This window comes from Loxodonta africana, chromosome 4, assembly GCF_030014295.1.
Source record: "Loxodonta africana isolate mLoxAfr1 chromosome 4, mLoxAfr1.hap2, whole genome shotgun sequence".
NCBI lineage: Eukaryota > Metazoa > Chordata > Mammalia > Proboscidea > Elephantidae > Loxodonta > Loxodonta africana.
The window spans coordinates 175051594-175309618 of record NC_087345.1 but is presented as its reverse complement, the minus strand read 5'-3'; the positions used below and the strand labels follow the sequence as shown (position 1 = coordinate 175309618).

Genomic DNA, 258025 nt, shown 5'->3' with positions numbered 1-258025 from the left:
TACAAGTTATTATTGCATTATTTTTATGCGCTTTACTTATTCCAACAATGCCAGTTTGAAATTGCCTTCAGAGCCCATTCATGAGTTTTCCAAGAATATAACCCTTGTTGTTTTAAAGTCCCATCACCTGAAGAAAAACATTAATACCAAGCTTGATAACTCATCATATTCACCAGACTACATGCCAAATGCATTTCTAACTCATTACAAAAATCAAAACACATCAGAGATAAAGATTTTCCACTGACATCCAAAAGAATGTGCCAGACTCTAAAGCCTATTATTGGAATGCACGTTCCGACTGCTCTCCTGCTGCTCCTGGGGATGGGGAGATGTGATGGCTTTCTCTCATGTTACCTCCTTAGCGCACCAGCCCTAAGTACGCAGAGTCAACCACTTCTTCTCTCTTTAAGGGCCCGGTCTCCAAGGACCACTGCATAGGTAGATACACAGGTTGAACTATCCTGGGATATACAGCCCAACGAGGCAAAAAACACTTTCTTTGGAGTGACCAGTTATAATAACTTCTGTGTAAATGTTGTTGTTAGCTGATATCGAGTCAACCCCCAACAGAATAAAACACCGTCCAGTCCTGTGCCACTGTCATGATCAGTTGTGGATTGGACCATTGTGATCCATAAGGTTTTCATTGGCTGATTTCAGAAGCAGATCACCAGGCCTTTCTTTCTAGTCTGGCTTAGTCTGGAAGCTCCACTGAAACCTGTTCAGCATCATAGTGATACACAAGCCTCCACCGAGTGGTGGCTGCACAAATACTCACTGCAACTGAGCTGATTTTGACTCATAGCAACCTATAGGACAGGGTACAACTGCCCCACGGCATTTTCAAGGCTTTAAATCTTTATGGAAGCAGACTGCCACATCTTTCTTCCATGGGATACCTGGTGGGTTCAAACACCAACCTTTCAGTTAGCAGCCAAGCATTTAACCACTGCACCACCAGGGTTCCTTGGTTGCACAAATAAGGTGAGCTAAAACGAGCTCAGAATCTGACAGATCAGATAAAGTTATGAACATTATTTAATCCCTTGCTCAATTCAGCCATCATCACAGCTCCTTTAAAGTCTCAGCTTAAAGTACTTAAAGAAGATAGGGACATAATAACAACCAAAAATTTGTGAGTAGTTACATAGGTAGATCAAAAACCCAAAACCAAACCCGCTGCCGTCGAGTCAATTCTGAGATATGTATGCTATATAGGTGTGGGAGGACATTTGGGTGTGTACATACATATGCATACATAGGTATAGTTTAAGCATTCATATATACATATTTTATGTGCTTGTCATGGATTGAATTATGTCCCCCAAAAATCTGTGTCAATTTGGCTAGTCCATGATTCCCAGTATTGTGTGATTATTCACCATTTTGTCATCTGAGGTGATTTTCCTGTGCATTGTAAGTCCTACCTCTATGATATTAATAAGGTGGGATTAGCAGCAGTTATGTTAGTGAGGCAGGACTCAATCTACAAGATTAGGTTGTGTCTTAAATCAATCTCGTTTGAGATATAAAAGAAAGAAGAGCAGAGATACATGGGGGACTTCATACCACCAAGAAACAAGAGCCAGGAGAATAGTGTGTCCTTTGGACCTAGGGGTGCCTGTACTGAGAAGCTCCTTGACAAGGGAAGATTTATGACAATAACCTTCCCCCAGAGCAGACACAGAGAGAAAGTCTTCACCTAGAGCTGGCACCCTGAATGCAGACTTCTAATGTCCTAGACTGTGAGAGAATAAATTTCTCCTTGTTAAAGCCAATGATTTGTTGTATTTCTGTTAGAGCAGCACGAGATAACTAAGACACAATTTGGTACCAGAAGAGTGGGGTGCTGCTCTAACAGATACCTAAGATGTGGAAGCTGTTTGGAAGCTGAAAATGGAGGCTGGAAGAGTTTTGAGGTGCATAATAGTGGAAGCACCCGCGTGTCTGACAGTTTGTTGTACTGTGGAGGCTTGTGTGTTGCTGTGATGCTGGAAGCTATGCCTCCGGTATTCAGATACCAGCAGGGTCACCCGAGGAGGACAGGTTTCAGCTGAGCTTCCAGACTAAGACAGACTAGGAAGAAGGGCCCAGCAGTCTACTTCTGCAAAGCATTAGCCAGTGAAAACCTTATGAATAGCAGCAGAGCATTGTCTGAGATAATGCTGGAAGATGAGCCCCCAGGTTGGAAGACACTGAAAAGATGACTGGAGAAGAGCTGCCTCCTCAAAGTAGAGTCGACCTTAATGATGTGGATGGAGTAAAGCTTTCGGGGCCTTCATTTGCTGATGCAGCACGACTCAAAATGAGAAGAAACAGCTGCAAACATCCACTAATAATCGGAACCTGGAATGTATGAAGTATGAATCTAGGAAAACTGGAAATTGTCAAAAATGAAATGGAACACATAAACATCGATATCCTAGGCATTAGTGAGCTGAAATGGACTGGTATTGGCCATTTTGAATTGGACAATCATGTAGTCTACTATGCTGGTGATGACAGCTCAAAGAGGAATAGTGTTGCGCTCATTGTCAAAAAGAACATTTCAAGATCTATCCCGAAGTACAACGCTATCAGTGATAGCATAATATCCATATGCCTACAAGGAAGGCCAATTAATATGACTATTATGCAAATTTACGCACCTACCACCAGGGCCAAAGATGAAGAAACAGAAGATTTTTATCAGCTGCTGCAGTCTGAAATTGATCGAACATGCATTCAAGATGCATTGATGATTACTGGCGATTGGAATGTGAAAGTTGGAAACAAAGAAGAAGGATCAGTAGTTGGAAAATATGGCCTTGGTGATAGAAACAATGCCGGAGATCAAATGATAGAATTTTGCAAGACCAATGACTTCTTCATTGCAAATACCTTCTTTCACCAGCATAAATGGTGACTATACACATGGACCTCGCCAGATGGAACACACAGAAATCAAATTGACTACATCTGTGGAAAGAGATGGTGGAAAAGCTCAATATCATCAGTCAGAACAAGGCCAGGGACCGACTATGGAATGGACCATCAATTGCTCATATGCAAGTTCAAGCCGAAACTGAAGAAAATCAGAGCAAGTCCATGAGAGTCAAAATATGACCTTGAGTATATCCCACCTGAATTTAGAGACCCTCTGAAGAACAGATTTGATGCAATGAACACTAGTGACCGCAGACCACACAAGTTGTGGAATGACATCAAGGACATCATCCAGGAAGAAAGCAAGAGGTCAGTGAAAAGACAGGAAAGAAAGAAAAGATGAAGATGGATGTCAGAGGAGACTCTGAAACCTGCTCCTGAGCGTCGAGCAGCTAAAGCAAAAGGAAGAATTGATGAAGTAAAAGAGTCGAACAGAAGATTTCAAAGGGCCTCTTGAGAAGACAAAGTGAAGTATTATAATGACATGTGCAAAGAGCTGGAGATGGAAAACCAAAGGGGAAGAACACGCTTAGTTTTTCTCAAGCTGAAAGAACTGAAGAAAAAATTCAAGCCTCGAGTTGCAATAGTGAAGGATTCCATGGGGAAAATATTAAATGACTCAGGAATCATCAAAAGAAGATGGAAGGAATACACAGAGGCATTATACCAAAAAGAATTAGTTGATATTCAAACATTTCAAGAGGTGGCATATGATCAGGAACCAATGGTATTGAAGGAAGAAGTCCAAGCTGCTCTGAAGACATTGGCAAAAAACAAGGCTACAGGAATTGATGGACTATCAATTAAGATGTTTCAACAAACAGATGCAGTGCTGGAGGTGCTCACTCGTCTATGCCAAGAAATACAGAAGACAGCTTCCTGGCCAACTGACTGGAAGAGATCCATATTTATGCCTATTTCCAAGAAAGATGATCCAACTGAATGTGGAAATTATAGAACAATATCACACGCAAGCCAAATTTTGCAGAAGATCATTCAAAAACGGCTGCAGCAGTATATCGACAGGGAACTGCCAGAAATTCAGGCTGGTTTCAGATGGATCCTGGCTGAAAGCAGAGAATACCAGAAGGATGTTTACCTGTGTTTTCTTGACTATGCAAAGGCATTCGACTGTGTGGATCATTACAAACTATGGATAACAGTGCAAAGAATGGGAATTCCAGAACACTGAATTGTGCTCATGAGGAACCTTTACATAGATCAAGAGGCAGTTTTTCGGACAGAACAAGGGGATACTGATTGGTTTAATGTCAGAAAAGGTGTGCGTCAGGGTTGTATTCTTTCACCATACCTATTTAATCTGTATTCTGAGTAAATAATACGAGAAGCTGGACTATATGAAGAAGAATGGGGCATCAGGATTGGAGGAAGACTCCTTAACAATCTGCGTTATGCAGATGACACAACGTTGCTTGCTGAAAGTGAAGAGGACCTGAAGCACTTACTAATGAAGATCAAAGACCACAGCTTTCAGTATGGATTACACCTCAACATAAAGAAAACAAAAATCCTCACAACTGGACCAATGAGCAACATCATGATAAACGGTGAAAAGATTGAAGTTGTCACGGATTTCATTTTACTTGGATCCACAATCAACACCCATGGAAGCAGCAGTCAAGAAATCAAAAGACGCATTGCATTGGGCAAATCTGCTGCAAAGGACCTCTTCAAAATGTTGAAGAGCAAAGATGTCACCCTGAAGACTAAGGTGCGCCTGACCCAAGGCATGGTATTTTCAATCACATCATATGCATGTGAAAGCTGGACAATGAATAAGGAAGACCAAAGAAGAGTTGACTCTTTTGAATTGTGGTGTTGGCAAAGAATATTGAATATACCATGGACTGCCAAAAGAAAGAACAAATTTGTCTTGGAAGTAGTGCGACCAGAACGCTCTTAGAGGCAAGGATGGCGAAACTGCGTCTTAACATGCTTTGGACATGTTGTCAGGAGGGATCAGTCCCTGGAGAAGGACATCATGCTTGGCAGAGTACAGAGTCAGTGGAAAAGAGGAAGACCCTCAACGAGGTGGATTGACACAGTGGCTGCAACAGTGAACTCAAGCATAACAATGGTTATAAGGATGGCGCAGGACTGGGCAGTGTTTTGTTCTGTTGTGCATAGGGTCGCTATGAGTCGGAATCGACTCGATGGCACCTAACAACAACAACAACAATAGTGGAAGCCTAAATTGCCTTGAAGAGACTATTGGTGGAATTGTGGACATCAAAGACAGTTCTGGTGAGGACTTGGAAGGAAATGAGGAGAGCTATTTTTTTTTTTTTTATTGCACTGGAGTCAGTGCAGATGGCAAGAAGCAACACCAGAACCAGGAGACAAGTGCAAGACAGCTCTGGGGCAGACCCACAGAGCAAGAGAGCTGAGTGCCTTTGCACAGGAGGCTTCCTGGAGGAGTGGGGTGCCTCTGAGCACTTATTGGTGGAGATAGGCTTGTTGACTCATGGAGAAAAAGAGATGAGTGCCTTCTGGCTGAAGTTTACTGGCAGAGTAAGGTGCCGCCAGGCACTTATCGGTGGAACTAAAGAGCTTTGGAATACTTTCCCCAGCAGGGCAGAGACAGGTGGTGAGGCCCAAGGGACCAAAGGGCCGAGGAACCAGAAAACAGAAGTTGAAGAGATAAGGAACACAAGAAACAGAGCTGACTCAGTCTCAAAGGGCGGATTTGCCACTCAGATGAACTAGGAGAATGGGGCTGCCCAAAGCTGAGGAAACAGAGTTGCCCTTCCAGTGGGCCTGGAAGGCAGAGCTGAAGCCCAGGGCCAAGGAGCCTGCACCCAGAATACAGAGAGTGTGGCCAATACCTAGAGTCTGGACGGTAGGGACATTGTGTAAATAGTCTCAGAGAACAGAAGATTATTTTCAAGCTTTGAGAGCTAATGTAATGTCTTCTGCTGACTTGCTTGGTGCCTGTCATCCCTTCTTTCCCTCCAATTTCTCCCATTTGTAATGGAAATGTCTAGCTCCTGCCTTTTCCACCATAGTAGTTTGGAAGCAGATAATTTGTATCCTAGATTTCAGAGATGAAGAGGAATTTTTGGATTTTAGACTTGGAGTTGATTTGACTTTTGCTATGATGTGATGGGTGCATATGTTTTACATGTGGCAAGGAAATGAATTTTGGGGGGCCAAAGGGTGGAATGTCATGAGTTGAATTGTGTCCCCCCCAAATGTGTGTCAACTTGGCTAGTCCATGATTTCCAGTATTCTGTGATTGCCCACTGTTTTTGTCATCTGATGTGATTTTTCTATGTGTTGTAAATCCTACCTGTATGATGTTAATGACGTGGGATTAGTGGCGGTTATGTTAATGAGGTAGGACTCAATCTACAAGATTAGATTGTGTCTTAAATCAATCTCTTTTGTAATATAAAAAAGAGAAGCTTGCAGAGAGACATGGGGGGCTTCATACCATCAAGAAAGCAGTGCTGGCAGCAGAACGTGTCATTTGGACTCAAAGGTCCTGTGCCGAGACACTCATAGACCAGGGGAAGATTGATGACAAGAACCTTCCTCCAGAACCAACAGAGAGAAAGCCTTCCCCTGGAGGTGGCACCCTGAATTTGGCTTCTAGTCTACTAAACTGTGAGAGAATAAACTTCTGTTTGTTAAAGCCATCCACTTGTGGTATATTCTGTTATAGCAGCACTAGATGACAAAGACAGTGCTGCATATATATTCATATATATAATGAGCACATAAGGGGCGCAGTTATGAAAAATTCTTAGACATACCCAAATACTTGGTCAACCTGAGTTGCTGGACTTGAACACTAAGGACCATAATCTTGGGGGACATATAGGTCAATTGGCAAAGCATAGTTCATAAAAATAATGTTCTACATCCTAGTTTGGTGAGTACCATCTGGGGTCTTAAAAGCTTGCGAGTGGCCATCTAAAATATAGCTATTGGCCTCTTTCCATCTGCAACAGAGGAGGATGAAGGAAACAAAAGACTCAAGGAAGCAATTAGTCCACAGGACTAGTGGCCCACATGAACCACAGTTTCCTCTAGCCTGAGACCAAGAGAACTAGATGTACAGGGCTACCACTACCAACTGCTCTGAACAGGGACAAAATAAAAAGTCCTTGTTACAGGAACCAGCACCCCACAGGCCGGATCCACTGGCGTGAGCACAGTGAAGCAAGCAGTGGCATTCGGGACAAATTTTCCACATCAGGAGAGGCAAAGAGTCCACTCATGCATGCAGAATAAGTCAACAGTTGGGCTCTTGAGAAAATAAATATATGCATCTAATCTACCACATGGATCAAAAAAACACCCCTTTGGGAAAAAATCGTTTCCCATTTACCTGACACCTCCCTGCCCTGCACTGCGCCTCAAGCCTGCTTCAGTGATAGCCACTTTCCCTGGACCAGAAGTGGGACATTTCATGTACCCTGAGCCATTCTTCTGGCCTTGGAGAAGGAACAAATTAATAAATGGAAAAAATAATCTGCCAGGTCCCCTAAGCCAGGACATCAGGGCAGAAACAGCTCCCTTGCCTAGCCACAGGCATAAGGGGTCCACAGACTTTTAATGACTTTCACTCCTGTATAGACCTGTGTGGGCCCATTTCAACAGTGTAGGTCCTCATTAGCACAGTACAACAGGGTATATAACTGAAGTCTAACTTCAACTGTTTCACCTATATGGTGGAGAGGCAGGTTCGTGATGTTTGACACTGCTCTGCCTATTAATCAGGCTCCTCACCTACTCACCTTAGGGGTCTGAGGGCTGGTGGCTCCACCCACACCACCTACTGACCCATGACAAGGGTCCAAGGATAAGTGGTGCTTTCCAATCCTTACAACCAAGAGCACTGGGTGTCCATAGTCTGGCTGCAAAACCCACCCATCTACTTGTTCTAGGGAACATGGACACACTTTCCCCACAGATACTTGGGGCAGTTGTCAGCCTTCTGACTTTGTCAGTGCGTGACCCCCTACTGCAGCCAGATACCTGTGCCTACACCTATCACCCGTGCCCCTCTAAGACTGTGGGACAGAGCCTGCACCACACACTTGGTGACCAACTACCTGGACACTTGAGCTGAGTCCAATCAAGAAAAGTAAATGGACTCCTGGGCTCATATACCTAGTAACAGCTCTAACCACCTGGTGGCAGGACATTAGGGCTTCAAAGGTGCCAATAATCAAACTAACTCACTCGAGCAGCTTATTTGGGCATATCAAAAAAAAAAAAAAAAAGAAGCTAAGATGCAATAAGCAAACATTAAATAAATAAATACAGTAACTTACTGATGGCTCGGAGATAACAGTCAATATCAAATCACATAAAGAGGCAGACCATGATGGTTTCACCAAGCTCCCAAAACAGAGAATCAAGAAATCATCAGGATAAAGAAAACTTCCTGGAACTACCGAAGGTAGAATACAAAAGATTAAGATACAGAACTCTTCAAGACGTCAGGAAGGAGGTCAGGCAACATGCAGAAAAAGCCAAGGAACACATAAAGCATTAAAGGAACTTTAGAAGATTAGAGAAGAGTATACTGACAAATTTAATAGGCTGCAAGAATCCATAGAGAGACGAAAAAACAAAAACCTGTCACCATCAAGTCAATTTTGACTCATAGGGACCCTATAGGACAGAGTAGAATGGCCCCATACGGTTTCCAGGGAGTGCCTGGTGGATTCGAACTGCCGACCTTCTGGTTAGCAGCCATAGCTCTTAACCACTATGCTACCAGGGTTTCCCATAGAGAGACAGCAAACAAAAATCCACAAGATTAACAATAAAATTTCAGAATTAGACAACTCAATAAAAAGTCATAGGAGCAGAATTGAAGCAATGGAAGTCAGAATTAGTGAGACTGAAGATAAAGAACTTGACACCAAAATATTTGAGGAAAAATCAGATGAAAGAATTTTAAAAAATGAAGACAATCTAAGAATGATGTGGGAATCTATCAAGACGAATTACCTATGAGTGATTGGAGAGCCAGGACAGGGTGGGTGTGGGGAGGATAACAGAAAATACAGAGAGAATTGTTGAAGATTTATTGGCAGAAAACTCCCTGATACAGTGAAATATGAGAAGATATCTATCCAAGATGCTCATCAAACCCCACACAAGGTAGATCCCAAAACAAAGCCACTAAGACATATTATAATCAAATTGCCAAAACCAAAGATAAAGAGAGAATTTTAAGACCGGCTAGGGATAAACAAAAAGTCACTGACAGTCCCCCTTTGTGGATGATATGATACTATACATAAAAACCGAAAAGACTCCATGAGAAAACTACTGGAAGTAACAGAAAGATTCAGCAGAGTAGCAGAATACAAGAGAAACAAAGATCAGTTGGATTCCTATACAACAATGAAGATAAAGATGAAAAGGAAATTAGGAAAACAAAGCCATTTATAATAATAATAAAAAAAAAGCCCCTAAAAAAATAAAATACCTGGGAATAAATCTAACCAGGGATGTAAAAGACCTATACAAAGAAAAGTACAAAACACTACTGCAAGAAACCAAAAGAGACCTACATAAATGGAAAAAATACTATGCTGGATAGGTAGACTCAACATTGTGAAAATGACAATTCTACCCAAATTGATTTGCAAATACATTGCAAAACTGATCCAAATACCAACAACATATCATCATCAGCCTGTTATTGTTGTTGTTAGGCATCATCCAGTTGGTTCTGACTCATAACAACCCTATGTACAAGAGAACGTAACACTGCCTGGTCCTGACATCCTTAAGATCATTGTTATGCTAAACCCATTTTTGCAGTCACTGTGTCAATCCATCTCATTGAGGGTCTTCCTCTTTTTGGCTGACCGTCTACTTTACCAAGCATGATGTTCTTCTCCAGGGACTGATCTCTCCTGACAACATGTCCAAAGTATGTAAGACGTAGTCTCACCATCTTTGTTCCTAAGGTGCATTCTAGCTGTACTTCTTCCAAGATAAATTTGTTCTTTAGGCATTCCATGGTATATTCAATATTCTTCGCCAACACCACAATTCAAAGGCATCAATTCTTCTCCTGTCTTCCTTATTCATTGTCCAACTTTCACATGCATGTGATGCTATTGAAAATACCATGGCTTGGGTCAGGCACACCTTTAGTCTTCAAGGTAACCTCTTTGCTTTTCAACACTTTAAAGAGGTCTTTTGCAGCAGATTTGCCCAATACAATGCATCTTTTGACTTCTTGACTACTGCTTCCATGGCTGTTGATTATGGATCCAAATAAAATGAAATCCTTGACAGCTTAAATCTTTTCTCCTTTTATCATGATGTCACTTTTTGGTCCCGTTGCGAGGATTTTTGTTTTCTTTATGTTGAGGTGCAGTCCATACTGAAGGCTGTGGTCTTTGATCTTCGTCAGTAAGTGCTTCAAGCCCCCTTCACTTTCAACAAGCAAGGTTGCGTCATCTGCATAACATAGGTTGTTACTGAGTCTTCCTCCAATCCGGATGCCCCATTCTTCTTCATATAAGTCCAGCTTCTCAGATTATTAGGTTAGAAAAAGAAATAAAGGGCATCCAAATTGGTAAAGAAGAAGTAGAAATATCTCTATTTGCAGGTTATATGATCTCATATCACTGGTTGTTTTGGGGTATGATTTCATATACAGAAAACTCTAAAGAATCCACAAGAAAACTACTGGAACTAATAGAAGATTTCAGCAAAGTATCAGGATACACGATAAACATATAGAAATCAGCTGTATTCCTCTACACCAACAAAGAGAATGTCAAAGAGGAAATCACCAAATCAATACCATTTAAAATAGCCCCCAAGAAGATAAAGTCCTTGGGAATAGATCTAACCAGAGTCATAAAAGACCTATACAAAGAAACTACAAAACACTACTGCAAGAAACCAAAAGAGACCTACATAACTGGAAAAACATACCTTGCTCATGGATAGGAAGACTTAACATTGTGAAAATGTCTATTATACCCAAAGCAATCTAAAGATAAAATGCAATCCCAATACAAATTCCAATGGCATTTTTTAATGAGATGGAGAAACAAATTACCAACTTCATATGTTATGGGAAGAGGCCCCGAATAGTAAAGCATTACTGAAAAAGAAGAACAAAGTGGGAGGCCTCACACTACCTGATTTTAGAACCTACTATACCTTCACAGTAGTCAGAACTGGTACTGGTACAACAACAGATACATAGACCAATGGAACAGAATTGAGAATCCAGATGTAAATTCATCCACTTATCAGCACCTGATATTTAACAAAGGCCCAAAGTCCATTAATTGTGGAAAATGCAGTCTCTTTAACAACTGGTGCTGGCATAACTGGATATCCATAATTGGATATCCACCTGCAAAAAAAAACCTAACTCAAAATAGATCTCAAATGATAAAGATTGTGGAAGAAAAAATAGGGACAATGCTAGGAGCCCTAATGAGGGCATAGACAGTATACAAAACATTACTAACAATGCACGAACATCAGAAGAGAAACTAGACAACTGGGAGCTCCTAAAAATCAAATATTTATGTTCACCTAAAGACTTCACCAAAAGAGTAAAAACATTACCTACAGAATGGGGAAAAAAAAAATGGGCTATGACAAGCCTGATCAGCATCTAATCTCTAAAATCTACAAGATAATTCAAAACCTCAAAAACAAAAAGACAAATAACCCAATTAAAAAATGGGCAAAGGATATCAACATGCTCCTCACCAAAAAAGACACTCAGGTGGCTAACAGATACGTGAGGAAATGCTCATGATCATTAACCATTAAAACCATGCAAATCAAAACTACAATAAGATACTATCTCGCCCCAACAAGGCTAGCATTAATCCAAAAAACACAAAATAATAAATATTGGAGAGGTTGTGGAGAGACTGGAACACTTATACACTGATGGTGGAAATGTAAAATGGTACGACCATTTTGGAAATTGGTTTCGTGTTTCCTTAAAAAGCTAGAAATAGAACTTGCACAGGATCCAGCAATGCCACTCCTTAGAGAAATAAGAGCCCTCGCATGAATAGATATATGCACACCCATATTTATTGCAGTACTGTTTACAATAGCAAAAAAATGGAAACAAGCAAGGTGCCCATCAATGGATGAATGGATAAACAAATTATGGTATATTCATACAACGATAAAGAACAGCAATGAATCCTTGAAACATCTCATAACACGGATGAATCTGGAAGGTATTATGCTAAGTGAAATTAGTTACTCGCAAAAGGACAAATATTGTATGAGACCACTATTATAAGAACTCAAGAAAAGGTTTAAACACAGAAGAAAACATTCTTTGAGGGTTACAAAAGTGGGGAAGGAGGGAGACGGAAATACACTTACTAGGTAGTAGAAAAGAATTATCTTAGGTTAAGGGAAGGACAACACACGATACAGGGGAAGTTAGCACAACCAAAAGCTAAGAAGTTTCCTGAATACAACCAAAAACTTTGAGGGACAGAGTAGCAGGGACAGGAATCTGGGGACCATGGTTTCAGGGGATTTCTAGGTCAATTGGCATAACAAAGTGTATTAAGAAAACATTTTGCATCCCACCTTGGTGAGTGGTGTCTGGGGTCTTAAAAGCTAGCAAGAGGCCTTCTAAGATGTATCAATTGGTTTCAACCCACCTGGAGCAAAAGAGAATGAAGAACACTAAGATGTAAGGAAAATATGAGCCCAAGAGACAGAAATGGCCACATAAACCAGAGACTCCATCAGCCTGAGACCAGAAGAACTAGATCGTGTCCAGTGACCATCAACAACTGCCCTGACAGGGAACACAACAGAGAATCCCTGATAGAATAGGAGAAAAGTGGGCTGCAGGCCTCAAATTCTAGTAAAAAGACCAGGCTTAATGGTCTGACTGAGACTGGAGGGACCCCAGAAAACATTGTCTCCGGACTCTCTGTTAGCCCAAACTTAAAACCATTCCCAAATCCAACTTTTTAGACAAAGATTAGCCTGAACCATAAGACACAAAATGATACTGGTGAGGAGTGTGCTTCTTAGTTCATGTAGACACATGAGACTATGTGGGCAGCTCCTGTCCAGAGGCAAGATGAGAAGGCAGAGGAGGACAGGAACAGGTTGAATGGACATGGGAAACACAGGGTGGAGAGGAGGAGTGTACTGTCACATTATGGGGAGAGCAGCTAGGGTCACATAACAATGTGTGTATAAGTTTTTATATGAGAAACTGACTTGAATTATAAACTTTTACTTAAAGCACACACACACACACACACAAAAGTCCTGGTTAGAATGGAATAAAATGTAGGACAAAACTCAAATTAGTCAAAAAGACTAGACTTACTGGGCTGATAGAGACTAGAAGAACCCCCGAGACTATCACCCTAAGACAATCTTTTAATGTGGAACCGAAGCCACTCTCAGAGGTCACCTTTCAGCCTGATAGGTTGACCTATAAAATAAAGAATAATGCCGATGAATATGATCCTTAGAACAATCAACTAAACAAGACCAAATAGGCAACATTTGCCCAGAAGCAAAGATGAGAAGGTAAGGAGGGGCAGGGAAACTGGAGAGATGGAAGCAGGGAAGGCAGGGTGAGAATGGAGAGTGATGACACATTGCCTGGATAACACCAATGTCATGGCACAATTTGTGTATGAATTATTGAATGAGAAACTGATTTGCAGTGTAAACTTTCACCTAAAACACAATAAAATGTTCAAAAATAAATAAAAAATAAAGAGGATAGGGACAAAATCAGTCTGGGAAGCCATGGGCTGTGTGGAGGCTGTGGATGGGATTTCAGTAATTCAGCAACAGTGCACTAAAGGGCAGAATTTATCTATGGTCTAGAGCGTTTTGAATACTAATGGGCATGAGGAATAACTGAGAATTTCTTGAAACTTATTTCTTCAGCTTGTAATTTTTTTTTAACTCCTTGTATGTTTAAAACTGTATCTAGAACTAAACAAATAAAGAAAATTTTTATTATTCAAAAGTTTGAGGAAATGTCAAAGCCTGTGTTCCTTCTGCAGTGAGTGGACCTCATAGAAGAGTGTCTCAGGAGAGGTAACAGCTAGTGGGGGGGTGGGGAGGTAGAAAGAAGGCAAAGGATCCTTTGCTGAAGCAGAAGAGAAAAAATGGCTCCATAAATTGACAGGCACGAGGAAAAACTAAGAAGAGAACGTGTTTTGAGGCAAGTGATCATACCTTTGTCTTCCTACTTTCATTTCGCACTAAAGCATATCTTACTTGCGATCCTCCCCCTCCCATCTTTCATCAATGTTCTTCATCCCAAAACCTTCATTCCTGAAATGATAGCCCCACCTCAATCTCCCACATGCGTCTCCCAATTGTTAGAAATTTCTCTTAGAACTCATACGATAAATGTTGGTAAGAGTCTGTACATTATAATGCAATATAATGTGGGGCCAAGTGGGAAATGAGTAAGTCACCACCTGTACTACTAAAGAAATGGATTTGAAAAAAATTTTGGAATAACATCCATTTGTTAATCCAGGATCATCTGTATGTAAATAAATGCACAATTCATTTAGAAGAAAATAGGCCGATTCACAATTATTGTTGTTGATTGCCGTTGAGTTGGCTCTGACTCATGGCAATCTTATGTATAAACATTGGCCAATCCTGAATCATCTTCTTGATTGTTGACCTGTTTGAGTCCATTGTTGTGGCTCTTATGTCATTCCCTCTTTTTGAAGGTTTCCTTCATTTATGATGACCCTCTATACTAAACATGATGTCCTTTTCTAGCAAAGGGTCTGTTCAAAGTAAACAAGACAAAGTCTCACTATCCCACCTTCTAAGGAACATTCTGTTCGTATTTCTTCTAAGATTGATGTGTTGGTTCTTTTGGCAGTCCACAAAAGGTTAAGAAAGAAAGAAAAAAACTTGTAAAAAGTTAAAACTTCTATGACCCAGTTATTGGGCATTGAGTAGACAAATAAAAGAAACTTAAAAAAAAAAAAACACAAAAATGAGTCTAGAACTACAGTACGATCCAGCAGTCCCACTCCTTGGGATATATCCTAGAGAAATAAGAGCCTTTACACAAACAGATATATGCACACCCACATTCATCGCAGCACTGTTTACGATAGCAAAAAGATGGAAGAAACCAAGATGCCCATCAACAGACGAATGGATAAATATATTATGGTATATTCACACAATGTAATACTATGCATCAATAAAGAACAATGATGAATCCGTGAAACATTTGATAACATGGAGGAATCTCCAAAGCATTATGCTGAGTGAAATTAGTCAGTTGCAAAAGGACAAATATTGTGTAAGGCCACTATTACAAGAACATGAGAAATATTTTAAACAGAGAAGGAAATATTCTTTGATAGATACGAGAGGGGGAAGGAAGGAAGGAAGGGAGAGGGATATTCAGTAATGTAGATAGTAGATAAGAACTACTTTAGGTGATGGGAAAGACAACACACAATACAGGAGAAGACAGCACAACTGGACTAAACCAAAAGCAAAGCTTCCTGAATAAACTGAATGCTTCGGAGGCCAGCATAGCAGGGGTGGGGGCTTGGGGACCATGGTTTCAAGGGACATCTAAGTCAATTGGCATAATAAAATCTATTAAGAAAACATTCTGCATCCTGCTTTGGAGAATGGCATCTGGGGTCTTAAACGCTAGCAAGCAGCCATCTAAGATGCATCAATTGGTCTCAACCCACCCGGACCAAAGAAGAATGAAGAATACCAAGGACACAAGGTAATTACGAACCCAAGAGACAGAAAGGGCCACATAAACCAGAGACTACATCAGCCTGAGAGCAGAAGAATGTGATGGTGCCTGGCTATAACCGATGACTGCCCTGACAGGAAACACAATACAGAACCCCTGAGGAAGCAGGAGAACAGTGGGATGCAGACCCCAAATTCTCATAAAAAGACCAGACTTAATGGTCTGACTGAGACTAGAAGGACCCTGGTGGTCATAGCCTCCAGACCTTCCGTTGGCCCAGGATAAGAACCATTCTCAAAGTCAACTCTTCACACAGGGATTGGACTGGACAATGGGATGGAGAGGGATGCTGGTGAGGAGTGAGCTTCTTGGATTAGGTGGACACTTGAGGCTAGGTTGGCATCTCTTGTCTGGAGGGGAGATGGGGGGGTATAGGGGGTTAGAAGCTGGCGAAATGGACACGAAAAGAGAAAGTGGAGGGAGGGAGCAGGTTGTCTCATTGGGGGAGAGCAATTGAGCGTATGTAGCACGGTGTATGTAAGTTTTTGCATGAGAGACTGACTTGATTTGTAAACTTTCACTTAAAGCACAATAAATTTTTTTTAAAAACACACAAAAATGAGTCTAGCAATCTGTTTAGACATAGCAGATTAATGTTAGAAGGCAAAGACACACAATGAGAAGAATAATGAGGAAACAGTTTTTAATAAACAGTTATTAAATACAGCCAAGTGATCTTAGACAATTCATTCTCACTGAGGACCTTCCATGCAAGACATGTTACTCAGAGCTTTGGGAATTCCCTGTACCAATCCTCTAAGAACCCACAAATAATAGATTAGTGTCTTTGTAAGCTCTGCAGGGGAAAAAAACCATTTCCATGGACAATTTATTGTCAAATAGCTGAACAGGAACTTCGGTTAACAGAAAAAATTATGATAGTGAATAAAGACACTAATCATTTGATTCCATCATTGCTGTATAGTGGGAAATAATGTGATTTTTTCCAACAGCCTTCATCATCTACTTCCCATACTTAGTGTTAAGTTGTAATGACTACCATCATTGAGGTCTTCATAGAGACTCTACTATAATAAAACTGCAGCCAATTCAATGCTGTTTTGCATATAAATGGGAAGCAAAATAAATACAAATTATTCTGCATGCTATGATGGTGAATGAGGAACAGTTTATAAAAGAAACTACTTGCCAGATTTCTGCTGTATATTTTTCTTCCTCTATTCCTTTCTCTAAGTTGCACTAAGAGGCATTTCTTCTCCTCTAGGGCCCTCTTTCCAGAGTGTTTATAAAATTGCTCACAAATTTAAGGTCTTGTGAATGATGTCTTACACTTTAGACCTGGATTTTACTTAGGTCTCCAGGGCTATTGAAACAAAAGGTTGAAAAACAGTACAGCATGATTCCTAAGCAAACAGCCTCATCCAGGAACATTCAGAGGGATCCCAGGCTGTCTTACTCCTGTCTCGTTTGTTGTTGTTCTTAGAAGCCATCAGCCGGTCCTCTACTCATGGCAACCCCATACACGATGGAATGAAACACTGACTGGTCCTGTGCCAACTCCATGATTGGTTGTAGATTAGACAGTTGTGACCCATAGGGTTTTCATGGCTGATTTTTGGAAATTTATCACTGGGTCTTTCTATTTCACCTTAGTCTGGAGGCGCCACTGAAACATGTTCGGCATTACAGCACCGTGAAAGCCTCCACTAAGGGATGTTGGCGGCTCTGCATGAGGCCCATTGGCTGGGAGTTAAACCCAGGTCTTTCCACACGGAAGATCTCGTGTATGGTACAACAACTGTCCCCCACTTATCTCTTATTGCCTGAAAAGGTACCCATAGTACCAGTTGTCATCAGGTCAAACCCAACTCATGGTGACCCTATGTGTTGCAAAATAGAACTGTGTACCATATAGGGTTTTCTATTGTGCTCCTTAGAGCTTTCAACTGCACTCTGTAAAGTTTTCAGGACTGTGACCTTTCAGAAACAGATCACCACACTTTTCTTCCAAGGCATTCTGGGTAGGTTTGAACCTCCAACCTTTTGGTTAGTAGCCGTGGATGTTTGTGCCACCTGAAAATATAGGATCTGGGAAATGGCAGTGCTGTTCCCAGCACTATTTCTGTCCAATAGAACCATTCTGAAAAGAGTCTGCTAGTTATCATTTACATACATCAGAAATGGCAGGGTGGCAAGTGTGAGAAAGCTGTGGCCTTGGTGATTTTGCCCGTTGCTGGCTCTATGGCACCTGATTAAGTCATTTATCTCACTCAGTTTCCTGCTTTATAAAATGGGAGGGCAAGAGCTACTTCATAGGGTTGATGTGAAGATCAAATAAGAGGCCACCTTGAAAACCACAAAGCACCGTACAAAAACAAGGCAGTTTTACCAGTTCAGAGCAGTGATTGTCCCACCTGATCAAATTTCAACTTGCAGTGACTTCCGGCTTTTCAAGCACGAGGCTTTCTGCCTTTCCTCACGTCTTAGTCATCTAGTACTGTTATAACTGAAATACCACAAGCGGGTGGCTTTAACAAACAGAAGTTTATTCTCTCACAGTCCGATAGGCTAGAAGTCTGAATTCAAGGTTCCAGCTCTAGGGAAAAGCTTTCTCTCTCCGTCAGCTCTGGAGCAAGGTTCTTGTCATCAGTCTTCTTGGGTCTAGGAGCATCTTAGCACAGGAGCCTCAAGTCCAAAGGACGTGCTCTGCTCCTGGGGCTGTGCTCTTGGTGGTATAAGGCCCCCACGACTCTCTGCTCACTTCTCTCTTTTATATCTCAAAGATACTGGCTTAAGACACTATCTAATCTTGTATACCTCATCAATATAACTGCCACTAATCCATCTTATTTCATCATAGTCATAGGGTATACAACACATAAGGAAATCACATAAAATGCTGGACAAATACAAAATACTGGGACTCATGGCTCAGCCAAGTTAACAGATATTTTGCGGGGACACAATTCAATCCATGACGCCTCATAGAGTAGTTTGTGATCTATAAATACAATCTGTGTACAGGAGCCTGGTTGAGTTTTTCATAGAGTCTAAATCATTTTTAAGTGTAGCTCCTCTGTTTACTACAAAGTATCATACAGACTAGAATACTTGTAATGGCTTCCTCTTAGTTGGCCATACATCACTGTTGGCCATTGGGCATTGTTGTTAGTTGCTGTGGAATTGGCTTCAACTAGTAGTGACTTTATGTATAACAGAACAAAATGTTGCTCAGTCCTATGCTATCTTCATGATCAGTGCATAGGAAAGAGAGTCATAAATCATAGACTTTTAGAATTGGAAGAGACTTTAAGATCATCAAATTGCTTTTATTTACATTTATGGATGTTTAGTCTTTGCTGATAAATGGTCTTTAGGCCTAGAATGCGTTCATCTGCTTCTTTGAGTCTCAGATATTACATTGCTTGAGGGACATGGGAGAAGGGAACTTCACTATCATTCATTGTTCTCTGCCCAGCACTGTGGCTATCCATCCAGTGTTTGGTGCCCACTTATAGTCACTAAAGAAACTATTCTTAATAACCACAATAATAAGTCCCAATATGGATATGAAATGTTCCCTTATTGTGGCAACCGTTAAGTAATGCGCAAGTGGTATAAGAAAATTTTATTTGTATAAGTTTATTTAAGAGGTGAGCAAAGTCTTGGGGGCTGAAGTTAGAACCCCACTCTGGTTTGTTACTATACACATTTTTTTTTGAGGGGTGGGGTTTAGATGGTATTTAGACACCATTTCTAAATTATTCTCAACTTTCTAGGTATGTGGAGTCCAGAGGCATCTGGATCCTGACAAGCTGCAGCCAAAGGTCAATGTCCCTGTGGATGCCAGCAGCTAATTACAAGGCACAGTACAGGACTCTGACCTTGAGTCTCAGAGCTAGGAAGTAATCAAGTCAAGGACAAAAAACTAAGTCTTGAATCTCCAGTCAGCAGGTGGCTGGATCCAAGATATCAGGTAGAATAAGACAAAGAACTGGTGATGTGATGCCAAAGTGAGTTCAATGCCAGGACAGGTAGGTACTTGCTTCTAAGCCCCAGCTTTGGTTATATTTTAACATTTCTGAAATCAAGGTGCATCTCATAATCATGCCAAAAGAGATAAAGCAGTGGTGTGGTTATCAGGGACAGAGCTGGTGCAAACGTAAATGCTCAGACAGACAGATCCACACCTCTGATTGTCAGGCCATTTGTGCCTTTTTAATCTGTAGCACCCCAAACCAAAAAAAAAAACAAACCCATTGCCACTGAGTCAATTCCAATTCATAGTGACCCTATAGGACAGAATAGAACTGCCCTATAGAGTTTCTAAGGCTGTAATCCTATGGAATCATACTGCCCCATCTTTCTCCCTTAGAGCAACTGGTGGGTTTGAACCAGCAACCTTTCAGTCAGCAGCCGAGCCCTTAACCACTGTGACACCAAAGTTCTTGGCTATAGCACCCCACACAGGACAATAGTAATTTCAATTCCAATCCTTAAGTATCATATTAAATTGCTTCAAAACACCTTTAATCTGATGGATTGAAACAAAAAGTTATTGGGGATGCAAATGATTGCCTGTCACCTGCCAGAGAATAGAAATTTCCAAATATCTCAGAATATGTCATAAAATTTTCCAAATGAAATGGGTTTATGTGACAAATTCATGTATCACATGGTTGAGCAGCTGTCAAAATCTTGCACCTGACTTTGACAAGAAGCTGTTTAACGCTCCAGAAGTTCAATTAAGGAAACATGTAAAACTGCAAGAGTAACCAAAAGGAAATCCAGATGATACCCTAGTATTAACTGGCATTTCTTAAAATTATGCTGTCTACCCTAAGCATGACAAAGAGGTCAAGATGTTCAGACATAATTTTAAATAAAGAAAGTAATCAAGATGCCCACAAGTAGTTCCAGAGACTCAGACTGGGAGACAGCTTAGACACAAGCCTTGACTGTGACATTGAGGAAGAATGCTCACTGAAGAACAATTACAGAATTCCTCTGAGGAAGAGAACTACGTTTGTTTACAAGGAATGCCTTGACAAGCCAGCTTGGTGCAAACATTGAGTGAGACTGTGGGCGCGGACTCCTGCTAGTGCCAAAGCTTTATGGAAGAGGGAGACAAGAGGAAAGGGGACAAGCAAAGCTGAAAGGGAACAGGGAGGAGACAGGCTGGGAGATGGTAGGAAGCTGGATGGTAGGCAACATGCTCTCTCCCGAAGACCTGTAAAATTTCCAGCTAAGTTATTAAAACTACTAAATGCCTGATGGAGGCCCCGTGTGGTGCAAGCAGTTTATGAGCTCACTGCTAACCAAAAGGTTGGAGGATTGCGTTCACCCAGAGGTGCTTCAGAAGAAAGTCTGGTGATCTACTTCCAAAACATCAGCCATTGAAAACTCCACGGAGCACAGTTCCACTCTGACACACATGGGGTCACCACGAGCTGAAGCCGACTTGACGGCAACTGGAAAAATGCCTGAATTAGTGGATTTGGGGTGCAACTGTGAAAGCGCTGAGTTTCAGGACTCAATTGACATTGAGTACAACAGGCCCGACATGTGCAAATAGGAGCTAAAGACGTCCAGCCCTTGAGAATTCTCAGAAGTCAAGAGGCTTTGAAATGACAAGTTACGCAAGTCTGGATTTGAGTTCATTTCATTTTCAACCCCTGGGAGGTATTACATGACAACTGAGTTACTACATATTGATGACTAACGTCAGTTAAAAATATATATAAATAATTAGACATATACATGTACACATATACGTACACATACACGTATGCGTGTGTGTGTGTGTATATATATATACTGTAGTGTTTCTTTCTTCCTTGGAAGAGCTATTATGAGATCACTAGTAAATTATACAGTCTGTTAGAACTGAGGAAATGTGGTCTTTGTCCTCTGGACGGTTTTACTCTTCTTTCTTGGTTGTGAGTGATTGTAGGCATCCAGGTGTTTGCAGTAAGTTGGTGCAGAGACTTGCTAAGGAAACACAGACGTGCTCTGCATGACTGGAGTCCAGCAACAATAACTGAGATTATAGAGAGACTCTTATCTGTCTGCTTTGTGGCTGACTCTGAGCAATTTGAGGAAGAATGCTTGGTTATCAATAGGCTGTGAACCATCCTTAGATGGATATAAAAATCGAACATTTGTTAGCCTATATTCTGTGCTAGAGAAATCATAACGAGACTTTTGTTGTTGTTGTTGTTGTTTTGTCTGTTACCTATTTTCGTAATTCTATTCAGCAGTTACCTGGTGAAATTTTTTTATTTGTGCTAATTTTCAAAGAACATAAATTTTTTAACCCTAATTTGTGGAGTCAAAAAAAGAAAGTATAAAAAGTATCTTAACCACAAGAGTTAGCCCAGGATCTTGAAAATAGTGAAGGCAGTCTTGCAAGAGTCACAGCATGTATGTGAGCAGGATTCCTTCACACTCAAAAGCACTTGAGTCTTAGATCAGCACCATAGTAAATGCAGTAAAAAGGAACTCACCCCTGGCCAAAAATTTATGATAAGAGAAAAAAATGATATGAATTTTGCATTGCCTATTTTACAAAAGCTTAGATTTAAAGATGATAGCAATATATATATGCATATAATTGAGTGCAATTAATATGTACCATGCACAACAAGTGTAGGACAGTGACCCACATCTGGGAGAGTTAGATGTGTTCTGAGAATCAACAATAGAATAGACAGCTAGGGAGACAAGCTCAGAAAAAAGGCTTGAAAAACGTAGAAGTAGACAGTGACATAAAAAAAAGCAGACAAGAGGGTGTTTTGAACGTAGACAAGAGTTTGAATGAAGTGAGAGAAGACTGACAAAGAACCTGGTCTTAGGGAAAGAGCCCCAACACCAGAAAGAGTGAAAATATGAACGCAGGTGCAATTTACATGTCTCCCTCCTGGTCCCAGTCTAGCTTGGTCTCAGGTAGGAAGTCTCCAACCTAGTGATAGAGACAAATAAATTCATCAGCTGAAGCAGAATGAGAAATTGAGTAATTAGGTTTTCCCATCATATGAACATAATAATCATTCCTGCCATTTTAATAATACTTTACAGTTCATGATGTATTTTTCACTTAAAAAAAAAATCCCATTGCCATCGAATCTATTTAAGCCCACAACAACCCAAGAAGGTAAGTAGGGCAGATTTATTGTTCCTATTCTACAAGTGAAGAAATGAGGTTTGAAGAAGTTAATTGGTTTGCCCAAAGACAGAGAGCTGCTATGCAGGTAAGTTGGGGTTCAAGCCTGGGTCTTTTGACTCCAAAACATTTCATCTTTCCACTGCTTCATTTACTTTGTGACATAATCAGAAAGAAGGAAAATACAATCTCCCCTTGGGGCTGAGAGATCTAATTCTGGCCTTCCTGCAGTTTCCCAGTATAAGTTCTCCCCTTCTTCTACAGTAATAATAACAACAACAAAATGGTTGCCATTGATTCGATTCCAATTCATGGCAACCCCACGTGAGGATGAGTAGAACTGTGCTCCATAGAGTTTTCAATGGCTGATTTTTCAAAAGTAAATTGCCAGGCCTTTCTTCTGATGTCTCTGGGTGGACTCAAACCGCTAGCCTTTCAGTTAACAGCCAAGCACTTAACCATTCACATCAGAATGACCCCATAATAGAGTCCATGAAGTCTAGATGGACATATTTCCCAGTCTCCCAGGAGCTAGGAATGGCTACATGACTAAGAGATTATGCCCTTAAAGGGAAAATTGTGCTATGCTCCCTCACTTGTTCTTTTTTCTCCATCTGCTGCTTTAAATGTGGTCACGGTGGCAAGCCATCCTCTATGAGGTGATCACTCTAGGAATGGTGGAGCAGACTCCAGATTACGGAGGAAGACTGTTTTTAGACGAGGTAACAAAAGCCTGAGTCCCTGACTCCAGAAATCTTCCATACCAGCCCTGAACTCCTTGTCTCTAGATGGTTCTAGATCAGGGGTTGAGACAGATAATAAGTATTTTAGTCTCTGTGGGCATTATGGTACTAAACCCTGCTACCATTATAGCATGAAAGAAATAATAGACTATCCATAAATAAACGGGCATGACTATGTTCCAATGAAACTTCATTCACAAAAAATAGGCAGTGGGCTAACTCCTGTTCTAGATTATTGCATGAAAGAAAAACAAACTGTCATTGGTTAGGCCATTGACTCAAGATCATTTCACAAATCATCTGACACATGCCAAATGTGACAAGACTGAGTGCAGCCTACTCCAATATTATTGAAATATTTGCAAGATAGCTTCTAAGGTAATGCTTTGCCATGCCTTCTAAGTCACCCCCCAAAGTCCCACATGGCAACACCACACTGCTAGCAGACTGATGATCACAGCATTTTTATCTGCGACTTAGTGACCTCTCTATTCCTTCTCACAAAATGCCTTTTCATCTACTCTTCCAATGTCTGGCCAAAAGTCTACAGCCTCTGTTGTGTTCCAAAAGGGCTGTGTTTATACAGTTATCACAACTCCAGTGCTTATAAGAGCCAGGCAGGAAAAAGAAATGACTGAAACAATCAGGGTAAAATGCAACAGAACACGGCAAGATTGGTGGGGAATTCAAGGGTCCTTGTACCATGGAAAATATTCAAGTTCAAACATTTGTAAAAACATTATAAAGTTCAAACAAAGCATTTCTGCAGGTAAGACCTCTGATTTATATTAGACTTGGGTTCATCTATCCAGCCCCGCCATGCGGCAAGAGTTCATCTTTGCTTCCCAAACCTTTAATGCCTCGCTCGTAAGTGGATGCTTAGGAGTTGTTTGCTAAATTGAATTATAAAGTATTATTCTAAAATTGTAAAATATTATACATGATCCAATGAGAACAAAGTGAACACTTTACTGTGTCTGTGATCAATTAGCTCAGTTGTTAGAGATTCTCTTCCTTGGCCACAGACTGAAAGTTGAGCACAGGGATAGCTGGATTGCAAATGCATGGCCTGGGTCAGGGCCAACAGATCAGTGCAAATCCATCAATACTTCTGGAAAAGCAACTCAAAGGAGAGACCCCACAGAGAATGGCTAAGGAGTTCTCCTTTATAAGTGATGAACAGAGTATTATGAGAATATGGCAGTAAAAGCACTGTCAGGTATGGTGTAGGATCCTATTTAAGAAATAATGATGCTTAACTATGACATAAGTTATGATGGCCCTTCCATTATGTGATCGTCTTCTTCTTAAGAAAATAAATGAAGATACATTTTAATATACCTTTTCAGTATATCACTCTAAAAAGTATATGAAATGAAGAGACATTTCATTATGATCAAGTTTATCATAAGGGATTGTGATAGTTGACTAAGACAGTGACATATATTAAAAAACTAGGATCCTTTGGAAACGTTTTCAAATTTTATGCTCCATACTCACGTCTATCTTCTAAAATCACTCCAATGTATCAGCCAATCCAGAAGAGATTAATGTCCCATTAGAATGGAGACCCTCGCATTAGCAATGCAAAACTATTTACCTCCTTTTGACGGGAGAGATAGCTAAGTGCCTAAACACATAAAAAGTAGCTCAGACCTGGGCAGATATAGCTCTGGCAGTGTTCTTGCCTGTTTTCCCACTTTTGCCTATTCTGTAATATTCCTTGGACTCAGGCAGACATGCTTCTGGCAGCATGCTCATTCATTTCCCACTTTTGCCTCTTTGAACATATGCTGAATAAAATCTTTCTTTTTGCTTTACTATATCTTTGTGGTGATTTTACCCTAGGATAATTAATGACATAGTCATGGCAGGAATTTCTGAAGCCACAAATCCATTTGAACTCGAGGAAACCTGGACTGCAGAGCAGAAGCCGGTGAATAGAGGTCTTATCTTCTGGACGCCACAGGTTCACACTCTACATCCCTTCAATACCGATGGGGTAAGTGCTCTTGGAAAATAAGACTTTGCTTATTCTTTTTTGTTCTCTTTCTGATGTGTTCTAAAGTTTTGTTTGGCATATTGTTTGAAAACCAGTTGTCTGATTAAAGAGACTCTTTCTTAGAGTTTTGCTTGATTGTTTGGTTAAGAGTGACATTTAGTAACTCTTTTGGTGAACCGCAGTTCAGTGTCCAGATTCAGGTGTTTGAAACATTAAAGAGGTAATTCTATTTTCAAATAGCTCTGGGTCATTATAAGCTGCAAAATTCAGGCATATTCAACCAGTAAAAGCCATGAGGGTGGCCACTGGCTCTCATCATGAGTATTAAAAGACCGTATAACAACCAGTTGCCATAGAATCAATACCAACTCATGGTGACCATATGTGTTGCAGTGTGGAACTGCACTCCATAAGGTTTTCAATGATGGTGATCTTTCAGAAGTATATTGCCGGGCCTTTCTTTTGAGGCATTTTTGGTTGACTCGAACAGCAGAACTTGCAGTAAGCAAATAAGCTCTTAGCCATTTGCACAACCCAGGGGCTCTCTCTCTCTCTACATATGTATTTTTAAAAAATGTTAGAAAGAAATGCAACAATATTCAGTGTTTCTCTCTGGGTGATGGAACTACAGTTTATTTTTATTTTCTTATTGATATTTTTAGCTAATTTTAAATTCTCTTCAATGTGCAAATGTTACTTTTATAATTTTTAAAATAAACTTAATTTTTAAAAGAATGTGTATAAAGTACTCAGCTCTTAATAAGTGCTAAATAAATGATAGGCTATATTTTTATCTAAATAAAAATGTAAGAAAGAACCTGGTAATATAATACTTTTTTATAGTTTTAAAATGACACAATAATATTTAAGAGAATTATTTTACTATAACCACCTTAAACAAAATAACCCACATTAATTTGAAGATGTCAGTTCAATTTAACTTAATTTGTTAAAAAAGTTATTGAGTTGGACTATGTGGAAGGCAACTTGCTAAATCTTTTACAGATGTGAAAAAAGCAGTAGATACTGCACAAAAGAAACTTACAATCCAGTAAGGAAGATAAAAGGAGTCCTGGTTACACAGTGGTTAAGTGCTCAGCTGCTAACTGAAAGGTCGGCAGTTCAAACCCAACAGCCACTCTGTGGGAGAAAGATGTGACAATCTGCTTCTGTAAAGGTTTACAGCCTTGGAAACTCTATAAGGTGGTTCTACTCTGCCCTATAGGGTTGCTGGGAGTCAGAATTGACTCGATGGCAGTGGGTTTGGTTTGGATGAGGAAGATGAGTGGTCACAAATGTTAAGAATTACAATGAGAGTTTCAATACTATTAGATAAACCATAGTTAGGTTTCCAATCAACCAACCAACCATTGCTGTTGAGCTGATTCCAACTCATAGCTTCAGGAATGCCCAAATCCTGCTTCTGGCTTCAGGTAATCAGTGTAATTTGAACTGAGATTTCTGGCAGGCAGATAAGAGCGAAGGGCTGGAGTAGGAAGATTCCAGATGGAAGTAAGAGCTGAAATAGTAGAAGATGGTGGAAACATACAGTGATGGCCATTTGGACTTGAATCTACCTTATTCAGTAAACACTGGAGAGCCATTGAAAGCTTTGGTTTGAGTGGACTTTTTTTGGGGGGGGAGGGGTTATTCAAGGAGCAGACACTGCTGATCAGTTATTCCTGGAGACTCTGTCAGGTGTAGAGAGAGAGAGAAATTGGAGAGACATTGACTGGATTAATTACACAGTAAATTACTAAGGAAGGTTGTAAAAGTTTTCCCTGAGATTGCTTAGCCAACACTGTATTACAAAGGTGTAAATCTTGCCTTTAAAATATTGTCTCTGGTTTACATTCTCTGTTGTAGCAATTTAAGCTTCTTTTTTAATTAAATTGTATATTTTAAAAAGAATCTAGTCTACTGTTTCTTCTTACAATATCCTTTTATACAACCACCTTGATGAGTAAAAGCAACCCAACTGAACACTGATAGAAAAGCAAATCAAAACAACTCATATTACGTGAAAATACCATCATCTCTAATGCAGACTACATTTTGTTTCTCCTTCCTTAGTCCTGGAAAAAAAAAAACTAAAAATACCCATGTAGATAGATGGGATAGTTTGATTTTCCCCATTAATTCATGTATCCACAGATGAATATTACTTATTGCTAAAATGAGACACAGTTCAGTGAAAATTACAGCAAAAAAAAAAGATATTAGCCACTAGTGCATTAGAGCAAGGCTTAGCAAAGCTACATTAAAAACATTAATGCCCGTTAAATGCATTATTTACAGTGAAATTCACTGTAGAAATCCATCCAGTCTATAAAGTGGGAGAAAGGTGGCTATGAAAGGGGAGGTAGGAAAAGAGGGTCTTCATGAAGCCTCACCTGTAAGAGCCTTCTTAATTCGTAGGCAGATCGATTTAGGAAGGAGCACATAGGAAGTTCAGGCTCTGAAAAGGTAGACGCTTAGAACTATCTGTGCCCAAACACCTCTTGGAAAGTCTTCATATATGCCTGGATGTGCTAGTACCTCGGTTTGAAGATTACTGGCTGAGACCATTGGAGCAAACCAGTCTCCAATGGGAGAAGACCAGTCAATGCACATAGAACACAAGACAGGGAAGAAAGTGGGCAGAGTCAGAGGAATATCAGAATCACTTAATGTTGAGCTAAATAACAACTGGCATGTTGTTCATTAAGCTCTGATTCATGACAACCACAAGCACAAAAAACAAAACATTGCCCAGTCTTCACCATCTTCATGATTGTTGGTGTGTTTGTGGTAATCTTCTAGAAAGCACTATATTGGACAATGTTTTATTGCTATCCATAAGGTTTTCACTGACTAATTTTTGAAAGTAGAATACCAGGCTTTTCTTCTTCATATGTCTTAGTCTGGAAGCTCTATGGAAACCTGTTCATTATGGATGACCCTGCTGGTGTTTGAAATACTGGTGGCATAGCTTCCAGCGTCATAGCAGCATGCAAGCCACCACAGTACAACAAACTGAAAGATAGGTGGTGAAATAACCATTATAAATACTGCTTATGTTCATCTCTGCTTGGAAACTAGGCTTCAGGAAGATCTGAGCTTGCAGGTAGACACCAAATTAGCCCAGCTTCCAGTAAAGAGGCCAGAAAGAAGCCAGTTAAGCAACCACACTATATTAATTTCTTCTGATTTCTGTCTACAAACTGCTGCCTATTACACCTTTTGTCAGGAACTCAAGTGCCTCCCTTAGACAGATGCATACCTTTCAGAATACTGGTACCATGAACAGAGACCAGCATAACTTGGTCTTTGTAAGTTGCCAACCAAGAAAAGCAGAAAGGCACAGCCATCTCTCCTCTCAGGCTGCATCTCTGTGTGATTTCTGAGCATCACAAAGAGCAAGGTCAGAGCAATACCAAGCCTAAAGGCTGAACCATCTCACACTCTGCTAATTGGGTCTTTTCTCTGATTTTTTGACATCGACCTGCATATGTCACCCAGGAAAATTGGTTAAGGCTTAGGAAACAATAATCACACAGTTCTTAGGAGGGAAAATAGGCAAAACTGAATTTGAATGTAATTGAAGTGAAGACCCAAAAGGATGCTGTGATCATTAAGGCTGTGTGTCAACTAGGCCATGATTTTCAGTGGATTGGCAGTCATGATGTGGTTTGGCAGTTGTATAATGGTGTAATCACCACTATGATGAGATCTGATATAATGTGATCACCTCCATGATGAGATCTGCTGTGAGTAGCCAATCAGTTGGAAGGGTGTTTCTTTGAGGGTGTGGTCTTCATTCAATATAAGTGCACTTTCTGGCAAGTTTTGCTGGCTTCTGCTTGCTCCAGACCCTGAAGCTGGCTTCTGATCATCTAGTTCTTAGGACTTAGGCTAGTAGCTTGCCTGCCAATCTTGAGATTTGTCAGCCTCTGAGGTATAGATCTTGGATTCACCAGCTCTTAGAGCTACTTAATGGGGAGAAGCCTCCAGTCTGACCCATAGCCTTAGGACTTTCCATCCTCTACAACCCTACAACCATATGAGCCATTTCCTTGATATGAATCTCTCTCTAAAGACAGACAGATAGATAGATGGGTGGATATATAGATAGACAGATAGACGCTTCAACGGTTTTGCTTCACTAGAGAACTCAGCCTAAGACATTTGGTAACGAGAGTGGTTCTAGAAAAACAAAATTGTAAGGATTTTTTCTAAATTGGTTCTCAAGTCTGGTTAGTCTTAAAGATGTTGATGACTCTACTTCCAGTACTAAAGACAGCACACTAGTCCCTGGCATGAGATGGCAATAAACAAACAAACAAAACCTGTTGCTGTAGAGTTAATTCCAACTCCTAGCAACTCTATTTGACAGAGTAGAATTGCCCCCTAGGGTCTCCAAAGAGAGGTTGGTGGATTCAAACTGCAAACCTTTCAGTTAACAGCTGAGCTCTTGACCACTATGCCACCAGGGCTCCTTAAGGTGGCAAAAGAAATATGCAAAATAGGGAGCCAGAGCCAACATGGCACTATAGACAGAAGCACCATGCCGCCCCTCTGCATCAAAGACTCGAAAAACTAAGTAAAACAGATACAAACTTCAATTCTGGAACCCTAAGTGTCAAATGAAGGGAAAAAGAACTTGATCAAGCACCAAATGGAATAAGAAGCTGACAGAGAACAGAGAATGAGGAGAGCTATGGAGTGGAGGTCTCCTACCAGCTAACACAGCATGGATTCACAGCCTTTGACTACAGCCACCAAAGACTACAGACAGTGAGGACAGGAAGGCAACTTCGTGTAGCTCCCAATAGGAGACAGAGCACCTGGTAACCAGGGATACATGCTTTCCAACCCCCACCCTTCTTCCCTCTTTGTGGTTTCCACCTCTTTCCAATGGGCCACAGTCACTCAGCCAAAGGAAAAACAGCTAACTTCAGCCCAGGTCCACCCCACCCTCAATGGTGTGTTCTTCCAGCACCACATTTTTTTAATTTTGGGGGGTGGGGCTTTTTTGTTTCGTCTCTTTCACTCTCTTCCTTCCTTTCCTTTCTCCCACCCAGATAGACCTGTGGGCTGTCCCAACCCCTTTTTGATGGGCTGTATCACAGTGCTTGGCTAGAGAGCTACTAGCACACGGCCCCCCTGGGTCTGTGTTGCCCCAACCAAATGGCTTCCTCAGTGCTATATTCTTTTAATTTGTTTGCTTTTTAATTTTTTTCTTCTCTGTCATTCTCTTGCTTCCTTTACTTTCTCCCAGACACCTAGCCCTGGGCACTGCACCCATGCCTTCTCAAAGAGCCATGCTACACCATATGCCTAGAGAGACACTGCCAAATGACCTCATGGGGTCTGTGCCACCATCACTGGACCGATCCTTCAGCACCTTTTAAAAACTTTTCTGTATCTTTCCCCTTCTCCCTTTTCCTTCTCCCTCCCACCAAGGCCCTGTCCTGCCTCCACCCCTTTCTGAGGGGCTGTGCAAAGTTGCTCAGTGAGAGAGACACCAGATCACTGCCACCTCAATTCTGAACAACCTGCAATAGCCAGTTCTTTCAGCACCATATTTTTGTTGTTGTTGTTTTGGGTTTTTTTTATTGTTTGCTTTTTCTCTCTTTTCCTTCTTCTCTTTCCTTTCTTCTGCACAACTAGCCCTGGGTGCTGCCCACGCCGATTCTCGACAGGCTGAGCCACACCACTAGGCTAGACAGCCACTGGCACAGAGGCTCCCCAGGTCTGCCCCACCGATCCTCATCAGCCAAATCCCACCATGCCACCATTTTATTTACTTCTTTTCTACATTCTTTTGCTTTTTATTTGTATCTTATTTCTCTTCTTTCTCTCACCAATTTGAATCTACACATCACATCCTCTCCCTTCACTCCTGCCTATCTGCACCACACACCAAGCACCATGCCCCTGAGCAGCAGAAGAGGAGATATATGAACACCCAGACACACCCTGCACTGCTCCCAGGCCAGTTCATGCTGCAAATGACACATCCTGGCCCCAAACCTCCCCCCAACTGGACCTGCCCTGCTGCACCATACCTGAGCAACTGTCCCTGCCCACCTGGACAAGGTGGTGAGAACTATTAGGCTCATAGACATGCAAGGAATAAAGCATGCACATCCCACCTGCCCAGACATAACTAAATAAAGCAAAAAAAAAAAAAATCAGGACAAAACAAACAAATCTACTATCAATAAACAAGAAAAATAATTCCTGACTGTCTCAGACACAGCAGACAATATCAAAACATAAAAAACAGGACAAGATGGCTCCAGTAAGTGATCAAAGTAAAACACCAGATGACCTCTGGTAGAAGAAAAGGCACTGGAACTACCTGATAGGAAATTCAAAGTCTAATATTCAGGGCTCTCCAAGAGATTAGGAAAGAGATGAAGGAAAACACAGACAAAAATGAGGAAAAATATTAGGCAAAAAAAAGGAAAATACAGACAAAAAAAACGTAAAACACAGAGCAATGGAAGAATTCAGGAATAATACAGCAAAAAATATATAAAATAAAAAAGCAAAAAATTAAAAATCATAAAAACAACAATTAAAAATCCAAAGATAAACAAGATTTCAGAAATAGTGCAATAGAAGATTTTAGAAGCAAATTTGAAACAATGGAAGACAAAACCAGCAAAATTGAAGACAAATCCTTGAATACCACTTTGAGGAAAAAAATCAGAAAAAAGAATGAAAAAAAAATGTTAAAAAGCCCTAGAGTACATGGGATACAAGAGGATCATTGAGGATTTGCTGTCAGATAACTTCCCTAATATCAAGCTGACCATCCAAGAACCTCAATGAACTTCACATAGGATGGACCCCCCCAAAAAAACTCACCAAGACATATCATAATCACACCCACCAAAACCAAAGACAAAGAATCCTGAGAGCAGCTCAAGAAAAATGGAAAGTCACGTACAAAGGAGACACAATGTAACTAAGCTCTGGTTACTCAGTAGAAACCATGCAAGCAGGAAGGCAATGGGATGACATATATGAAGCTTTGAAAGAGAAAAACTGCCAAAGAAGAATTATTATTATCATGCAAAATTGCCACTCAATATGATGGTGAAATCAGGACATTTCCAGATAAATAGAAATTAAGGGAATGTGTAAAAGACAAACGAAACTGACAAGAATTATTGAAGGGAGTCCTTTGGTTAGAGAATAAACAACATCAGACAACTACTTGAATCTAGGACACAAGACAGCATCAACAGCTAGATACCAACCTAGGTAATGACCTCTCAAGAATAAAACAAGGAGGCGGAGCCAAGATGGCGGACTAGGCAGACGCTACCTCGGATCCCTCTTACAGCAAAGACACGGAAAAACAAGTGAATCGATCACATACATAACAATCCACGAACCCTGAACAACAAACACAGATTTAGAGATGGAGAACGAACTAATACGGGGAAGCAGTGATTGTTTTCAGAGCCTGAAGCCAGCGTACCAGTCAGGTACGGCACAAGCACAGAGAGCTGCTCCACCCCCCTGAACTAACCCCGGGAGGGGGACCAGCCGGTTCCGTGGGTGGCGTGGGACGCAGCCGGTAGGAGAAGTCCCCAGGAGACAGTGACTGGTCTTGGAAAGGAGAGAGCAGCGTCCCAGCCGGGGAACTGTCCCACCGGGAATTGGACTGGATGCAGGTACGGCATAAACACGAGAGCTGCTCCACCCCCCTGAACTAACCCCGGGAGGGGGCCCAGCTGGTTCGGGCGGGCGGCGTGGGACGCAGCCGGTAGGAGAAGTCCCCGGGAGGCAGCGACTGGTATTGGAGCAGGGAGAACAGCGTCCCAGCCGGGACACTCGGTCACGGCACAAGCACAGGGAGCTGCTCCACCCACCTGAACTAACCCCGGGAGGGGGCCCAACAGGTTCGCAAGGCGGCACGGCAACGTGGCTGGAGGGACGAGAAGTCCCTGGGAGACAGGGACTGATTTTGGAGTCGAGAGTGCACCGTCCCAGCAGGGAAGCCTTGACGCTGGGCGTGGGGCTGGAAGCGGAGGATCTGACCGTGACTCCAGCGAGCCAGACCCCCCGGGGGCAATCCCCACACAGCCAGCACACATAGGCAATGCGCCCCGCGGGAATCTCAGATATAATACTCATTCCAAGCAAGACAAGCAACTCTGGCTATATTCTGAGGTGCTACTCTCCTATCTCTCTGTTCCCTTCCCCACCCTCCCCAGGCGGCTTCATTAACATCCGAATAGCCTGAGCCAGAGGGAGAACTCTGATAGGGATCTGACTGCATTTTTTTTTAGCGGATTTTCTGGAAAAACTAGTTTCCCAGTGATGGCTCGGAGACAACAATCCATATCAAACCACTTAAAGAAGCAGACCATGACAGCTTCTCCAACCCCCCAAACAAAAGAATCAAAATCTTTCCCAAATGAAGACACAATCCTGGAATTATCAGATACAGAATATAAAAAACTAATTTACAGAATGCTTCAAGATATCACAAATGAAATTAGGATAACTGCAGAAAAAGCCAAGGAACACACTGATAAAACAGTTGAAGAACTCAAAAAGGTTATTCAAGAACATAGTGGAAAAATTAATAAGTTGCAAGAATTCATAGAGAGACAGCATGTAGAAATCCAAAAGATTAACAATAAAATTACAGAATTAGACAATGCAATAGGAAGTCAGAGGAACAGACTCGAGCAATTAGAATGCAGACTGGGACATCTGGAGGACCAGGGAATCAACATCAACATAGCTGAAAAAAAATCAGATAAAAGAATTAAAAAAAATGAAGAAACCCTAAGAATCATGTGGGACTCTATCAAGAAGGATAACCAGCGGGTGATTGGAGTCCCAGAACAGGGAGGTGGGACAGAAAACACAGAGAAAATAGTTGAAGAACTCCTGACAGAAAACTTCCCTGACATCATGAAAGACGAAAGGATATCTATCCAAGATGCTCATCGAACCCCATTTAAGATTGATCCAAAAAGAAAAACACCAAGACATATTATCATCAAACTCACCAAAACCAAAGATAAAGAGAAAATTTTAAAAGCAGCCAGGGAGAAAAGAAAGGTTTCCTTCAAGGGAGAATCAATAAGAATAAGTTCAGACTACTCAGCAGAAACCATGCAGGTAAGAAGGCAATGGGACGACATATACAGAACGCTGAAGGAGAAAAACTGCCAGCCAAGGATCATATATCCAGCAAAACTCTCTCTGAAATATGAAGGTGAAATTAAGATATTTACAGATAAACACAAGCTTAGAGAATTTGCAAAAACCAAACCAAAGCTACAAGAAATACTAAAGGATATTGTTTGGTCAGAGAACCAATAATATCAGATATCAGCACAACACAAGGTCACAAAACAGAACGTCCTAATATCAACTCAAATAGGGAAATCACAAAAACAAACAAATTAAGATTAATTAAAAAAAAATACACATAACAGGGAATCATGGAAGTCAATAGGTAAAAGATCACAATAATCAAAAAGAGGGACTAAATACAGGAGGCATTGAACTGCCATATGGAGAGTGATACAAGGCGATATAGAACAATAGAAGTTAGGTTTTTACTTAGAAAAATAGGGGTAAATAATAAGGTAACCACAACAATGTATAACAACTCTATAACTCAAGATAAAAGCCAAGAAAAACGTAACGACTCAACTAATGTAAAGTCAAACACTATGAAAATGAGGATCTCACAATTTACTAAGAAAAACGCCTCAGCACAAAAAAGTATGTGGAAAAATGAAATTGTCAACAACACACATAAAAAGGCATCAAAATGACAACACTAAACACTTATTTATCTATAATTACGCTGAATGTAAATGGACTAAATGCACCAATAAGGAGACAGAGAGTCACGGACTGGATAAAGAAACACGATCCATCTATATGCTGCCTACAAGAGACACACCTTAGACTTAGAGACACAAACAAACTAAAACTCAAAGGATGGAAAAAAATATATCAAGCAAACAATAAGCAAAAAAGAAGAGGAGTAGCAATATTAATTTCTGACAAAATAGACTTTAGACTTAAATCCACCACAAAGGATAAAGAAGGACACTATATAATGATAAAAGGGACAATTGATCAGGAAGACATAACCATATTAAATATTTATGCACCCAGTGACAGGGCTGCAAGATACATAAATCAAATTTTAACAGAATTGAAAAGTGAGATAGACACCTCCACAATTATAGTAGGAGACTTCAACACACCACTTTCGGAGAAGGACAGGACATCCAGCAAGAAGCTCAATAGAGACACGGAAGATCTAATTACAACAATCAACCAACTTGACCTCATTGACTTATACAGAACTCTCCACCCAACTGCTGCAAAATATACTTTTTTTTCTAGCGCACATGGAACATTCTCTAGAATAGACCACATATTAGGTCATAAAACAAACCTTTGCAGAGTCCAAAACATCGAAATATTACAAAGCATCTTCTCAGACCACAAGGCAATGAAGCTAGAGATCAATAACAGAAAAACTAGGAAAAAGAAATCAAATACTTGGAAAATGAACAATACCCTCCTGAAAAAAGACTGGGTTATAGAAGACATCAAGGAGGGAATAAGGAAATTCATAGACAGCAACGAGAATGAAAATACTTCCTGTCAAAACCTATGGGACACAGCAAAAGCAGTGCTCAGAGGCCAATTTATATCGATAAATGCACACATACAAAAAGAAGAAAGCTAAAATCAGAGAACTGTGCCTACAACTTGAACAAATAGAAAGTGAGCAACAAAAGAATCCATCAGGCACCAGAAGAAAACAAATAATAAAAATTAGAGCTGAACTAAATGAATTAGAGAACAGAAAAACAATTGAAAGAATTAACAAAGCCAAAAGCTGGTTCTTTGAAAAAATTAACAAAATTGATAAACCATTGGCTAGACTGACTAAAGAAATACAGGAAAGGAAACAACCCGAATAAGAAACAAGAAGGACCACATCACAACAGAACCAAATGAAATTAAAAGAATCATTTCAGATTTTTATGAAAAATTGTACTCTAACAAATTTGAAAACCTAGAAGAAATGGATGAATTCCTGGAAAAACACTACCTACCTAAACTAACACATTCAGAAGTAGAACAACTAAATAGACCCATAACAAAAAAAGAGATTGAAACAGTAATCAAAAAACTCCCAACAAAAAAAGCCCTGGCCCTGATGGCTTCACTGCAGAGTTCTACCAAACTTTCAGAGAAGAGTTAACACCACTACTTCTGAAGGTATTCCAAAGCATAGAAAATGGCGGAATACTACCCAACTCATTCTATGAAGCCACCATCTCCCTGATACCAAAACCAGGTAAAGACATTATAAAAAAAGAAAATTATAGACCTATATCCCTCATGAACATAGATGCAAAAATCCTCAACAAAATTCTAGCCAATAGAATCCAACAACACATCGAAAAAATAATTCACCATGATCAAGTGGGATTTATACCAGGTATGCAAGGCTGGTTTAATATCAGAAAAACCGTTAATGTAATCCATCACATAAATAAAACAAAAGACAAAAACCACATGATCTTATCAATTGATGCAGAAAAGGCATTTGACAAAGTCCAACACCCATTTATGATGAAAACTCTTACCAAAATAGGAATTGAAGGAAAATTCCTCAACATAATAAAGGGCATCTATGCAAAGCCAACAGCCAATATCACTCTAAAGGGAGAGAACCTGAAAGCATTTCCCTTGAGAACGGGAACCAGACAAGGATGCCCTTTATCACCGCTCTTATTCAACATCATGCTGGAAGTCCTAGCCAGGGCAATTAGGCTAGACAAAGAAATAAAGGGCTTCCGGATTGGCAAGGAGGAAGTAAAGTTATCACTATTTGCAGATGACATGATTATATACACAGAAAACCCTAAGGAATCCTCCAGAAAACTACTGAAACTAATAGAAGAGTTTGGCAGAGTCTCAGGTTATAAAATAAACATACAAAAATCACTTGGATTCCTCTACATCAACAAAAAGAACACCGAAGAGGAAAGAACCAAATAAATACCATTCACAGTAGCCCCCAAGAAGATAAGATACTTAGGAATAAATGTTACCAAGGATGTAAAAGACCTATACAAAGAAAACTACAAAGCTCTACTACAAGAAATTCAAAAGGACATACTTAAGTGGAAAAACATACCTTGCTCATGGATAGGAAGACTTAACATAGTAAAAATGTCTATTCTACCAAAAGCCATCTATACATTTAACGCACTTCCGATCCAAATTCCAATGTCATATTTTAAGGGGATAGAGAAACAAATCACCAATTTCATATAGAAGGGAAAGAAGCCCCGGATAAGCAAAGCACTACTGAAAAAGAAGAAGAAAGTGGGAGGCCTCACTCTACCTGATTTCAGAACCTATTATACAGCCACAGTGGTCAAAACAGCCTGGTACTGGTACAACAACAGGCACATAGACCAATGGAACAGAATTGAGAACCCAGACATAGATCCATCCACGTATGAGCAGCTGATATTTGACAAAGGACCAGTGTCAATTAATTGGGGAAAAGATAGTCTTTTTAACAAATGGTTCTGGCATAACTGGATATCCATTTGCAAAAAAATGAAACAGGACCCATACCTTACACCATGCACAAAAACTAACTCCAAGTGGATCAAAGACCTAAACATAAAGACTAAAACGATAAAGATCATGGAAGAAAAAATTGGGACAACCCTAGGAGCCCTAATACAGGGCATAAACAGAATACAAAACATTACCAAAAAAGATGAAGAGAAACCCGATAACTGGGAGCTCCTAAAAATCAAACACCTATGCTCATCTAAAGACTTCACCAAAAGAGTAAAAAGACCACCTACAGACTGGGAAAGAATTTTCAGCTATGACATCTCCGACCAGCACCTGATCTCTAAAATCTACATGATTCTGTCAAAACTCAACCACAAAAAGACAAAAAAAAGTGGGCAAAGGATATGAACACACATTTCACTAAAGAAGATATTCAGGCAGCCAACAGATACAAGAGAAAATGCTCCTGATCATTAGCCATTAGAGAAATGCAAATTAAAACTACGATGAGATTCCATCTCACACCAGCAAGGCTGGCATTAATCCAAAAAACACAAAATAATAAATGTTGGAGAGGCTGCGGAGAGATTGGAACTCTTATACACTGCTGGTGGGAATGTCACATGGTACAACCACTTTGGAAATCTATCTGGCGTTATCTTAAACAGTTAGAAATAGAAATACCATACAACCCAGAAATCCCACTCCTCGGAATATACCCTAGAGATACAAGAGCCTTCACACAAACAGATATATGCACACCCATGTTTATTGCAGCTCTGTTTACAATAGCAAAAAGTTGGAAGCAACCAAGGTGTCCATCAACGGATGAATGGGTAAATAAATTGTGGTATATTCACATAATGGAATACTACGCATCGATAAAGAACAGTGACAAATCTGTGAAACATTTCATAACATGGAGGAACCTGGAAGGCATTATGCTGAGCGAAATTAGTCAGAGGCAAAAGGACAAATATTGTATAAGACCACTATTATAAGATCTTGAGAAAGAGTAAACCTGAGAAGAACACATACTTTTGTGGTTACGAGGGGGGGAGGGAGGGAGGGTGGGAGAGGGTTTTTTTATTGATTAATCAGTAGATAAGAACTGCTTTAGGTGAACGGAAACACAACACTCAATACTTGGAAGGTCAGCTCAATTGGACTGGACCAAAAGCAAAGAAGTTTCCGGGATAAAATGAATGCTTCGAAGCTCAGCGGAGCAAGCGCGGGGGTCTGGGGAACATGGTTTGCGGGGACTTCTAAGTCAATTGGCAAAATAATTCTATTATGAAATCATTCTGCATCCCACTTTGAAATGTGGCATCTGGGGTCTTAAATGCTAACAAGCGGCCATCTAAGATGCAACAATTGGTCTGAACCCACCTGGAGCAAAGGAAAATGAAGAACACCAAGGCCACACGACAACTAAGAGCCCAAGAGACAGAAAGGGCCACATGAACCAGAGACCTACATCATCCTGAGACCAGAAGAACTAGTTGGTGCCCGGCCACAATCGATGACTGCCCTGACAGGGAGCACAGTAGAGGACCCCTGAGGGAGCAGGAGATCAGTGGGATGCAGATCCTAAATTCTCATAAAAAGACCAAACTTAATGGTCTGACTGAGACTAGAGGAATCCCGGCGGCCATGGTCCCCAGACCTTCTGTTGGCACAGGACAGGAACCATCCCCGAAGACAACTCATCAGACATGAAAGGGACTGGTCAGCAGGTGGGAGAGAGATGCTGATGAAGAGTGAGCTAATTATATCAGGTGGATACTTGAGATTGTGTTGGTAACTCTTGTCTGGAGGGGGGATGGGAGGATAGAGAGAGAGGGAAGCCGGCAAAATTGTCACGAAAGGAGAGACTGAAAGGGCTGACTGAAGAGGGGGAGAGCAAGTGGGAGTAGGGAGTGAGATGTATGTAAACTTATATGTGACAGACTGGATTTGTAAACGTTCACTTGAAGCTTAATAAAAGTTAATTAAAAAAAAAAAAGAATAAAACAAAACATAAGACTTACAACAGAGAACAAGAGTTATCAATCTGCAAATGACAACAATATCAGAATAATAAAAGAGGGAATAAAAGGTGCATGTATAGAACTTTCAAATGAAGAAGATGTCAAGTGGATATCAAGTAATAAAAGACAGGTTTAAACTTAGGAAAAGACAGGGATAAATTTCCAGGTAACCACAAAGAAAGCTAACAAGCCTACTCATCAAAATACAGGAGGAAAACATAAAGTCTCAGTAAACACAAAATCTACAAAAACACAAGAAAGAAACAAACAACAAAAATCCATAAGCAAAAGGAACTGAGTGCAGGAGAGCAAGAAGAACAAAGAAACCATCAGTACCACAAAAAAAAAAAAAAAAGCACCACAAAATGACAGCAATAAGCTCACACCGACTGATAATCACAATGAATGAAAATGACTTTAATGCACTTACAAAGAAACAGAGAGTGGCATAACTGATTTTAAAAAAATGACTCATCAATATGCTGTCTACAAGAAACACATCTTAGGAAAAAATACATAAATATATTAAAAATAAAAGGATGGAAAAAATATATCAAGCAAACAGCACCAAAAAAGAGCAGAAGTGGTAATATTAACCTCACATAAAATAGACTTTAAAACAAAATCCATCTTAAAAGAACAAGGAAGGATATTAAATAATGATTAAAGGGACAATCCACCATGAAGACATAACCATATAAATATCTACGCACCCAATGACTGATCTCCAAGATAAGTAAAAGAAACTCTAGCAGCACTGAAAAGAGAAATAGACAGTTCTGCAATAATAGTAGGAGACTTCAATGCACCACTCTCAGTAATTGACAGAACATCTAGAATGAAACTCAGCAAAGATAAAGACTTAAAGGCTACAATCAACCAACTTGACCTCATAGTTGTGTATAGAACTCTCAACACAACAGAAGCGAAATACACATTCTTTTCCAGTACACATGAACGTTCTCCAGAATAGACCACATTTTAGGCCACAAAGCAACCATCAACAAAATCCAAAACACTGAGATAATACAAAGCATCTTCTCTGATCACAATGCTATTAAAGTAGAAATTATAACAGGAACAGGAAGGAAAAAAAATCAAATACATGGAAACTGAATAACACTTCACTTAAAAACTACTGAGTAATAGAAGAAATCAAGGATGGAGTCGAAAAATTCCTAGAATCAAATGAAAATAAAAACACATCAGACCTAAACCTTTGGGACACAGCAAAGGTAGTACTCAGATGTCAATTTATAGCAATAGATGCACACATTGAAAAGAAAGAAAATGACAAAACCAAACAATTAGCTATATAGCTTAAACAAATAGAGAACAGGAAAAAAAGCCCACAGCCACCAGAAGAAAGGAAATTATAAAGATCAGAGCAGAAATAAATGAAACAGAGAATAGAAAAACAACAGAATCAACAAAACCAAAAGTTGGTTCTTTGAAAGGATCAACAAAACTGACAGATCATTGGCCAAATTGACAAAAGAAAAACAGGAGAGGAAGCAAATAACCCAAATAAGAATTGAAACGGGGGACATTACAACAGACCCAACTGAAATAAAAAGGATCATAACAGAGCACTCCAACAAATTTGAAAAACTAGAGGAAATGGGCAAATTTCTAGAAACACACTATCTGCTTTAACTAACACAAACTGAGGTAAAACATCTGAACAGAACTATAACAAGAGAAGAGCTTGAAAAGGTACTAAAAAGACTCCCAACAATGACAACAAGGCCTGGTCCAGATGACTTCAATGGAGAATTCTACCAAACATTCACAGAACAGCTCACACTCTGAAATAGTTTGAGTAGTACTTCATTTATTAGGTCTTTTTTGGTACTCACACTACTACTCAAGTAGTACTGCAGGTCTCACAATACTACTCAAACCATTTCAGAACATAAAAAAGGAACAGGTATTTCTGAATTCACCCTACGAAGCCAGCTTAACCCTTATACCAACATCAGGTAAAAAAAAAAAGAAAATTACAGACCAATATAGTTCATGAATACAAATGCAAAAATTCTAGCAATTAGAATTCAGCATCGATTAAAAAAAAAAAAATGATACACCTGACAAAGGGGAATTCATCCCGGGCATACAAGGATGGTTCAACATCAGAAAATTAATCAGTTTAATACATCACGTAAATAAAATAAAAGAATCACATGATTATCTCAATTGATGCAGAAAAGGCATTCAATAAAGTCCAACACCAATTCCTAATAAAAACTCTCAATAAGATAAGGATAGAAGGGAAATTCCACAACATTATAAAGGGCATCTATACAAAAAGAACGGTCAACATCATTCTCAGTGGACAGGGGCTGAAAACATTCCCCCTCAGACTGGAAACAAGACAAGGAACAAGACCACCACTCCTATTTAACATTGTGCTGAAATTCCTAGCTAGAGCAATAAGGGAAGAAAAAGAAATAAAACACATCTGAATTGGTTAAAAAAAAAAAAAAAGCCCAAACCCATAGAGTCGATTCCGACTCATAGCGACCATAGAAGAACTGCTCCGTGGGGTTTCCAAGGAGCGCCTAGTGGACTTGAACTGCCTACCTTTTGTTTAGTAGCCATAGCTCTTAACCACTATGCCACCAGGGTTTCCCCAAATTGGTAAGGAAGAATTAAAAATATCCCTATTTGCAGATGATACAATACTATACATACAGAACCTAAAAGACTCCACAAGAAAAATACCAGAACTAATAGAAAGATTCACCAGAGTAGCAGAATAAAAAGATAAACATTCAAAAATCAGTTGGATGCCTATACACCAAAAAAGGGAACTAAGAAAAGGAAATCAGAAAAGCAATGCCATTTAAAATAGCCCCTAAAAAATGAAATACGTAGGAATAAATCTAACCAGGGACATAAAAGAATTATACAAAGAAAACTACGAAATACTACAGCAAGAAACCAAAACCAAAAAAGCAAACCCTTTGCCATCGATTCCTACTCATAGCGACAGTATAGGACAGAGTACAACTGCCCCATAGAGTTTCCAAGAAGCACCTGGTGGATTAGAACAGCTGACCTTTTGGTTAGCAGTCGTAGCTCTTAACCACTACACCACCAGGGTTTCCAAGAAATCAAAAGAGACCTAATAAATGGAAAAACACCATGTCATGGATAGACAGACTTAACATTGCGAAAATCTCAATTGTACCCAAAGCAATCTACAAATACAATGCAATCCTGATCAAAATACCAACAGCATTCTTTAACAAGATTAGAAAACTAATCATTAACTTTGTATAGAAAAGAAAGAGGTCTTAGATAAGTAAAGCACTATTAAAGAAGAATAAAGTAGGAGGCCTCCCATTACCTGACCTCAGAACCTACTATGCAGTAGTCAAAACAGTCTGGTACTGGTATTACAACAGTGACATTGGCCAACAGGACAGAATCAAGAATCCAGAAGTAAATCCATCCTCCTATGGTCACCTGATCTTTGACAAAGGCCCAAAGTCCATCAAATGGGGACAGTCTTTTTAATGAATGGTGCTGGCAAAACTGGATGTCCATCTGTGAAAAAAAAGGAAACAGGACCCATATCTCACATCATACACAAAAACTAATTCAAAATGGGTGAAAGATCTAAATATAAAACCAAAATCTATAAAGATTGTAGAAGAAGAAAATAGGGTCAACACTAGAGGCCCTAATACACTGCACTAGGAGGACAAAAACCATAACTAACAATATACAAACACCAGAAGATAAGCTACATAACTGGGGTCTTCTAAAAATAAAATACTAAGGCTCATCGAAAGACTTCACCAAAAGAGTAAAAAGGGAACCTACAGACTGGGGAAAAATTTTTGGCTATGACAAATTCTACAAAGGTCTAATCTCTAAAATCTATAGGAAAATCTAACACCTCTACAACAAAAAAAAAATTCAATTAAAAAATGGGCAAAGAATATAAACAGACACTTCACCAAAGAAGACCTTCAGGTGGCTAACAGACACATAAGAAAATGCTTGTGATTACTAGCCATTAGAGAAATGCAATTCGAAACTACAATGAGATAGCATTTCACCCTCACATTACTGGAACAAATCAAAAAAAAGAAAATAACAAATATTGGAGAGGCTGCGGGGAGCTTGGAACTGTTACGGACTGTTGATGGGAATGAAAATGGTACAACCGTTTTGGAAAACGATATGGTGCTCCCTTAAAAAGCTAGAAATAGAAATATCATGTGATCCAGCAATCCCACTCATAGGAATACATCCTAGAGAAATAAGAGCTATCACATGAATAGACATATGCACAGCCATGCTCATTGCAGCATTACTCACAATAGCAAAAAGATGGAAACAACCAAAGTGTCCACCAACAGATGAATGGATAAGCAAATTATAGTGCATATACACAATGGAATATAACACAATAATAAAGAACAATAATGAGTCTATGAAACATCTCACAACATGGATGAATCTGGAGGGCATTATGTTGAGTGAAATAAGTCTATCACGAGAGGACAATACTCTATAAGATCACTATTAGAAAAACTCATGAAAAGGTTTACACACAGAAAGAAGCAATCTTTGATGGTTATGAGGGAGGGGAGGGGTAGAGAGGGAAAAACACTAATTAGACAATAGATAAGTGGAAACTTTCGTGAAGGGTAAGAGAGTACACAATCCTGAGGAAGCTAGCACAGCTTGTAAAAGGCAAGGCCATGGAAACTCCATAGACACATCCAAACTCCCTGAGGGACCAAATTACTGGGCTGAGGACTGGGGACCATTGTCTCAGGAGACACCTAGCTCAACTGGCATAACACAGTTTGTAAAGAAAATGTTCTACAATGGGGAGAGAAGCTGGCTGAATGGACATGGGAAGACAGGGAGAGAAAGAGTGTGCTGTCTCAACTAGGAGTATACAGCAAAGTGTATGTAAATTTTTGTATGAGAGACTGACTCGATTTGTAAACTTTCACTTAAAGCACAATAAAAATTTAAAAAAAAAGAAAATGTTCTACAGCCATCTAAGATACTCCACTTGTCCCACCCCATCTGAAGCAAAAGAGAATGAAGAAAACCAAAGATACAAGGAAAAGATTAGTCCAAAGGGCTAATGGACCACAACTCCCACAGCCTCAACCAGACTGGCTACGCCCACTGACTGCTCTGACAGGTATCACAATAGAGGGTCTTGGACAGAGCTGGAGAAAACTGTACAACAAAATTAAAACTCTCTCTTTCACACATACACACACACAGACCAGATTTACTGGTCTGACAGAGACTGGAGAAACCCTGAGAGTATGGCCTCCAGATACTCTTTTAACTCAGTGCTGAGGTTTATCTTTCAGCCAAAGATTAGACAGGTCCATAAAACAAACAATAATACAAGCAGCTCAACCATATATACTAGACTAAATGGCACACTAGCCCAGGAACAACGACAAGAAGGCAGGAGGAGACAGGAAAGCTGCATGAATGATAACGGGGAATCCAAAGTTGTGGGCGAGCATTGACACGTCACAGGGTTGGCAACCAATGTCACAAAATAATATCTGTATTAATTGTTTAATGAGAAAGTAGTTTGTTCTAGAAACCTACATGTAAAGCACAATTTTAAAAAACAAGAAAGAAATACACAAAATATCACCAGGTATTGGTGAGAGACAAGGCTCTGGGTGATCTCATGTTTGATACCTTTCTAAAATTTTGTCAGAGTTAGAAGTATAAGGAAGCTGGCTAGGCCATCCTACTTTTGCTAGACAAAGTGGTGAAAGAAAGAGATGAGCTCAGGGTTTCAGAGTCAAAGCTCAAACGCTGCATAAATGACCTTAAGGTTTCTACTTGTGCCTTGAAGGAAAGCCTTATTTCTTGTTATAACAGAAATGATATTGCTGAAAACCAAACAGAGACTTACCATAAGAATGGCTGAATTACAGCACCAATTGAATTTCCACCCTCAAGTGGTGTCTGAAGTTAAAGTAAGGGCATTGACTGGGAAGAAATGGAATCCTGAAACTTGGGATGGGGACATTTGGGCAGATAATCAGGAAGCTGGGGACATTGAGCCCCTAAATTCCATTGAATCACTCCTGCCAACAGAACCAGCCCTGGAACTCCCATCTGAAGAAATTACTCCATCTTTGTCTGCTAAACCACCTTCCATAGTAAAACTATAAGCACCATTGACCACCTGATGAGATTAAACCAAATGTGTCTGAAGAACCTGTGCCTGAGTCATTGCCTGGGGCATCGCCATAGGCAGATGCCTTATAAGACATTGCCGAATGTCCTCGGAATACATCCCTGCCACCCATTTTGACTCCTAGGCCTATAACTAGACTTAAGCCCCAGCGAGCCCCAAGAGGTGAAGTACAAAGTGTGACTCATGAGGAGGTAAGCTACACTCCAAACAACTGATTTTTCTAATATATAAAAACATAAAATCTTTGAATATCTGTGGGAATGGCTATTAAAGCTATGGGATAATGGTGCAAGGGATATAAAGTTGGGTCAGTCTGGGTCTATTGATATAGGCCCACTAAGCACAGATTCTTCATTTAATGTTTCAGCTCGAGAGGTTAGAAAAGGATCTAATAGTTTATTTGGTTGGTTCATCAAAGCTTGGATTAAGTGGTGGCCTACACTAAATCAAGTTGAAATGCCAGAACTACCTTGGTATACTGTAGAAGAAGATAGCTAAAGGCTTAGGGAAATTGGCAAAATATTACAGTGGATTTATCATGCTGGACCAACAGAACCACCAATAGAGTGCCCAGAGGACACACCTTTCACCACAACAGTGAGGAACAAATTTGTGAAGGGAGTCCCAATATCCCTGAAGAACTATGATTGCTGTTTTATGTAGGTCAGATTTGACAGTAGGAAATGCCCTAAGTGAATTAAGACACCTAACTACAATGGGGCTGATCAGAACCCATGGTGGTAGGGGCCAAGTGGCAGTACTTAAATGCTGAAGACAAGGTGGGTGTGGGTACCATAATGGACAGCAGAGTCAAAGAAGTAACCATAATAGTCTGACTTGTATGGACTTATGGCTTTGGCTACTTAGTCATGGTGTCCCTAGGAGTCAAATAGGTGGGAAATCTACTAAATATTTTCTTGATTTGTACAAGCAGTAGAACTCTAGGGCAAGTGAATGCCGATCTAATGCGAATCAACAAACAGAGAATCGTGGCCTTCCAATGAATTCCCAGACTTAAGCCAGTTAAAAGACCCACAACCCCTTGAATGAAGGGGAGGCCAGATCCCTTTGAGGAAGGACCCCACTGCATGGCCAAAAATTATACTGTTAATCTTTTTCCAAGTCTTCCTCGAAGGGATCTACAGCTTTTTACGAGAGTGACTGTTCATTGGGGAAAAGAAAATAATCAGATTTTTCAAAGATTATTGGACACTGGCTCTGAACTGACATTATTCCAGGAGACTCAAAACATCACTATGGCCCACCAGTCAGAGTGGGAGCATATGGAAGTAAGTTTATTAATGGAGTCTTAGCTCATGTCCATCTCATATTGGGTCTAGTGGGTCTACGAACACATCCTGTAATGATTTCTCCAGTTCCAGAAAGCATAATTGGTATGGACATACTCAGCAACTGGCAGAGCCCGCACATTGATCCCCTGTCATGTGAAGTAAGGAAAGACCAAGTGGAACCCATTGGAACTGCCTTTACCTAGGAAGATAGTAAACCAAAAGCAAACCGCAACCCTGGGGGGATTGCAGAGATTACTTCCGCCATCAATGACTTGAAGGATACAGGCGTGATGATTCCCACCACACCCCCATTCAACTCGCCTATTTGGGGTGTGCCAAAAAACAGATGGACCTTGGAGAATGACAGTGGATTATCATAAAGTTAACCAGATAATAGTGACTTTAATTGCAGCCTCTGTTCCACATGTGGTTTATTGCTTGAGCAAATTAATACAACTCTTGGTACCTGGTAGGCAGCTTTTGATCTGGCCAATGCCTTTTTCTCAATTCCCATTTTGAAGGAGCACAAAGCTAGTTTGTTTTCAACTGGCAAGGCCAGTGATACACCTTCACTGTTCTTCTCAAGGGTATATCAACTCTCTAGCCTTAGATCATAATTTAGACCCAAGGACCTTGATCGTGTTTTTCTTTCGCATCACACTGGCCCATTACATTGATGACCTTACGCTGATTGGACATAGTAAGGAAACAGTGTCAAATACCCTGGATAAATTTTTATTGGTAATATATTTGCAAACTAGAGAATGGAAATTAATCAGACAAAAATTCAGGTGCCTTCCACCTCAGCAAAATTTCTAGGGGCCCAGTGATGTGGGGCATGTTGAGATAACCCTTCTAAAAGGAAGGATAAGTTATTGCATCTGGTCCCTCCCACAACTAAAAAGGAGTCACTGTGTCTGGTAAGCCTTTTTGATTTTTAGAGGTAACATATCCCTCATTGGGGTGTGTTACTATGGCCTATTTATCAAGTGACTTAAAAAGCTGCTAGTTTCAAGTGGGCCCCAGAACAAGAGGAGGCTCTGCAACAGGTTCAGGCTGTTGTGAAAGTTGCTCTGCCACTTAGGCCATATAATTTGGCTGACCCAAAGGAGCTTAAAGTGTCAGTGGCAGGCAGAGATGCTGTTTGAAGTCTCTGACACGCCCCTGTTGGTAAATCACAGTGCAGACCCTTAGGATTTTGGAACAAAGCCCTGGCATCCTCTGCAGATAATTACTCTCCTTTTGAGAAACAGTTTTTGGCTTCTTACTGGGTCTTAGTAGAGACTGAACACTTAACCATGGGCCACCAAGTCACCATGTGGCCTGAGCTGCCCGTCATGAACTGGGTGTTGTCTGACCCACAGAGTTAGACACGCACAGCAGCAGAGTTAGACACGCACAGCAGCACTCCATCATTAAATGTAAGTGGTATATACAAAATCAGGCCCAAGTAGGACCTGAAGGCACAAGTAAGTTGAGTGATGAAGTGGCCCAAATGTCCATGGTCCCCACTGCTGTCATGTTACCTGCTGTCTCCCAGTCTGCAACTATGGCCTCATGGGAAATCCCTTATGATCAGTAGACTAAGGAAGAGAAAACGCGTGCCTGATTTACAAATGGTTCTGCGCGATATGCAGGCACCACTTGAAATTGGACCGCAGCAGCACTACGGCCCCTTTCTGGGACTTCCTTGAAGAACAGTGGTGAAGGGAAAGCCTCCCGATGGGCAAAACTTTGAGCAGTGCATCTGGTTGTTCACTTTGCTTGGAAGAAGAAATGGTCAGATGTGAGATTGTATATTGATTCATGAGCTGTGGACAGTGGTTTGGCTGGATGATCAAGGACTTGAAAGGAATATGATTGGATAATTGGAGAAAAGGATGTGTGGGGAAGAAGTAAGGGGCCAGACCTCTCTGAACGGTCCAAAAAAGTAAAAATATTTGTGTCTCACGTGAATGCTCACCAAAGGGTGACCTCAGCAAAGGAGGATTTTAACAATCAAGTGGATAGGATGACGCATTCTGTGGAAACCAGTCATCGTCTTTCCCCAGACACTCCCATCATTACCCAATAGGCTCATGAACAAAGTGGTCATGGTGGCAAGGATGATGTTTATGCATGGGCTCAGCAACATGGAATTACACTCACCAAGGCTGGCTTGGCTACAGCCACTGCTGAATGCCCAGCCTGTTAACAGCAGAGACCAACACTGAGTCCCCAGTATGGCACCATACCTCGAGGTGATCAGCCAGAAACCTGGTGCCAGGTTGATCACATTGGACAACTTCCATCATGGAAAGGGCAACATTTTGTTCTTCCTGGAACAATTACTCTGGATACGGATTTGCCTTCCTTGCACACAATGCTTCTGCCAAAACCACCATCCGTGAACTTAGAGAAGGCCTTATCTACAGTCATGATACCCCATACTGTATCACCTCAGATCAAGGGATTCACTTCACAGCAAATGAAGTGTGATAATGGTCCCATGCTCATGAAATTCACTGGTCTTAACATATTCCTCATTATCCTGAAGCAGCTAGCTTGATAGAATGATGGAATGACCCTCTAAAGACACAATTATGGTGCCAGCTAGGTGACAATACCATGCAAGGTTGGGGCAGTGTTTTCCAGGAGGCTGTTGTATGCTCTAAACGAGCAACCAATATATGGTGCTGTTTCTCCCATAGCCAGAATTCATGAATCCAGGAATCAAGGGATAGAAATGGCAGTGGCACCACTCACTATTACCCCTTAATGGCCCATTCGTAATATTTTTACTTTTTGTACCTGTGATCCTACGCTCTGTAGGTCTAGAGGTCTTAGTTCCAAAGGGAGGAATGCTCCTAACTGGAGACACAGCACTAATTCCGTTGAACCGGAATTTAAGAATGCCACCTGGCCACTTTGGGCTCCTTATGCCTCTGGCTCAACAGGCAAAAAAAGGAGTTACTATACTGGCTGGTATGATTGATCCTGATTACTGAGAGGAAACCAGGTTGCTATTACATAATGGAGGTAAAGAAGAGTGTGTCTGGAATGCAGGAGAACCCTAAGGGCACCTCTAAGTACTACCATGTCCTGTAACTAAACCAATGGAAAACTACAGTAACCCAATTCTTACATGACTGCTAATGGCCCAAACCCTTCAGGAATTAAGGTTTGGGTCACCTCACCAGACGAAGAACTGCAACCATGTGAAGTGCTTGCTGAGGGCAAAGGGGATACAGAATGGGTGGTGGAAGAAGGTAGTTCTAAATATCAGTTATGACCATGTGAACAATTGCAGAAACAAGAACTGTAATAGTTATGAGTATTTCTTCCTTGTAAGTGTGCATCAAGTATTTTTGTTTTCTTCTCTTATATAAGATGTAAACAGAGCTAGTGCATTTTTGATTGCACACTGTTAGTTGTATCATGTTAGATGCAAGTACTACTTTATAATTGTCTTTATTCAGAGATTATGTATGGTTTAAGGAGATGTGTACAGATGCCAAGATGATAAAGGGTGGACTGTGGCTGTTAAGGTTGTGTGTCAACATAACTGGGCAAAGATTTTCAGTGGTTTGGCAGTTATGGTGTAGTTTGGCAGTTATGGTGTAGTTTGGCAGTTGTATAATGATGTAATTACCTCCATGATGAGAACTGATACAATGTGATCATCTCCATGATGGGATCTCCTGTGAGTAGCCAATCAGTTGAAAGGGAGCTTCCTTGGGGGTGTGGTCTTCATCCAATATAGATGAGCTTTCTGGCAAGGCTTGCCGGCTTTTGCTTGCACTGGATCCTGCAGCTGGCTTCTGTTAATCTGACCTCCAATTCTTGGAACTTGAGCTAGCAGTTTGCTTGCTGATCTTGGGATTTATCAGATTTCAAGGTCTGGATCTTGGGTTGGCTGGTCCCTGCATCTGCAGGTGTCAGGAGAAGCTTCCAACCCGACCCATGTACTTGAGCCTTTCCAGCCTCTACAACCATGTGAGCCATTTCCTTGATATAAATCTGTCTCTGTCTCTATCTGTATGTATCTGTATAGATATAGAGAGAGAGAGAGAGAAAGAGAGATAGAGATGTGCTTCATTGATTTTGCTTCTCTAGAGAACCCAGCCTAAGAAGCATTGCCTAGCTTTCAGTTTGCGGAGCAGCAAAATAAAATTTTGGGGAAGCAGAATGCTCAGAGAATCAAATATTCTGTTTAATGAATTTTCTACGTGGCACAGAATTAAATGCAAAGCTTTTAAAGTAAAATATACTGCCTGAAGAAACAATGAATTCTGTAAACATGGTTTGAGGGGTGGACGTGTGCATGTAAAGTAGAGGTTTGAAATATTAATTAAATATGATCTCTATCCTCAGGGAATTCACAAAGCTAATAGAAGGGACAGATGTGCAAACAATTAAGTTTAGACAGAATGAAATAATTACTTAACATAAGCGTAAGATGTTGTTCTATTGGTAGATAAAAGAGAGGGAGAGGTAATTAATTTTGACTTAAGCAATGAAGAAGTCTTTATAAATAGATAGCATTTGATCTGTAACTTAAAGCAAAGTAGGATTTTTAAGTATTCAATACAGATGGCGAGGCCTGGTGATCTACTTTTGGAAAATCAACCATTGAAGACCCGAAGGAACACAGTTCTACTCTAACCCACAAGAGGTCACCACGAGTTGGGGTCAACTCACTGGAAACTGTTTACTGGTTTTTCTCTAAATGATGGTCCTGGGATCTCTCAGTGACTTCGTTCTGAAGCTTAGTTTTCATTGTAGAATAGGACAGACAGAGGCAGGATAGAAGACAGCGCTGCTTACTCATCTCGAGGTGACTCCTGGAAGGCTATTGCTTTGTTGATGTTGTTTTTAACGTTACAACATATGATTGTTTTCTGCTTTCTGATTAGTTTTCCTCAAACTTCTATTAAATGTAAAAAATGGCAAGTTATGAATATTTCAGCTTAGAAACTTAGTTGTGTTCAGGCACTTTAGTCCATCACACAAAAAAAGATGTGTGGGGGACCAAACATCTTCAAAGCAATATATTCTTGCTGAAGCTGGAATGTTGATAAATTTCTCTTTACAAAGCAGCCATTCAGACCCTCATTCAGGAAATAATTATTGAGCACCAGACTCAATATTTATTTACTGTAGCAGGCTATGTTCTAAGATAAACAAGATCCCTGCCATCCTGGAAATTATTTTCAAGCAGACAGAGAAAGGCAATAAATAAGTCACATGTAAGTTAATAGAGTTACGATAAATGCTATGACTGAACTAAACAAGATAATGATTAAAGTGTAACTTGTAGGACAACTTCAAATAAAGTAATTAGGAAAGGGTTCTGTGAAGAAATGACCTTATATCAGTCAAAATCTTAGTTACAGATAACAGAATTTACACTGGCTGGTTTAAGCAAGAAGCAAAGGATAAAAGATAAAAGGATATTGAAAGCTCACAGATTTACTGGAAAGGCTGAGGAATATCCTTTAGGCTGAGCTTCCTGGAACTGCTTTATGAACAATACCAGAGAGCTGGCCTGTTACAGAAGCTGCTCCCATTGTTTACCTTAGAATCTCACACACAAAAAAAGCAGCTGGCATCTCTGACAATCCCAAACTATGCCACCACAGTCTCCACCCTTACTAGAAAAATGAAAGCCCCACACCCAGCCATTCCCTAGTTATCCCACTTCTCAGTCAAAGTTTGACTGGAATAGAAGGGAAATAGAGGTTGGTTTTTTATTTGCATTCTGCATGGGAAAGGCAGGATTCACAATGTGGGGAGTGTCAGTATGTGGAGGTGGAGATCAAAAGACTTTGGATGACAGGCCTGAAGGAGGAGAAAGAGCTTGTCAAGGTAAGAGCCTGAAGAGAATTCCAGGCAAACAGAGATTTTTCTGAAAAGGTCCTGAGATGGGAATCAGCTTGACACAACTGAGGAAAAAAGGAGGAAGCTAGTAACACAGTATCATGGGATGAGGTAGAGAAATAAGGAGTGACAATGGACCAGACAGGCCCTAGTAAGAAACTCAGATTTTATTCTAAGTGTTTGAGAAACTTCAATTAAAAGCAGGGAAGTGTCACAATCTGGCACAATCAGATTGGGTGCAATAGTTAGGTGGAGAAAAAAGGAAGTCAGATTTCCTAAGAGGTTATTGCAATGGTTCAGGTAAGAGTTAATTGTGAATTGATCAATTTGAATTTTTAAGAAATTTCTAATAAAGGTTATTCTCATTACAAATATAGAACAATACATTTAATACACATTCTGGAGCAAATTTCCCTTCCTATAAGGCTGGTCTTCATTCTATTTAATTTGTCCTCTTATACATCAGACACAGGTTAAGGAAATGAGTGACCAAAACAGATTGTGTGAATGAAAATATCGTGTTACTCCAACAGATGACTCCAGTCCTTGAAACCAACCTAACGTCAATTTGGGATTATTGCTATAGGGCTGAGCTAAGTGAGAGAGACGAAAATGATAGAATACATTCTTTATAATGTCTGTAATCACTAACCAGATAGTAGAAAACTGTCAACTTTGATGAAGGTAAAGACAAATACACGATATAGTCAACACAATTTGACCAAAGCAAAGGCATAGGAATTTCCTAGACAAATCCAAACACCTGGAGGGACCAAGGTGCTGGGGTTGGGGACTGGGGACCATAGTCTTGGGGGACGTTTACATCAATTGGTGTAACACAGTCTGTAAAGAAAAATGTTCTACACCTACTTTGATGAGTAGTGTCTGGGGTCTTAAAAGCTTGTGAACAGCCATCTAAGAACCATCTATTGGTCCCATCAGGTCTGGAGCAAAGGAGACTGAAGAAAACCAAAGACATGAGGAAAATATTGGCTCAGAGGACTAAATGAGCACATGAACCAGAGCCTCCACCAGCCTGAGCCCAGAAGAAATAGATGGTGCCTGGCTACCACCACCAACTGCTCAGACAAGGGTCACAACAGAGAGTCCCAGACAGAGCAGGAGAAAAATGTAGAACAAAATTTAAATTCTCAAAAAAAAAAAAGAAAAAGAAAGACCAGGCTTATTGGTCTGACAGAGACTGGAGGAACCCCAAGAGTATGAGCCTTGGACACCCTTTTAACTCAGTACTGAAATCGCTCCTGAGGTTCGCCCTTCAACCAAAGATTAGACTGGTCTATAGGGTCAACAATAACACACTTGAGGGACATGTTCCATAGTTCAATCATGTATAGGAGACTAATGGGCACACCAGCCCAAAAGCTAAGACAAGAAGACAGGAGAGGACAGGAAAACTGGATGAATGGAAACAGTGAATCTGAGATGGAGAATGGGGAGAGTGTTGACACATCGTGGGGTTGGCAACCAATGTCACAAAACAATTTGTGTATTAACTGTTTAATGATAAACTAGTTGATCAGTAAACTTTCACCTAAATCACAATAATAAATAAGTTCAAAAATATCAAAATAATATCAAGCCTCTTTTCAGATCAGAACCCTATAAAACTAGAAATCGATAACCTGAAGAACAATGGGAAAAAAATCAAATACATGGAAACTGAATAACAACTTCCTTTAAAACCACTGAGTAACCCACCTGGATCAAAGGAGAATGAAGAACACCAAGGTCACACGATAACTATGAGCCCAAGAGACAGAAAGGGCCACATGAACCAGAGACTTACATCATCCTGAGACCAGAAGAACTAGATGGTGCCCGGCCACAACCGATGACTGCCCTGACAGGGAACACAACAGAGAACCCCTGAGGGAGCAGGAGATCAGTGGGATGCAGACCCCAAATTCTCATAAAAAGACCAGACTTAATGGTCTGACTGAGACTAGAGGAATCCCGGCGGTCATGGTCTCCAAACCTTCTCTTGGCCCAGGACAGGAACCATTCCCGAAGACAACTTATCAGACATGGAAGGGACTGGACAATGGGTTGGAGAGATGTGCTGATGAAGAGTGAGCTACTCGTATCAGGTGGACACTTGAGACTGTGTTGGCATCTCCTGTCTGGAGAGGAGATAGGAGGGTAGAGAGGGTTGGAAGCTGGCAAAATTGTCACGAAAGGAGAGACTGGAAGGGCTGACTCATTAGGGGGAGAGTAACTGGGAGCATGGGGTAAGGTGTATATAAGCTTATATGTGACAGACTGACTTGATTTGTAAACATTCACTTAAAGCTCAATAAAAATTATTTAACCCCCCCCAAAAAACACTGAGTAATAGAAGAAAATAAATATGAAATAAAAAAAAATTCTTAGACTCAAACAAGAATGAAAACACAACATACCAAAACCTTTGGGACACAGTAAAAGCAGTGATCAGAAGTCAATTTATAGCAATAAACACACACATCAAAAAAGAAGAAAGGGCCAAAATCAATACCTTAACACTGTGACTTGAACAAATAGAAAAAGGACAGGAAAGGAAGCCAGAAGAAAAGAAATAATAAAAATAATAAAGATTAAAGCAGAAATAAATCAGAAAACAGAAAAACACCTGTTTTCTGTTGTTGGTTCTTTGAAAAGATCAACAAAATTGATAAACCACTGGCCAAACTGACAAAAGAAAAGAGGAGATGATACAAATAAACCAAGTAAGAAATTAGATTACAACAGAATCAACTGAAACAAAAAGGATCATAAAAGAATAACAAATTTAAAAACATATAAAAAAATGGACAAATCTCTAGAAACACACTACCTACCCAAACTCACACAAACTGAAGTGGAAAATCTGAACAGACCTATAACAAAAGAAAAAATTGAAGAAGTCATAAAAAAAATTTTTTTTCAACAGCAACAATAGCAAAAGCCCTGGTCCAGGTGGCTTCACTGGAGTATTCTACCAACCATTCAGAGAAGAGTTGGCACCAATACTACTCAAACTATTCCAGGTCGTAGAAAAGGAAGAAATATCCCCAAACTCATTCTCTGAAGTCAGCATGACCCTGATACCAAAACTAGGCAAAGATACCACTAAAAAAGAAAATTATAGACCAACGTCCCTCGTGAATATAAATGCAAAAATTCTCAAGAAAAATCTAACCAATAGAATTCAACAGCATATCAGAAAAATAACACATCATGAGCAAGTGGGATTTATACCAAATATGCAAGGATGGTTCAACATTAGAAAAAGAATCAACATAATCCACCACATAAATATAGCAAAGAACAAGAATCACATGATCATCTGAATCAATGGAGAAAAGGCATTTCAAAAAAATCCAACACCTATTCTTGATAAAAACTCTCAGGAAAATAGGAACAGAAGGGAAATTCCTCAACATAATTAAGGGCATATATATAAAATCAACAGCCAACATTATTCTCAATGGAAAGGCACTGAAAGCATTTCTCTGGAGAACAGGAACCAGGCAAGGATGCCCTTTATCACGATTTTTGTTCAATATTGTACTGGAAGCCCTAGCTAGAACAGTAAGGCAAGAAAGGGAAATAAAGGGTATACAAATTGGTAAGGAGGAAGTAAAACTAACCCTACTCACAGATGATATGACCATATACATAGAAAATCCCAGAGGCTCCACAAGAACACTACTAGAACTAATAAAAGAATTTATCAAATTGGCAGGGTACAAGATCAACATACAAAAATCAGTTGAATTCCTCTACACCAGCAAAAAGAACTCTGAAAAGGAAATCAGGAAAACAATACTGTTTACAATAGCCCTCAAAAAGATAAAATGCTCAGGAAAAAATCTAACTAAAGATGTCAAAGATTTATACAAAGAAAACTACAAAACACTACTACAAGAAACCTAAAAAGACCTGCATTAATGGAAAAACATAACATGCTCATGGATAGGAAGACTTAACATTGTGGAAAAAAAAAAAAAAAACCTAAAGCAATCTACAAATATAATGAAATCCAAATTCCAAAATCATTCTTTAATGAAATGGAAAAACTAATCACCAACTTTATACGGAAAGAAAGGAGTCACTAGATAATCAAAGCATTATTGAAGAACAAAGTAGGAGGCCTCACACTATCTGATCTCAGAACCTTCTATACAGCCATGGTAGTCAAAACAACCCGCTACTGGTATGACAACAGACTTGTAGACCAATAGAACAGAAATGAGAACCCAGATGTAAATCCATTCACCTACAGACAGCTGGGAGCCTTGGTGGTGCAGTGGTTAAGAACTTGGCTGGTAACCAGTTGGCAGTTCCAGTCCACCAACCGCTCCTGGGAAACCCTATGAGGTAGTTCTACTTAGCACTATAGGATCACTATAGAGTCACTATCAGTTGGCATCAACTCGATGGCAATAGGTTTGGTTTTGGTTTATAGACAGCTGATTTTGACAAAAGGTTGAAGTCCATTAAATGAGAAAGACACAGCCTCTTTAACAAATGGTGCTGGCAAAACTGGATACCATTTGCATAAAAATGAAACAAGACCCATGCCTAAGACCATAGACAAAAACTAATGGATCAAAGACCTAAATGAATGGATGCTTCACCAAAGAAGGCATTCAGATGGTTAACAAAGACATGAAGAGATGCTAGTGATCATTAGCCATTAGCGAGATGCAAATCAAAACTACAGTGGGTACCATCCCACCCTGGCAATAATGGTACTGATCAAAAAACAGAAAATAACAAATGTTGGTAAGGTTGCAGAAAGACTGGAACCTTATACTGCTGGTGGGAATATAAAATGGTGTAACCACTGTGGAAAATGGTATGCCACTTCCTTAAAAAGCTAGAAATAGAAATACTATATGATCCAGCAATCCCCCTCCTAGATATGTCTCCTAGCGAAATAAGAGCTGTGACAAGAATTGACATATGCACACCTATGTTCATTGCAGCATTATTCACAAGAGCAAATATATGGAAACAATCTAAATGCCCATCAATGGATGAAAGGATTAAAAAAAAAAAAACTATAGCGCATACACACAATTGATTACTATGCAACAATAAAGGGTAATGATGAATCCACGAAACATCTCACAACATAGGTAAATTTGTAACATATTATGCTGAGTGAAATAACTCAATTATGAAAGGACAAATATTGTATGAGACCACTATTATAACCCCCACGTGTCTGTCAGTTGTCATACTGTGAGGGCTTGCACATTACTGCAATGCTGGCAGCTATGCCACCGGTATCCAAATACCAGCAGGGTCACCCATGGAGGACAGGTTTCAGCTTGAGCTTCCAGACTAAGATAGACTAGGAAGAAGGACCAGCAGTCTACTTCTGAAAAGATTTAGCCAGTGAAAACCTTATAAACAGCCACAGAATATTGTCTGATATTAATCCAGAAGATGAGCCCCTCAAGTTGGAATGTACTCAAAAGATGACTAGGGAAGAGCTGTCTCCTCAAAGTAGAGTTGACCTTAATGGTGTGGATGAAGTCAAGCTTTTGGGACCTTTATTTGCTGATGTGGCATGATTCAAAATGAGAAGAAGCAGCTCCAAACATCCGTTAATAATCTGAACATGGAATGTACGCGATACCAACCTAGGAATCGTAAAGATACAGGCTCTTAATAGGAAGGATTCTATCCCTGGAAAACGACATCGTGCTTGGTAAAGTAGAGGGTCAGCAAAAAAGAAGACCCTCAATTAGATGGATTGACACAGTGGCTGCAACAATGGGCTTAAGTTTAACAACAATTGTGAGGACGGCACAGGACCAGTGTTTTGCTCTGCTGTACATAAGGTCACTATGAGTCCGAACCTAACAAGAACAACAACAGTGTTATAAATAGTTAAGAAAAGGCTTATACACAAAAAGAAACATTTTATGATGATTACCGGGGTAGGGGGATGGGAGAGGAAAATCACTAACTAAAGAGTAGACAAGTTAACTTTGGTGAATGGAAAGGCAGTACATACAAAAATGGGGGAAGTCAATGCAATATAACCAAGACAATGGAAGACACTGAGAGGTACACAAGAATAAAAAGCAATGAAGGTAAATACTATAACATACACAATCCTGCAGCAACAGTAATGACAATAATTCATGATTGGATACACAAGTAGATAAGTATGCTGGATAGGTTTGGAAGGGTGTATGGGAGTAAACTCACGTGCATATATAGGTTTGGCTGTGGATATTTCTACATTCATATTTGTATGTGCTGCATCTATATTCATATACATAACAGAGCACTTATTCCGAGGTGCCTCTGGGTGGATTCTAACCGCCAACATTTTGTTAATAGCCAAGTTCTCAATGATTTGGAAACTCTGGTGGCATGGTGGTTAAGAGCTATGGCTGCTAACCCTATGGGGCAGCTCTACTCTCTCCTATAGGGTTGCTATGAGTCGAAATTGACTCGACAGCAATGGGTTTGATTTCGGTTCTTAACCATTTGCAGCACCCAGTGACTCCTCTAACATGGTAAAAAAAAAACCCTAATAAATAAGCTCTTAGTAACTTGCAAAATCCAAACAGAAAACTTTCCATATTTCCTATTGCCAAAACACATTTTCCTTAAGTTTACCCCTTATTTTTCAAAGGTGAACTGTTTGGCTTAAAACAAAGCACCTTAACAAGAAGTCATCCTCTGTACTGCATGAACCTGGAAGAGGACAATTGGGAAGGTTTTAACATCTCACGGAAAGGTGCCGAACGCACATAGACTTGCTGGGAAGTGCAATGGGAGAAACACTTGGGCAGCACAGTCTGTCCCTTCCTCCTCTACTCCAGGCCTCATCCTTTAGGGGGGGTTATGTAAATAGGAACTGCAGGGAAGCCCAAATTCGATTCATTTAGAAGTTTATTTTGTCTTCTGCATGAGAAAGGGAGAAAAGAATTTGCTTTAGCTTCAGGTAAGGTTGACTTAGCTCTTGTTCCTGGCCTTCTCCACCCAATTAATAACATACAGGTTTAAAAACTTTCAATAAAGATGTTTTCCTGACCAACATTGTACTATTTCTATATTACTATATTGCTACATGGATTCAGCACTTGGGAATTTAAGCATAAAGATACTTTTTACCAGAATTAAAAAAAAAAAATGATGCCTTTTAATTAAAAAATTTCTTTGTGACTAACAAGTGGTACATTCCAGTTATTTGAATTTGTTTTCCTCATTATCAACTTATAAAGGTATAATTAAAGTTGAGTAATTAGAATTCCAAATTATTTCTGATGGTATCGTAGCTTCCTAGGGGTTGTTTTTGTTTGGAGTTGGTCGATTTGTTTATGGTTTTCTATTCTCATAGCTTTTTATGCAGAGAGACCACATAAACCATGTTCAGACAATGGGTTACCTACAAATGATAGAACAACCTACTCACTCATGCTTATACTTCCCACTTCATCACAGCTAACAGGGAAATTTTCTTTCTTTCCTCCTAAACTTTTCTTTTTCAGACATAAAAACCACAGAGTCGCCCCTCTTGGAAGTAGATAGGTCCATAGAAATCAATAGCTTTTTGCTTTACAGAGCAAAAAAAATCCTCAGAGAGGTGAAATGACTTACCAGTGACCACAAAACCAGTCACTTTTGGAGAAAGGTAACTATTTATGCAAAGCAATTTCTATTCTGAATGATGTAGGTAAAACTCTGTGAAGTGGTGAGTCTCAAACTTTGCATAGCTCATTCTACCTTGTTAGGGCAAAGGCCTCAAGGACCGGTTGTCCAAATCAACAACTGCCAAACCTCACAGTCACTCACCAGAGAAATAGGGAACTTTTCCTTTGAAGCCCTTATCGCAGTTACATTGATATCGTTATTCATGTGATTATTTTTTTAATGTCTCTCCCTGTTCAATAGGTAGACTCCAAAAGGAGGAAACAGTGTATCTTACTCACCAATGTATGCTCAGTTCCTATCACTGTGACTGGCCTATGTTAAGTTCTTTATGAATGTTTCTTGAATAAGGGAATGAATGCCTAAGGTGTGTGTCAGAAAATCTAAGAATTGTAAAGATACAGGCTCTTAATAGGAAGGATTGTATCTAAATTGTAGTATTTTTAAGTATTTAATTTCAATACCTATCAGAAAAAGGAGTCCCTGGGTGGTGCAAATGGTTAAGTTCTCAACTATGAGCCGAAAGGTTGTTCATTCAAACCCACCCAGAAGCACCTTGGAAGACAGGCCTGGCAATCTGCTTCCAAAGGGTCACAGCCTTGATAACCCTATGGAGCAGTTCTACACTGCACCCATGGGGTCACCATGACTTAGAATCAACTCAATGGCAACTAACAACAATAACATCAGAAACAGAATATCCTTTATATAAAAAAAAAAGTGATACTCCCTCTTTATGAAATATGGAGAATCCCTCCCCTTGAACCTGAAAAAGATTATATAACTGTGGATATTTTTAAAAATAACATTCTTTGAAGAAAGCTTTTAACCGTATTACTTCTTACAAAGTTGTTTGGGTTTGGAATTCTAAATGCATCTCTTTGTCTGCAAGTAATCTCTAAAACAAAGTGAAAATCTTAAGTACTTAGGAATTAGAAGAACTGCTGACTGCTGCCACCTTGTGGCAAGTTTTGTTATACTTTGCATTACCTTTTATAATCATACTTGGCTAGTTTTTTTTCCTCTAAATATATAGCAAAGTAATGAGCATATTAATAGCTGGCACAAGAGTTCCTCTTAGGGGAGGAATTGTCTAAGCATTAGAATAACCATTAATAAGCCATGTAGCATGAGGAAGATGAGGATCTAGGGACATACTGCACACACACACACACCTGGACAACAAAAAATTCATGACTTTTCTTGAACCCATCAGAGTGCTGAGGCAGTGGGGCAACCAAGTGTCCTAAAATCCTGGGAGAGACAGGCAACTTCAGGAAGAAATGAGATACAAGCACAAGCATACGTAGGGTGATGCAACTATTTAAATTAGTTGGCAAGTATATACCCATAGGAGGGTGAAGCCTCTGGGGACAGAAACATATGGAGAGTCCATACCCTCTTACAGGATTTTTCTCCCTGAACCTGCCAGGCACTCCCAGAAAAAGACTGCAAGATTCCTGAGAAAGTCACCCTCATGGTACAGAACTAGGGAAGAGAACAAGAGCTGCTATAGGAGGAGCATGGCCCTGTGCTGGGACCCTTCCCCTATCTCCCGTCAGAGCAAAGACTTAATCTGTTGGGAGAAGGGTCACACACTGTCACCATAGGGCACTTATGAAAAACCCTTGTAGGTGGGGGGAAAGAAATTCACTGAAAAAAGGTCAGGAGCAAAAAGAAGATCACACCCCTGGGACACAGAAATGGAGACTGCCAAAGACTGAGGCTTAATCAGAACTACTGAGAATCTCCACCCCTTCTCAACAGCAGGCCAATGAGCATCATATAACAAGTGGTTCAGTGAAAAGAAGACCTAAAGCTGAAAATAAAGCAAACAGCCAGAAAAAGAAAACCCTCTGACAAATAAGCTCCCACCCTAAACCCAAGGTATCACTAGAGGAATCTGAAACAACAACAAACTTTAACCCAGGCCAAGTCCTAATTAGATTAATTCAAACCCCCACATGAAAGGTCTAAGAGAAAGAAAGGGATGGCCATTTCCAGGCCATAAAAACAACTTTTTACCTCAGTCTCTACTGTTCTACATAAGATGTCAGCTTTCAACAAAAAATTAAGAAGCATACAAAGAAACATAAAAAGGCCATACTCTTTTTTCCCAAGAGACAAAGCAACCATTAGAGCTAGACACAGATATGGCACAGATGTTGGAAAATTTGACAAGAAATTAAAAAAAAAAAAATGTGATTGATATGTTAAAGTCATTAATGAAAAATGTGAACAATATGCAAGATAAGATGGGTAATTTCAGCTGAGAGATGAGAACTACAAAAAAAAAAAAAAGAATTAAATGGGAATGCTAAAAATGAAAAACAGAAACAGATAAAGGATGCCTTTAATAGGCTCATCAGTAGACTGAACTGAACACAGCTGAGGAAAGAATCAGCGAACCTGAAGACAGGTCCATTGAAATTACCCAGGTGGAAACAGAAAAAGAAAAAAAAAAAAATTAAAAGTAGGAAAGAATATCCAAGACCTGTGGAAACAATATCAAATAGTCTAACATATGCATTATTGAAAGTCTGGAAGGAAGATAGAAAGAATAGGCAAGAGGAAATATGTAAAGAAATGATGGCTGAGAAAATTCCAAAAATAACAATAGACACCAAACCACAGATTCAAGCAGCTCAGAGAACACAATATAGGATAAATACCAAACCCCCCCAAAAAAGAAAAAAATAGAAAATAAAAAGAAGAGAAAATCCCACATATTATACCCACATCATCCTCAAACTAATGATACCAAATGACAAAGAGAAAAATTTTAAAGGTAGCCAGATTAAAAAAAAAAAAACTATGTCTATAAGAACAAAGATAAGAAATAAAGACTTCAGAAACTATACAAGCTAGATGACAATGGAGTGTCATCTTTAAAGTGCTAAAGAAAAATCTCCCAACTCAGAATCCCAGTAAAAGTATCTTTTATCAGTGGCTACCAGAGAAAGGCAGGAATGGGAAAGGGAGAGTTCTTGCTTAAGAAGCACCGAGTTTCTGTTAAGGTTGGTGAAAATATTTGGAAACTGATCATGGTGATGATTCCACAACTTGGTGAACATGACTGAACTGTACATGTAAAAAGTGTTGAAATGGCAAATGTTTTGTGATGTATATTTTTACCACAAAACATATACATAATAGATGTAGAAAAATTATCTTTTAAAAGTAAAGGCAGTTAATAAAGACTTCCTTAGACAAACAAAACCTATGGGAATTTATTCCCGGCAGATTTGTTGTTGTTTGGTGTTGAGTTGGTTCCAACTCATAGCAACCCTATTTACAACATAATGAAACACTGCCTGGTCCTGCACCATCCTCACAATCATCGTTAAGCTTGAGCCCATTGTTGCAACCACTGTGTCAATCATCTCGTTGAGGATTTTTCTCTTTTTCGTTGACCCTCTACTTTACCAAGCATGATGTCCTTCTCCAGGGACTGATCCTTTCTGATAACATGTCCAAAGTATGTGAGACGAACTCTCACTATCCTTGCTCTAAGGACCATTCTGGCTGTACCTCTTTCAAGACAGATTTGTTTGTTCTTTTGGCAGTCTGTAGTATATTCAATATCCTTCCCCAACACCATAATTCAAAGGCATCAATTCTTTCATTGCCCAGCTTTCACATGCATATGAGGCAACTGAAAACATCAGGCACACCTTAGTCCTTAAAGTGACTGCTTTGCTTTTTAACACTCTGTCTTTTGCAGCAAATTTGCCCAATGCAATGTGTTTGATTTCTTGACTGCTGCTTCCATGGGTGTTGATTATGGATCCAAGTAAAATGAAATCCTTGACAACTTCAGTCTTTTCTCTGTTAATCGTGATGTTGGTTATTGGCCCAGTTGTGCGGGCTTTTGTTTTCTTTATGCTGAGGTATAATCCATACTGAAGGCTGTGGTCATTGATCTTCATCGGTAAGTACTTCAAGTCCTCTTCACTTTCAGCAAGAAAGGTTGTGTCATCTCCATGTTGCAGGTTGTTAATGAGTTTTCCTGCATTGCAGTTACTAAATGGATGGAAGAAAGAAGATACTAATGGGGGGGGGGTGCTCTTTTTTTCTTTCTTTTTTTTTTTTTAAAAGAGTTAGTTCTTCTGGTGAGGGCAACATAGGCTTGTTTCTAAAACACGGGCCCAGAATAGGAGAGGACTGAAGACAGGCAGGCTTGCTCAATTGCCTAGGTGTCACGGCACTTTTCAATCCAGGTCCAGTAATCTTCTAATTAGTAGAAATTACTTCTGCATTAGTGGAATCCTTTTTGGTAGTGTTTTGTCCCCTTCTGCTTCTTGCTGAGTATTTTAGTTGGAATTTGGAGGCACTAATAATTGATAAGCCAAAGGCCATTTTGATCTACAGGTCCCCTGAAGTTAAATTTTCAAGGTAGGCTTTGAATATATTGAGGACACTGAGCCTTGGTGGCATGGTAGTTAAGCGCACGACTGCTAACCGAAAGGTCAGTGGTTCAATCCACCAGCTGCTTCGTGGGAGAAAGTTGTGGCAGTCTGCTTCTGTAAAGATTTACAGCCTTGGAAACTCTATGAGGTAGTTCTACCCTGTCCTGTGAGTCAGAATCAGCCCAGCAGCAGTGTGTTTTGAGCATTTACACATAACTGAGCGCAATAGAGGACCCCAAGTTTAAATAATGTTGGAGCCATATTTATACTCACATCCTGACTCCAGTTTAGGTCAAATGAAAGTTCACAATTAAGGATATCCGGAGAAGAGGGTAGTAGAGGAGGACAGAGCTATTGAGGGGACCGGCCTCTGGCTTCCAGAAACAAAAATCTCTATATTCCATTATATTAAGGAATCTTGGTGGTGCAGTGGTTAAGCACTTGACTGCTAACTGAAAGGTCAGTGGTTTGAACTGATCAGCTGCAATACACGAGAAAGATGTAGCTCTGCTTTTGTAAAGATTACCAAACCAAACCCATAGCTGTTGAGTCTATTTCAACCCATAGCAACCCTATAGAACAGAATAGGCTGTGAATCTTTACAGAATCAGACTGCTGCACCTTTCTCCTGTGACTGTAAAAGTTACAGACTTGGAAACTCTATGGGGCAGTTCTACTCTGTCCTACAGTGTTGCTATGAGTTGGAATTGACTTGATAAATAGTCTTGTTATACACACACTGAGTATATCTCATTATATTAATATATTACTCCGATATTATTCTGTCTGAATTATTAAGAAAAGCTACACTATCACCTCATTCAATTGCCATTCCTTCATTTATTCACTATTTACTAAGAGCCTACCATGTGCCAGGCACAGCACTAAGCACCCAGAAGACAATGGTAAGCAAAAGCAGGCAAGAATTCTGTCCTAATAGAGCTTTCAGTCTAGTGAGGGAGCTAGATAGCAATAAAATAATTACGCAAATAAACTATACACACGAAGAAAGTAATTTGTTTTATTTATACATATGTTATAAATGTTCTTGAAAGAAAAGCGGTTTCTAAATAACAGAGATGAGACCAAAAAAATTAAAATTGTTGCCTGCACTTGTAAGAAAATGCTAAACTATTATTTACAGGGAGCACAACCTTTATTTTGTCTAAGTGCAAAGGATGAAATGCAACAAAACGAATGGAGCTGGAGCCCCTGGAGACTCCCTGAGTGGGACTTCTAAGCAGAAACTTCACTGAATTTAAGTCCATCATGTTGTGAGTTAAATGGAAAATCCACAAAGGTAAAGCTTATAGGAATATAGAAGTGGTCTTTTGTGCTGTTTAGTCTCTCTTTCTGTGTCTGTTTTTATCAATCTATGAAATACTGATTTTTTGTTTAAACTAGAGGCTGTATAATGACCCAATCTGTTTTCTGTTTTGTTTATTTTCTGAAGATGGCCTAGATGTCACCAACTTTCAGAAAGCAAGCATTCGTAATTAGACCTATAATATGTGGGGTTGCGGGAGGTGAAGGAGAGCTTATTCCTAAGGCGAGGTGGCAGGATACAAACCTTGTGGGGCTGAGTCTTCCTGGTGGATGAGAGATGTGGGATAAATCGTTTGGCTTTTTGGATTTTGCTTTGTCTGTGACATTCATACTTCTTTATGGCTAACAAAAGAACTGATCAATAGGACTTCAAAAACCGTGAAAAGAAAGCATTCTGACGACATTATAAAACTGGATGCTTATGTAGGTTAATAAATGATGTAGAAAGACACACTGTCAAAGAGGTGGCATCTGGTTGATGAAAACAACAGAGAAGTGGGTCAGGAACAATATGCGTGACTTCAAAAGACTATAGCCCAAAACAACCAAGTGCTTTAAGCACTGTGCCACCAGGGCTCTTACACACAGCTTATGGGTCACGAAATAAATGGAATTTGTTTTTTGAACATTTTATTGTAAGTAAAATTTACAGAGCAAATTAGTTTCCCATTCAACAATTAATACAGTTTGTTTTGTGATATTGGTTGCAATCCCTGAATATGTCAGCACCCACCTCCTTCCTCCCTTGGCTCCCTGTGTCCATTTGTCCAGCTTTCTTGCCCTACAGTCCTTCCGAACTTTTGCCCTTTAGGTCCAGTATAGCTGATTGTTCTGAGGCGTACATTCCTCACTGGTGTTATTGTTCATTTTATAGGCCTGTCTATTGTATGGCTATAATATGATCTCTGGGATTTCAGTTCCAAGTTTGAAGGATGTCTAAGGGCCATAGTCCTGGGGGTTCCACCAGTCTCTATCAGACCAGGAAGTCTGGTCTTATTTATGAGTTTGGATTTTGTTCTACATTTCTCTCCTTCTGTCCATGACCTTCTATTGTGGCCCTGGTCAGAGTGGTCGGTAGTGGAGACCATGTTCAGGTTGTCCATTAGTCCTCTGAACTAATTGTTACCTTGAGTCTTTGGTTTTCTTCACTCTTCTTTGCTCCAGCCAGGAAGAGATCAATTATCGTATCTTAGAAGGCCACTCACCAGCTCTTAAGATCCCAGTTACTACTCACCAAGGTAGGATGTAGAACATTATCTATATGGGTTCATACACCAATTGACCTCGATGTCCCCCAAGACTATGGTCTGTAGTCCTCAAACTCAGTATCTTAGCCCCAGAAAATAAATGGAAATTTTAACAGACGAAAAAAGAGGGGTAATCTCAAAGGCAGAGGTTTAGGATCACGGAAACTTTCCAAGTGGTACACAGCATGAAGAGTTTTAAGGAAATTAATTTCCAGTTCCTTAACTACAATGTGTAGGCTTCACTAAAATTGATCTGAGAATGACTCTCCTCTCACTTTTACAGAAGAATGACTTGCCTCTCGCTCATTCCGATCTCCCTAGAGTACATTCATCCAGTGCAAAATCCACCTGAGTAACAAATTCAAAACATAGGGGTTAGTACTGAGAAGCATGAAGACTTCAAAAACTGTATAATGGATCCATCTGCAAGTCAATGGTCTCCAATCTTTGCATTCATCAAAACTGAAGGTGGACTTTATTGAGTCATCAGGTGATGTACCATTAAAAATAATTATTGGTGATAAATCCCTGTGATTTTGGGTATCATGACTCAGGTATTTGAGGAATTCAGTGGTGCTACTAAAACGAAAAGGAGCCCTGGTGGCACAGTGGTTAAGTGCTTGGCTGGTAACTGAAAGATCAGTGGCTCGAACACACCAGCTACTCTGAGGAAGAAAGATGTGGCAGTCTGCTTCCATAAAAAATTACAGCCTTGGAAACCCTATAGGGCAACTCTACTCTGTCCTATAGGGTTGCTCTGAGTCGGAATCAACTCGACAGCAATGAGTATTGTGATAAAACACCTTGATTCCCTTGTACTTGTTTATGGAGCAATTTCAAAGACCTAACTCCAAGCAAATTACCTCCCAGGTGATAAATGGATCAAATGAAAGTAAGATGAGTAAAAAAAAAAACCCACTACTATCAAGTCAATTCCGACTCTTAGCGACCCTATGGGACGGAGGAGAACTGCCCGCTAGAGTTTCCAAGGAGCACCTGGCAGATTTGAACTGACGACCTCTTGGTTAGCAGCCGTGGCACTTAACCACTACGCTACCAGGGTTTCCGTAAGATGAGTAAGACTGTGGAAACACTGTTGATAATATTTCAGAATTTATGGCTACCAAAACACAGAAAAGGTACCAAAAAAGAGGGACAAATATTATGTCTAATTTTAAATAAAATGGAATCTGAAAGCTAAAAACCAAATAATGTCAATCTTCAAATATTCTAGATCTAATTATTAAGCAGGTTGCAAATGAGGAAAAACTACCCAATGATTCAACACGGATTCACTAAGAACAAGTGAGCTCGTCCCTCTTTTTTGATGTAATTATAGATGATGCGTTCTATGAAGCTGCAGAAGGATAGGAATCAAATTTCAGTCCCTTGTTTAACAAATATTTGTTAAGTATCTACTTAAGTACCAGGCACTGTAGTAGGTGCTTGGAATTCAGTAATGAGCAAGAGAGATAAAATCTGTTCCAAAGAAAAAAAAAAAGAAGTATCTGTTCTTATGAAACTTAAGAGAAGGGATGGATGAGATGGAGGACAGGATTAAGATTCAGAAATTATCTAAGAGATTAGAAACAAACCAACTGTTGGAATATTTTACTGTTGTCAGTAGGGATCTTGGCAAACCAGTGTGTATGTATGTCTGTGCACATACACGTGTACATGCTTGTACGTGCCTAGAAAAACTCTGGACAGACATGTATGATGCCGAGCCTCTGGAGGGTGGAATCAGAAGACAGCGTAAAGCGGTGTTAACTTTCACTTCATATACTATTCTGTTTAAATCGTTTTTATAACATTCAGGTAGGGGTTTTTTGATAGTTTTAAAATGGTAATACTGAAAAATAAAGGGAAAAAATGTTGAGTGCCTCTAAGGTACCTAGAAAAAAAGTAACATGAGAAGATAATATTTAATCTGGGTAAGATTCAGGGGAAGGAGGATTGCATGGTGGCCCGTTAAACATCTGAGGTCAGCGCTCATGTCGGGGCTGGAATGGGCCAACTTTGTGTTGCACTGCTTCCCCTGGCAGAACTCAATTAAATCCAGTAGAAGAAAAACCCTTCCCCCTGTGGCATGAATAGCACGAGTTGCCTCCCAGAGCAGTTAATACCTCGTCACTGGGTAAACGCTGTCAGGGGGAAATGTCAGAAGCATTCAGCGGGCATCAGATGAGATGTAAAACTAGACGGTCTTGCAGACGCCTTGCAGTTATGATTCTCCAGTTCTAAGGTGGAACTTTATAGGAGCTGAATAAATGGAAGCTACTTTGTGACCCAAGAAGAAGGTTTAATCGTGCTTGTCTTTTATTCTGCATAGATTCCTATGTTTATAAAAAGCTAACTGTGCTATATATAACATTCTAGGAAAGGGGAGAGGATAGAGGGAAAGGAAGCAGAGTGTTAATAAATGCCATCCTGTACTTCAGGAGGGGACCTTTTTCATGATCTCACCTCAAGAATTTATCTTTATATCCCTATTACAATTGAGTTGCTAAATTCAAAGAGAATATATTTACTTGCGCTATTTCTGTATAAGGAACCCTGGTGGTGCACTGGTTAAGAGCTACAGCTGCTAACCAAAAGGTCGGCAGTTCAAATCAACCAGCTGCTCCTTGAAAACCCTATGGGGCAGTTCTATTCTGTCCTATAGAGTTGCTATGAGTCAGAATAGACTCGATGGCAATAGGTTTTTTTGGTTTTATTTCTGTATAAAGACTATCTTTAATACCAAGGCATAATGTGAAATGCGTGTCACTTGACTAAATGGATGACATTCAAATAATGCCAAAGGAAGGTGCCAAAGGAAATTTTCAGGGAAACACAGAGGTCATTTCAACTGAGTAATTCCTTTTAATTTAGACTTGTGCTTATATTATATATTTTTATGTAAGACTAAGAAAATAGTTTATTAAAATACATCTTTGTGGTGGACTGCTTAAAATCTAATAATAAATCTGGCAATAATACCTTAAATATTTGAAAAATATTTAATAAAAATAACTAGAAATAGTCTCATAAAACAGTATATTGGACATGACTCTGTATTTCCTTTGAAGTTTAGCATATACCAAAACATTCATTTGTTTCTGTTAAAAAATACTGATTTATTTAGTGGGCATACTGAAGGAAACATTCTTGTAAAATAAATTATGTACAGAATATATATATTCTATATACATAAATATACATGCACACAGATGTAAAAGTATACACCTTGTAATTGTATCTTTTAAATTTGGGTCATTACATGAAAGTCCTCTCTATAACGCCCAGTTATCTTTCATGATAAAGCAGTTTTTCCTCTTTCTACAGGGCCTCCTGTAAAAGCAAACGTAGCCGCTTCTGCTCATCTTCCACTGGTGATGACCACTTCCTGTTCAAGTACTGAATGTCAATGTTCCCAGAGCTTCTGGCTAGTACTAGGGCAAGGAAGCTGCTGTTGGTCTTTTCCGGTTCACCCATCACAGTCATCACTACCAGCCTAAAAACAAGAGAATTCAGGTAAGTGGACACACACAGAACTTTGCATCATTTTTGAGTCTTCCAAACTATCCATCTTCCAAGTGAGGCGTGAAACAGAAGAGAAATTCTGCAGTGATTTAATAGTCAAAAATGAAAAGCTAGACCAGAAGTAAGTGTATAAAAAGCTATAGAAAAGTGTTTTGAATACATGTTTCTGCACTTTAGAAGTTTGCTTACAGGCTGGTTTGTGATGGTTGTGGTATGGATGAGTTGCTTTAAGATGGCCATGACGGGATCTGATGTCATTTTCCTGAAGACAGTAGGATAATAATCATTTCCTCTTTCTCTCACCTTTCAGCTCAAGAGTAAATAATCTTTCAACGTGGATTTTCAAGATGGTCACCTTTCTTTGAGAATGTCCAGGAGAGCTCAACAATTCGGGCAGGCTCCTCTCCTGTACCCCACAGCCTTGAAAATCTTGGTCCCCAGCCATTCATCTTCTGTCCTGCCCATTCCTCCCCAGGTGATCTCTTCCACATCCATGTCTTCAAGTAAACGTCAAAACACTCAAATCTGTCTCCAGTCTAGGCTTAGTTCTACACCTATATATTTAACTTCCTGTTGTACTTCTCCACTTGGGTACATTACAGGCACATCAGGACTTACTCTTCACCTGTAAATGTTCTCCAGTATCTCCCTCCTGGTGAATGGCAACTCCATCCATTCATGGAAATGCCCATGTGAGAAACCTAGGAGTCATCCTGGATACCTACTTGTATCTTACTCCTACACTCCATCAATTACTGGCTTAGTCAATTGTACTTCTTAATAACTCTCCCTCCACACTACTATTCCCTTAGCTCACTCAGGTCCTCATCATTTCTCTCTGATTACTACAGCAGTTTCCTGATCAGTCTCTCTGTCTCTAATCTTATCCCCTTCATACTGCTGACAGAGGCTTTTAAAAACACACATCCAATTTTTACCTTACCCCTACCTAAATTCCTTAGATGCTTCCTATTATCAATAGGAAAATGTCTTGTCTTTTTCATATGGCATATAAAGCTCTACATGCCGCGGACTCAACATCTAAATCCTAATTCTTACACTTCTATCCCAACCATTCCACAGTGTTTGCAGCTCCTGGACTGGCCACCATGCCTGCGGCATGCTGTTCCCTCCTCTAAGAACACTCCTTTCACCCTTTTCACCTGATTAACTTTTATTTATTCTTTAAAACACAGCTCAGTGTCATCATCCCCAGAAGCCTTCCATGATCCCTTGCCTATTCTAATTTGGGTCAGAAACCCCTCATCAGTATTTCCATAGCTTCCTGGGAATATCTCCATCATAGCACTTTTCACATGATTTTAATAATAATTATTAATAGTACTAATTAATTAATAATCACCACCAGGAGGAAAGAAATGACTAACTCCAATGCCTACCTCAATGCCTACCACTTTCCTTTCCCTGTCTTAACCTAAAATGATTAAAGAAAGCTGGTTGGTGTCTGTCAGGCATTGAGCAGGCACTTACTGATTTTTGGTGGGATCAGTGACTGAGAGTAGGGCAGAAGTAGTGAGTACCCTCAAGGGGCACGGCAGTGAAAGACACAATAGTCACAGGGGGTGGGGAATCACCTGTGCCTGCAAGCACCTGCTTGCTATGTTAATTTTAAGAGCTATTAATGTTCCACAATTGTAAAGTCTGCTCCTACAACCCAAATATCTACAACAAACTCCTAGACTTAAATGTAAAGAAAAACAGAAAATAATGAAATTTAAAGCTGTGCTAAAATAAACAATTTTTTTTTTCAAATAATAAGATACTTCAGCACTTCCTGTGCCATATCACTTCTTTAAGTTATGAAAGTCCACCTTGAGAGGGACCTGGGAGAGCATGGACCTGGGCAGAAGCAACAGGATGCCTCAATGGGCCACCAAGGCAATTACCAGGCAGCGCAGAATCAAAGGGACTACAGAATCATCTGGCACACAACCAGCCAGGTGCAGGCCAGGCCAACAATGCACGTGGGAAACTGATCTATCCTGAGAGCTTAGAGGAATTTAGCTGAACAAGTTCCCAATGAAGCAGTTCATTTAAACAGATATTTACCCTATACCTACCCATGGGCCACCTGCTATGGAGAAGTTATAACAGCATTATGCAGGGAGAGAGGAGAAGTGTGAGAAGCTCTCATTAGACAACTAAAGGAGCAAACCACAAAATATGAAAAGTAGTCAGAATTTTCACTAGTTACTTAATATTTTACTGCTGTTCATTTACTGGTATAAAAAATAAGCAAAGTTTAATTGCTACAAACTTGGAAAAATCAGTAATGGATGACAAACATTAATGGTGCTCCTGGCAATAGGTCTGTGCAGCTAAGCCTGGTGAGCAAGATGAATATAGTTCACGGATAAAGCATGTCTAGAATAAAAACAACATTTAAAACAGATGCATAAACACTGGTTAGTGTACTATCACCGGTAAATTTTTAAACATGATCTTCAGATTTGTAAGCTGGACAGAATACAAGTGAAGAGGGCAGAAAACAAAAACAAAATTCTCAGTTCAATATTCTGTTCATATTGAAACACTCATTACAGATGACTTTTTCTTTTCGTGAATTAGGTGAATGTTTACATAGCAAATTAGTTTCTCATTAAACAGTTAATGCACAAATTGTTTTGTAATACTGGCTGCCAATCCCGCGATGTGTCAACACTCTCCCCTTCTTCACCCTAGATTCCCTGTTACCATTTGTACAGTTTTCCTGTTCCTTCCTGACTTCCCGTCTTTGCTTTTGGGCTGGTGTGCCCATTAGTCTCCTATACATGAATAACTATGAAGCGCATTCCTCATGTGTGTTATTGTTGGCCCTATAGGCCTGTCTTATCTTTGATTGTAAGACTGAGCCTCAGGAGTGACTTCAGTACTGAGTTAAAAGGGAGTCCCGTGGCCACATTCTTGGGGTTTCTGCAGTCTCTCTCAGACCAGCAAGACTGGTCTGGGCACGTGTGTGTGATTTTGAATTTTATTCTACATTTTTCTCCAGCTCTTTCCAGGACCTCTATTGTGATCCCTGCCACAGCAGTCGGGGGAAGTTACCAGGCACCATCTAGTTGTCCTGGGCTCAGACTGGTGCAGGTTGTGGTAGTTGTGGTCCATTAGTCCTTTGGACTAATCTTGTGTCTTGGCATACTTCATTCTCCTTTGCTTCAGCCGGATGGGACAAGTATATGTATCTAAGATGGCCGCTTACAGGCTTTTAAGACCCCAGTAGCTACTCACCACAGTCAGATGTAGAACGCTTTCTTTATAAATCATGTTATGCCAATTCAGCTAAGTGTCCCCTGAGACCATGGCCCCCAGCTCTCAGCCGAGTAGCTTGGTCTATTGGGACGTATGTGTCTGTGAAGCTCCTATAACTTTGCCCTGGTCAAGTTGTGCTGACTTCCCCAGTATTGTGTACTGTCTTACCCTTCACCCAAGTTACCACTTGTCTACAATTCAGTGTTTTTCTTTTCCACCACTCCCCTTCCTCCTAATCATCAAAGATTGTTTCTTTCTGTGTGGAAACATTTTCCTGTGTTTTTACAATAGTGGTCTCATACAGTATTGGTCCTTTTGTGATTGACTTATTTCACTCAGCATAATGCCCTTCAGATTCATCCCAGTTGTGAGATGTTTTACAGATTCATTGTTCTTTATCATTGTGTAATATTCCACTGTGTGTATGTACCATAGTTTATCCATTCATCTGTTGTCGGACACTGAGGTTGTTTCCACCTTTTGGCCATTGTGAATAATACTGCAATGAATGTAGGTGCACGTATGTTTATTCTGTGACAGCTCTTATTTCTCTAGGATATATTCCTAAGAGTGGGATTGCTGGATCGTATGGTATTTCTATTTCTAGCTTTTTAAGGAAGTACCATATTGTTTTCCAAAATGGCTGTACCATTTTGCATTCCCACCAGCGATGCATAAAACTTCAAAGCTTCCTGCAACCTCTCCAACATTTGTTATTTTCTTTTTTTTCATTCGTGTCAGTAATGTGGGAGTGAGATGATATCACATTGTAGTTTTGATTTGCATTTCTCTAATGGCTAATGATTGCAAGCATTTCCGCATGTGTCTTAGCCACCTGGAGGTCTTCTTTGGTGAAGTGTCTGTTCATGTCCTTTGGCCATTTTTAGCTGGATTGTCTTTTTGTTGTAGAGGTGTTAGATTTTCCTATAGATTTTAGAGATACATAATAGCCAAAAATTTCTTCCCAGTGTGTAGGTTCTCTTTTCACTCTTGAAATCTTTTGATGAGCAAAACTGTTTAATTTTTAGGAGATCCCATTTATCTATCCTATCTTCTGGTGTTTGTGTATTGTTAGTTATGGTTTGTATGCTGTTTATTTATGCTGTATATTAGGGATGCTAGTGTTGACCTTATTTTTCCTTCCATGATCTTTATAGTTTTTGGTTTTATATTTAGGTCTTTGACCCCTTTTCAGTTAGTTTTTGTGTATGGTGTGAGGTATGGGTCCTGTTTCTGAGGTCACGTAGTGTGAGGCCTCCTACTTTGTTCTTTTTTTTACGGATGGACATTCCAGTGCCATTTGTTAAAAAGACTGTCTTTTCCCCCATTAATGGCCTTTGACAAAGATCAGGTGACCACACATGGATGGATTTACATCTGGGTTCTCGATTCTGTTCAATTGGTCAACGTGTCTGTCATTGTACCAGTACCAGGCTGTTTTGACTACTGTGTAGTAGGTTCTGAGGTCAGGTAGTGTGAGGCCTCCTATTTTGTTCTTTTTCTTCAATAATGCTTTACTTATCTGGGATCTCTTTCCTTTCCATATAAACTTAATGATTAGTTTTTCCATCTCGTTGTAGAATGCTATTGGTATTTCGGTGGGGATTGCATTGCATTTGCAGATAGCTTTGAGTAGAATTGACATTTTCACAACGTTGAGTCTACCTATACATAAGAATGGTATGTTTTTCCATTTATGTAGGTCTCGTTTGGTTTCTTACAGTAGTGACTTGAGGTTTTCTTTGTATTACATGCCTGGCTAGATTTATTCCAAAGTATTTCACTTTTTTAGGAGCTATTATAAATGGTATCATTTTTCTGATTCCCTTTTCAATATTAGTGTATAGGAATCCAACTAATTTTTGTGTGTTTAGCTTTTATCCTGCTACTCTGCTAAATCCATTAGTTCCAGTAGTTTTCTTGTGGAGTCTTCAGGGTTCTCTATGTATAGTATCATATCATCTGCAATAGGGATAGTTTTACTTCTTCCTTACCAGTTTGGATGCCCTTTATTTCTTTTTCTTCCCTTATTGCTCTAGCTAGGAATTTCAAGCACAATGTTAAGTAGGAGTGGTGATAAAGGGCATCCTTGTTCCTGTTCTGAAGAGGAATGTTTCATTCTCTCTCCACTGAGAACAATGTTGGCTGTTTGTTTTGTATAGATATTCTTTATTACATTGAAGAATTTCCCTTCTATCCCTATCTTATTGAGAGTTTTTATCAGGAATAGGTGTTGGACTTTAAGGAATGCCTCTTCTGTGTTGACTGAGATGACCATGTGATTCTTTTGTCTTATTTTTGTGGTGGATTATGTGGATTGATTTTCTAATGTTGAACCATCCTTGCATACCTGGTATAAATCCCATATGGCTGGAGTGTATTCTTGTTTTTTATATGATGGTGAGTCCTATTGGCTAGAATTTTGTTGCGAATTTTTGCATCTATATTCATGAGAGATATTGGTCTCTAATTTTCTTTGTTGGTGGTGTCTTGGCCTAGTTTTGGTATCAGGGTTATGCTGGCTTCATAGAATGAGTTTAGAAGTACCCATTCCTTTCCTATGTTCTGAAATAGTTTGAGTAGTACTGATGCAAGTTCCTCTCTAAATGCTTGGTAGAATTCTCCAGTGAAGCTATCTGGGCCAGGACTTTTTTACCGTTGAAAGCTTTTTTTTTTTTTTTTTAATTACCTTTTCAATCTCTTGTTATGGGTCTGTTCAGATTTTCTGCCTTAGTTTGTGTTATTTTAGGAAAGTAGTGTGTTTCTAGAAATTTGTCCATTTCTTCTATATTTTCAAATTTTTTTGGAGTATAATAGTTTTTCATAGTATTCTGTTATGATCCTTTTCATTTTACTTGAGTCTGTTGTTATGTATCCCATTTCATTTCTTATTTGGGTTATTTGCTTCCTCCTCTGTTTTCTTTTGTCAATTTGACCAATAGTTTGTCAGTTTTGTTGATCCTTTCAAAGAACTAACTTTTGGTTTTGTTTACTCTTTCTATTGTTTTTCTATACTCTATTTCTTTTATTTCTGCTCTGATCTTTATTATTTCCTTTCTTCTGTTGACTGTGGGCTTCTTTTGCTGTTCTCTTTTTGTTCAAGTTGTAGGGCTAACATTTTGATTTTGTCCCTTTCTTTTTTGATGTGTGCGCCTATTGCTATAAATTAACCTCTGAGCACTGCATTAGTTGTTTTGGTATGATGTGTTTTCATTCTCATTTGATTCTAGACATTTTTTAAAATCCATCTTTGATTTCTTCTATTATCCAGTGGTTTTTAAGCAATGGTTTATTCAGTTTCCATGTATTTGATTTTTTTCCCTTGCTCTTCCTGTTATTAATTTCTACTGTTATGGTGTTGTGATCAAAGATGACGCTTTGTATTATCTCAATGTTTTGGATTTTATTGAGCGTTGCTTTGTGGCCTAAAATGTGGTCTATTTTGTAGAATGTTCCATGTGCACTGGAAAAGAACACATACTTTGCCGCTGTTGGGTGGAGTGTTCTATGTATGTCTATTAGGTCGAGATGGTTGACTGTGGCCTTAAGATCTTCTGTATCTTTGCTGAGTTTCTTTCTAGATGTTCTCTCCTTTACCAACAGTGGTGTGTTGAAGTCTCCTACTATTACTGTGGCACTGTCTATTTCTCTTTTCAGTGCTGTTAGAGTGTTTTATGTATTTTGGAACCATGTCACTGGGTGCATAGATATTTATTATGGTTATGTCTTCATGGTGGACTGTCCCTGTAATCATTGTATAATGTCCTTCCTTGTCTTTTATGATGGATTTTGCCTTAAAGTCTATTTTATCTGAGATTAGTATTGCCGCTCCTGCTCTTTTTTGTTGCTATTTTGCTTGATATATTTTTTCCATCCTTTCATTTTTAATATATTTAAGTCTTTTTGTCTAAGATGTGTCTCTTGTAGACAACATATTCATGAGTTGTGTTTTCTTTTTAATCCATTCTGTCACTCTCTGTTTCTTTATGCGTGTATTTAGGCCATTTACATTCAGTGTGATTATTGATAGGTGTGAGTTTATTGCTGTCATTTTGTAGTGTTTTTTTTTTTGCGGTGCTGTTTTCTTGTTCCTCTTACTCTCCTGTGCTAAGTTCCTTTTGTTTGTGATATTTCTTTTGTTTTAGTAGATTGTGTTTACTGAGACTTTGTTTTTCTTCTTTATTGTGATGAGTATGTTTGTTAACTTTCTTTGTGGCTACCTTGAAATTCAGCCTTATCTTTCTAAGGCTGAAACAGTCTTTCATTACTTGATATTGGCTTGACTTCCTCTCCACTTGAAAGTTCTATATCTACACTGAGTAGTCCCCCTTTTATTTTTCTGACGTTGTTGTCATTTACAGATTGACGTCTCCAGTGCGCTGTTTTGAATCTTTCAGTTTTGTTTTATCCTTGAGTGTTCATTACCTATGTCGGTATTTGGCTGATACTGACCTGTGTCCTAGATTTCCGGCTGTTGTCTGATGTTGGTTCTCTAACTGAAGGACTCCCTTTAATAATTATTGTAAGTTTAGTTTTGTTTTTACAAATTTCCTTAATGTCTGTTTATCTGGAAATGTCCTAATTTAGCTATCATATTTGAGAGAGTTTTGTAGAATGCATTATTCTTGATTGGCAATTTTTTTTTCTCTCAAGGTTTTATATATATCCTCCCATTGCCTTCTTGCCTGCATGGTTTCTGTCGAGTAATCAGAGCTTAGTCTTATTGCTTCCCCTTTGTATATGACTTTGTTTTTCTCAAGCAGCTTTTAGAGTTCTTTCTTTACCTCTGGTTTTGGTGAGTCTGACTGTGATATGTTTGGGTGATCTTCTTTTGAGGTTTATCCTATGTTAGATTTATTGAGTTTCTTGGATGGTCAGCTTTTCATCTTTCATGGTATTAGGGAAGTCTTCTATCAGTAAATCTTCAATGATTCTCTCTGTTTTCTACTTTCTCCCTCATTCTGGAACTCCATTCACATGCAAATTTTTTCTCTTATGTATCCCACATAGTTCTTAGGTTTTTTCATTCTTCTCTCTGATTCTTCCTCAAAGTGGCATTCATGGGGTTTGTCTTCAATTTCGCTGATTCTGTCTTCCATTGTGTCAAATTTGTTCCTAAAACCTTCTATTACATTGTCTATTTCTAAAATTTTGTTGTTTATCTTTTGGATTTCTAATTGCTATTTTTGTATGATTTCTAATTGTTTAGTTATTTTCACGTTTTGTTCTTGTATTATTTTCTTGAATTCTTCTATTGCTTTGTCTGTTTTCCTTGATTCTGGCTATGTTTTAGTTGGTTTTGTCTGTGTTTTCCACAATTTTCACTGTGTTTTCCTAGATCTCTTTCCTAATTTCTTGGAGAGCTTTGAGTATTAGGCTTTTGAATTCCCTATCAGGTAGTGCCAGTACCTTTTCTTCTGCTGGAAGGTGAACTGGTGTTTTATTGTGATAACTTACCGGAGCCATCTTGTCCTGTTTTTTTAAATATGTTTTATATTATCTGCTGTCTCTGAGACATTCAGGTATTGTTTTCTTTATTTATCAATTTAGGTTTGTTTCGTCATGGTTTTTTTTTTTGTTGTTGTTATGTCTGGGCAGGTAGGCCAGGCATGCTTTATTGCTTGCTCATCTGTGGGCATCATAGTTCTCAGCACCTTGTTCTGGTGTGCAGGGCGATTGCTCAGCTATGGTGCAGCAGGGCAGGTCCATCAGGAAGGGAAGGAGAAGAGATGAGTCACATATCTGCAGTGTGAACTGGGCCAGGGGCTGGAGCGGGGCTGCTGCATCTGCGGGGGGGGGGTCCCAAGTTGGCAGAGAAGGGCCTGGGGCCTAGGCCAAGTCCTCTTGGGGCTGAAGCTGGAGGTGGAAGGGGTCTAGAGCCAGTGGGAAGGGGCCTGTGTTCCACAGGGGCCACAGCAGGAGGGGTCTAGAGCTGGTGGGAAGGGGTTTGGGGTCTGGGTTGAATCCCCTGGGGGTCTCAGCAGGCGATGGATAGGGTCCAGAGCTGGCAGGAAGGGGTCTGGGTTCCAGGCCTGGTCCCCTACAGGTGTGGCAGGCTGTGGAAGGGGTCCAAGCCAACAGAAAGAGGCCTGGAGTCTGGGTTAGGACACCTCGTTGCCACAGCAGGTGGCAGGAGGGGTCCAGAGCCTGTGGGAAGCGGTCTGGGGTCCGGACTAGGTCTCCTCCGGGCTGCACGTGGCAGGGCAGAGGAAAGGGGTAGGAACAGGTGTGAAGGCAGGGGTAGATGGAGGAGAGCAATAAGATGGGTTGGTACTCTGGCTCCCAGCAGCTAGGTTGCCAGGATGGGGCGATTATAGCCACTGTTCACAAGAGGGGTGGGGGTTGTTGGAGTATGCTTCTGAAGTTACTGGGTTGGGAGTTTGGGCTTCTCCTTGAGTTGCAGCCAGCAAACGTGGTCTTACTTAGTCCTAGGTGTGTGTGCGCCATACCTCTTCCTGGGAATTCCATGGAAGTGTCTTTCTGCGTGCAGGGTTGTTGGCTATATTCCAAGATGGCAATACTGAGTCAGTGCCATTTGGTCAGGGACCTCCACTCCATATCGGGTCTATTCCTTTCCCATTTTCTATCAGTTTTTTCTTCTCCTCAGTGACTTCTAATCTAATAATTTATCCCTTCATTTAAGAGTCAAGGTTCTAGGACTGACATCTGCATCTGTTTTACTTGGTTTTTCAGGTCTTTGTTACAGCGGGATGGCTTGGTGCATCTGACTAGTCTGCCATCTTGGCCCCATCCCTTAAAACAACTATTATTTTGGCCACAAAGGATTCTAGAGATACCATAGCCCATTCATTCCCCAAGGAGACTGCTATCTCACCTGCTTTGAGACCACATGGGAACAGGTTTTTAGTTGTCATCACGAATTTTACCTGAATTCAAAAAGTGGTAAATTCTTCTTTGCATCTAACCCAAACAAACGTCTTCCTTTCAAATTTTATTATTTTCTTCATGTTGTTTTCTTTACACTTAGAGAAAAATAATTCAGCATTTCCTATATAGCATCACTTCTTTTTAAGTTATTCACTGTTACTAAAGACTGAAACAGGATGTGTCTAAGGATAAATATAATGTTATCAGATCATTTCTGAATGCTTTTTCTTATCGCAGAGATGTAGGAGCAGGACAAGCTCTTCCTCCTGCTCTGATGGCCTCAGCACAGCTGCCCCTCCCCACCCCCCTTCCTGGAAGGTGCTGGGATATAAACACTCCTCTTGGGCAGAAGAACAATCAGGTTCCTGGTCAGAGCCTGGGATTGTAGTTCCCAATACACGTTTCCTTTATGGAAAATGATAACAGTAAGACTGAAGTTAAACTAAAACTACTTAAGAGTACCCAACTATTCTGAAATATGAACCAATAAGTCTGATAAAAATGTAAGACTGGGCATGTCATTCCCTGTTTAAAACCCTCCAATAACTCCCCATCTGACTCAGTGTAAAAACTCGTTTCTCCGATGGCCTAGTAGGCCCTCTACCACCTGGCTTCATGTCTTACTCTTCCTCATCCTCACTCTGCTCCAGCCACATTGGCCCCCTTACTGTTCCTTGCACACACACCAAGCACACGTCCACTTCTCTGCCTAGAATGCAGATTCCTGGTACTCCCCAGATACCCATATAGCTTGGTCCCTCTTCTCCATCAAGTCTTTGTCCAAATGTCACCTTCTCATCAAGACCCTCCTTGGCTGCCCTATTTGAAATGCCAACTACAGTGCTTCTCACACTCCTTAAGCCCCACACCTCCCTATTTCATTTTCCTCCATGACACATATTTTATGACTTCCTTATTTATTTCCCATCTTACCTCAGACATATACTGAACTTATGATGTTGGCAAATGATCATAACTAAGATGCTAAAAAACAGTTTCTTCCTGCATTTATTTAATGATAATGATGGGGAAGATACTACAGTATAAATTTGTTAATGTAATAGGCTATTTTAGGCTAAGTATAAAATAAGCACATTTAAAAAATGTTAATTTTAAATCAATGTTAATTTTTACTTAAATTTTGCTAGTAAATTGTTTGAATATGATTCCAAGAGCACCCATTTTCTGCTTTATCTATATTAGAAATAAAACAGTCCTGGGCAACATGAATGAATACGATTACTCAAAAGGACAACTCCCCACTCACCTGGTCCAGCCAGCAATTGTCTCAATTTCTAAGCACTCTTTGGAATAATTTCTATTACTATACGGAGAGATAGTAGGCATCTTACCCTATTCCTATAAAGATGCCCAATTTCCTTTCTAACTGGTTGAGAACACTGGGTATCTTGCAAAGGAACAACTATATTCTCATTTTCCTAACTGAAACCATGGGAGATATTGGTGCAGCTAAGGAAAAACTGATTGCCAGGAGTACTTGACTGAAATCCGTTCAACAGAAAAATAAAACCCAGTGACTCCTTTGTGAGGTCTCCAGATGGAAACAAGAAGCTGATGGAATCCTCTTAAAAAAGGTTGCAAACTCTAAACGGTCCCTGGTGAAGTAAGAGAATCGCATATGCTCAGCTCTGCAATAACTTTACATAGTTCAGACTCAGGGTCACAGTTCTGCCCCTCCTTCCTGGCTCCAGTGCTATTTAAAGCCTACAGTTGCTTCTGGGAATTGTCAGAGTGCTGCAGCAGCAAACTCAGGAAAACAATCAAGTTGTGGCTTCCAGATCTCTCAGAAACCACCAAAACCTGCTTCCCTCTCTACAGCAGACTCCAAAAAGAAAAAGAACCTTGAGGTTCTTACGCTGTAGGGCGCCATTTTGTATCTTATTTTTCCTCCATACCACATTCACTTCTAATACTGCCTCCCAAAGAAAGGACTGGACTTCCCTTAAAAACCAAAAACCAAACTCATTGCCACTGAATGGATCTGACTTATAGTGACCCTACAGAACAGAGTAGAACTGCCCCATAGTCCTTCCAAGGAACAGCTGGTGGATTTGAATTGCCCACCTTTTGGTCAGCAACTGCACCACCAGGGCAGTTCCCCTAGTGAACACATTTCCAAGGACTTATTCTGACAATGTACCTAGAACAGAGCCAGATCTCCTCCTCTTCCTTTTTTAGTGTTATTTACTGCTGGTCCCAGCCTGACCCTTAGGAAAACTTCATCTTGTCTATAGAGGCCATTGATGTGCTAAACCTTCAGGTGACTTGTCAAATTAAAGATGGCCTTGTAAATAATCTTAAGAGTATTAGTCAGAATAAAGCTTTTAAACTTGCTTATTGATCAGGGTTCAGGAATGAATAATTTTCTTCCCTGTAGTACAAAGCCAGATGAGAGAAAGCAATGGACATAATTTCTACAAAAATTTAAAGCGAAGTTTAAAAGTTTTTAATTAAATGAAGAAATCCTAGAGATAAGAACTGTACATTATAAAAAATGACAAAGCAGTGTAAAGGAAAAGGATCTCTACAGAGTTTATATAGTACAATAGTAATTATATATTATACACTAACATGGAAGTTAACAGTTTATCTGTGCACCCACTGAATGATTACATCTACCTGTGAATCTTCTAAAGCTCATTATTTGATTTATTTTTAACTCTGATTCCTCCCCTCCCAGGTAAACTTAACTCAAATGCCTTTATCCAATTTGAAATTCTGATATTTATCTATTATTCAAACGATTTGGGAGACAGTCCATCATAATATACCATATAAACAGACTCTTGACAAAAAAAAAAGGGGGGGGGTAGCTGTTGGCTGGAAACAAAATGAAAGCAGTCAATCGAGCTCCACTTCAATTTAATATGGTCTAACAATTTTATGCATAAATTAAATAAGGACCATCAACGATGTTTCTGCAAAACATTACCTGTAATGGCTCATTACTAACTTCATCAGACTTACTTGTCTGGAGAGACAGGCTGTTTGGCTACAGGAGCCAAATCACTTTCCAGTAGGTCCCAGATGTAAATATTGGATGTGTCATCCTGGACCAAAAACACAGCAGGTCTTGTTAATGACCACTGTAAGCCAGTAATAGCTTGGCCATTGGTGCTGTTATTCCACTGCATAAGAGGATACTCAGAAGTCAGCTGATGTAATCTAATGCTGCCATCTGAACAGCCAGCCTGTGCCACAGGGGAGAGAGAGAGAGAGAGAAATTGTTGTTCATTTCTCTTTATCTTCCTTTTTTATTTTTAATTTATCATAGCAGCCAGGGAGATTTTTTTGTAGCAATAACCTTTGTTTAGTTTGAATAGCAAAAGCATTTGGTTTTCCAAATATAACATTTAATCTGTCCTCACAAATTAGACAAATTTAAGATTCTGCTACACTTTGTGCCCCCATGTCCCCCAAATGGTTGATAATCAATCAATTCAGCTAATATACGTAGGCATTTATTTTTAACAAAGTTGATTATCACTGATTCAAGCACAGGCTGTTAAGATTCATTCCATGGAAGTAAATAAACTATCTTTTAAAAAATGTCATACATTTATATTAATATATTATACATTCCCCTTAGACTGAAATTTCTATAAACCAAAATTTGTTTGGTTACTAAAGGCAAAAATTTAAGCTCAGATAGGGGGCAGTGAGTTTATGTTAATGAGAAAGGAACAACTCAGAAAAGGAGGGTAAGAATGGTTGCACAGCTCAAAGAACATAATAACACTGAATTGTACATGCAAAAATTGTTGGATTGGGGTATGCTCTCCTACATATATTCTCAACAACAAAAATAAATTATAAAAAAATTCAGCTGAGAAAGAAAAGCTTAATTCCTTTCTATTTAATACATGTAATCTTTCACATACTCAAAAAAAATACATAAAATCAGTAAGAATGAAATAAAATTAAAAAATGACACACAAACACAAACAATTTTTTTTTTTTAACTACATTGCAAATGAATAATATAACCACACATAGGAGGAGGGAGAGAACCAATCCAGGAATTTTTTATCACAGTATTTGAACTGTATTCCTTCAGACTAAAATAAAAAAACCCTAAATATTGGACTCTGCTTAGTAGGTTTCTTTTCACAGAGGTATGGGTTAGCAATTTTAAAAGTTTCTATGTATCCTAGAATTTAGGAAATATATTGTGAATAATGGGATCCAGGTTTCCTATTGTCTGAGAAGGGAGTTACAAATATAGAAAAGGGGACAGACAGAATGAACTCTGTCATCTTAGACTGGAATTAGAGACATGAGTGTGAACTCATGGTTTTCAATATATAGATATAGATTTAAAAAAAAAGATACAGAGGTAGGAGTGTGTATCCATGTCCAAGCTCTGTCCACTAAGAGGGCCTAGAAGAAATGATACCCCAGTAAAAAAGAGCTCATCTTACTGCCAGATCTTGGTTTCTAAATACTTTTTTCCACTAACCAGAGCTTCTTGGATAAATGGCTGTTTCCAAGGCTGGTGATGAGAAATTACAAGATGAGCCTAGAGCATCCTACTGTAGCAGAAAGCAAAGAAGGACTCGCCAAATGATGTCAAAAGGACACAAGAGCCAGCTTGAAGGGATTTGCACTGGCCAAAGTGGGACAATTTGAGCAGCAAAATAAACGGTGGTAAATGATTATAACTGACCAAATAAAGTGAAAAGCCATGTGTCCATATTGATATGACAAATAAGTATACATATATACACACAGGTACATATGTGCAATATTATATACATTGGAGAGAAGGAAAAGTTCTTCCTCATAGTAAAAAGCTAAATAATAAATGTAGAATTAATGATGGAATTAGGCAACTACCATTTGGCAATGATCATAACAGAGTCAGGCAATAATCATCAATGGATGCTAAAACTAGTGACTAAATGTTTTAGTAAACCACCACTGGTAGTTCAGTGGTAGGATTATCCCTTTCCACGTGGAAGACCCAGGTTAGATTCCTGGCCAATGCCCATCATGTACAGCCACCATCCATCCGTCTGTGGAGGCTTGCATGTTGTTATGATGCTGACCAGGTTTCAGCAGAGCTTCTAGGTTAACACAGACTAGGAAGAAAGGCCTGGTGATCTACTTCTAAAAATCAGCAAATAAAAACCCTGTGAATCACAATGGTATGATCTGCAACCAATCAAGGGAATGGCACAGGACCCAGCAACATTTCCTTCCATCGTGCATGGTGACATCACAAGTCGGGGGCTAACAACAACAACAGAAGTTTGAAGAGTAACAGGATATTTATATAGTCTCAGTTTATCTTCCCACAAGATACTTATTAATCAGAAAGCAAAAAAACAGTAAAAAATGTATCTAGATGGTAAAAATATATCCAAATCTTATCATTTCAACAATCAATAAAAATTATTAATGAGATATTTTACATTATTTTATTCATACAAATTCTTGAAAATATACTGTGCATTTTATACTAAGAGCACATCTCAGTTCAGACCAGCCATGTTTCAAGTACCTGATAGTCATATATAGCTACCATACTGAACAGCTCACCTCTGGACTTTGAGAAATATAAAGATGAATAAAACACCATCTCTATTATCAGTAATCTTATAGTCCTTAGGGATGCTGACATATGAACATAATTTATAATATGATGCTAGAAGTGCTGCAAAGAAGGAGCCCTTGTGGCGAGGTGGTTAAGCACCAGGCTGCTAACTGAAAGGTCAGCAGTTCAAAGGCACCAGCCAGTCCTCGGGAGAAAGATGTGGCAGTCTAATTCCATAAAGATTACAGCCTTGGAAACCCATGAGATAGTTCTACTCTGTCCTACAGGGTCACTACAAGTCAGAATCAATTCAATGGCAATAGGTTTTGTTTCTGAGTTTTAAGTGCTGCAAGAGAAGTATGAATAAAGGATCATAGCAGCAGAAAATAAAGAACAATCGTTTCTCTTAGTCTGAAGTGTGGGGAAATATGTAAAGATTCTTACACAGAAAACGTGACTTGTGAGTTGTAATACGATGCCTTGATTCTGGTCTAACTCTCACCAGTTAACTATTAGATTTAATCGTGTATAAAGTTTAAAAATATTTTGCCTTCTCTCTTCTCCCACCCCAACCTACAAATTGACCTAGGAGCCTCTTCCAGGCTTCCCCTAACGGGTTTCCCAACTCTTTTTAAGAAAGGCCCTCCAAAAGCTCCTACCCAGTCACACACTAGCTCTATGTACACACAGTACACTTGAGTCACTATATTCCTGTTTCACATCACAAACCAGCCAGTCTTTAAACAAGAAGCTTCCTCCTTTAAAAATCTATAGGCTAGGAACACATGACAAATGATTTTGAGTGAATCACATGAACGGCATACCATGCCCTGGATGGGGAAGATGGTAAGGAAGCCACACCCAAAGATGAAGTTACCTGCAACATCCCTCTCTACCTCGGTGTGGAGCTGGGAGATTCTGACATACCTAATAGTCATTCTTAGACTTTCTCTGCAGTTATGCAAACCCTTTGTTCATTGATTTGTATTATGTTCTGTTAAGTAATAAAAGAACATAAGGCAATAATTCTTCACTAATTCTTTTTCACTGAGTACATATTTCCCCCACGTGTCTGTCAGTTTGTCGTACTATGGGGGCTTGCGTGTTGCTGTGATGCTGGCAGCCATGCCACCAGTATTCAAATACCAGCAGGGTCACCCAAGGTGGACAGGTTTCAGCTGAGCTTCTAGACTAAGGCAGACTAGGAAGAAGGAACTAGCGGTCTACTTCTGAAAAGAATTAGCCAGTAAAAACCTTACAAATAATGGCGTAACATTGCCTGATATAATGCCAAAAGATGAGCCCCTAGGGTTGGAAGGCACTCAAAAGATGATTGGGAAAAGTAGAGTAGACTTTAATGAAATCAGATGGAGTCAAGCTTTCAGAACGTTCATCAGCTGATGTGACAACTCAAAATGAGAAGAAACAGCTGCAAACATCCATTAATAATTGAAACGTGGAACAAAAAAAGTATAATATACAAAAATTGGGAATGGTCAAAAATGAAATGGAACGCATAAACATGGATATCCCAGGCATTAGTGAGTAGAAGTGGGCTGGTATTTGCCTTATTGAATCAGAAACAATCACATGGTCTACATGCAGAGAATGACAAATTGAATGGCGTTATATCCATCTTCAAAAAGACCATTTCAAGATCTATCCTAAAGTACAATGCTATCAGCGATAGGATAATATCCATACTCCTACAAGGAAGACCAGTTAATATGTTGCTGTTGTTCTTAGGTACCGTCGAGTCCGACTCCTAGTGACCTTATGATCAAGAGAACTACATACTGCCCAGTCCTGCACCATCCTTACAATCGTTGTTATGCTTGGACCCATTGTTGCAGCCACCGTGTCAATCCATTCCGTTGAGGGTCTTTCTCTTTTCCACTCACCCTGTACTTTACCAAGCATGACATCCTTCTCCAGGGACTGATCACTCCTGACAACATGTAAAAAGTATGTAACACTCGGTCTTGCCATCCTTGCTGCTAAGGAGCATTCTGGGTGTACTTGTTCCAAGACAGATTTATTCATTCTTTTGGGATACCATAGTATATTTAATATTCTTCGCCAATACCACAATTCAAAGGCATCAGTCAATTCTTGTTCAGTCTTCCTTATTCATTGTCCAGCTTTCACATGCATATGATGTGATTGAAAATACCACAGCACGGGTCAGGTGCACCTTAGTCTTCAAGGTGATATCTTTGCTTTTCAACACTTTAAAGAGGTTCTTTGCAGCTGATTTGCCCAATGCAGTGCGTCTTTTGATTTCTTGACTGCTGCTTCCATGGGTACTGATTGTGGATCCAAGTAAAATGAAATCCTTGACAATGTCAATCCTTTCTCCGTTTATCATGATGTTGCTTATTGGTCTAGCTGTGACGATTTTTGTTTTCTTTATGTTGAGGTGCAACCCATACTGAAGGCTGTGGTCCTTGATCTTCATTGGTAAGTGCTTCAAGTCCTCTTCATTTTCAGCAAGGAAAGTTGCGTCATCTGCATATCACAGGTTGTTAATGAGTCTTCCTCCAATCCTGATGCCCTGTTCTACATAAAGTCCAGCTTTTGGGAATATCTGCTCAGCATACAGATTGAATAGGTATGGTGAAAGGATACAAACCTGAGACATGCCTTTCCTGACTTAAAACCACTCAGTATCCCCTTTTTCTGGCCAAACAACTTTCTCTTGATCTATGTAAAGGTTCCTCGTGAGCAGACTTAAGTGTTCTGGAACTCCCATTCTTCACAATGTTATCCATATTTGTTATGATCCACACAGTTGAATGCCTTTGCATAGTCAATAAAATACAGGTAAACATCATTCTGGCATTCTCTGCTTTCAGTCAGGATCCATTAACATCAGCAATGATAGCCCTGGTTCCACATCCTCTTCTTAATCTGGCCTGAATTTCTGAGAGTTCCCTGCCAAAATACTGCTGCAGCTGCTTTTGAATGATCTTCAGCAAAATTTTACTTGTGTGTGATATTAATGATATTTTTCAATAATTTCTGTATTTGGTTGGATCACCTTCTTGGGAATATGGATCTTTTCCAGTCAGCTGGCCAGGAAGCTGTCTTCCATATTTCTTGGCATAGATGACTGAGTACTTCCAGCACTGCATCTGTTTGTTGAAAAATCTCAACTGATATTCTGTCAATTCTAGGAGACTTGTTTTCACCAATGCCTTCAGTGCAGCTTGGACTTCTTCCTTCAGTACCATTGGTTCCTGATCACACGCCACCTCTTCAAATGGTTGAACATCGACTAATTCTTCTTGGTATAATGACTCTGTGTATTCCTCCATCTTCTTTGGATGATTCCTGCGTCATTTAATATTTCCCCCATAGAATCCTTAACTATTGCAACTCAAGGCTTAAATTTTTTCTTCAGTTCTTTCAGCTTGAGAAATGCTGAGCGTGTTCTTCCGTTTTGGTTTTCTATCTCCAGTTCTTTGCACGTGTCATTATAATTCTTCATTTTGTCTTCTTGAGCCACCCTTTGAAATCTTCAGTTCTTTTACTTCATCATTTCTTCCTTTGCTTTAGCTAGCTGATTGACTTCGAGAGCAAGTTTCAGAGTCTCCTCTGATATCCACCTTGGTCGTTTCTTTCCTTACTTTTCAATTAACTCTTGCTTTCTTCATGTATGATGTCCTTAATGACATTCTACAAGTCGTCTGGTCTTTGGTCATTAGTATTCAATGCATCAAATCTATTCTTGAGATGGTCTTTAAATTCAGGTGGGATATGCTCAAGGTTTTACTTTGGCTCTCGTGGACTTGCTCTGATTTTCTTCAGTTTCAGCTTGAACTTGCATATGAACAATTGATGGTCTGTTCCACAGTCAGCCCCTGGCCTTGTTCTGATGATGATTTATGAAAATTGGAAATCCTCGAAAATAAAATGGGAACATGAACATCAATATCCTAGGCATTAAAAACCAAAGGCATTAGTGAGCTGAAATGGACTGCCATTGGCCATTCTGAATCGTACAATCACATAGTCTACTGTGCTGGGAGTGACAACTTGAAAAGGAATGGTGTTGCATTCATTGTCAAAAAGAACATTTCAAGATCTATACTGAAGTACAATGCTGTCAGTGATAGGATAATACCCATATGCCTGCAAGGAAGACCAGTTAATACGACTATTGTTCAAATTTACGCACCAACCACTAAGGCCAAAGATGAAGGAATTCAAGATTTTTATCAGTTTCTGCAGTCTGAAATTGATCAAAATACAATCAGGATGCATTGATAATTACTGGTGATTGGAATGCGAAAGTTGGAAACAAAGAAGAATTGGTAATTGGAAAATATGGCCTTATTGATAGAAACGATGCCAGAGAGTGCATAATAAAATTTTGCAAATCCAATGATTTTTGTTACAAATACCTTTTTTCAACAACATAAATACACGTAGACCTCACTGGATGGAATACACAGGAATCAAATCAACTACATCTGTGGAAAGAGATGATGGAAAAGGTCAATATCATCAGCTGGAGCAAGGCCAGGGGCCGACCGTGGAACAGACCATCAATTGCTCATATGCAAGTTCAAGCTGAAGCTGAAGAAAATTAGAACAAGTCCACAAGATCCAAAGTACAACCTTGAGTATTATCCCACCTGAATTTAGAGACAATCTCATGAACAGATTTGATGCAATGAACACTGATGACTAGACGAGTTCTAGAATGACATCAAGGACATTGTACATGAAGAAAGCAAGAGGTCATTAAAAAGACAGGAAAGAAAGAAAACAGCAAAATTGATGTCAGAAGAGTATGACACCCTTTTGGCTCAGTACTGAAGTCACTCCTAAGGTTCACCCTTCAGCCAAAGATTAGATAGGCCCACAAAACAAAATGAGACTAAATGGGCACACTAGCCAGGGTCAAGGATGAGAAGGCAGGATGTGACAGGAAACTGATAATGGAGAACCCAAGGTTGAGAAGGGGAAAGTGTTGACATGTCCTGGGGTTGGCAACCAATGTCACAAACCAATATGTGCACTAATTGTTTAATGAGAAGCTAGGTTCCTCTCTAAACCTTCATCTAAAGTACAATAATAATAATAAAAAATACAAGGAACAATCTCTATAAGGAAAAGTGGGATGAATGAAACAGATTTGTTTAGCAAGAAAAGCCATACGTCATGCACAATATTAAAAAAATGGGTATCAGAAGAGACCTGAACTTGTTCAGCAAAGTCAAGTATTTAAAGCAAATGGAAGAAATGATGAAGTAAAAGAGTTAAACAGGAGATTTTAATGGACAGCTTGAGAAAACAAAGTAAAGTATTATAATGACATGCGCAAAGACCTGGAGTTAGAAAATCCAAAGGGAAAAACATGCTCGGCGTTTCTCAACCTGAAAGAACTGAAGAAAAAATTCAAGCTTCAAATTGCAATACTGAAGGATTTCATGGGCAAAATACTGGACAACACAGGAAGTATCAAAAGAAGATGGAGGGAATACACAGAGTCACCGTACCAAAAAGAATTAGTCGACTTTCAAACATTTCAGGAGGTAGCAAATGATCAAGAACTGATGGTACTGAAGGAAAAAGTCTAAGCTGCACTGAAGGCATTGGCGAAAAACAAGGCTCTAAGAATTGACAGAATACCAATTAAGATGTTTCAACAAATGGATGCAGCACTGGAAGTGCTCAATCATCTATACCAAGAAATTTGGAAGACAGTTACCTGGCCAACCGGCAGGAAGAGAACCATATTTAGGAACATTTCAAAGAAAGGTGGTCCAACAGAATGAGGAAATTATCAAACAATATCATTAATATCACAAGCAAGCAAAATTTTGCTGAAGACCATTCAAAAGTAGTTGCAGCAGTACATCAACAGGGAACTACCAGAAATTCAAGCTGGAGTCAGAAGAGTTTGGGGAATCAGGGATATCACTGCTGATGTCTGATGCCTCCTGGCTGAAAGCAAAGAATACCAGAAAGATGTTTACCTGTGTTTTATTGACTATGCAGTGGCATTCTACTGTGTGGATCATAACAAGTTATGGATAACATTGTGAAGAATGGGAGTTCCAGAACACTTGATTGTGCTCATGAGGAACCTGTACATAGATCAAGAGGCAGTCGTTCGAGCAGAACAAGGGGATACAGCATGGCTCAAAGTCAGGAAAGGTGTGCACCAGTGTTGTACCCTTTCACTGTATTTATTCAATCTGTATGCTGAGCAAATATTCTCAGAAGCTGGACTTTATGAAGAACAGGGCATCAGGACTGGGGGAAGACTCATTAACAACCTGCAATATGTAGATAATACAACCTTGCTTGCTGAAAGTGAAGAGGACTTGAAGCGCTTACTGATGAAGATCAAAGACTATAGCCTTCAGTATGGGTTACACCTCAATATAAAGAAAGCAAAAATCCTCACAACTGGACCAATGAGCAACATCATAATAAATGGGGAAAAGACTGATGCTGTCAAGGATTTCATTTTACTTGGATCCAAAATCAACACCCATGGAAGCAGCAGTCAAGAAATCAAAAGACGCACTGCACTGGGCAAATATGCTGCAAAAGACCTCTTTAAAGAGCTAAAAAGCAAAGATGTCACTTTGTGGCCTAAGGTACACCTGACCCAAGCCATGGTGTTTTCAGTCACCTTATATGCATGTGAAAGCTGGACAATAAATAAGGAAAGCCGAAGAATTGATTTGTGATGCTGGCAAGGAACTCTGAATATACCATGGACCACCAAAAAAACAAACAAGTCTGTCTAGAAGAAATACACCCTGAATGCTCCTTAGAAGCAAGGATGACAAGACTTCATCTCACATACCTTGGACTTGTTATCAAGAAGGACAACATGCTTGGTAAAGTGGAGGGTCAGCACAAAAGGAAAAGACTCTCAATGAGATGGACTGACACAGCTGCTGCAACACATGGCTCAAACATAACCACGATCATGAGGATGGCGCAGGACAGGGCAGTGTTTCGTTTTGTTGTGCATGGGGTTGCTATGAGTCGGAACCGACTATAGCATCTAACTACAATAAGAAGTACATACTTCGCTATGTCACAGGTTTTGATATTTGGCATTCTTCTGTTGATTTCTAAATAGTTTAAAACTGAACAAAATATTACTTTAAGAGAGTTAAATTTCTATGTAGTTATATTTTGGTTATTTTTTTTAATCACTATTATTAATTTCATGTTCCTACATTTTAGACCATTGAAGCCTAATATATGATCAATTTGTGGTCTAATAAACAATCAGTTTTTAAAATTCCCCAGTAGATCACTGCAACTGTTATACTGTCCAAATAAGCAATTGCCACCATTAGAAATACTTGGTGCTTTAAGAAATAGACTTTCTTACCAAGAATATCGGTTCTCCAAACGGTGAAAAATCAATCACGTTAACTTTTACTGGTCTTAACCCATTTTGTTGTGGTTTGAACAATTTAGGAGATACTCCCAAATCTTGTCTTGCTCCATGGCTTATAAGACCCTAATAATAAGAACAAGACCAACGGTGACTAAAGAAATGTATTAGGTGTAAGGCTAAATAAAGCTAACATTCTTGAAACAGTTTAAATTAGATTACAATAAAATCAAAGAATAAGTTAATCTTTAATGAAGATATAGATCAGGCAACTCTATGAAAGGAGAAGAATGTGTTATAAAATGAAACTTAAAATATTACTCACCATGTCTGTGCCAACAATAAAATGATTAGGATCTGAAGGAAGAAACTTAACATTCAGTGTTTGTGCAGTCCCTCCAAATGCAGTATCTTTACGGGAAAGACTGAAAAAAAAAATACAAAGATGAGCAGATCAACTCCGTTGAAACCTTAAGGATAATGACAATACTGGACAATTATTTAGCAATTATTATGTGTCATTAGATGTTTTCTCTTGATTCTTAACCACTCTGTTTTCTATTTATTTTTCTATTACTGCACTTTTGAGAATTTCTTCAGATCTATCCTCCTATTCGTTTTTCATTATGGTCTGATCTATTTAACCATTCACTTAAGTATTAAATTACAGAGATGATAGATTCATTTCTAAAATATCTTTTAGATTTTATAATCTCAAATTCTTGGTATGCTAATCCTATCTGTTGTATCATGGTGTACTCTTTCCTTATGTTTGAAAATTTTTGTTTGTGAACTCATCTTCGGCATGGATTGTTTTCCTAAAGGAATCTTGTTTACCCTAGCTTGTGAAAGTACCCCTACCCTGCCAGGTAGTTTCACCTATGCTTTTATGGTGAAACCAATGAAGGGGTTCACAGGTCTGGCATTTTTTTTGTTAACTTTTCAGCTTGAAGATTTCCATACCACATCCTGAGTTCGGGATTTCAAATTCTTCAAAGCTTCCTTGTCTTTCCTAGGCTTTGGGTGAGGCTTTCTGGATTTCTCTTTCACTGAAAACCAAAAAACTAAACCCATTGCAACTTTTAAGCAGGGCGTTATTCAGTTTCTATGTAATTGATTTTTTTTCCTTGGTCTTTCTGTTGTTAATTTCTACTTGGATGGCGTTGTGGTCAGAGAAGATACTTTGCATTATTTCAGTGTTTTGGATTTTGTTGAGGTTTGCTCTGTGGCCTAAGATGTGGTCTCTTTGGGAGAATGTTTCATGTGTGTTGGAAAAGAATGTGCACTTTCCAGCTGTTGGGTGAAATGTACACATGTCTAAGAGATCAAGTTAGCTCATTGTGCCCTTTGGTTCTTCTGTACCTTTGCTGAGTTGCTTTCTAGATGTTCTGTCCTTTACTGAGAGTGGTGTGTTGTAAGTCTCCTACTATTACCGTAGAACTACCAATTTCTCTTTTCACTGCTGTTAGAGTTTGTTTCACGTATTTTGGAGCCCTGTCCTCGGGTGCATAGATGTTTATTATGGTTAATCATCCCATATCATGGTGAATCGTCCCTTTAATCAATATATAGTGCCCTTGTCTCTTATGATGAATTTTGTTTTACAGTCTATTTTATCTGAGATGAGTATTACCACACCTGTACTTTTTTGGTAGTTGTTTGCTTGATATATTTTTTTCCATCCTTTGATTTTTAATAAATTTATGTCATTGTTTCTAAGGTGTGTCTCCTGCAGACAGCATATTCATGGGTCCTGTTTTTTAATTTATTCTGTCACTCTCTGTCTCTTTATGGCTGCATTTAGGCCATTTACATTCAGTGGAATTATTGATAGGTGTGAGTTAATTGCTGTCATTTTGTAGTGTTTTTTTTTTTTTTTTAAGGTGTTGATATTTTCTTTGTTCCTCTAACTATCCAGTGCTGAGTTCCTTTTATTTGTGGATTTCTTTTTCATTTCTGTTTTTGCAGATTTTGTTTTAATTAAGACTTTATGTTCTTCTTTATTTTGATAAGAAGGTTTGTTAACTTGCTTTGTGGTTACCTTGAAATTTACCCTCATCTTCCTAGGTTTGAACCAGTATATTATTACTCGGTATCACCTTGCCTTCCTCTCCATTATAAAAAGTTCTATACCTATACCGTTTATTCCCTCTTTTATTGTTCTGACATCGTTGTCATTTACAGATTAACCTCTCTGGTTCCCTGCTGCAATTCTTTTGGTTTTCAATAGTCTTTGACAGTTCATTTCCTAGGTTGGTATCTGGCTGGTACAATCTTGCATCCTAGATTCAGGCTGTGGTCTGATGTTGTCTGTTCTCAGATCAAAGGACTCCCTTTAATAATTCTTGTAAGTTTGGTTTGGTTTTTTCATATTCCCTAAATTTCTGTTTATCTGGAAATGTCTTAATTTTACCATCATATTTGAACGAAAGTTTTGCAGGATATATTATTTCTAGTTGGCAATTTTGTTCTTTCAAGGTTTTATATACACCAACCCACTGTCTTCCTGCCTGCCTGATTTCTGCTGAATAATCAGAGCTTAGTCTTATTGTTTCTCCTCTGTATGTAACTCTTTCTCTCGAGCTACTCTCGGGGCTTTTTTTTTTTTTTTTCTTTGGCTTTAGTGAGTGTGATTATGATATGCCTTGATGATTTTCCTTTGGGGTTTATCCTATATGCAGTTTGTTCAGCTTCTTAGATAGTCAACTCTTCATCTTTCATGATACTAGGGAAGTTTTCTGTCAGCAATCTTTCTATGATCCTCTCTGTGTTTTCCATTTTCTCCCCGTTCTGGAACTCTAGTCACTCGCAAATTTTTGCTTTTGATTGTATCCCACATAATTCTCAGGCTTTCCTCATTTTTCTCTGTTCTATTTTCTGATTTTTTCCTCAAACTGAGTTGTATCCAAGTATTTGTCTTCCATTTCACTGATCCTGTCTTCCTTCATTTCAGACCCACTCCTCAGCCCTTCTAAGACACTGTCCATTTCTGAAATCTTGTTGTTTATCTTTTGGATTTCTAATTGTTATTTTTGCATGATTTCTAGTTGTGAATTCGTTTTGGCATTTTGTTCCTATATTATTTTCCTGAATTCTTCCGTTTTTTTGGTCAGTATTATCCATGAATTTATTTGCCTTTTCTATAAATTTGTCTATTTTTTCCTCATTTTTGTCTGCTTTTTGCTTCAACTCTTGGATAGCTCTAAAGACTAGACATTTGAATTCCCTGTCAGGAAGTTCCACTGCTTTTTCTTCTATTGGAAAGTCATCTGGTGTTTTATTTTGGATGTCTACTGGAGCCATCCTGTCCTGTTTTTTTAAAAAGTTTTGATATTTTCTGCTGTATTCAGGACATTCAGTAGTTATATTCTTTGTTTATTGATTCTAGATCTGTTTGTTTCGTCCTGCTTCTTTTTATTTGGTTAAATCTGAGCAGGCGGGCCGTACTTTTTTGTTGTTTGCTCAATCTGTGGTCACAATCCTTTTCACCTCCTTGTCCAATGGGCAGGGTCAGTTGCTCTACTATGGTGCAGCAGGTCAGATCCAGCTGTAGGGGAAAAGCTAGGATGGGTAGTTTGTGGCACATACTAGGGCTGACAGGGCGGGCCAGGAATCGGTGCTGGGCAGGTTCTGGTAGGCTGTGCCTGTGCTGCTCAGGACATGATGTTCAGCACACAGTGCAGGTAGGCAGGAAGGAGGGTGGAGGTTGTGACGTGTGGAGCTAATATGGGTATGGAAAAAAGGAGAGAAAGGAGAAACAGGAGCCAAAAACAAAAAAGAAAACAAAAGGGTGCTAAGGGAGCTTTCCATTGAAGTGGACAGATGAGAAACCAAGAAATGGAGAAAAAAAAAAAAAAGAAAGAAAAAAAAAAACTAGATAAAAAATCTAGAAAAAAGAAAAGAAAAGCCCCAGGGGTCCCACTGGTGCAGGGGTGAAGATCGAGGAAGTGATTCCTAGGCTGTGCTGTATAGCCTGGCTACAGGGGGTGTAGATGTCACAGAGCACTGGGTATTCAGGAGACAGGAAAAGAAGGTAAGTGTAGAGAGATGAGAACTGAAGAAAGACAGATATGAAAAAAGGGAGAAAAAAAATTCACCCAGGGCCTACGCAGACTGGGTAAGTGGCTCCTAAGCCACGTGGTACAGCCCAGCTAGAAGGGGCTCCCAAGCTGTGAAAAGAAAAACAAAGCAAAGCAAAAAAGAAAAAAGCCCCACGGATCCCACCAGTGTGTTGTTGCAGGCCAGGGGAGCGGTTCCCCAGTTGAGCAGTGCTTTACAGCCTTTCAGGAAGAAGCAGAGATGGCACATGGAGCCAGGTATTTGAGAGAAAGGACGGGAAGGTGGTGTAAGGCACAGAAGAAACCAAAAGAAACAAAAAAAAGTAACACCAACGACAGACAAATGGCACTCAGGGGGCTTGCCAGTGTGGGCAGGGCAAATCCAAGCAGCCCGAGGCCAAAGCAGTTGCCTTCCAGCCAAGAGGCTGTGGCCAGTGGGAAGCAGAGGAGGCCAAAGTGCTGGTGAGGGAGGATGAGGGTGGAAACGCGTATATTGCTGGTTACTGGGTGCTCTGTCTCCTGCTGGGAGCCCCATGAAGCTGCTTTCCCGTGCTCCCTGTCTGCCGATCTCTGACAGTAGTTCAAGATGGCAAATCCATGCTGCATTAGCTGATACGGGACCTCCATGTGTATCCTTCCTCGTTCTGTGTCCTCTGTCACTTTCTTAGTCCATTCAGTGTTTGGCTGAGTTCTTTATTTCTTCATTTGACACTTCAGATTCCAGGAATGACATTTGTCTCTGTTTTATTTAGTTTTTCCAGTCTTTGCTGTGGAGGGATGGTGTGGTGCTTCTGTCTATGGGGCCAAGTTGGCCAGAAGTCTGGGTGGATTTGATCCACCAGCATTTTTTTAGTAGCCAAGGCCTACACCCAGGTCTGATATTTTTCTTTCTGCAGGTTGTCACAACATTGGCTCACAAGCTTACCACTGGTCCTTATTTCTCTTTGTTTACCCTTCTTGTTTCTGGCATTCAGAGATTTTTCTTGCTTTCTTTTTATAACTATAGTTAGCTTTATAACAATAAGGCTTTTGTTAAAAAGTTTTTACTTTATACAGTATATCTGTTTGTAACAGTAAAGGGGTCCTTGTTAGTTCCTACTGCCATGTTGTCACAGTCAGAAGTCAGGAATCTGGCTACCCTTTATCAGTCTCCTTTCCAAGCTCTTCTTCCTCCATACATCTTAAACAGACAGACCCCAGTTTTGAATCTTTGGGTCTCCTCTCACAATTACCTTCAGGACTGCAAATATCACTGATGGCTTCCAAATCAGTGCCTCCAGCTGAGATCCCTCCAGTGGAGCCAGCTGCCTCCTGCACATCTCCATGAATATCTCAAGCTCAGCCCATCCTAAACTGAACCATTTCCTACCCATCCCAGAACTTCTTCAACAAACCCCTTTTCCTCTTAAGTTCTTTATCATGTGACTGGTACTCAGTGACCGAACTAGACATATTTGTGGGTAGTAGGCAAGGCCAACCTAGACTTTTCACTCTCAATCATTCCTAAAATCAGTCACCAGGTTATTTCAATTCTACCCCTTATTCCATACCCTTCTGTTCATATCCACTAGTATTGCCTTAGTTTAGACTCTTACTTTTCATATGGGTTACTACAATAGCCTCCTAACTGGTCACCCTAATTCAACTTTCCTTTCCTCTGTTCTGTATGTACATTTTTGCCAATTTGATCACTCAAAATGGCATACAAGACATGTCACTCCTTGCCTTAAAATATTTTAATGGCTTCCTATCATCTTCAAGGTAATGTCTAAACCCTTTAGCACAGTGTCTTAGTCATCTACTGCTGTTATAACAGAAATACTACAAGTGGATGGCTTTAGCAAAGAGTTTATTCTCTCACAGTCCAGGAGGCTACAAGTCCGAATTCAGGGTTCCAGCTCCAGGGAAAGGCTTTCTCTCTCTGTTGGATCTGGAAGAAGGGCCTTGTCATCGGTCTTCTTGGTCTGGGAGCATCTCAGCACAGGAACCTCAGGTCCACGTGCTCTGCTTCCGGCTCCTTTCTTGATGGTATGAGGTTCTCCTCTCTCCCTGCTGGCTTCTCTCTTTTATATCTCAAAGAGACTGGCTTAAGACACTATCCAATCTTGTATACCTCGTCAATATAACTACCACTAATCCATTTCATTTCACCACAGTGATAGGACTTACAACACACGGGGAAATCACATAAAACGGTGGACAATCACACAATACTGGACTCATGGCCCAGCTAAGTTGACAGACATTTTGGGGGGACACAATTCAATCCATGGCACACAGCAAAAAGGATTCTTTAGGGTCTGACCACTGACTCATCCCCCATGTCTCTTGACATCAAACCTACTGGCAGTTTTCTAAATGCATCCTGCATTTTCATACATACTAAAACCAGTTGCCATTGAGTCAGCTCCAACTCATGGTGACTTTATATTGCAGAGTAGAACTGTGCTTCATAGGATTTTCAGTAACTGATTTTTGGAAAGTAGATCACTAAGCCTTTCTTCCAAGGCACCTCTGAGTGGACTGAAACTTCCAACCTTTTGGTTAAGAGCTGAGTGCTTAACTGTCTGCATCACCCACGGACTCCTCATACATACTAGGCCTTCACAAGTAATGTTTGCTCTGATTGGAACATTCTTCTTTGCCTAAAGAACTCTAGTCTTTCAAAGACTCAGTTTAGTTAACACCTTTCTTTAAGATGTCACCATTTCACTCCATTCCCTCCCAAAACCTGTCCCCTTCTTTGAGCTTTGACATGCCTTATTCATTTCCTCTCACATTACACTTAATATTCCATATTATAATTGTGAACATGAATTTGCACCATCCAGATTCCCACACTTCAGTGAAGTACTTGTTTTCTGAGATCTAGGCAGGTTAGGAGTGTTAAAGACAGACAGCCTTCAGTTGTCAGGCCTTCAGGGCTGTAGAGAGGTACTTCACCCAATGTCACACCTCTTACGAGGGAGGCTCATAACTGATCAAGAAGAGAGTATAAATGCCTGGCCATTCTAGCCCAAAATTCATTGGACATCAGAGGCTGTTGCTGAGCTTCAGTCATAGCTCAACTTCTCCTCTATCCCCAATTCTGCTTCTTCCCCCACTTTCACAGACGTTGATCGCAAGAAAACTCCTTAAGAAACATCATCCATACTCAATTCCATTTCAGGGTCTTCTTCATCTGAAATTCAGGAACCCCACCTACAATAACAATCATGTTTTCCATGTCTGCCTCCTTATAGGAGCTCCTTCAGAAAAGAGACATTATTCCTTGCTGCCTAGCCCAAAGCTGGCACAAAGAATAAACTCAACACCATTTGGCAAATAAGTGTCTGGTGAACATTTATTACACACATATCTAGGAAATGCAGTATTAGGTTATTTTTGGGGGAGGAGGAACTAACATCGGATACATTAGATACTTTCCTTTAAAGAGTGTACTGTATAATGAAGCACAGGAAAAATTCATAGTTAAAAAAAAACTGGTATAAAATGATAAAGGATATAAAGGAGATAAAAATGTTATTGTTGTCAGGTGCCATCGAGTTGATTCCAACTCACAGCGACCCTATGTACCACAGAACGAAACACTGCCCAGTCCTGTGCCACCCTTACAATCATTGTTATGCTTGAGCCCATTGTTGCAGCCACTGTGTCAATCCACCTTGTTGAGGGTCTTCCTCTTTTCCGCTGACCCTGTACTCTGCCGAGCATGATATCATTCTCCAGGGACTGATCCCTCCTGACAACATGTCCAAAGTATGTAAGATGCAGTCTTGCCATCCTTGCTTCTAAGAAGCATTCTTGTTGTACTTCTTCCAAGACAGATATGTTCGTTCTTTTGGCAGTCCATGACATAGTCAATATTCTTCGCCAACAACACAACTCAAAGGCGTCAATTCTTTTTTGGTCTTCCTTATTCATTGTCCAGCTTTCACATGTGTATGATGTGACTAAAAATACCATGGCTTGGGTCAGGCACACCTTAGTCTTCAAGGTGACATCTTTGCTTTTCAACACTTTGAAGAGTTATTTTGCAGCAGATTTGCCCAATGCAATGCATCCTTTGATTTTTTCACTGCTGCTTCCATGAGTGTTGACTGTGGATCCAAGTAAAATGAAATCTTTGACAACTTCAATCTATTCTCTGTTTATCGTGATGTTGCTTATTGGTCCAGTTGTGAGGATTTTTGTTTTCTTTATGTTGAGGTGAGGGCTGTGGTCTTTGATCTTCATCAGTAAGTGCTTCAAGCCCTCTTCACTTTCAGCAAGGAAGGTTGTGTCATCTGCATAACGCAGGTTGTTAATGAGTCTTCCTCCAATCCTGATGCCCTGTTCTTCTTCATAGAGTCCAGCTTCTTGGATTATTTGTTCAGCATACGGACTGAATAGGTATGGTGAAAGTTTACAACCCTGACACACATCTTTCCTGACATTAAACCAATCAGTATCCCCTTGTTCTGTCTGAACAACTGCCTCTTGATCTATGTAAAGGCTCCTCATGAGCACAAGTAAGTGTTCCGGAATTCCCAATCTTTACGATGTTATCCATAATTTGTTATGATCCACACAATCAAATGCCTTTGAATAGTCAGTAAAACACAGGTAAACATCCTTCTGGTATTCTCTGCTTTCAGTCAGGATCCATCTGACATCAGCAATGATATCTCTGGTGCTATGTCCTCTTCTGAATCTGGCCTGAATTTCTGGTAATTCCCTGTCAAAATACTGCTCCAGATGCTTTTGAATGATCTTCAGCAAAATATTGCTTGCATGTGATATTAATGACATTGTTCAATAATTTCCACATTCAGTTGGATCACCTTTCTTAAGAATAGGCATAAATATGGATCTCTTCCAGTCAGTTGCCCAGAAAGCTGTCTTTCGTATTTCTTGGCATAGATGATGAGCACTTCCAGAGCTGGATCCGTTTGTTGAAACATCTCGATTGATATTCTGTCAACATCTGGAGCCTTTTTTTTTTTGCCAGTGCCTTCAGTGCAGCTTGGACTTCGTCCTTCAGTACCATCGGTTCTGGTCACATGCTACCTCTTGAAATGGTTGAATGTCGACTAATTCTGTCTGGTATAATGACTGTGTATTCTTTCCATCTTCTTTTGATGCTTCCTGCGTCATTTAATATTATCCCCACAGAATCCTTCCCCGCACATGTCTGTCAGTTTGTTGTACTATGGGGGCTTGAGTGTTGCTGTGATGCTGGAAGCTATGCCACCAGTATTCAGATACCAGCATGGTCATCCATGGAGGACAAGTTTCAGCTCAGCTTCCAGAATAAGACGGACCAGGAAGAAGGACCCAGTAGTCTACTTCTAAAAAGAATTAGCCAGTGAAAACCTTATGAATAGCAGCAGAGATAAGAATAGTCTTAAAATCCAGTCAGGGAACTAGGAAGAAATGGTGGGATCAGTAAGCCAAACTGACTAATCCAGAAATCATTTATATTTGACTCTGTAATACCCTGGATGACTTTCTAAAAACATAAATGATTCACTTTCATAATTATATTTAAACCAACCAAAGTTTATTAAAAATCTCTGAGCATATATAATTCATTATTCACAACCCACAGATATTCTGTATGATGATGAGGACCCAGGCTAATATAAAACATTTTTCATGCATAATTCATATGTTGATAGCTAACCACAGACTGCAGTAAGTGGTAACAAGTGAAATCTTTAGGAAATAAATTAACAAGGAACATATAAATACCACAAATAAAATTCATACATTTATTAAGATTTTGATGTCATATTAAGTTAAATGAGTAAAAGCAGAAATCTAAATTACTGAATAATGTTAATGTTTCTGGTTCCTGAAAATTATCTAATTTAACTTCCAGATTGTATTAAAAATGGGTAATAAAATACTCAAACAGTATCAATTTGTAAAACAGAAAATATTTTAGTCAAAGAAGAAGTGTTAACTCTACATCGGGATATTTTATTTATTAAATTGACTGAATAACAATAAACTAGCAAAAATTACTATGTGAAAAATTACCAATTATCTAATGTAATTTTCATCCTGTGAGAAATTGATCTTTCCAAGATAAGGAGAGTTGCTTTAGCATATTCATAATGGCATAGTCTTACCTGTTATTCAACTGTATCACAGAGCTATGTACTAATTTTATTCTCCCTCCAGGTATTAAACCTACAAATAGATAAACCAAACATAAAAGCACTTTCAAATAGAATTCTTAAGTCAAAATCTAATTACAGTTGCCTGGAATCATTTTTCATTGCTTAAATATCTGTTTTAGGAAATGACATTAAAATACCAATCAATAAACAGTATTCCCTCCCTAACTGCTAGAGTGATATGCCAGTAAACTGCTTTAGGATAAGAATTAAGAATTTGCAGTTCAGAGCCTTATGTGAAAAAAGATTAGTGGAATCAAGATCTATAAGCTTAAAGCTGGGCCAAGATGGCAGAGTAGTCAGGCACTTCTGGTAGTCCCTCTTACAACAAAGACCTGAAAAATCAAGTTAATCAATTATGTATATGATAAGCTAGGAACACCGAACATCAAAGGCAAAGTTAAAAAACAGGACTGAGCAACAGGCAAAAAGAGATGGTGCAAGAGCAGTGAGGAATTGCCAGACCTGATTCGGTGGGAGCACATCAGCCTCAATCCCCTGGCACAACCGTGGCAGGGCTGGTGGTAGCATTCAGGATGCAGCTGCTTCAGCAAAAGAAGTCAAGGGAAGTGACACAGCCTTGATCACCCGACGTAACAACGGCAGGGCTGGTGGTGGAATTTAGGATGCAGCTGCTTAAGTGAAAGAAGGCAAGCGAGGTGGCACAGCCCCATCCACTGGCGCGACCGTGGCACGGCCAAGCCACCACACAGAATCTACACATGCTTTCGGTATTTGAGATAAAACAGCGCTCTCGGCACAAGATACGTGATTTTGTCTAATTTACAGCACAGATCTACTAGCTCTTCCTTTTGAAAGACTTCTCTGCCATCTATCTGATCCCTCCTCCCTCTGCCCCAGCTAGCTTCAGTGAAAGTTGATTTCCCTGGGCCTGAGATAGGTTCTGCTGCACATCCTGAGCCATTCCTCCAGCCTTGGAGAAGGAACAAATAAACAAATGGGGCAAAAAAATCTGCCAGCTCCCCTGAACTGGAAACTTAGAGCACAAGTGGCTCCTGTCCAGGCACAAGTGGTTCAAACAGACTTTGAATGTCTTTCACCCCTGCATAGACCCAAGTGGCCCAGTAAAGCAGATAGGATCTGGCTGTTATAATGCAAGGGTGAATATGCTTGAAGTCTAATTGTTTCAGCTGTGCAGTGGAGCCTCAGGTTTTTGAGATTTGATACCGTTCTGCCTATTAAACAGGGTCCTCACCTACACACAGTTGGGGCGTGAGGACTGGTGGCTCGACCCATGCCACCTAGTCACCCACCACAGGGGTGCAAGGATAAGTGGTATCTCCCAGTCCTTACAGTTAAAGCCATTGGGTGCCTATGGTACGGCTGCAGAGCAAACCCACCAGTGCACTCTAGAGAACAGGGATGTGCCTTCCTCACAGACACTCGGGGGAAATTTGTCCTTCCCCACCCTTCTCAGAGCATGACCCTCTGCTGGAACCAAAAACCAATCACCACTGCTACTCTAAGATCGTAGGTGAGAGCCTGTACCACACACGAGGTGACTGACTACCTGGACACCTGAGCTGAATCTATACAAGAATAGTGAATGGAGTCTTAGGCTCATACATGTGGTAACAACTCTAGCCATCTGGTGACAGGAATTAGTCATTCAAAAGTTCCAATAAACAAGTTAGCTCACTCTAGTAGCCTATTCAAGTATGTAAAAACAAAACAAAGCAAGAATCTAGTACATGGTGAGCAAACATAATATAAATTAATGCAATAACTTATAGATGGTTCAGAGACAACAGTCGATATCAAATCACATAAAGAAGCAGACTATGATCACTTGAACAAACTCCCAAAATGAAGAATCAAGGTGTGTCTTAGTTACCTAATGCTGCCATAACAGAAATACCACAAGCAGATGGCTTTAACAAAGAGAAATTTATCTTCTCATAGTCTAGGAGGTTTTAAGTCCAAATTCAGGGCATCGGTTCCAGGGGAAGGCTTTCTCTCCTTGTCGGCTCTGGAGGAAGATTTTGCCTGGTTGAGGAGCATCTCAGGTGGAGGGACCCTGTGTCCAAAGAACACGCTCTGCTCCTGGTGCTGCTTTCTTGGTGGTGTGAGGTCCCCTACTTTCTGCTTGCTTCCCTTTCCTTCTGTCTCTTGAGAGATAAAAGGTGGTGCAGGCCACACCCCAGGGAACTCCTTTTTGGATCAGGGAAGTGACCTAAATAATCCTTTTAACCACAGGCAGAGATTATGATTTATAACACATAGGAAAATCACAAAATGGAGAATAACTACACATGGCCTAACCAAGTTGACACATATGTTGGGGGACACAATTCAACCCTTTACACAAGGAATCTTCCAGATGAAGATGTCTTCCTGGAATTACCAGATGTAGAATACAAAAGACTAATATACAGAACTCATCAAGACATCAGGAAGGAGAGCAGGCAAAACATAGAACAGGCCAAGGAGCACAAAGCTAAGGCAGTGGAGGAAATTAAGAAGTTTACTTAAGAACAATGAAAAATTTAATAGGTTGAAAGAATCCATAGAGAGGCAGCAATCAGAAATTCAGAAGATTAACAACAAAATTTCAGACTTAGACAACTCAGTAGAAAGTCAGCAGAGCAAAACTGAGGAAATGGAAATCCCAATTAGTGAGGCTGAAGATAAAACACTTGGCAAAAATATATTCAAGGAAAAATCAAGTAAAAGAATTTCAAAAAATGGAGAAACCCTAAGGATCACGTGGGATGGTATCAAGAGAAATAACCTACGAGTGATTGGAGTATCAGAACAGGGAGGAGAAACAGAAAATACAGAGAGAATTGTTGGATATTTGTTGACAGAAAACTTCCCTGATATCATGAAAGATAAGAAGATACCTATCCAAGATGCTCATCGAACTCCATACAAGATAGATCCCAAAACAAAGTCACTGAGACATATAATTAAACTTGCCAAAACCAAAGATAAAGAGAAAATTTTAAGAGCGGCCAGGGATAAACGAAAAGTCGCCTACAAAGGAGAATCAGTAAGAACAAACTCGGACTACTTGGCAGAATCAATGCAGGCAAGAAGGCAATGGGATGATATATACAAAGCAAGAAGGTAAAAAAGTGCAAGCCAAGAATCATATATCCAGCAAAACTGTCTCTCAAATATGAAGGAAAAATTAGGACATTCCAGATAAACAAAGTTTAGGGAATTAGTAAAAACCAAACCAAAACTACAAGATATACTAAAGGAAATTCTGTTTAGAAAACCAATAACATCAGCTATCAACCTATCACTACAATAGAGAGAGCAACCAGATATCAACCCAGATAGCGAAATCACAAAAATAAATCAAGATAAAAATGTGCTGAAAACAGGGAAATGGTGATGTCATTATGTAAAAAGATGACAACATTAAATCAATAAAGAGGGACTAAAAAATGCAGTCTTAGATCTTTCATATGGAGAGGAGGTAAAGGCAATATGAAGAGATAAAGTTTGGCTTAAACTTAGAAAAATAGGGGTAAATATTGAAGTAATCACAAAGGAGACTAACAATCCTACACATCAAAATAAAATACAAGAAAATCATAAAGACTCAGTAAAAACAAAAACAACAACCACCAAAGAGAGGAACACACAATTTATAAAGAAATGCGGCTCAGCAAAAAAAGGGGAAAAACAAACTGTCAACAACAAAGAAAAAAAGACATCAAAATGACAGCACTAACCACATACCTATCCATAATCATGCTGAATGTAAATGGAATAATCCACCAATAAAGAGACACAGAGTTGCAAAATGGATAAAAAACCATGATCCATCTATATGCTGCCTACAAGACACACAACTTAAACTTAAAGACACAAACAAACTAAATCTCAAAGGATGGAAAAAAGATATCAAGCAAACAACAATCAAAAAAGAGCAGGAATGGCAATACTAATTTCTGACAAAACAGACTTAAAAGTTAAATCTATTACAAAGGATAAAGAAGGACACTATATAACGATTAAAGGGACAATACACCAGGAAAGTATTACCATATTAAATATTTATGCAACCAATGACAGGGCTTAAAGATACATAAAACAAAACTCTAACAGCACTGAAAATCTTGAAAGACAGCTCCACAATAATAGTAGGAGACTTCAACATACCACTTTCAGTGAAGGACAGAACATCTGAAAGAAGCTCAATAAAGACAAAGAAGAGCTAAATGCCACAATCAACCAACTTGACCTCACAGACATATACAGAACACTCTGACCAAAAACCCAGAAGCAGACAAGTATGCTTTGTTTTCCAATGCACATAAAACATACTCTAGAATAGACCACATACTAGGCCATAAAACAAGCCTTAATAGAATCCAAAACATCGAAATATTACAAAGCAATTTCTCTGACCATAAAGCCATAAAACTTGAAATCAATAACAGAAAAAACACAGAAAAGAAATCAAACACATAGAAACTGAACAACACTTTGCTTAAAAAAATGACTGCATTACAGAAGAAATTAAGGACGGAATAAAGAAATTCATAGAATCAAGTAAGAATGACAACACTTCCTATGAGAATCTTTGGAACACAGCTAAAGCAGTGTTCAGAGGTCAATTTATATCAATAAACGCATACATCCAAAAAGAAGACAGGGCCAAAATCAAGGAATTATCCCTACAATTTGAACAAATAGAAAGAGAGCAACAAAAGAAACAGCCAGACACCAGAAGAAAGCAACTAATAAAAATCAGAGGAGAATTAAATAAAATACAAAATGGAAAAACAACTGTCAGCCCTAACAAGACCAAAAGCTGGTTCTTGGAAAAAATTAGCAAAATCGATAAACTATTGGCCAGGCTGCCAAACGAAAAACATGAGATGAAACAAATAACCTGAATAAGAAATGAGATGGACGATATCAGAACAGACTCAACAAAAATTAAAAGAATCATAACAGAATACAACGAAAAACTGTGCTCTCACATATTTGAAAACCTAGAAGAAACTGACAAATTTCTAGAAACACACTACCTATCTAAGCTAACACAAAGTGGAAAAAAAGAAAAAAATTTTTTTTATCAAGTAAATGAAACCATAACAAAAAAAGACATTGAAAAGGTAAAAATAACAATAACAATAATAACTCCCAACAAAGAAAAGCCCTGGCCCTGACAGCTTCACTGGAGAGTTCTACCAAACATTCAGAGAAGAGTTAACACTACTAAAGGTATTTCAGAGTATAGAAAAGGGTGGAATTCTATGAAACCAGCATAACCCTGATACCAAAACCAGGTAACCCACTCAGTGCCGTCAAGTCGATTCCGACACGTAGTGACCCTATAGGACAGAGTAGAACTGCCCCAGAGGGTTTCCAACAGGTAAAGGTACCACAAAAAAGAAAATTACAGGCCAATATCCCTCATGAACTTAGATGCAAAAATCCTCAACAAAATTCTAGCCAATAGAATTCAACAACATATCAAATAAATAATTCACTGTGACCAAGTGGTATTCATACCAGCTATGCAGGGATGGTTCAACATTAGAAAAACAAGCAATGTAATCCATCACATAAATAAAACAAAAGACAAGAACCACATGATCTTATCAATTGATGCAGAAAAGGCATTTGACAAAGTCCAACACCCATTCATGATAAAAACTCTCAGAAAAATAGGAATAGAACAAAAATTCCTCAGCATAATAAAGGGCATTTATACAAAGCCAACAGCCAATATCATCCTAAATGGAAAGAGACTGAAAGCACACCCTTGAGAACAGGAACCAGACAAGGATGCCCTTTATCACCACTTGTATTCAACATTGTGCTGGAGGTCCTAGCCAGAGCTATTAGGCTAGATAAAGAAATAAAGGGCATTCGAATTGGCAAAGAAGTAAAGGTATCTCTATTTGCAGAGATCTTATACACAAAAAAACCTAAAGAATCCTCAAGAAAACAAGTGAAACTAATAGAAGAGTTTTAACAGAGTATCAGGATACAAAATAAACACACATAAATCAGTTAGATTCCTCTACACCAAAAAAGAGAACGTCAAAGAGGAAATCACCAAATCAATACCATTTATGATAGCCCCCAAGAAGATAAAATACTTAGGAATAAATCTAACCAGAGATGTAAAAGACCTATACTAACGCAAGAAACCATAAGAAACCTTACGTAAGTGGAAAACACACCTTGTTCGTGGATATGAAAACTCAACATCGTAAAAATGTCTATTCTACCCAAAAGCGATCTACAGATACAAATCAATCCTGATCCAAATACCAGTGACATTTTTTAATGAGACAGAGAAAAAAATCACCACCTTCATATGGAAGGGAAAGAGTTTCTGGATAAGTAAAGCCTTACTGAAAGAGAACAACATAGTGGGAGGCCTCACACTACCTGCTTTTAGAACATATTGTACCACCACAGTAGTCAAAACAGCCTGGCACTGGCACTGGCACTGGCACAACAGCAGATACACAGACCAATGGAACAGAATTGAAAATCCAGACATAAATCCATCCACATATGAGCAGCTGATATTTGACAAGGGCCTAAAGTCAGTTAAATGGGGAAAAGACAGTCTCTTTAACAAATGGTGCTGGCATAACTGGATATCCATCTAAAAAAAAAGAAATAAGAACTGTACCTCACACCATGCACAAAAACTAACTCAGAATGGATCAAAGACCTAAATATAAAATCTAAAACCACAAAGATTACAGAAGAAAAAATAGGGACAACGTTAGGAACCCTAATACATGGCATAAACAGTATATAAAACATTACTAACAATGTACAAGCATCAGAAGAGAAATTAGATAACTGGGAGCTCCTAAAAGTCAAACACCTACGCTCATCCAAAGACTTCACCAAAAGAGTAAAAAGATTACCTACAGACTGGGAAAAAGTCTCTAGCTATGACATTTACGATCAGCATCTGATCCCTAAAATCTACATGATACTGCAAAAACTCAACTATAAAAAGACAAACAACCCAATTAAAAAATGGGCAAAGGATATGAACAGGTACTTTACATAAGAAGACATTCAGGCTGCTAGCAGATACATGAGTAAATACTCACGATCATTAGCTATTAGAGAAATGCACATCAAAACTACAATGAGATTCCATCTCACCCCAATAAGGCTGGCATTAATCCGAGAAACACAAAACAACAAATGTGGGAGAGGTTGTGGAGAGACTGGAACACTTATACACTGCTAGTGGGAATGTATAATGGTACTACCATGTTGGAAATTGATTTGGCGCTTCCTTAAAAAGCTAGAAATAGAACAACCATATGACCAGCAATTCCACCCCTTGGAATATACCCTAAAGAATTAATAGCCTTCACACGAACCAATATATGAATGCCCATGTTCACTGCAGCACTGTTTAGAATAGCAAAAAGATGGAAGCAACCAGCATGCCCATCAACAGATGAAAGGATAAATAAATTATGGTATATTCACACAAAGGAATACTACGTAACGATAAAGTAGAACAATGAACTCGTGAAGCATCTCATAACATGGAGGAAGCTGGAAGGCATTATCTGAGTGAAATTATAGTAAGCTGTAAAATGACAAATATTGTATGAGATAAAGTTTAGACACAGAAGAAAATATTCTTTGATGGTAATGAGGATGGGGAGGGAGAAAGAGGGATATTCACTAAGTAGTAAAAAAAAAACAAAAATTATTTCAGGTGAAGGGAAGGGCAACACATAACACAAGGGAAGCCAGTATAACTGGACTAAACCAAAAGCAAAGAAGTTTCCTCCATACAACCAAAAGCTTCAAAGTCCAGAGTAGCAGGGACAAGGGTCTGGTGACCATGGTTTTAGGGACATCTAGGTCAGATGGCATAACAAAATGTATTAAGAAAACGTTCTGCATCCCAGTTTTGTGAGAGACATCTGGGATCTTAAACACTGGCAAGCGGCCATCTAAGATGCATCAATTGGTCTCAACCTACCTGAAGCAAAGGGGAATGAAGAACACCAAAGACATATGGTAAAGATGAGCCCAAGGGACAGAAAGAACCACATAAACCAGAGACCCCATCAGCCTGAGACCAGAGGAACTAGATGGTGCCCGGCTACCAACGATCACTGCCCTGACAGGGAACATGACAGAGAATCCCTGATAGAGCAGCAGAACAATGGGATGTAGATCTCAAATTCTTGTAAAAAGACCATGCTTAATGGTCTGAGACTGGAGGGACCCTCATGGTCATGATCCCCAAACCCTTTGTTAGCCTAAGATTGGAACTAGATAGACAATGATACTGGTGAGAAGTGCGCTTCTTGCCTCAAGCAGACCCTGGAGACTATGTGGAAAACTCCTGGTCTAGTGGTGAGATGAGAAGGAAGAGGGGGACAGGGGCTGGTTGGATGGACATGGGGAATACAGGGTGGAGAGAAGGAATGTTTTGTCTCAGTAGGAGGAGAGCAGATAGGACATATCAACGTGTATAACTTTTGGTATGAGAGACTGACTCGATTTGTAAGCTTTCACATAAAGCACACACACAAAAACAAAAACCCAGATCAAAAAGCCTTAGGAGGTGGAGCCATCATGCCATTATTGACAGGAGCACGATGCTGTCCCTCTGCAGCAAAGACCCAAAAAACTGAGTAAAATATACACAAACATCAATCCTGGGATCTTAAGCATCAAATGAAGGAATAAATAACTCATCCAGGTACTGAATGGAATAAGAAACTGACAGGAGAGTAGAAGTCCCCTATCAGTTAACATGGCACAGATGCACCTGATATTCGGCAAAGGTCCAAAGTCCATCAAATAGGTAAAAGACAGTCTTTTTAACAAATACTGCTGGCAAAACTGACATTCATCTGCAAAAAAAAAAATGTAACAGGATCTTTACCTCACACAACACAAAAAAAGTACTTCAAAATGGATTAAAAACCTAAATATAAAACCAAAAACTATAAACAACATAGAAGAAAAAATAGGGTAAACATTAGAGGTCCTAATACACGGCATTAACAAGATACAAACCACAACTAACAATACACAAACACCAGAATATAAGCTAGATAACTGAGATCTTCTAAAAAATTAAACACTTACACTCATCAAAAGATTTCACCAAGAGTAAAAAGAGGACCTACACACTGGGAAATAAAATTTGGCTATGACAAATTTGACAAAGGTCTAATCTCTAAAATCTACAGCATAATCCAACACCTCTACAACAAAAAGACAAATAATCCAATTAAAAAATGGGCAAAGGATATGAACAGACACTTCACTAAAGAAGACATTTAAGTGGATAACAAACACTTTAGGAAATGTTAGCGATCACTAGCCATTAGAGAAATACAAATTAAAACCACAATGAGATACAGTCTCGCTCTGACATTACTTGCACAAATCAAAAGAACAGAAAATAACAAATCTTAGGCTGTGGAGATGTTGGAACTCTTACGCACTGCTGGTGGGAATGCAAAATGGTACAACCGTTTTGGAAAACAATATGGTGCTTCCTTAAAAAGCTAAAAATAGAAATACCATATGATCCAGCAGTCCTACACTTGGAATATATCCTAGAGAAACAAGAGCCAACAGATGAATAGACATATGCACACCTTTGTTCACTGCAGCATTGTTTACAATAGCAAAAAGATGGAAACGATCTAGGTGCCCATCAAGAGATGAATGGAAAAACAAACTATAGTACATACATACAATGGGATACTACGCAATGGTAAAGAACAATGATGAATTTGCAAAACAACATGGATGAATCTGGAGGACATTACGCTCAGTGAAATAAGTCAATCACAAAAGGACAAATATTGTATGAGACCATTGCTATAAAAAGTCATGAAAACATTCACACACAAAAAGAAACAATCTTTGATGGTTACGAGGGAGGGGAGGGATGGGGAGGAAAAAACACTAATTAGACAATAGATAAGTGGTAACTTTGGTAAGGGTAAGACAGGGCACAATACTGAGGAAGCCAGCATAACTTGTCAAAGGCAAGGTCATGGAAGCTACAGAGACACATCCAAACTCCCCGAAGGACCAAATTACTGGGCTGAGGTCTGCGGGGACCATGGTCTTGGGGACATCTAGCTTAACTGGCATAAACATAGTTTACAAAGAAAATGTTCTATGTTCTGCTTTGGTGAGTAGCATCTGGGGTCTCAAAAGTTTGTGAGCAGCCATCTAAGATACTCCAGTTGTCTCAATGAAGAAAACCAAAGACCCAAGGCAAAGATTAGTCCAAAGGACTAATGGACCACAACTATGAAAACCTCCACCAGACTGAGTCCAACACAACTAGATGGTACCCAGCTACTACCACTGACTGCTCTGACAGGGATCATAATACAGGGTCCTGGCCAGAGCTGCAGAAAAATGTAGAACAAAATTCTAACTAAAAAAAAAGAGAGAGACCAGACTTACTGGTCTGACAGAGACTAGAGAAACCCTGAGAGTACGGACCCCAGACACCCTTTTAACTCAGTAATGAAGTCACTCCTGAGGTTCACACTTCAGTCAAAGATTAGACAGGCCCATGAAACAAAACAAGACCAAATGGGCACACCAGCCCAGGGGCAAGGATGAGAAGGGAGGAGGGGAAAGGAAAGGTGGTATGGGGAACCAAAGGTCAAGAAGGGGAGAGTGTTGACATGTCATGTAGTTGGCAACCAATGTCATAAAAGAATGTCTATTAACTTTTTAATGAGACGCTAGTTTGTACTGTAAACCTTCATCTAAAGTAAAATTAAAAGAAAAAATAAAAAGATCAAGAAGCCTTGAGGCGGTCCAAGATGGTGGCATAGTCAAATGCCTCATAATGTCCTTCTTACAAAGGCCCAAGAAAGCAAGCAAATCAGATATAGAAGACATCTTTGGAACCCTGAGCTTCATAGGCAAGGCTGAAGAATCAGGCCGAGTGTCAAGTGGAAAGAGAGACTAAAAAGACAGCGGACATTGAGAATTATGGATCGCTGGTGCCCTTCCAACCAAACCTATATAGTACATCCATATTGAGACAAAGCAAGCACCATTCCCAGCCCAAACTCCTATCACCTATTGTAGCCAAGCACCCAAATCCAGAGCTGATCAGGAGTGCTCCCCCCGCCCTGCAAGTTATGTGCCTCACCTCACCCACTGCAGTCTCCCTACCCCCTTGTGCTGAGGCCCATGGATCTGCAGTGCCCCCTACCCTCCTCATCCACCTCACATACACAATCATGATCTGGTGACACTCACCACTGCTCTGCTCCAAGCCAGGGGCCCACAGAATGACAGCACTCTCCCCTTTACCCAGTCACTTATGCCAAGGACAAGAGGACTGTCTCCGCACAGCCATCAGTGCCGGAGGCCTGTGGAATGGCAGCACCCACTTCTCTGTCTAGCGATCCATGTTGGGGGTCCTTGGACTGGTGGAGTCCCCTCTTCCATTCAACTACACCAGGGCTTGTGATTCAGTGGCACCCGCTTCTGCACCCAGCCACCCATGCCGGAAGCCCGTAGACAGGCGGCACCCCCTCTTCTGGCCATCCACCCATGGAAGGGGCCTGCAGACTGGTGGAGTTACCTCTTCTGCCCACCCATCCATGCCAGGAGTCCATAGACTGGCAGCGTCTGCTTTTCCACCTGGTCACTAGCACCAGGGACCTGGAAGGCAGCGGTAACCCCTCTTCTACCCATCCAACTGTGTCAGGAACCAAGGACCAGCAGTTCCTGCTCCGATGCCCAGATGCCTGCATCAGGGGCCCACAGACCGGTGGCGCCCACTGCTCTGCCCAGCCACTAGTACTAGGAACCCACAAACTGGAGGCACCTGCTTCTACACCCAGTCACCTGCACCAGGGCCCACAGACCAGAGCACCACCTACTCCCTCCAGCCATCTGTCCCAGAGCCTGAGAATCAGCAGCACATCCTTCCCTGCACTGCACTCTAGCCGACAGAGCCATGCCCTCCTAGCGGGCACCCATGAACAGATGGCATTGCCCCGCCTCACCTCATGTACTGCCCTGCCCTACAACTGGCAGCTTATGCCCACTCTGACACATCCCCTGCAGCCCTGCCCACTCAGAACTCTTGTTGAGAGTTTTTGTACCACCAAGCCACAGACCAATGACTCAGGCACCCCTGCCCCTTCCACCTGGCAACTGGCAGTGCACACACACAACACCCAACATATTGACTACTGAGAATGCTCCCTGCACCCATGCCCAAGTGACCAGCAGAGCAGACATACCACTTCACTAGCAAAGCCAGAAACAGTCTCAGCTGCCCCACAAGACCAGTGAAGACAGACCTACGCTCACACACCCAGCTGCTGCCCCAATCACCCAGAAAGAGAGGTGGTGAGAGTTCCAGTGTGGCCAGACCAGTGACCAGGATAGCACTCACACCCCACCTACTCGGATATATCAAAACACACAAAACGAAAAATCAGAAGGTAGCAAACATAAATAAATAAATATGATTATACCTTAATGCCTTGGAGACAACAGACAATATCAAGTCACATAAAGAAGCAGGACAAGATGGCTCTAGCAAGTGACAAAAATAAAGAACCACAATTCTTTTGGAGGAAGAAATGGCAATGGAACTAGCTGATAAAGAATTCAAAAGACTAATCTATAGTGTTCTCCAAGACAGCAAGAGAGATCAAGTAAAACAGACAAAACTAAGGAAAACACAAACAGATAGAAGACTTCAGGAAAAACAATACAAGAATAAAATGACCAAATATATACACAATTAAAAACCATACATAAACAGCAACTAGAAATCCAAAAGATTAACAATAAAATTTCAAAAATATACAACTCAATAGGAAATAGGAGCAGAATTGAATCAATGGAAGACCAAATCAGCAAAATAGAGGATAAGCATCTGACATCAATTTGCTTAAGGAAAATTGAGGGGAAAAAAAAAAATGAAGAAAGCCTAAAAGTTATCAGAATTCCAGAATAGGAAGAGGCACAAAAAATAAATAATAACCAGAGAGAACTGTCGAAGATTTGTAGGCAGAAAACTTCACTAATATCATGGAAGATGAGAAGATATCTATGCAAGAAGTTCAAAGAACCCTATACAGGGGAGACCTCAAAAAGAAAGTCACCAAGACATATGATAACCAAACTTGTCAAAACCAAAAATAAAGAAAAAAATCCTGAGAGCAGCTTGGGGAAAACAAAAAGTCACTGATAAAGGGGAACCAATAAGACTAAGCTCTGATTACCCTGTAAAAAAACATGCAACGGAATGACATATATAAAACCCTGAAAGAAAAAAATTGCTAACCAAGAATTCTACATCCAGCAAAATTATCTCTCAAATATGATGGTAAAATTAGGACATTTCCAGACAAAGAGAAATTAAGGTAATTTATAAAAACCAGACCAACATTACAAGAAATATTAAAGGCAGTCCTTTTGACACAGAACCAACATCAAAAAACAACCTGAGATTAGGACACAGGACAGCATCAGCCAGATACGAACCCAGATAAAGGATCCTCAAAAACAGAACAAAGCAGAAAGACTGAAAACAGAACCAGAGACATCAATCTGTAAATGACAACAACATCGGAACAAAAAGGAAGAATAAAATGGTGTAGTTACATAACTTTCACATGGAGAGGAAGTAAAGGTGATAACAAGAAATAAAACACAGCTCCAAGCTTAGGAAGATAAAGGTAAATTTCAAGGTAACCACAAAGGAAGTTAACACATCTACATATCAAAAAAAAAAAAAAAAAAAAAAACCCAGTAAATACAAAACCAACAATGAGGGAAATAAAAATAAAATCCACAAAGAGAACTCAGCACAGAAAATCATGCAGAAACAAGCCATGGACAGCACACACACACACACACACACACACACACACACGCAAAAAACAAAAACAACAAAATGACAGCTGTAAACTCACACCTATCTCACACTGAATGTAAATGGCTTAAATGCACTAGTAAAGAGAAAGTGGAAGAATGAATTAAAAAAAAAAAAGACCTATCAATATGCTGCCTATAAGAGACTCACCTTAGACACAAAAGCATATATAAACTAAAACTCAAAGGATGGAAAAAAAATATATCAAGCAAATAGTAAAGAAAAAGAGCTGTAATGGCAATATCAATTTCTAGTTAAATAGACTTCAAGGTAAAATCCACCATAAAAGATAAGGAAGGACAAATTAAAGAGTCAATTCACCCAGAAGACATAACCATAGTAAATATATATGCACCAATAATATGGCTCCAAAATATAGGAATCACCCCTTATCCATTGTCTCGCTTTCTGCAGTTTCATGTACTCATGGTCAACCGCAGTTCAAAAATGTTACGTAAGTACATGGAGTGATTAAATCTTGGGCCACCCTGCTCTGACATTTACATAACTTTTATCACCAAACCAAAACCAAACTTGTTGCCGTCATGTCAATTCCAACTCGTAGTGACCCTACAGGACAGATATGGTTTCCAAGGAATGCCTGGTGGATTTGAGATGCTGACCTTTTGGTTAGCAGCCATAGCTCTTAATTACTATGCCACCAGGGTTTCTGACTTTTATCACAGTATAATTGTTCTATTTTATTATTAGTTATGTTTTTTGATCTCATTGTGCCTTATTTATACATTAAATTTATCATAACTATGCATGTATAAGACAAAACATAGATTATTCAGGGTTTGGTACTATCTGCAGATTCAGGCATTCATGGGGGGTCTTGAAACATATACTCCATGGATAAGGGGTGATTACACAATCAGACAACGCTCTGCTGCTATTCGTAAGGTTTTCACTGGCTAATTCTTTTTAGAAGTAGACCGCTGGGTCCTTCTTTCTAGTATGTCTTACTCTGGAAACTCAGCTGAAAACTGTCTGCCATGGGTGACCCTGCTGGTATTTGAATACTTCCAGCGTCACAGCAACACAGAAGACCCCACAGTATGGCAAACTGTCAGACATATGAAGAATTCCAGATACTGCATGATTGAATTTTGCAAGAAAAAAGACTTCTTCATTGCAAATACATTTTTTCACCAACATAAACAGCAACTATACCTGTGGACTTCACCAGATGGAATACACAGGAATTCGATTGACTACATCTATGGAAAAAGACTATGGAAAAGCTCATTATCATCAGTCAGAACAAGGCCAGGAGCCAACTGCAGATCAGACCATCAGTTCCTCATATGCAAGTTCAAGCTGAAACTGACGAAAATTAGAACAAGTCCATGAGAGCCAAAGTATGACCCTGAGTATATGCCACCTGAATTTAAAGACTATCTCAAGAACAGATTTGAAGCACTGAACACAAATGACGGGAGACCACACGAGTTGTGGAATGACATCAGGGACATCATATGTGAAGAAAGCAAGTGGTCATAAAAAGACAGGAAAGAAAAAAAAAGGACCAAAATGGATGTCAGAAGAGACTCTGAAACTTGCTTTTGAAAGTTAAGTAGCTAAAGCAAAAGGAAAAAATGATTAAGTAAAAGAAATGAACAGACGATTTCAAAGGGCAACTCCAGAAGACAAAGTACAGTATTATGATGACATGTGCAAAGACCTAGAGATAGAAAATCAAAAGCGAAGAACACACTCACCATTTCTAAGCTGAAAGAAATGAACAAAAAATTCAAGATTCGAGTTGCAATACTGAAGAATTCTACAGAGAAAATATTAAATGACACAGAAAACGTCAAAAGAAGATGGAAGGGATATATACATTCACTATACCAAAAAGAACTGGTTGATGTTCAACCATTTCAGGAGGTAACATATGATCAGGAACCAATGGTACTAAACAAAGAAGTCCAAGCTGCACTGAAGACACTGATAAAAAACAAGGCTCTGGGAATTGATGGAATACCAACTGAGATGTTTCAACAAATGGATGCAGCACTGGAAGTCCTCACTCAACTATGTCAAGAAATTTGGAATACAGCTACCTGGCCAACTGACTGGAAGAGACCCATATTTATGCCTATTCTCAAGAAAGGTGATCCCATTGAATGTGGAAATTATCGAACAATATCATTAATATCACATGCAAGCAAAATTTTACTGAAGATCATTCAAAAGCAGTTGCAGTAGTACATCGACAGGGAACTGCCAGAAATTCAAGCCGGATTCAGAAGAGGACATGGAACCACTGCTTATGTCAGATGGATCCTGGCTGAAAGCAAGAATATCAGAATGTTTATCTGTGTTTTACTGACAACGCAAAGGCATTCGACTGTGTGGATCATAACAAATTATGGATAACGCTGTAAAGAACAGGATTTCCGGAACACCTAATTGTGCTCATGGGGAATCTGATATGGATCAAGAGGCAGTCATTCGAACAGAGCAAGGGGATACTACAAGCAAGGGGATACTAAAGTCAGGAAAGGTGTGCATCAGGGTTGTATCCTTTCACCATACCCATTCAATCTGTAAGCTGAGCAAATAAACCAAGAAGCTGGACTATATGAAGAACAACAGGGCATCAGGATTGGAGGAAGACTCCTTAACAACCTGAGTTATGCAGATGACACAACCTTGCTTGCTGAAAGTGAACAGGACTTGAAGCACATACTGATGAAGGTCAAAGACCACCACAGCCTCCAGTATGGATTACACCTCAATATAAAGAAAACAAAAATCCTCACAACTGGACCAATAGGCAACATCATGACAGAGAAAATACTGAGGTTGCCAAGGATTTCATTTTATTTGGATCCACAATCAATGCCCAAGGAAGCAGCAGTCAAGAAATCAAAAGATGCATTGCATTGGGCAAATCTGCTGCAAAAGGCCTCTTTAAAGTGTTGAAAAGCAAAGATGTTACCTTGAGGACTAAGGTGCACCTGACATAAGCTGTGCTGTTTTCAATCACCTCATATGCATGTGAAAGCCGGAAAATGAATAAGGAAGGCGGAAGAAGAATTGACACCCTTGAATTGTGTTGTAGGCGAAGAATATTGAACATATCATGGACTGCCAAGAGAACGAATAAATCTGTCTTGGAAGAAGTACAACCAGAATGTTCCTTAGAAGCAAGGATGGCAAAAGTAAGTCTCACATACTTTGGACATGTTATCAGAAGTAATCAGTTCCTGGAGAAGGACATCATGCTTGGAAAAGTACAGGGTAAGTGGAAAAGCGGAAGACCCTCAATGAGGTGGACTGACACAGTGGATGCAACAATGGGCTCAAGCATAGGAACACTGTGAGGGTGCCGCAGGACTGGGCAGAGTTTCATTTTGTTGTGCATAGGGTCACTATGAGTCAGAACTGACTCGATGGCACCTAAAAACAACAACAACTGTATGTAAAACAAAGTACAACAGCATTGAGAAGAAAAATAGTTCCACAATAATACTAGAAGACTTTAGGTGAAGGACAGAGCAACTGGGAAGAAACCCAACAAAGATAGAAAAAATGTAAATGTCGACTTCCGGCCAACAGGGCACCACAGAAAGGAGCACCATGCCATCCCTCCACAGTACCAAAAAAAAAAAAAAAAAAAAACCCATTGCCATCGAGGCAATTCCAACTCATAGCAACTCTATTGGAAAGAGTAGAACTGCCCCATAGAGTTGCCAAGGAGCACCCAGTGAATTTGAACCACTGACCTTTTGGTTAGCAGCCATACCTCTTAACCACTATGCCACCAGGGTTTCCTCCCTCCACAGTAAAGACCCCAAACTAAGTAAAACAGAGACAAACATCACTGCTGGAACCCAAAGTGTCAAATGAAGAGATAAAGAACTCAGCCAATCACCAAATGGAATAAGAAACTGACAGAGGGCTGTGAGCGAAGAGAGTTATCTGCCGAGGTTCCTTATCAGCTAACGCAGCACGGATTCACCATCTTGGACCACTGTCAGAGATCAGCAGACAGGGAGCACGGGAAAGCAGCTTTGCGGACCTCCCAGCAGGAGACAGAGCACCCGGTAACCAGCGATAAATGCTTTCCCACCCTCCATCTTCTCCCCACTGCTCTACCTTCTAGCTTCCTGGCTGGCTGCGGTGCCTTGGTCAGCTGGGAAATGCAGCATCCATGCCACCTGGATTCACCCCACCGACATCGCAGATTGGCGGACAGGGAGTACGGGAAAGCAGCTTCATGAGGTTCCCAGCAGGAGACAGAGTAGCCGGTAATGAGTGATATATGCTATCCAAACCTCCACCCTTCTTCCTCTCCCCCTTTGACCTCCTCTGCTTCCCACCACTGCAGTTCCTTGGCCAGGAGGTAACTGCTTCCACCCCAGGCTGCCTGGATTCACCCCGCCGGATGGGTCCTTGAGCGGTGTTGCTTCTTTCCACTTCTGTGCCTCCCACCACCTCCCCCTCCTTTCTCTCGAACACCTGGCTCGGTGTGCCATCTTTGCTTCTTCTTGAAAGGCTGTGAAGCCCCACTCATCTGGGGATCCACTATCCCGGCCCGTGACACCATGCTGGTGGGATATCTGGGGCTCTTTTGCTTGTTTGTTTGTTTGCTTCTGTTGTTTTGCTTTGTTCTGTTTAGTTTTGTTTGTTTTCCTTCTCTTTTCACACGTGGGAGCCCCTGCTAGCCGGGCTGCACTGCACGGCCTAGGAGCTACTCCTCCAATCTGTGCAGCCACACAGGCAGGAACCGTAGGGGCATTTCTTTTTCAATCTTTCTTTTCTTTTTTCCTTCTTTTTCCTGTCTTTCTTCATGTCTCAGTTCTAGTCTGTCTATACTTATCTTCTTTTCCTGTCTCCTGAATACATGGTGCTGTGTCACATCTAAACCCCCTCTAGCCAGGCTATACTGTGCAACCTGGAAGACTTCCCCAGTCATTGTGGCCACACTGGTGGGACCCCTAGGGACTCTTCTTTTACAAGTTTTTATCTATTTTTCCTCCCTTTTTTTTTTTCTCCTTTTTGCTTCTCTCCATTTCTTGGGTTCTCATCTCTCCGCTCCAACAGCAAGCTCTCTTTACACTTTCTTTTGTTTTGTTAGGCTTCCCTCTGTTTTTGGCTCCTGTTTCTCTCTCCTCTTTCCCATACCCATACTAGCTGCATACTTCACGACCTTCCCACACTTTTCTGCCTACCTGCACCGTACGCTGAACATCACACCTCCGAGCAGCACAGGCACAGCCTACTGGAACCTGCCCAGCGCAGATTCCTGGCCCGCCCTGTCGGCCATAGTACGTGCCACAAAAAACACACCCCAGCCCCTCCCCTTCAGCTGGACCTGCCCTGCTACACCATAGCTGAGTGACTGGACCTTCCCACTAGACAAGGAGGTGAAAAGTATCATGACTACAGACAAGCAAACAATTAAGAATGCACACCCCACCTGCTCAGACATAACCAAAATAAAAGGAAAAAAGCAGGACAAAATAAACAGATCTACAATCAATAAACGCAGAATATATCTGCTGAATGTCCTGAAGACAGCAGACAATATCAAAACGTATGAAAAAAAACAGAAGAAGATGATTCCATTAGGTGTCTAAAATAAAACACCAAATGACTTTCCAGTAGAAGAAAAGGCACTAGAACTACTTGGCAGGGAATCCAAATCTCTAATATCAAAAAGTTGAATCAAAAATCAGGAAAAAAATAGACAAATTTTTGGAAAAGTCACAAATTCATGGATAATTCAGACAAAAAAAGAATTCAGGAAAACAATATAGGAACAAAATGCCAAAACAAATTCACAACTAGAAATCATACAAAAACAGAAATTAGAAATCTAAAAGATAAACAACAAGATTTCAGAAATGGACAGTGTCATAGAAGGGCTCAGGAGCAGGTATGAAATGATGGAAGACAGGATCACTGAAATTGAAGACAAACACTTGGATACACCTCTGAGGAAAAATCAGAAAAGAGAATGAAGAAAAATGAGGAAACCCTAAGAATTATGTGGGTACAATCAAAAGTAAAAATTGATGAGTGATCGGAACTCCAGAACGGGGAGAGAAAATGGAAAACACAGAGAGGATCATTGAAGAATTGCTGATAGAAAACTTCCCTATTATCATTAACTATGAAAAGCTGATCATCCAAGAGGCTCAATGAACTCCATATAGGATAGACCCCAAAAGAAAAACACCAAGGCATATCATAATCACACTCACTAAAACCAAAGACAAAAAAAAAAATCCTGCAAGCAACTCGAAAAAAACAAAAAGTCACACACAGAGGAGAAACAATAAGACTAAGCTCTGATTACTTGGCAGAAACCACGCAGGCAAGAAGGCAATGGGATGACATCCATAAAACCTTGGAAGAATTGCCAAACACAAATAATATATCCTGCAAAACTTTTGCTCAAATATGATGGTCAAATTAGGACATTTCCAGATAAACAGAAATTAAAGGAATACGTAAAAGTCAAACCAAACCTACAAGAATTATTAGACGGAGTTCTTCGGTCTGAGAACAAGCAACATCAGATCACAGCCTGAAGCTAGGACACAAGATTGTACCACCCAGATGCCAACGAAGGAAATGAACTCTCAAGGACTATCCAAAACCAAAAGAATTTCAACAGGGAACCAGAGAGGTTAATCTGTAAATAACAACAACATCAGAACAATAAAAGAGGGAATAAAAGGTTTAGGTATACAACTTTCTAATGGAGAGGAAGGCAAGGCGATACCAAGTAGCAATAGACTAGTTCAAACCTAGGAAGATAAGGGCAATTTCAAGGTAACCACAAAGAAAGTTAACAAACTTACTCATCAAAATAAAGAAGAAAAACATAAAGTCTCAATAAAAACTAAATCTACAAAAACAAAAGAAATCCACACAAAAAGGAACTCAGCACAGGAGAGTAAGAGGAACAAAGAAAATGTTACCACCACAAAAAAAAAAGCACTACAAAATGACAGCAATCAACTTACACCTATCAATAATTAAACTGAATATAAACAGACTAAATGTACCCATAAGGAGACACAGAGTGGCAGAATGGATATAAAAACAGGACTCATCAATATACTGTCTACAAGAGACACCCCTTAGAAACAAATATATAAATTTATTAAAAACCAAAGGATGGAAAAAAATATATCAAGCAAATAACCATCAAAAAAGAGCAGGAGTGGCAATACTAATCTCAGATAAAATAGACTTTAAAACAAAATCCACCATAAAAAAACAAAGAAGGGCACTATATAACGAGTAAAGGGACAATCCATCATGAAGACTTAACCATAAAAAGCATCTACGCACCCAATGACAGAGCTCCAAATACATAAAACAAACTACAATGGCACTGAAAAAAGAAACCGACAGTTCCACAATAATAGTAGGAGGCTTCAACACACCACTCTCGGTAAAGGACATAACATCTAGAAAGAAATTCAGCAAAGACACAGAAGAACCAAAGGGCACAATCAGCCAACTTGATCTCATAAACACATGTAGAACACTCCACCCAACAGCTGCAGAGTACACATCCTTTTCCAACCTATTGGAATGTTCTCCAGAATAGACCACATCTTAGGCCACAGAGCAACCCTTAACAAAATCCAAAACACTGAGATAATACAAAGTATTTTTTTCTGACCACAATGCCAATCAAAGTAGAAATTAACAATAGGAAGAGTAAGGAAATAATTAATTACCTGGAAACTGAATAACACCCTGCTAAAAAACTTTTTTTTTTTTTTAAACTACTGGGTACTAGAGGAAATCAGAGATGGAATCAAAAAATTCCTAGAATCAAACAAGAATGAAAACACATCATAACAAAACCTTTGGGAAATAGCAAAGGCAGTCCTCAGAGGTCAATTTATAGCAATAGATACACACATCAAAAAAGATGGGAAAAAATAAAACATTAGCTACAAAACCTGAACAAATAGAGAGCAGTCAAAAAAGCCCAAAGCCACAAGAAGAAAGAAAATCATAAAGATCAGGGCAGAAACAAATGAAATAGAGAATAGAAAAACAATAGAAAGAATCAACAAAACCAAAAGTTGGTTTTTTGAAAGAATCAACAAAATTGACAAACCACCAGCCAAACTGACAAAAGAAAAACAGGAGAGGACAAAAATAACCCAAATGGGAAATAAAATGGGGGACATTATGACAGACCCAAATGAAATAAAAAGGATCATAACATAATGTTATGAAAAACTATTCTGCAACAAATTTGAAAACCTAGAGGAAATGGACAAATTTCTAGAAACATACAACCTCCCCAAACTAACAAAAAATGATGCTGGAAACCTGAACAGACCCATAACAAGAGAAGAGATTGAAAAGGTAATAAAAAAAACTCCCAACAAAAAAAAACTCTGGCCCAGATGCTTTACTGGAGAATTCTACCAAGCATTCAGAGAACGGCTTACACCAGTACTACTCAAACTATTTTAGAGCATAGAAAAGGAAGCGATACTTCCAAATTCATTCCACGAATCCAGCATAAGCCTGATAACCAAAACCAGGCAAAGACACCACACAAAAAGAAAATAACAGACCAATATGTCTCATGAATATAGACACAAAAATTCTCAACAAACTTCTAGCCAATAGAATTCAGCAGCATTGAAAAAAAAAATACACCGCAACCAAGTACGATTCATACCAGGTATGCAAGAATGGTTTAACATTAGAAAATCAATCAACATAATCCACCATATGAATAAAAGAATCACGTGATCATCTCAATTGATGCAGAAAAGGCATGTGACAAAGTCCCACACCTATTCCTGATAAAAAATCTAAATAAAATAGGTATAGAAGGGAAATTCCACAACATAATAAAGGACATCTATACAAAACCAACAGCCAGCATCATTCTTAATAGAGAGAGGCTGAAAACATTCCCCCTGAGTACAGGAAAAAGACAATGATGCTCTTTATCACCACTCCTATTTAACATTGTGCTGGAAGTCCTATACAGAGCAGTAAAGCGAGAAAAAGAGATAAAAGGCATCCAAATTGGTAATGAAGAAGTAAAACTGTCCCTATTTGTGGATTATATGATACAATATGTAGAAAACCGAAAAGATTCTATGAGAAAATTACTGGAACTAATAGAAAGATTCAGCAGAGTAGCAGGATACAGTAAACATACAAAAATCAGTTGGATTCCTATACACCAATAAAGAGAATGATGAAAAGGAAATCAGGAAAACAATACCATTTATAATAGCCCCTAAAAAAATACTTAGGAATAAATCCAACCAGGGATGTAAAAGGCCCATACAAAGAAAGCTACAAAACACTACTGCAAGAAACCAAAAGAGATCTACATAAATGGAAAAACTTACCATGCTCATGGATAGGTAGACTCGGTATCGTGAAAATGACAATTCTACCCAAAGTGATTTAAAAATACAATGCAATACTGATCCAAATACCAACAACATTCTTTAAAAAGATGGAAAAACTTATCATTAACTTTATATGGAAAGGGAACAAGCCCTGGATAAGTAAAGCACCAGTGAAGAAGAATAAAGTAGGAAGACTCACACTACCTGACCTCAGAACCTACTATATAGCTACGGTAGTCAAAACAGCTTGGTAGTGGTACAACAACAGGTACACTGACCAATGGAACAGAATTGAAAACCCAGATGTAAATCCAGCCACCCATGGTCACCTGATCTTCGACAAGGGCCCAAAGTCCATCATATGGGGGAAAAGACAGTCTTTTAAAAAATGCTGCTGGCAAAACTGGATGTTCACCTGCAGAAAAATGAAACAGGACCCATACCTCACACCATACACAAAAACTAACTCAAAATGGATCAAAACCCAAAAAACCAAACCCACTGCCGTCGCGTCGATTCCAATTCATAACAACCCTTTAGGACAGAGCAGAACTGCCCCATAGAGTTTCCAAGGAGCGCCTGGCAGATTTGAACTGCCGACCTCTTTGTTAGCAGCTGTAGTACCTAACCACTACGCCGCCAGAGTTTCCAAATGAGTAAAAGACCTATATATAAAGCCAAAAACCATGAAGTTCACGGAAGAAAAAAAAAGGTCAACGCTAGAGGCCCTAATACACAGCATTAACAGGATACAAACCACAACCAACAACACACAAGCTCCGGAGGATAAGCTAGACAACTGGGATCTTCTAAAAAAATTAAACACTTATGCTCATCAAAGTCTTCACCAAAAGAGTAAAAGGAGAACCTACAGACTGGGAAAGAAAATTTGGCTATTACAAAGCAGACAAAGGTGTAATCCCTAAAATCTACAAGAAAATCCAACACCTCTACAACAAAAAGACAAATAACCCAATTTAAAAATGGGCAAAGGAAATGAACAGACACTTCACCCAAGAAGACATTCCAGAGGCCAACAGACACGTGAAGAAATGCTCACCATCACTAGCCATTAGAGAAATGCAAATCAAAACCACAATTAAATACCACCTCACCCCAGTATAACTGCCACGAATCAATAAAACAGGAAATAACAAATGTTGGACAGGCTGTGGGGAGATCAGAACTCTTATGCACTGCTGGTGGGAATGCGTATTGATTCAACCATTTTGGAAAATGATATAGGGCTTCCTTAGAGAGCTAGAAATAGAAATACCATATGATCTAGCAATTCTGCTCCTAGGAATATATCCTAGAGAAATAAAAGCTGTCACACGATTAGACATACGCACACCTATATTCATTGGAGCATTGTTCACAACAGCAAAAAGATGGAAACAACCTAGATGCTCATCAACAGATGAATGGATAAACAAACTGTGGTACATACACACAATGGAGTATTACACAAGTATAAAGAACAATGAATCTGTGAAGCATCTCATAATATGGATGAATCTGGAGGGTATTAATGCTGAGTGAAATAAGTCAATTACGAAAGGACAAATATTGCATAGACCACTACTGTAAACACTCACGAAAAGGTTTACATACAAAAAGAAACAATCTTTGATGGTTATGAGGGAGGGGAGGGGTGGGGATGGGAAAGCAATAGACAATAAGAAAAAAAAATTTTTTTTTTTTTTTTGACAATAGATAAGTAAAAACTTTGGTGAGGGTAAGACAGTACACAACACTTGGGAAGCCAGTACAACCTGTACAAGGCAACATCATGGTAGCTACACAGATACATCCAAACTCCCTGAGACACCAAATTGCTTGGCTGAGGGATGTGGGGACCATGATCCAGGGGATATCTAGCTAAACTGGCATAACACAGTTTATAAAGAATATGTTCTACACTCTATTTTGGTGAGTAGCATCTGGGGTCTTAAAAGCCCGTGAGCAGCCATCTAGGATACTCTACCGGTCTTACCCCTTCCGGAGCAAAGAAGAGTGAAGAAAACTAAAGACATAAGGGAAAGATTAGTCAAAAGGACTAATGGACCATATTTACCACAGCCTTCACCAGACTGAGTCCAGAACAATGAGATGGTGCCCGGCTACCAACGCTGACTGCTCTGACAGGGATCACAACAGAGGGTCCCAGACAGAGCTGGAGAAAAATGTAGAACAAAATTCTAACTCAAAATGAAAGACTAGACTTGCTGGCCTGATAGAGGCTGGAGAAATCCTAAGAGTACAGCCCCTGGACACCCTTTCAGCACAGTAATGAGGTCACTCCTGAGGCTCACCCTTCAGCCAAAGACTGAAGAGGCCCATGGAATAAAGCAAGAGTAAAGGGATGCACCAGCCCTGGGACAGGGACTGGAATGCAGGAAGAATAGGAAAGCTGATAATAGAGAACCCTGGGTTGAGAAGAGAGAGTGGTGACATGTCATGGGGTTCTTAACTAATGTCATAGAAAAATGTGTGTACTAACTGTCTGATGAGAAACTGGTTTGTTCTGTAAACCTTCATCTAAAGTACAATAAAAAAAGAAAAAATATGTTTATAGAAAAAAAAGAAATTCTAAATGTCACAGTCAACCAACTCTACCTCATAAACAGGTACAGAACACTCTACCCAATAGCAGCAAGGTATAAACTTTTTCCAACACGCTTGGATGATTCTCCAGAATAAACTACATTTTTGCCCACAGAACAAGCCTGAAATAAATTCAAAACATTGAAATAGTACAAAGCATTTTCTCTGATCACAATCTTATAAATGTAGAAGTCAATAATGAAAGAGCAAGGTGAAAAAAATCAAATGCTTGGGAACAGAATAACACCTTGCTTAAAAACTACTAGGTAATAGAATCAATCAAATATGAAAAAAAAAAAAAAATCCTAGAATTCCACTGGTCCCACCCTATCTGGAACAAGGGAGAATGAAAACAAACAAACAAAAAACAGAAAGATTAGTCCAAAGAACTAAGGGACCACAACTACCACAACCTATACCAAACTGAATCAGCACAACTAAATGGAGCCTGGCTACTACCAACTGTTCTGACAGAGATCACAATAGAGCATCCCGGACAGAGCTGTAGAAAAATACAGAACAAAATTAAAACTCACAAAAAAAAAAAGCCAGAGTCTGACAGAGACTGGGGAAACCCTGAGAGTATGGCCACCGGACATTTTTTTAACTCAGTAGTGAAGTCACTCCTGAGGTTCACCCATCAGCCAAATATTATACAGGCCCATAAAACAAACAATAACACACGTATTTCAACCTGTATATGAAACGGAACAGGCATATCAGCCTAGGGCCAAAGACAAGATGGTAGGATGGGACAGGAAAGCTGGACAAATGGAAACAGGGAACCCATGATCGAAAAGAGGAGAGTGTTGACACGTCATAGGATTGGCAACCAATGTCACAAAACAATATGTACATTAATTGTTTAATGGGAAGCTAATCTGCTCTGTAAACCTTCATCGAAAGCATGATTAAAAAAAGAAAAATTCCTAGAATCAAACGAGAATGAAAACACAACACACCAAAATCTTTGGAACACAGCAAAAGTCAGACTCAGAGGTCAATTTATAGCAATAAATGCACACACTAAAAATGAAGGGCCAAAATCAAAACATTAACCCTACTACTTGAACAAACAGAAAGAGAACAGCAAAAGACACACACCAGTCACCAGAAGAAAGGAATAATAAAGATTAGAGCAGAAATAAATGAAACAGAAAAAAAAAAAAAAAAAACAGAAAGAATGAACAAGACCAGAAGTCAGTTCCTTGAAAGGATCAGTAAAACTGACAAACCACTAGCCAAACTGACAAAAAGAAAAAGAAAACAGCAGAAGAAGAAGCAAATAACCCAAAGAAGAAATGAGATGGCTGACATTACAACAGAATCAACTGAAATAGAAAGGATCATACCAGAATACTACGAAAAATTGTACTCCAACAAATACGAAAACCTATAGGAAATGGACAAAATTCTAGATACATACTACCTACCTAAACTAACACAAACTGAGATGGAAAAACTGAAGACCCATAACAAAAGAAGAGATTGAAGAGGTAATAAAAAATTCCCAACAACAACAAAAAGCCCTGGCCCAGATGGCTTCACCAAAGAATTCTACCAAACATTCAGAGAAGAGTTCACATCAATACTACTCAAACTATTTCAGAACATAGACAAGGAAGGGACACTCCCAAATTCATTCTGTGAAGTCAGCATAACCCTGATATGAAAGCCCAGGCAAAGGCAACTGAAAAAAAAGAAAATTACAAACCAATATCCCTCATGAATACAGACGCAAAAAATCTCAACAAAATTCTGGCCAGTAGAATTCAACAACACATCAAAATTAATGATTTATGACCAAGTGCGATTCATACCAAGTATGCAAGGATGGTTCAACATTAGAAAATCAATCCATGTAAGGCATCACATGAACACATCAAAAGAATCACATGATCATCAAAATCAACACAGAAAAGGCATCTGATAAAGTTCAATACTATTCCTGACAAAACCTCCAGCGAAGTAGGAATAGAAGAGAAATTCCTCAGCATAATAAAGGGTGTTTATACAAAAGCAACAGCCAACATTATTGTCAATGGAGAGATGCTGAAAGCATTTCCCTTGAGAATGGCAACCAGACACGGATGCCCTTCATCAGCACTTTTATTCATATTGTACTGGAAGTCCTAGCCAGAGGAATTAGGCTGGAAAAAGAAATAAAGAGCATTCTAATTGGTAAGAAAGAAGTAAAACTATCTTTATTCCTAGATGATATGATTGTATACAGAGAAAATCCCAAAAATTCCACAAGAAAGCTACTGGAACTAACAGAATGATTCAGCAAAGTAGTAGGATACAAGACCAACATACAAAAATTAGTTGATTTCCTACACACCAACAAAGAGAACTTGGAAAACGAAATCAGGGAAACAATACCATTTACAACAGCCCCCCAAAAGATAAAATACTTAGGAATAAATCTAACCAGGGACATAAAAGACCTATACAAAGAAAATAACAAAACACTACTACAATAAACCAAAAGAGACCTACATAAATGGAAAAACATACTATGCTCATGGACAAGAAGACATAACATTATGAAAATGTCAATTCTACCCAAAGCAATCTACATATATAATGGCAATCCGATCCAAATTACAACAGCATTCTTTAACGAGATGGAAAAACTAATCACCAACTTTACAAGGAAAGGGAAGAGGCCCCAGACAAGTAAAACATTACTGAAGAAGAACAAAGTAGGAGGCCTCGTGCTGCCTGATCTCAGATCCTAATACACAGCTACGGTGATAGCCTGGTACTGGTACAATGACAAATGCATAGACTAATAGAACAGAATTGAGAACTCAGATGTAAATCCATCCACCTATGGACAGCTGATCATTGACAAGCACCAAAGTCTATTACGTGGGGGAAGAGAGAGTCTCTTTAACAAATGGTGTTGGCAAAGCTGGAAGTCTATCTGTAGAAAAGTGAAACAGGACCCATACCTCACACCATACACAAAAAGAGATGCAAGTCAAAACTACAATGAGATACCATCTCATCCCAACAATAATGGCACTGATCAGAAAAACAAAAAAAATGCTCATGAGGTTGTGGGACGATTGGAACTTTTATACACTGCTGCTGGGAATGTCAAATGGTATAACTACTATGGAAAACAGTAAGGCACTTTCTTAAGAAGCTAGAAATAGAAATATCCAATAATTGCACTCGTAGGTATATATCCTAAAGAAATAAGAGCCGTGACAGGAATAGACACATACCCATAATCATTTCAGCATTATTCACAAATAGCAAAAAGTTCAAAACAATCTAAGTACCCATCAACAGATGAATGGATAAACAAACTGTGGGACATACACACAATGGAATACTATGCAATGATAAAGAGTAACAATGAATTTGCAAAATATCTCACAACATGGATGATTTAAAGGACATCATGCTGAGTGAAATAAGTCAATCTAATTTTTTTAATAGGGCAAATACTGTTTGAGACCATTATTATAAAAAACAAGAAAAGGTTTGCACACAGGAAACATTCTTTGATGGTTACCAGGGATGGGAGGGAGAGGGAAGGAAAATTAGTAGCTAGACAGAAGACATGTGTTAATATTGGTGAAGGCAAAGGCAATACACAATATGGGGGAAGTCAGCACAACATGTCCATGGTAAAAGAAAACACTGAGAAGAACACAGAATAAGGGGCAACTACGGTAATTACTATAACGTAGACAATCCTGGGACAATAGTATTAACAAACAATTATTTATGAATGGATACATAAGTATGTTAAAGAGGTGTAGGAGGGTGTAAGGGAGCACACCCACCTACAGATATAGGTTTGGTGTGGATATTTCTACATACATACATACATAATTGCAAGTGCTGCACGTATATTAATACAGACAATACAGCACACAAGGGGCACTGTCATGGAAACTTCTTAGACATAACCAAACATCAAACCAAAACATCTATGGCAAAAGACCATAGACTCAGGGGACATCTACATCAATTGGCACAACACAGTTCATAAAAACAATGTTCTTCATCTTACTCTGGTGAGTAGGCTCTGGGGTCTTAAAAGCTTGCAAGCGGCCACCTAAGATACAATTATTGGTCTTTTCCCATCCGGAGCAAAGGAGAATGAAGAAAACCAAAGACTCAAGGGAGCAATTAGTCCAAAGGACTAACAAACCACATGAACCACAGCCAACATGACTCTGAGGCCAGAAGTACTAGATGGTGCCTGGCTACCACTACCAACCACTCTGACTGGGATCACAACAGTGGGTTCCGGACACAGCGGGGGGGAAAATCAAATTCAAGAAAAAGACCAGACCTACTGATCTAATGGAGGCTGGAGGAACCCCTCAGACTATGGCCCTAAGACAATCTTCTGACCTGGAACTGAAGCCATTCCTGGAGACCACCATTTAGCCAAACAATACTCAGGGCCATAAAATAAACAGTAACACCCTAGAAGAACATGTTCCTTAGAACAATTATATAGATGAAAAGGACAATATCTGCCCAAAAGTAAAGATGAGAGGGCAGGATGGGGTAGAAAATCTGGATGAAAGGAAATGAGAAACCTAGGCAGAAAGGGGGAGAATGCTGACACATTGTAGGGAATGAAACCAACATCATGGAATACTTTATGGTACTAACTATTGAATGGGAAACTAATTTGCTCTGTAAACTTTCACCTGATGCACAATAAAAAATAAAAATAAAAAAAGATCAAGAAAACTTTGCACTTTTAGATTTGATAATAAAACAGTAAGGGCAGTACACTGACAGGGCAAAATCAATATTTAACGCATCTTAAATTTACAACAGCAAATACTTCACTGTAAATGTCTATTACGGTTCTTATGCTAATCAAAAACACTTCAGAATTTCTCTCCCACAATTTCAAAGATATACTTAGAAATTTTTTTGGCTGTACTTCAGAATGCATACTGATGTATATTAGCTGCTCCATCCGGATGTTTACTCACTTACTGCTCCATTCATCTCCTGAACATAAGCTTCTCTTACTTCATTCTCTCAAACACCACAGAGGTACAATCTTAAGATCTGATTTTGTTTTTCCCTTTCTTCTTTTATTTTCCCAAAGCCGTTATGGCCACAACTCTGACCCCTCAGCAATCTACTGGCCTTGCCTTTTTCTATTCCCAATACTCAGTTTCTCTTTTTTAAGTACTGCTAATGGTGAACTAGAAATTTATGTATATTGAAACCCAAAGTCTGGGCAAGGTACTGCCTACAACTTTGGAAACAGGTGCATTAAAAGCATATAGAAATAAATCCAACTTGTAGTTAGAAAGGGTTCTTGTAATCACATAGCATGGGACTATGTAAACTCTTATTAACTGTCACAGTTATAACTACAAGGCAAGAGTATTTAATGTTGCTACTTGCAAATTTGAAACTATATCCTTCATTTTTCTCAGCATGCTTGGTCACCTAGGAAATAATTATGGTATTAGTCCTGAAAGTACTGGCTCAAATGTTACCTCCTATTTGAAGTCTTCCCCAAATTAGGAATGCTCTCTCCCAGGGGTCCCCTGTTTATACACTTGATTTACACTTCTCTTCTAGCAATTGTATCACTATATTGTTACTGTTTGCATGTCAATCTCCCCACAGAGGACGAAACTCCATGAGGCAGGGTCTGTGTCTTTTCATCTTTGTATCCCTTGCATCTAGGACCATACCTAGCTCATTCAAAGAACATCCGATAAATGAATGAAAGAAAAGTGGTGGCTTATTAGTGGTTCTCGAATGGGCCACTAACCTAATTCACACATGCCAGAATTTGGAAACACCTCAAACTTTCCTATACGCATTTAATGTCCAAGGTTTTTCTAGCACCACTTGCAGGTATTATAACGTCTTCATCTTCTCCTAAATGCAAAGTTAGAATATGCTCAGAATTCAGAAGTGGCTCTATGAATAAAGAATGTTTTTATATAGCAACATTTAGCAATGAAATATATACTGCCCTATAATCTCTTTTTATAACTGTTACATAGATACTACAAAACATTTTTATGCAATATATTTTTCATGCAAAATAATTTTGTCTCCACAGCCAGATTATGGACTAACTGTAGGAAGAGACTGCCTTTAATGCCTTAGTATTATACGTAATTGCTTAGAGATAGGTGCTTACTGTATTGATGACTTATATAAACGTAAGAAATCTTCTTGGTCATTGCTATGATTTGAATTGTATCCCCCCCAAAATGTATGTCAACTTGCCTAGGCCATGATTCTCAGTATTGTGTGACTCTTTACCATTTTGTGATCTGATGTGGTTTTCCAATGTGTTGTAAATTCTACCTCTACAATGTTAATGGGGCAGGATTGGAGGCAGTTATGTTAATGAGGCAGGACTCCATCTATTAGGTTGTATCTTAAGTCAATCTCTTTTGAGATATAAAAAAGAGAAGCAAGCAGAGAGAAGGGAGTGCCAGGAGCAGAGTGTGTCCTTTGGACCTGGGGTTCCTGTGCTGAGAAGCTCCTAGACCAGGGGAAGATTGATGACAAGGACCTTCCTCCAGAGCCGACAGAAAGAGAAAGCCTTCCCCTAGAGCTGACGTCCTGAATTTGGACTGTGAGAGAATAAACTTCTGTTTGTTAAAGCCATCCACTTGTGGTATTTCTGTTATAGCAGCACTAAATAACTAAGACAGTCATGTCACTAGTGAATGGTATAACCAGCCTCGAAATGAACTCTCAAGGTTGTAAGAGTCCTTGGTTTTTAGAGAACAATGCTGGATGAGAAGGCAAGCCCTTAGGCTCTGGTTTCAATTCTAATATGGTGTGAACTTGGCGGAGTCATTTACCCTTGTTGAGTGCTGTGTGTACATTGAGACGAAGATACTAGGTAATCTCAAAGGCTCCCTCTAGCTCTAACATTCTATGATTCTATGAGCCACCAGAAAGTCTAAAATATAGACAGACCAATGCAAAGTATACTAGTTTTATAATAAGCAGCCAAAAAGCAAACCCATTCCTGTTGAATCAATACCAACTCATGGCAACTTCACGTATTACAGAGCAGAACTGCTCCATAGGGTTTTATCGTCAGGCCTTTCTTCTGTGGTGCTGCTCAGTGGTTCAAACTACCAACCTTTAGGTTAGTAGTTGAGCGCATACTGTTTGTGCCACCAAGGACATTATAATAAGCAAAGTGGTTGCTATGTAAAGAAAATATTGATAAAAAGATTACTCTGCCTCGGGAAGCCAGTACAACTTGTAAAAGGCAAGGTCATGGAAGACATCCAAACTCCCTGAGGGACCAAATTACTGGGCTGACGGCTGTGGGGACCATGGTCTCAGGGAACATCTAGCTCAACTGGCGTAACATAGTATATAAAGAAAATGTTCTACTTTCTACTTTGGTGAATAGCGTCTTGGGTCTTAAAAGCTTGTGAGTGGGCCATCTAAGATAACTCCACTGGTCTCACCCCATCTGGAGCAAGGGAGAATGAAGAAAACTATAGACACAAAGGAAAGATTAGTCGAAAAGACTAATGGACCACAACTACCACGGCATTCATCATTCTGAGTCCAGTACAACTGGATGGTGCCTGGCTACCACAACCAACTGCTCTGACAGCGATCACAACAGAGGGTCCCAGGCAGAGTTGGAGAAAAATATAGAACAAAATTCTAACTCACAAAAAATGACTAGACTTACTGGCCTGACAGAGACTGGAGAAACCCCTAGAGTATGGCCCCCGGACACTCTTTTAGCTCAGTAATGAAGTCACTCCTGAGGGTCACCCATCAGCCAAAGATTAGACAGGCCCATAAAACAAAACGAGACTAAAGAAGCACACTAGCCCATGGGCAAAGACTAGAAGGCAGGAGGGAACAGGAAAGCTGGTAATAGGGAACACAAGATCTAGAAGGGACAGTGTTGACATGTCGTGAGGTCGGTAACCAATGTCACAAAACAAATATGTACTAACTGTTTAATGGGAAGTTAGTTCATTATATAAACCTTCATCTAAAGTACAATTAAAAAAAAAAAAGATTATTGTGCCTCAAAAAATATTTACCAGTGAAATCAATGGAACAATTCAGTCCTGTTTTTATTAGAGTCTACAGTAAACGTTTAAGTTATATCATTGACATTTCAAGAGAAAAAAAGTAGCATTTGCTAGACAGATACCAAAATGTTCCTCGTCTAATTTCAAGAAGTCTGTATCTCCATGAACTGCCTCCTTCGCCAAGAGAGCAGAACTGGATGATGCTCAGCTACTGCTACTGGACGTTGTGATCAAAGATTCTACGGAAGAATCCTGACAAAAAGGGAGAAAATGCAAAATAGAATTTTCAGTTCTCATGGGATTCAGACTTTCAGGAGCCGTGAAGGCTTGATGAGCCCCAAAAACTATTGTCCTAACATAATCTTTAAATCTTAAGCCAAAAATATCCCCTGAGGTCTTCTTAAAACCAATCAATAATTTAGCTTAACTAGTAAAGAGTGTCTTCCTTGAGCATTATGCTTTTTAAAAATCTATATGGGAGCTACTGGAAAGAATAGATAGGGACCTTAGGGGGCAGTAAGTTTATGTTAATGGGGTAGGAACAAGAAAAGGAGGAGCAAGGGTGATTACACAACCTGAAGAATGTAATCAATGTCACTGAATTGTACATGTAGAAACTTGAATTGGTGTACGTTTTTGCTGTGTATATTCTCAACAAAAAATAAACTATTAAAAAAAAAGTATCATTTCTGTCATCATTTTTTGCCTGATCTAGTGGGCTTATGATTAGAAAATAAGTGGCTGGAGACTTGATAAAAAAATCTAGTTCAAAACATGGGCTAACCTAGACTACAGAATGTAATGAATGGGACATAATTATTCCACGATTTCTAAGCCCTTTTTGGAACTGAAAACCATACCATATGGGATCAAAAATAGCAAGCTGTAGGAGATTTAGATATTTTTGCCCAAAGTTACTTCTGCCCCCATATAACATCTGAGGGCTTTATGACACTTTATTACACTTCAGTATCATCCAATCTGCGGAATCGACTCGATGACAACAGGTTTTTGGATTTTTATCATCCAATCTAAACGATCTTAAGAGAATTGTATTTAGTTTTACTGACATGTCCTGGGGCAAATACAAAACCAACAACCAGTGAAACCTAAATTAATGAGTATTCAAGAACTTGGACGTCTTAAATATATTGGGAAAGGCACAGAAGTTACAAACTTCCTTAATTTATAATTTAATAGAATACAATGACATACAGACATAAACAGAATTTGTAAACCTTATTAAATGAAAACATTCAGTTTATTAGAATATCACTTGATCATTGTAACTAAGATTCCCTGCTCAATAGCTGATGTTATATAATATACAACTTTAATGTAGCTAATTTAAATATTTTCCAAAGCAGTTATTGGTATCTTTAATCTCTATTCATTTTAGAAAATGTTAACCAAAATTAAATTTTTTAATTTAATAGTTACCTAAATCACTTATTGAACCTGCAATGTCTGCCTTTGGTAATTCAACAACCACCTAAAAACAGAATATTGACAGTGAATATCAATACATTTTATAATTATGAAACAATCTAAGTAAACCATAGCTCTAATTAAGATAGTGTGCTATATTGTTTTAATTACTTCTAAAAATAGAGTTGCTTCAGAAAAAACTGATCTTTAACTTTAGAATTAACATTTTAAATGCTACTAATTTCATTCTTTTGATCTCTTTTTATAGTCTCTTCACTCAGTGATTTCATCAATACCAGTTTCTATTAATCATCTATGATAATTCTATCATTATTCTCTAGAGTTTTGACATTGTGTTCAAATTTTAATTATGTACTCCAAATTCACCATGTATAAAATTTTGTATCCCTTGCCCCGCACCCCCCTACACAAACTAGTAAATCCAGTCTCTGCTCTTGATTTTCCCATTTTAGTTAACTGTATCATTGTCCTATCCTTCTCCTCTTCCATCCCTCTCCTTCCCATTCAGGCACTTATCTCTCACCTATGTTATTGCTAAAGCTAACTGATCAAAGCAATTTGTGTATTTTATTCAATGTTCTAGTCATCTACAAATACTCTGAATTGCATCTTTACTTACCCACACATTAAGAACTCCACTTTCATCCAAAGAAGCAATGTGGAATGACAAACCTGATACTTCTAGTGAAAACAGAAAAAAAAAAAAATAGAAGGAAATATTTTATAAATAAGGAAGCCACATTTCATAATTATTGATTTAAGGATTTTTTAAAATTGTGAAGTATCTGTATACCTTCTTGAGTAGAAAAAGGTGAAAGCACAAAGTTCTGTTTTTTGTAGACAGATGTTGAGACAGGTTCTATTGCTTGAAGAGGACTTCGGTGGTTTACTGATGTAAGGATACCATCTATAATTTAAATACACAACAGTGCCCCACATGTAAGAAGTAAGTCATAGAAATAAAATTGATTGTTTGAATGGGCAATTGTAAAGATGTTTCTGGGTCTGAAGGATAATAGCAGCCACCTGAATCCAAATTACTCCATATAACCTTCCGAAAAACTGTAAGATCAATATGGAACACAAATAAATGGTACAAGACCACCAGTTTCAGTATTACTAGGAAACAGAGAAGATCACAAACTTCAAAACACCTGTAAAAAGAGAAATAAACACCAACTTTGAACAATACTACCATCATTACTTCAAGTCTGTAGTATGGAGGCCAGGGAAGGGAAGGCTAAGACACTCCATGAAAAAGAGGAAAGTATAGCAAAGACTTAAAAGAAATTCAGACCAAACCACCCTCAGAAAGAGAAGTCCAACTCCCAGGGCAAGATCACTAAACACAGATCTGAGCTTGGTAGATCACTCACCACTATAGGGAAGGGATTGGAAAAATGAAGTGGAACCAGAAGTGTTAGCATTAGAGAATCATGGCTTAGGGGGAAGATATACTGAGGTGCAACCGTGGTTTGAAAGCTACTAATTGTCACACATCATGGAGTATAAAGATGTAATCAAAGACTACAGAAAAAAGGTACATTTTAGCTGTGATCCTAATCAGATTAGGAAAGAAGGGGCAAAAACTGCAAATAAATATTTTTAATAGCTATTGGGAAGCATAACAACTAAAAGTAGTTACTGCAAATGGATAGAAGGACATTACCAGCTGTGACTATCAGTAAGTCAAATGTGGAGAAAAACCTTTCACTTGGCAGCAGTGGGAACAAGTCTGCCCTCCACACAACAGGGGGGATACTTGGCAATGTCTGGAAACATTTTTGGTAGTCACAATTCAGTGGAGGGTCCTACTGGCATTCACAATTCAGTGGAGGGTGCTGCCGGGTAAAGGCCAGGTATTCTCCTAAACATCTCACAATGCAAAGGGTAGATCCCACAACAAAGAATTATCCATGTCAAAGTGTCAATAGTACCGCTGTTGAAAAGCCCTGCCTTACAGAAATGCCTTTAGAGTAAAAAGTATATACTTCTTTGCATCATTATACCCTCTACCCCAACTCCTTTATATAAAAATTTGAAAGAAATATGAAGAAAGCCTGGCAGAGGACTGACATCATGATATGTGGGGAAGGGCGGGGCTACTGAGGGGGATGAAGAATGGTACGTGAGAAAAACACAGATCAGGGGAAAAGGTCCGTCTGAGTAAAACCCCTAGCCTGTGCCCACTCTGGTCAGCATGACTGCAGCCACTACAGAAAGGCACAGTCAACACAGGACAACAGAACTGCAGAAGGTTATGAGTGTGGCTTTGGAGTCACAGACCCCTTATGAGTGCAGGCTCTGCCTATTAGTAGTTGATGTGACCTTGGACAAATTTATTCTTTATGAGCCTCATATGAGAAGAATAGTAATAGCAGTGGTGATATAGGGCTATTATGAAAACTAAATGAGATAATGCATACAAAAAAAATTTTTTTTAATACATACAAAGTACTTACAAAAGGCCCTAAAACACAGGCAATGCTTACTAAATAGTTGCCGTTGTTGCTACGTCAAATAAGTATGACATAAGCTATTCACTGAAAGCAAATTAAGGATCCTGAAAGCTCAAGTTGTTCTGATTCCTTTCACACCCCCAAGAAGTCACTAATTTACTTACTGCTTCAAGCTTTACTTGAGCTAACTACAGCTATCCAACTCAAAACTAAGAATTATAGAAGTTTTTCTAGAATCCATAAATTTAGTAAAAAAGAAAATTCAAATCACTGTTTGTCACTGGATAAGTGTTAACTTGATGGATGGATTTTTGTTTGCTATTTATCAAATGACTTTTTGGCATTAGACATAGATCACATTTCTATTCACTGGGATAAAATGACCGAATAAATGCTAATAAATGTAAAACATTCCTAAAATCTGTCATGGCTTTTCTAGAAGAAGAGCCAGCAGACAGATGGCACTTACCCGTAGAAAACGTCGATGTCCTGAACGTCCAAAAACAATTATTCAGCTTAACATAATGATGTATCCTAGAGTCTTCTCTTAAATCCCACACAACTACGGAGCCATGTACTGTTCCAGCAAACAGTAAAAATGCTTTAAAAGGGCTAAAGCAGCAACATGTGACCTGAAAAACATACACACCCATACACAGAAAGCTGATAAGTAAAAAATATTAGAACTGTGTCCACAGAAGTTTACTGAGTTTGGTATTTGATCCTCTTACATTTTGCACTTGTTGTTAGGTTCCGTCGAGTCGGTTCCGACTCATAGAGACCCTGTGCACAACAGAACGAAACATTGCCTGGTCCTGTGCCATCCTCACAATTGTTGCTATATTTGTGCCCATTGTTGCAACAATTACACTTGCAGTCCTATAAAAAAAAAGAAGCCCTGTTGTGCAATGGTTAAGCCCTTGACCGCTAACCGAAAGGCTGGAAGCTCAAACTCACCCCACAGCTCCGCAGGAGAAAGATCTGACAATCTGCTCTCATAAAGTTAAAACAAACAAACCCATTGTCGTCTATTCGAATTCCAACTCATAGCAACGCTATAGGACACAGTAAAACAAAAAAACAAACCCAGTGCCGTCGAGTCGATTCCGACTCATAGCGACCCTATAGGACAGAATAGAACTGCCCCATAGAGTTTCCAAGGAGTGCCTGGCAGATTTGAACTGCTAACCCTTTGGTTCACAACCGTAGCACTTAACCACTATGCCACCGGGGTTTCCATAGGACACAGGAGACCTGCCCAATAGGGTTTCCAAGGCTGTAAACTTTACAGAAACAGACTACCTTTCAGTTAGCAGCCGGTATTTAATCACTGTGCCACCAGGGCTCCCCGTAAAGATTACAACCTAGGAAACCCTGTGGGGCAGCTCTCCTCTGTCACATGGGTTGCTATATGTCAAAAATAGACTGAAAGGCACCTAACAATAACAACAATCTTATAAAGACTTCACCCTGGGAAGCTGTGTGATACAGTAAGTAGAACATGGACTTTTGCACCAGAAAAGCCTGGCTTCAAATCCTACTCTGTCACTTACTAGGTGTGCTTGAGTTGGGGAAGGTGTGGTTCCTTGAGTGTCAGTTTCCTCAAGTGGAAAGCAGGGATAATAAACCTACTTTGTAAGATTGTTACAATCACAAATATAAGGTGCACAGTACAAAGCTTGGTACATAAAATGTGCTCTAGAATTCCTTGCATTTATCTGATTCTAGCCTTTGCCATTTTATTTACAGTCTGTTGTTATTGTTTGGTGCCATCAAGTCGGCTCCAACTCATACTGACCCTACAGGACAGAGCAGAACTGCCCCATAGGGTTTTCCAAGGCTATAATCTTTATGGGAGCAGATTACCAGGTATTTTCTCCAGTGGAGCAACTAGTAGGTTCAAACCACCAATCTTCAGTTATTGCCCGAGTGCTTAACCACTGTGCAACCAGGGTTCATTTACAGTACAGCATCCTGAACTGCAAAAAAGGTATTATTTGTCAAGTCCCAAAAACTGACAATTGTAAAACTTACTCTTTTCCACAGCTTTGGTGGAGACCAATCGTTTTGATGGAAGTCAAGGAGTATATTAACAGGAAAATACAAATACGTATTTTTCTAATCAGCAAGGAAAGGAAAGCTCTCCCCTGTATCTGTGTGGTTATCACACCATGGTACTGTCCACCAGAAGCTGGAAAATACATGTGACTAAGGATTCCGAGTATGTGACAAAAGAATTCTCGTTATTTTAAACTATTTTAAGAAAGTTCAAGTATATTTTAAAAAACCTCTAAAATATCCAAGACCCAAACTGAGCAAGACAAACAATACATGACTAGAAATCCCAAGCTATGCTCAAGTTGGAAAATGTTTTTATTAAGCCTACTAACTATATTCGTGTCTGTCAGTTTGTCGTACTGTGGGAGCTTACGTGTTGCTGTGATGCTGGAAGCTATGCCACTGGTATTCAGGTACCAGCAGGGTCACCCATAGAGGACAGGTTTCAGCTGAGCTTCCAGACTAAGACAGACTAGGAAGAAGGACCTGGCAGTCTACTTCTGAAAAGTATTGGCCAGTGAAAACGTTATGAATAGCAGCGGAACACTGTCTGATATAGTGCTGGAAGATGAGCCCCCCAGGTTGGAAGGCACTCAAAAGATAACTGGAGAAGAGCTTCCTCCTCAAAGTAGCGTCGACCTTAATGAAGTGAATGGAGTAAAGCTTTCAGGACCTTCATTTGCTGATGTGGCACGACTCAAAATGAGAAGAAACAGCTGCAAACATCCATTAATAATTGGAACCTGGGATGTATGAAGTATGAATCTAGGAAAATTAGAAATTGTCAAAAATTAAATGGAACACATAAACATCGATATCCTAGGCATTAGTGAACTGAAATGGACTGGTATTGGCCATTTTGAATCAGACGATCATATAGTCTACTATGCTAGGAATGACAACTTGAAGAGGAATGGTGTTGCATTCATTGTGAAAAAGAACATTTCAAGATCTATCCTGATGTACAATGCTGTCAGTGATAGGATAAGATCCATATGCCTACAAGGAAGACCAGATAATACGACTATTATTCAAATATACGCACCAACCACTAGGGCCAAAGATGAAGAAATTGAAGATTTTCATCAGCTGCTGCAGTCTGAAATTAATCGAACATGCAATCAAGATGCATTGATAATTACTGGTGATTTTAACGCGAAAGTTGGAAACAAAGAAGAAGGATCGGTAGTTGGGAAATATGGCCTTGGTGATAGAAACAATGCTGGAGATCGAATGATAGAATTTTGCAAGACCAACGACTTCTTCATTGCAAATACCTTCTTTCACCAACATAAACAGCGACTATACACATGGACCTCGCCAGATGGAACACACAGAAATCAAATTGACTGCATCTGTGGAAAGAGACGATGGAAACGCTCAATATCATCAGTCAGAACACACCATCAATTGCTCATATGCAAGTTCAAGCTGAAACTGAAGAAAATCAGAGCAAGTCCACGAGAGCCAAAATAGGACCTTGAGTATATCCCACCTGAATTTAGAGACCATCTGAAGAACAGATTTGACGCGTTGAACACTGGTGACAGAAGACTGGGTGAGTTGTGGAAAGACATCAGGGACATCATATATGAAGAAAGCAAGAGGTCACTGAAAAGACAGGAAAGAAAGAAAAGACTAAGATGGATGTCGGAGGAGACTTTGAAACTTGTTTTTGAAAGTCAAGAAGCTAAAGCAAAGGGAAGAATTGATTAAGTAAAAGAACTGAACAGAAGATTTCAAAGGGTGGCTCGAGAAGACAAAGCAAAGTATTATAATGATGTGCAAAGAGCTGGAAATGGAAAACCAGAAGGGAAGAACACACTCGGCGTTTCTCAAGCTGAAAGAACTGAAGAAAAAAATTCAAGCCTCGAGTTGCAATAGGGAAGGATTCTATGGGGAAAATATTAAATGACGCAGGAAGCATCCAAAGAAGATGGAAGGAATACAGAGAGTCATTATACCAAAAAGAATTAGTCGATGTTCAACCATTTCAAGAGGCAGCATATGATCAGGAACCAATGGCACTGAAGGAAGAGGTCCAAGCTGCTCTGAAGGCACTGGCGAAAAACAAGGCTCCAGGAATTGATGGAATATCAATTGAGATGTTTCAACAAACGGATGCAGCACTGGAGGTGCTCACTCATCTATGCCAAGAAACATGGAAGACAGCTTCCTGGCCAACTGACTGGAAGAGATCCATATTTATGCCTATTCCCAAGAAAGGTGATCCAACCGAATGTGGAAATTATAGAACAATATCATTAATATCACATGCAAGTAAAATTTTGCTGAAGATCATTCAAAACAGCTTCAGCAGTAAGTATATCAACAGGGAACTGCCAGAAATTCAGGCCGGTTTCAGAAGAGGACGTGGAACCAGGGACATCATTGCTAAAGTCAGATGGATCTTGGCTGAAAGCAGAGAATAGCTGAAGGCTGTTTACCTATGTTTTATTGACTATGCAAAGGCATTCGACTGTGTAGATCATAACAAATTATGGATAACATTGCGAAGAATGGGAATTCCAGAACACTTAATTGTGCTCATGAGGAACCTTTACATAGATCAAGAGGTGGTTGTTCGAACAGAACAAGGGAATACTGATTGGTTTAAAGTCAGGAAAGGTGTGCATCAGAGTTGTATTTTTTCACCATGCCTATTCAATCTGCATGCTGAGCAAATAAATCTAGAAGTTGGACTATATGAAGAAGAATGGGGCATCAGGATTGGAGGAAGACTCAGTAACAACCTGCGTTATGCAGATGACCCAACCTTGCTTACCGAAAATGAAGAGGACCTGAAGCACTTACTAATGAAGATCAAAGACCACAGCCTTCAGGATGGATTGCACCTCAACAAAAAGAAAACAAAAATCTTCACAACTGGACTAATGAGTAACATCATGATAAATGGAGAAAAGATTGAAGTTGTCAAGGATTTCATTTTACTTGGATCCACAATCAACACCCATGGAAGGAGCAGTCAAGAAATCAAAAGATGCATTGCATTGGGTAAATCTGCTGCAAAGAACCTCTTTAAAGTGTTAAAGACAAAGATGTCACCTTGAAGACTAAGGTGCGCCTGACCCAAGCCATGGTATTTTCAATCGCATCACATGCATGTGAAAGCTGGACAATGAATAAGGAAGACGGAAGAAGAATTGATGCCTTTGAATTGTGGTGTCGGGGAAGAAGATTGAACATACCATGGACTGCCAGAAAAAAAGAACAAATAAATCTATCTTGGAAGAAGTACAACTAGAATGCTCCTTAGAAGCAAGTATGGTGAGACTGCATCTTACATACTTTGGACATGTTGTTAGGAGGGATCAGTCTCTGGAGAAGGACATCATGCTTGGCAGAGTACAGGGTCAGCGGAAAAGAGGAAGACCCTCAACGAGGTGGACTGACACAGTGGCTGCAACAATAGGGTCAAGCATAACAATGATTGTAAGGATGGCATAGGACCAGGCAGTGTTTCGTTCTGTTGTACATAGGGTCACTACAAGTCTGAACTGACTTGACGGCACCTAACAACAACAACAATTATATTCGTTAACAAATTCTAAATAGGCCTAAGAGGTTGCTCTGTGATAATCACGGTTTCCTCAGTCAGGCACTAGATAAATTTATCTAGCTGGTATTTTGAACTAATAATTTCTAGACAAAAAAGAAATATATCCATGTGTTCTTGTCACAAGTGCAACATTAGCTGATGACAGCAGGTTGAAAGCAAAAGGGAAAATTATTTTTGAAGTCCTTTCCAATTCTGTTCCTTTCTCTGTGGCTATTCCCCTTCTCTCTTCTCTATTCCTTGCACTTATCAGTACACCCCTGATACTGTGTCCACTGGAATCTATTAAATGTGAGATTCTCCTTCTGAGTTATACCTTTGATTCACATATCAAAACCTTCTGTGGACTTGAAGGCTGCCAAATATCCCAGACACAGAGGATACATCTTTTGTCCAGTTGATTTGAGGATGTCTTTTCAGGTAAATCATGAACAGAAACCATGGTTTGCCTCTGAACTTTAGAGGCATGTAAACAGGATACTTTTCGATCTACAGATAAAATAAAGAAAAATATTTTTGTCATTTTGATGATCTACCAGAATCTATGTTAAATTAGCATTCCTAAGAATACCCAAATTAAGAAACAACCATGACGCTTTCAAAATTGTACATTTTTGAAGTATGGGTTCTGATAAATGGATACAGGATGTATCTGAAAATGCTGTAAGAGTCGGCCTTATGCCTCTGCTAAAAAGAAATCCTTTAATTTTGGTAGCAATGCCCCCAGTACAATATGCTTTCCCTTTTGTCTTGTAGATATTCACATAAAGACCAAATTGCCTGAACATGTGCTTCGGAGTCAGAATTTTAGGGCTACAGATATATTGGAAAAAATCTAATTTGATTGATTTGTTTAAATACATTGTTAAGACACTAGTTTTAGGAAATTCAGTTCTCTTTAAAATAGTCTTCAGAGTATCACACTGTATACTCTTCCATTTAAATGTTAGGTAGACAACATGGTGCCCTAGACAGATGCAACATGCCACATCTCTGCAGCAAATACCCAAAAAAGCTAAGTAAAATGGATATAAACATCAATCCTGGAACCCTAAGGATCAAATGAAGGGATAAAGAACAAGATCAAACACTGAATGGAAGAAGAAATTGAACGAACACAGAGAAGGAGGAGAGACATAGAGTGGAGGTCACCTGCCAGCTAATGCTGTACAGCTTCACCATCTTGGAACACATTTAGCAATGACCCCAGACACAGAGTATGGGAAGGCAACATCATGGAGCTCCCAACAGGAGACAGAGGGCCCAGTAACCAGAGAACATACTTTCCACCCCTCACCCTTCTGCCCGGTATGACAATCCCAGCCCTTCCTGATGGGCCATGCTGTGCCTCTCGACTAGAGAGCTACTGGTCTGTTGTCACCCTGGGTCCACCCCGCCCCCATCTACCAGCTCCTGCTGTGTTTTTTTTTTTTCTTTTTTTACTTCCTCCCTTTTCTTTCTGCCTCCCACCTAGCCCCATACACCACCCTCACTCCTTCCCGACGGGCCATGCTGTGCCACTTGGCTAGAGAGCTACCGGCCTACCCTCAACCCAGATCCACCCCATCCCCACCCACTGGCTCCTGCCATGAAATTTAAAAAATGTTTTTGACCCCTTTCTTTTCTTTCTCCTTCCCACCTATCCCCATTTGCCACCTCTACCTGTTCCTGATAGGCTATGCTGCACCACTCAGTTAGAAAGCTACTAACTAGCCTGTCATTACACCGGATCTGCCCTGTCACCTCCCACTGGCTCCAGCTGTGTCATTTTTCCCCCTTTCCTCCTTTTCTTTCTCCCTCCCACCTAGCCCCATACTCCACCTTCCTGCCAGGCCACATCATATCGCCTTGGCTGGAGAACCACAAGCCCATCACCAGCCTGGGTCTGCCCCACCCCTACCCACCGTGCCTTTTTTTTTTCCCCCTCTTTTTCCCTGTTCTTCCTTTTTTTCTTTACTCTCACCTAGCCCTGTAAGGTACCTTTACCCCCTCCTTCCAGGCCTTGCTGTATCACCATGGGTAAAGAGCTACCGGCCCACTGCCACCCTAGGTCCCCCAATCCCCCTACCTCCCAGCTCCTACCGCACCATTTTTATCCCTATCTTCCTTTTCTTTACCTCTCCCATCTAGCCCCATAGGCCACTTCTACCCCCTCCCAGCGGGCCACGCTGTACCACTGCGGGTAGAAAGCGACCAGCCTGTCACCAGCCCAGGTCCACCCTGCCCCCACTTGCCAGCTTCTACTGTACCATTCTTTTATTCCCCCACCTTTCTTCATTTTCTATTTCCCTCCCACACAGCTCCATATGCCACCTATACTCCCTCCCACTGGGCCATACCACACCACTGCAGGTAGACAGCTACCAGCCCAGGTCCACCCCACCCGTCTGCCGGCTTCCAGCACACCATATTTTATTTTTTTCTCTTTTTCTTTCCCTTTCTTCATTTTCTGTTTCCCTCCCACCTAGCCAAATATATATCTCACCACCCCCACCACCCCCACTAGCCCCCAGGTCTGCCCCACCCCACCCCACCTGCCAGCTACCTTTTTTTTCTCTGTCTTTTCTTTTCTTTGTTCCCCTACATAGCACCATAAGCCAGCCCACTTTGCTGCCAGCCCTCCGGTGCCACTGTGGCTAAATTATCCTCAGCTCAGGCCTGCTGCTACACCAGGCTCTCTCTGCCCTTCTGCTCTTTCTACCTGAACAGTGGCTGAATGGAGGAAAGATAGCCCATACCACCCCTGTCAGCATACCTGCCTCTCTGGAGAGGGGCTGTTAATGCCCTCACCTGCTAGACCAACACCAGGAGGCAGTAAATGCCCGCCAAGTCTGCTCTCAGCTGCCTTGCCAAACCACTGTACAGCAAAGCAGACTCTCCTGCCTGCTGCTGCCCTGTCCACCCAGACAAGGTAGTGAGAGCTATGATGACCACACACAAGCAAGCAGCAAAGCACACCTGGTCTTCCCATCCTGACATATCAAAACGAAACAAGGAGGACGAAACTAAAGAACACACAATCAATAAATACAGAAAATAGTAACTTAATGTCTCAGAGACAGCAGACAATATCAAAACATATGAAAAAGCAGAACAAGAAGACTCCAGCAAGAGATCAAAATAAAGAAAAAGATGACCTCCCAGCAAAAGAAAAGGCAGTAGAACTACCTGATATAGAATTCAAAAGACTAATATTTAGGGCTCTCCAACAGATTAGGAAAGAGATCAAGGAAAACACACACAAAACCAAGAAAAAAAAAAGACAAAATCATGGAAAATACAGACAAACTGAATGAAAACAGCCAAAACCAAGAATAACAAAAACAAAGTAACCGAAGAATTAAAAAATAATACAAGAACAAAACATCAAAATAAATAATTAGAAATCATATAAAAACAGCAACTAGAAATCCCAAAGATAAAAACAAAATTTCAAAGATGGACAACTGAATAGAGGTTTTCAGAGCAAATTTGAGACAATGGAAAAGAGAATCAAAGAGATTGAAGACAAATCCATGGATGCCACCTTGTCTGAGGAAAAATCAGAGAAAAGAAAGAAAATCTAAGAATTATGTGGGACACAATCAAGAGCAAAAATTTGCACGTGACTGGAGGCCCAGAGTAGGGGGAGAAAATGGAAAACACAGAGAAGATTGTTGAAGATTTGCTGACAGAAAACTTCCCTACTATCATGAAAGACGAAAAGGTGATCATCCAAAAAAACTCAAAGAATCCCATATATGACAGACCCCCAAAGAAAGTCACCAAGATATATCATAAACACAATTGCCAAAACGAAAGACAAAGAAAGAATCCTGAGAGCAGCTTGAGAAAAATGAAGTCATTTACAAAAGGGGCATAATAAGACTAAGCTCTGATTACTTGGCAGAAACTATGCAGGCAACAAGGAAATGGGATGGCATATATAAAAGCTTCAAAGAAAAAAAATGTCAACCAAGTATACTATATTCTGTGAAACTCTCCCTCAAATACGATGGTGAAATTAGGACATGTCCAGATAAACAGTAATTAAGGGAATTCGTAAAAACCAAATTAAACTTACAAGAAATATTAAAGGGAGTCCCCTCGGTTAGAAAAGCGACAACATCAGATAACAACCAGAGTCTAGGACACGGGACAGCATCAGCCAAATACCAACCTTGGTAAAGAATCCTCAATAATAAAACAAAGCTAACAGACTTAAACAGGGAAACAAAGATATCAATCTGTAAATGACAATGTCAAAATAATAAAAGAAAGAATAAATGGTGTAGGTATAGCATTTCCAAATGCAGAGGAAATCATAGCAATATCAAGTAACAAAAGACTGGTTCAAACTTAGGGAGATAAGGTTGAAATTTCAAGGTTACCACAAAGAAAACTAGAAAACCTACTAGTCAGAATAAAAAAGAAGAAAAACATATAGTCTAAGTAAACACAAAATCTATAATAACAAAAGAAAAGAAAATCCACAAAAATAAAGGAACTCAGGACAGGAGAGTAAGAACAAAGAAAACATCACCATTGCAAAAAAAGCACAACAATATGACAGCAATAAACACATAAAAAACCCTACCCATAATTACACTGAATGTAAATGTAAAGAGACAGAGTGACAGAATAGATAATAAAACATAACCCATTGTCATTTTTTTTTTTTTTTTTTATTGTCATGGATTGAATTATGTCCCCCAGAAAATGTGTGTATCAACTTGGTTAGGCCATGATTCCCAGTATTGTATTGTTGTCCTCCATTTTGTGATTGTAATTTTATGTTAAGAGGATTAGTAAGAGGATAGTAACACCACCCTTACTCAGGTCACCTCCCGGACCCAGGGTAAAGGGAATTTCCCTGGGGTGTGGCCTGCACCATCTTTTATCTCTCAAGAAATGAAACGGAAACAACCAGAGAGTTGGGGACCTCATGCTACCAACAAAGCAACACCAGGAGCAGAGCACTTCCTTTGGACACTGGGACCCTGCACCTGAGAAGCTCCTCGACCATGGGAAGATTGATGACAAGAAATCTCCCTTCAGAGCCAACAGAGAAAGCCTTCCCCTGGTGCTGATGCCCTGAATTTGGACTTGTAACCTACAAGACTGTGAGAAAATAAATTTCTCTTTGTTGAAGCCATCCACTTGTGGTATTTCTGTTATGGCAGCACTAGGTGACTAAGATACCCATCAAATGCTGTCTACAAGAGATATACTTTAGACACAAAGACATGAATATATTAAAAATCGAAGGGTAGGAAAAAATATATCAAGCAAAGAGTAACTGAAAATGGGCAGGAATGGCCATACTAATCTCACATAAAATAGACTTTAAGGCAAAAATCAACCATAAAAGATAAGGAAGGATATTACATAATGATTAGAGACAATCCACCAAAAAAATATAGCCTTAATAAATATCTATAGACCCAATGACAGGGTTCCAAAAGACATAAAACAAACTATAGCAGCACTGAAAAGAGAAATAGACAGTTCCGCAATAACGGTAGGAAACTTCAACACACCACTGTCAGTAACGCACAGGACACCTAGAAAGAAACTCACCAAAGATACATAAGATATAAGGCCAAAATCAACCAACTTGACCTTATAGATATATATAGAATATTCCACCTAACAGCAGCAAAGTATACATTCTTTTCCAGCGTACATGGAACATTCTCCAGAATAGACCATATTTTAGGCCAGAAAGCAAGCTTCAGTAAAATCCAAAACATAAATATTACAAAGCATCTTCTCTGATCACAATGCTATAAAAGCACAAATCAATAACATGAAGAAAAAAGAAAAAAAAAATACATGGAAACTGAATAACACCTTGCTTAAAAACAACTGGGCAGGAGAAGAAATCAAAGAGGGAATCAAAAATTCTTAGAATCATGGTACCCTCATTCCAGGCGTGGTCTCTAGACAGGCCCTACCAGCTGCCTTCCCAAGTGTTGGCTGGCAGCCCACGCCATCTTCCTTGGGGCTTAACATGGAGTACCCAGCCACCCCTATCCAGGACTCCCTGTGTGTCCATTTGAGGGGATGATTGGAAACAAAAATCCGTAGTCCTTGGGGGCTGCTGGGACCATCTGGGACTTGGAGCAGCTTCCTGCAGCTGCTGGGAACCAGGAGCCAAGGAATGCATGTGCTTCCCCAGCTTTCCTGGGAGCCTCTGTCCTGCCTCTGAAGTGACTGGACTCTACCAGGTCCCACCGTGGGCCCCACTGCCAGCACATTTTATCCCAGTATGAAAGGAATCCAGAAAGAGATGACTTCAGGGTTGGGCAATGTAAAACCCAGCTGGAGGCTGTCTGCCAACTGTTTTGTCGAGCCCCCTTCCCTCTTTCCTTAGCTCCCCCTGCCTGTCCCCTATCTCCAGGCCATTCTGCTCAGAGTCAGGCAAGTTCTAGCAAAGCCCTGTATGCCTGGATGCTGGATACCTCATCAGGGGCCTTCTCGAGGAGTTACGTCTTCCCCATTATTACCAGTGTGGCCAGGCCTGGATAGGCCCTACTGTTGCTGAACCTCTTCTAGAACCTCTTCTGAACCTCTTCAGGAACCATTCCCAAAGCCAACTCTTCAGACAAGGATTAGACTGTACTACAGGATAGAGAATGACACTGGTGAGGAATGAGCTTCCTAGACCAAGTAGACACATGAGACTATGTGGGCAGCTCCTGTCTGGAGGGGAGATGAGAGGGGAAGCTGGTCGAATGGACACAGAAATAGTGAGTGGAGAGGAGTGTGCTGTCTCATTAGGGGGAGATCAACTAGGAGTAAATAGCAAGGTATATATAAATTTTTGTATGACAGACTGACTTGATTTGTAAACTTGCACTTAAAGCACAATAAAAAAAATTTTTTTAAATGCAACCATAAAAAAAATTCTTAGAATCAAATGAGAATGAAAAGACATCATACCAAAACCTTTGGAACACAGCAAAGGCAGTGCACAGAGGTCAATTTACAGCAATAAAGCAACCATCAAAAAAGAATGGGCCAAAATCAAATCATTAGCCCTACGACTTGATCAAACAGAAAGAGAAATGCAAAAGAATTCCAAGGCCACCAGAAGAAATGAAATAATACAGATTAGAGCATAAATGAATAAGATAGAAAACAGAAAAATGACACAAAGAATCAATAAGACCAAAAGCTGGGTCTTTGAAAAGATCAACAAATTTGAAAAACCACTGGCCAAATTGACAAAAGGAAAACAGGAGAGGAAGCAAAGAACCAAAATAAGAAATGAGATGGGGAATATTACCACAGACCCAACTGAAATAAAAAGGATCACAACAGTAGACTATAAACTTAGAGGAAATGGATAAATTTCTAGAAACACACTACCTACCTAAACTAACAGAGATAGAAAATCTGAACGATCTATAACAAGAGAAGAAATTGAAGAAGTAAAAAAAAAAAAAAAAAACTCCCAAGGAAAAAAACCATGACATGGACGGCTTCACTGGAGAACTCTACCAAACATTTAGAGAAGAGTTCACACTAGTACTACTCAAAATGTTTCAGAGCACAGAAAAGGAAGGAATACTTCTGAATTCATTTTATGAAGCAAGCATAACCCTGACACCCAGGTCAGGCAAAGACACCACAAAAAAAGAAAATCACACACCAATATACCCCATGAATGTGGATGCAAAAATTCTCAACAAAATTCTAGCAAATATAATTCAGCATCATATTAAAAAAAAAAAAAGTAGCACACCACAACCAATTGGGATTCATACTAGCTATGCAAGAATAGTTCAACACTAGAAAATCAATCAATATAATCTACCACAAAAATAAAACGAAAGAATCACATGATCATTTCAATCGACACAAAAAGGTATGTGTTGAAGTCCAACGCCCATTCCTGATAAAAATTCTCCATAAAAGAGGAATACAAGGAACATTCATCAATGTAATGAAGGGCATCTATAAAAAACCAACAGCCAACATCATTCTCAACAGAGAAAGGTTGAAAGCATCCCCCTAAGAATGGGAACAGGACAAGGATGCCCTTTACCACCACTCCTATTTAACGCTGTGCTGGAAGTCCTAGCTAGAGCAGTCAGGCAAGAAAGAGAAATAAAAGGCATCCAAATTGCAAAGGAAGTAGTAAAACTATTGCCTATTCACAGATGATATAATCCTATATAGAGAGAACTCCAAAAATTCCACAAGAAACCCTACTGGAACTAATAGATTCAGCAGAGCAGCAGGAAATAAGATCAACATTCAAAAATTAGTTGGATTCCTATACACCAGCAAAGAAAACTTCAAAAAAGGTATCAGAAAAACAATACCATTTATAATAGTTCCCCAAAAGATAAAATAATTAGGAATAAATCTAAACAGGATGTAAAAGACCTATACAAACAAAACTACAAAACATTATTTCAGCAAACCAAAAGAGACTGACATAAATGGAAAAACATACCATCCTCATGGACAGGACAACTCAACATGTGAAAATGCCAATCCTACCCAAAGTGATCTACAGATACAATGCAATCCCAATCCAAATACAACAGCATTCTTTACGGAGACGGAAGAACTAATCACCAACTTTGTATGGAAAGGAAAGAGACACCAGAAAAGCAAAGCATTATGGAAGAAAAAGAACAAAGTAGGAAGTCTTACACTAACTGATCTTAGAACCTACTGCACAGCCACGGTAGTCAAAACAGCAGCACTGGTACAACGACAGACACATAGATCAATGGAACAGAATCGGGAAATCCATTCATTCACCTGTGGTCAGCTGATCTTTGATAAAGGACCAAAGTCCATTGAATGGGGGAAAAGACAGTATTTTTAACAAATGCTGCTGGCAAAACTGGATGTCCATCTGTAAAAAATTGAAACAGGACTTATACCTCACATCATACACAAAAACTAACTCAAAATGGATCAAAGACCTAAATGTAAAAATAAAAGGATAAAGATCATGGAAGAAAAATTAGGGACAACACTAGGGGCCCTATTTTTTTTTTTTTCTAGTGCCATGGTATAAATTCAATATAACCCATAACTAACAATGCACAAACACCAAAAGATAAACTAGATAAATGGGAGCTCCTGAAAATTAAATACTTATGCTCATCAAAAGACTTCATCAAAATAGTAAAAACAGAACCCACAGGCTGGGGAAAAATAATTGGCTATGTGATACATACAACAAGGGTCTAATCTCTAAAATCTATAAAATACTTCAATACCTCAATAACAAAAAGGCACATAATCCAATTTAAAAATGGGCAAAGGATATGAACAGACACCTCACCAAAGAATATCTTCAGGCAGCTAACAGACACATGAGGAAATGCGTGCAATCACTGGCCATTAGAGAAATACAAATCAAAACTACAAGGAGATACCATCTCACCTCCATATTATTGGCATGAATCAAAAAAAAAAAACCCCAGAAAATAACAAATCTTAGACTGGAACTCTTATGCACTGCAGATGAGAATGTAAAACGGTAAAATGATATGGCACCTCACTAAAAAGCTAGAAATAGAAATACCATAAGATCCAACAGTGCCACTCTTAGGAATATACCCTAGAGAAATAACAGCAATCACACGAATAGATATATGCACACCCATGTTCACTGCCGCATTATTCAAAATAGCAAAAAGATGGAAACAACCTAAACGCCCATCAACAGATCAACGAATAAACAAATAATGGTACATACATACAACGGAATACTACACAACGATAAAGAACAATGGTGAATCCACAAAACATCTCACAACATGGATGAATCTGGAGGGCATTATGCTGAGTGAAATAAGTCAATCACAAAAGGACAAATATTGTATGAGATCACTATTACACAAACTGAAGAAAAGATTTACACACAGAAAGAAACAATCTTTGATGCTTACAAGGGAGGGTAGGGAATGGGAAATCAATAACTAGACAGTAGACAAGAATTAACTTTGATGAAAGGAAAGACAACACACAATACAGGGAAAGTCAGTACAACTTGACCAAGGTAAAGCCATAGAAGCTTCCTAGACACATCCAAACACCTTGAAGGACTGAGTTACTGGAGCTCAGGGCTGGGGACCATGGTCTCAGGGGACATTAGGTCAATTGGCATAACATAGTTCCTAAAGAAAATGTTCTACATCCTACTTTGGTGAGTGGTGACTGGGGTCTTAAAAGCTTGCAAGCAGCCATCTAAAGTCATCTGAAGAAAATGTATGCGATCATTAGCCATTAGAGAAATGCAGACCAAAACTACAAGGAGATACCATCTCACCCCCACATTACTGGCGCGAATCAAAAAAACAGAAAATAACAAATGTTGGAGAGGTTATGAGGAGATTGGAACTCTTATGCACTGGGATCTATTGGTTCCATCATGTTCGGAGCAAAGGAGAATGAAGAAAACCAAAGATGCAAGGAAAACATCAGTCCAAAGGACTAAGGGACCACATGAACCACAGCCTCCACCGGCCTCAGCCCAGAAGAAAGAGATAGTACCCAGCTACCACCACCTACCACTCTGACAGGGATCACAATAGAGGGTTCCAGACAGAGCGAGAGAAAAACGTTGAACAAAATTCAAATTCACAAAAAGAGACCAGGCTTACTGGTCTGACAGGACTGGAGGATCCCTGAAACTATGGCCCCTGGATGCCCTGCTAACACAGAACTAAAGGCACTCTCAGAGTCCACCTTTCAGCCAAAGATTAGACAGGCCTATAAAACAAACAGTAACACATGTGAGGAATGTGCTTCTTAGTTCAATTAAGACCTAATTGGCAACACCCATTAGCAAAGCAAAATCAAGTCAGGCAGGAGAAGACAGGAAACCTGTATGAATGGCCACAGGGAACCCTGGGTGTAAAGGGAAAGGGGGAGAGTGCTGACACACTGCAGGGATTGCAACCAATGTCACAAAACAATTTGTGTATAAATTTTTGAATGAGAAACCAATTTGCATTGTAAACTTTCACCAAAAACACACACACACACACACAAAATACACGTTACGTACAGCTGAGTTCAGTTACAGAGATCCTACTCAATTACAGTGAAGTGACTAAATCCCAAGACTGTCAGCAGCATTTGCTTTGCCCCAACAAGCCCTACAACTCAACAGATGACACTGGTTAAAGTGTTCGAGAAGAAGGACTTAAAATTAGTGGCTGGTTTGTGTTTTACAGGCAAAGAAGAGGCTAAAAGACTTTCAGCTGGAAATGTCAACAAGTTGGAGACAAAAAACCAGCTGTTTCCCAAAGGATGCATTAACCTCCTGAGTCAGGGATTTATAAAGTCAGAAACGGTCATAAAGACCACACAGTATGAGTTTCCTTTGAAACAGTTTTAGCTTGGTCAGATCTAGCCTCTGGTTCATTATTCATTAGGGAAATGCAAACTAAAATCACAATGAGACACCACTACATAACTAATAAAAGGTTAAAATTTTAAAACTCACTATACCAAGTATTGGTGAAGATGTGGAGCAACCAAAACCTACACTGCAGGTGAAAATGTAGAATGGTGCAGTTTCTTAAAAATTAAATATATACCTACCATATGTTCTATCCATTCAACTCCTAGGTATCTGGGCAACAGAAAGAAAGGATATGTCCATGCAAAGACTTGGACATAAATATTCACAACATCTGTATTCATACTAGCCCAAAACCAGGTGAATACATTTTTTTAAACTGTGGTATATCTATGCCATAGAATAGTACTCAACAATAAAAAGAAACCATCGATACCTGCAACAAAATGGGTCAATCTCAAAATCATTATGCTGAATGATAAAAAGCCAGACACAAAAGATCACATATTGTATGATTCCATTTATGTAAAATTTTAGAAAATGTAAAGTAATATACAGTAACAAAAAACCAGATCCATAGCTATCTGGGGCACGGGGGCGAAGAGAGGAACAGACTGTAAAGGATCAGCAGGAATTTTCTGAGAGTCACAAAATGTTATCTATCTTGTGTATTTTGATTAACTGTGTTCACATTTGTCAAAATTCATCAAATTGTACACTTTAAATTTTAAATGGTTGCAGTTTAGGGTACATAAATGAAACCTGAATAAAGTTCAAATGTTTGCAGAAAAATATATTTTATTGAGACCAAAGATTAGATTCCACTAGCTCTAGATTTAATAGTTCCCTCTTCTCTAGAATAGTCCCAATTTGTTCACTCATCTGAAAAAAAAAACAACCTGCTTTCTTGACCTTTTATCACTCAATCTTTTAGTGTAAGGCTTAATGGGGCAGCTTTTATGTATTACTGATGAAAATGCAGGGCTGTAGTCTACTTTTCCTGACAGAGGGTAAATTTTTTTTTTCTCTTTTATTGTACTTTAGATGCACGTTTATAGAACAAACCACTTTCTCATCAGTTAGTACACACATTGTTCCATGACATTGGTTAACAACCCCACAACACGTCAACACTCTCCCTTCTCATCCTGCGTTCCCTATTACCAGCTTTCCTGTTCCCTACTGCCTTTCATTCCATGCCCCATGGCTGGTGAACCCCTTTAGTCTTGTGTAGTTCCATGGGCCTGTTCAATCTTTGGCTGAAGGATGAATCTCAGGAGTAACCTCATTGCTGAGCTGAAAGGGTGTCTGGGGGCCATACTCTCAGGGTTTCTCCAGTCTCTGTCAGGCCAGCAAGTCTGGTCTTTCTTTTTGAGTTAGAATTTTGTTCTACATTTTTCTCCAGCTCTGTCGGGGTCCCTCTATTGTGATACCTGTCAGAGCAGTCAGCAGTGGTAGCCAGGCACCATCTTGTTGTTCTGGACTCAGTCTGGTAAAGGGCATGGTAGATGTGGTCCATTAGTCCTTTGGACTAATCTTTCCCTTGTATCTTTAGTTTTCTTCATTCTTCCTTGCTCCCCAAGGGGTGAGACCAGTGGAGTATCCTAGGTGGCCGCTCACAGGCTTTTAAGACCCCAGAAGCTCCTCACCAAGCAGAAAGTAGAACATATTCTTTATAAACTATGCTATGCCAATTGAGCTAGATATTCCCCAAGATCATGGTCCCCACAGCCAGAGGGTAAAATTTTCATAGGCTTAAATTCTTAGCCTTGTCTTCAGGCTTACTGTTAACATGTAAGTCCACAGTGCTACACAATTCTGCCAGCAGTCCAAATCTTTCAATGGTTTCCCATCTCAGAGTAAAACCAAACACAGTTCTTCTATACTTTCTTGGGGGAATGCAAATTTGTTCCAAAGTGACTGAGATATTAGGAAGCAATGTGACCACAATGTGAGTTCCATTTCCTTCTGCACAATTTCGTCCATTAGAAAAACTAGATGAATGCAGGAAACGAAACCCAGCTGAACCAAGCCACATAGGAACACACAAAATGCTCACACCTACACACAGCAAACTTCTACCAGCTACCTTAGTATACTGCCCATGCTAAAACTTTCCCTCTGATTTCAGACAACCTTCCTACCCTTTCACAATAACTCCCAAGATGAGCCCTTCTGACACCCACTTCCACTAGCAAACTTCTTCAAGGCAAAGTGCTACATCTCCTGTAATAGTTATATACTTCTTAACTATTTAACACGGGTCAGACTGCATTCCCATTTCTATTGGGTGCTTATGTTTTTTATGTGACACCGATGAAGTTTTTGAGTGCTGTGCCCCAGCCCCATTTTCCCCATAAACTTCGGTGGTTTCATTGTGCAATCTTCCATAGAGTAGTGATTTTTAGACTGCATACTGACCAATATAAGATGTGACCCTTTTTTACCACTCTAAGCTCATCTCCCATTACCCTCCCCTCACTGACCTCACCGGCATCGTATTGTTCCTCAAAGACGCCAGGCATGCTCTATCCTCACAGTGTTCACACATGCTAACCACTCTGTCTGGAAGCTTCCCCAGATATCCTGACTCACTTTCTCATCTCTTTCTGGTTTTCACTCAAAAATATCACCTTCACAGTCAGGTCTTTACTGGGTGTTACAGTGAGGTCTTCTCTATCAAAATTTGTAAAACACCCCTGCCTGTAATATTTCCTTTCTATTTCCTTGCTTTAAGCAAATTGTATAAATAGTCCTAGAATAGTGCTTGAACACTGTAGGCACTCAATGAACAGGCTATAGCTGGCTGCAATCTTCTATATATATTTTAACAGTAATCATGGTATTGAGCAGATTCCATATGAAGGCTGAGGTAGCACTACCTCTGAACCACGTATCTGGATATGTGAGTCACATCCTATGTTGACAAAGGTGAGAGTACCACTTACTTCTGTCAGATACCTCTCTCCCCCAATCTCATTTTCCTTCTATTATCTCAATATTCATTTTACTAAAAAATAAAAACAAACAAGAAAAACCTCCACTCTTCTTTACCAGCAGGACTCTTATCTACTAAACAAAGGGGATAAATTCTTTAAGAACATACATAAATTATTTGTTTTTTTTAGTGAAGGATTCTAGATATAGGTATAATTAAAGGGCATTCTAGTTTTTGTATGTCTGTTTATTGTCACTTTACTCTGTGTGAGGCACAGAACTATATCAGCTTCTTGAGATTAACTAATCAGTTTTCATTGAATCGACTCACAGCAAACCCATGTGTGTCAGACTAGAACTATGTTCCACAGGGTTTTCAATGGCTGATTTTTCAGAAGTAGGAGCCTCTGAGTGGACTCAACTTCCAACTTTTCAGTTAGCAGCCAAGCACTTAACTTTTTGCACCACTACATCTTTCATTCCCACTTCTTTGTGTGTGAAAATGTAGATATCCAATGTTTTAAATGCCATAGGTAAAAGGCTTTTTTACTCTTCTAATATAATTCTTTTATCCTAATGCTCGACTCGGTGGCACTGGGTTTGTTTAATGTATGATAAACAGTTTATAGCATAGATGTAGAAAACATTTTGAAATCTACCCAATAATAAGCTTTTGGAATATCTCCAGGTAAAAATATTTGTTCTCTTCTAAAAACAAAAATAATCTAAGAACATGAATATTTTTAAAATTAACAATGCATGTATGTTAAGAGAAATACATCAATCTAAATCTCTAACTAGCACGCAGAACAAAGGAAATGGCTAGGACAAGGGGTACTAAGTGTCTAGCCTTCCCCGTGCCCTTGAGAGCTGGTGGGCACTATTATACCCTAACCTGCTGAAGAGAAGCCGACTGTTGGACTTGCCCTCATTCCACTCATTCCTTCACACAAACTAGCACCACAACAGCTGACAACTACCTTGATTCTAAATATTTTTGTTTTAAGGTATAGAGATTAATAGCTTATATACTTTGAATTTAGTATTGCAAATGGGGTTTGTTTAATTTAAACAATTACATGTAACTCACTTCATGTTTGATATCGTGATTCATTTCAGTTTAGCATTATGTGTTCTATAACCACCAACAGACTTAAAAATCTAAGTAAACTTAAGTTAAATGTTGATACTGTTACTCAAACCTACAGCTTTATTAATAATACATTTGCTTAAACCCTCTCTCATACGACTTCCATTGTTTGTCTGCTCTATTCAAAGAAATCAAAAGAAACTGAGTAACTGGACTAAAAAAGAAAACAGGGTTTAAAACAAGTACAGAAAACCTCAGTTTCCACTCCTTTAAATAATCTCACTCAAATAATCTCACAATTAAATTGCTATAGGTCCCTCTTCTAATCATCTTATAAAAGCTATTAATCACAATTTTAACATACACATTTAAGGAAAAAACTAACCATTCACTTGAGTTCTTCAAATACTGAGTCTCTCTGTTTTATGCACAATAAACCCACTATATTAATATAGAGTGTAATATTAAAGATTGCCTCAATATAACATTTTAGTAGCTAGATTTAAAAACGAATTCAAGGAAGGCCACTTACTTTGAAGGAATGGCAGGCTAGTATTCAACTGAGAAGAGCTATCGCTAAAAAAAAGGGTGTTGTCTTGAGCCCTGAGGTTCCAGTTGGGTTCAGATGCCACACGATCCTCTTCAAGCAAAACAGCAATCACCTTTCAAATATAAGTGATTATTCTTTAGTCAAAAATTTTCAAATGTATTATCTTTTCAAAAACGATTATCTTTTTATTTTATCTATTTCCAAATAACTGCTTAGCTCTAAGACATCATAATTGTATAAAGAAGTCTTCCAGCATAATAGCAGAAACTGATAGGTAAAGTTCCATTAACATAAACACCACAGCAGAGCTATTATTTAATGTCTACGTCAACATTTATAATAAATGCTTTGTTAAAAATCACAGGTGAAGGAAAAGGGCTGAGCACACAACTTTTCTTAAGTAAACTAGGAAGTGTAAAAATACATCAAGCACACCCCATCTCTGCTTCTCTCATTGGGCTATGGTAAAGATTAAAAGCAAACTGTAAATCACTATATACTACTCTACCATGGTTATTTTTAGAATGGCAGCAGTGATAATGGAGAAGAAATGGTACATCTAGGTGAAATCTTTGATGTAAAGTGGACAGGAGTTGATGTAAGAATGGCTGGAGAGGGTAGAGGAGCTTGTAAGATCAGGCATCCTGGCCCCAACTTGGCTTGGGTCTCTTCTCACTTCATTTCCTATGTCTCTCTGCCTCCTTTTTCAACCCATCTTTCCTCCACGCTTCAACCTAGACCCAATGCACTCTTTTTTTTAGCTTCACATTAACTTACACTGAAAAGACGCTAATAAAAATTTTTTAAAATATGTGATAGCACATAAGAATCTTATTTCATCAACTACAGAATTTCTATATAATAGCAGTGCTGAGAAAGAATATATCTCCGCCAGCAACCACTACATATATAGATTAGATTTTGAGAAACCGGCTTTTTCCAAGTCCAGATACCATGGTTTAACAATGTTCTACTATATTAATTGATATTTTATATTTAAATTCTGAATTTACATTAAAAAATAATTATCAGCCAACTGAGAAATTTGAACACTGACTTCATATTTGATGATATTAAGAAATTACTAATAATTTTGACACATTTTCTTTTTAGAAATCATACTGAAATATTACCAAGGAATAACAGGATGGTTGAGATTTGTTTCGAAATAATTGAAGGGGTGGTAGGGTGAAGGTGAGTGTGTATGTGTGAGGTGGGGGGCGGGGCTCAGATAAAACAAATTGGTCCTGAGTTGACAGATATGGAAGCTGAAGCTGTGTAATGAGTACATATGGATTCACTATACTATTCCCTTTTACTTTCATGTGTTTTGAAAATTGCCATAATCAGCTTAAAAAATCATGAATTTATTAGTTTCAAATACCCTAGATATTTGCTTGCCTTACCAACTTAATACACCTGTTTTTTTTTAAGTCTATATTTATTTTACAATGTAAGCAATTAATACTATAAGGTCTGAAATCCAAATATATGTACTGTTATTGATATTCATTTACCTGGTGTAATTTTGAATACAAGGGCTTAATGAATGTGCTACTGATAGTTTATAAGAAAATAACATTTGATATGAATAATTAATCCTGTTTATCCAAGCGACAAAGGCTAAAAGATTTCAGTACCTCCTATATTTCTACGTATAATGAGACTTTGAGCACTTATCCATTAAATAGAACATATAAAATAGAATATACCTGACAAGCAGCCCGAAGAAAGTTAGATAATCTGGGTGTATCAATCTTTGGTACAATTGTAGCATCAGAGATAGCTCTATTTTCACCACCTAAAAATAAAAATAATTAAAAAAAAATTATTTAAAATCAATGTTGTTATTAGATGCCGTCGAGTCAGTTTTGACTCACTGTGACCCTATACTCAACAGAATGAAACACTGCCTGGTCCTGTGCCATCATCACAATTGTTGCTAAGTTTTGGCCTGTTATTGCAACCACTGTGTCAATCATCTCATTGAGGGTCTTCCTCTTTTTCACTGACCCTCTACTTTACCAAGCATGATGTCCTTCTTCAGGGACTCGTCCCACATGTCCAAAGAACATAAGACAATGTTTGGACAACCTCTGTTCTAAGGATCATTCTGGCTGTACTTCTTCTAAGACAGATTTAGCTATCCTTATGGAAGTCCATGGTACATTAAATATTCTTTACAAAAACCATGATTAAAACGCATCAATTCCTCTTCAGTCTGCCTTATTCACTGTCCAGCTTTTCCATGCATATGAGGCAATTGAAAATAGCTTGGCTTGGTCGGGTGCACCTTAGTCCTCAAGTTGACATTTTTGCTCTTTAATACTTTAAAGAGATCTTTAGAAGCACATTTTCCCAATGTCATTTGATTTCTTGGCTGCTGCTTCCATGGGTGTTGATTCCGGATCTAAGTAAAATCAACAATGTAGACTCTAAAATAATCATACATTTCACATCTTAGACCTCAAAGAGGTGCTATAAATGGTCATTAAAAATACTACAAGGGAGGCAGGGCCAAAATGGGGAAGTAGTCAGATGCTTCCTGTGGTCCCTCTTATAACAAAGACCTGAAAAAAACAAGTGAATCCATTTCATATGACAATCCAGTGGCCCTCAATATCAAAGGCAAAGTTGAGTAATTGGACTGAGGACTGAGCAGCAGGGGGAGGGGGACACAGTTCAGAAGCAGTGAGGAGTTACCAGACCTGTAGGCCAGGATCAGCTGGTGCCAGCAGTGAGGCAAGAGGGGCGCTCAGGACATGTTTTCCACATCGGGAGAGACCAAGCAGCGCAGAGTCTACTCATGTCTCCAGAATCAGTAAAAAGCAGCATTCAACCAGCAAAAGGTAAGTACATGTGTCTAACCTACCACCTACCACACGGATCAAAAAACGCCCCTTTTGAGAGGTGGGGCCAAGATGGCGGAATTGCCAGATGCTTCCAACGAACCCTCTTACAACAAAGACTCTAAAAAACAGGTGAAATGATTATATTTATGACAACCTAGGAGCCCCAAACATCAAACGCAAAGTTAGAAAATAGACTGAGCGGCAGGGTGAAAGACATTTCAGAAGCAGAGAGGAGTTACTGGGACTGAATCGCCAGGATCGCTCAGAAACCACTCCTGGGAACGGCTGTGGCAGGCCAGTAGTAGCGTTTAGCCACAGTTTGTGCAGGGAGAAGCAGCCACCCACATAGCCTACTCAAACCTCCGGAACCAGAGAAGAACGGCGCTCTTGGCAAAAGCTAAGTACTCGTGTATATTTTACCGCACGCCCCGCCCCAAGCCAACTACAGTGACCGTTTATTCCTCTGGGCCTGAGATAGGCCCTGTTGAGCACCTGGAGCCATCATTCCGGTCTTGGAGAAAAATAAATTCACAACTGGGGGAAAAGAGAATTTGCCAGCTCCACTAACCTGGGGAGCTCAGGGCAGATATGGCTCCTGTCCAGGAATAAATGGTCTGTGGACTTTGAATACATTTCCCCAATGCATGGAGCTGTGTGGGCCTATTTCAGGAGAACAGGCCCTGTTGACAGACTACAACTGTTTCAGCTGTGCAGTGGGGAGGTGGGTATTGGATGTTTGACACCACTTTGCCTATTAAACATGGTCCTCACCTACCACATCAGGGGCCTAAGGACTCGTGGCTCCACTCACATCACACAGGCACCTACAACAGAGGTCCACGGATAACCTGTGCCTCCCAGTCCTTACAACCAAAAAACAATGGGTGCCCAAGGTCCGTCTGCAGAACCTATCCACCTATAAGCTCTAGGAAGCAGGGACACACTTTCCTCAGAGACATCTGGGGGACAATTCTCAGCCCCTTGCCTCGTTCAGAGTGTGACACCCTGCTGCAACCAGATACTGGTACCTACACCAATCACCCCTGCCCCTCTAAGACTTTAGGACAGAGCCTGTACCATACATACTTGATGATCAGCGAGCTGGACACCTGAGCTGAACTGATACAAGAAGAGTGAATGGACTCCTAGACTGATATACCTGATAGCAGCTCAAGCCATCTGAAGACAGAACATCAGAGCTCCCAAGGTGAAAATAATCAAGCTACCTCACTCAAGCAAACCATCTCGGCATATCAAAACAAAGCAAAGCAAGAAGCTAGGATACAGTAAGCAAACATAAAATAATACAATAATTCATACATGGCTCAGAGAAAACAGTCAGTATTGAGTCACATAAAGAAACAGACCATGATCACCTCAACAAGCTCTCAAAACAAAGAATCAACAAATCTTCTGGATGAAGGTGTCTTCCTGGAATTACTGGATGCAGAATTCAAAAGATTAATATACAGAAATCTTTAAGACATCAGGAACAAAATTAGGAAGGAGATCAGGTGATACGCAGAAAAAGTAAAGGAACACACAGATAAAGTAGTTGCAGAAATTAACAAGGTTATTCAACAACATAATGAAAAATTTAATAAGTTGCAAGAACCCACAGAGAGACAGCAATCAGAAATTCAGAATATTAACAATAAAATTATAGAATTAGATAACTCAATAGAAAGTCTTAGGAGCAGAATTGAGCAAGTGGAAGGCAGAATTCATGAAACTACAGATAAAGCACTCAGCACCAATATATTCAAAGAAAAATCAGATAAAAGAATTTTTAAAAAATGAAGAAACCTTAAGAATCATGTGGGGCTCTGTCAAGAGAAATAACCTACAAGTCACTGCAGTGCCAGAACGGGGGGGATAACAGAAAATACAGAGAGAATTGTTGAAGATTTGTTGGCAGAAAACTCCACTGCTATCGTGAAAGATGAGAAGATATCTATCCAAGACGCTCAGCGAACTCCACATAAGGTAGATTTTAAAAGAAAGTGACGAAGACATATTAAATTCAAACTTGCCAAAACCAAAGATAAAGAGAGAATTTTAAGAGCAGCTAGGGATAAATGAAAAGTCACCTACACAGGAGAGTAAATAAGAATAAGCTCAGATGACTTGGCAGAAACCATGCAGGCAAAAAGGCAATGGGGTGACTTAAATAAAATACTGAAGGGAAAAAATTCCCAGCAAGAATCATCTGTCCCGCAAAACTGTCTCTCAAATATGAAGGTGAAATTAGGACATTTCCCGATAAACAGAAGTTTAGGGAATTCGTAAAAACCAAACCAAAACTACAAAAAATACTAAAGGGAGTTCCTTGGTTAGAAAATCAATAATATCAGGGATCAACCCAAGACTAGAACACTGGACAGAGCAACCAGATGTCAGCCCAGACAGGGAATTCACAAAAATAAATCAAGATAAAATGCTTAAAACAGGGAAACAGCGATGTTATTATGTAAAAGAAGACATCATTAAAACAATAAAAAGGGACAAACAAATGTAGTCATAGATCTTTCATATGGAGAGGAAGACAAGGTGATACAAACAAATAAATGTTAGGTTTAAACTTAGAAAAACAGGGGTTAATATTAAGGTAACTACAAAGTAGACAAACTATCCTACACATCAAAATAAAATACAAGAAAAAAATAGACACAGCGAAACAAAATCCACAATTAATATGAAGAAAAGACAATATATAAAGATAAAATACTCAGCACAAAAAATTAAGTGGGAAAAAGAAACTGTAAACAGCACATAAAAAAAGACATCAAAATGACAGCACTAAATTCATTCCTATCCATAATTACACTGAATGTAAACGGACTAAACACACCAATAAAGAGACAGAGAGTGGCAGAATGGATTAAAAACACAATCCGTCTATATGCTGCCTAAAAGAGACACGTCTTAGACTTACAGGCACAAACAAACTAAAACTCAAAGGATGGAAAAAAATACATCAAGCAAACAAAAATCAAAAAAGAGCAGGAGTGGCAATGTTAATTTCTGACAAAATAGACTTTAAGCTTAAATCCACCACAAAGGATAATGAAGGACACTATATAATCATTGAAGGGGCAATATACCAGAAAAATAGAACCATATTAAGTGTTTATGCAACCAAAGACAGAGCTGCAAGATACATAAAACAAACTCTAACAGCATTGAAAAGTTAAGATAGACAGCTCCACAATTACAGTAGGAGACTTCAACACACCACTTGCGGAAAAGGACAGGACATCCAGAAAGAAGCTCAATAAAGACACGGAATATCTAAATGCCACAATCAAGCAAATCAACCTTATAGACATATACAGAACACTCCACCCAACAGCAGTCAAGTATACTTTCTTTTCTAGTGCACATGGAACATTCTCTAAGATAGACCACATATTAGGCCATAAAGCAAGCTTTAGCAGAATCCAGAACATTGAAATATTACAAAGCATCTTCTCTGATCTTAAGGCCATAAAAGTAGAAATATACAACGGAAAAAGCAGAGAAAAGAAATCAAACACTTGGAAACTGAACAATACCCTCCTCAGAAAAGACTGGATTATAGAAGACAATGAGGGTGGAATAAAGAAATTCACAGAATCCAATGAGAATGAAAAGATGTCCTATCAGAACCTTTGGGACACAGCAAAAGCAGTGCTCACAGGTCAATTTATATCAATAAATCCAAACATACAAAAAGAAGAAAGGGCCAAAATCAAAGAATTATCCCTACAACTTGAACAAATAGAAAGAGAGCAACAACAGAAACTATCAGGCACCAGAAGAAAGCAAATAATAAAACTTAGAGCAGAATTAAAGGCGGAGCCAAAATGGCAGACTAGGTAGAAGCTACCGCGGATCCCTCTTACAGCAAAGACTCGGAAGAACAAGTGAATCGATCACATACATGACAATCTACGAACCCTGACCATCAAACACAGAACTAAAGAGTTGACCTGAGTGACAGGGGAGCAAAAAGCCATGCCTGAAGCAGCGACCGGTTCTGGAACCGGCGTCCCGTGCCACAGCCTTGAGCCTTCGTGGTTCCCCAGTGCCAGAGCGGTAGGGCTGATTGCAGCTTACTGATACGGGACACAGCCCTAACCCGTAACCCCCTGGAGTAACCTTGGTAGAGACTCAGCCAGAGCAAGCAGGCTGTACACTGACACAACTGAGAAGAGAATGAGCAACCACTGGGAAGCAGCGACTGTTTTCGGAGCCTGGAGCCAGCTTCCCAGTCAGAAAACCTTGGCACTGGGCTTTGGACTAAGCTCAGAGGAGCTGAGCATGGCATCCTGAGATGGCACAAGCACAGGACGCAGCCCTAGTCCCCTGAAGTAACCTCAGGGGAAACCCAGACAGTGCATGCAGGATGCACAACAATGCGGCTGACAGGAGGAGAAATCACCGGGAAGCAGCGACTGGTTTTGGAGCCTAGAGTGCAGCATCCCAGCCAGAAAACCTTGGTGCTGGGCTTTGGACTAGGAGCGGAGGAGCTGATGACGGCTTCCTGAGACGGTGCAAGTACAGGACGCAGGCCCGACCCTCGGGGGAAATCTTGACCCAGCCAGTGCACACACACTACACAACCCTCTGGAATCTCAGATAAAACAGTCATCACCAAGCAAGATAAGTAACTTTGTCTCTATTGCTGGATGCTACTCTCTCCTATCTATCTGATCCCTCCCCTCCCTGCCCCAGGTGGCTTCATTAACATTGGAATTTCCTGCACCAGGGAGTGAAATGATCTGCCGGGGTTTCTTTTTTTTTTCCTAACCCATTCTCCTGGCCTCAGAGAACCAGCAACTAACAACCGGGTGGGGGGAGGGGGGGCGGGAATCCTTCCCTGACTTCCCTAAACTGGAATAAAAATACAGAACCAGCTCCATCCAAGCATATGAGATCCACATTCTTTGACTTTCATCCCTACAGGGAATAAGGTGGCTATTATATTGCAAAGGCAATTTTGATAGAGATCTGATTGTAACTGTTTTAGGGGAGCCGTAGAAAGACAAGTTTTCCAGGTCTGATACCTCTCTACCTATTAAACAGAGCCCTTACTGATCCACAGCAGGGACTGAGGGTTGAAGCTCCACCCAAACCACCTAGCCACCTGCTAAAGTGGTCTGAGGATAGTGTCGCCTACCAATCTTTAGAGGTACAAGCATTGGGTGCCTAAGGTACAGCTGCAGAGCCCACCCACCAAAGAGCTCTAGGAATTCAGACACACCTACCTCACTGGCACGTGGGGGGCTGTCAGCATCCTGCCCTCCTTAGAGAGTGACCTCCTGCTGCTACTAGAATCTGGTGAACACAACTATCGCCACTACTCCTTTAAGTTAATAGGTGACAGTCTACACCACACATTTGGTGACCCAAAATCAGAACACTTAGGCTGATTCTGTTCAAGAATAGTGAATGGACTCTTAGGCATATATATCTGGTAACAACTCAAATCACCTGGTAATAAGACATAAGTGATTCAAAGGCTACAATAATCAAGACAGCCCAATCTAGTAGCCCATCTGGGTATAATGAAACAAAACACAACAAGAAGATAAGATTCAGTGAGCAAATATAAAATAAATCATTGCAATATCTTACAGATGGCTTGGACAAAGCAGTCAATATCAAATCACATAAAGAAGCAGACCATGATTACTTCTACAAATCCCCAAATTAAAGAATCAAAATCTTTCCCAAATGAAGATACAATCCTGGAATTGCCAGATACAGAATACAAAAAACTGATATACAGAATGCTTCAAGACATCAGGGACGAACTCAGAAATGAAATAAGGCAATCTACAGAAAAAGCCAAGGAACACACTGATAAAGCAGTTGAAGCAATCAAAAAGATTATTTAAGAACATATCGGAAAATTCAATAAGCTCTAAGAATCTATAGAGAGACAGCATTCAGAAATCCAAAAGATTAAAATTAAAATTACAGAATTAGAAAACTCAATAGGGAGTCCAAGGAGCAGAATCGAGGAACTGGAATGCAGAGTGGGGGAGTTGGAGGATAAGGAAATTGACACCAATATAGCTGAAGAAAAATCAGATAAAAGAATTAAAAAAAATGAAGAAACCGTAAAAATCATGTGGGACTCTATCAAGAAGAATAACTTGCATGTGATTAGAGTTCCAGAACAGGGAGGGTAACAGAAATTACAGAGAGAATATTTGAAGAACTGTTGGCAGAAAACTTCCCTGGCATGGTGAAAGATGAAAGGATAGCTATCCAAGACACTCATTGAACCCCATACGAGATTGATCCAAAAAGAAAATCACCAAGGCATAGTATCATTAAACTTCCCAAAACCAAAGATAAAGAGAAAAATTTAAAAGCAGCCAGGGATAAAAGAAAAGTCACCTACAAAGAAGTATCAATAAGAGTAAGTTCAGACTATTCAAAAGAAACTATGCAGGCAAGAAGGAAATGGGATGACATATACAGAGCACTGAAGGAGAAAAACTGCAAGCCAAGAATCACATATCCAGCAAAACTCTCTCTCAAATATGAAGGTGAAATTAAAACATTTACAGATAAACACAAGCACAGACAATTTGCAAAAACCAAACCAAAGCTACAAAAATTGCTAAATGAAATTCTTTGGTCAGAAAATCAATAATATCAGATACCAACACAACACAAGATCACAGAACAAAACATCCGGATATCAAATCAAATAGAGAAATCAGAAAAACAAAATAAGATTAATTTAAAAAAGAAAAAAAAAAGCTCAAAACAGGGAATCATTGAAGTCATTATATAAAACATTACAATAATCAAAAAGAGGGACTAAATACAGGAGACACAGATCTTCCATATGGAGAGGAAAACAAGGTGATATAGGACGATACGAGTTAGAGTTTTACTTAGAAAAATAGGGGTAAAAAATAAGATAACCACAAAGAGGTCTAACAATTCCATACTTCAAAATAAAAAACAAGAAAAAATAACGACTCAGAAAAAATAAATTCAACTACTAAGAAAATGAGGAACACACAATTTACAAAGAAAAACTTCTCAGCACAAAAAAGTGAAAAAATGAAACTGTCAACAACGCACACAAAAAGGCATCAAAATGACAGCACTAAACTCATACTTATCCGTAATTACACTGAATGTAAATGGGCTAAATGCACCAATAAAGAGACACACAGTCTCGGACTGGATAAAGAAACATGATCCGTCTATATGCTGCCTAAAAGAGAACCACATTAGACTTAGAGACACAAACAAACTTAAACTCAAAGGACGGAAAAAAATATATCAAGCAAACAACAATCAAAAAAGAGCAGAAGTGGCAATATTAATTTCTGAAAAAATAGACTTTAAGGTTAAATTCACCACAAAGTATAAAGAAGAACACTAAATAATGACTAAAGGGACAACTTATCAGGAAGATATAACCATATTAAATATTTATGCACCCAAAGACAGGGCTGCAAAATACATAAATCAAATTTTAACAGACCTGAAAAGTGAGATAGACAGCTCTGCAATAACAGTAGGAGACTTAAACACACCACTTTTGGAGAAGGATAGGACTTCCAGTAAGAAACTCAATAGAGACACGGAAGATCTAATTCCTACAATCAACCAACTTGACCTCATTGACTTATACAGAACACTCCACCCAACTGCAGCAAAGTATACTTTTTTTTCTAGTGCACACAGAACAGTCTCTAGAATCGATCACATATTAGGTTATAAAACAATCCTCTGCAGAATCCAAAACATCGAAATATTACAAAGCATCTTCTCAGAACATAAGGCCATAAAAGTAGAAATCAATAACAGAAAATCAGGGAAAAGAAATCGAATACCTGGAAACTGAACAATACCCTGCTCAAAAAAGAATGGCTTATACAAGACATTAAGGAGGGTATAAAGAAATTCATAGAATGCAAGGAGACTGAAAATACTTCCTATCAAAACCTCTAGGTCACAGCAAAAGCAGTGCTCAGAGATCAATTTACATCAATAAATGCACACATACATAAAGAAGAAAGAGCCAAAATCGGAGAACTGTCCCTACAACTTGAACAAACAGAAAGCAAGCAACAAAAGAATCCATCAGGCACCACAAGAAAACAAATAATAAAAATTAGAGCAGAATTAAATGAATTAAGAGAACAGAAAAACAAAAGAATTAAATCAAAGAACCAAAAGCTGGTTCTTTGAAAAAATTAACAAAATTGATAAACCATTGGCCAGACTGACTAAAGAATTACAGGAAAGGAAATAAATAACCTGAATAAGAAACGAGATGGGCCATATCACAACAGACCCAACAGAAATTAAAAGAATAATATCAGATCACAACGAAAATTTTTACTCTAACATATTTGAAAACCCAGAAGAAATGCATGAATTCCTAGAAACACACTACCTACCTAAACTAACACAACCAGAAGTAGAACAACTAAATAGGCCCATTACAAAAAAAAGAGATTGAATAGGTAATCAAAAAACTCCCAACAAAAAAAATACACGGCCCAGATGGCTTTACTGCAGAGTTCTACCAAACGTTCAGAGAAGAGTTAACACCGCTACTACTAAAGGTATTTCAAAGCACAGGAAAAGATGGAGTATTACCCAACTCACTGTATGAAGCCAGCATATCCCTGATACTAAAACCAGGTAAACACACCACAAACAAAGAAAATTACAGGTCTATATCCCTCATGAACATAGATGCAAAAATCCTCAACAAAATTCTAGCCAATAGAATTCAACAACATATCAAAAAATAATCCGCCACGACCAAGTGGGATTTATACCAGGTATGCAAGGTTGGTTCAATATTAGAAAAACAATTAATGTAGTCCACCATATAAATAAAACAAAAGACAAAAACCACATGATCTTATCAATTGATGTAGAAAAGGCATTTGACAAAGTCCAACACCCATTCACAATAAAAAATCTCAGCAAAATAGGAACTGAAGGAAAATTCCTCAACATAATAAAGGGCATCTATACAAAGCCAACAGCCAACATCATCCTAAATGGGGAGAGCCTGAAAGCATTTCCCTTGAGAATGGGAACCAGACAAGGATGTCCTTTATCACTGCTCTTATTCATCATTGGGCTGGAGGTCCTAGCCAGAGCAATTAGGCTAGACAAAGAAATAAAGGGCATCCAGGTAGGCAAGGAAGAAGTAAAATTATATCTATTTGCAGATGACATGATCTCATACACAGAAAACCCTAAAGAATCCTCAAGAAAACAACTGAAACTAATAGAAGAGTTGGGCAGAGTTTCAGGTTACAAGATACACATAAAAAAATCAGTTGGATTTCTCTCCATGAACAAAAAGAACATCGAAGACAAAATCACCAAATCAAAATCATTCACAGTATCCCCCAAGAAGATAAAATACTCAGGAATAAATCTTACCAAAGATGTAAAAGACCTATACAAAGAAAACTACAAAGTACTACTGAAAGAAACTAAAAGGGACCTACATAAGTGGAAAAAATACACCTTGCTCATGGATAGAAAGACTTAACATAGTAAAAATGCCTATTCTACCAAAAGCCATCTATATATACAATGCACTTCCGATCCAAATTCCAACGACATTTTTTAATGTGAGGGAGAAAGAAATCACAAACCTCATATGGAAGGGAAAGAAGCCCCTGATAAGTAAAGCATTACTGAAAAAGAAGAAAAAGTGGGAGGCCTCACTCTACCTGAGTTTAGAACATATTATATACCCACAGTAGTCAAAACAGCCTGGTACTGGTACACCAACAGGCACATAGGCCAATGGAACAGAATTGAGAACCCAGAAATAAACCCATCCACATATGAGCAGCTGATATTTGACAAAGGCCCAGTGTCAGTTAATTGGGGAAAAGATAGTCTTTTTAACAAATGGTGCTGGCATAACTCCATATCCATCTGCAAAAAAATGAAACAAGACCCATACTTCAAGCCATGCACAAAAAGTAACTACAAATGGATCAAAGACCTAAACATAAAGATTAAAATGATAAAGATCACGGAAGAAAAAATAGGGACAACGTTAGGAGCCCTAATACAAGGCATAAATGGAATACAAAACATTACTAAAGATGACAAAGAGAAACCAGAGAACTGGGAGCTCCTAAAAATCAAACAGTTATGCTCATCTAAAGACTTCACCAAAAGAGTAAAAAGACAATCTACAGACTGGGAAAAAATTTTCAGCTATGACATCTCCGACCAGCGCCTGATCTCTAAAATCTATATGATTCTGTTAAAACTCAACCACAAAAAGACAAACAACCCAATTAAAAATTGGGCCAAGAATATGTACATGCACTTCACTAAAGAAGATATTCAGGCGGCTAACAGATACATGAGGAAATGCTCTCAATCACTAGCCATTAGAGAAAAGCAAATTAAAACTACAATGAGACTTCATCTCACTCCAACAAAAAAGGCTGGCATTAATCCAAAAAACACAAAATAATAAATGTTGGAGAGGCTGTGCAGAGATTGGAACTCTTATACACTGCTGGTGGGAATGTAAAATGGTACAACCAGTTTGGATATTGATCTGGCATTGCCTTAAAAGCTGGAAATAGAACTACCATACGACCCAGAAATCCCACTCCTCGGAATATATCCTAGAGAAATAAGAGCCTTTATAGGAACAGATACATACACACCCATGCTTATTGCTGTACCGTTTACAACAGCAAAAAGCTGGAAGCAACCAAGGTGTTCATCAAGGGGCGAATGCATAAATAAATTATGGTATATTCACACAATGGAATACTAACCATCGATAAAGAACAGTGATGAATCTGTGAAACATTTCATAACATGGAGGAACCTGGAAGGCACTATGCTGAGTGAAATTCGTCAGGTGCAAAAGGACAAATATTGTATAAGACCACTATTATAAGATCTTGAGAAACAGTTTAAACTGAGAACACATTCTTTTGTGGTTACGAGGGGGGGAGGGAGGGAGGGTGGGAGAGGGTTATTTACTGATTAGACAGTAGATAAGAACTACTTTAGGTGAAGGGAAGGACGACACTCAATACACAGAAGGTCAGCTCAAATGGACTGGACCAAAAGCAAAGAAGTTTCCTAAATAAACTGAATGCTTTGAAGGTCAGCAGAGCAAGGGCGGGGGTTTGGGGACTATGGCTTCAGGGGACATCTAAGTCAGTTGGCAAAATAAATTCCATTAAGAAAACAGTCTGCATCCCACCTTGGAGAGTGGCATCTGGGGTGTTAAACGCTAACAAACGGCCATCTAAGGTGCATCAATGAGTCTCAACCCACCTGGATCAAAGGAGAATGAAGAACACCAAGGTCACAAGGTAATTATGAGACCAAGAGACAGAAACGGCCACATGAACCAGAGACTGCATCATCCTGAGACCAGAAGAACTGGATGGTGCCCGGGCACAACCGATGACTGCACTGACAGGGAGCACAACAGAGATCCCCTGAGGCAGCAGGAGAACAGTGGGATGCAAACCCCAAATTCTCATAAAAAGACCAGACGTAATGGTCTGACTGAGACTAGAAGAATCCCGGAGGTCATGGTCCCCAAACCTTCTGTTGGCCCAGGACAGGAACCATTCCCGAAGACAACTCATCAGACATGGAAGGGACTGGACAAGGGGTTGGAGAGAGATGCTGATGAGGAGTGAGCTACTTGTATCAGGTGGACACTTGAGACTGTGTTGGCATCTCCTGTCTGGAGGGGAGATGGGAGGGTAGAGAGGATTAGAAACTGGCAAAACAGTCAAGAAAACAGAGACTGGAAGGAGGGAGCGGGCTGATTCAGTAGGGGGAGAGTAAATGGGAGTATGTACTAAGGTGTATATAAGTTTATATATGAAAGACTGACTTGATTTGTAAACTTTCACTTAAAGCACAATAAAAATTATTTAAAAAATAAACAATAACACCTGTGAGGGATGTGTCCTTTAAACAATCAACTATACAAGAGCAAACAGTCAACATTTGCCCAAAAGCAAAAATGAGAAGGCAGTGAGGGGCAGGGAAACTGGATGGATAGAAATGGAGCAGGCTGGGTAGAAATGGGGACAGTGATGACACATTGTGAGGATTGTAACCAATGTCGCGGAACAATTTGCATATGAATTGTTGAATGGGAATGTAATCTGCTGTGTAAACTTTCACCTAATACACAATAATCAAAAAAATTGGAACATAAAAAAAAAAAATTAGAGCAGAATTAAATGCAATAGACAACAGAAAAACAATTGAAAGAATTAACAAGACCAAAAGCTGGTTCTTTGAAAAAGTTAATAAAATCGATAAACCATTGGCAAAACTGACAAAAGAAAAACGAGACCCAATGACCCCAATAAGAAATGAAATGGGGGACATTAAAACAGACCCAACTGAAATTAAAAGAAACATATCAAATTACTACAATAAATTGTACTGTAACAAATTTGAAAACCTGGAACAAACGGATGAATTCCTAGAAACACACTACCTACCGAAACTAACACAAACAGAGGTAGAACAACTAAATAGACCCATAATAAAAGAAGAGATTGGAAAGGTAATAAAAAAAACTCCCAATAAACAAAAGCCGTGGTCGGGATGGCTTCACTACAGAGTTGTACCAGACTTTCAGAGAAGAGTTAACATCACAACTACTTAAGGTATTTCAGAGCATAGAAAAGGACGGAATACCGAAACTCATTTCTATGAAGAAACCATATCCCTGATACCAAAACCAGGTAAAGACACCACACAAAAAGGAAATTACACACTTATATCCTTCATGAACTTAGATGCAAAAATCTTCAACAAAATTCTAGTGAATAGAATTCAACAACATATCAAAAAAATAAGTCACCATGACCAAGTGGGATTTATACCAGGTATAGAAGATGGTTCGATATTAGAAAAACAATTAATAATGTAACCCATCATATAAATAAAAGACAAGAATCATATGATTTTATCAATTGATGCAGAAAAGGCATTAAACAATGTTCAGCACCCACTCATGATAAAAAACACTTTTAGCAGAATAGGAATAGAAGGAAAATTCCTCAGCATAATAAAGGGCATTTATACAAACCAAATAGCCAACATCATCCTAAATGGAGAGAGTCTGAAAGCATTGCCCTTGAGATCATAAACCACATAAGGATGCCCTTTATCACCACTCTTATTCAACATTCTGCTGGAGGTCCTAGCCAGAGCGATTAGGCTAGAGAAAGAAATAAAGGGCATCCAGATTGGTAAGGAAGAAGTAGAATTATCTGTATTTGCAGATGACATGATTTTACATACAGAAAACCCTAAGGAATCCTTAAGGGAACTACTGAAACTAATAAGAGTTCAGCAGAATATCAGAAGATAAACACACAAGAATCCGTTGGATTCCACTACACCAACAAAAAGAACATCGAAGAGGAAATCACCAAATTAATACCATTCACAGTAGCCCCCAAGAAGATAAAATACTTAGGAATAAATCTTACCAGAGATGTAAAAGACTTATACAAAGAAAATTACAAAACACTTCTGTAAGAAACCAAAAGAAATATACATAAGTGGAAAACATACCCTGCTCATGGATAGGAAGACTTAACATTGTAAAAATGTCTATACTATCAAAAGCGATCTATAGATTCGACGGAATTCTGACCTAAATTCCAATGACATTTTCTCATGAGTTGGAGAAATAAATCACCAACTTCTAGGGAAAAAGGCCCCGGATAAGTAAAGCACTACTGAACAAGAAGAAAAAAGTGGGAGGCCTCACTCTACATGATTTTAGAACCTGTTATACCGCCACAGTAGTAAAAACAGCATAGTACTGGTACAACAACAGACACATAGACCAAGGGAACAGAATTCAGAATCCAGACATAAACCCATCCACATATGAGCAGTTGATATTTGACAAAGGCCGCAAAACAGTTAAATGGGAAAAAGACAGTCTTTTTAACTAATGGTGCTGGCATAACTGGATATCCAACTGCCAAAAAATGAAACAAGGCCCATACCTCATATCATTCACAACTAACTCAATATGGGTCAAAGACCTGAATATAAAAAAATCTAAAATGATAAAGATCATAGAAGAAAAAATAGGGACAACGTTAGGAGCCCTAATACATGGCATAAACAGTATACAAAATATTACAAAGAATGTAGAAGAAACACTAGATAACTGGAAGCTCCTAAAAATCAAACACCTATGCTCATCGAAACACTTCACCAAAAGACTAAAAAGATTACCTACAGACTGATTATGCAGATGACACAAACTGGCCTGCTGAAAGTGAAGAGCACTTGAAGCACTTACTAATGAAGATCAAAGACCACAGCCTTCAGTACGGACTGCACCTCAACATAAAGAGAACAAAAATCCTCACAACTGGACCAATGAGCAACACCATGATAAACGGAGAAAATATTGAAGTTCTCAAGGATTTCATTTTACTTGGATCCACAATCAACACCTATGGAAGCAGCAGTCAAGAAATCAAAAAACGCGTTGCATTGGGTAAATCTGCTGCAAAGGACCTCTTTAAGGTGTTGAAGAGCAAAGATGTCACCTTGAAGACTAAGGTGCGCCTGGCCCGAGCCATGGTATTTTCAATTGCATCATATGCATGTGAAAGCTGGACAATGAATAAGGAAGACCGAAGAAGAATTGACATCTTTGAATCGTGGTGTTGGTGAAGAATATTGACTATACCATGGACTGCCAAAGAATGAACAAGTCTGTCTTAGAAGAAGTGCAAGCAGAATGCTCCTTAAAAGCAAGGATGGCAAGACTGCGTCTTACATACTTTGGACATGTTGTCAGGAGGGATCAGTCCCTGGAAAAAGACATCATGCTTGGCAGAGTACAGGGTCAGCGGAAAAGAGGACAACCCCCAACGAGGTGGACTGACACAGTGGCTGCAACAATGAGCTCAAGCATAACAACGATCGTAAGGATGGCACAGGACTGGACGGTGTTTCATGCTGTTGTGCATCAGGTCGCTCTGATTCGGAACCGACTTGACGGCACCTAACAACAACAACAGACTGGGAAAAAGTTATTAGCTATGACATTTCCGATCAGCACCTGATCTCTAAAATCTAAATGATACTACAAAAACTCAACTACAAAAAGAGAAATAACCCAATTAAAAAATGGGCTGAAGATATGAACAGACACTTCATTAAAGAAGGCATTCAGGTAGCTAAGAGATACATGAGGAAATGCTGAAAATCATTTGCCATTAGAGAAAAGCAAATCAAAACTACAGTGAGATTCCATCTCACTCCAACAAGGCTGGCATAAATCCAAAAAACACAAAATAATAAATGTTGGAGAGTTGTGGAGGGACTGGAACACTTATACACTGCTGGTGGGAATGCAAAATGGTAGAACCACTGTGGAAATTGATTTCTCACTTCCTTAAAAAGCTGGAAATAGAACTACCATAGGATCCAGCAATCCCACTCCTTGGAATATATCCTAGAGAAATAAGAGCCTTCACACGAACAGATATATGCACATGCACATTCACTGCAGCACCGTTTACAACAGCAAAAAGATGGAAGCAACCAAGGCACCCATCAACAGATGAAAGGATAAATTATCGTATATTCACATAATGGAATACTACACAATGATTAAGAACAACGATGATGCTGTGGAACATCTCATAACATGGATGAATCTGGAAGCTATTACCCAAAACCAGTGAAATTAGTCAGTCGCAAAAGAATAAATATTGTATAAGACCACTATTATAACACCTCGAGAAATATTTTAAACAGAGAAGAAAATATTCTTTGATCATTAAAAGAGGTGGGAGGGAAGGAGGAAGAGGGGTATACGCTAATTAGATAGTAGATAAGAACTACTTTAGGTGAAGGTAAAGACAATACCCAGTACAGGTGAGTTCAACACAACTGGACTAAACCAAAAGCAAAGAATTTTCCTGAATAAACTGAACGCTTCGAAGGCCAGTGGAGCAGGAGCAGGGGTTTGGGGACCATGGTTTCAGGGGACAACTAGGTCAATTGGCGTAATAAAATCTATTAAGAAAACATCCTGCATCCCACTATGGAGAGTGCCATCTGGGGTCTTAAATGCTAGCAAGAGGCCATCTAGGATGCGTCAATTGGTCTCAGACCACCAGGAGCAAAGGAGGATGAGGAACACAAAACACACAAGGTAATTATGTGGCCAAGAGACAAAAAGGGCCACATAAACCAGAGACTACATCAGCCTGAGACCAGAAGAACTAGATCATGCCTGGCTACAAGTGATGACTGCCCTGACAGGGAACACAACAGAGAACCCCTGAGGTAGCAGGAGAGCAGTGGGATGCAGACTCCAAATTCTCGTAAAAAGACCAGACTTATTGGTCTGACTGGCACTAGAAGGACCCCAGAAGTCATGGTCCCCTACCTTCTGTTAGCCCAAGACAGGAACCATTCCCAAAACCAACTCTTCAGACAGGGATTGGACTGGACAATGGGATAGAAAATGATACTGGTGAAGAATGAGCTTCTTGGAACAAGTAGACACCTGAGACTATGTTGGCATCTCCTGTCTGAAGGGGAGATGAGACGGTAGAGGGAGTCAGAAGCTGGCTGAATGGACACGAAAAGAGAAAGCAGAGGGAAGGAGTGTGCTGTCTCATCAAGGGGAGAGCAATTAGGAGTATATAGCAAGGTGTTTACAAATTTTTGCATGACAGTCCAACCTGATTTGTAAAGACTCACTTAAAGAGCAATAAAAATTAAAAAAAAAAAAAAGAATTCGAATATAACTTAAGAAAAAAAAAAAGACACAAGGTAATTATGACCCCAGGAGACAGAAAGGGCCACATAAGTCAGAGGCTACATCAGCCTGAGACCCGAAGAACTAGATGCTGCCCTGCTACAACCAATGACTGCCCTGACAGGGAACACAACAGAGAATCCCTGATGCAGCAGGAGAGCAGTAGGATGCAGAACTCAAATTCTCATAAAAAGACCAGGCTTAATGGTCTGACTGAGATTAGAAGGACCCCAGAGGTCATGGTCCCCAGACCTTCTGCTAGCCCAAGACTGGAACCATTCCCAAAACCAACTCTTCAGACAGGGATTGGACTGGACTATAAGACAGAAAATGATACTGGTGAGGAGTGAGCTTTTTGGCTCAAGTAGACATATGAGGCTATGTGGGCAGCTCCTGTCTGGAGGCGAGGTGAGAAGGCAGAGGGGGACAGAAGCTGGCTGAATGGACACGGGGAATACATGGTAGAGAGAAGGAGTGTGCTGTCTCATTAGGGGGAGAGCAACTAGGAGTACATAACAAGGTGTATATAAATTTTTGTATGAGAGACTGACTTGATGTGTAAACTTTCACTTATAGCACAATTAAAAAAAAAAGTACAAACCTGGTATTTTTACGGGTATAGTCACAGGAAATAGTTACTAATGAAACAGTTATTACTTATGAAAAATATAGAGAGAAATAAAAAAGAATGAGAAAGAGAAGAAGACACAATCAGCACATTATCGGTGTGTCTTGCTTATATTTCAAAAAAATATACACACACACACATATTATACCTTTTTTTTTTTTTTTTTTACCATAGTCATGAAGTTCTAGGAAATTAGAATCCTTCAATCCTTCAAACAAAGCTAAATTCATTATGAGTAGCAGAAACTAGGTTTGTTTCTTGAAAAGAATATTAAAAGGATATTGAGCATTTGCATAGTCAAGTACTGACAACCACATCCAGAAAAATTCATAATGAAAAAGAATAAGAAAGGTAATAAGTGGAAAAAAAAAATCAAAGCAAAGCAATGTTTACCTCCAGATACAATAGTACTTTCTCCTGGATGTTGGGTCCACACTTCCCTTGTCTCTATTTCTTCTGTCTGAATGTTTCTTTCAACGTTATCTTCATTATATTGGACATATGCCTTAAAAACAAAGGTATGTTGTCTTCATAGGACTTTATTAGCAAAGTGAAGAGACAACCCACAAATAGAAAATTTCAGGGATCTGTATATCTGATATCCAGAATACATAAAGACCTTCTTTCTATAACTTAACAATAAAAAGACAAACAACCCAATCAAAAAATAGGCAGAAGACTTGAACAGATATTTCACCAAGGAGGATATACAAATGGCCAATAAACACATGAAAAGGTGTTCAATACCCTTAGCAACTGTGGTGTTACTGGTTCTGACTCATAGTGACCCCATATGACAGAGCAGAACTGTCATATAGGGTTTTCTTGGATATAATCCTCATGAAAACAGATTGTCAGGTATTTCTCTTGAGCTGGTGGGTGGGTGGGTTCAAACTGCCAACCTTTTGGTTAGCAGCTGAGCGCTTTACCATTATGCCACCAGGGCTCCTTCATTAGCCATTAGGGAGATGCATATCAAAACCACAATGAGATACCACCCCCACCCTTCACTAGAACGGCTACAATAAAATCTAAAAGAAAATAACAGCTGTTGACCAGGAGTGGAGAAATTGGAACCCTCATCCATTGCTGGTGGAAATGCAAAATGGTACAGCCACTGTGGAAAACAACTTGGTGGTTCCTCAAAAAATTGAACATAGAACTACCATATGACGAACCAATCCCAATCCTGAGTATACAGCCAGAAGAACTGAAAGCAGGGATGTAAACAGAAACTTGTACACACAATGTTCACTGCAGCACTATTCACAATAGCCAAAAGGGGGGAATGACCATAATGTCAACAACATGTGAATAGATAAACAAAATGTGGTATACACATACAATGGAATATTCCTCAGCCATAAAGAGAAATGGAGTCATGATACATACCACAACATGAATAAACCTTGAAAACATTATGCTGAGTGAAATAAGTCAGACAGAAAAGGACAAATACTGTATGATCTGACTTAGATGAACTAAGCAAATATATAGAAAATAAAGCTTATTAGTGGTTACAAAGGATGGGAGGAAGGTGGGAAGGGAGTGTTATTGTTTAGGGGGCACTGAGTTTCTGTTAATGATGATGGAATAATTTGGAAATGAATAATGATTAACGGTTACACAACACGAAGAATGTAATCAACGTCACTGAACCATACATGTAAAAATTGTTGAATTAGCAAATGTTTTCTTAAGTATATTTTTACCATAATTTTAAAAAATGCAAAGGTATGCTGGCATTAACATTTGGTCTTAAATTCAGAGCAATTTCTCTTTACTGAAAATTAAAATTTTTAAAAAGCTAATAATGACAGTCTTCTTGCTGGTGCCCAAAATCAGTATCATGGCATAAATAACAATCATACAAAGACTTCTTGTGTCTTGAACATTTGATAGATAACCCTTTGCCATTGAGTCAATCCCAACTCATAGCGGCCCTATAGGACAATGTAGAACTGCCCCATAGGGTTTCCAAGGAACGGTTGGTCGATTCAAACTGCTAACCTTTTGGTTAGCAGCCAAGCTCTTAACCACTGTGCCACCAGGGCTCCATTTGAAAGATATAGGACCTAATTTTCAAAACTGCTTTCAAAAAGTCACATCAAGCAATTCCTACCCATATCCTATTCTTAGAACATACTGCTTTGCAAAACCAAATCACTTTTTTGTTTTTTATTTCAAAAAGGTACATTCTTAAGTAAAGAAAGATTTGGAGTATTATTTTTTGAATGTACCCAACATATCATGTTAAGATTGATGCTACTCACTATCAGAGACAAAAAAAAAAAAAAAAAGTAAAACATGATTCCTGTCTTCTAAAATACAATCTCGTCAGACAGTTGGACTATCACATAATTAACCAATGACTGGAAATCCAATAGGAAAGTACAAAATGATGAGGGATGCATTGTAGCAACTATGGAATAAAAGACAGAATTCAATGTAAGTCATTATGAAGGATTCACAAAGAGAATGGGCCTTGGACTTTGAGGAACAGATAGTAAGTAGGTAGAGGGAGCAGGAAAGCATAAGCAAGAGGAGAGAAAAGCCAGAGAAGGGGAAAGAACAGTCAGAGAAGGAGAGAGAACAGCCAGAGAAGGGGAGAGAACAGTCAGAGAAGTGAGTTGGAGAAACAAACATGATATATTTGGATATTAAGGTAGACCCAGATTAGGGAGAGCTCTGGAGTACAATAAAAGCAATAATTATGTATAAAGTGCTTTGTGATCCTTGAATTTTAAGAATTTTATACAGATGAGTACGACTGCTACATCCTCACCAGGAATCCAAAGAAACTAATCTAAAACCTGATGCTCTGTTTGACTTTAAATAAAACATAAAGTTGTATTCAAAGGTTAGAAATGTAGCCCCACCATCTGTAGTCCATTACATATAGATCACTTATGGATGGTTATAAATGTTTTTGGAATATCTGTTTAGATTTCTCATTTACATCATCTCTTTGGGCAAACGAGTACTACATGATGAAAAGGTGCCCTTTTTTTAAAACCTTTATCCTTCACAGACCATTCCCAAACTCTAATATTCTGGAACAAGGTACAGTTAGGAACAAATTTACTTTATTACATTTTAGTTGCATTTTATCACTTAATTAATAAGTCTTGCACTAACCTGCTTGGTATTTTTTTTCCCGAAGTTTCTGATATACATGTCATATTCATTTACTGGTAGTAGATCCAAGAGAGAGAAAGTGAATGAAAAATCTAAGTCAATAAGCCGAAGTAGTTTGGTACTGCGTGTCCTTTAAAACAAATTAGGAACAAGACAAAAATTAAATTGAATAATATATGTAGGGAAGTTGTATGAGAGAGACTGGTAGAAACCCTATGGTTAGGTGTAGGCTATTATCAGGGATCTTGCTTTTGTTTGCATGTGAATTTGAGATATTTAATACATTGTTAAAAATAACTAAGTAAATGCCAGTTATGCACGGACCAAAGATGAGTGTAGTGAACAAAAAATGTTGATTGTTCCAATTCAGTGCACCTAAAGCTAAAACAAAATAAAATCATCATACGTATATGCCTAGAATTTTCATGAAAAGTAATTCACTTTGATTTTATGAATTAGTATGTCTTGACTGGAGAATTAATTTTTCATAATTTCACCTGAGCACCAGGTAGCATAGCTTTTCAAGCACACGCTTTGCTTTTCAGACCGTACTTTTCTTGAGACTGTGTTATTCTTGTTGGGTGCTGTAGGGATGATTCTGACTCATGGAGACCCTACAGGATAGGGTAGAACTGCCCCCTAGGGTTTCCAAGGCGGTAATCTTTACGAGGACAGACTGCCAGGTCTTTCTTCTGAGGGCCACTGGTGGGTTCAGACACCAACCTTTTGGTTAGCGGCCAAGTGCTTAACCACTGGGCGACCAGGGATCCATCTCTTGAGACTATAGTAAACTTATTTTCCACAGAACTTTCACCTATGAGCAGCAGTGGACACAGTTAACACCCACCCCCCCCCCCCAACTGATACGATGTTCTTGAGTTGGCTTCCAAAATACTACATTTACTTGGGTTTCTTCCTGCCTCACAGGTTGTTCCTTTTCAATCACCTTTGCTGGTTACTGCTTTTCTTTCAGACACTCTAACACAGTGCCCAGGCTTCAATCCTTGTATTTATTTTTTGTAACCTCCCACTCTCTTGGAAGAAGTACAGCCACAATGTTCCTTAGAAACAAGAATGGTGAGACTTTGCCTCAGGTACTTTGTGTGTGTGTGTGTTCTAGGTGAAAGTTTACATCTCAAGTTAATTTCTCATTGAAAAATTTATACACATTATTTTGTGAAATTGGTTGCAATTCCCACAATGCTCCCCCTTTCCGCCTCGGGTTCCCTGTGTCCATTCATCCAGTTCCTGTCCCCTTCTGCCTTCTCATCCTGCTTTTGGACAGGAGCTGCCCTTTTGTCTCCTATATTTGATTGAACTAAGAAGCATGTTCCTCACACGTGTTATTTTTTTTTTTGTACCCAAAAAAAAAAAACCAAGCCCACTGCCATTGGGTCGATTCCGACTCAGCAACCCTATAGGACAGAGTAGAACTGCCCCAGAGTTTCCAAGGAGTGCCTGGAGGATTTGAACTGCCGACCTCTTGGTTAGCAGCTGTAGCACTTAACCATTACGCCACCAGGGTTCCCTTTGTTCTATTGGCCTGTCTAATCGTTGCCTGAAAAGTGGGCTTCAGGAATGGTTTCAGTTCTGGGTATGCAGAGCGTCAGGGGCTATGGTCTTGGGGGTTCCTCCAGTCTCTGTCAGACCAGTAAGTCTGGTCTTTTTATGTGAAATTTGAATTTTGTTCTACATTTTTCTCCTGCTCCTTCCGAGACTCTCTGTTGCGATCCGTGTCAGAACCGTTACTGGTGGTAGCCAAGCACCATTTATTCTTCTGGTCTTAGGCTGACGGAGTCTCTGGTTCATGTGGTTCTTTAGTTCTTTGGGCTTTTATTTTCCTTGTGTCTTTGGGTTTTTTTTATTCTCCTTTGCTCTGGGTATGATGGGGCCAACAAATGTATCTTAGCTGCTCACAGGCTTTCAAGACCCCAGACGATACTCACCAAAGTGGGATATAGGACATTTTATTTATAAATGTTGTTATGCCAATTAACCCAGAAGTCCCCCAAGAATATGATCCCCAGGCCTCAGCCCCTGCTATTCTGTCCATCTCACATACTTTGGACATGCTATCAGGAGGAACCAGTTCCTGGAGAAGGATATCATACTTGGTAGAGAGGGTCAGCAAAAAAGAAGAAGACCCTCAACGAGATAGATTGACACAGTGGCTGCAACAATGGGTTCAAGCATAACAACAATTATGAGGATGGCAAAGGACTAGGCAGTGTTTCGTTGTATTGTACACAGCATTGCTATGAATCAGAACTGACTCAACAGAACCTAACGACAACTAGAATATAAGCTTTACAAGGACAGAGATTTTTATTTACTACTATTTTCAAGGGCCTAGACAATGCTTGGCACACAGTTGGTGCTCAACATGTTAAATGAACAATCCTTCCAACACGCAGGTATCTCCTCTTCTCTTGTTCTCTTCTCCTCCTTCACCACTCACTTTCATGGTCTTTACTAATAACTGCAACCTTTCCATAACCTTCTGTCCACCATCTCCTATTTTTCCAAATTATTACCTTTGGTGGTGCAGCAGTTACACATTTGGCTGCTAACCAAAAGGTAGGTAGTGTGAACTTACCAGCCGTTTTGTGGGAGAAATATGTGGCAGTCTGCTTCTGTAAAGATTTACAGCCTTGGAAATCCCGTGGGGACAGTTTATTCTGTTCTACAGAGTTACTTTGAATTGGAATCGACTTGATGGCAATGGGTTTGGGTTTTTTTTGGTTTTAGTCCTATACTGCCAACAATTCATCAATCACAGTGGAATCTACAGTAGACTAACCCTACCACATATCCATGCTCTCTTACCACCCTCATTATTGTGTATGGTATGAGGTAGGGGTTCAGGTTCATTTATTTCCATACATATATCTACTTTTTCCAGCAGCATTCATTGAAAAGACCATCCTTTTCCCCACTACACTGCAGTGTACACCTACGTTGTCAGTTAACCATAAGTATGTGTTTCTGGACTGTCTATTGCATACATTGATCTATTTGTCATCTTTGTGCCAATAACACACTGTTTTAATTACTGTAGCTTTATAACAGGTTGTGATATCTGAGTTTGTCCTCTTTGTTCTTTTATAAGATTGCTTTCACTATTCTTGACTATTTGCATTTCCATATAAATTTTAGAATCAACATTTCATTTACACACACACACACAAACTGCTAAGATTTTTATTGGAATTGCATTGAATCTATATTTATTACTGTACTTAATTTGGGAGAAACCAACAACTTTACTAAGACTTGCGATTCATGATTTACTATACATTTTATCTAAGCCTTGAATTTCTCTCAGTAATATTTTTAAGTTTTCTATATTGAAGTCTTGTACATCTTCTATTACATTTACTTTAATGGTACTGTAAATATTCACATTTTAATTTTTTTCATTGTTAGTATATAGAAATATAATTGATTGCTATATATTGACCTTTTATCTAGCATCCTTGCTACATTCATTCTTTATTCTCATTTATTCATAAGTTCTAATCTGTAGTTTTTTAATTGTATTACACAACCATGTTACCAGTGAGTAGTAACAGTTTTATCTTTCTTTCTAATCCCTATAATTTTTATTTCTTTTTCTTGCCCTATTGGAACTATGATGTCAAACAGAAGTAATGATAGTAAATATCTCATTCCTGATACTAAAGGAAAAGCTTTTACCATTATGCATAATGTCAGTTTATCCTTTATCAGGTAAGAGGTTCACTTACAGTCCTAGCTTGCTAAGAATTGTATATATTTATGAAATTCTGTAATTCTCTTTAAAGCCGTTACCAAATTTTGGTAGCAAGATTTTGCTGGCCTCACGAAACAAGCTGGAAAGTGAGGCCCCTTTTTCTATTCCCTGAAATTTGTGAAGACAGGAGTTATTTCTTCCTCAAATGTTTAACAGGATTTACCAGAAGGGCCACTTATGCCTAGAGTTTATTTTGTGGGAAAGTTTTAAATTTTGTATTAAATATATTTAAATAATATATGACTATACAATTTTTACATTGCTTCTTGAATCTATTTTGCTAAATTGTGTCACTCTAAGAATTTGTTCATTCATCTGAATTTTTATTGAAATAAAGATGTTCATAATATCATCTTATTATTTTTTAAGGTTTCTGAAATCGGTAGTAATGGCCTGTTTTTCACTCTTGCTGCTGATTATTTGTGTGTTTGTTCTCTATCTTGTATTTTTTACCAAACTGTTTGGGGTTTATAAATTTTATGAATCTTTACAAATAATTAATTTTTGGCTTTGTTGAATTTATTGTGACTACTTTCAATTTTATTGATTTCTGCTTTTTCTAATCTTGATATTTTTTAAATTTTATTGTGCTTTAGGTGAAAGTTTACAGCTCAAGTTAATTTCCACTCAAAAATTTATATACATACTATTTTGTGACATTGTTTGCAATCGCCATAATGTGACAGCATGCTCCCCCTTTCCACTAGGGTCTCTTGTGTCCATTTACCCACTTCCCTTCCCTTTCTATCTCCTCATCCTGCTTTTGGACAGAAGTTGCCCGTTTGGTCTCAAATATTTGGTTGTACTAAGAAGCATGTTCCTCACATGTGTTATTTTTTGTTTTATAGGCCTGTCTAATCTTTGAAAAGTGGGCTTCAGGAATGGTTTCAGTTCTGGGTTAGCAGAGTGTCTGGGGGCTATTGTCGGGGTTCCTCCAGTCTCTGTCAGACCAATAAGCCCCCTACTTCACTAAATATCATGTCCTGTTCCAGTCACGAATCTGAATTCTGTTCTACATTTTTTCTCATTCTGTCTGAGATTTTGCTCTTATCTTTTATTATTTCATTCCTTCTAATTTCTAATTCCTTTTTTTACTTCCTCTTTGACCCATTGTTTATTAAGAACTATACTGCTTAATTTTCTCACTTTTGGGGGATTTTCTAATTACCTTTTTATTACTGATTTCTAGATTAATTCCAGTTGGTCAGAAAATACACTCTGCATGATTTTAATCTTTTGTTAAATATCACAGTATATGATATTTCTAATAAACGCTCCATGTATACTTGAATATAGACATTGCAGCTATTGGGCATAATTTTCTGTGTATGTCAGGGATAGTTTGTTAACCAGGTTGTTCAAATCTCCGCCAAATTTTTGCCCCCTTGTTCTACCAGTTACTAAGAGAAGTATGTTAAAAATCTTCAGCTGTGTTTGTGAATATTTATGTATCTCTTATTAGTTCTGTCAGGTTTTATCTTATGTATAACTCTATTACTGTTGTTGTTATGTGTTGTCATGTTGGTTCCAATTCATAGTGACTCTATTATTAGCTTCGTATATACTTAATATTGTTAGGATGGCTTGTTCAGCTGACCTCCTTATATGATGTAACTCTATTTCTAGTAATGCTTCTTGCCTTCAAGTTTTCATTGTCTGATATTAATATAGTCACATCACCTTTCTTTTGGTTAGTACTTGCTTGGTCTATCTTTTCCTATTCTTTTACTTTCAAACTTTCTGTGCCCTTATATATAACTTTTGTCTCTTGAACAAAACATAACTTCAGTTATTTTTTTCTTCAGTTTTACTCTTATTAATCGAAGTATTTAGTGCATTAATATTTATGTAGGTACTGATATAGTTCCGTTTAATCTACCATTTCCCTATTGTTTTCTATTTCTTCCATTTGTTCTTTGTTCCTTCATTTCTCCTTTACTGAATTAACCAAATTCTTAGCTATTCCATTTATCCTTCTATTGGCTTATTAGTTATATATTTTTCCATTATACTTTAATGGTTACTCTAGATATTTCAAAATGCATTGACTTATTAAAGTTTACCTTAAATTAAGAACTTTCACCTCTTCCTGCCAGGACCTTAAAACAATTTATTCCCCTCCCCGCCCCCGCTCAATTCTTAGGCTATGCTGTGAATTATTTTAACTCTAGACAGACAGATAGACAAATAGAAAGACAGATGTCACTGAGCAGACTACGAATCACAATGACTTTATACACAACAGAACAAAATGTTGCCAGGTCCTGTGTCATTCTCACGATTGCCACCATGTTTGAGTCCATTGTTGCAGCTATTGCATTGTGCCAACACGTCTCACTGAGAATTTGCTCACTTTGCTGGCTCTCTACTTCACTAAATATCATGTCCTATTCCAGTAATTGATCCCTCCTGATGACATATCCAAAGCAACCGAATCAAACAATGTTCTGTTGTGATCCACAACATTTTTACTGGATAATTTTCTAAAGTAGAGCGTCAGGTCTTTCTTCCTAGCCAATCTTAGTCTGGAAGCTCCATTGAAACTGGTCTACCATGGGTGACCCTGCTGGTATTTGAAAAAACAGTGGCATAGTTTCCAGTATCACAACAACATGGAAGCCACCACTGTCACACAAACTGACAGATGGGTGGTGGATTTTAAGGCTATATCGTCTAAATTCCACAAGATATTATTATTGTTTAATGCAGTCAATATTAATTTCTATTTACCCACACATTGATCTTTTCCTTTGCAATTCCTTCATTTATGTTTCTGTGTTTCCATCTGGGATCAAATTTCCTCTGGCTGAAAAACTCCTTTAAGGGTTTCCTTTAATACACGTCTGCTAACAAAGAAGTCTCACAGCTTTGGTATATCTAAAAATGTGTATTTCTTCTTTTTATTTTTATTTATTTCTTTATTATTGTATTTTAGATGAAGGTTTACAGAACAAACTAGCTTCTCATTAAACAATTAGTACACATATTGTTTTATGACATTGGTTATCAACCCCACGACATGACAACACTCTCCCTTCTTGACCTTGGGTTCCCTATTACCAGCTTCCCTGTCCCCTCCTGCCTTCTAGTTCTTTCCCCTGGGCTGGTGTGTTCCTTTAGTCTCGTTCTGTCTTGTTCTTATTTTTAAAGAATATTATTTGCTTGGTATAAATTTCTAAACAATTATTTTCTTCCAGCACTTTAAATATATTTGTCATTGTCTCTGGCCTACAATGTTTCCTTTGTGAAAATTCAGCTTTATGTTTTACTGATACACCTCTGAAGGTAATGGTCTTTTTCTCCCTCTCTGGCTGCTTTAAAGATTTTGTCTTTGGTTTTCAGTAGTTTGACAATATTGTGCCTAGTTGGATTTTTGTTTGTTTTTATTTTTGTTTGTATCTATCCACTTGAGGTTCACTAAGCTTCTTCAATCTGCAGTTTGATGGCTTTTATCAATTTTGGATAATTTCCAGGAAACATGTATTCAATTACTTCTGCTCTTTCTCTTCAGTATTTCTGGGACTCTAATTATGCATATGCTAGATTGTTGTCACTCTTCTTCTACGTCTCTTACAGTCTTTTCTGCATTTTTCCCACCCTTCCTTACCTTTGTGCTTCAATTTGGATATTTTCTAATGTTCTCTTTTCTGGTTCAGTAATCCTGTCATTTCCTGAAATTTACTATTAAACTCATCTACTGAGCTCTTAAAATCAGTTATTGTAATTTTGGGAGTTTTAAAGTTTAATTTTCTAACGAAATTTTTCTTTTTATCTATTTTCTTGAACACATTAATTATAGCTATCGAAAAATCCATACCTGATAATTCCACTATCAGGGTCACATATGCTGTTATTACTACTCTGTTTTTTTCTCTTTCTTTTTTGGTTATGTGGTCTTATCTCTTGGTATGCCAAGTAATTTCTTTTTCTTTCCTTTTTCTTTTTATATTGTGCTTTAAGTGAAAGTTTACAGTTCAAGTTAGTTTCTCATACAAAAATTTACACACACATTGTTAAGTGACCCTAGTTGCTCTCTCTATAACATGCTCTCTCTCTAATTGCTCCTTCCCACCCTGGATTTTCCGCATCCATTCAACCAGCTCCTGTCCCTTTCTGCCTTCTCATCTCGCCTCCAGACAGAAGCTGCCCATTTAGTCTCACGTATCTACTTGAGCTAAGAAGCACATTCCTCACGAGTATCTTTTTATGTCTTATAGTCCAGTCTAATCTTTTTCTGAAGAGTTGGCTTCAGGAATGGTTTTAGTTTTGAGCTAACAGACAGTCCAGGGGCCGTGTCTTCCTGGGTCCCTCCAGTCTCAGTCAGACCATTAAGGCTAGTCTTTTTACTAGAATTTGAGTTCTGCACCCCACTTTTCTCCTGCTCCATCATGGACTCTCTGATGTGTTCTCTGTCAGGGCAGGTATTGGTGTTTGCCAGGCACCATCTAGTACTATTGGTCTCAGGCTGATGCAGTCTCTGGTTTAAGTGGCCCTTTCTGTCTCCTGGGCTAATACTTTCCTTGTGTCTTTGGTGTTCTTCATTCTCCCTTCTCCACCTCGGTTGGGACCAATTGATGCATCTAGATGGCTGCTTGCTAGCTTTTAAAACCCCAGACGCCACTCACCAAAGTGGGACACACGAACATTTTCTTAATAACCTTTGTTATGCCAATTAACCTAGATGTCCCCTGAAACCATGGTCTCCAGAGCCCCGACCCTGCTACTCTGTCCCTTGAACTGTTTGGTTGTATTCAGGAAACTTAGCTTTTGGTTTGATCCAGCTGTGCTGGCTTCTCTTGTATTGTGTGTTGTCCTTCCCTTCACCTAAAATAATTCTTCTTTATTATCTGGTTAGTGCATACCCCTCTCCCTCCTTCCACACCCTCATAGCCATTAAAGAATGTTTTCTTCTGTGCTTAAATATTTTCTTGAGCTCTTACTATAGTGTTTTCATATAATATTTGTCCTTTTGTGACTGACTAATCTCACTCAGCATAATGCCTTCCAGATTCATCCATGTTATGAGATGTTTAGCGAATTCATCCTTGTTCTTTATCACTGTGTAGTATTCCATTGTGTGACTACATCATAATTTGTTTATCCAGTCATCCATTGATGGACACCGAGGTTTCCTCCATCTTTCTGCTGCAGTGACCACGGGTGTGCACATATTTATTCGTGTGATGGCTCTTATTCATCTGGGATATATTCCAAGGAGTGGGATTGCTGGACCATATGGTAGTTCTATTTTTAGCTTTTTAAGGAAGCGCCAAATCGATTTCCAAAGTGGTTATTCCATTTTACATTCCTGCCAGCAGTGTGTAAGTGTTCCAGTTTCTCCACGACCACTCCAACATTTATTATTTTCTGTTTTTTGATCAATGGTAACCTTGTTGGGATGAGATGATATCACATTGTAGTTTTGATTTGCATTTCTCTAATGGCAAAAGATCGTGAACATTTCCTCATGTATCTGTTAGCCACCTGAATGTCTTCTTTGGTGAGGTGCCTGTTCATATCCTTTGCCCATTTTTTAATTGGGTTATTTGTCTTTTTATTCTTGAGATTTTGCAGTATCTTGTAGATTTTAGAGAATAGACCCTGATCGGATTTGTTGCAGCCAACAATTTTTTCCCAGCCTGTACGCTGTCTTTCTACACTTTTGGTGAAGTCTTTGGATGAGCATAAGTGTTTGGTTTTTAGGAGCTCCCAGTTATCTAACCTAGTTTCTTTTCTGGTGTTTCTGCATTTTTAGTTATGCTTTGTATTCTGTTTATGCCATGTATTAGGGCTCTTAGCATTGTTCCTTTTTTTTCTTCCATGATTTTTATCATTTTAGATTTTATATTTAGGTCTTTGATCAATTTTGAGTTAGTTTTTGTGCATGGTGAGGTATGGATCTTCTTTCATATTGTGCAGATGTATATTCAGTTATGCCAGCACCATTTGTTAAAGAGACTGTCTTTTCCCCATTTAACAGCATTTGGGCATTTGTCAAATACCAGCTGCTCACAGGTAGATGAATTCACGTCTGGATTCTCAATTTTGGCCAATTGGTCTATGCATCTATTGATGTACCAATACCAGGCTGCTTTGACTACCATGGTGGAGTAACCCATTACCCATTGCCGTTGAGTCGATTCTGACTCATAGGACCCTACAGGACAGAGTAGAACTTGCCCCATAGAGTTTCCAAGGAACACCTGGTGAATTCAAACTGCCGACCTTTTGGTTACCAGCCATGGCACTTAACCACTATGCCACCAGGGTTTCCAGTGGTGGCATAACAGGTTCTAAAATCAGGTAGTGTGAGCATTCCCACTTTGTTCTTCTTCTTCAGCAATGCTTTACTTATCCAGGGCCTCCTCTTTTTCCATATGAAGTCGGTGATATGTTTCTCCATCCCATTAAAAAATGCCATTGGAATTTGAATCAAGATTGCATTGTATCCGTAGATCGCTTTGGGTAGAATTGACATTTTCACAATGTTGAGTCTTCCTATTCATGAGCAAGGTATGTTTTTCCACTTATGTAAGTCTCTTTTGGTTTCTTGCAGTAGTGTCTTGTAGTTTTCTGCGTATAGGTCGTTTACGTCTCTCGTTAGATTTATTCCTAAGTATTTTATCTTCTTGGGAGCTACTGTAAATGGTATTGATTTGGTGATTTCCTCTTCAAAGTTCTCTTTGTTGGTGTAGCGGAATCCAACTGATTTTTGTATGTTTATCTTGTATCCTGATACTTTACTAAAATCTTCTATTAGTTCCAGTAGTTTTCTTGTGGATACTTTGGTGTTTTCCGTGTATAAAATCACATCACCTGCAATTAGAGATACTTATACTTCTTCTTTACCAACTTAAAAAAAAACTTAGATGCCCTTTATTTCTTTTTCTAGCCTCACTGCTCTGGCTAGGACCCCCAACACAATGCTGAATAAGGGGAGATAAAAGGCATCTTTGTCTGGTTCCCATTCTCAAAGCCAATGCTTTCAGACTCTCTCCATTTACGGTGACATTGGCTGTTCGTTTTGTATAAATGCCCTTTATTATGCTGAGGAATTTCCCTTCTATTCCTGTTTTGCTGAGATTTTTAATCATGAATAGGTGTTAGACTTTGTCAGATGTTTTTTCTGCATCAATTGAAAAGATTGTGTGGTTTCTGTCTTTTATTTAAGTGATGGATTATATTGATTTTCTAATGTTGAACCATCCCTGCACACCTGGTGTGAATTCCACTTGGTCATAGTGAATTATTATTATTATTTTGATATGTTGGTCAATTCTATCAGCTTGAATTTTGTTGAGGATTTTTGCGCTGAAGTTCACGAGGGATGTTGGTCCGTAATTTTCCTTTTTTGTGGTGTCTTTACCTGGTTTCAGTATCAGGGTTATGCTAGCTTTACAGAATAAGTTTAGGATTTCCACCCTTTTTCTATGCTCTGAAATACCTTTAATAGTCGTGGTGTTAAGCCTTCTCCGAAAGTTTGGCAGAATTTGCCAGTGAAACCGTCAGGGCCAAGGCTTTTTTTTTTCTTTCTTTTGAAGTTTTTAAATTACCTTTTCAATCTCTTCATTTGTTATATGTTTATTTAGTTGTTTTACCTCTGTTTATGTTAGTTTAGGTACATAGTGTATTTCTAGAAACTTCTCCATTCCTTCTAGGTTTTCAAATCTGTTAGAATACAATTTTTCATAGTATTCCGCTATGATTCTTTTAATTTCATCTGGGTCTGTTGTTATATTGCCTGTCTCATTTCTTATTTCGGTTATTTGCTTCTTCTCCTGTTTTTCTTTTGTCAGTTTGGCCAATGGTTTATCAATTTTGGTGATCTTTTCAAAGAACCAGTTTTGAGTCTTGTTAACACTTTCAATTGCTCTTCTATTCTCTATTTCGTTTAATTCTGCTCTAATTTTTATTATTTCCTTTCTTCTGGTGCCTGAGGGCTTCTTTTGCTGCTCTCTTTCTATTTGTTCAAGTTGTAGGGCTAATGATTTTATTTTGGCCCTTTCTTCATTTTGGATATGTGCATTTGTTGCTCTAAACTGACCTCCGAGCACTGCTTTTCTGTGTCCCAAAGGTTCTGGTAGGAAGTGTTTTCATTCTCATTTGATTCTGTGAATTTCTTTATTCTGTCCTTAATTTCTTCTATAACCCAGTAGTTTTTGAGCAAGGTATTGTTCAGTTTTCATGTGTTTGATTTTTTTTTTCCTTGCTTTTTCTGTTACTGATTTCTATTTTTTTGGCTTTATGGTCAGGAAAGATGCTTTGTAATATTTCAGTGCTTTGAATTTTATTAAGTTTTGCTTTACAGCCTAATATGTGGCCTATTCTGGAGACTGTTCCATGTGCATTGGAAAAGAAAGTATATTTGGCTGTTGTTGGGTGGGAGTGTTCTGTATATGTCTATGAGGTCAAACTGGTTGACTGTGGCATTTAGATCTTCCATGTCATTGTTGACTTATTTCTGGATGTTCTGTCCTTCACCGAAAGTGGTGTGTTGAAGTCTCCTACTATTATTGTGGGCGTGTCTATCTCTCTTTTCAATGCTGTTAGAGTTTGTTTTATGTATTTTGGAGCCCTGTCCTTGACTGCTAAGGATTTATTACAGTTATGTCCTCCTGGTGTATTGACCCTTAAATCATTATATAGTGTCCTTTCTTCTTTATCTTTTGTGGTTGATTTTACTTTAAAGTCTACTTTTTCAGAGATTAATATTGCCACTCCTGCTCTTTTTTGGTTGTTGATTGCCTGATATATATTTTGCATCCTTTGAGTTTTACTTTGTTTATGTCTTTAAGGTGTGTCTCTTATAGGCAGCATATACACGGATTGTGTTTTTTTTATCCATTCTGCCACTCTCTCTTTATTGGTTCATTTGGTCCATTTACATTCAGCATAATTATTGATAGGTATGAGTTTAGTGCTGTCAGTTTGATGTCTTTTTTGTGTGTGTGTTGTTGACAGTTTCTTTGTTCCATTTAATTTTCTGTGCTGAGTCATTTTTTTTCTATGTATTTTCTTTTCATCTTTTTCATTGCTGTTGATTTTGTATTTGCTGAGTCTTCATGTTTTTCTTGTTTTTTATTTTGATGTTCGTGATTGCTAGTTTCCTTTGTGGTTACCTTAATATTTACCCCTTTATCTAAGTTTGAACCAATCTTTTATTTCTTTATATCACTTTGAATTCTTCTCCACATGAAAGACCTGTTAGTACTTTTTTTAGTCCCTCTTTTTTCATTTAATTTTGTCATCTTTTACATATTGACGTCTCTGTTTCCCTATTTTGGGTGTTTTAGCTTTGATTTATTTTTGTTACCTCTCTATCTGGGTTGACATCTGGTTGCTCTGTCCTGTGTTCTAGTCTTGGGGTATTATCTGATGTTATTGATTGTCTAAACAGTGGAATCCCTTTAGTATTTCTTGTAATTTTGGTTTGGCTTTTGCAAATTCCCTAAACTTCTGTTTATCTGGAAATGTCCTAATTTCACCATCATATTTGAGTTTTGCTGGATATACAATTCTTGGCTGGCATTTTTTTCCCTTCAAGGCTTTATATATGTCATCCCATTGCTCTCTTGCCTGCATGGTTTCTGCTGAGTAGTCCAGGCTTATTCTTACTGACCCTCCTTTGTAGATGACTTTCTGTTTATCCCTAACTGCTCCTAAAATTCTCTATTTTTGGCTTTGGCTATTTAGATTATACTATGTCTTGGTGTCTTTCTTTTCGGGTCTACCTTGTGTGGGGTTTGATGAGCATTTGGGATAGATATCTTCTCATCTTTTGCAATATTGGGCAAGTTTTCTGCCACCAAATTTTCAACAACTCTCTGTTTTTCTGTTATCCCTCCATGTTCTGGTACTCCAATCACTCATAGGTTATTCCTCTTCATAAGAGTCCCACATAATTCTTAGGGTTTCTTCATTTTTTAAAATTCTTTTATCTGATTTTTCCTCAAATAAGTTGGTGTCAAATGCTTACCTTTAATCTCATTAATTATGACTTCCATTTCCTCAATTCTGCTCCTTTGACTTTCTAAGGTATATTAAAACTCCATAATACCTTTAGCAAATTTCCCAGTACACCTACCTTTGCTTAAGGGCCTGATTCCGGCCCTTTTGACGGTGTGAGGCTGTTACAAAATCCATGAAAATTCCACAGATAGGGGCTTTGGGAGGGGACTTGTTTGCATCTGTATAAAATAGAAATGTTATTTTTGTGAAGAACTGGTATATTTCTTTTAAACAAAAAAAATCAAGAGTAATACAATTAGAAGCATACACAGCAATCATATTCAATAAACTCTTCACTGGAAACAAATGATAAAAATCTTCCACAAGCATTTTAGAGGCCTGTTTCTCCTAATTTCTGCTAAAGTTTTCAGGTAACAAGGCAAATATTTACTGATTATCTATTGCATGTGTCTATTAAGAGTTTAGAAATACTTAAGAATTACTTAAGATGCAGTCCTGGCCCCACTTCCCCCAAAAAGATTATAACCTAATAAAGGAATTGGAGCACAAATATACAAAATAGCTGAAAAATAAAAACAATGTAAATTAATACCAAATCCATTATTAAATATATCAAAAAGTACAAAACAAAGGACCTTTTAAGTCAGATAATTATCTGACTGACTTAAAAGTTTCCATCTACCATGAACAAGTCTATGCACAATCATTAAAATATATTAAAGGGTTATCTCCTGATAGATGACAAGTGTTCCTCAATGCACCCCTTTCTCTTCTGAGCACTTGTGCAATTTCTTGCATGTATTTATCCATATATTTATTTGTTTACATATTTTTTCAATTGCATCTGAATCTGTCTTCTTGTTTCTTTTGGATTTCTGTTTGAATTTAACAAAAGCAGAATAAACACTCCTACCATCTTACAGTTTTTATAAAGCTTTTATAACCCTCAGAACACTTTCACATGTGTTATCTCATTTGATCCTCACAACAAATCCATGAAGCAAGCGAAGCAGAGGCGTGTGGTACAGTGGAAAGTATGCCAGATTTTGAGTTAGAAGATCTGATTTCAAGTCCCAGTAGTGCCAATTACTTGCTTTATGACTGTGAGAAAGTTATTTTATCTCTGTGCCTCCATTTTTTCATTGACAAAACATCTTCCCTACAGTACCATTATGAGGATTAAACCAGGTCATGTATATAAAAAGAATTGTACTAACTGTAAAATACCGGGTAAATATTAATAAAGGTTATTGTTCCAGCTTTAAAAATGAGGGACCTGGTAGACTTGTTTAAAGTCACAGAATTAAGATTAGAATAAAGACATTCCTAGACCAGAGCTCTCCACCTCTGTGCCAATAAATACTATTGACTGACCAAGTAAACAATTTACCTTTCACAGGTGTATGAACTCTTTCAAACACCATGGTGTAACTCTAGTGCACTGGAAAAAGTTATTTATCAAATGGCTTCCTATTGCCCTGAAAAAGGATAAGGAGTACAGTTCATAACCAAACAGCTTAATCATCACAGGAAGCAGGCAGGTATTTTACACAAAATAACAGCATAATGTCTAAAGGTAGCCGAGTAAGATAAAGAAAACTAATACCGTCTATAACCTACTAGATAATGATGATGATAATAATAATACTTAATATATATTAGTGCTTAGTATCTGCCTGGCACTCTTTTAAGCACTTTACATGTGCTAACTTATTTAATTAATCCTCACAATAACCATAAGAAAGTCTTATCCTTATTTTACAGGTAAGGAAACTGAGGCACAGAGAGGTTAAGTAACTTCCCATGGTCACAAACAATAGAGCCAGAATTTGAAAACAGTCTGACTCCAGAGCCAGCACTATTAACCACTACTCTGTGTTATCACAGTCTAGCTCAACATTAAATAGGGCGGAGTAGCTCTATCTCTTTAATAGTGCATAATTCTTTCAAATGAAACAATACCAGAAAGTAATATCTTATGTCTGGGATTGTAAATTCTAATCTTTTACAAGGATATAATGCAAACCATAAATGTGGGAAGTGAATAATGAAAATAGGTTATACGATGCTAAGAAAGATGGGAACATTAAGAATAAAATTTTGGGAGGGGGAGTCAAAAGCACTATAGACAGAAACACCATGCTGCCCCTCTGCAGCAAAGACCCGAAAAACTAAGTAAAATACATGCAAACGTCAATCCTGGAACCCTAAGCACCAAATGAAGGAATAAAGAACTCAATCAAGCACCAAATGGAATAAGAAACTGAGAGAAAACAGAGAAAGAGGAGAGCTACAGAGTGGAGGTCCCATATCGGCTAACATGGCCAGATTGGCCATCTTGGACTTCAGCCACTGAAGAGTGCAGACAGGGAGTACAGAAAGCCAACTCCACGGAGCTCCCAGCAGAAGACAAAGCATCCGGTAACCAGGAAGACAGTCTTTCCCATTCCACACCCTTCTTCCCTCTATATGGTCCCTGCTGTTTGCCAACGTGCCAGTCGCACAGCTGGAGAGACACTAGCTCACTGCAACCAGGGCCCGCCCCGCCCCCATCAGCCAGCCCCTTCAGCACCATTTCTTTTTTGTTTGTATCATGGTATTGCTTTTTTGGCTTTTTTGTTGTTGTTGCTTCTTTCTTTCTCTCTCCCTTCGTCCTTTCCCCGGCCCAGCCAGCCTATGTGCCATCCCCTTCCCTTCTTAACAGGCTGTAATTGTTTGGTTTGTTTTCTCTTTTTCTTTTCTTCTTTTTCCTGTGTTTTTCTCTCTCCTTTCCTTTCTCCCGCCAACCCAGCCCTGTGCACCAACCCTTCTGGAGAAGCCATGCAGAACAGTTCAGTTGGAGAGTCACTGAGCATGTCATCCCTGGATCTACATCACTGTCACTGACCAGCTCCCTCAGTGTCATTTTATTTATTAATTTATTGTTTGGTTGGTTTTTTTGTTTGTTTTCATCTTTTTTATTATTGTTTCTATTCTCTCTCTTCCTTTTTCCTTTCCCTTCTTCCATCCACCTAGCATGTTGTGCCACCCCCAACTTCTTGGTGGGCTGTGCTGTACCACTTGGCTGGAGACCCTTTGGCACACAACATCTCAGGGTCTGCACCGACCACACAGGCCAGCTCTGTCAGTGCCATATTTTTTATTTTTCTTTATTTTTTTCCCTTCTCCTTTTCCTTTTCCCTCCCACCTAGGCCCTACACTGCCTCTGCCCCTTCCTAACAGTTCATGTGTTGTCAGCCAGTGAAAGAAATGTCAGCTTGCTGCCACCCCAATTCTGCCCTGTCCCCAACAGCCGGTACACTCATTTCTTTTTTGGTGTTGTTATTATTTATTTATTTACTCTTTCCTTTCCTTTCTCCCACCCACCTACCTAGTCCCATGCACCACCCACATTGCTTCTCAACAGGTTGAGCCACACCAATCAGCTAATGGGCCACCAGCACATGGCCTCACCAGTCTGACCCACGCCCACCTACCAAATCCATTTTATTTACTTTTTTCTTGTTTCTTTACTTCATTTTTTGCCTTTTCTTTTTTCTTTTGCCTTTTTTTCTCTCTCTTCTTTTCCTTCTTTTAACCACTTGCTTAGCTCCACACTTCACATCCTCTCCCTTCCCTCCTGCCTACATACACCATGTGCTGAGTGCCACACTCCCAAGTGGTACCAAAGCAGTCCCCCAGACCCTGCTCTGCACTGCCCCCAAAACCCGCTCCATCACCCCACATTCACGACACAAACAACTCATCCCTGCCCCTCCATCTCCGCTGGACCCAACCTGCTGCACCATAGCTGAGTGACCAGCCCTGCCCACCAGGACAAAATGGTAGGAAGTATGCCCATGGTAGAGCAAGCAACAAAACACACCCAGCCTACCAGCATAACCAAATAAAACAAAAAAAGGTGATGAAATAATCAGATCTACAATCAATAAATGAAGAAAATAATTCCTGAATGCCTTGGAGACAGCAGACAATATCAAAACATACAAAAAAATAGGAGGCTGGCTCCAGAAAGCAACCAAAGTAAAACAACAGGTGACCTTCTGCTAGAAGAAAAGGCACTGGAACTACATGATAGGGAATTAAGAATTCTAATATTCAAGGTTTTCCAACAGATTAAGGAAAATGTAGACAAAAATAAGGAAAACATAGACAAAATCACGGAAAAGACAGACATAACAATGGAAGAAATCAGGAAAGTAATTCAGGAGTAAAATACCAAAATAAATAAACAACTAGAAATCCTACAAAAACAACAATTAGAAATCCAAAAGATAAAGAACAAGATTTCAGAAATGGATGGGGCAATAGAATGTTTTAGGAGCAAATTTGAAACAATGGAAGACAGGATCAGCAAAACTGAAGACAAATACTTGGATACCATTTGAGGAAACATCAGAGAAAAGAACAAAGAAAAATGATGAAACCCTGAGAATGATGTGGAATACAATCAAAAGCAAAAATCTGCATGTGATCCAAGTTCCAGAACAGGGTGAGAACACGGAAAACACAGAGAGGATCATTGAAGATTTGCTGACAGAAAACTCCTCTAACATCATCAAAGACAAAAAGGCAACCATCCAAGAAGCTCAATGATCCAGTAAAGGATAGGTCACAGAAGAAAAACACCAAGACATAATAATCACACTAGCTAAAACTAAAGACAAAGGAAGAATCCTGAAAGCAGCTCGAGAAAAATGATAAGACACAAACAGGAAACAATAGACTAAGCTCTGATTACTAGGCAGAAACCATGCAGGCAAGAAGGCAATGGAATGATAATATATAAAATCTTGAAAGAAAAAAATTACCAACCAAGAATAATATATGCTGCAAAATGCTCCTTCAAATATGATGGTGAATTAGGACATTTGCAGATAAACAGAAATTAAGGGAATACATAAAAACCAAACCAAGCTTACAAGAATTATTTGACATAGTCCTTCGGTTTGAGAACGAACAGCGTTAGACAACAACCTGAGTCTAGCATATAAGACTGCATCAGCCAGATAACAACCTAGAAAATGAACTCTCAAGGATAAAACAAAAATAAAAAATTAACAACAGGGAACCAGAGACTTCAATCTATAAATGACAACAACACCAGAAAAATAAAAGAGGGAATAAACAGTGTAGATACAGAACTTTCAAATGGAGAAGAAGTCAAGGCTTTATCAAATAATAAAAGACTGGTTTAAACTTAGGAAGATAGGGGTTAATTTCAAGGTAACCACAGAGAAACTAACAAACCTACTCATCCAAATAAAGAAGAAAATCATAAAGTCTCAATAAACACAAAATCTACAAAAACGAAAGAAAAAAAATCACAAACAAAAGTAATTCAACGCAGAGGAGTAAGAGGAACAAAAAATTTCAGCACCACAAAAAAAGCACTAGAAAATGACAGCAATAAACTCACACCTATCAGTAATCACACTGAATGGAAATGGCTTAAATGCACCCATAAAGAGACACAGAGTAACAGAATGGATTCAGAAAACAAGATCCATCACTGTGCTGTCTAAAAGAGACACATCTTAGAAACAAAGACACAAATTTATTAAAAATCAAAGGATGAAAAAAATATATATCAAGGAAACAACAACCAAAACAGAGCAGAAATGACAATACTAATCTCTGATAAAACACACTTTAAAATAAAATCCATTATAAAGGACAAAGAAGGGCATTATATAATGATTAAAGGGACAATTCACCATGAAGACATAACCATAATAAATATCTACGCAGCCAACAAAATGGCTTCAAAATACATAAAACAAACTCTAACAGCACTGAAAAGAGAAATTGATAGTTCCAAAATAATAGTAGGAGAGTTCAACACATCACTCTTGGTAAAGGACAGAACACCTAGAGAGAAACCCACAAAAAAAAAAAAAAAAAAACACAAGCTCATCTCAATCAATGCAGAAAAGTCATTCAAAAAAGTCCAACAGCCATTCCTGGTAAAAAGTCTCAATAAAATAAGTATAGAAGGGAAATTCCTCAACATAATAAATGACATCTATACGAAACCAACAGCCAACATCATTCTTAATGGAGAGAGGCTGAAAACATTCCCCCTGAGAAAAGGTACAAGACAGGGATGCCCTTTATCACCACCCTTATTTAACACCGTGCTGGAAGTCCTAGCTAGAGCAATAAGGCAAGGAAAAGAAATAAAAAGGCATCCAAATTGGTAGGTAAGAAGTAAAACTGTCATTATTTGCAGATGATTTGATACTATACACAGAAAACCCAAAAGACTCCATGAGAAAACTACTGAAACTAACAAAGATTCAGCAGAGTAGCAGGATACAAGATAAGCATACAAAAATCAGTTGGATTCCTAGACACCAATAAAGATAACTACGAAAAGGAAACCAGGAAAACAATATCATTTATAATAGCCCCTAAAAAAATAAAATACTTAGGAATAAATCTAACCAGGGATGTAAAAGACCTATGCAAAGAAAACTACAAAACACTACTGCAAGAAGCCAAAAGAGAAAAAGAAAAAAAAAAAGAAACCAAGAGACCTACATAAATGGAAAAACATACCATACTCATCAATAGGCAGACTTAACATTGTGAAAATGTCAGTTCTACCCAAAACAATCTACAAATACAATGCAGTCCTGACCCAAATACCAACAGCATTCTTTAAAGAGATGTAAAAATTAATCATTAACTTTATATGGAAAGGAAGAGGCACAGATAAGTAAAGCAGTATTGAAGCAGAAGAATAAAGTAGGAGGACATGCCCTACCTGAACTCAGAACTTACTACACAGCTACAGTAGTAAAAACAGCCTGGTACCGGTACAACCACAGATACGTTGACCAATGGAACAGAACTGAGAACCCACCTATGGTCGGTCACTTGATCTTCAACAAAGGTCCAAAGTCCAACAAACAGGGAAAACACTATCTTTTTAACAAATGGTGCTGGCAAAACTGGATGTTCATCTGCAAAAAAATGAAACAGGGCCCATACCTCACACCACTCACAGAAACTAATTCAAAATGGATCAAAGACCTAAATACAAAACCAAAAACTATAAAAATCATAGAAGAAAAAATAGGGTCAACTCTAGAGGCCCTGTTATACGGCATTAACAGGGTACAAACCATAACTAATGACACACAAACAATAGAAGACAAGCTAAATAACTGGGGTCTTCTAAAAATTAAACATTTATGCTCATCAAAAGACTTCAGCAAAAGAGTAAAAAGAGAACCTACAGACTGGCAAAAAATGTTTGGCTATGACAAATCCAATGAAGCTCTCATCTCTGAAATCTATAGGAAAGTCCAACACCTCTACAACAAAAGACAAATAATTCATTTAAGAAATGGGCAAAGGATATGAACAGACACTTCACCCAAGAAGACATTCAAGCAGCTAACAGATACATGAGGAAATGCTTGAGATCACTAGCCATTAGAGAAATGCGAATCAAAACCACAATGAGGTACAATCTTATCCAAACATTACCGGCATGAATCAAAAAAAAAAAAAACCCAGAAAATAACAAATGTTGGAGAGGCCTCAAGGAGATTGGAACTTTTATGCACTGCTGGTGGAAATTCAAAAAGGTACAACCATTTTGGAAAATGATATGGCACTTTCCTAAAAAGCTAGAAATAGAAATACCATATGATCGATCATCCCACTCCTAGGAATATATCCTAGAGATATAAGAGCTATCACACAAATAGACATATGTATATCCATGTTCATTGCAGCATTGTTCACAATAGCAAAAAGATGGAAACAACTGGGAAGGCTAACACAACTTGTCCGAGGCAAGGTCACAGAAGCACCATAGACACATCCAAACTCTGTGAGGGACCAAATTACTGGGCTAAGGGCTGTGGGGACCATGGTATCAGGGAACATCTAGCTCAACTGGCATCACATAGTTTATAAAGAAAATGTTCTACATTCCACTTTGGTGAGTAGCATCTGGGGTCTTAAAAGCTTATGAGTGGCCATCTAAGATACTCCACTGGTCTTACCCTGTCTGGACGAAGGGAGAATGAAGAAAACCAAAGAGACAAGGGAAAGATTAGTCCAAAAGACTAACAGACCACAAGTACTACAGCATCCACCAGGGTGAGTCCAGCACAACCAGATGGTGCATGGCTACCACTATTGACTGCTTGGACAGAGATCACAAAAGAGAGTCCTGGGCAGAGCTGGAGAAAAACATAGAACAAAATTCTAACTCTCACACACACACAAAAAAGACCAGACTTACTGGTCTGACAGGGACTGGAGAAACCCTAAGTGTATGGCCCCCCAACACCCTTATAGCTCAGTAATGAGTCATTCCTGAGGTTCACCTTTCAGACAAAGATTAGGGAGGCCCATAAAGCAGAACAATACTAAATGGGCACTCCAGCCCAGGGGCAAGGAACAGAATGCAGGAGGGTACAGGAAAGCTGGTAGCAGGGAATCCAAGGTTAAGAAGGGGAGGGTGTTCACAGGTCGTGGGGTTGGCAAAACAATGTCACAAAACAATGTGTATTAACTGTTAATGAGAAACTAGTTTGCCCTGTAACCTTTCATCTGAAGTAAAATTAAAAATTAAAAAAAAAAAAAATTGCAAACTTCTCAGCAACTCAAGAACAGGCTAGCTTTGAATGTTGTCATGTAAATTCTATTTATTGGAGGCACACAGAACCTCCCTGTGCCCTTTGCTATTAAGCAGTGAAATAGCTTGGCTCAAAAGAAGTTTTCTCAGCTATAAATTTAAACAATATTCCATGCATCGATACTCCCCAGCTATGTTTTGTTATTTCTGTAGCAGGCACAAAATATGAGGGTAATAATCATTTTGTCAAACCTTCAGTTGTATTATTACATTAATTAGTAACTGTAATTACTAATAGTTATAACTAACATAACTATTATAACAATTATAATCTTTAATGGCTGATATTCTACTAGATGATTTATTTTAATATACTATATTATTTACTATTTTTAATATTGCAGCTATTTTACCTTTAGTGCTATTTTTTAGTGCTAATTTTTTTTATTGATGTCACTTTGAGGACTAAGGTGCATCTGACCTAAGGCAGATATTTTTAATCTGGCTTGACTGAGGAAGGCTGAAGAATTGATGTTTTTGAATTATGGTGTCGGCGAAGAATATTGAATATACCAATGACTGCCAGAAGAACAAACAAATCTGTCTTGGAAGCGGTATAGTCAGAGTGCTTTGGACATGTTATCAGGAGGGACTAGTCCCTGGACAACATCATGCTTGGTAAAGTAGAGGGTCTGTGAAAAAGAGGAAGACCCTCAGCGAGACGGATTGACACAGCGGCTACAACAGTGGGCTCAAACACGGCAATGATTGTGAGGGTGGCGTAGGACCAGGCAGTGTTTCGTTTTGTTGTACATTGGGTCTCTATGAGTTGGAACCAACTTGATGGCATCTAACAATAATTTTTTAATCAAATTGTCATAGTTTTCCCTTTAAGTGATTTTAAAAGATTTACTCCTATTCATACAAGTAACTTCATTGCATCTAGATGCCAAGATTTTCTTGAGCAAAAACACTTCTAATTCCATAAAGAAAATCCCTGGCAAAGGATTTAGTTACAAGTATTTATTTATTTATTTATTTATTCATTATAACACACTTTGTTGGCTATATTTTAAATCTTTAAGAAAATGCTGTCCCATTTGGTACTATTAACCTGTCTCAAGAGGTACTCTTATCTGCTGCCTTCACATTTCTGACCTTCCGACTGCCAACAATGACTACTCCTTTATGGAAACTCAATGAGGTCACACTCTGAGACTAAGCAAGAGACGAACAACAGAGGTAAAAATGAACATTACTGAGCACTTAGGATTGTTGATAGGCTACATAACTCCTTCTGGAATGACAAAAGGAGCCCTGGTGATCCAACGGTTAAGCACTTGGCTGCTAACCAAAAGATTAGTGATTCAAACCCACCTAGCAGCTACACAGGAGAAAGACCTGGCAATCTGCTTCTGTAAAGAAGCACAGCCTTCTGTAAAGATTACAGCCTAGAAAACCCTATGGGGCGGTTCTACTCTGTCACATGGGGTCACTATGAGTTGGACTCAACTCAATGGCACCTAACAACAACAACAATGACAAATACTCATAGTTACCCGTAGGAGCAGATCAGAAAAGCTAAACACAACTCATTTTTATATACAAAATAATCTATGACAAACCAATGATTAATATTTATTGAGTGCCTTGAATGTATTAGATACAAAGCACCACCATGAATATACAAGATTCTCATTTATTCACCTGATTAATTAGATTAATTCTGTCTGCAGCAAATGTCTACAAGATTTTAGTGTCCACAGCTTCCTAAGAGCGTGGACATATGATTAGTATTTAGTTATATACCTGTCCTTGATTCCCCTTCATATTCCATTCGACCTTGTTTCTGGAACTGTTTCAAAGATAATTCACTAATCCTTTCATTTTCTGCATTAATGGCTTTTTGAATTTCTTGTATTTCCTTTTTGCTGGCTGGAGGAAGTTCTTCAATTTTTTCTTTTAATTCATATTCATTATTGCTATCATCGTCATCTCCATCACAAATCTCAAAATCATCTTCATAGTCCTATAAAGAATAGCAACATGTTTGGAACACTTTCAGAAAAATTGAGTTTAAGTAATCATATAAAAAAAACAAAAACTCGTTGCTGTTGAGTCATATAGTAGTGAACATTACAGTTTATAATTTAAAACAGACAAAGTCTTCATTATGGCTAAGATTTTTATAGTTCACTGATTTTAATGTCTTTAAATTATAAATCTACATAAACTGCTGCATTTTTCTCTAAAAATGAGTTATACAATAAGAATTACACTAAGAGCTATTAGTAATAATGTGTAAACATATTTGTTTTTTATATATATGTATGTTTGAATGTAGAGTACTTAAAAATGGGTGAAAATATAAAATCATTTAAATATAAATCTATCATATTGTTAAACATGGGTAGAAGCACAGCAAGGTTTTTACAGGTAAAAGCTATATATAAATCAAACAGATATTGAATATTGAGAGTAATAAAAAGAGGAAAGAAAGCTATTAAATTCCTATATATAAACTGATTTTAGAATAAATAATTTTTAAGCTGAGAAAAAAACTAATTTTTATACATACCTCAAAATCATCTTCAAAACTGGATGTATATTCATCAGCTCCAACATTTTCTAAATCAATATCTTCCTTTTCAGTTTCCTGGAGGTAAAAATCAAACATATAACAAAAAAATTAAAACATAAATTTGAATCATGCAAATAGGGTAGAAAAATATATATGTTTTCTTAGATTCATTTGATGTTACCAATGAAAAAAATTAAATATTAAACTAACATAACACAACCCAAATTCTTATATAAAAATAAGATAAAATAAAAAACCTGCTAATTTATAAGCATGACCAAAATGAAAAAAAGGCTAATAAATACATCCTTTTGCAGGAAACATTATGGAAACCCTGGCGGCATAGTGGTTAAGAGTATGGCTGCTAACCAAAATGTTGACAGTTTGAATCCACCAGAGGATCCTTGGAAACCCTACGAGGCAGTTCTACTCTGTCCTAAAGGGTCACTATGAGTCTGGATCGACTTGAAGGCAATGGGTTTTTTATAATTCTTATGGCTTAAAAAAAAAAGAAATGTTATACAAACAAATTCCAAACTTCTAGCAATCCCTCCACACATATCATTTCTTATCCATGAATATATTCCCCACTGGCTGATGCTCATCTTGTTCACACTGTTAAGACCAGATATGAAAAAAAGCCTGCTAAAGTGTAAATGCCAGTCCTATCTGAATTATCACAAATTTCAAATTCCTAAACAATCAATTAAGAGGTCTTACGTTTTGAAGATTTTACTCATCCATGTCCTTTTCCTTTTACTTAGGAAAGGAAGCACTACATAGTGGTTTAGTGCACAGACTTTGCACAAAGACAAGCTGCTCAAATTCTGACTTTGTTGCTTATATCAGTGTGCTCTTGGACTAATCACTTCATCATTCTGAGACTGAATTTTATCATCTATAACCTGGGGATAAAAATAGAAGAATGCACTAAATCCAGTAGTGGCACAACGGGGGATGTGCTCAATCATGTTTTGAAGGTTTGGGGAAGGTTTATAGATAATCTGAAGGAAATGTTGTTGGTCTGGGTCTTAGGGGATGAATAAGAGTTTTGCCAGGAAGATAGAACAGACACACATTCCAGGTTTCTAGGTTGAGAGGGTACCAGAAATCAAATACCTATATGTTGGGAACACTCATATTTTCCCTCAATCTGTTCCTCCACCTACCCATATCTGCTCTTTCATATCTTATTTCAATAGATTATATCATCCAGAAATGCAGGTATCCTCTTGGACTCTTCCCCCACTCGTTCCCATCTGAGAATTCCACTCCAGCATCTTTCCTAAGCTCCTTCACTTCTCCCCATCCTTACTGTCACTGCTTTGGTCCAGGCATTCACTATCCCAACTGTGTTCCTTACCTCTCATCCGTTTCAATTCACAGAGAGCTCAGAGTTCCTGTTTTAAAAACCTAAGTAGGTTCTCATCACATACAGTAGACAGTCCAAACACATCACGCAGTAGTCAAACAAGCTTCAAGTTTTATCCTGGAAGTGATGGAGGACCATTAAACATGCCTGTAAGAGGGATCCTTCTGGTGCCAGTGGGCAAGATGGATTTGGGGTATAGAGGAGGCAAGACTAGGAACCAGGGCTTAATGAAGAGGCCACTGTAAGAATCCAAGTCAAAGATAGAGACTTGGACTTAAGTATGAGAAGGAAAATGGCTCCCAAGGTTTTCAGGTATAAAAACTGGCTACTTATCAGTGCCATTCACCAATATGGGGATACAGGAGGGAGGGAAAATTCAGGGAGAGAATAAGTCAGTGTGGCTTAGGTATACTGAGTGTGATAAGAGTGGAACATTCAGGAGGACAAGGATATGCAAGCAAACGTAGAGCTCAGAAATGAGGTCTATTAAGCACTCAGTTTTGCAATTTGCCAATTTGAAGTGTAACCTTTTATTCCTAAGACCCACTGCCACTGAGTCGATTCCAACTCACAGCAACCTTATTATAGGACAGAATAGAACTGCCCCATACAGTTTCCAAGAGGTGGCAACCTAGTAAAAGGCAGTGAAGTAAACAATGCTATAAAAGTAAATAATTATGCCACAAAGACGTCTAATTGTTCCTTACACCTGGATATTCAGTTCTAACTTTCTAGATACGAATTGTTGCTAGGAGAGAGAGATATATACCTACAGGAGTGAAATGATTATTAGTGATACTTAATTGCCATGGCAGGGGGTTGTACACTGAAAAAATACGTTACAGAAAAAGCTGCCCCATAAAAAGATTGTTCTAGCACACTGTCAAATAAACACATTGTATGTTACTCTGAATGACACACTGTATTTAATGCATCAAAAAATACAATGCCTACTTATTGATAAGAAAAAAAAATGTTGTACAGGACTTTTAAACAACCAATAGCATCACAGCTGCTTGTTCATATTCAAATTCACTATGACTCCAGTGACAGTTCATCACACCCTATGCTTAGCCAGGATTCAGAAGTTACAAATCATTCACTCAGCAAATATGTATTTACCGAATGCCTAGTGTGTGCCAGGCACTCAGCTTGGTGATGAGAACACAGTGGGGTATAGGACAGGCTTTCTTTGCAGAACTAGAAACAAATTGGGAGTCAGACAAAACAATTACAAGATAGTGCCATTACTAGAGAGCTCAATCATTTCTCCTACAGAGCTGTGTGTTAAGGGTCAGCATGAATCCAATCCCCCCAAAGGTGGAGACTCATTCAGTCACCATATTCCCACTTCTCCACCCTCATCACCAGTCTCCCTCATGGCACTCTCTCTGACCTTAGCCCCCAGAGTTAGATCAGGGTTCACAAGTTAAAAGGACACTATCCTTCAGACTGTCAGATGGGCAGATGCCAGCTGTGAGTTTGACAAGTCCATACAATACTCCAACCTTCTAACCTGCTAGCCACCAATTCAGGGCTGATTTCCCACTACCCCTTCGGGACGTCAACCACAAGCTCAGGAGTCCACACAACACCCTTACTTTCTGACATGCTGACTCCCACTGTCCATTTGGATTCGATAATTCACTGGAACAACTCACAGAACTCATGGAGAGCATACCATACTTACGACTATAGATTTATTGTAGCCAAAAAGGATGCAAACAAAGAGACACATAGGACAAAGTTTGGGCTTCCATGTCCCAAGGGATACACTTCCCTCCTGAGACAAGATGTGCTTACCAACCAGAAGGCTCTCTGAGCCTTAGTGTTCTGCGCTTTTATTGGCCAGTCCTACATCACAGGTTAAATCATGCCTCCTGTAGTTAGTTGATATCAAGCTCCCAGGTAAGTCTGACCATCCCCCACTTGCCAGCACAAATTCTCAGGGGTGGCCTGGAAGTCTCAGAACAAGGTACTCCAGTTATTCCAAGAGTTATTTCTTAAGAGCCAAGGACAAAGGTCACCTTACTTAGGGTAGAACTAGATCCTTTACCCCACAAGTGCCATTAGCGTTTATTCTTCTTTACTGATTATAGGTTTGGAAAAGAACATTAAAATATCGGCATCTCTTCCAAGTTGCCTATTACCAATGTTTCTCCCTTATAAGAGAACAGTGACATTTCCTTGATCTCTCAGATCTGGCATATATTTCGGAAAAATATTTTATCTTTTATATTTCTCACTGATAATGACATGCATGAATCCTTTGTGATTTCTCTATTTAGTTTCCCCCATACCCCCTCCCACCTTCTTCAATTTAAATTCAAACGGCAATGCAATAGAAGACTGGCAATGCAGAGAAGACTGGCTACTCATTCAACCCAAACCTCTTCCCTGCAAAATTCTTTGCAAAAGTTTCTCCTCTCTTCGATGAAGAAAAGGGCTATGGCATTTGACGCTGTGCACATTAAACCAGTTATCTTCTACCACCCATAACCAAGACTGTCTTCTGTATGACCTAGGACTTCCAAACAGGTGAGAATTCAAATTTTGTTTTAAAATCTTTTCTTTCTCTTCATATTAATGTTCAAGTGTCCAAAAGGAATAATAATTACCCTAATAAAATGGTACTATGAAAGCAAGGAAACATGAATGAAAGCATATATTTAGATATGTTCACCAAAATAAAAAATATATATCTTCCTTACCACATTTTCTTCACTTCTGTGCCTCTGAGCCAACTTCCACGCTGATGACCCTTCTTCACGGCTGTGCTAAAGTGACAGAGCACAGCCACAATCAGCAAATAAACACATGAAAAATAGAGGCTCCACAGAATGTCATCCCAGTAACTCCAGTAAAGGAAAAGCTACTCAGTAGGTAGGGGCACAGACTTTCAAGTCAAAACACTGGGATTTGGGTCCTGGCTCTGTGGCTTATGGACTGTGTAACTCAGGGCAAGTAACTTAACCTCTCTGTGCCTTGGTTTTCTCCTCTGAAAAAATAGGGACAATGCCAGTACCTACTTCATAGTACCAATGAGAAGATTTAACAAGATACACACATAAAGCACTTATCACTGCGTCTGACATAGGAACAGCCCAATAAACATTAGCTATTATTATCCCTGATATTAGTACGACATTACACTCTGGAAGATGCTAACCAAAATTATTCAGTATATAAAACTGGTGATAAAATAATAAAGAAAGTAAAATTCTCAGAGTGAATATAAAAATATTTTCCCAGATATACCATAGTTATTCACATGTTCAGAAAATTATTCTGGCACATTGCAGGATCTCCATAAATGTTAAAGAACTGAACCAAGATGAGTTGCATTGTCATTCTGTACCTAATTCAATGTTGATGCTGTACAACATGTAACCAATTCATAAGCTGAACCATGGCTGTCAAATACCTTTCAAAATCACTTCTGGAATTTTCCAAAGGAAAAGCTTGTCACATAGTATGCTCTTCCAGTGAAAAAAAGAATGCAAATTATCTCCCTGATAATTTTTTATATTGAGTACATGTTGGAATGATAATATTTTAGATATATTGAATTAATAAGACATTAAAATTAATTTTATGTTGCTTTTTACTTTTTTAAAAGTGACTACAAATTTAATACCACAACTGTGGTTCACATTATATTTCTAGTGAACAATGCTGGTACAGAGCTTAGGAAAGAATTGGGAGATATGAGTAAAACAAAGAAAAATCTACATACTTTCATCTAATAATTCCACTTCAAGAAATTTACTACTAAAAAAAGATGAGGTAGATTCATATCATTTGAACTGGAGGGAATGCCACAATGAGTTGGGAAAAACAATATGCTGCATGATGCGTGTGTCTGTTTAAAAAAAAAAAAAAAACGCATCCAAAACTGCCAATTATGTATGTCAGTACATGATTATAAAAGATCACATGAAAAAAATGATACATAGGGCTAACTTTTTTCTCTGTGGTAGGGGGATGATAATAATTAGCTAGTTAATAAGCCCTCCACACACCCGCAAAATTTAGTGAATAAGAGGTATGCACACCAGAACAACATATGTCATATGATCTAATTTATATAAAATGTGTATTTGTGTGTATGCATATGGAATAAAGAGATACATAAAAATTTGGCACCAAAATATTAAAGATGATTATCTCAGTCATGATTTTTCAGATAATTAACAAAAAAATAATTCTTCAGAAATAATTCAATAGAAGCCAAATTATGCTTGCTACATTATAATGACAGCAACAAAAAAATCTAGAAATAAAAACATAGATAAATGCTTCAATAATTTATACCATAACTCTACATTATACTATTTTGTATTTATTAAATAATTATTACGAAGATTATTCTGATGGTAATTATGATTATATAGAAAATGAAAACTGTAGAAAAATGATTCATCAATGAAGAAAGCAGTATACATTTTGATACTCATTATGCACAAAAAATATACACCAGGTAATTTAAAACATGAAATAATTATGTAAGGAATAGGCTTATAAATGTGTAATAGTATCAGTAATGTGTTTCACAGCATTTGCTAGTGAAGGCATCTAAACCTGGGCTTTTCTTTGTGGGAAGATTTTTAATTACTCACGAATTTTCTTTACTTATTATAGGTCTTCCTAGTGGCACAGTGGTTAAGAGCTTGGCTGTTAATCAAAGGTCAGCAGTTCCAAACCACCAGCCACTCCTGGAAAACCCTATGGGGCAATTCTACTTTGTCCTGGAGGGTAGCCATGAGTCAGAATTGACTTGATGGCAATGGGTTTACTTCTTCCTGAGTCAGTTTTGGTAATTTATGTCTTTCTCAAAACTTGTCACTTTCATCTACATTGTCTGATTTGTTAGTGTAAAATGTTGTTGTTCTAATCCATTACTGAAAGTAAGGTACTGAAGTCTCTATTACTATTGAATTGTCTGTTTCTCCCTTTAGTCGGTTTTTGCTTCCAGTATTTTGGGGCTCTGTTATTATGCACATATTCATTTATAGTTCTTATATCTTCCTGTTGAATTAATTCTTTTATCATTATGAAATATCCTTGTCTCTAGTAACACTTTTTGTCTCAACATCTATTTTGTCTGATATTCGTACAGCCACTACAGTTCTACAGTTACTATTTGATGGCTTACCTTTTTCCATCCCTTTACTTTCAATCTATTTGGATGTTTTAATATAAAGTATGCCTCCTGTGTGCCTTCTTGGGACCACCACTCAAATAAACCATCTTCAATCCAGTCCTTATCTCAGGCTCTGCTTTCAAGGAAAACCCAAACTGAGATACACGGGTAGCCCTATTGCATACTGAAATCAATATATTCTCAATGTAAATTACCTTACCTTTCTTCTTGACTCTTTATCTTTTTCATTATTCCTTGCTAAAATCTCTGCATGCCTAGAAAGTAAACATGATCAAAATCAAAATTCACTCTTAAATGAAAAAATTTAAAAAACAAAACATTGCAACTCAGATACAGTTCTTAACAATATTTTGATATGATCAAGAACTGCTGTTAAGCTGGCAAACTTTTAAAGCATGTTTTATCAGAACTATGAATACTAAAAGTATTCCTAGTATTTTTACTTTCAGCAGTAATTCAAAATAGTAAATACCTTCAGTAAAAGATAAAAAATCTATGTGTTTTTAAAAAACTTTTGTATATGTTTGAATTTATATCCTTACGAGAGTTCTAGAAAATTCCTATAGTTTTCTTAGCTGATCCCAAGTACTATTTGTTTAATATAACAATATTTGTATTTCCAAAAGGAAAATTTATCTCAAAGAATCTTCTATTTTTCTCAACAGATTTTCTATGTTGGTCAGGATCTAAAATAAAGGCTTTCAAACTTCCAAATTTAGTGTCAATTTTTAGAACTTAACATTCATACTGATTCAATATAACAGATAATTTAAAAGACAGGCAGAATTGAGTAAAGCTTTCTTGTGCATTCTAGCAGGTTTGCAATACAAAATCTAGGAATTTAAATGCCCAGGTTTAAGTGCTAGCTCTGTTCTATTTGTAAAAATTTGGGCAAAGCATTTAACTTGAGTTTTCTTAATCTGTAAAGAAAATTACCACGTGGTTCCTGTAGAGAACAAATTAAAATCTAGAATTTATATACAAAATAGAGCTTATACACGAACTCTTATTTTAGTCTATAATCTTCACAAAAACTCACATAAAATAGGTATTACTGCCATAGCTTTACTGAAGAAGAAACAAGCTTTGAGAGGCTACCCAATATCGCAACTCAGAGGCAGAGACAAAATTCTAACCAAGACTGAGACCAACACCCTTGCTTTCACTATGACTCTACAGGGCCCGGTTGCCAAAAGTAAACATTCTTTTATTTGTTCTCACAATTTACAAATATCGGGCAACAGGGAATTTGGTGGCATATCTATCTTTGAAAAACCAAAAACCAGGTACCGTCAATTCAATTCTAACTCATAGCAACCCCCATGTGTGTCAGACTAGAACTGCTCCATGGGGTTTCAATGGCTGATTTTTCAGAAGCAGATAGCCAGGACTTTCTTCCAAGGCACCTCTGGGTAGACTGAAACCTCCCATCTTTTGGATAGCTGCCAAGAGTATTAACCATTTGCACCACCCAGTGACTCCAATATATCTTTAGCTTACGTGAAGCATATGAATTTGCTCATGACAGGAAAAAGGAGCTAAACTGTTCACTTGAAGATGCTTTAATATTTTAAGCTTTTCATATATTACAGAGGAGGTAACCACTGCTTACCCTTTATGAGACTCCCAAACAAATGAGTCTTGATTCTCTAACTTCATATGAACAAATATAAAATAGGCAAAATAGGACTAGTAATTTGTCACAAGTTTCCAAGCTCCCCTAATATACCTAAAATATAATTTGGAAGGATTATATCTAGAGAAAATGAAATGTGTCTATGATTTATTCTTGCTTAGTATAATTGGACCCAATATGAAAAAAAAATCTTTAAAGGCCTCTATGAGAACTGTGTTATACATAATATTCAACCAAAAATTTTATATTCCTTACTGGCTGCTAGCTCCATCTCTTTTTGAATTAGAACTTCGACTTCTGTGATCACCATTCTATCAAACAAAAAAATAACATAACCATTAATTAGTATATCATAACAAATTAATCATAATTAGTAAACTCTGTAAAACAGATTCAAAATTTAACAACAATATTTATACTGCAAGTATCTTTTAAAATAATTATTTTCACCAGATACTTTTAGTACATTAGATAATGTAAAGGAGATAAATAAAGGTATACTAAAAAAGGATGATTATATATCACTTCAGTAAGTTAAAGAAATTTAAAATCATCAATTTCACATAACCTATTGCTTATAATGAAATCTGACTGGTTTCCTGAACTGTTTAAAATTATACATTTTCACGTGACAGTGCCCCTATAGAAATAAACATTTTAAACACTCTTCTCATGAATTCAGCGAATCTTTAAAAATAAAATTGAAACTACTAAATTTTAAATGAATTTTTTAGGTGGATTGTTTGAAAAGAGAGACAACATGAAGTCAGCAGTGGATGTGAGGCCATTCACTGATCAGATAAAAGTCATCGGGGAGAGTAAAGGGGAAAAAATATGTTTAGCTACGATAGAGACAGTTTACAAAAGGTCTTGAAATCTAAGACCTTGAAATTGATCCCTAAGAAATGCAGAGCAGAATGGCAGGACTAAATTATCAACTAAGAAAGGCCAGTCTGGAGGGCAATATGCATCAAAAGCCTTAAGAATAGTGAGAAAATATTCAAACACTTGCTTTGACCTCTAAGTTCTAAGAAATTATTCTTAGAAAATAATCAAAGTCATGTATTAAGACTTTTATTCTGTTCATCACAGAATAATTTATCAAAATGTTAACATGAATGTTCAAACATTCAATGACTTGTTAAATAAATGAGGTCATGTCCATATAAGGAAACCCTGGTGGCATAGTGGTTAAGTGCTACGGCTGCTAATCAAAAAGGTCAGCCACCAGGCGCTCCTTGGAATCTCTATGGGGCAGTTCTACTCTGTCCTATAGGGTCGCTATGGGTCGGAATCGACTCGATGGCAACGGTGGCTTTTATGTCCATATCAGAATACCAGATATATTTGAATATCCTAGTATTAAAAAGTATTTCCCAAAATAAAGAAGAAATAGCAACATGATTCTAATTATGCATAATCATATGTTTAGCAGAAAGAATAATCTAGCATTCAGAAAATGGATTGAAATGGAAAAAGAATGAAATCAGTAGTACTAGGTAGGAAAAAAAATATGATTTAATGGCTAATCAGATACAAGGAAGAAGGAAAAAAATCAGTCAAGCCAATGATAAGATTTTAAACCTAGGTGATGGGGAATTGTGAGAATGGAGTGAAGGGAAGAAGAGGAGGCATGCATTGAGGGGGCTTCACACATGGTAACACTGGTTGGACATGCTGGACTTGAGGATCCAGGTGTGATAACCAGAAATTATACAGTGCTTTTACCTCCATTATCTCAATTCCTACAATATTCAGGGAGGCAGGTAACACTGTTAACTCCTAAATGGCTAGTAAATGGCAACGCTAGAACATCGACTCTGCACTTTGGAGTCCAACTCTGTGTTCTTGCCACTGTATCACACCGCCCCTTAGCATTAAACTTCTGGTTAAAAGAGTCTGCAGCTAGAAGTAGATATTTACAAGAGATATTTGAAGTTACTACTCCAAGGAGAAAGGAGCCCTGGTAGCAGAGTGGTTAAGGGCCTGGCTGCTAACTAAAGGTCAGCAGTAGAAACCCACCAGTGGCTCCACGGGAGAAAGACGTGGTGGTCTGCTTCCATAAGGACTACAGCCTTGGGAACCCTATGGGGCAGCTCTACTCTGTCCTATAGGTTCTCTATGAGTTTGGATCAACTCAACGGCAATGGGTTTTACTCCAAGGAGGAGAAAGGAGTATGACTCAATATTTAAAAGGATAAAAGTGCAGCAGATCGGATAAGAAAGTGAAGAAGTCATTAGATTCTGCTGTAAAGAATTCATGGGCCAGAAACATACAAAAGAATACTTTGTTATCATATTTATTATACTTAATCAGCTTATCTACCTCTAACTGAAAGGTAAAGGAGGCTTACAATAAAAGACATAGTTATAATTTAAAACAATAGATCAAAAAATCATATAGAGAGCAGAAAGGGCCATATAAACCAGAGACTACATCAGCCTGAGACCAGAAGAGCTAGATGGTGCCTGGCTACAACCCATGACTGCCCTGACAGGGAACACAACAGAGAACCCCTGAGGGAGCAGGAGAGCAGTAGGATGCAGACCCCAAATTCTCATAAAAAGACCAGACTTAATGGTCTGACTGAGACTAGAAGGACCCTGATGGTCATGGTCCCCAGACCTTCTGTTGGCCCAGGACAGGAACCATTCCCAAAGCCAACTCTTCAGACAGAGATTGGACTGGACAACGGGTTGAAGAGGGATGCTGGTGAGGAATGAGCTTCCTGGATCAGGTGGACACTTGAGACTAAGTCAGCATCTCGTGCCTGGAGGGGAGATGAGAGGGGGTTAGAAGCTGGTGAAATGGACACGAAAAGAGTGAGTAGAGAGAGGGAGCGGGCTGTCTCATTAGGGGGAGAACAATTGGGAGTATGTAGCAAGGTGTATATGAGTTTTTGAGTGGGAGACTGACTTGATTTGTAAACTTTCACTTAAAGCACAATAAAAATTAAAAAAAAAAAAGATTGGTTTAAGACACTAATAAAAATTCATATAGAGAAAGGGAGAGATAGTTGAGGAGAATATAATTCCTGGTTTCCTGAGAATAGTTCCAGTTTATATCTGTTGTCCTGGCATAATTGTTAATATTGCCCTCTTGTACTTTATGGTCATCTTAGAGATAATTATATCCAACGCTAGGCTGACATAGTAACTGAATTGAAAAGTATGTTTTGAGTACCTGAAAGCCAATGCAAAGAAAAACGCAGTTATACAATGCCCACTTATCACTCCTGATATTATATTTGTATTTGTGTCTTTATTGTACACCTCCTCCAATGAAAGAGAAGCACTGTGAGCATATACAAACTATGGTGTTATTCACAGATGTATCCTTAGCACCTAGGACAGTGCCTGGCACATAGCAGCCACTGAACAAATATGAACAAATAGTCTACAACAGGAAGTTTGTCAGTTCATAAGAACAACCTTTTTTCCTGGGACTAATTATTATGTTAATCCTTATGTAGGGAGCATTGGTAAAGGAAGTAGTTTTACAAAAAGGCAGAATAATGTTCTTCCTCGGGCAGTTTCTCTTACTCATCCTCAAAAAAAAGCCAAAGGTACATATTAAGGCATGTCTCAGAGAGGTCATTTCTCAGGGGAACTACACTACTGTGACCCCATCATGTGGTTTCTAGTAAGCAAATTTGATCTAGGGAATGTGATAAAGCAAGTGTAATAAAGTGTTATTGGTAGAATCTAGGCGCTCAGTACACTGGTGTTCACTGTCAAGCTGTCAATTTTGCTGTGTCTGAAAATGTTCATAATAAAATGCTGGAAACTGAAAAAAAAAAATTGTTCTAGGGAAAGAACTAGAAAAACAAGAAGAATGAATACCTGTCTTTTAGAATCTCATTTTTAACTATCTCTTCATTCAGTTTCTTGACAGCAGGCGCTTGGGTTGGGAATATAAATATTCAGTGTGGCTGATTAAAGGGAAAATCCCTAAGATTCTTTATGGTATCCTTCGTTATGGTATCCATAACCCAGAAACCAAACCAAACTCAGTGCCGTCGAGTAGATTCCAACTCATAGTGACCCTATAGGACAGAGTAGAACTGCCCCATAGAGTTTCCAAGGAGCACCTGGTGGATTCGAACTGCCAACCCTTTGGTTAATAGCCATAGCACTTAACCACTACGCCACCAGGGTTTCCATAGTATCCGTAGATACCATATATGTAGGTAGCAAAACTGGTACTGTCTTATAAATATTAAAAACATGGCCAATGTTCTGCACTAAAAGAAGGGAAGCGAGCTGCAGGTGATGGGGCAGGGATATCAGTATAGCTGTAAAGAAAGGCGTTGGGGTAACAGCATCAGAGGTTACAGGCAGAGGACTCTGCCTGGTGATACTTGGCTGTGCAAAGAGAAAACTAAGATGGTCACTAAAGCAGCAGCAATCTCAAATGAGTATTTTTCAAGATATTTTAACACAAATGTTGTCTCAATTTCAATGTTCCTGTTTTTAATTAAATGGCTTTTAGATCCTAAAATAAATGTATGCATACTTTAGTGGACAGAGCACCAGTGAATCAGAGGTCATGGGCCTTGGCTGGGCTTCCCACGATCTTTGCTCCAAGGAGGTCAGGAGCTTCCCTGAGCCTCCACACACCACCTGATACTGTGAAGAAATTTAACTTCTGACTGAAAGGAAACATTAACTAAGAAATATAACAATAAAACAGCATTAGCTTCAGATTCTGTAAAACAGAATAGCAAGAGGTATATATATTAGAACAGAAGCTATTAAAATGAATCTTTGGCATAATCTTTAGTACAGGACCAGGCAATGTTCTGTTGTTACACACAGGTCGCCGTGAGTCAGAGCTTGAATCAAAGGCAACTGAAAACAACAACGATAACAGGATAATATTAACCAATTACAGTAATTAAATCAATATATGTGAGAGGAAAATTAGACCCTTTACAATCCACAGCTTTATATTTTTGTTCTGTGTTATTTCATTTTTTTGCAAAACTATACTATGAATTCTGGATGAAATGCCCATTGCTTTTCTAAATCATTCTACTTAATTTCTACTTTTAAAAGATATCAGCTTCCTTTTCAAATATCTGTTTAGATTTCCAAATATCTATTAAAAATACACTTACAATGTGGTAAGATTTGACTTTATGTTTCTTAGAAGATCAGTAATTTCTCTATACTGATAATTTTACGCAAACTTAAATCATGTTTTTACCAAGGTTACTACTTTTAGACAACAAATCTTCATATTATCTGGAAGCATTTAGATATTTTTTCTCTAAAAGTACTGATATTAGGATGAATATAAAGGTAATGAAGTTGTCAAAAAATAATACCTTGGAGTCCCTTTTCTTATGCTCTTCTTTCGATGACCTCTCTTTTTTATCCAGGCTACTTCGGTGCCTCTCTTCATCAAAATGGACACCTTCTTTATGTCGTTTTTCTTTATGTCTTTTTTCCCCTTCCTTGTCAGAAAACGAATTACTTTTTTCTTTTGGAATTTTTTCCCTTTTTTCCCTTGTGCTGCTTTTTTCTCGATGTTTCTTCTCTCGATCTTGTTCTTTTTGTTTCCTATGTCGTCTTTCGCCTTCTTCTTTATAAAGCCAATACTTCAAAGGATTGTCTTTACTGTCACCATACTGCAACTGTGAAATGTAACATATTGAAAATGCATAAGCACACAAAGCATGAGTACTTCTTTTATAAACACTGTGATAGAAAAGAAGAAAATTACAGAATTGCCATTAACCCCTTCAGTCCTCTACCCTGCTGCCAGGTACCTTCCTAAAAACTTATGTTGTCATGAAAGAAGGAAAAACCCCATTCACACCAATTCTCTACTGTTAGATGTTGCTGGCTACCCAACACCTAACAGAAAGACAATGCACCCAAATTGTCCTCCCCTCTGATATGGAAAATAGGGTGCAAATTCCTTAACATGGCAAATAGGCTTTTCACAATAAAGCCCTTTTTACTTCCAAAGCCTCAACTCTTGTCCCTGTGCCCCCAACTCCTATATATCCTAAGTTTCACCAAACCTAAAATCCTCTCCTGTAAAGTCTTTACAAATTCTCCAGGAAGACATTCTCTTTTGTGAGCAATTATAGCACAACATTGCTACTTTCTGATAATAATGCATCATATCACACTTACTTTCTTATTTTACATATCCATTCCCTATCCCCATACTGGGATTCCTAAAGATGGGGACCATCCTTCAGGCACTTCCATATTCTCAAAAAATGTTGATAACATTTTTCATAAAGAAATATGCTGCTAATTTATGCTGTTGTTGTTGTTAAGTGCTGTTGAGTCAGCTGTAATTCATCGTGGCTCTGCGTATAAAAGAACAAAATACTGCTCAGTTCCGCACAATCCTCACAACCACTCCTATGTATGAGCTCATTGTTGCAGCCAGTGTGTCAATTCATCTCATTCAGGGTTTTCCTCTTTTTCACTGACCCTCTACTGTGCCAAGCATGATGTCTTTCTTCAGGGACTGGTCCCGCCTGATAATATATTCAAAGTACATGAGACAAAGTCTCGCCATCCTCACTTCCAAGAAGCACTCTGGCTGTACTTTTTCCAAGACAGGCTTGTTCATTCTTCTGGCAGTTCATGGTATCTTCAATATTCTTTGCCAACATCATAATTCAAAGGCATCAATTCTTCTTCAGTCTCCCTCATTCATTGCCCAGCTTTTGCACGCACATAAGGCATTGAAAATATGGCTTGGGTCAGGCGCACCTCAGTCCTCAAAGGGACATCTTTGCTTTTCAACACTCTAAAGGGGTCTTTTGCAGCAGATTTTCCCAGTGCAATACATCATTTGATTTCTTGACTGCTGCTTCCATGGGAGTTGATTATGGGTCCAAGCAAAATGAAATCCTTTACAATTTCAATCTTTTCTCTGTTAATCATAGCATTGCTTATTGGTTCAGTTGTGAGGATTTTTGTTTTATTTATGTGGAGGTGTAATCTATACCGAAGGCTGTAGTGTTTGATGTGCATCAGTAAGTGCTTCAAGTCTTCTTCACTTTCAGCAAGCAAGGTTGTCTCATCTGCATAATGCAGGTTGTTAATGAGCCTTCCTCCAGTCTTGATGCTACATTCTTCATATAGTTTGGCTTCTTGGATTATTTGCTCAACATAAAGATAGAATAGCGTGGTAAGCGGATACAACCCTGTCGCACACCTTTCCTGATTTTAAACCACGCAGTATCCTCTTGTTCTGTTCCAACGACTACATCTTGGTATATATACAGGTTCCTCATGAGCACAATTAAGTGTTCTGGAATTCCCACTCTGCAATGTTATTCATAATTTGTTATGATTCACACAGTCAAATACCTTTTCATAGTCAATAAAACACAAGTAAACATCTTTCGGGTATTCTCTGCTTTCAGCCAAGATCCATCTGACATCAGCAATGATAGCCCTTGTTCCATGTCCTCTTCTAAATCCAGCTTGATTTGACAGTTCCCTGACAATGTACTGCTGCAACCTCTTTTGAATTATCTTCAGCAAAATTTTACTTGGGTGTGATATTAATATATTATTTGAAAATTTCTGCATTCTGTTGGATCACCTTTCTTTGGAATTGGCACAAATTATGGATCTCTTCCAGTTCGTTGGCCAGGTAGCTGACTTTTAAATTTCTTGGCACAGAAGAGTGAGCACTTCTAGTGCTGCAGCCGTTTGTTGAAATGTCTCAGTCGGTATTCTGTCAATTCCTGAAGGCTTGTCTTTTGCCAATGTCTTCAGTGCAGCTTCGACTTCTTCTTTCAGTACCATCCGTTCTTGATCATATGCTACCTCCTGAAATGCCTGAACATTGAGCAATTCTTTTTTTGGTACTCTGTGTACTCCTTCAATCTTCTTTTGATGCTTCCTGTGTTGTTCAGTATTTTACCCATAGAATCCTCAACTACTGCAAATTGAACCTTGTATTTTTTCTTCAGTTCTTTCAGCTTGAGAAATGCTGAGCGTGTTCTTCCCTTTTGGTTTTCTAACTCCGAGTCTTTGCACAATTCATTACAATACTTTTACTTTGTCTTCTCAAGCTGCCTTTGGAATTTTCTGTTTAGCTCTTTTAGTTTATTTCTTTCATTTGCGTTAGCTGCTCTACATTCATGAGCAAGTGTCAGAGTCTCTTCTGACATCCATTCTGGCCTTTTCTTTCCTGTCTTTTTAGTGACTTCTTGCTTTCTTCATGTATGTCTTGCCACAACTATTCTGGTCTTCACTCATTAATATTGAATGCATCAAATTTATTTTTGAGATGTCTTCAAATTCAAGTCAGATATACTCAAAGCTGTATTTTGTCTGTCGTGGACTTGTTTTAATTTTCTTAAGCTTCAGCTTGAACTTGCATGTGAGCAATTGATGGTCTGTTTCACAGTCAGACCCTGGCCTTTTTCTGACTGATGATATTGAGCTATTCTATCGTCTCTTTCCACAGATGTAGTCAATTTGATTCCTGTATATTCCATCCAGTGAGGTCCACACATAGAGTTTGAATTTATGTTGTTGCGAAAAGGTGTTTGCCATGAAGAAGTTGTTGGTCTCGCAAAAGTCTATCAAGTGACCTCCTGTGTTGTTTCTGTCAGCAAGGGATATTTTCCAGCTATAGGTCCTTCCACTTTGTTTCCAACTTTCACATTCCGATCACCATTAATTATCAATGCATCTTGACTGGATGTTTGATCCATTTCAGACAGCAGAAGTTTGCAAAAATCTTCAATTTCTTCATCTTTTGCATTAGCGGTTGGAACATAAATATGAATGATGCTCGTATTAATTGGTTTTCCTTGTAGGTTTATGGATATTATCCTATCACTGACAGCGCTGCACTTCAGGATAGATCTTAAAATTTTCATTTTTTATTATTGTACTTTAGATGAAGGTTTACAGAGCAAATTAGCTTCTCATTAAACAATTAATACATATACTATTTTGTGACATTGGTTGCCAACTCCACAACATGTCAACACTCTCCTCTTTTTGACCTTGGGTTCCCCATTACCAGCATTACTATCAATCACATCCTACTTTCACATCCTTGCCCCTGAGCTGGTGTGCCCATTTAGCTCCGTTTTGTTTTATGGGCCTGTCTACTCTTTGGCTGAAGGGTAAACCTCAGGAGTGACTTCAGTACTCAGTTAAAAGGAAGTATGGGGGCCAACTCTCAGGGTTTCTCCAGTCTCTGTCAGACCAGTAAGTCTGGTCTTTTCTTATAAGTTAGAAATCTGTTCTACATTTTTCTCCATCTCTGTCCAGGACTTTCTATAGTGATCCCTGTCAGGGCAGTTAGTGGTGGTACCCAGGCACCATCTAGTTGTACTGGACTCAGTCTGGTGGAGGCTGTGGTAGTCGTGGTCCATTAGTTTTTGGACTAATTTTTCCCTGTGCTTTTGGGTTTCCTAATTCTCCCCTGCTCCAGATGGGGTGGGACCAGTGCAGCATCTTAGATGGCTGCTCACAAGCTTTTAAGACCCTAAACACTACTCACCAAAGCAGGATGTAGATCATTTTCTTTATTAACTATGTTATGCCAATTGAGCTAGATGTCTCCCGAGACCATCGTCCCCAGACGTTGTCAGCCCAGTAATTCGGTACCTCGTGGAGTTTTGATGTGTCTGTGAAGCTTCCATGATCTTGCCTTGGTCAAGTTGTGCGGCCTTCCCCAGTATTGTGTATTGTCTTACCCTTCACCACACTTTCCACCTATCTGTTGCCTAGTTAGTTAATTTTTCCTCCCCACCCCTCCCTTATAAGCATAAAAGATTGTTTGTTTCCGTGTGTAAATCTTTCCATGAGTTTTTATAATACTGGTTTCATACAGTATTTGACCTTTTCTAATTGACTTATTTCACTCAGCATAATGCCCTCCAGATTCATCCATGTTTTAGATGTTTCTCAGATTCATTGTTGCGTAGTATTCCATTATGTGTATTTGCCATAGTTTGTTTATCCATTCATCAGTTGACAGGCACTTATGTTGTTTTTATCTTTTTGCGATTGTGAATAATGCTGCAACGAATATGGATGCACTTATGTCTATCCATGTGACGGCTCTTATTTCTCTAAGATGCATTCCTAGTAGTGGGGTTGCTGGATCACATGGTATTTCTATTTCTAGCTTTTTAAGGAACCACCGTATCTTCTTCCAAAATGGTTGTGCTATTTTATATTCCCACCAGCAGTCATAAGTGTTCCAAGCTTCCCATAACCTCTCCAACAGTTGTTATTTTCTCTTTTTTTTTTTTTTTTTTTGATTCATGTCAGTAATGCCTGGATTAGATGATATCTCACTGTAGTTTTGATTTGCATTTCTCTAGTGGCTACTGAGAGCCCTGGTGGTGTAGTGGTTAAGAGCATGGCTGTTAAACAAAAGGTCAACAGTTCAAATCCACCAACGGCTCCTTGGAAACCATATGGGGCATTTCTACTGTGTCCTGTAGGGTCACTATGAGTCAGAATCAACTCGATGGCACCTAACAACAACAAAAACAACAACAATGGCTAGTGATCTCGAGCACTTCCTCATGTGTCTGTTAGCTGCCTGAAAGTCTTCTATCTGTTCCTATCCTTTGCTCACTTTTCAACTGTATTGTCTTTTTGTTGTAGAGGTGTTGGATTTTCCTACAGAATTCAGAGATTAGACCTTTGCTGGATTTGTCATAGCCAAAATTTTTTTCCCAGTCTGTAGGTTCTCTTTTTGCTCTTTTGGTAAAGTCTTTTGATAAGCATATGTCTCTAATCTTTAGAAGATCCCAGTTACCTAGCTTGTCTTCCAGTGTTTATGTATTGTTAGTTATGGTTTGTATGCTATATATGCCATGTATTAAGGCCTCTAGAGTTGACATTATTTTTTCTTCTATGATCATTATAGTTTTCCATTTTATATTTAGGTCTTTGATCCATTTTGAATTAGCCTTTGTGTATGGTGTGAGGTATGGGTCCTGTTTCATTTTTTTACAGATGAATGTCCAGTTTTGCCAGCACCATTTGTTAAAAAGACTGTCTTCATTCCAATCAGTGTCTGATCTCTAAAATCTACAAAGTACTGCAAAAACTCAACAATAAAAAGACAAATAACCCAATTAAAAAATGGGTAAAGGATATGAACAGACACTTCACCAAAGACAACATTTAGGTGGCTAACAGTTACATGAGGAAATGCTCATGATCATCAGCCATTAGAGAAATGTAAATCAAAACTACAGTGAGATACCATCTCACCCAATCAGGGCTGGCATTAATCTAAAAAACACAAAATAATAAATGTTGGCGAGGTTGTAGTGAGACTAGAACACTTATACACTGCTGGTGGGAATGTAAAATGGAACAGCCACTTTGGAAATCGATTTGGCGCTTCCTTAGAAAGCTGGAAAGAGAACTACCATACAATCCAGCAATCCCACTCCTTGGAATATATCCTAGAGAAATAAGAGCCTTCACACGAACACATATATGCACATGCACATTCACTGCAGCACCGTTTACAACAGCAAAAAGATGGAAGCAACCAAGGCACCCATCAACAGATGAAAGGATAAATTATCGTATATTCACATAATGGAATACTACACAATGATTAAGAACAACGATGACGCTGTGGAACATCTCATAACATGGATGAATCTGGAAGCTATTACCCAAAACCAGTGAAATTAGTCAGTCGCAAAAGGACAAATATAGTATAAGACCATTATTATAAGAACTCTAGAAAAAGTTTAAACACAGAAGAAAATATGTTTTGATGGCTACAAGGGTGGAGAGGGAGAGAGAGCAGTATTCACTAATTACATAGTAAACTATTTTGGGTGGAGGGAAAGACAACACACAACACAGGGGAGGTCAGCACAACCGGACTAAACTGAAAGCAAAGGAGTTCCCTGAATAGAACCAAATGATTCAAAGGCCAGAGTAGCAGGGACAAGGGTTTGGGTACCACGGTTTCAGGGGACATCTAGGTCAACTGGCATAACAAAATGTATTAAGAAAACATTCTGCATCCCACTTTGGTAAGAGGCATCTGGGGTCTTAAACACCAACAAGCGGCCATCTAAGATGCATCAATTGATCTCAACACACCTGGATCAAAGGAGAATGAAGAACATCAAAGACATATAGTAAAGATGAGCCCAAGAGACAAAAAGGGCCACAGAAACCAGAGATTACATCAGCCTGAAACCAGAAGGACTAGATGTTGCCTGGCTACCACCGATGACTGCCCTAATAGGGAACAGAGAGTCCCTGACGGAGCGGGAGAGCAGTGGGATGCGGATCTCAAAAAGACCAAGCTTAGAGGGACCCTGGAGGTCATGGTCCTGGACCCTTTGTTAGCACAAGACTGGAACCATTCAGACAGGGATTGGACTGGACTGTAAGATAGATAATGATACTGGTGAGGGAGGAGTGAGTTTCTTGGCTCAAGTAGACACTTGAGACTATTTGGGCAACTCTTGTCTGGAGGTGAGACAAGAAGGAAGAGGGGGACAGGAGCTGGTTGAATGGACAGGGGGAATACAAGGAGGAGAGGAGGAATGTACTGTCTCATTAGGGGGAGAGCAGCTAGGAGTACATAGCAAGGGGTGTATAACTTTTTATATGAGAGACCAACTTGGCTTATAAACTTTCCCTTAAAGTACAATAAATTAATTTATTTGATGGACTTTGGACCTTCGTCAAAGTTCACGTAACTGCAGGCGGATGGATTTACATCTGGGTTCTCAATTCTGTTCCACTGGTCAATGTGTCTGTCATTGTATCAGTACCAGGTTGTTCTGACTACCACAGATTCTGAGGTCAGGTAGTGCGAGTCCTCCTACTTTATTCTTCTTAAAAGCTCTTTACTTATCCGGGGCCTCTTCCCTTTCCATACAAAGTTAATGATCAGCTTTTCTATCTCTTTAAGGAATGCTCTTGGTATTTGGATCGGTACTGAATTGTATGTTGAGACTGCTTTGGGTATAATTGATATTTTCACAATGCTGAGTCTATCTATCCATGAGCATGGTATGTTTTTCCATTTATGTAGGTCTCATTTGGTTTCTTGCAGTAGTGTTTTGTAGTTTTCTTTATATAGGACTTTTATATCCCTGATTAGACTTACTCCAAAGTATTTTATTTTTTTTTAGGGGTTATTGTAAATCATATTGCTTTCCTGATTTCCTTTTTGTTGTTTTCTTTATTGGTGTATATGAATTCAACGGATTTTTGAATGTTGATCTTGTATCCTACTACTCTGCTGAAATCCTTCTATTAGTTCCGGTACTTTTCTTATGAAGTCCTTTGGGTTCTCTATGTATATTATCATATCATCCTCAAATAAGGACAGTTTTACTTCTTCCTCACCAATCTGGATGACTTTTGTTTCTTTTTCTTGTCTTTCTGCTCTAGCTAGGACTTCCAGCACAATGTTAAATATGAGTGGTGATAAAGGGCATCCTTGTCTTGGTCTTGTTCTCAGGGGGGATGTTTTCAGCCTCTCTCCACTGAGAAAGACGTTGGCTGTTGGTTTGTATTAAAAAAAAAAAAAAAAAAACCACTGCCATTGAGTCAATTCCGAATCACAGCGACCCTATAGGAAGGAGTAGAACTGCCCCATACAGTTTCTGAGGAGTGCCTGGTGGATTCGAACTGCCGGCCTTTTGGTTAGCAGCTGTAGCTCTTAAGCACTATGCCACCAGTGTTTTGTATAAAAAAAAAAATTATGCTGAAGAATTTCCCTTCTGTCTCTTACTTAATTGGGAGTTTTTTTCAGGAATGGGTTTGAACTTTGTCGAATGCCTAATGGTCTGTAGTTTTCTTTTTTTGCTGGTGTCTTTGCCTGATTTTAGCATCAGGGTTATGCTGGCTTCATAGAATTAATTTGGAAGTATCCTTTCCTTTTCTACGTTCTGAAGTAGTTTGAGTAGTACTGGTAAGATCTCTTCTCTGAATGTTTGGTAGAATTCTCCAGTAAAGCTATCTGGGCCAGAACTTTTTTGTTGTTGGGATTTTTTTTTTTTTTTAATCATCTTTTCAATCTCTTCTCTTGCTATGTGTTTGTTCAGATTTTCGTCCTCAGTTTGTATTAGTTCAGGTAGGTAGTGTGTTTGTAGAAATCTGTCCATTTCCTCTAGGTTTTCGAATTTGTTGGAGTATAGTTTTTCATAGTGCTCTGTAATGATCCATTTTATTCATTAGGTCTGTTGTAATGTCCCCCATTTCATTTCTTGCTTGTGTTTTTTTGTTTTTGTTACTTTGGCCAATGGTTTGTCAATTTTGTTGATCCTTTCAAAGAATCATCTTTTGGTTTTGTTGATTCTTTCTATTGTTTTTCTATTCTCTATTTCATTTATTTCTGCTCTGATTTTTATTATTCCCTTTCTTCTGGTGGCTGTGGGCTTCTTTTGATGTTCTCTATTTGTTCAAGTTGCAAAGCTAATGTTCACTTTTTGTCCCTTTCTTCTTTTTTGATGTGTGTTTATTGCTATAAATTGACCTCTGAGCACTGACTTTGCTGTGTCCCAGAGGTTTTCATATGATGTGTTTTCATTCTCATTTGATTCTAGGAATTTTTTGTTTCCATCTTCGATTTCTTCTATTACCCAGTAGCTTTTAAGCAAGGTGTTATTCAGCTTCCATGCTTCTGATTTTTTCCCTTGCTCTTTCTGTTATTAATTTCTACTTTTATGGTGTTGGATTACCTCAATGTTTTGGATTTTGTTGAGGATTGCTTTGTGGACTAAGGTGTGGTCTGTTTCTATAAAACATTCCATGTGCCTTGGAAAAGAATGTGTACTCTGCTGCTGTTGGGTGGAGTGTTCTATTCATGTCTATGAGGTCAAGTTGGTTGACTGTAGCCTTTAGGCTTCTGTATCTTTCTTGAATGTCTTTCTAGATGTTCTGCCCTTTACCGAGAGTGGTGTGCTGAAGTTTCCTGCTATTATTGTGGAAATGTCAGTGTATCTTTTCGGTGCTTTTAAAGTTGCTTTTATGTATTTTGGAGCCCTGTCCTTGGGCGCATAGATATTTAGTATGGCTATGGCCTCATTGCAGATTGTCCCTTTAATCATTATATAATGTCTTCCCTTGTCTTTTATGGTGTATTTTGTTTTAAAGTCTATTTTATCTAAGATTAGTATTGTCACTCCTACTCTTTTTTGGTTTTTATTTGCTGATATACATTTTTTTCCATCCTTTGATTTTTTTATAATTATGTCATGTTTTCTAATATATGTCTCTTGTAGACAGCATATTGATGGATCCTGTTTTTTATCCATTCTACTACTCTCTGTCTTTTTATGGGTGCACCTTCAGTGTGATTACTGATAGTTTATTGCTGTCATTTTGTACTGCTTTTTTTGTTGTGCTGACATTTTCTTTGTTCCTCTTACTCTTCTGTGCTGAATTTCTTTTGTTTGTGGATTTTATTTTCATTTCTTTAATTTTTGTAGATTTTGTGTTTATTGAGACTTTTATGTTTTTCTTCTTTATTTGATGAGTAGGTTTGTTAACTTTCTTTGTGGTTACCTTGAAATTTACTCCTATCTTCCTAAGTTTAAACCAATTTTTTATTACTTGATAATGCCTTGACTTCTTCTCTATCTGAAACTTCTATACCTACACCATTTATTCCCTCCTTTATTGTTCTGATGTTTTTGTCGTTTACAGATTGACCTCTCCAGTTCCCTGTTGTAAACTTTTTAGTTTTATCCTTGAGAGTTCATGATCTAGGTTGGTATCTGGCTGATGTGGTATTAAGTCCTAGATTCGGGTTGTTGTCTGATGTTGTTAGTTCTCTAATTGAAGGACACCCTTTAAAAATTTTCAAAGTTTGGTTTGCTTTTTACATATTACCTTAATTTCTGTTTATCTGGAAATGTTCTAATTTCATCATCATAATTGAGGAAGTTTTGCAGGATGTATTATTTTGGTTGGCATATTTTTTCTCTTTAAAAGTTTTATGTATGTCATTCCATTGCCTTCTTGCCTGCATGTTTTCTGCCAAGTAATCAGAAGTTATTCTTATTGTTCCCCCTTTGTATGTGTCTTTTCATTTTTCTCGAGCTGCTCTCAGGGTTCTTTCTTTGTCTTTGTTTTTAGTGAGTGTGATTATGATATGTCTTGGTGTTTTTCTTTTGGGGTCTTTCCTATGTGGGGTTTGTTGAGCTTCTTGGATGGTCAGCTTTTCATCTTTCATGAGAAAAGCAAGAAAAATTGTCGAAAAAAATAAGTAAATAAACAAACAAAAAAAAAATGGAGTTGAAGGGGCCAGCCGGTGGGGGCAGGGCAGGCCCCAGCAGCATTGAGCTGGTATCTCTCCAGCCAAGCAACCAGGGCCCACTGGAAAGCAGCAGAGGCCACGTAGGGGGAAGAAGGGTGGGGGTGGGAAACCATATATCCTTGGTTACTAGGTGCTTTGTTTCCTGTTGGGAGCTCCTTGAAGTTGCCTTCTCATACTGCCTGTTCACAGTCCTTGGTGGCTGAAGTCCAAGATGTCAAATCTGCGCAGTAGTGAGCTAGTATCTCTTTGGCTGAGCAACCATGGTCTGTTGGAAAGTGGTGGAGGTCTTGTACAGGGAAGAAGGGTAGGGGGTGGGAAAGCATGTATTCCTGGTTACCAGGTACTGTCTCCTGTTGGGAGTTCCATAAAGTTGCCTTCCCATACTCCCTGTCCACGTTCTTTGTTGGCTGAGGTAAAAGAAGGCAAATCTATGCTGCATTAGCTGGTAGGGAACCTCCACTCTGTAGCTCTCTACATTCTTTGTTCTCTGTCAGTTTCTTATTCCATTTGGTACTTGACCAAGTTCTTTAGCCCTTCATTTGGTGATTAGGGTTCCAGGATTTGCATCTGTTTTAGTTAGTTTTTCTGGGTCTTTGCTGCAGAGGGACAGCATGGTGCTTCTTTCCATAGTGCCATGCTGGCTACCCTTGAAATGTTCTTTTTGATGATGAATGTGATGCCACTCCTCTTCAATATCTCATTCCTGGTACAGTACACCACACAATTGTCCAATTCAAAACGGCCAATACCAGTACGTTTCAGCTCACTAATGCCTAGGATATCAATCTTTATGCATTCCATATCATTTTTGATGACTTCCAATTTTCCTAGATTCATACTTTGTACATTCTGGGTTCTGATTATTAATGGATGTTTACAGCTGTTTCTTCACATTTTGAGTCATGCCACATCAGCAAATGAAGGTACCGCGAGCTTTACTCCATCCATGTCATTAAGGGCAACTCTACTTTCAGGAGGCAGTGCTTTCCCAGTCGTATTTTGAGTGCCTTCGAAGCTGAGGGGCTCATCTTCCGGCACTATATCAGACAAGGTTCAGAAGTAGACTGTCAGGTCCTTCTTCCTAGTCTGTCTTAGTCTGGAAGCTTCACTAAAACCTGTTAGTTTGTTGTCCTGTGGTAGTTTTTGTTTGCTAATTTATGTAGTATGTTATTATTATGTAATATTTTTGGCTCAGACTTATAGTTCTGGGAACATTACCACCTGTCTCTCAAGAGAAAACCAAAATCAACATGACCCAAACTGAACCTGGCCTTTTCCTCTTTAAACAAGGGTCTTCTCTGTTCACATGCAATCACTGATCATTTAATTTTTGTTTTCCAATAATTTGATTTTATTTTATAGCTCCTATTTCATCTGTTAGTTCCCCACTGTTTCTACTCCTTTCACCCTAGTTCAGGATTTTATGACTCTACCTGCAGATCACTGTAATAGCCTCCTAACTAGTTTCCTTTCCTCACCTCTTGCCCAAAACCAACTGTTCCCACATTTGCCAGAATAATCTTCCTAAAGAAAAACACTTTGACTATCTTCCTAATCAAACTCTCCAGTATAGTTAGATAACTACCTCATATCATTCACCAAAATAAATTCTATGGGGATTAAAGGTTCAAGTGTTAAAAAAATTATAAATACCTAAAACAAAATATAGATGACTATTTATATAACTTTGGTGTGGGAAAAGAACTCTCAAAGCATTACATCTACTACAGAAATAATAAAGAAAAAGACTTATTGTCTTGACTACTTCATAATTTTAAACACACTTATAAAAATAAAACAGCTGCAAGTAAAATCCAAAACAAACAGAAAAAGTCTGGTATAAAGTTAATCTTTAAAGTACTCTTACAAATCAAGGAGACACTCCATTAGAAAAGTAAGCACATATATACAGGTAGTAACTAACAAAAAGCAGTAAAACCTTTTGAGAAAATGACTAGAGATGAAGGTTTTTTTTTTTTCAGACTAGCAAAGATTAAAAATAAGAATGATGTCCAACTGCTCCTTAGTACATGGAGAATTACACTCTGATGATGTCAATAATTACATTGTAAAGCAAATGGAATAAAGTTTACAACTACTTTGATCCAGTAAATTCATTTCTGGAGATTAATCATAAGGAAACAAATACAAATAAATGTAAAAAGTTTACTCCATGAATACCTTTATACTAAAAAAGTTTTAGAAGCAAATTAAATGTCCAACAATGGCAGACTTGTTAAGAAAAAGTATGATACATCTATATAATTGAGTATTATATTATGCCACCATTAAAATATCATAGAGAAATATAACTTAGAAAATGCTCATACTATACTAAATTTAAGCAATTTATAAAACAGTAGATACAAAATTTGAATATATATATTTAATTTTATGTGTTAACTCAACTAGGCTATATGGTACATACTTGTTTGGTCAAACACTAGTTCAGATGTTTATGTAAATATATTTTATAAATGTGACTAACATTTAAAATCAGTTAATTTTGATGATGTTTATTTGATTATTTGATGATGATACTTATTTACCCTTCAATAACGTGGGTAGGCCTCATTCAGTCAGTTGTAGGCCTTAAGAACAAAAACTGAGGTTTCCTGGAGAAATTCTGGCTCAGAACTATAACATAGAAATCCCGCCTGAGTTTCCAACCTGCCAGCCCACCCTACAAATTTCAAACTTACCAACCTCCTCAATCATGCGAGCTAATTCCTTTAAACAAATCTCTTTATATACATATACATGTACATGTACGTATACATATATATATACACACACACATACACTCAAACCAAACCCATTGCCACTGAATCAATTTCGATGCACAGCAACTCTACAGGACAGAGTAGAGCTGCCCATAGAGTTTCTAAGGCTGTAAATCTTCGCAGAAGCAGATTGCCACGTCTTTCTCACACGGAGCCCTCGTGGTACAGTGGTTAAGAGCTCAGCTGCCAACCAAAAGGTCAGCAGTTCAAATCCACCAGTTGCTCCTTGGAAACCCTATGGGGCAGTTCTACTCTGTCCTATTGGGTCTCTGTGAGTCGGAAGTGACTCAACGGCATCTAACAACAACAACACAAACACACACACATATATACACACACATTTAAAAACATATATATATAAAGAGAGAGAGAGACAAGAGAGGGAACCTGACACAATGGGAGAAAAACATAGAACAAAACTCAAATTCTTAAAAAGTCCAGAACTTACTGGACTAGCTGAGACTAGAGGAGTCCCCGAGACTATTTCCCTGAGATACTGTTTTAACTTTGAAACGAAACTATTCCTGGAGTCACATTTCAGTTAAATAATAGGCTGGCTCATAAAATAAACAATGTAACCCGTGAGTACTGTGTTCATTTAAAAAATCATCCATATGAGACCAAATGGTCGACATTTACTCTAAACAAAAATGAGAAGGTAATGGAGGGCAGGGATACTAGATTAATGGAAATGGAACAACCAGAATGGAAATAATGAGAATGTTGATGCATTGTGAAAAATGTAACTAATGTCACTGAACAATTTGTATAGAAATTGTTAAATGAGAACCTAATTTGCTGTGCAAACTTTCACCAAAATCACAATAGTATTTTTTCAATATATACATATACATACATGTATATATGTGTGTGTATATATATATTCTGTTTCTCTGGAGAACCTTGGCTGATAACGATATATAATCGTGTATTCATACATATATATGTATACACATATATATGTATGTATATACATAAATAAAAAAAATACCTGGTAGGATTGGTATCTCAACCCTTTCAATAATTATCCCTGGCTGGGGATTAGATGATTTTTGTTTTCTTCTCATTATTTATATTTCCAAAATTTTCTAAAATAGCCTTTGGAATAAGGAGAAAAATCTTTTGAATGTGAGTAGAAAACAAATTGACTATATACAGTGCTTGAGAGCTTTCTCAGGCCTTAAAACCTGTTTTACAGAATGTTCCAAAAATGCTTCGATCATGATTAAAACGTCCTTTACTTTTGCAATATTTGGAAAACGCTTCTTTGGGTTTTTCTTTGTATACCTTTCTTTCTCGATATCTTCTTTCTCTCTCTTCATCTCCTCTTTCTGAGTCATCATCTCCTTTTTCTTTCTCTTTGATTCTTACTTTACTTACTACAAAAAAAAAAAAATTAACATTCTCAAATTTTAGCACATTAAAAATATCTTCTAGCATCTTGCTGCAGTCTTTATTGTACATATTATGTTTACTAGAATGTATTAAAATATTTTCTGCAATGAAAACGAATTATCCAATCTCATGAATTCAAAGTTCTAGTATCTAAACGTAAAATGGAATAAAAAAAGAGACATCAAAATGGCAATCTAATATAATTCTTCTCTCCTAATTGCCTACTAGAGACCTGGTGGCACAGTGGTTAAGAGCTTGTCTGCTAACCAAAAGGTCAGCAGTTCGAATCCACCAGCCACTCCTTGGAAACCCTATGGGGCAGTTCTATTCTGTCCTATGGAGTTCTCTGATTTGACTGAGGCAACCTATCAAATGTCTGACTAATTGCTGGAAATAAGAGTGGAGACAAATACATAATGCCTTTGGAGTTTCCATGCTAAAAGTACAGGTAAGAGAAATATTATGGATTGAATTGTGTCCCTCAAAAATGTATGTTGGATCCTAACCCCCATACAGATGGATGTGATCCCATTTGGGAATACGGTTTTCTTTGTTGTCGATAAGCCATATCAATGTAGGGTGTGTCTTAAACCAATAACTTTTGAGCTATAAAAGGAGCAAATCTGGCACAGAGGCAAGAAAGCACAAAGAAGAGAAAGCGAGCTGCCTCGCAGAACTCACCAAGAACACCGGCTAGAAAAGCTGAGACAAGGATTTTACCCCAGAGCTGACAGAGAGCCTTCCCCTAGAGCCGGCACCCTGAATTCAGACTTCTAGCCTCCTAAACTGTGAGAAAATAAATTTCCATTTGTTAAAACCATCCACTTGTGGTATTTCTTGTTACAGCAAACTAAGACAGGAAGTACAGCCCTCCTTACCCCCTGAGAAAAACCTGCCTAGTCGGCCAAACATTTTAGCTGCTAAACTCAAAGGAAATGTCTGTCCTTGTTGATCCGATGGGAAAAAATAGCACCGGTCCACCACACCCTACTGGCAACCATGTTGCTAAGGAGAAGGCAGAAAATGCCAGGAGGTCCTCTGTGGGAAAAGGTTCCGCCCACTGGCACAAAAGATGAAGCTTTACTGCCTAGCAGCCAACTCCCATTCCACTGCTGACCCAACACCTATCACAGCCTGGGATCCACAGAGAAATCAACCCATGTTATAAATGAGTACTGATGATGCCAACAGCACGTTCCAATAATGAAAATCTAGATCTTCACTTCTGAATCTGCAGACAAACAAAGTCATCAGACTTAACATTAAGAGATTAATACTTTGAAAAATGAGGACAAAACTAAACTCTCAGAGATAATTGAAATAAAGTTGATTCATTTATTCTTTCACTCAAAAATATTCACTAAGCACCAACCTCTCTTCTAGGAGCTTGAGAACACAGAAGAGATCAAAACGGGGAGAAATTCCCACAGAACTCACATTATAGTGGCAGGAGACAGTAAATAAAGTAGTAGGGATAGTAGAGGAAAGAAAGAGGTCAGACTCTGGATATATTTTGAAGGTAGAGCCAACAGAATTTCCTGATAGATTTTAAGAAAAAGAGTGGAGTCAAGATTGATTCCAAGGTTTTTCAACCTAACTAACCAAAAGGAAACAGTTGCAATCAACTGACACGGGTAAGGTTTGAGCAAAGTAGATTGTGTAGCTTTAGACATATTAAGTTTGGGATATCTATTAGACATCAACCTACAGAAGTCAAGCATGCAAGTAGATACAAAAAAAAGTCTGGAATTCAGAGATGAGGTCCAGCTGGAGACAAAAACTTGGAAGTCAGCAGCATATAGATGGTAGTTAAAACCATGAGACTGGATAAATCACCAAGAGAGTAAGGGTAGATGGAGAACTGGTCCAAGGACTGAGTCCTAGAGCAAGGCAACACTGTACAGATTGGGGAAACGAAAAGGAAGCATCAAAGGAGATATGGAAGAGATGTAAAAATAATGAAGGACAGTGGAAAGAACTTCAAAGAGTCTAATTATATAACAATTATTTTCAGTACAATTCATTTCAATGCTGCATTGGAAAAAAAGTAGGTAGCAATGAACAAAGAACAATTTAAAAACAAAAAGGATTTTATTAGAAATAAAAACCAAGAGCACTAAAAGAATAAGTTTTTAAAGACACTGAATAATAAAACGGTTACTGTTAATTAGTGGTAACCCAGCTAACCTAACAATTCTACCCCTAGGTATACATCCAACAGAAATGTACATATATGAACATCAAAAAGCACACTTAATAATGTTCATTAACAGCCTTATTTGCAATAAATCAAATCTGCAAACAATTCAAATGGCCACCGGCACTGGAATGGGTTTAAATATATTGTGCTATGTTTATACAACGGAGTACTATTTAATGATGAAAGTGAATGAACTATTCATATACTCAACAACATCAATTAATCACATAAACATAATAGTGAATAAATTAAGCTGGATGCAAAATAATGATATAAAATACTATTTCATTATATAAATATCAGAAACATGCAAAAGTAATCTATGGAGATAGAAATCAGGATAGTGGTTACATTTGGGGAGAGGAGCTGTATGTTTATGATTTGTGTGTTTTTCTGCATTTTATACTTCAATAAATAACTTTATAAAAATGAATACTGAACATATGTTCAAACCACTACAGTAAATGATAAATATTATGGGGGAGATACATTGAGGCTATGCAAATATCCTGTTTCTCCTTAAATTTTCATCCACTAATTTCTACATTCTTCAGTGGATTTTGCCTGCAGTAATTACTACTGTAGTGTTCTAATGGTGATTTTCTATTTCCCTCATTCGTTCTGTAATTCCTGCATTTATTAATTGGAACTCATAAGGTTGTCCCTCCTCCATTATTTATTTGAATTCATTTATTTAAATAAGCTTGGACTCTCGAATATTTTATTCTTTGATTCATAATCTAATATTTTGTTTCTCAGACTCTTCCAGATTTGGCTAGCAGGAGCTGTTTGAGATTAGCTCCTGTGTCCTTTTGACATCTCTCTCCCTCCTCTCTTTTTTTTTTTTTTTTTTTAAGCACTTCCTTATATGTGGCACCATAAGAGACTCCAGACTCACCTTGTGTTTTCCCTGCTCCAGCCCAGGAATCAACCATTTCTCCAAGGAGACCTGGTCCCTTTTATTCAAGAATGGTGTTTTAAAACCAAGATCTAGGTACTAGGTGTGATCACTGGTACTGGGGTGTCACTGCTTCTAGGCTCTCTCAGCACAAAGAGCTATGTAATGTGTGTACATGAGTATGTACACAGCCTTATAGATGCCTCACCATGGAACATCAAACAGACTATGCAATTAGAGCTGCACTCATAATCAAGTGGGGGTGGCACACAGAGCACCAGGTCTGAGAAGATCCTGAACGAACAAGGATGTTGCCAGAGTACACCCCTTACATTCACAGCACAGTAACTCCTAGGTCACTGCTTGTTGCTTCTTCCTCAGTCCACACCTAGGGCCTAACAGTGAGCTCTCTATGACAAGTTCAGCTGACTGGAGAGGAACTCATCGGCTCAATAAGCCGGCACTCTCCTGAAGCAGGCTGCTATCGCATTATATCCCACCTGGTGTGGTCCTGAAGAGCATGGAATGAGAAATCCTGTGAGCAGAACTCTGAACTCTCCATTTTGCATAAGAGATGGCCTACATTAAGAAACCATGTCAATTCATGGGCAACAGTTTTGCCAGAAAGTCAAGACTTAGAAGTAATACAGAGGATTGGTCATTGGGAAATTTGTAGCTGACCATCAGCATATTTGTGATCCATATGAATGCTCATCAAAACATCAAAAGGTTGCTACCTTGGCGAATAATCTTAATACCCCGGTTTTAAAGATAACTATTTCTGTGCGTATCAGTCAACCTACTTCCCCAGCCATTCAAGCACTTGTTCAACAGGCTGATGAACAAAACATCCATGGTGGCAGGGAGGGGCGCACATTCACCAAGCCACCCTGACTATCATTTCTGCTGATCATCCAATTTGCCACAGCAGTAACCAAGCCTGAGTCCTTGATATAGTACTTGGTAACAAGCCAGCTATTTATGGACATATTTAGCTGTACTCTCAACAGCCTGGACTTCCTTGGTTTTCATTCATTTTCTTAACTAGGTTCACCACCTTCCTTGTTGATTCTCAGAGTTACTACTAATAAACTCCCTTTTTGCTTACATTAACTAGTTTGATTTGAAAAAAAAAAGTATTGTTTGTATAATAAAAAATAGTGAAGATATTTTCATTTAAAAAAAAAAAAAGGTATGCAACTTTACCCTAGAATTCCTAGGAATTTAGATAACAAATACTTAAACATTGCTTAAAATAAAACTGGCATTTTGAAGGAGCACTTTTTATCAAAGAGCATTATTTTTCTTTTTTCACTATGGGGGTTGGACTTTATTCAATAAAAATCTAAAATATGCTTCAATAATAAAAGTCTAGCTAATAATGAAATAAATGTTACTTCCTCCACTAACTGAAATGAGTTTAAAAAAAAAAATGTGTATACATACACACAGGTACAAGAGGGTAAGTTCAAATCCAAAACTAAAACATTTATAAAAATTGTAAGAGAAAACAAAATGATGAATGAAAATCTCTAAAGAGGAAAATACTCACAAAAGTGAGAACTTTTTGTGAGAAGTACATTTAACAAAACATTGTAGCTAACAGCTATGCAATTCCTTAAAAGGAAAGATAGAATATATTTTTAAACTATATTTAATACAAAATAATACAAAAATAAATTTAAGAGAAGAGCTTAGATGTGTCCAGTTAAAACAAACCTGAACGAATCTTCTTTTCTACCTTTTCCAGAAGTTGCTTGTCACACGCCTCACGTCCCAGGAGGTTATGATAGGCAGTGGTCTGTCTAAGTTCTTCTTTCCTAGCTTTTCTCTCTTTTTCTTTTTCTCTGTCTTTTCCTCTACTGTGAGACTTTTCTGTGTCTTGTTCTCGATGTTTCTCTTTATATTTTTCTCTTTCCCGATCTTTTGTGTCTTTTTTTCTTTCCCTTTGTTTTTCTCTGTCCCTCTCCCCTCGAAGAGTCTCCTTAGACACGTGAGCATCTCTTTCATTTGCCCGTTCTTTATGCTTTGTGTCTGGGTCTTGATTCTTGTATTTACGCTCCCTGTATTCAAGTAGGTCAGATTCTGACTCCTTATGTAGTTTCTTTTCTCTGTGTTTCTTTTCATCTTTTGGGCTATCTGCTTGTGCAACCTAAAGAGAAAAAGGGTTACTGCTTCACTGTTGTTGTTGTTAGGTGCTGTCAAGTCAATTCCGACTCATAGCCACTCTATGGGATGGAGTAGAACCGCCCCATAGGGTTTCTAGGGAATGGCTGGTGGATTTAATTTGCCAACGTTTTGGTTAGCAGCTGAGCTCTTAACCACTACACCACCAGGGCTCCACTTCTTTACTCCCAGTGAACCCAGTGCCGTCGAGTCAGCCCTGTAGGACAGAGTAGAACTGCCCCATAGAGTTTCCAAGGAGCGCCTGGAGGATTTGAACTGCCAACCCTTTGGTTAGCAGCTGAGCTCTTAACCACTACACCACCAGGGCTCCACTTCTTTACTAGAAAAGCAAAATACATGCTGAACTTTTAATATCTGAACATGATAATCATACTCACTTGAAGGGTCTTAAAAATATATTGCATTCAACTTCTTTCCAACTTTCCAAGCAAGGTAAGGGGTGGGGCCTTAATTAACATTCTTAGAATTCCAAAGTATTTGTGGTCAAATTTCCCATTTTACATTACTGACTGCTTAAGTCCCTTATATCACAGGCATTCAAATCATCTTTCTGGCAAAACAAATCTAAAATGCTACATTGATTAGAAAGAAAAAGAGATATTGAAGCTATGTTTTAAAGTTACTAAGACACTAACTACCTAACCTGTTGTTGAGTTGATGCCAACTCACAGCAACCCTACAGGACAGGTCCTACCAAAGAAGCGGGATCCTAGAGCCCAGAGCCTGTCCTTTCCCCCACTGACCTAAGGAACAATCGGAAATGTAGCAGCAATGGCCTCAGGAGAACTCTATCTCAATTACCAAGCTACCCTCTCCCTGTCTGCCCCCAACCCCACCACTGCACACAAGCCCCCCAAGTGGCATTTGGGATACTCCTGAACCGTGACAAAAGACCCACTGAGCTTGTGAGGATGTAGGGATAGACTGAAATCACCAGCCACCCCAAGAAACTGAACATGTCCTATACCATAATTTTACCCTATTTCACTATGGTTCTAAGAGATATTAACTACAATGGCTTTATCTTTGAATCGAAAATTCCTCTGAAATAAGCTACATGCAATCAAAGTTTTACAGTATTATAAACTAGGTAAAACTGCCAAAAAAAAAAAAAACCTATAGGTTCCAAATGGATCCCAATTTAAATATGTAAAGTATATTACCCAGAGGTGTTTTCTGAGTTCATCTGCTTTCCATGTATCATCTTTTGTTCTTCTCTGAAAAAGAAATTATAAAGTTAAAAAATTTTAAAGAGTTAAAATAACTAATTTTGTATGTTCTGATGAACTACTATTTCATTAGGCCACTTAAATCATTGGCAATTAATTCTTGATATGCCAGAAAATACTTATCTCTTTAATGGAATAAAAGCAAATAAAAATACAGATTTTTAAAAATTATTCACTAGTCTAAAATTACATGACTATAGAATGTATTGCTTTGACTACTTCAAAACCCATTAAATATTATAAAGATAAAATAGAAAACAAGTTACAGTGACACTCTAAATGACAGATCAAGGACAAATATTTTGAGTTTACAATCTATTGTGGCAAATTGTATTTTCCAAAAATAGCCACTACAATATCTCTCATCCCAAACGCTCATCTTGCCATGTGACTCTCAGGCTCCTCCCATAGAGAGGTGCAATTTATATTCCTTTTCCTTCAATTTGGATAAGTTTATACAGTGGCAGGAGTGATGCTATGTGACTTCCAAGGCAATATGGCTTCCATCTGGTTCTCTTTGGGTTGCTCACTTCTGGAACTCAGCCACCATGCTGTGAGGAACTTCGGCAACCACGTAAAGCAGCCACATGTAGGTGTCGGCCAATGACCCCAGTTGAGGCCCCAGCCAACAGTAAGCATCAACCACCAGATACATGAGTAAGCAAGATTTCAAATAATTCCAGCTCCAGCTGAAGCTTTTGAGCCATACCCTACACACAGAAATTTAGTCTTCCCAGTTGATGCCTCGGAGATAAGCTGAACCTGCTGTGAATTTTCCAAATTCCTGACCCACAGAATGTGTTGGCGTAATAATATGGCTGCTGTTGTTTTACCCAACGAAGTCTGGGGTAGTCTGTTATGTAGGAACAGTAACAGGGATAGATTGAGGGAGAGAGAAAGGAAGAGTGGGATGGACTGGTAGGTAGGTAGGTAGATAAATAGATAAACAGATAACGTATTTAGCATCTACCCCATAGGGTTTCCAAGGAGCTCCTGGTAGATTCAAACTGCTGACCTTTTGATTAGCAGCCCAGCTCTTAACCACTGTGCATCTAGAGCATGTCGAGTGCTATACTATGTCAAACACATTATTAAGCCCCATAGCCCTATGAAGTGGGTTATTAGTCCCCATTTTACAAATGAGGAAGCTGAGGAATAGAGAATCTAAATAACTTTTGTCCCCAAATCTTACACATTGCTAGGCAGATAACAGGACTTGAATACATAATTGTGGAATGAATGAAAGAATAAACGGTCACTAATTGAAAAAGAGGCTGAGTCAGTATTCAATCTTACGTCACCAGAGCCCAGAGCCTGTCCTTTCACCACTGTCCCACCAAAATAAGGTGCTCTGTATGCCTGTGGGAATAGAGCATTCCACAAGCTAAATGATCTCTCCATTCTATAAAAAACACCGTTATTCATTCAACAAATACATACTGAGCTCCTAACAAATGCCAAGCACTGCTCCAGACACTTGGACTACATAAACAAAACTGAAAAAAGAAAAAAATTCCTGCCTTCTAGGTACTTATCTGCTGACTCTAATGTTTGCTGTTGTCTGTTGTTAAAATAGTTGCTTCCCTGTTTAATAATCTTTTTCAAGCATAGATCATACCTCCTCAGCTAAACTCTAATCTTCCAGAATGGAAGGCTATCTGAATCCTTTCTATGTATCAAGCATCTAGCACTGCTTAGCTCATAACAGCACCTCATAAATATCACCCACGAAAAAATACATATTATGAATCCCTGTCACAGGCTTGAGTCAAGGAAGTTCATCAGTTACCCAAACTTATTCTGAGAATTTAAGGGGAAATGTTAAAATAAGCTGTGGTACTCTTAAACTATGTCTACTAATTCTTTAACATGCCTCCTTTCACGAGACTAATTTCCCTCCCAGTGAATGTGGGCCAGACTTGACTCATTTCTAGTGAGGAGAATGTGGTAGAAGTGATGCTATGTGACTTCTGAGGCTAGGTCATGGGATGAATATCTTCCACCTGTTGCTCTCTCTTGCCTCGCTCATCCAGGAGAGGCCAGCACCATGTCATGAGGACAAACTGATTTGGGAGAGCTCCATGTGGAGAGGAAGTGTGGAATTCTACCAACAGCCAGCACCACTTCAATAGCCATGTGAGCAAGTCACTAGAAATATACCATTTAACCCCAGTTAAACCTTTAGACAGGAGCCCTGGTAGTGTAGTGGTTAAGTGTTTGGCAAGCTAACTGAAAGGTCAGCAATTTGTACCCATCAGCCTCTCCGTGGGAGAGAGGTGTAGCAATCTGTTTCTGTAAAGATTACAACCTTGGAAACCCTATGGGGCCGTTCTACTCAGTCCTGTAGGGTCGCTATGAGTCAGAATCAACTCAACGGCAATGAGTTTGGTCACTGGTGTCACTAGGGTTGGTGTCACCCAGTGCAGTAACTGATGGTGTCACCCTTCCACGCTAATTACCACAATATTGTAGTTAAAACAGCAGAAAATCTGACAACATAATAGACTATAAAGATACCAGCAGCAACGAAAACAACGGCACGTGCTTGCAGCATGTGCAGGTGAAACCACGTGAAGTATCGTTGTAATTGGCTAATAATGATAGCTCTGACAGAGTGTATACGAAGGTTCAAAAGGTAAATTAGCATAGAGTTTTAGCCTTGTAGGTGTATTGATACATGTAAGCTGGGCTTACAAAAATTTTTGTTGTTGTTACAACTAACTACAGGGAGATTTTAAAAAATAATAATAAATTTCTGCTAAAACACTGCACAAAAATTTTATAAACAGTCATTTTGGTGTCACCTCCCCTAATAGTGTCACCTGCTGGGGTCAGCACCCCCTGCGCCACCCTAGTGATGCCACTGGGTTTGGTTTTTGGTTTGGAAACCTTCAGATGTCTGCAGCTTCAACTGACATCTTGATCAGAACCTATAAAAAGACCTTGAGCCTGAAGGGAGAGTGTTAACATATCCTGGGGTTGTTAACCAATGTCGTAAAACAATATGTGAACTACTGTTTAATGAGAAACTAGTTTGTTCTGTAAACCTTCATCTAAAGTACAACAACAACAACAACAACAAAAAACCCTCAAGCCAGAAGTCCCAGCAAAGCCACTCCCAAATTTCTCATCTACAGAAACTGTGAGGATAATAAATGTTTATTGCTGTTTTAAGACACAGGTCGTTATGCAGCAACAGGTAGGTAATACAGACATTTAACCTCCTCCTACCTAAACTGTACCCCATTTGCAATGCTCAACTCAAGACTCACCTTCTCCATAGCCATCTAAACTTTCACCCTTGCTTTGAACTCAAACAGTTTTACACTGTTCCACACATTTAGCACTTCATTGCAGACCTCCTGAGATTGTTTGCTACTAGTAAATGTCTGTTAGTCTCCCTGGTAAGACTATAAGCCCATTGAAGATAGAATCGTAGCTCATTCTTCTTTGGTATTCCTGCTTCAAACTGCTGCTCTTACTCAACATACAGGTACTAACTGTTGCGTTAGAGTGTATCTTTCGCCAGACCTGTAACAACACAGTTTAACACCACTTGATGTTAAGATATGGCTTGATGATAGATAGCCGTAACCTTGGCTAAACAAAATTAATCAAGGATGACTTCTGTACAGAACAAGATAGCATTTATTCTATTTCATTTTCTTTTTGAGAAACACTGCCTTAAAGAGGCAAATAAAGAAAGAATTTGGTAAGCGTGTTCCAAATGAAAGCAGATGTAGGACAAACAAAAACTAAAATTTAGTCATGAATAAGCCACTAAGAATCTTCCTGATTATGTGAAAACTAGGGGAAATAGAAAAAAATTTCTAATAGCTCATAAATATACCCGATAGAAATAAATAAAAGGCAACCAGTTATAAGAATCTAGCCCAAATATACTATAACCACAAAATTTGTTAATAAGCTTTCACTGGAAAACGTTTTTTTTAATTGCTTGATTTACCAAAATGGATCCACAGTAAGATATGTTATAAGATGGTCAGTTGCAATTAGAATAAGTGTAACTCTAGTGTCTGAACTTTAATTTTTTTTTTTCTCTTTCAAGTTAACTGCTCTGTATAGAAGTTTAATGTATGATCTAAACAACTTGCCTAAATTCAACAAAGGAGAGAAGTGTGTATGCTGTTAGAAGAACACATTATGAGGACAGGGCCCTGAGCCCTTTGCCAAGTATTGCAAAGGCATGTAGTCACCAACTAGAGATGTAAAAAGTAAATTAAAAAAAAAAAAACTATCAGATTTGTACAGACCCTACGTATAACAGAACAAAACACTGCTCAGTCTTGTGCTATCCTCACAATCTTCGCTGTGTTTGAGCCCATTGTTGTAGCCACTGTCTAAATCCCTCTCATTGAGGGTCTTCCTCTTTTTCAATGACCCTGTACTTTACCAAGCATGATGTCCTTCTCCAGGAACTGGTCACTCCTGATAACATGTCCAAAGTACGTGAGATGAAGTCTCCCCATTGTCACTTAAAGGAGCACTCTGCCTGTACTTCTTCCAAGGCAGACTTGTTCGTTCTTCTGGCAGTCCATGGTATATTCAATATACTTCTCCAACACCAACACCATAATTCAAAGGCATCAGTTCATCTTCGGTCTTCCTTTTTCATTGTCCAGCTTTTACATGCATGTGAGGCAACTGAAAACGCCATGGCTTGGGTCAGGTACATCTTAGGCTCAAGATGACATCTTCGCTTTTGAATACTTCGAAGAGGTCTTTTGCAGCAGATTTGCCCATGCAATACGTCCTTTGATTTCTTGACCACTGTTTCCATGGGCATTGATTATGGATCCAAGTAAAATTAAATTCTTGAAAACTTAAATATTTTCTCTGTTTATCATGGTGTTGCTTATTGATCCAGGTTTGAGGACTTCTGTTTTATGTTGAGGTGAAATCCATACTGAAGACTGCAGTCTTTGATCTTCATCAATAAGTGCTTCAAGTCCTCTTCACTTTCAGTAAGGTTGTGTCGTCCGCATATCGCAGGTTGTTAGTGAGTCTTCCTCCAGTCCTGATGCTGCATTCTTCATATAGTCCAGCTTCTCAGACTATTTGATCAGCAGAATGAATATGTACGGTGAAAGGATACAACCCTGACACCTATCTTTCCTGATTTTAAACTACATAGTATCCTTTTGTTCTGTTCGAACAACTGCCTCTTGGTTTATTTACAGGTTCTGCAAGAGCACAATTAAGTGTCCTATTCTTTGCAAAGTTATCCGTAATTTGCTATGATCCATACAGTCTAATACCTTTACATAGTGAATAAAACACAGGTAAACATCTTTTTTTTTTTTTTTAAACATCTTTCTGGTATTCTCTGCTTTCAGCTAGGATCCATCTGACATCAGCATTGATATCCCTCATTCCACATCCTCCTCTTAATCTATCTTGAATTTCTGGCAGTTCCCTGTCAATGTACTGCTGCTGCCGCTTTTTAATAACCTTCAGCAAAATTTTACTTGCGTGTGATATTAATGATATTGTTCGATAATTTCTGCATTCGGTTGGATCAGCTTTCTTGGGAATAGGAATCAACATGGATCTCTTCCAGTCAGTTGGCCAGGTAGCTGTCTTCCAAATTTCTTGGTATAGATGAGTGAGCACCTCCATCGCTGCATCTGTTTGTTGGCATTCGGTCAATTCCTGTAGCCTTGTTTTTCGCCAATGCTTTCAGGGTAGCTTGGACTTCTTCCTTCAGTACCACTGGTTTTTGATCATATGCTACCTCCTGAAATGGTTGAATGAATGTCGACCCATTCTTTCTGGTACAGTGACTCTGTGTATTCCTTTCATTTTGGGTTCTTAGTGGTTGTAATTATACACTTTTGCTGAAAGTAACATGCAACATGTCTGATCAAGATCACAAGATTTTTCTTCTGAATTTTAAACTTTCGCCAACAAAGAAACCCAGCTATTTCCTTATAAATGCACAAAATACTTATCATTTTTATGCAAATAATACATGTGTTGTTTTTGCAAACCCCCCTTGCATTATTTTTGTAGGCATGCTATGCCAATATTTTTTTATATGTTGCTGACTTCGATTTCAATTATTTTTTCTGTCCAATGGATTTAATGTTACCAGGATAAAACTGATATTATGGAAACTTCATTTAAGGTAGATATTTTCCTAAGCTAAGTGCAACCAATGGTGAACTGAATGGGCTCATGACGGAAATGGGATGCCATGTTGAAATCAAAGAATATGAATGAGCGAACAGCCAGAAATTAGCAGAAACGATGGTAGGCCTGAAACTACAAGAAAAAAAGGTATTTATATTGTATTACTATCATAAATCTTAAGCTGAAATATAATTTTTGACAATCACTGTCTTTGAAATCCCAGTCTTTCTCAAGCTGTTGCAGATGGTTTCTGCGGTTATTTTCCCCCAAGCAGAAGCCACCTACTTGCAGACTTCAGTAAACGTCACCCGCTTCAGTTGTCCTGATACTGTGAATTCACGAATCCCAGACTGCATCCATTCATCCCGCTCTCTTCTCAGGAAAGTCTTGACTGGGTAGCTGACTGCTATGTCTAGCAGCTTCAGCTTGCAGGTATGGCCATCAGGTATGACTGCTATATGGGCACCAGTTAATATAATTTTGAATGTTTTTTTCTTTGTGAGTAGCCATGGCATCAAAAATTAGTAAAAACTTCTTCAAAAAGAATCCCCCCGCCTATTCATCTACCCATACTTACCTAACATCACAGTTCTTCCATCCCTTCTTATTACAGTGAGCAACCCCACTGGTGGGCAGTTTTTCACCAGGCATGGTAACTCTCTTGAAAACCACCATCAGCTTTAACTTCATCCCACTCGCAGTACAACCAAGGACTACTGTGAAGCAAGCCCTCTAGTTCCCAGTGGTTGTAATGGGTACAGTTCTCATACCTGAAGCAACATAGTCCTGCTAACCAGGGTGTCAAAAGACATAAGAGCTTCATATTAATTACATCTATTGCAGACATACTTAGTTCAGAGATTTCCTTGCTAAAGAATTTGCGAAGTTGACCATCTTTTGCTCCCAGTCATCTAGAAGTTGCTGGTCTAGAGTGGTTCTCATTCTCACAGAAAGGCCATTCCTTTTCATGAATTTATGAGTACAGGTGAAACCTGCCTTGAAATCTGGGATTCTTTGATTTGCGAGAAGCTTCCTTTTGATCTGAATTGTGACAGCAGAGACAGCTTGATTTTATTCCCTTCCAGAAATAATCCACTTTTTCAAGTCATATTCCAACTCAGACCACTTCATTGTGGACCCACTATGTTTTGGGTCCACGATGTGTGTGTTTTTACAGATTCATTTTCTCCAATTCCTTCCTCCTTTCGCAAACAGTTGACTCTTGAACCTTAAAGTCTCTCCTGCTCCTCTGTTGATTGTTTCTTACGCCCTTGCAACCGATTATCAGTTTGAAGTCCTCAGTGTGGGACTTGCATTTAATTCCTGCCATGATCCGAAAAAGTTCTAAAATGGACATTTATAAACTAAAAAAAAAAAAAACTGCGCACAATATAATCAACAACTGGCTGGTTCTAGTAAAGAGATGGTGATATTCAAATGTGAGGTATACAAGAAGAAAAGGTCTTTTTATGTGCCCGACAGCAACAGGTTTGGTTTTGGTTTGGGTTAAGGCACTTGAGGAGCCCTGATGGTTAAGAGCTCCACTGCTAACCAAAAGGTCAGCGATTGGAACCCACCAGCCACCCGTCCGAAACCCTACGGGGCAGTTCTACCCCGTGCTACAGGGTCACCATGAGTCTGAATCCACTCAAAGGCAACGGCTTTGGTTTGGTTTTAAGGTGCTTAAAAGGACCCTGGTGGTGCAGTGGTTAAAGTGCATAGGTGGTAACCAAATTGTGGGCGGTTCCAATCCATCAGACACTGGGTGAGCCAGGGGAGAATGCCGCATTCTGCTTCTCTGAAGATTACAGCCTTGGCAAACGCTAAGAGGCTAGGAGTTGGAATGCACTCCAGGGCAGTGTGTTTGAAAGGCACTTAAAAATCCGCGAACTACGTTTTCATAATGGTGATTTTTTTCACAATTAAATTTGCCTTTTCCCGGGTCGCTGGATCAAATAAAAAGAATGCCGCCAACAAGCCCCTCAGCACTTGGGAAGAGGAAAACAATAGGGAGACTAGAGTCCGATTTAGCAAAAAAAAAAAGTAAAAATAAACGCATTCTCCAGCTTAGCTTTAAGGATTACAAAACGTTTGAGGTTTTCTTGAGTAACCTACAAACCTGAACCAAGATCCCAGAAAAGCTAAGGAATTGATTGTAAATAAATAAATGGAGGGATTATTTATTCCGCCGCTCACAAGGTTTTCCGTTGGATTCAAGCACCTTCGTCTAGGAAGAACTACTTTGCCCAGATTTCCTACAGAGTCCTCCAAAGAAGTTATAAAGAAATTCGGATCAGGACGAGAATTTTCAGCTAATCCCGAACTGTGGCTACCTATAAAGTTACTAATGCTGAAAGCAGAAGGCGTGAAGGAGCAGCACCAGGAGCAGCCGGTGGGCCCGCGGGGTGGGCAGCAGAGGAGGCCTGAGCCAGGTACTGGCCCCAGGACCTCCCTGTCCCCGGCCAAGCCCGAGTCCACTCCTTGCACTAACCTTTCCAGGCTCCATCGTTTCTCTCACGGCCAGGAAGGCCACGATACTCTCCGCCCCGGCCCAGGAGCTAACCACCCAAGCGAAAACTCCGAGCCAGGCCGGTGCCCGCACCCCCCGACAGGCTCGGGGCCTGCTTCGCGGTGGCACAGACCCGGCGCTGCGCGTCCTGACACCCTAGCAACCGGCAGGCAGGAGTAGGAGAGAGCCGAGCGATCGCTGGCCCTGCGCCTGCGCTCCAGCCCTGAGCTATGGCGGCGCCACGGAGGGAGAGAGGGAGGGGAGCCCTCAGGGTGGGGAGCCCGCTGCAGGGGAGGGAGCGGGGGGAAGCTCGGCGGTGTCTGTCTTACACACACCATTGTATCTTTAAATCCTTGCTATAGGGTCGCTAAGAGTCGGAATCGACTCGACGGCACTGAGTTTGGTTTTGTTTTGTTGTTGTTGAAAGTAGCGACCAGCTGTAGGGGCGACTCTCCTCTATTTACTACCACCCAACAACGTCTTTTTTTTTTTTTTAACAGCGTCTTATCAGTCCCACGCCCTAACCTGTGAGAAAAAGTGCTTTTTAACGTTTTTCCTAACGTGAGACCCCAACCAAGGAGAGAGCTGACTTTCTTCCAGGACTCCTAGGTCACTTTCAACCAAAGTGGCTGAGGGTGTAGCCCCACACACGGAAGATTTTTTCTCCCGGTTAAATTATATAGATTGTTTATTTTCAGTAATTCTGAGGACACTACTTAACTTAACTAGCCAGGGTGAAGTCAAGGGTGCGTTCCGGGATTCTAGGCGCAGGATGAGTTCAGTAGCTCAGATTGTTGTGTGCCTCCAGTGAGTGGATTCCTAGACTGGAATCTTTAAGGGGCGGCTGGCCAGGTCTTTTCTCCCGGTTAGTGACTGGTGAGTTTCAACCGTGGACCTTTAGGTTAGCGACCCAGCCCAGCTCAAATTAGGTTGAGCATTTTAGAATGAGAGAAGCCCTAAAGATAAAAAAATAAAATTTTTTTTTTTTTTTTTTAAAGATAAGGCCCCTGAAAAATACTCAGAGGGTATGGGAATAAGATTTAATCGTCACCATGCATTCAAGATCTGGATGTCAGCCTAAATTTTACAACATACTTTATGCCTCCTAATGGAAACCCTGGTAGTGTAGTGGTTAGGTGTGATGCCTGCTAACCAGAAGGTCGGCAGTTTGAATCCACCAGGCGCTCCTTGGAAACTGTATGGGGCAGTTTTACCCTGTCCTATAGGGTCACTATGAGTTGGAATCAACTGGACGGCACTGGGTTTTGTTTTTGGTTTAAACATCAGAAGGAAACCCTCCTGGCTTAGTGGTTAAGCTCTACAGCTGCTAACCAAAATATCGGCAATTCGAATCCGTTGTGCTTCTTGGAAACTGTGGGGCAGTTCTACTCTGTCCTATACAGCTGCTACCAGTCGGAATCAACTCCACAGCAATGGGGTTCTTTTGTTTTTGTTTTTAAACAT

The 258025-nt window shown here is 38.9% G+C and overlaps 1 protein-coding gene across 2 annotated transcripts; it reads right to left on the bottom strand.

Annotated features, from left to right (window-relative positions):
* Positions 1-67355: 67355 nt before the first annotated feature.
* Positions 67356-256721, bottom strand: DYNC2I1 (dynein 2 intermediate chain 1). 2 transcript variants are annotated; one of them, XM_003410524.4, is made up of 25 exons: positions 256544-256721; positions 247834-247887; positions 246203-246635; positions 241278-241369; positions 226265-226573; positions 221190-221245; positions 219498-219552; positions 216846-216911; positions 212760-212837; positions 211991-212210; positions 201698-201800; positions 187842-187971; positions 185097-185208; positions 166117-166205; positions 164387-164516; positions 148824-148996; positions 143342-143504; positions 141207-141320; positions 141033-141094; positions 140405-140456; positions 105006-105066; positions 95157-95256; positions 94826-94957; positions 84888-85111; positions 67356-71712 (listed from the first exon to the last, which is right to left on the bottom strand). In XM_003410524.4, exons 1-25 carry the CDS (start codon positions 256556-256558, stop codon positions 71538-71540), a joined length of 3198 nt encoding a protein of 1065 aa, XP_003410572.2. In that variant the 5' UTR covers positions 256559-256721; the 3' UTR covers positions 67356-71537. The 2 variants fall into 2 exon arrangements, with proteins under 2 accessions (XP_003410572.2, XP_064141127.1); XM_064285057.1 differs by lacking the exons at positions 67356-71712; positions 84888-85111; positions 94826-94957; positions 95157-95256 and adding an exon at positions 98618-104219.
* Positions 256722-258025: the final 1304 nt, after the last annotated feature.

What these genes read in the sequence shown, in the direction of transcription:
- DYNC2I1 (XM_003410524.4), bottom strand. An exon ending in GAAGATATCGAGAAAGAAAG is followed by an intron (nt 226,574 to 241,277) that starts GTATACAAAGAA and finishes TACATTTCACAG; the next exon opens with TTGCAGTATGGTGACAGTAA. An exon ending in TTGGAGAACCGATATTCTTG is followed by an intron (nt 85,112 to 94,825) that starts GTAAGAAAGTCT and finishes CCTGTGGCACAG; the next exon opens with GCTGGCTGTTCAGATGGCAG.